The 265,790-nt window shown below is 41.7% G+C and overlaps 2 protein-coding genes, 2 long non-coding RNA genes and 1 pseudogene across 6 annotated transcripts; 4 read left to right on the top strand and 1 right to left on the bottom strand.

Moving 5' to 3' along the window:
- Window positions 1-11,459: 11,459 nt before the first annotated feature.
- TM4SF4 (transmembrane 4 L six family member 4) lies at window positions 11,460-40,582 on the top strand. 2 transcript variants are annotated; one of them, XM_003132480.6, is made up of 5 exons: window positions 11,460-11,815; window positions 12,553-12,642; window positions 24,309-24,448; window positions 35,396-35,585; window positions 39,955-40,582. In XM_003132480.6, exons 1-5 carry the CDS (start codon window positions 11,642-11,644, stop codon window positions 39,970-39,972), a joined length of 612 nt encoding a protein of 203 aa, XP_003132528.2. In that variant the 5' UTR covers window positions 11,460-11,641; the 3' UTR covers window positions 39,973-40,582. The 2 variants fall into 2 exon arrangements, 1 of the variants encoding a protein (XP_003132528.2); XR_014822579.1 differs by lacking the exons at window positions 24,309-24,448; window positions 35,396-35,585; window positions 39,955-40,582 and adding an exon at window positions 13,254-15,728 and having other exon boundaries at window positions 12,553-13,102.
- A 12,433-nt stretch (window positions 40,583-53,015) lies between these two features.
- WWTR1 (WW domain containing transcription regulator 1) lies at window positions 53,016-200,314 on the bottom strand. Its single transcript, XM_084990057.1, has 7 exons — window positions 200,053-200,314; window positions 199,190-199,623; window positions 112,459-112,595; window positions 78,204-78,403; window positions 62,606-62,739; window positions 60,071-60,183; window positions 53,016-56,329 (listed from the first exon to the last, which is right to left on the bottom strand). The coding sequence occupies exons 2-7, from the start codon at window positions 199,618-199,620 to the stop codon at window positions 56,145-56,147; spliced, it is 1,200 nt and encodes a 399-aa protein (XP_084846183.1). The 5' UTR covers window positions 199,621-199,623; window positions 200,053-200,314; the 3' UTR covers window positions 53,016-56,144.
- LOC146397529 (small ribosomal subunit protein eS4, X isoform-like) lies at window positions 71,910-72,757 on the top strand (annotated as a pseudogene).
- LOC146397530 (uncharacterized) lies at window positions 158,626-166,118 on the top strand. Its single transcript, XR_014824200.1, has 2 exons — window positions 158,626-165,017; window positions 165,060-166,118. It is a non-coding gene; the product is annotated as an uncharacterized LOC146397530 (long non-coding RNA).
- Window positions 200,315-200,472: 158 nt separating the features above from the next.
- LOC102162026 (uncharacterized) lies at window positions 200,473-223,926 on the top strand. 2 transcript variants are annotated; one of them, XR_014824192.1, is made up of 6 exons: window positions 200,941-202,563; window positions 205,732-205,887; window positions 213,295-213,359; window positions 216,830-216,965; window positions 220,536-220,784; window positions 223,086-223,535. It is a non-coding gene; the product is annotated as an uncharacterized LOC102162026 (long non-coding RNA). The 2 variants fall into 2 exon arrangements; XR_014824191.1 differs by lacking the exon at window positions 213,295-213,359 and having other exon boundaries at window positions 200,473-201,425; window positions 215,419-216,965; window positions 223,086-223,926.
- The last annotated feature ends 41,864 nt before the right edge of the window (window positions 223,927-265,790 follow it).

Genomic DNA, 265,790 nt, shown 5'->3' on the forward strand with positions numbered 1-265,790 from the left:
GGTCGCAGACGCAGCTTGGATCTGGAGTGGCTGTGGCTGTGGCATAGGCTGATGGCTACAGCTCCAATTAGACCCCTAGCCTAGGAACCTCCATATGCTGCAGGAGCAGCCCTAGAAAAGGAAAAAAGACAAAGAAAAAAAGAACTACTGAATGGATCATAGGAAAATCAGTTGATAGTTTGTGCAATAATTCTAAACTTTGTAGAATGAATGGCTGTTCTAATTCTCTTAACTTTTACTTAAGTTAATTAATTAAAATAAACTTTCAAAACTGTACTTCATTTTTGGTTATTTAAATTCTATACAGCAGAAATTGACAGAACAATGTAAATCAACTATAATAGGAAGAAATAAAAACCTAAAAAAATAAAAATAAATAAATATATAAATTATATTTGAGCCATTCATCTTTCAAGGAAAAGTCCTATTTAGAAATTCTTTACATATTAGGAAGACAATTTGATCTGGACTACTCAATATGACTGATAAATTTAAGAAAAGCTGTTAATTTCTAAAAAGTCATTGTTTGATCTATGTGATGCCAAATACCTGGATTTTATTTTATAAAATAAATAAATGAATAAAAGTTTTGCTCTGCTTATAAAGTAATGCATGTTTTATTTTCTAACAGTCTCCGGGCCAGGTGCAGACAGTAAGCATTCTTCAGACACAGCCATGACCTTCTCAGCTGCCCATGTACATTTCCTCTCTTAGTCCCGTTGCCTCCTGAGGACTTCAGTGTTGTTATTCCCTTGGACTTACCCTCGAGTAAACCAACAGGAGATGACCTCTAACATGAGGGATCCTAGGCCTGGAAGTTGGGTATAAGCAACACGACGTAGGATCTGATATGGGTTTTCCAGTGTCCTTTTTCTAACAAAGGAATAAATTACATGAACCAGATCATTTTCTACTCCTTTGGGGGGGAAAATTATTTGCCTTGACCCTGCCAAAGAGAGGCAGATTTAGGCATGGCTAGAACATCAGTTTTTCTAAAATATTATCTATCTGATATAACTATAGAGATTCTTATTCTGAATAAGAAGAAGGAAGGAATAAAAACAGGAAAAGAGAAGTCCCCTTCATGGCTGAATGGTTAACGAACCTGACTAGGATCCATGAGGATGCAGGTTTGATCACTGGCCTCACTCAGTGGGTTAAGTATTTGGCATTGCTATGAGCTATTGAGCTGTAGTGTAGGTCACAGATGTGGCTTGGATCCTATGTTGCTGTGCCTGTGCTGTAGGCTGGCAGCTGTAGCTCCAATTGGACCCCTAGACTGGGAACTTGCATGTGCCATCAGTAGGGTCTTAAAAAGCAAACAACAAACAGACTAACAAAAACAGGAAAAGGAAGAAATCTGTGATTAACTTTCACTGGAGTTATGGTCTCCCTGGGAACAGGGTTGTTCACCATCAAATCCCCACACTGAGAATAGTGCTGACCCCAATGCCTATTGAACATACTGATGGATGAGCAGCTATTCTGTGTGGTGGCCTTTGGCTACATCACCTCCTTTGGCTCTTGATAGCCAACTATTCCATTTCATACATGAAGTAACCAAGGGTCACAGTTATTAAGTGGTAGAGCCAGAACTTATATCTAAGGACTCTTTCCATTATACTAGCAAAGTTTCTGAAAGGAATTGACAGTGGGCCTGCCTCAAAGGCACACATACCTCAGTTACTCTGAGAAGGTAGTTTTGGGAGTTCCCTGGTGGTCTAATTGTCAGAACTTAGCACTTTCACCACTGTGGCCCAGGGTCAGTTCCTGATCTGAGAACTGAGATCCCATGTCAAGCTGCTGCACCATATGGCTTAAAAAATAATAATAATTTCATGTGAAATGATGGCCGAGTGTCTTCACGAGAACAAAGCATACAATTCAGGGAACAAACCCCTTTAGCCAGGAAGCTTTGGGGGATCTTTGAAGTCTTCTTTGCTTGCTCTGCAGCTGGTAGATGAGCTCTGAGGCTGGTAGCCAGCTCCAGAAGTAACTAGGAGCTTAACTCATGGTCAACAAAAGCACTAGAGGTGTCCCGGGTCAGGCAGAGGGAGGACTCTGCGGATCATGGCAGCTATGAGACTGTGGTCCACATGGGGACTCTCAGCCCATGTGTGCACATGGGAGAAGGGATGTGACTTATGTTTCCTCTAAAGATTACTGTCTAAACTGTTTGCCAAAAAGTGTTCAATATGATTATTTTTTCAAGTGCTCCTCCAAACATACAGGGGGAGAAAATACAATGCTTATATCAGGTAAAATAATCTCTCCTCTCTCTCTCCATCCTCCCCCTATGTGATCCCCCTAACCCCACCTTGCTGGTTACATGTGCTCTTAAGCAGCCCTCAATTCAATTGTGAAAAAGTGATGCATGAATACTCAAGTGGTAACTTGAATTTTAAAATGCATTCAGTTTTACATAGGAACCACGTGAGCATGGAAATCCCAGCCTGGGAAACTTAGGTAATTAGCGATATGGTTATTTCAAAAGGGCATCAAAACCGGCGTTTAAGAAGTAAAAATAAATGATCCTATCTCATGTTTCCGCCAGTCAGGTTTTATAGCTGCGTGGGAGTAGCCGTCATTATCATGGTTATCACCATTATCAGTTAATAGTTTATGGTGCTTCGATTAAGTGAAGGACCTTACCAGGTACAGTCAAGGACTTTACCTTTCTAGAAGGTACAGTCACTGTCTTTAAAGGAGTGGTCCGTCTCCACTCCTGGGGCAGAGGTTAAGGTGAAAGGTTTTGATGTGGTGATAAGTTTGGAAAGTCATTGTAGTCCTGAAAGGCCTGGAAAGGGAGAAATTTGCAGAGGGTTAACTGCCAAATCCCTATACAGAGAACCAGTGTGACTCCAGCCACACAAAGGAAAAAGGAATGCAGCAGAGGTCAAAGAAGAGTGAGGCCTGAGAAATGGCCACTGGATTCAATCATGCAAAATGTTGCTGAAGAGCTCTCTATAGTGAGCCTGGGACAGGAGCTGGACAGCAAGAGGACCAGGAATTGCAGAGAGGAGCTTGGTCACAAAAGGAAGCCAAGAAGTAGCGGTGGTAGGTGAGGGAAGGCACAAGGGAAGACAATTCCAAGAAAAAAAATTCAAAAATGGCAAATTTTGATAATGACTGAAGTTAGTGGATGGGTAAAAAGGAGTTCATTATATAATTCTTTCTACTTGGCAGGTTTTTTTTTTTTTTGTAAGTATAGCTGATTTACAATGTTATATTAGTTTCAGGAGTACAACATAGTGATTCAATATTTTTACAGATTATACTCCATTTAAAATTATTATAGGAGTTCCCGTCGTGGCGCAGTGGTTAACGAATCCAACTAGGAACCATGAGGTTTCGGGTTCGGTCCCTGCCCTTGCTCAGTGGGTTAACGATCCGGCGTTGCCGTGAGCTGTGGTGTAGGTGGCAGACGTAGCTCAGATCCCGCGTTGCTGTGGCTCTGGCGTAGGCCGGTGGCTACAGCTCCGATTCAACCCCTAGCCTGGGAACCTCCATATGCCGCGGGAGCGGCCCAAGAAATAGCAACAACAACAACGACAACAACAACAACAAAAAAGACAAAAAGACAAAAAAAAAAAATTACTATAGTATTATATATGTAATTAAAAGTTGTAATATAAAATAATATGTATAATATATATTTATATATAATGTAATTATATATATATATATAATTGGGTCACTTTGCTGTAGAGCAGAAATTGTAAATCAACTACATGCTAATAAAAAATTTAAAAAATAGAGTTATTATTAAATATTGGTTATACCGGCTAGAATTTTTTTTAACTTCCTTAATAAAAATTTAGGAAAAGAAACGCAAGAACTAGCATCCCGAAAGATGGTAGAGAAATGAGTAAAGGGAATATCCTAAGTGTATATGAGGGAATAACCATAATTGATGGGACGGTCTCAGAGGAGGTGTGTTGAAATGGAAACAAGAGCTAGGTGGGGAGTTCCCACTGTGGTGCATCAGAAACGAACCCGACTAGTATCCATGAGAATTCAGATTCAATCCCTGGCCTTGCTCAATGGGCCAGGGATCTGGCATTGCTGTAAGCTATGGTGTAGGTAGCAGTCGAGGCTCGGATCCCACATTGCTGTGGCTCTGGCTGTGGCCAGCAGCTATAGCTCTAATTGGACCCCTAGCCTGGGAACATCCATATGCCTCAGGTGCACCTCTAAAAAGAGAAAAAAAAAAAAAAAAGAGTTGGGGGGAATTAACCTTATTACAGGAAGGATAATTTTTAAAAAATCAATGAAAATAAGGATAAAACTTGTGTTGGAGAGGAATTATTGTGTGCATATATGTATGTATATGTAATAAAGTTAAAAGTAAGATGAGGAGTTTCCTCCGTGGTATAGTGGGTTAAGAATCCAACTGTAGGAGTTTCCGTCGTGGCACAGTGGTTAACGAATCCGACTAGGAACCATGAGGTTTCGGGTTCGATCCCTGGCCTTGCTCAGTGGGTTAAGGATCTGGCATTGGCAGTGAGCTGTGGTGTGGGTCGAAGACGCGGCTCAGATCCTGAGTTGCTGTGTGGCTCTGGTGTAGGCCGGTGGCTATAGCTCCGATTAGACCCCTAGCCTGAGAACCTCCACATGCCGTGGGAACGGCCCTAGAAAAGGCAAAAAAAAAAAAAAAAAAAATACCAACTGTAATGTCTCAAGCCATCTCGGAGGAGGGTTTGATCCCTGGCCCGGCACAGTGGGTTAAATTAGAGCTCCAGCATTGCTGAGCTGCAGAGTAGGTTATAGCCATGTGGGACGACTTCCATATTCAGTGGGTGTAGCAATTTAAAAAAAAAAAAAAAATGTAAGGTGAATGAGGGAATGTGGGTCACCATTTCCACAAAGTGGGAGGAGAGACTGTAAGAAGCAAAGGAATGGGGGCCAAAAGAAGGCGGGCTTGAGAAATGTGAAAAGGGCTGGAACGACAGTCCTGGAAGGCAGTCAATAATGACTGAGTGCCAGGGGAAGACAGACAGCTGAGTGGCAGGGTCCTTCCCATAGATGTCAGCACAAATTTTTAATGGGCCCACGCTTTAAGAACCACTACCTTGAAACATGCAGAAATCGGCAGGCTGGAGAGATGAGAGTTCTCTTTGAATCGCCAAACCTTCTGAAATCCCCAAGTTGGCAGTAATTATCTCAAGAACAAAGTTTGCTAGAGCAAGGAGCAGCTGCCCGAAACACTCTACACAGGGCAGATCTGGTAGGAAGTCAAAGAAGGGAGTAGGTTTGGCCCAAAATAAATATTCCAATAAATGTATATTATTTACTATATGGTCCTAGAACCACAGGTATGACATATGACATGACCTCCAGCATTACCTGGAAGCTTGTTAGAAATGCAAAATCTCAGGAGTCTAGCAAGTTAAGGCTCCCTACGTTTTCACTGTTGTGGCTCTGGTAGCTGCTGTGTGACCCAGAATCTCCACATACTGTAGGTGAGGCAAAAAAAAAAAAGAAAAAAAAATTTTAAAAACAAAACAAGAGAGAACCTGAAATGCAAAATCTCAAGTCCCACTCCAGATCTTCTAAATCAGCATCTGCTTTTAACAAGATCAAAGATGAGTCATATGCACAATAAAGTTTGAGAAGCCCTGGTCTATAACTTTGCTAAAACTTTTGATGTACATATAGGTAACCACAGTAATGCTAATCTCAATTTAAAAATATTGGGCTTCTGCAATATGCCTCAGGCTGCATAGGGTACTATGAAAACCACCAAAACCTCCAGGATGCATTCTCTTACCTCTAAGTTTAATGACCAGAGTTACTAATGGAAGGATATTTTTATTTTTGTTTTTTTGCAGCTGTACTTCAGTCTCCAAAGGAAAGCAGTTTACTTTATCTTTGACTTTCTATAATTTGGAGCTGGTCATTCAGTTTCAAGTGAGTGATGTTTATCATTCAACTCAGGCTTCTGGACATCACCACTGACAGGGAAAGAGCACACCAAGTTGGCCACAGAGTAAACATCACACCAACTGCCCACACCAAGATCTACCTTTTTAAACTTGGTTTTAATATTTTCACCACCCCTAAGAATGTAGTCTTACCCATAATTTTTGCTCTCTTTGCTCAGTACTTTTGCAGCTGAGAATCGGTCCTTAGAGTCAATGTGAGCATCTTTGGGCAGTGGGACAGCATGAGCCCTCCCATTGCCCGGGGAGGGCTTCTCCTTTTATTAAGACAAGTAGGAGTTCCCATTTTGGCCAAGTGGGTTAAGAACCAGACAGAATATCCATGAGGATGCCAGTTCAATCCCAGGCCTTGCTCAGTGGGTTTAGGATCCAGTGTTGCCACGAGCTGTGGTGTAGGTCACAGATGCACCTCTGATCCAGCATTGCTGTGGCTGTGGTGTAAGTCAGCAGCCACAGCTCTAATCAACCCCTGGCCTGGGTAATTCCATATGCCGCAGATGCGGCCCTTAAAAAAAAAAAAAAAAAAAAAAAAAAAAAAAGGCAAGCAGCGTTTGGGCTTGGGTTCAAATGCTAACTTGATCCTTTCTACTGCACAGGCCCTGATGAGCTCCTTTTACCCCTCAGAGCATCAGTTTCTTCCTCTATAGGAAAGAGTGAGTTACTCTACCCACTTTAGAGAGACTTCGTCAAGATCAAAAGAGCAAAGAATGAAAAGCATTGAAGCCATACCTAGCATGTAACAAGCACACAATAAATATTAACTATATAATTTTGTTAAAATTTTATTCTTGGCAATGAACAAAATTTCAAAGGTACATTACCTTCCTAGAGAACCTTCATATTTTCCAAATATTACTTTTATTTTCGGGGTTTTTTGTTGTTGTTGTTTTCTAGTATATTTGTGAATTTTTTAAGAGCAAATATAACTGGGGAAATAACTTGTGCGAAGGTATAGGCCAAAAAAATATATATATATATTTATGATGTCATAAAATCAGGTTTATACACATAAAAATAAATGTAGTGTTCAAATTTCTCTGCCTTTTTAAACCGTAGCATGAATGTCTAAACTTAGTGTACTTTAGAACCCATAAGTATATTTAACTTTAAAAAGAGAATGAGAAGCCTGAATTAGGGATGTTCCACTTTCTGGAGAGTAGGGGTAGAGGGATGAGTTTCTATTGAAAGCTAACTTTTCACTTATAACCATAGTGACGTGAAAGAACACTAAAGCCGATCAATATTTGGGCAGATCTCTCGGGAGAGATTCATCAGCCAGGGTTCATGCCTTTCTGAGAGGTCAGGCTGTGCCCTTTTGTACTGAGAACTAGATTAGAGAGGGCCAAGGAGCACCCCTTTGAGTCATGAGGTATTGTGTGCTTATAATTACTCATTCTGATTTTGAAAACAACTAGAGGTACTGACTTTTAGGTGTCCATGACATTTGCAAAATCCCCAAGTTCAAATCCTAATTAAGCTGTGTCCACCCATATGAAATAGAGGGAATTATCCAGATATTCAGCCTGACACTGAGAAAGGTAAATACTGCTCTCCCTGTGCTGATCCAAGCACAGTGTATTGAGGCATTACACTGAGGTAGTTAAGAGCCCAGTCTCTGGAATCAGGGACTCTGAGTTCAAATCCCACCTCTACCATCGCTGAGGATTAAAGATGGCCACAAATTCTTTGACATTTTTCTCATGCAGATGTGAGGTCTACGACCGAGTCCTCGAATCTTAGATGACTCTGACAATCCTAACCAAGAGAATATGACGAAAGGGGCCTGTCCCTGTCTCTGCCTTAGGTCTTAAGAAACTGGCAGCTTCCATTCCTTGTCTTTTGCAGCACCATGTAAAACCTCACTATGTCACTGCAGAGACCATGTGCGGACCCCTAAGACTATGGGGGAAGGGAGGGCCCTCCTGAGCCCAGTCTTACCACCCTTCCCATCGAGGTGCCTGGAATGTGAGTGAAACCATCTAGGACCCTACAGACCAATGCACTGCAGCCCCCAGCTGAACAAGAAAGAGCCAATAATCCCAGTGACACTACCTAGAGCTGAAGAAATACCTTGTTGATCTCCACTCAAACAACTGACCCACAAAACCATGCTGTATAATAAAATGGTTGCTTTTTCTTCCACTATGGCTTATTACAGGATACTGAATATAGTTCCCTGCTATACAGTAGAACCTTGTTTATCCATCCTATATATAATAAGCGTCTGCTGATCCCAAACTCCCAATCCTCCCTCCTGACCCCTATTTTAAACACAAAGTTGCTATTTTAAATATAAAGTTTTAAGATGCTTTATGCTACATCAAGAGTCAACCAGAACAGCACTTACTAGTTATTTTGTTATCACGAAAACAGGGCAAGTACCCATTTTATTGGAATGCTCTGGGATTAAATGAGTTATGGCACAGACCGGTAGACCAGTGCCTGGCATATAGCAAGTGCTCTGTAAATGTTGGCTCTGGTTAGGCTTGGATGACAACTCCAGTTAGGTTCTGACAGAGAGAAATCCGAGAGTGGGTCCTGTGTCATTCAGCTCTCTAGGCTGTTGGAGTCCTTTTGTGGTCTAGTCTCAAACAGGACAGTGGCCACTTATGGAACGCTTATGCTGGAATGACCCAAGAGTGAAGGAGCCAGGCATGTGCCACCCAGGCTCGTGTTCCTCTCCTTTTCTCTCCGAAAGGATCCCTTTCTGTGCCTTCCAGAGATTCCATCTATTCTCACCTCTGAGGTCTTCTTCCTATAGGACAGGACCCAAAGTGGGGCTCCAGGAGTTCCTGTTGTGGCTCGGTGGTATCAAATCCAACTAGAATCCATGAGGATATGGGTTTGATCCCTGGCCTTGTTCAGTACATTACTTGGCGTTGCTGTGAGCTATGGTGTAGCTCACAGATGCGGCTTGGATCCCACATTGCTGTGATTGTGTGTAGGCCAGCGGCTATGGCTGAAATTAGACCCCTAGCCTGGGAACTTCCATATGCTGCAGGTGTGGTCCCAAAAAGAAAAAAAAAAAAAAAAAAAGTGGGGCTCCATCTCAGCCACCTCCTCCTTGCTGTCTCTGAAAAGGAAGGCTCTAGCCCTTTTGGTTTAAGGGCTTCAGTGCTAAACAGAGAGTGAACAGCAAACAAGAAGGGTATCAAAAGAACTATTGTCTGAATCTCACAAGTGCCTAGAGCCATGACCCCACCCTTCCCTTCCTGAGGGTGAATTTCACCAAGCCTCCCTCCCCTCACCATCCCATTTCCCTAGATTAGGTATTCCACTTCCTGCCTACAGGTCTAAAGGCACAATGAATAGTTGAACAATAAATGAATTAATCACCCTCCAAGCTTGAAGTCAGGGCATTCCAGAAGGGTGATTGTCTGTCTGTGTTTCCACTTCTCCACACAGGAAATAAAGGACCTCTGGCCTCTCCCTCACAGTTACTCAGTTACCAAGTCTTCTTAAAAAACTGAATTGTGATCCACAGTATCTCTTACTTTCACTTGTTCACTTAGTGATTGCCAACCCCAGTTGCTCATCTAAAAAGTCTGGGATATCAGGGCTGTGTTGACCAGTTATTCAAATGCCTTGACTTCTAGAGGCAAAAGTCTCTGAAGAAAGAAAAAACTGCCCAGTGTCCAAAGGGGAATGGCCTAGCTCCAAGGTGGCATCTATAAGGGTGAACTTACCACTTACAACCCTAAAATCTTTGTCTTCCGTCTGGGATTATTCTTATGGCTCCCTGTCAAACCTGGTGGGTTACAAAGAAAGCTTATTTGCACCTGCTTGGGGTGTTGGAAAACTAATGCCAGCAAAGAGATAAGAGTCCTTACCTATTGGTGATGGAACACAGTTGGTTTTCCTTTTCTTCCTCCTGTTTGTCTATATTTCTGACTTTTCTACAAAAAAGAAAAAAAATCCATATTATTTTCTAATAGGAAAAAAAAAATCACAGTTGTTCACCATTGTTCAGCAGGAAATTTGTCCAAACTTACCCACACAATTCAACATGGCATCATTCTTGTTCATATTGAAAAAATAACTTGTTTAATTTCGAAAAAGGAAAATCTATGAGGAAAACAATAGCCTGGGTTTTGGTGACAAAGAATCTTGATTTAAACTCTTAGCACCACACTTCATTAGGCTGGGGTGATCTCGCAAAATGTATTTTTAACCTCTCTAAGCCCTACTGCCTTCTACAGGGGACATGACGTCTTCTTCCCAGTGCTCAAGAAATATTTTCTGTTTTTCTTCTCATCCCCAATCCTGAGATCTCAGAAAGTATCTTTTATAGAGCAACCAATGCACGTTTCATAGACTTTTAGAAGGAACCTCAGAGTCCATCTGCTCTGAATCTTCTGGAATTCTGTCCACAGCTCCCCTGGTTGAGGCTCCTTGAGCCTTGGTAGAATGCAGCCCACTGCTTCCCAGGGAACATGTGGCCAACTCCACGGGAGGACAAGTCTCACCATGATAATGATGTTACTTGCTTTTTATTTAGCTAAAATCTGACTATGAAATATTATCTACTGTCTTATTCTAACCTCTAGACTCCCAACAAAGAGCTAGCAGGCTCCCTTTCCATCCCATAGTCCTTCAGCTGTTACCCAACACCAGTTCAGAGCAGGGTCATTGCACATGGTAGGGTTTGGTCTGGGCATGGCAGAGACCTTCTTAAAATGACACAGTGCAAACTAGTAATTTAATCATGCCCCAGGCTGTTGGCAAAATTTCCAGTAGAAGTCCATCTTACTGCCTCCTACATTCTCTAACTGTTCTTTCAACTTTTTCTGCTCTGCCTCCAATCATTTATCAGTATCTTTCCCCTCCTCCACTCAACCTCAATCTTCCTTTCCCCTTACCTTTTGTAAAGGTAGAGGTTTTTACCTCTGCATGGAAGATGCAGCTGAACAAGTTGATTGTGGAAACTGTTTTTGCTAATTCTAGCATGCCAAGTAGGGAAGGAGAGAGAATTTAATGGAGTAGCAAGTATAAAAATAGAGCAATGAGACAACAAACAGTCATTCTGATATTGTCCTTTAAAAAATTCCTGTAGACCTAAGCTCAGCAGTATCCAACTGGATCATCAGATTGTTATTTTCCTACTGAGGAAAACAGAAGCTCTTTCAAATATCTCTTTTGTATTCCCAGCTTTCAGCGGAAAAGACAAAGACACGCACTGTAGGCCATTAAGTACTTAGGAGACATGGTTTTAGCTAGGATGTAACTCAATTTTACAGTGATTTATAAAGAGCCTGGGGAAAATATTTCTTGATTTGGGTAGGGGCATTGTCAGATTAAAGGTGCAGTATTTCCAGATGCTGTTTGTTTCAGCCCTATATTCTACTGCAACAAGGTTGAGTATCTTGTCTATGCTGGTGGATTATTAACAGAGGTTATTGGTCTCCATGGCAAAATGATTGCAAAGGACGTAATCTTATTTATGAGGGTGCAAAAAAAAAAGAAAGGACTTAGTGTCAAGCAGAATGTATAAATGCCTGTTGCCATCGAGGTTCTGCTGTATTTGAGAGGCTGAAGCAACTCCAAGAACACAGTTCACGGGCTGATTTCGTTTCTGAGCTCCAAAATACGGATTGACTTGTGGACAATTATTAAGACGCTGTGGCCAATAATTTGAAGAGAGCCTGTGAAGAAGGCAGCGAAGGACTTTGTATCACAAACCTTGTATCTCCATCTCCAGCATGTGCACTGGGAGCTGTGCCAAGTGCCTGGGGGGCACCCTCATTCCCCTCACTGTGTTTGGCTTCCTGGCTAACATCCTGCTATTTTTCCCTGGAGGAAAAGTGATAGACAACAATGACCACCTTTCCGATGAAGTCTGGCTTTTTGGAGGAATATTAGGAAGTGGAGTTTTGGTGAGTAGGGAAGCCTTAAAATCCCCCCAGAGGATATATTCACCCTATCCTTTTAAAAGTGGGTACTGACTAAACAGGAAGAGATTTGGCTGCTAACAAAAGCCCAAGCACTGCATGATGAAAAGTTAGCGCTTTAATTTCTGCCCTTCCCCATTGGGACCGGCCAAAGACACGTTCATTAAATGGACTAAGTGATGAATCCCCAAGCTTAGGCTAGCAGTTCTCATGGGTCAGTTGAATTTCCTGAACCGAACTGATTGCCGCATAATTTCTTCATTTTAACAAGAAAACGCTGGGGTGCAGGGTGGTGGTCGGGGAGGAGGTGAACACAGTTTTCTAGTAAATGACTGAAAACCACCAAGAGAAGCAGGTGTCAGTGGATTCTTCTTCCACTCTTGTGCTAATGATTTCTTTATTCCCTCATTTCCAACAGAGGTTGGTTATGTTTCACGACCATTGAGGACAGGATTTTTAATCCCTATCCTGACCCACCATGTAAATGGGAACACAGGGTGTCAAATCTCGACATCCTGCCTCTCAACAGCTGCCCTTAGGCCAAATAGAACCCGGATACTCAACACTTGTCCACCCACCAGCCAGGCTCTGTTAGTTCCTGCCATACCCCTTGGCCACCAAGTCCCACATCACAGGTGTGGCTCCTCACACAGCCAGGCAGGCATGGGCACCCCCTTCATGACCAAACCAGAGTCCCTCTAAGGTGCTTCTTTTGCCTATAGATGATCTTCCCTGCACTGGTGTTCTTGGGCCTGAAGAACAATGACTGCTGTGGGTGCTGTGGCAACGAGAGCTGCGGGAAGCGCTTCGCGGTGAGTCTCTGGTTCTGTGCCCTCCTGCTCCCTCGCACTGCCTCCTTGTGCTGGCGGAGGTGGGTGACAGGGGATGGAGAAGTTACCAACCCCAGGAAGGACTTTGGGAGCAGCTGGTAGGAGGATGACGATGGGATTCGTGCTGGAGCAAAGTGACAATTATCCTAAATTTTAAAAACCATCGCCCTCATACTTATAAAGGCATGAGTACCATTTAAAATGTTATAAACAGGCAGAGTTGGAAAAGTGCAGCAGTGCTGTATAAAAAATACAGGTTTGGCAGGCAGAAGGGCTGTAACTCTCCCTTTGCCACTGAGAAGCCCTGAGTTCCCTGGCGAGGCCTTTCCCTTCTCTGGCTCTGCGTCACCTCATCAGTAAAGGGGAGTGGGACAGAATAACAGACAATAACCCTGTCTTCTCCCCAATGGCCCCCTCAACTCTCGATTCTTACCACCAGCAAGTTCACTGCCTCAGAGCCCAGCATTTCCGTCCTCTACCTGGACTTTGCCTTGGGACCTCTGTTCCCTTTCTTTCTTTCTTTTTTTTTTTTTTTTTTTTTTTTTTTTTTTGTCTTTTTGCCTTTTCTAGGGTCGCTCCTGTGGCATATGGAGGTTCCCGGGCTAGGGGTCGAATTGGAGCTGTAGCCACTGGCCTACGCCACAGCACAGAGGGATTGGAGCCACATCTGCGACCTACACCACAGCTCATGGCAATGCCGGATCCTTAACCCACTGGAGGCCAGGAGTTGAACCCGAAACCTCATGGTTCCTAGTCAGATTCGTTAGCCATTGAGCCACAATGGGAATTCCTCTGTTCCTTTCTTGTTTTCTGCAGTCATACATCTTATAGTGGGCCACACTGTTCCAAGCAGGAGGGAAAGAAGACTGGGAGTGGGGTTGAGTCTCATTTCCACAACTGGAGTCACTGCTTTCTGTCTCCCTCTGCTCATCTACAAGATAAGGATATGGGACTAGATCAGAATTTCCCCAAGTACAGACAAGCTCTGCCCAGATACAGATATGCTCTATCGTTCGATCACATACAAAGTTACTTTCTTTTTTCTTCTCCTTCAATCCTCTTGATTCTACCAGAAAACTCTTATTTTGATGGAAATTAGTCCTTACTAATTCGAATCGTTTTTAATTTCCCTTTCTTAACAAAGTGAGATCAAGTCTCCGGCTCCAGGAGATGAGAAACATTAATGAGAAAATCAGTAACATTGTGTTTACATACATTAGTGATTCTAGTTTTTCATTCAGAGAGGTGATATAAATGAATAAAATGGAGAGTTGACTTAGAGAAGAATAGTGAGTTCGGGTACCTTGATGTGGCAAAAATGAAGAAACTGAACTGGAATTACTGTCTGAATGATGATAAGGCAAGCTCCTGCTCTAATTTCCTGAGCTTCAGCTGTCCATCTTAGAGACTCATGAACCCAGTGATGAATTACATTCTCTCACCTTAACCTCTTAAAGGAAAGGTATAGGAGTTCCCACTGTGGCACAGTGGATTTGGAATCCACCTACAACGGCTGGGGTCACTGAGGAATCACAAGTCAGGCCTGGGAACCTCCATATGCCGAGGGTATAGTCATTTTTTTTTAAAAAGGGAAAGGTGCAGCTATTTGCCCTGAAACAGAAACATATCAGCATTTCTCATCATTAATTGCTCGTTTAGTCAACTAAAAAATATGTATTGAGTACATATGAAGGGCTGCAGCTGGTGCACTCTACATACATTAATGCTTTTCCGTATGAGCTCAAAGATCATTCCAAGAGGATGTTCTCACTGTTTAAACACCATCAAGCATTGATGATTATAGCAGCATTTAAAATCATAATTTAGGAGTTCCTATTGTGGCTCAGTGGGTGAAGAACCCTTCTAGTATCCGTGAGGTTGCTGGTTCAATTCCTGGCTTTGTTCAGTGGGTTAAAGGATACATCATTGCTGCAGGCTGTGGCATACATTGCAGATATTGCCCAGATCTGGCGTTGCCATGGCTGTGGCATCATAGGCTGGCAGCTGCATTCAGCCCCTAGCCTGGAAACTTCCATATGCTGCGCATGTGGCCCTAAAATCACCATTTATAAAGATGTCAAAATTAACCACAATTTATTTGCTATATTTGCATAATGTGTGTTATATATAATAATATTTTAAAATAATTAATTGTAAAGGAAAGAAATAAATATGTTAACTCATTTCCCTTTGAAACGTAGTCCCATTATACCTTGTAGTTTTTTGGGGGGGGATAAGTCGGAAATGAGAACTTGCAAAAAATTAGCAATTAAGGAATTTGGATGAATTGCTTAGAAATCTAACAGCTCATTCCCTGGTGCAGAGTAGAAGGCTGAAGATTAACCAGTATAAAAGAAGGATTGGGGGGTTGTTTTGTTTTGTTTTTAGGTTTATGTATAACCACAGTGAGATGTGAAACAGTATTCAAAATACTGTGCAAAACATGTTTTTAAATTAGATTTATGGGGAGTCCAAGAGGAAGGCAGAGAAGTCCTATTTTTCCAAGCAAAGTTGAGTCAATATGCTCAGAAACATTTAGAGCAGCTGATTGAAGTGGTCTGACTGGGCGCTCTCACTGTGACTGAGCTGAGGATGATGCATCCCAGCGACTGGCTGCCTGTCCACAAGGCAGTGCCCATCAAGTACCAGCTCTTCCAGCTGGAAACCAAGGCACCAGCCACAGCCACCCTGCACCAGGGGCGACCACAAACTAGATGGCCAGAAGAAGGGTTTCTTACTTGGAGTTCCTTTGTTTGTTAATCAGCTCCCAACTTTTAAAAATAGTAAGATTTCACCAAAAATATCTAGATATCTTACTTCTTTTCCTCTTCAAAAAAAAAAAAAAAAAAAAAAACAAAAACAAAAAATTAACCTGATTCTCCTGGGCCTACACATTGGCACAAAAATGGCCTGCCCTGGGCATGATCAAGTCCTTCACCACACCCCAAAGGGCTATTGGATTCATGTCCCAGCTTTAGAGCCACATTTCCTTAATGTTTTGAGGCTCTGGAGCACAAAGCGATAATCAATTTTTAAAGAAAGATATTTAACAGACAAAAAGAAAAAAAGCTACAGCATAATCTGATCAGGACTATAATGCTAAAGATTTGAATTATTTTTCCAAAGGCTCACAGCCTTCCTCTCCAGATATTTAAGGTCACTGGGCTTCCAAGCAACACTGTGTAAGAAATATTGGGTGGAAAGGCCTGTGAGGCAGAAACAGACTAGGCCAAGGGCTGCTGGACTAAATCCTACATCTGTCTTCACAGCTTTGCTCTCCATCAGTTGTCCTGATCTCTCTCCTCTCTTCTCTGCTGTCTTTCTAGAATAGCCCCAGAAATCAGCTGCATCACTCCCTTCCCTTTCCTTGGGTAGTAGAACCAGGACATATTAATCAATAGTGAAAGCAGGGAGTTCCCTGGTGGCTTAGTGGGTTAAGGATCTGGCATTTTCACTGCCGTGGCTCTGGTTACTGCTGTGTCATGGGTTCAATCTCTGGCCAGAGCAGCCAAAAAAATAAAATAAAAATAATGGAAGCAGGATGTTATGGCTGTAGAGATAAAGTAAGAAAATGAGCTGGAGAAAAAAAAAAATCTTGAGGTCACTTAATTGATAGTTTTGTAGTGACACTAAAAATTGGAGGAAAGGCTCCTCTGAAACAGAACAAGACTGAAACCCAATCCCAGGGATCTGTACCCTTTTACATAAATTAGAGTAAATGAGAGCTGAGAACAGGGTGACCTGTGAGGGGAGGATGTCTTCCAAAGTGGGCGTCAAAAACCTTGGCCTGGGTCTGTTGCTAGGTCTCAAGCTTTCCTTCCCATCCTAGAGGTTCACTAGTAGCGATCGTGGTAGATCAGGAGCTCCTGCCCTCTAACCCTTAAAAAAAATGGACCTGTCAGATCCAAAGGGACAGCTAGTTAATTTTATTAACTCTTGCTTGTTAAATATGTGCTTTAATAAGAAACTTTAGAAGACCTTGACCTTGACTTAAAGGAGTGTCTTTAATAATGGGATGATAAAAAAAGATATTTCGAGGCAGGCAGGTATTTCAGCATCCTTAAAGTATATCAGGCAGATAAAAGTCCACCCCACCCATAGGCAGCTACAGATGGTTGACAGACCTGTCCTGAAAGATCTTGGTCAGATCATAAATCAGTCTATTCCGTGTAGAGTCAGTGCTTCTTCCTGTGCTCAGCTTGGCTCACCAGTGCCCTCTAGGGACGCCTCCTGTGTGGTGAGCACTGCTGGGGATGGCACTTGCTGAGGCCAGGAACACTGACTCCCTGCCATTCTCCACTGCATTCCTTGGAAGGACAGCCAGTTTGAATGGGGGTGGGGGTTAAGAAAGACAATTCTTTTGAAATAATGGATTAACTTACAAAAGAAATAAAGTGTAAATTCCTATCTCTTCACTAAATGTTTTTCTATGTTTCAAAACCCTCTGCTGTAAAGTGGACCATGGCAGTTGCTAGCTTTCATAAGGGCATTGCAGGGGTTGAGGAAGCTGTTTCAAGCATTAGTGTTCAGGGAAAGGGCGGCGAGTACCAAGGATCTGGGGTATTGAGGACACACAGGTGCTCAGTAAGTGCATTTTGGGTGGATGAAGTGAATGAATGTCCAGGAAGGATTTAAGGTGATTTGCACACTTTTTCAGGCTCAATTCTCACAGTACCCTTTGAGTTAGGCACTAAGTTTCTAAATTTATGAATTCATAAATAAGGAAACTGAGCCTCTTGCAGGTTAAGTTTCTGACCGACCGCTTGCCTCCCCTGAGCCCATCTTCCCAGCTTCCCAAGACAGAGGCAGAAAATTCAGGAGGATATGAAAGTTTAAGTGAAAAAAGACTTCAAGTAATCTCTAAATGACTCTTAGAATACTTGCTTAGAGGAAACTTCATATCCACAGAAATGCTTCCCCAACACATTGCCACTACCCAAGCTGCAAAATACCTTGTTTCCAGAGTTCCCTGGTGGCTCAGCAGGTTAAGGATCCAGCGTTGTCACTGCTGTGGTGCAGATTCAAACCCTGGCCCAGGAACTTCCACCTGCCACAGGTGCAGCCAAAAAAGAAAAGAGTACCTACCATATCTCCGAATCACCCACTCTTCCTCCCTTCTCAGCCCCCATGCTTCCTCCATCTGGTTCAGCTGACAGAAAAGGCTAGGATCTGATCCCACATCATCTGCCTTCAGAGCCCAGCAGAGACGGAGGTCTTGAAGCTAACACATGGTGAATTTGAAGGCATTATCTTGCATTTCAAGGGAAGTGTTTACAGTACATACATCAACGGATGTTTCTCTAGAAATATGAACTTAACATGAGCAACCCCAAGATAACCTGCTTACTTTTATTTTTCTCCCCAGAGCTGTGCTCTCTGTATTTGTGGGAGGTTAATGTTTGTGAAGCTATGATCATTAAAACATTATTATGGAGTTCCCATTTTGGCTCAATGGTTAACGAACCCGACTATTATCCATGAGGAAGGAGGTTCAATCCCTGGTCTCGCTCAGTGAGTTAAGGATCGGGCATTGCTGCGAGCTGTGGTGTAGGTTGCAAACATGGCTCAGATCCCACATTGTTGTGGCTGTGGCTACAGCTCTGATTCCACCCCTAGCCTGGGAACCTCCATATGTCACAAGTGTGGCGCTAAAAAAAAAAAAAAAAATTATGTAACAATGATATTTATCAAATGCTTGTTAATGTCATGTGAAATTATCCAAATCTTGGAAATAAGCAAAAGAAATTTCTGGATATCCCAACAGTGAAATACTAGGCATTATGTAATTGCCTGACGCACCTGGGGGTTGTCTGATTTTCTAGAGATGGGTACCTTTGATTCTCTATTTCCTATTGATTAGATATCTTACTTATCATGACCTCTGAGAGTAGTTATTATTGAGCCTTGCTTTACAGAAGAAAAAATGGAGATCTTAGAAAGATGAACTCCCAAGGTCATGAGGGAGGAACCAGGACTCAAACCCAGATCTATCTGCCTATACTGCATGCCCTTGACCACTGCACAGCAATGCTTCTCTTTATTTTTACTCATCTAGAATAGGAAAAACACGTCCACAGTACAAAAACTGCAAAGGAAGCCACACATTCCTGATTCCAAAGTCTGGCAACGCCCTTCCCCAGAAGTTACCAGTGTCCCCAATTATTGTGTCTCCTTCCAGAAATATTGAAGGCCTTTTGCCTGTTTACTTTAAAAAACACCCCGTTTAGAGTGTCTGTTCCCTAACATATTCTGCTTGATTTCAATAACTTCTCTTTTACTTTTTATTTTTTAATAACTTCTCTTTTAACATGAAAATTTTTGGATCAGGACCCCCTGAAAAATTGAAGGTGCTCCATCTGATTTCAAGACTGATAATATCTCTGAGTAGTGAATTTGGCGATTTTTAATTTTTCTGAAAATGAAATTAGTTAAAACAAAGAGACATACAGTATACCTTGCTTCATGTAAGTCATCCATTCTGGAAAATTATAAAAAAAATTTTGGAGTATTTATTTTCTTCATTTTAAGATGAGATATTTCAAATGTGAATACAAAAACAAAACATACCACCTGTAGCTTTAAGAAATTGTAAACTGATGCCATAGTTTCTTCAGGTAGTTTTATAACGAAATAAAATGTTTGAGAGTAAAGAAAACAAGAATAAAACCTTTCTTGCAAAAAACATTTACAAGAAATAAAACAATTGAGAGTCATGGCATTCCCCCTCTGTACCACATTTCCCTCCTTCCTGAGAGTAACCATAATCATGAAATCAGTACACACCATATCTATCCATTTTTTAAACTTTTACTACCAAAAATCAATCTATCAAATGTTCTAGACTATACTGTCTACTAGAGTAGCCATTATCCATATGGAGCTATTGAGCACATGGAATGTGGCTGGTCTAAATTGAGATGTACCCCGGGTATAAAATACACACCAGATTTCAAATAATTAGTACAAAAGAAGAATGTAAAATGTCTCATAGTAATTGTTTTGTTGATTACATATTGAAATGATAATACATTGTATATGTTGAGTTAAAGAAACTGTGTCATTAAGATTAATTTCAGAGTTCCCGTCGTGGCTTGGTGGTTAATGAATCTGACTAGGAACCATGAGGTTGTGGGTTCGATCCCTGGCCTTGCTCAGTGGGCTAAGGATCTGGTGTTGCCGTGAGCTGTGGTGTAGGTCACAGGCCGGCAGCTGTAGCTCCAATTAGACCCCTAGCCTGGGAACCTCCATGTGCCATGGGTGTGGCCATAGAAAAAGACCAAAAACAAAAAAAAACTCACTTTTTAAAAACTTTTAAAGCGGAGGTTACTAGAAAATTTTAAGTTACATATAGGGCTTGCGTTATATTTCAATTGGACAGGGCTAGTCTAGAGGTGCTTACAATGGGGGCTCTCCATAAAGGGGAAAATCCTCTCATTGATATTTTATAAGAACCTGGTTTTGATTTCCTCAGACTTGCTTAAAATGAAGACTTGCTTGCTTGCAGTTGTACACACTTTTCATGTCTGTAAACATCTGCCTGTTAAAATGTTTCAAGAATGATATCTAAAATCCTTTACCCATCTCATATAGCAGGAATAGTGCAAGTTAGGTTTCTCCTCTCACTGCCAGCCAGTGGTGATGAAATCCTGAGTTGTAGCTGAAGGGACCTTTTCAGCCCACCCATTTCTTCTGTTACCACTGGGAGCTGAGGCCAGAGAGCTGGGGGCGGGGGGGGGGGGGGGGGGGCGCTGGGTGATGCCAAAGAGGCTGGAACCCAGGTGTCCTCAGACTTCCAAACTCCCTTTTTGAAAATGCAAGCTTCTTTTTTTATTACAGCAATTTTAGATACTCTTCCATTCTTACCTGTCAATAGTTTCATGATTCTCAACTAATAAATATAACTCAAGATCAGAAGGTCAAGTACGCAAAAAGATATTTTTTCCTGGAGTTCCCATCGTGGTGCAGTGGTTAACGAATCCGACTAGGAACCATGAGGTTGCGGGTTCGGTCCCTGCCCTTGCTCAGTGGGTAAACGATCCGGCGTTGCCGTGAGCTGTGGTGTAGTTTGCAGACGCGGCTCGGATCCCACGTTGCTGCGGCTCTGGTGTAGGCCGGCAGCTATAGCTCCGATTCGACCCCTAGCCTGGGAACCTCCATATGCCGCAGGAGCGGCCAAAGAAATAGCAAAAAGACAAAAAAAAAAAAGATATTTTTTCCTTATCTATTGTTTTATTTATATGAGAGAACCAATGTCATTTACAAAGAAATTTGAAAATGACAGGGTATCTGGAGTTAGTTGGCAGAGTATTGTGTGTGGTGTGTGTGTGTGTGAAGTGGTGAAGGGTACAGGACACTGGATATAATTATCATGTATACCCAAATATAAGGCAAAACAATATATAATCATCTCTCATTTTCCCATAAAGTTTCAAAAAATGTTCCTTGACTAGCATTAATATTCACATAAACTTTCAATGACATAGCAAATTTTAAATCACATGTATAAAATATAAAATAATTTTTTTGTCTTTTTTTTAATGGCTGCACCCGTGGCATATGGAAGTTGCCAGGCTAAGGATCGAATTGGAGCTACAGCTGCCAGCATACACAACAGCCACAGCAACAGCAGATCTGAACTGCATCTGGGACCTGCACCGCAGCTCATGGCAATGCTGGATCCTTAACCCACTGAGAGAGGCCAGGGATTGAACCTGAATCCTCATGGATACTAGTTGGGTTCATTACTGCTGAAGCACAATGGGAACTCCATAAAATAATTTTAATATATGCTTTTGAGATATTACTTCTCCCCCATTTATTTATTCTAAAATGTTTTCATACTTCTTTGACGTCAAAGTCTTTGCTCTCACTGAAGTCTTTGGAGCCATCAAAAGTTTCACACAGGGAGTTTCCCCGTAGTCTAATGGTTAGGATTCAGCACTTCCACTGCTACAGCCTGGGTTTAATCCCTGGCCTGGGAACTGAGATCCTACTTCAAGCTGCTGCATGCCACAGCCAAAAAAGAAAAATTTCTCACAGTACATCCTCTCTTCCATTTAATGACATTTTTGTATCCATGTGTGATGCTGTCAGTGGAAATTTCAGTCTTAGTCATAAATATCAATTCACATAAGACAAAGACAGATTCAGACATTCCTCTTGCAAGTATAAATTAATTATCTCCACTACTGTAAACACTGTGTGCTCATATTAGAATGCCCTCTAAAAGGCCTGTTAACTATGATATCCAGAGCTAAGAACTGTGAGGTAAACTTTCTAAGAATTATTAACAAATCTGTGTTAAGAAAGAAATTTTTAAATAATTCTGTCATCCAATAGTAATGGGGTTGTTTCTGACTAATGTCTTTCCTACACAATACTTGGCTGTTCATATTTGAGGAAATGCCCTATTGCATGACGGATGAAATAAGGACAGGGCTCTAAGGCAATTCCCTCACATCTGAGGAGAGTGCCCATTCTACCATGATAAATTGAGAAAAATGTTTTTTTACTTCTGACCTAGATTATATTCACAAATTTTTTGATGGTGAGAATAGGTTTAGGATATCCTAGGCACAAAAAAAAAAATTAAGGGGAACAAAATCTAACTGATAAGTAATATGAAAGCCTAGTCATTGAAAACATCCAAGAGTTCCCATTGTGGCTCAGCGGGTTAAAAAACTGACTAGTATCCATGAAGATGCAGGTTCAATCCCTGGCATCGCTCAGTGGGTTAAGGGTCCGATGTTGCCACAAGTTGTGACATAGGTTGCAGATATAGCTCGGATCTGGCATTGCTGTGGCTGTGTTATAGGCTGGCAGCTGCAGCTCCAAATCAACCCCTAGCCTAGGAACATCCATATGCCGCAGGTGCAGCCATAAAAAGAAAAAATAATGAAATCATCCAGTAAGTACCTTTGATTCTGTACTTTTGATAAGCTAGGAAGGAAAACAGCAAATGTACAGTTGGTGGTAGGAGTCGGGCAACGTCCAAACTATCTTCAGATAACCTACTGTCCACGGCTTCAAGGAATTTGTCCTCTGGTTGGGCAAGACACACATAAACAGCTATGCATTATGGTTGTGGGTAGCTGCTGTGATGGGAGTTGACACATTCCAGAGTATGGGGCGGGTGAGAGATATGAAGGAAGGAAAGGTAGGTTCTACATGGGAAGTCAGACATGGCCCGTGGTGCCAGAGCTCAGTCTTGGAAATGTGCACTCAAAATACACTTATATATGCTATGAATATGAATCCCTGCTAAATAGATTACATAGACTCCAGTTGCCCTGGTACAATTTGATCCTTTCAACCCTCAAACCCTGGAATACATACCGTGAAAAGATTGATAGTAACACGGGAAAGAGGGAAGAGGGAGTATCTGACATTTAGCTCAGGTTAGCACATCTAACTTAGGTAGGCTTTATCATGCCCTTTTTCTAGATAAGAAACAAAGACCCTGAGGATACATCCCTTGTGCAGTCATCTCACAGAGAAAAGTAGTAAAGCTGAGATCTGAGCCTGAGTCTGCTGACTTTTTAAACTCTGCTCTGCACTATACCTTTGTGTCACCGGAGCAGTAGAGGTGATAATTTTTCACCTCCATTTCCAAAATTATTCATGTTTCCATACTGCTCTCTAATTTCTGTTTTAGAATGGACAGTGCCTCTCTAGATCTTTTTTTTTTTTTTTTTTCATCTCTAAGAGAGAGTTAGCCTGGATAGGCTCCAGGACCGTTTCTGCCTTTTATATTCTATATATCTATTCTATATTCTATCTTGATTTTATAATTTGAAAAAAAAGATGCTAGTGCAGTCTATTTTTCACTAATTAATCTCTGTCATATAAAAATATTTAAAAGAGGAGTTCCCTGATGACCTAGTGCTTAAGGATTCAGTGTAGTCGCTGCTGTGGCTTGGATTCAATCTTTGGTCCAAGAACTTCCACATGCCATGGGGGTGGTCAAAAAAAAAAAAAAAAAGAAATTAAAACAACTGGAATTGTTGGGTTTGTGTAGTCCAAAGAAGAGAAAACTTTCAGAGAGCAGAAGGGGTGGAGAGATGTAAAGCAGGCAATATTTTTGTGTAAGATATAAAATATCTTTGGATATTTTAGAGGTTGCTACCTCATGGGAAAGAGGTTGGACTTAATCTTCTTGAATTCAAGGAATATAACTAGGACCGATGAGGAGAAATTCTTGGCTGCCACGCCTTGTCATAAACAGAATCCGCCTGCCAAATGATGCCCCACTATGACTTAGCTTCAGCAAGATAACTGGACCAGAAAACTGAAGATCACTTTCCATTCTAAGATTCTTTGATTCTATAAAAGCCTGGTCTTCCATTATTAACTTTGTGAAGGAGCATCTGTTCTTAATGAGGTTAAAAATCATGGTTCAAATGTATCAAATCATAACTAGCACTTGAGTCATCAATGAATAGGTGAAAAAGGTATGGGGATAGGGTGAAAAGGGGCACATGAGACACCAAAAATCATTCTAGGAGACCCCACAACCCTATTTCCAGTAAAGACTGGCTCTACCCCTAACTTCCCTATATTCACCGTGCTCAGCAACAGGCTGCTTAGGAGTGCTGTGGATACTCTTTGGACACCTTAAGAACCTGGTGGTCTTTCTCCTTCTCTTTCAGATGTTCACCTCCACAATATTTGCCGTGGTTGGATTCTTGGGTGCCGGATACTCATTTATCATCTCAGCCGTCTCAATCAACAAGGGGCCAAAATGTTTCATAGCCAGGAATAGCACGTGGGGCTACCCTTTCCAGGACGGGTAAGGTACACCCTGTACACCTGCAATACCCATGTGTCACCACAGGGGGCACCAGCTGGTAAAGGGCCCAAGGGGGACACAGCACACAGTCCGCCATCTTCAATGTACAATCTCCAGCATTTTGCTCCTGTGGGGCAGAGTCAGAGTTGTGGGGTGGATTTGCAAAAGCTTTCATCTCTCAGTGCTCTTTTGATAGACATCAAGAGAAATCATGAAAGAGGGTGCCTCAGCTAGCCCGAGGCCTGGAGATTGGTGGGGGTCACCACATGCATTCAAACATTTATTGCATCAACACGAGGCAACTAGTAATATTCATAAATAGAAAGCAGTGGCAACCATTGCACATCTTACAATAGGAAACAAGAATGATTACTCATTAACAGAGCTCAGAGGCTTTCACTAATAACCCAAATGATGGATAACTAAACAATCTTTTATGGTGCAAATTTATGGAAAAATGACCTTGAAAACACTGTAGTTTCCTCAAGAGAGTTGATGTCAATAGAACCTATTAAAATTACACATCATATTTTCATGGTACTTTGTGATTTATTAAAAGTAAAAAAAAAAAAAAACTTGGAGTTCCCGTTTTGGCGCAGTGGTTAACGAATCCAACTCGGAACCATGAGGTTGCAGGTTCGATCCCTGGCCTTGCTCAGTGGGTTAAGGATGCAGCATTGCTGTGAGCTGTGGTGTAGGCTGGTGACTACGGCTCCGATTAGACCCCCTAGCCTGGGAATCTCCATATTCTGCGGGAGCGGCCCTAGAAAAGGCAAAAAGACAGACAGAAAGAAAGAAAGAAAGAAAGAAAGAAAGAAAGAAAGAAAGAAAGAAAGAAAGAAAGAAAGAAAGAAAGAAAGAGAAAGAAAGAAAGAAACTTAAAAAAAAATAAATTTACAACAAACTCCACAGCAACCTCAGGAGGTAGTTACTCCCCACCAAGGCAGGCTGAATAAATGTGACTTGCTCCAAGTCACACAGTTAGTGGGGACAGAGACAGGGCATAAACACACATCTTCTAAGTGAAAGTCCTTAGTCCTTTTATATTACACACCCTTCTGCCCCTAGACACACTACCCAAGGCAGTACACAATTTCCACATGTGGCCACTTAAACATAAATTTATTTTAATTGAATACATTTTAAAATTCCTCAATCACATGAGCCATATTTCAAGCATTCAGTAGCTACACAGGACTATTAGTTACCAGAATGAAAACCGCAGAGAGAGGACTTTCCATTAGATGGGGCTGCAGTAGACCCTAACTTCCAGAAGGACTGGGACTATTTCTATTTTGTTCACCATTGCAGCCCTGCTGCCCTGTACAAGAACTGACGTATCTTGAGAGTCAGGAATTACAGCTGTTGGGTCCTCCTGCACATGGAGGATAGGTCTATGCCTAACAAATCTGTAGGACACTAATTCATTAACTTACCCCCTAATTTATTAACATATAGTGAGATTCTACAGAACCCTAAGAGTAAGCTTCACATGGAAGAAATGGGGGGGTGCTGGTTCTGTATGACACAGGGTCTCAGTTTGTCCTCAAGTGTTTCACATAAAACATCATCCCCACCCTTCTCTGTAGTTAAACAGGAGTATAAGCCCTCTAATATCCTCATGTCCCACCCAGTGATTCCCATGGATGTTTATGTTTAGTTTTTGTGGAAAGCCCTCTCCTGTTACAGAGGACTGCTGGGCTCCATGGCCATAGGGTTGGCTTGCCTGAGCATAGCATTCAGACTGCATGAGGGGCCACCTCCTGAGGTCCTTGCCTCTATGGCTCCCTCTCCCTGACCCAGAGGTGTGTCTATGAAGCTATAGATTACTAGAATTTCTTTTTTCCCTAGAATTTCTTTTTTTAAATTTTTTTTTATTAAATATAGTTGACTTGCAATGTTATGTCAATTTCTGCCATACAGCAAAGTGACCCAATCATACATATATATATTGTGTGTATATATATATACATATATACACAATATTTTTCTCATATTATCTTCTCTCATGTTCTATCACAAGACATTGGATATAGTTTCCAGCGCTATACAGGAGGACCTCGTTGCTTATCCATTCTAAATGCAACAGTTTGCATCTTCTAACCTGAAACTCCCTGTCCATCCCATTCCCCCTTGGCAACCAGTATTTCCATCAGCACCATCAGTGCGGTATTAAACACATTTTCTATTTATTCTATAATGTGAACGATACTACCCTTGATGAATTTAAAACCAATTTGAATAAATCTATGTCCAAAACAAGGGAGGGAGAAAGAAACAAAAGAAAAGCTAAGTAACAAGGCAATACAATGGTCCCATATTGTTCTGACTAGTGGGCCCTCACACCCTCCCCTGGCACACTCACACCTTGCTTGGGGTGGGCTGGGCCCAATGCTCCAGGTCAGGACAGTGACAGCTGGTCTGTGGGCCACACCGCGAAATGTTAGCTTGTGGGAGGACAGGAAACCCCCTTTCAAAGTCTTCTGTATCTGTCCTCCTACTGAAGCAGGTTTGCTTTCACATCTGATTCATGCGTTGCACATCACTCTGTGATAGATGTTTTTGTCTGCATTGTTTTACCTATATCTCACCACAGCAGCTAACCCACCCATTGACAGCTATCAGGTTAGAGCAGTTTAATAACAAAACCAGAATAAACTGTGCAGGCAACATTTCAGAATTCTCCACCCATCCTCTGTTCACCATATGGCTTTGATAATTATTGGACGGGAGAAAGATTTAGATACCTGGACATCTGCCTCAGGACTTCAAACTATAATATGATCAAAAATTGCTATATAGGGGTTTATTACAAAACCATATATGTTACCCTTTCCAGGTGATTTATAAATAAGAATGATTTTGACTCTTCATGCTCTTTCCCATCATGCCCTGACTCCAGAATTTAATCCCATATAAATGCAGGTCCACTTTCACTGTGAAATATGCTGAAATTGCTATGGGAGGGGCTCTTGGGAGGGTAGGTCATGGTGGAGTGTCTCACCATACCTCTGCCACCTGGCAGGCTTTCCTCAGCATCCCATTGTCCCTATATCCTATTCCTATCTTCCTTTATAACCTTACCTCCCATGCCAGCTCCAAATCTCCCCTTGAACTGCAGGGGCTTGTCTTGAGTTTCTTATAATAATACTTGAACTTGGTGTTTTCACTTTGACAAAGAGCTTTCACCTACAGTATTTTATTTGATCCTCACAAAAAGCTCGTGAGATGATCAACTCTCCTTCCAGAGGTAAGACAGCCAAGGCCCAGAGAGGGCAAGCGACTTGCCCGAAGGAATGCTGTTCTTAATCATCAAAGCTTGAATCTAGGTTTTCTGACTTCAAGTCACAGAGCATTTTCTAGGACACAATTTATATTGATTTACGCTATCTGATTTTTGTAGAGTCCGTTTAGAAAAGCTCAGGGGCATCTGTCTCAAATCTTTTTTACTGTCTTGTGGACTCTTTTTTTCTAAAATTTTATTGGAGTAAGGTTGACTTACAATGTTATGTTAGTTTCAGGTATATAGCAAAGTGAATAAGCCATGCATATACGTATATATCCATTCTTTTTCTGATTCTTTCCCCATATAGATTTTTCCCATGCTATACAGTAGGTCCTTGCTTCTGATCTATTTTGTATATTGCAGTGTGTACATTCCAATCCCAACCTCCCAATCCATCCCTTCCCCTCAATGTTTCCTTTTCCATAACCCTAAATTTGGTTTCAAAATCTTTGAGTCTGTTTCTGTTTTGTAAGTTCTTTTGTATCACTTTTTGTTACATTCCACATATTAGTGATCTCATATGACATTTGTCTTTCTCTGTCTGACTTACTTCACTTAGTATGATAATTTCTAGGTCCATCTAAATTGCTGCAAATGGCATTATTTCATTCTCCTTTATGGCTGAGTAATATTCCCTTGTATGTATGTACCACATCTTTTTTATCCATTCCTCTGTTAATGGACATTTAGGTTGCTTCCATGTGTTAGCTTTTGCGAATAGTGCTGTTATGAACATGTGGGCGCATGTATCTTTTTGAATTTGTAGTTTTGTCTGGATATATGCCCAGGAGTGGGATTGCTGGATCATATGGTAGTTCTATATTTAGTTTTTAAAGAAATTCCATACTATTCTCCATAGTGGTTAGACCAGTTTGCATTCCTACCAACAGTGTAGGAGGGTTCCCTTTTCTCTACATCCTCTCCAGCATTTATTGTTTGTAAACTTGTTGATGATGGCCATTCTGTCTGGTGTGCAGTTAATACCTCATTGCAGTTTCGATTTGCACTTCTCTAATAATTAGTGATGTTGAGCATCTTTTCATATGTTTTTTGGCCATCTGTATGTCTTCTTTGGAGAAATGTTTATTTGGATCTTCTGACCATTTTGATTGGATTTTTTTATATAAAACCATATGAGATGGTTGTATATTTTGGAGATTAATCCTTCGTCAGTTGCCTTGTTAAGCAAAATTTTCTCCCATTCTGTGGGTTGTCTTTTCATTTTGCACACCATGGTTTCCTTTGGTGTGCAAAAACTTTTAAGTTTAATTGGGTCCCATTCTGTGGATTCTTCTTATCCATTGATCCTAGTGTGTAAACATCACAGGAGTTATTTTTGTAGCAGCAGGTGTAACACACATAGACAGCTATCTAGTGGGTATAAAGGAATGATCATTTGTAGGAGCCCAAAGGGAAGGACTTAAAACAGCTTCCCTTATCACCAAGTGTCAGAGGCAGCATCTCCTCCTCCTCCTCATTTTTTCCTCCTCCTCCTTCTAATGTTTAAAGCCTGAGTGTTTTTGCTTTCATTATTTCACTTAATCCTCCTAATAAATCTCAGGAGATTTCTTGTCCCTAGAGTAGAACAATATAGTTCAAAAGGTTAATTTGCCTGGGGCTCCGCAGCTAGAAATTAGTAGAAGAATTAAAAAAAAAAAGAAGCACCTTACAGTACCTTACATTGTGCTGAAGCCTGTGCCAAACATGGAGCACAGAAGGACAGACCTGGGCCCTGCCCCAGTGAATACATGTTAAGTTAGGGTGACGACACGGAACAGATCCTCACTTACCAAAAGGGTGAAATGGAAGTATGCAAGGAAAACTTCTCAGAGGAGGTGACGTGGGCTGGTTTTGGAAGTTGCACAGAAGCTTGCCTTCCAGGGAGGAAGGGAAGCAGAGGCAGAGAGAAGAGCAAATCCTGAGGCAACCTGGAAAAGGTCCCCTGAGCTCAGAGTATGTCAGTTCATTGTATGGCTGGAAGCTCAGGGTTAATTTGGGGAGGAAGAGCCGAGGGACCCCATAGGATGGAGATGATTAAGAAGAAGGAAGACCTTCAGGTCATCCGGGAACAGCAGAGGATTTCAAGCAGGACAAGCCATGACCACTCGGGAGTTTTAGGATGATCCTGATAGTAGTGACATGGAGAATGACAAGAAGGTTCAGTAACTGAAAGAGGGAGCAAAGTAGGAGGTTGGAGTACTTGTCCAGATAAGATCTTGAGCATCCCCAAGGTATGGAACTGGGGATCAAAAAAGGAGAGAAATTTCAGAGACTGTCTGAGATGGAATCATCAGGATTAGGTGTGAGGAAAGATAGAAGGTTATCAGGAGGGCTCTTTCCAGCTTGGGGCACAAAATTCAGGGCTCTTCAAGGCCATAGATTTTAGTGCTGTTTCCTTAGAAATGTTTGTTGACCATCATGTTAAAGTGACAAAAGCAGGTAACTTTTTCTGTCCTAGGAAAAAGAAGCATACTAAAGAAGCAACCTAGAAGAAAAAAGAAACCTAGGGCATTTTGAGATCCGCCCTCTTAGTTTCCTTTGAAGTAGGACCTCCTCCCATCCAGGCCTTCCTTTCTGAGACAATTGGCCACCTCTCCCCTGACCCTGAGCTGCTGAAAGGGAAGCAGCTTGCATAGAGCATGGGGACAGCTGTGGGAGGGAATACAGGAGGCAAGGACAAGGACAGTCAGCAGTGGGGGAGCAACAAGGACATGGCCAAGCACAATACTGCCTGCTCCCTGGGGAAGGAGTTCAGGGGGGAAGAAGAGTGCTCTCTCACCAAGCACAGAACTGATACAATTCAATGTTGTGCCTGGGCTTTCAGTTAAGACTATCAGCAGCCGCTCTTCAGTAATTACTTTTTAGCACAAGGAACCCCCATACGCTGCTGTGAACACACTCCCTCAGCTGAAAACCATGTGGAGAGGGGGAAATGGGCTTTGTCCTAACGTGCAATCATGAAGCAGAAAAACCCTGGAGATGTTAAGATCTGGCTTTGCCTTTGGCCCGACTAGACTTAGGGTTCAGTCCCACCTCCGCCACATACCAGCAATGTGATCTTGGGTGATGCAGTCCCCTCTCAGCTCTTTCCCTGTGAAATGGGGTGATGGCAAGATCTTCCTCACAGGTTCAGGCAAGAATGAACTAGCATAATGTGCATAAAGCACTTGGCACAAGTACTGCTTGCTAAACATTCAATCTTATTATTCGTTTTTATGAATAGAGCATATACTGTAAATGGAATTAATTACGATGCATTAGAATTTTCTAAAATGTGATTTTATAATAAGTTTGTGATTAATCTTAATCTTTTCCAAACAGTTGCCTGAAGGCTCAAAAGAGAATAATCTCTTTATTATGATATCAGGAAACCTTGATTGACATACTGTTAAAGATGTATTGTACAAATCAAACTTCACAAATAAATCCTATTTTAATTATTTTGAAGGGATGAAATTAGTCAAATAGAGGAAGTGTAATGATTAAGAGGATTGGCTTTGGAGTCAGACAGAAGGAAAATCAAATCCAGGTACTTGCATTTCTTAGCCGCAACTTTTTTTACACTTTCTGACTACTTAATGTCTTTTTTTAAGCAGTATGTTTTTTGTAATTGAAGTATAGTTGATGTACAATGTTATATAAGTTACAGGTGTACAATATAGTGGTTCACAATGTTTAAAGGTTATACTCCATCTACAGTTTTATAAAATATTGGCTATATTCCCCAGGTTATACAATATACCCTGTAGCTTTTTTTATACATAATAGTTTGTGCCCCCCCCCCTTTATGGCCACATCTGCAGCATATGGAAATTCCTAGGCTAGGGGTCACATTGGGGTTGTAGCTTCAGCCTACACCACAGCCACAGCAACGCTGGATCCAAGCCACATTTGTGACCTAAACCGCAGCTTGCAGCAACGTTGGATCCTCAACCTACTGAGCAAGACCAGGGATCAAATCTGCATCCTCACAGAGACAATGATGGGTCTTTAACTTTCTGAGCCACAATGGGAACTCTTAGTTTGTGCCTTTTAATTCCCTACCCTTATATTGCCTTTCCCCCCTCAACTTCTTAATCTGTGTATGTATATGTTCATTCATTCAATGACTGTTTCCTGGGAGCTCCTCTATGCCAGGCATTGTTCTAGGAAAAAGGCACCTCCTTGAAGGATTGAGAAGGATGACAGGAGTTCCCGTCGTGACTCAGCAGTAAACGAACCCGACTAGTATCTATGAGGACATGGGTTCAATTCCTGGCCTTGCTCAGTGGGTTAAGGATCCGGTGTTACTGTGAGCTGTGGTGTGGGTAGCAGATGCAGCTTGGATCCCAAGTTGCTGCGGCTGTGGCATAGGCTGGCAGCTGCAGCTCCGATTTGAACCCTAGCCTGGGAACTTCCATATGCCTCAGGTGCAACCCTAAAAAGACAAAAGAGAAAGAGAGAGATGGCATAACATAGCTAGCCCAGCACCAGGAATGTGGGCAGGACCCTGTACCTGAGATCTACTCATTTATTGAACTCTCCCTGTACTGAAACTGGAGACAGAGATAGGGGACATGGTCTCTATTCTTGGGGGTATATAGTCATGAAGAGAGGACTGACAAATGGACACATAAGGACAGCTGAGGGGTCTGGTCCTTTATCAGAGGACAGAGAAACACAGAAGGGGTCCCAAGGCCAGCCAAGGGCAGGAGGAGCATCAGGGCATCTGTCTGGGAGGAGCAGGTGGCATGGGATTATCCAGGCAAAGCACTTCGGCTCCCCTGTTCTTCCCTCAGAGGTCTTAGTTGCTGGCAAGAAGTGAGTGGTATGAAATCCATGGCATTCTACTCTGAGGTTGATGGAATTACTGCAGCTCAGGTGGGACGGCCCTTCGCAATGATGGGTTTCAGTGGGTTAAACTGCCTCAGCTCTCCTTGCTTCACGGAATGTGGAAACACGGTTTGCCACTAGATCCATGAAAAGTTAGGGCCTCCTCTCCCCTAGGATTGGAGAGTTGGACACAGCAGTCATTGGCAAGATCTGATACTCTCAGGACTTGAGAGTTTGAGGTGAAAGAAGAAGGGTCTGTGGAGTGGCTATCCGTGGTAGTTTGTAAGAGGTGAAGCAACAGCAGGAGTGAGGCTGAGAGGATTTCTCCACCCAAACTCAATCTTTGCTTGCAAGCTCCCCCATGAGAGGTTTGTCAATCTCACCACCAGGGGGTGCTGTTGTCCCACCGCCGGACAAACTCTTTAGCAGGAATCAACTCAGGACTGCCAAAAACTTCATCTTGGAATATTTTCTTTATAAAATGTGCCCAGAAAATATTATCTTCATAACCTCTATTAATCATCAAATTTAAAAAATTTTAAAATAGGAAACAATACGTGGAAAAAGGCAGAAGAGAAAGATGAATGTCTGAAAAATAATGCATATTGGGAGTTCTGTCATGGCTCAGTGGGTAAAAATCCGACTAGGAACCATGAGGTCATGGGTTTGATCCCTGGCCTCACTCAGTGGGTTAAGGATCTGGTGCTGCTGTGAGCTGTGGTGTAGGTTGGAAACGTGGCTCGGATCCCACGTTGCTGTGGCTGTGACTTAGGCCAATGGCTGCAGCTCCAATTCGACCCCTAGCCTGGGAACCTCCATATGCCGAGAGTGTGGCCCTAAAGAGAAAAAAACAGAAAACAAGAAAACAAAAATGAAACAAACAAACCAAAAAAAGCATATTGAAGAGAAGTCTCATACAGCAATACATAAGGTATATTATATTACCTCAGTGAATTCTCACAATTGTGAGGTTGTTCTCAGCCCATTTTACAGATGAAGAAACTGATGCAGAGGCTTGGAGGTGGGGTACAAGGCGTGGGTAGGTGACCTGTAATTCACAGCCAGTAAGAAGAATGCTTGGATTCATACTCAGGTCTATCTGAATTCAAAATACTAGTCCTTCTCCTTTAGAGCAGACTACTCAGATTAAATAAAGTAATAATAATACTAGGGGTTTCTTGAACACTTAGTATATGCCAGGCTCTGTTCTAAGTACTTTACCGGTGTTAATTCATTTAATCCTCATTTTAATTTAATCCTAATTTAACCCTATGATTTGATAGATATTGTTATTCCCATTTTACAGATACACAAGTCACACAGCCAGTGAACTGCTAGAACCTCTGTTCTCATAGGAAGGTGAATCAGCACAGTAAACAGCGCTTTATTTTTAAATCAAGAGCAAGTTCTCTTTATCCCTTCTGCTCTGTTAAACTCTGGGGCATCTTTCATCATTTCAAAGGTTTTTCAAAATCTTAATACAGAATGTGTTTAAATTATGTGTGTACTGATGCACTGGAGAAATAATCAGATTGTTGAAGAGATCTGAAAACAATAAGGTAGATGTTAATTTAGTAGCCAGGTGGAGCGTTTCCATTGAGGCCTTGAAAGGAGAGAAGATGCATAAAGGAAGAGAGAAAGGCCAATTTGCAGCTCTAAGAATGTGAAAAAAAAAAAAAAAAAAAAAAAAAAAAGAGTTCCCGTCGTGGCGCAGTGGTTAACAATCCGACTAGGAACCATGAGTTGCGGGTTCAATCCCTGCCCTTGCTCAGTGGGTTAATGATCTGGGGTTGCCATGAGCTGTGGTGTAAGTCGCAGATGCAGCTTGGATCCCGCGTTGCTGTGGCACTGGTGTAGGCTGGTGGCTACAGCTCTGATTGGACCCCTAGCCTGGGAACCTCCATATGCCGCCGGAGCGGCTCAAGTAATGGCAAAAAGACAAAAAAAAAAAAAAAAAAAAAAAAAGAATGTGAAAAGAAATTATAATAATGCTGAAGTTTTACCCTCTTTACCCTCATTTTTGTCTTAAAGATAACATACTTCACATTTCTCCTTCGAGGGACAATGCCTTTGATATCACAGTGGGTTCCTAACGCATGTATTTTATAAATATATGACCATTTCTCCTATTTCAAAGTTTTTATGTAATGTGTATGAAAGCAACAAATTATTTTTTCCTTTTAATTAATTAAACCTTTGCAAGTGGAATCCTTACATGTTAACAGAAATATAGCTGTCAAATTCACTGTTGGGCTAGAAACAGGCCTTAAAAGTGTCAAGCTCTTCCCTTTAACTATATGACAGGACTGTACTCTTCATGGCTTCAGTGGCCACTAGACTTGACAGATAATTTGTGAGAGGTCCGAATAGTCCCTGATGATGAGAGTAGGAGAAAGACTGAACATTTGTGAGATTCTGACGCTCAAGAATCTTCATTTTCGTGGTCTCTTCATAGATATTAAATGTACCCATCTTCCTGGTCAACTCACACGAAAAAATCTCTCTGTCACTCAGTAGCTGTGTGAGCGAGGGGTAAGTCACTTAGCCTCTCTGTGCCTCAATGACCTCATTTATGAAATTGTAGAAAAGAACCTGAAAATTTTTATGGGAAATAAACAAGGGAATATGTGTAAAATGTTCAGAACATGGCCTGGCACATAGTATATACTCAATAAAATTGTTAGGAATTGGTTTTAAAAGTGTTATTGTGTTTTGTTTTGTTTTGTTTCCCTTATAGAGCTATGTCTTGGATAGAGTACTGAAAAAGAAAAATTGTTATGGTGACTTTCTAGCCTAGGGTATTATGTGCTTTTTACCAGTGACTCCTTTCTCCCCCATGTCCCCAACAGGGATTACCTCAGTAACCGGGATTTATGGAGCAACTGCCAAAAGCCGGACAACGTGGTTCCCTGGAATCTGACCCTCTTCTCCATCCTGCTGATCACAGGAGGGGTCCAGATGCTTATCTGTGCCATCCAGGTGATCAATGGCCTTCTGGGGACCCTGTGTGGAGACTGCCAGTGTTGTGGCTGCTGCAGGGTAAGCTGGGGTTTTCGTCCTTTCTTCTCAGCAGGCAGGAGGCCAGATCAGGCCACCCACACTAATGGAGATGAGGGGCAGAGGGGTGGCGGCTGCCGAAAACCAGAGCTTGGCTGGAAGGTCCAGGGAGCCCCTTAGCCAAGGGAAACAGAGATGCTGTGTTGTCAGAACCCAAAAGTTGTGGTCTCTGTGACACTAACACCCCAGGTTGAAGCTGACCAAGGTTTTCAGTCTCCCACCCAGTTGACTACAGTCTTAGGGCAAAGGACTCCATATACATATAAAAGTTTATTATAAATGTTTACATCAAAATCCCAGTAAGGGATTGGGCAGTGTCCTTGCAACACTGGGATGCAGGTTCAATCCCCGGCCAGCACAGTGGTTTAAGGATCCAGTGTTACCGCAGCTGCAGCATAGGCTGTGACTGCAGCTGGGATCTGATCCTTGGCCTGGGAACTTCCATATGCTGTGGGGAGGCCAAAAAAGGTCCCCAGGAAGTGGGCATCTGTTATAGGCACATATTGTCAGGAATTGTGGTCTGTTCCCCAAATGCTGTATTTCCTAAATAGATCTAGACAGTGAGTTAAAGTTGTCCAGTATATATGGAAGGGTATTTCCTTTTCCCTGGAAAAGATGTAGAATAGAGAAATAGTTCTTAAGTGAGAAAAATAAAAGAAAAGCAATGGAGACTTACTCTCCCAATATGACTGTAAATTATCAACAATATGAAAAGTAAACCTATGGACAGTAAGGCAGGGTGATTATTATTTCAACTACTGAACAAACCAGATTAGGCAAATATTCATACACATAAAGTTATCTTAAAATACAGATTGAGACTTCCCTGGTGTCTCAGTGGGTTAAGGATCTGGTGTTGTTCCTGCTTTGGTTCTGGTTACAGTTCTGGCATGGGTTCAATCCCTGCCAGGAACTTCTACATGTGTGGGTGCAGAAAAAAAAAAACAAACAAACACAGATTGATGTATGAGGAAAAAAATTAACAAGTCTTGAGTTCCGTAATTGGGGGATTATGTAAATAAGTCTATCTACCGAATACAATATTATACCAAAATTTTAAATGATACAAGTAATTCCAACAAGGATTACATGTGTATAGGTCAACATGTCAAATTCCTTGTTAGAATTTCTTTTGGAAAATCTTACCTTTCCTCCACCTAATTCCTTCAGTTCTAAAACTGGGGGAGTTGTGTAATTTCTCATATATCCTCCCAGAGTTCCTTCTTTTTTTTTTTTTTTTTTTTTGGTCTTTTTTCTTTTTAGAGCCACACCCGCAGCATATGGAGGTTCCGAAACTAGGGGTCCAATTGGAGCCGTTGCCGCCAGTCTACTCAACAGCCACAGCAACTTGGGATCTGAGCCGCGTCTGCGACCTACACCACAGCTCAGAGCTTTAACCCATGAGCGAGGCCAGGGATCCAACCCGCAACCTCATGGTTCACAGTCAGATTTGTTTCCACTGCACCAAGACGGGAACTCCCCAGAGTTTCTTTTTAATTTTTTTCATTCCCCCTACCTTAAAAGGATTTTTTCTGACATTGTAGTAACACTGAAAATTCTTGAGATAGTGTTATTTGAAAAGAGCAAGAGGGAGTTCCCATCGTGTCTCAGTGATAACGAATCCAACTAGTATCCGTGAGGACACAGGTTCAATCCCTGGCCTCACTGAATGGGTTAAGAATCCAGCATTGCCTTGAGCTGTGGTGTAAGTCGCAGATGCGGCTCGGATCTGGTGCTTCTGTGGGGCGGCTCGGATCTGGTGCTTCTGTGGCGGTGGCATAGGCCAGCAGCTACAGCTCTGATTGGACCCCTAGCCTCGGAACCTCCATGTGCTGCGGGTGTAGCCCTAAAAAGGCAAAAAAGACAAAAATAAGTAAGTAAATTAATTAATTAATTAAAACATACTCATAGGTCATTATGCTATAAGTGAAATAAGTCAGACAGAGAAAGGGATATCTGTTCTATGTAGAATCTAAAAAATACAACAAACTAGTGAATATTCCAAAAAAGAAGCAGAGTCACAGATATAGAGAGCAAACCAGTGTATTACTGGGGGAGGCAGGCAATAGGGGTCAGGGGTGGTAGGTACAAACTATTGGGTGGAAGGTGGGCTCAAGGAGGTATTATTGTACAACATGGAGAATGTAGCCTATGTTTTGTAATAACTTTAAATGGAAAGGAACCTTTAAAATTGTATAAAAATTTTTATTTTTACTTTTTTAATTGTATAAAAATTTTTAATTAAAAATTTAAAACAACATGTCCATAGGTGCAGTTAGCTGACTCTTTCCAGTGAGTGTTATCTGTTTAGACATCATATTTTAGCAATTTTAGTGAACTAATCACTTGACAGTCGAAAAATAGTACATGAACGTCACAGCTATCAGCATAGCTGGCACCAGAGAATCACAGAGGAAGACCATATATCACCAAAATCCTCTTCCTCACTCCCTTCCTTCCTTTCTTCCTTCTCTTTTTATTTGGATAATTTCAAATTTATGTAAAAATTTTAAAACAATACAATGAACTCCTGTGTGTTTTCGCCTGGATCTACATACTACTACGTGCTCACTCTCTGAACCATTAGAAAAGTAATTTGCAGATATCATGAACCTCAATGCTAAATATTTCAGTGCACATAAGAGCTGCATGGGGGAAGAAGAAAAAAAAAACAGTCTGCTGAGGTTGCCTTTCTTGCAGGCAGCTGGTCAGCGTCCCTCCAGCTGGAGGACGCGGTGGAATCTGGGCTCCTGCCTGTCACTCACTCGCTGAGTGAGCCAAGCTAGCTGCCTGGCTTCTCCGTCTTGGTCCCCCCAAGTGCCTCTTGCCAAACTTCCACAGAGAGTATGCAGATCAACCCTCATCCATTCAGACAGAAAGTATTTATTGAGAGGTTCCTGGCCTGGCACAGCCTTTACGTGAGGTAATAGATGGAAACAGACCTCAAAATACAAGCTGTTAAGATCTGGGTTGGGTGCCAGCTGTGCAGTCTTTGCTCAAGTCAGTTGCCCTCAACTGCTTCTTTGTCTGTAAAATGTGGTTATTAAACCTACTTCCTAAGGTTGCTGAGTGAGGGTCTAACTTGGGGTGTTCAATATGCATCCATGGCAACAGATAGAAGGCTCAGTACATTGTACTGCTTGTTAGTAAATAACGAAATAGCCTGGAAATCAGTGAGGCAGCATAGCTTCAAGGAAAAGAGCACAGTCTCTGGGCTCAACTTCCCTAGGGTTCTTTATTAAGTCCTGGCTTCTCTCCTTATTAACTGTGGCTTTATATACATTACTTGAGCCCTCTGTGCCACTTATCAAAACTAATTTTATTTTATTTATTTATTTATTTATTTATTTATTTTTGTCTTTTTGTCTTTTCTGGGGCCACACCTGTGGCATATGGAGGTTCCCAGGCTAGGGGTCGAATCGGAGCTGTAGCCACTGGCCTACACCAGAGCCACAGCAACTTGGGATCCAAGCCGCGTCTGCAACCTACACCACAGCTTACGGCAACGCCAGATCCTTAACCCGCTGAACAAGGGCAGGGATTGAACCCGCAACCTCACGGTTCTTAGATTCGTTAACCACTGCGCCACGACGGGAACTCCTCAAAACTAATTTTAATAATAAATGATGGATAGACATAGAGAACAGACTTGTAGTTGCCAAGGGAGGTGGGGCAGAGTGGGAGAGGGATGGATTTCGATCTGGGGATTAGTAGATGCAAACTATTATATGTGGGGTGGATAAACAACAAGGTCCTACTGTATAGCACACCAGAAACTATGTTCAATATCCTGTGATAAACCATAATGGAAAAGAATCTGGAAAAGAATATGTGTGTGCGTTTTATATATACAACTGATCATTTTGCTGTACACCGGAAAGTAACACAACCTGTAAAACAATAAAATAGTTTTTTCTTTAAATAACAGAAAATGAAGCTTCCACGCCTATAAACATAGGCAAGTGATAGATGAAAGCTCTGAAACAAAATAGGAAAAGTATAGAAAACTTTCAGTAGGTAACCAATAATGGACAGGAGTAATTAGGAAGAAGAGGGCTAATGGGAGAGTTCCCGCTGTTCTGCAATGGGTTAAAAATCCGAGCAGGAGCTCGGGTCTCTGTGGAGCTGCAGGTTCAATCCCCAGCCTGCCTCAGTGAGTTAAAGGATCTGGCATTGCTGCAGTTGCAGTGTATCTCGCAGCTGTGGTTCAGATTCAGTTCCTGGCCTGTGAACTTCCATGTGCCATAGTCTCAGCCATTCAAAAAAAAAAAAAAAAAGGAGGGATGGAGAGGGGGAAAAGAAAGAAAAAATAAAATGATGTCATAACTCATCACCTTTTCCTATCTTCTAGGGAGATGGACCAGTCTGAACCTCTCTGATGAGCTGCTCTAACTTGATGGCGTGTGAGAAGATACATTCAATGCTTTTCCCCTCCTGAGGTTACTAATTCCTATCTGCTTCCCAACTGACAAAGCTTAGGGAGGCCAGAGTTAGTCCTTCTTTCCAACCAGCTGAGCTCAAGTTATAATTTTATGCTAGTTTCAAATTAGAAAAAAAAATAGTTTTCACCACTTAAGTAATATTTATGAGTCTTACAAATTAGCTTCCTTTTAGAATTGAAGAGCGGGTTCAAAGCAAATACTCCATCATTTTTTCTTTAAGAGTGAAAACTGTATAAAGTCACAAGTACTGCCTTACTGCTTCTTTGTATATTGAGTTGTTAATATCTTTGGAAGTTTTACAGAAGTCACATGAGGAATGCACATTAAAAATAAAATGAGAAGCTAAGACCAGTTTTTATTTTAAAGATTTATGGGAAAAAAAAGAATGACTGATGTATCATAAATAATTTTTATTTGTTGTCTTTTGGGCTAACATGTTTGAATTACTTGTTACTAGTCTTTGAGGCCTGCCATCATTTGCTAGGTTTTCCTTATGTATATTAAATTAAAATCAGAATTCAGAGGTAATATAATAAAGATTGTGTGTTTGGGGGGAGGGGCAAAAGATTGAATGAATAACAGTTTCTTTCCATCTTTTCCATAAATACTTCCTTTGATCAAACAAAAAAACTATGTTTTTTAAAAGTTGATTTGGGTAACAATTTTGTCAGCCTATGGCCCAGGATTATGGTAACTGGTATTATCAAATCTATGTGTTACATTAAGACATTACCTTTTGTTGCATGAGTCAGTCACTAATAGAGTCAAATCCATCTGTTGATTTGAGTTCAAGCACCAACTACCCACATATCAGCTTAGGGGTCCTGGGAATGTCACTTTCTAAGTCTCAGTTCCCCCTTCTGTACAAAGACTGTTGATGGGCAATCAGTCATCCAAAAAATGTTGAAGTCCTCCAAGGGTGAAACAAAGAGCCTGTGGGATTGCCCAAATGACTGATGCATAACAAAGAGGATCTCAGAGGGTGTTACAAACAGGAGTCTAACTTCTCTACCTGCCAAGCAGATGGGCTGCCCTGTGTAGTTAGGCACAGTAAAAACTGGATTTCTCAGGGAGTTCCCATAGTGGCTCAGTGGTTAACAAATCCGACTAGGATCCTTGAGGTTGCAGGTTCGATCCCCAGCCTCGCTCAGTGGGTTAAGGATCTAGCGTTGCTGTGGCTGTGGTGTAGGCCGGCAGCTGCAGCTCCAATTGGACCCCTAGCCTGAGAACCTCCATATGCCACAGGTGCAGCCCTAGAAAAGGCAAAAAGACCAAAAAAAAAAAAAAAAAGCTGGGTTTCTCAGTCACCAATAAGGCAATTACTAATCACCAGGGACCAGGCACAGAAGACTCAAAGAGTTACATGCTGTGATTTTGCCCTCACTATAATGTGAACTCTGAGGTCAGAGATCACATCAGGTACTTGCTAGGCGGAAGGAAGAAAGGCAGGCAGACAGGCAATTAAGGTCTTGTCCAGGGAACAATGAATCCCAACACACACACACACACTTAAATAAAACGTTTCAATTCATTGTTTCTCAAACACCACTGACACTAGAAACAGCTTGGTATTACTCTAAAGTTAGGATTCTTGAGCCCCAGCCTAGACCTACTGTCTCTAGGCATGAGGCAGGAAAGCCTGCTTTTTTTTCCATTATGTAGTTTTTAAAGCTCACCAGGTGATGCTAAAAATCCACCCACTTTGAACAACCACTGACTTAGACCACAAACTGGCAGGCACCAAGGATGACAATGAGTCAGACCCACCGACAGTCTGTTGCTAGCTCACACTCTACTGATTAATATCAATCAACATCGTACATGCTAAATCTTGAAGGTAACACAGATAATGAATATTCCAGAGGCTCAGAGTTGTCAGGGCATTAGGACAGATTCACCTACCAAAGTTCTTTGATGAGGAAATAAGAATGTGGGGAAGGTATATCAATTCCTTTTTTAGGGGTTTTCATTGATTCAGAGCTTTAGGAATGAAGGAATGTGAGTGATCATCAAATCTAGTCTCATTATTTTATAGAATAAGACCTAAAACAAGCCTTTGACACATTTTTCACACAAAAGTTTTCAGATCTAATTATAAAATTAGGGAAAATAGCTTACTTTGGATAAGAAGACTTAAAAAGAAGAGATGAAATAAACAGTAAAGATGAATGCTCTCCCTTGGTACCTTTTCCTACACACACACACACACACACACACACACACACACACACACGCAGGTACACCTCTCAAGGTTGGTCATCAGACTGTCCAGAAAATTTATTTTTTAATAAAATATATTTGCTATATAATATTATGCTACTTTCAAGTGTACCACACAGTGATTCAACATTTACATACATTATGAAATAATCACAATAAGTATAGTAACCATATGTCCCCACACAAAGTTATTATAATATTATTGCTTTTGTTCCCTTTGCCTGAAGAGACAGATCCAAACAATCATTCCTATGATTTATGTCAAAGAGCGCTCTGCCTATGTTTTCTTCTAGGAGCTTTGTGGTTGCCAGTCTTACATATAGGTTTTTAATCCATTTTTAGTTTATTTTTGTATGTGGTAGGAGAAAATGTTCTAATTTTATTCTTTTACATATAGCTGTCCAGTTTCCTCAGCACCATTTATTGAAGAGATTATCTTTCCCCATTGTATATTCTTGCCTCCTCTGTCTTAGATTAATTGACCATAAGTACATGGGTTTATTTCTGAGTTCTCTATTCTGTTTCATGGATCTATGTGTCTGTTATTGTTCCAGTGCCATATTGTTTTGATTACTGCAGATTTTTAGTATAGTCTGAAGCCAAGGAGCCTTATACCCCCAGTTTTGCTTTATTTTCCCTCAAGGTTGCTTTGGCTATTCGAGGTCTTTTGTAGTTCCATATAAATTTTAGGATTATTTGTTCCAGTTCTGTGAAAAATGTCATGGGTATTTTGTTAGGGATTGCATTATATCTATAAATTGCTTTGGATAGTATGGGCATTTTAACAATGTTAATTCTACCAGGTCCTGGTGTTAATAGACGGAGTATTCCAAAATGATATTTACCAGTGCTGCTGTTACTGAAACAGAATAAGCTCCCCAAAATGACTACCATCCCCATCCCCAGGGGGAGTCTCCATTGCCTGCTGACTCTCCACGACACTCTCTAAGATCAGCAAGTGAGTGTTATTCAGGCTCTTTTAGGGCTGCTACCTCTGCACTGGGTCTCAGAGCAAGTGAGATTTTTGCTAAGGGTGGAGCCTCAGGGAGTTCCCTTTGTGGCTCAGCAGTTAACGATACTGACTAGGATCCATGAGGATGTGGGTTCAATCCCTGGCCTCGCTCAGTGGGTTAAGGATCCGCTGTTGCCATGAGCTGTGGTGTCAGTTGCAGACCAACCTGGATCCCAAGTTACTGTGGTTGTGGCATAGGCCGACAGCTATAGCTCTGATTCACCCCCTAACCTGGGAACTCCCATATGCCACAGGCACAGCCCTAAAAAAGAAAAAAAAATGTGTAGTCTCGGAGTTCCCAGGTGGCATAGAGGTTAAGGATCCAGTGTTGTCACTGCTGTGGCTCAGGTTGCATTGCTGCTGTGGCACAGCTTCTATCCCTGGCCATTTCTGCATACCCCAGGAACAGCCAAAAATATGGAAAAAAAAATTTCTCCCTCTAAATCCTCAGTTCTCCCAAACATAAAGCCAGACATTCTAGGAGCTCATCTTCCAGTACAAGATCCCTGGGCTGAGGAGCCCAGTGTGGGATCAGACCCCCGGCTCCTTGAATAGGACCTCATGATTGTGATACTCCTCCCATTTCGGGATCACCAGCTATGAGGTGTGGGACCTGACCAGACTGTCTCTGCCCATCCTACCCACCTTGGTGTGACTCCTTTTCTATGTCTTTAGCTATGGAAAATGTTTTCTGCTCATCTTCAAGTCATTCTCATAAATAGTTGCTCCGTAAATAGTTGCAATTTTGGTGTGCCCAGAGGAGGCAATGAGCTCAGGCTCTTCCTACTCTGTTTTCTTGGCCACTTCCTCCCAGAAAATTCTTTCATGGGGGTTACCAACGTTGTGTTGCTTTCTTGAGTACATGACATATCTCTCCACTTTGGACTACAAATTCTTTGAGGCAAGGGCAGTACCTGATTCATGTCTACATCCCCAGTTCCTAACAGGGAACCTAGCATGTAGTAGGCAATCAATAAATGTGTAGGGTTGGTGAAGATGCCCAGGGCCCATTTCTTTTTCTCTTATATCCTCAGACTGAGTGAGGCAGTGCCCCTTGCCCTGAAATAAACTGTAGGATGATTTCAAAAATGAGTAGCCAAAAAAAGTAGGATGTGGGCATCTGTGTTACAAAATGAACAAGGGCCCAGAGTGATCTTAGTACACAGATCTGGGAGTATACAAGTTACACCCATATTTTCTGTAACTGTATTTTATTTCTGACTCTGCGCATCATTGCTCCAGGCTTTAACTTCAGTTGTTCAGGGGGTTTCCCCTCTGCGTCAGCACTCTACTGAACCCCTTACACAAGGCCAAAGACCCACCTGAATGAGGGGAAGCAACCAGAACTCCAGTGGTTGTGCTATTATCACCATTAAGCGAGAGATGAGGAAACTGAGGCATGAAGAGGTGGAGCAAGAGGCCCAAGGCCACAGGGCCAGTTGGTGGCAGAGCTGGCAGTAACCTCAGGACACCTGGCTCCAAGCCTGAGCCTTCCCTCTGATCCCCACCAGGTTCTCCTTTTGGGCACCTCAAGTGTCAACCCGAAGACAGCCCCTCCCCACCAACCCTACCTGGGCCTTACAGCTCTGATGCTTCCCACTGGCTAGGCATAGGTTAAGCTCATTCTCAAGAAAGTGCCACAGACTGAGTTCAGTGGAAATGGGCAGCAGGCACCGCAGACAGTGAGCCAAAGAGGAAACCTGCTGGGCACTAAGGTCAGTGATCTGCTTCTGAAAATACCGAGGTGTTGGCGACTCCTAAACATGGGCATCTTCATTGCCCAGGTTTCCTCAGGAGTATGAGGTCCCCTCCTGGGAAAGGAAAGATGGAGATTTGGGTGCTCCTGAGTCATTCAGTAACTGTGTGGGCTTAGGGAAGCTCCTCAGTCTCCCTCCTCTGGGCATCAGTTTCTTCCTATAGATGCGAGGGATGAGTCAAGCTGTTCAAAGTTCCTCTCTAGGAGGAGGAGATAGACTGCCCTAGTTTGGGATTGTCAGAAATAGCCTGAGTTGTTAAAATCTTTTTTTTTTCAGGGCTGTACCTGTAGCATATGGGAATTCCCAGACTAGAAGTCGAATCAGAGCCACAGCCATAGCAACACCAGATCCAACGCCACAGCAACATGGGATCTGAGCCATGTCTATAACCTATACCACAGCTCGTGGCAACGCCAGATCCTTAACCCACTGAACAAGGCCAGGAATCAAACCCTCATCCTCATGGTTACTAGTTGGGTTCGTTACCGCTGAGCCATAATGGGAATTCCAGGGTTATTAAAATCTGGGTCCACAGGGCTTAGCTCCTTTGAAGAGCTTTTAAAAATTCCAATGTTCAGGCCCTACCTCCAGAGATATGATTTAATTAAAGGAGATCTTAATCCAGGCATCAGTGCCTTTATTTATTTATTTATTTATTTATTTTTCCCTGACTCATCAGGTGATTCTAATAAGAAGGTAGATTTGAGAACCACTGCTCTGGGGTGTTTTCAAACTTGAATAGTCACCAAAAATACCTGGAGGGTTTATTCCCACCCAAAAGTTTCTGATTCAGTAGGCTTTGAGGGTGGAGCACTTCTAGTAAGTTCCCAGAAAATGCTGATGCTTCTGGCTCAGAATCCACATGTTGAGAACTCCAGAAACTTTCACACCCTCTAAAATGGGATGAGAAATTGTTTTCCCCCATCCTGGGGAAAAAGTTGATAGATTTCATTAGATTCTCAGAGACCTATGACCTCAGAAGGTTAAAAGCCAAATTTAGAATCTAATCAATAATTTAAAGCTTTTTTTTTTTTTTGACAAGAATTTAAAGATTTTTGTAGGCAGGGTTTCATAACAGATGATTTTTGCAAGTTGTTCATTCTTGACGTAGTCCCAGAGGGGTGTGTGTGTGTGTGGTATGTAAGTACCTGGGCATTGCCAGGCTCTACGATGCCAACATACCCAACAGTCCACACTTGGTTTCCCACCCAGAAGTTGCCCTCAGGGCATCAGTTTGAGGAAGAGGGTACACATGACAGTTTTCCCCAGGACCAAATGTGAATTTTGGAGTGACGGGAAAAGAGAGAGGAGAGAGAATTCCCAGTGACTCTTTGGAAGCCGAAATAAAACCTTTACAGATAGACATGCTGCCTCATGCCTATTGATGCCAAGGCCATAAACTTCAGACAATGAAGGTTGTGCCCTCACAATCAGCCTGCAGATCAGCTAAACAACATTTCATCAGCATGAATTATCTGTATCCTCTCATCCAAAATGTGGCATAGGAAGTCCACGTGTAAAATTTAATGTATATGTCTTTTTCAATCTTTCAAAATTTCTGTTTTTGTGAACTGTTTTATGATATATAAGATACATTAGGATAGCCGTCTATGTATATAGAGAGAAATAAGTAGACCAACATACATACGTATGTTGGGCCTCCATGATAAAAAAGTTTGGAGACTATTCATCACATGTGGTGGTCCTCACACTTGAGGGTGTGCCAGAATCACACTAAATAAATGCAGATTCCCAGCCCTTGGCCTCATTCAGATGCAGGAAGTCAGGGAAATCCACATTTTACACTGACAGCTGCAGACAATCTGAGGCAGTTTTCCATTGACTCCATTATGACCCTTGCTCTCAGAATGCCTCATTTTTTCCTTTTTTTTTTTTTTTCCTATGTACTTAAAAATAACTTTGTTGTCACTCAAAAGCTGTAGATCTTCCTGGCAAGGGATATGTAGGTGAGGGCAAAGAAAGTAACAAAACTATCAGTATTCTGCATTTCCTTCTGTTTCCCCTCCTGTGATGTCCCACTCCTTCCCCAGCCTTCCCAGGCACTGGTCACCACACCATAACAAAGCCATCTGGGGCCCTCAGACAGCAACTTGGCCCAGCAGATCATGCAGCAGATAGTTTCTAAGGGGGTAGGTTTGGTCATCTTTCTAAAGAATCCAATTTTTCTCTAAAATCTCCCTGTTGAGCATTTTCCAAAAGCCTCTTTAATTCAAGACATAGAAGTAGAAGCAAACAAGTCAATCAACAGTGGCGTTGGTCCAGTCAAAGACGGTCCACAGGAAGGGTTGCAGCATGAAAGACAAGCTCCCATAAACATATTCATTCATTCAACAGCTATTTTGAAAATACTTTTGAACAGTGTGCTAGTCATTGTTCAAGGTGCTAGACGCTAAACAAAAATTCCTGCTCTCATAGCACTGACAGGTTAATGGGGGGGGACAATGACATCAGACTATCAGATGGTGTTAAGTGCTATAGAGAAAAATGTGGCCTGGGAAGAAGAGAGAAAAAAGCTCGCCAAAAAAAGAAGGAAATGAGGAGTTCCTGTAGTGGTGCAGCAGAAACAAATCTGACTAGGTGCCATGAGGTTGCGGGTTCAATCCCTGGCCTCAATCAGTGGGTTAAGGATCTGGCATTGCCCTGAGCTGTGGTGTAGGTTGCAGACTCGTCTCGGATCTGGCAGATCTGGCGTTGCTGTGGCTCTGGCGTAGGCTGGCAGCTGTGGTTCTGCTTCAACCCCTAGCATGGGAACATCTCTATGCAATGGGTAAAGTCCGATAAAGCAAAAACAACAACAAAAAAAAGAAGAAGGAAATGAACATGTATTCATCACCTTTGGAATTATTGAGTGTTCTTCATAAGTTACTTCTCTTGATCTTCGCCACTCATTGTAACTCCCTTTTTTAGGATAATAGCCAGTTTACATGTAAAGACACTGCAGTTCCAAAAGCTAAGTAAGTAGCGTAAGAAGCTTGACTAAGGCCACAATGTTAATTAATAGCTGCCTGGCACTGAACTTCTTAACTGGTTATAGGAACGAAGCCCAGGGCAAATTTGTAACGGAGACTGCCCACACATACCCTTTCTCAACTCACACAGCCACCTTCTCCAGGACCTGCAACGCTGCATGGCATGTGCCAGAATCACATTTCCCAATTCATCTTTCCCTTGTTCTCATTCTCTGAAACTCTTATTTTATTCTATGCTAATTCCATAAACAATTCACTTTCTAGAGTGTGAGGATTTAATGACTATTAATCCCTACTAATTATATAAATTAATTTTCTCCATTTATAGCCGAATTAATCACCTCATCCTTATCCAGGTAAGATATTTGAGAGGAATCTTTTTCTGGAAATAGTCCCTAATCCTCACAGTGGAAAAATCAGGCCCTCTGGTTGGGCACTGTGAACATGCTTGCTGAAACTGTGCTATGTATGGGGATTAGAGCCATAGGTAAAATATGTTTCCCATCTTCCAGCTGCTATAACTATTGGACTCTCAAAAGTAAGAAAAAGAGTGTGTCTTTGTGTACCTGACACAAATCCATCAATCTCCTGAATATAGAAAATCTATTCAAACACGGGGAGATTATAGAATGGGAAAGTTTTGGTGCCATGAGAAAGTTTTATAGATAAGAAGAATAAGAAATGAGACCTAGTATATACTACTATATATAAAAGAAATAAGCTACAAGGATATATTATATATTACAAGGAATATAGCCAATATTTTATAATAGATATAAATGGAGAAAAAATTTTCAAACTTGTAATTTCCTATGTTGTACACCTGGAATGTATATAACATTGTACATCCACTGTACCTCAATTTAAAAAAAAAGAGAGAGAGAGAGAGAGAGAGAGAAAAGGAATGAGACCAGAAAGGTTAAGTGGATTTCTGAAAATTACAATTATATCCCTCGTTTCTTTTTGCAGATATGTCGCACCTGCAACATATAGAAGTTCCTGGGCCAGCTATCAAATCTCAGCCAGAGCTGCAACCTATGCCACAGATGCACCAATGCCAGATCCTGAACCCACTGAACAACAGTGGGAGTTCCTATCTGTCATTCTTTTCTTTTCTTTTCTTTCTTTCTTTCTTTTCTTTCTTTCTTTCTTTCTTTCTTTCTTTCTTTCTTTCTTTCTTTCTTTCTTTCTTTCTCTCTCTCTCTCTCTCTCTCTCTCTCTCTCTCTCTCTCTCTCTCTCTCTCTCTCTCTTTCTTTCTTTCTTTCTTTCTTCTTTCTTTTTCGGGCCACACCTGCCACATATAGAAGTTCCCAGCTAGGGACTGAAGCACAGCTGCAGCTGCTGGCCTACACCATAGCCACAGCAACGTCAGATCCGAGCTGGAGCTGAGTCTGAAACCTATTCCACAGCTCATGGCAACACCAGATCCACTTATCGAGGCCAAGGATGGAACTCCTGTCCTCATGAATACTAGTTGTTCATCACCACTGAGCCAAAATGCAAACTCCCTTTGCCTGTTTTTCTCAAACCACTCTACCTTTGGAAATCTTCCTGTGGTTTTCATTGATTGGATTAAACTCCAATTCTGGAACAAAGCATACAAACCACTTTAAGGACTATTCTGCATCTCCTTTATTTGGCCTCACCTCCTGCCTCATCGCCTTCCTGTACTCTCCCACCAGGGATGTGGACCTTTTCACCACTCCTCTTTCAAAATTCGTGATTTCATATATGCTGTTTCCTTTACCTGAAATGCCTAGGAAATTCCTTGACACCACAGCCTATTTGAGACTGTTCACTCCTCTTCTTCTTTCCCCACTCTTAGCTCCCATTCCCTTCTGTCCTGTAATATATGGCCCTGATTAAACTGTAAAGCTGTTTAATAAACTGTAAGCTCCTCTAGAGAAAGGACTGAGAAATACTTCATTCCTGTATTTTTATTTATTTATTTATTTTTTGGCCACCCTGTGGCATATGGAGTTCCTAGGCCAGGGATCATATGTGAGCCAGCAACGTCACATCCTTAACCCACTATGCCAGGTGGGGGATTGAACCTGCATCTCAGTGCTCCAGAGGACACCACCCATCCTGATATGCCACAGTGAGAACTCCCTTTTTTCTTTTTAGGGCTGCACCTGTGGCATATGGAAGTTCCTGGGCTAGGGGTCAAATCAGAGCTGTAGCTGAGGCCTATATCACAGCCACAGCAATGCCAGATCCAAGCCTTATCTGTGACTTAAGTCGCAGCTTGTGGCAATGCCAGATCCTTAACCCACTAAGTGAGACAAGAGATAGAACCTGCATTCTCACAAACATATGTAAGGTTCTTAACCCACTAAGCCACAATGGGAACTCCTCATCTTGAAAATCTTAATAAATCTGGGTGAAGAGCCATATTTCCATTTTGCATTGGGTCCCACAAATTATGTAGTCTGTCTTGCCAATGAGTACATGATGCTTGCTTTTCAACTTTTTCCAGTTTGCTGGCACTTTCCCAAATTTAACACTGAAAGTCCTGAGTCTTGTGGGGAAGACCTCTAGCCCAGGCAAATCAGAAAAAAATGGTCACCCAACTCTTGATCCTCAAACTGCAAACATATGAGGCTTACATCCTTTTGTTCAATTAATAATATGACAATGACCTATAAAAAAAATCCATTTAGAATATATAAAACTCTGTGATGTCTATCTGTGACCATCTACAAATTAATATTTCTAAACACGACTTATAGATCTCTGCTAATGACCATTTAATGCTTTATCAACTTTTAAGTTACAAGGGACCTATTTCAAAAGACAGCCTATAGGGAAGAGTTGCAGAGTCTAAGGTCAATGGAAGGGCTTCAACAAAGCCATGCGTCAACTGGAATTGAGTGTAACATATGTGTATGAACATCTCTCTGTGAACAGCACCTCAAGCTTTGGTCAGTTTCCTGAAGGCTTCAGAGATGATGCAAAAATAAAAATGCATTGGTTAATTGTTTTGGTGAATCTTTAACATTGGGAACATTTTGGAGAACATTTTAAGGAATTCTGCTCTGAGAACCTGAATGTACCAGAACTTCTGAGACATCCCTGGAATAAATCCAGAATCCATAGACCCATTTCATGCCAGGGACCAGAATCTCATTCAAAAAGTCTTCCTCATATGACATAATGCATCTGATCTTTATAGTGTATTCATTTTGATATATTACATACATTTAACTATTCTGGACAGCAAGGCGGGTATCATAGCTTCTCCAGATTTTAACCTAACACAATACTTTCACATAGGCTCTCATTAGAAGTCAAGTAAACTATATATCCAGAAACTTTGATGTCCACACAATATTTAGTCATAATTTTTTTTAGAGTGCCCCAGGGAAAAACTTAAAATATAGTGGCTACAGTTTTTCATGGGAAACACCCATATATGAATATTTAGTAGATTGTAAAAAGAAAAAAAAATTGAATACACTGTAATTGTACAAGTCCCAGATCTCAGCTGGTTTGGCTGCAATGCCTGTCAGACTGACTTATCAAATAGATTGATCAACTAGATGAAAAATGTGGTTGGTACAATGCTGTCACTCCATTGCCTGGGTCTGACAGATTTGTTTAATCAATTAAATTGTCTAGGAAGTTCTTTTCCCCCTATTTTGCAACCACTCTTCTCTGTATGTTCCCTTTGAAACTACTTGCTTCCTAGGGGAACACAGCGTGCCAAAATATTAATTCAGTCAACAAATATTTACTATTTAGTATCTACTATGTTTTGGGCGTTGCCCTAAGGACTGAGGATATAGTGGTGAACAAAATAGATCAAGTTGCCAGCCTCATGGAAGTTACAAATTGCCTTTATCAATTTACACTGCCACCAGCAGTGTATTGCTCTCCCACTTCCCCACATCCTAGCCAACACTTGGTATTATCAGCCTTTCTTATTTTGCCATTTGATAGAAGTGAAATGTTATGTCATTACTAACTAATTTCCATTTTCCTGATGAGTAATGAGGTTGGGAAATTATTTGGCATCCAGTTTCCCACTGCAAAATATTTCAATTTATATCCTTACTCCTTACACTGTATTTCAACTGGATTGCATTTTTTTTTTTTTTTTTTTTTTTTGTCTTTTTAGGGCTGCAGCTGCAACATATAGAGGTTCTCAGGCTAGGGGTCTAATTGGAACTGTAGCCTCCAACCTACACCACAGCCATAGCAATGTGGTGGGATCCAAGCCGTGCCTGCGACCTACGTCACAGTTACATCATGGTCCCTAACCCACAGAGGGAGACCAAGGATTGAACCTGAGTCCTCATGGATGCTAGTCAGATTCGATAACTGCTGAGCCATGACGGGAACTCCTGAATTGCTTGTTTTTCTTATTGATTTGCAAGAGTGTGTTGTATGTTCTGGATGCTATCTTAGGTCTGGTTTCCAGAACAGATACAAGTAATCATGTACAAGTGACTTACTAAGAGAGCATTGTTTAAGGAAGGATTTATCAAGGAAGTGGTTGTTTATAGGAGAAACTGGTAAGAGAGTCAGGGAAACAGCACCAGAAAGGGGAGAAAATAGCCAGTGTGCTTTCAGGCAAAATCCCACAGAAGGTAGTTTCTGCATGATCCCAACAGAGGACTCACTCTGGAATGGAAGTTACATGCCTACCTGTGATTGGCCAAAGGGCCTCTTGAAGGATGTAAATTCCTATGCATTTCTAGCTCTTTGTGGTTGTGATGTCTCTGTCAAATCTGTGAGGGTGTTGAACCGACAATGTGATTTTTTTATATATATGTAAAGTCTCAGGGAGTAAATTCAAATACAATGGAAATCAGAATTCTGTGGATATTTAGAATATTGAAGGCATTTGAACCAAAAAAAATGTTTGCCTACAAAATTTTCTTTCTTTGTTTGTCTGCCAGAATGTTACATAAGCCTTTCCTCAGTACCACCCAAAGCCCTTAGTGAAAGGAACACACACAAATAACGACAAGATAAAGGCTCCAAGTGGAAATTCAATTGTATTTATTTTTCTTATACAGAATCAGAGAAGTAAAAACCAGTACCAAACTCCAGGTAAATTGGTTTGATCTGACTGATTTTTCTGCATACTTTCTGTATGCATAGCAATCTAAATTAAAAATAAACACACATATGTCATACTACAAAAAGTAGAAATTTTTTTTTTTAAATTAAAGTACTAACACATAAATGATGTAGTGTGTTAGGGAAACAGTCTCTGTCAATCACCTATTTTCCCAATTAAGTTAATCTACAATTTCCTTTTAACAGCTTTTATTGTTCATGAATGTTGCATTCTCTCAATCCAGATCACCTTCCTCCACAGAGCGCTTTTCTCCCACGCTGGAGTCAGCAGTACCCCCAGGAGACTAAATGTTTTACGCTGTGTTGTATAGTCCATGAAAGAAATGGCATTTCATATCCTAAATACAACATCTTAAAAGAAAGAACTCTGAAATTATTTTTTATTTCAATTTTTAATATGCCTTTTCTCTGCAAAATTATTAGATAAAATGTTGACATCTATTGATTGACTTAGGACTAAAAAGACAAGATATTCTGGCAGTTGTTTTATAATAAGAAATATAGTATAAATAGCACCTTATCATGAATTCTGCAGGGCTTTAAACACTTAAACAATAATAGGAAATAGCCTTTAAAAAGTTGTTCTTACTTTAGATTTCTAGCTTTAGTGTTCTTTAACAAAGGCCATATTTTATGACCTTAAAAAAAAAAATTCTATCTGGCTTCATTTATTATTAGTAAACACATAGTCAAGGTCCATATTTAACTCTGGAAAAATATTTGTTATGTTCATTAATAAATGTTCCAACTAATTTCACTAAAAAAAATTAATCTATTTTTCTAATGCCACAAGCTTACTAGGAAATTACGTCTAAAAACTGACAATAAAAATCATCGATGTTTTAACTACTTTAAAAAAAGAGGGATATCTGTTTCTTTTATGTTTAATAACCTGAAAATGAGTCTACAAAAATATTTTTTTAAAAATACAGTAACACTGCTCAGTTTTATTAGGTCCCTTGTTTTGGTGGGGTTATAAATTTTTTTGTTTGTTTTTTTGCTTTTTCTTAGAAAGAACGCACAAAGCTTTTTTGCAATTATTACTAACACGAGAGAAAAAGAAGTAGTGCTCCCTTCAATTTAGTAGCAACAGAAACATCTACCCCCATCTCTCTCAGAGCACTTCGAGGAAGAGAGAAGGAGTCAGAGGAACAGAAACCATGGGTCCTTCAGGAAAAAAAAAAAAAAAAAAAAGTTACTTCATTGTGTTGGAAACAACCGTAGGTGTATGTTCTTGTCCGCCTACATACCTAATATTGGCACGGACTGGGCAACACCAGTCCTGCTCCTCCTTCTCCCACATAAAGTGCACCGAAGCCTGCTTTCCTTCCACAACAGAATCTTTGGGTACAAAGGTTGTAGGAGGAAATCGTTGCTTTGTTCCTTGGGGCACTTTCCAGACCTCCTGCTCGTCTTGCTTTGGGGGTACTCTGGCTTGTCTATTTCCATTTCACACCTGGCATCCTTTCCACTCTATTCCACTGCTTTTCTACTTCATCTCTGACCTTTACACTTGCCTTCTTTCCAACAAGATAAGATGAATTCTGCTCGTCTAGATCCTGGTAGATTGAAAAGGATCCCATGAAAGATCCCCAGCAAATCAGCCCCTTGGGAATGGGAAGGTTCCTCTCAGAGACCTGCAGTATTAATGTCTTTCCAAAAGAGATATTAAATTCATAGATTATAAATAATGTCAAAATATTAAACAGTTGAGGACTTCATTGGCAATGCAGGCAGAGTGCACGCCCGGTGAACCCGATGCTCCCTCTCAGTCCTTAAAAGCTAATAAAAAATGGTTTTGGTTACATAAGAGGTATTGAGTACATATTTCAGGCCTTTTTATACCAACTGTAGCAAACAGGGTTAGGATAATATACTTAGGAATCAACTGTAATGACTTCAGAAACATGTCTCCACCATACACCCTCAGGGGGCATATTTTTACATGTCAGTCAGAGATCTGCTTCATCCTTCAAACAGTTTCATAGATAAAATGATTTTAAATACCTCAAATCTTGAAAGAAGCAAAACCGACCAAAGACTTCAGCATTTAAAAAAGCAACAGTTTACTGTGTGTGCCATCAGGTTGAAAGCTATGTTGTCCTGATGTTTTTAGGATAGTTTCAAAAGGCAAAAATTCAGTTGCCACTGATTTATCAAAAACATTCGGCTGCCCTCTGTCATCAGCTACGAAATGATAGTGCTTGACAAAATAAACATCAAGGTCTAAGCTGCAATTAAAAAAAAAAATCCAACTTGTAATTTTCAAAACTTCTGTCTAATAAATGTTCATAATGAGTACCAAACGGGTTTCTTTCATAAGATCTTAGAGTAGGAACTGTGACTAATGCTGCCGTTACTCTCCTGCTGAAAGGATTAGTTATTTAGATGCTGTGCAGTAAAATGAAGAAGGAGAAACTGCAATGGGACTGCATGCGCCTTTGTAAATACAAAGAAGAACTACCAGAACTAGCACGGATTCAATACTACATTGTATTCCAAACAGCAGAATTTTACTATCCGTACAATGATTTTTAAAGCTCAAGTTAAATATTTTTTAAAGCATCTGGTACTAAGATCATCAATACAGTTTTTGAAACTGTAAATCAGGTCTAATTTTGTGTACATTTCCTGGACCGAGCCGCCTGTCACTGCCTGTGGTCAGCTCTTCATGGTTTATAATTAATTGATGTATAAATTTCAACTAACACCCATAAAGCTTAGTCATGGGGCAGCAGAGAGAAAAGCGGAGAAGCAATTCTGCATAATTAATTCTGCAGAAACAATTCTGCTTAAGCCATCACAGGAATGCAGGCTTGCAGAAAATGAAACTAGAATGTTTATTTGGGTTGAACTTAAGTTACTGTCAATCAAATCCAGGCAATGATTAAACTGGCCACAAGGAAAGGAGGGAGCATGCGTCATGGAGGCAGAAAGCAGCACACCTGCAGACTTGCTCTGCTCCATCGTGTTTTCCAAGAGGCCCAGGAAATGTCAGGTCACGGCTGCATCCAAGCTACAATGGTATTGATTACAGCCAGGTTAGAAAGGGCTCGCTTTTGTTCAGAGCAGACTCAACATCATTGAAGAGAGGGATCAGATCTTCAGATTCCAAAGTTCCTAGATCAACATTTGTTCCCGGAAGACAGTCAAGAAAATCAGGGAAACGGGTCTGCTGAGGATTGATGTTCATGGGTGTGGGTCCTGCGTTTTCTCCTGTAACAGAATGAAATGAAACCATTTTAATTCCTTTTTCTAAGCTCTTGAAAGAGGGACAAACTCAAGTGGTAGCATAACTCTCTTTATTTCACCGTGTCTACATTCCATCAGAAGATTTTATTGCTGCAGATCTAAACTATTTCATCTCTGTGCAAACCACAGCTGCCATGTTACTGAAACTGAGTTGGTGATGCTTCCCCGCGAGAGATGCAGAGGTGCCAGGTGAATCTTTTATTGTTCTGGGTGAGCATGGTCCAGAATGGGTAAGTCCAGGGAGACAGGAAAGGAGCAAGTGAAGGCACTGTGGATCTGACCTACGATGGGTGCCAAGAGTTGAGAGGCTGTGACTGCATAAAAGCCTTATCCCAGAGCTATAATCCAACGATTTAACTGTAAGCTTAAATTTGTCCCTATCATCCCTCTTTATGTTCAAAGACAGCAGTGAGGAGTTTCTCTTAACCATGTCATTAAAAGGCTATCTTCATTGATAGCTCTAGGGATCATGTGGTATAGGTGGCAGATGCGGCTCAAATCTGGTGTCTCTGTGGCTGTGGTGTAAGCCGGCAGCTACAGCTCTGATTCGACCCCTCCTAGCCTATGAACCTCCATATGCCATGTTTTCAGCCATAAAAAGATTAAAAAAAAAAAGAAGAACAAATAAATAAGTAAATAATAGTGGGACAGCCCCCCCCCCAAAAAAAAACAAACAAACAAAAAAACAAAGCAAAACAAGCAATTCTTAAAAGGGTGTGGTTATCACAGAATATTCTAGAAGGTAGATAACTTCCTGGCCTTTTCTCTGGTTCTTCCCTCTACTCTATGCTCACACCACGTCCAGCTATTGTTTCCATGTGTATTTGGCAAAGGAAGTGCTCAGCTGGCTTCTTCCCACTCGGCATGTGGTTAGGGTGAGGTTAGTGGGTCTACTAGAATTTTGCTAGTTACACTTGAGCTTTGCCCACTTCTCAGCTTTTCATCATCTCTACAGTTAATTTCATGTCTCCCCTTGAGAGGGTTTATGCCCACTTCCTATTAAGGCTTCAGAGATGTGACCCTAAACTCAATGGGCTAATACTCACTTAACCAGGTTAACCTGGTTAAGGCCAGCTTGTACATCACTTCATCTTTCTTCGAAGGAGGAGAAAAAACTTGGTGCCCAGCTCTATGACCTCATGACCCCCTCACAACTCTATGAAGTGAGCACCTTACTCCCACTCTATAAGTGAGAAATCTGAGGCCCTGGGAGTTTATGTCACTCACCCAAAGTCACTGCTAAGAAGCAGAGAAGCAAAGGTCCAACCCAGTTGCCTGTCTGGGCAAGACCATGCTCTTTTCAGGACACCCTTTAATTCTACATGTTGGCTTCAAAACATCCCTCATTTATCCACTCAATGTCATTTTAAAAAGCCGCAGAATAGCATTCATCCTTTTTATTTCTAACGCTTTTTCAGCTGCATATGGAAGTTCCCCGGCCAGTGACCTATGCCACAGCCATGGCAACACCAGATCCTTGCTGTGCTGAGGATCAAACCCCCACCGCCTCAGAGACAATGCCAAATCCTTAACTTGCTTTGCTGCTCCACCTCGGGAACTCCTCAGCTTTTTTACTTTTTTATTTTTAAGCATCAAGCTTAGATTTAGATCTCCAGATCTTTTCTTATTTAACTTTGCTTTTTATCTTTACTGGTGTCCCAATGTTTAAAAGATGAAAGCAAACAATTATTAAACATAGGAAGGAGCCACTTCATTAGGCTGTTCCAAAGAGGGCGAAATAAATCTCACACCGAAAAATAAAGAGACAGATGAAGAAAGAGAGGGAGGGAGGCAGGAAGGGAGGGAGGAGGCTGAAGTAATAAATTGAAGAATAACAAAACAAACAGTTCAAACTATTCCTGTGTGACTCCTCACAAGACAGTCTGTGCAATTCTCTAAACACGTAGATGAGGGCCCGCACAGAGAGCCGGGAACAGCTGCTCTAACGTTCTGGCCGAGTTTGACTCTTGTCTGACCCATCGTTTAGTTTCAGGGCACAAAGAACAGTCATGGAGGAGCGGAGGGTAACAAACAAGGGCACTCTGGACAACTGCACTGGGAGAGCAATGATTTGCATCACAGAACCATTTTCTTTCTTTCTTTTTTTTTTTTTTTTTTTGCTTTTTAGGGCCGCACCCGCGGCATATGGAGGTTCCCAGGCTAGGGGTCCAATCGGAGCTGTAGCCTCTGGCCTATGCCACAGCCACGCATATGTGACCTACACCACAGCTCACCACAATGCCAGATCCGTAACCCACTGATCAAGGCCAGGGATCAAACCCGCAGCCTCATGGTTCCTAGTCAGATTCATTTCCACTGCCCCACAACGGGAACTCCTGCATCACAGAACCATTTTCTATCATCAGTGATGATGGAGGAGAAACTTGCATGAACAAGTCCAAATAGTTAACACGTTAGCTGTTATTTAATGTTTTTAAGTCCATTTTTAGTTTTTTTTTTTTCCCCCATTGGAGTATAGTTGATTTACAACATTGTGTTAGTTTCTGTTGTACAGCAAAGTGATTCAGTTTTATGCATGTGTGTATGTGTGTGTGTGTACACATACATTCTTTTTCAGATTCTTTCCCATTATATGTTATTTCAACATACCGAATATAGTTCCCTGGGCTATACAGTAGATCCTTGTTGTTAGCTGATATTTAATATTGGTTCTAGAATATCTTCTGGGATTTGAGGACTTTGATAATTCAATCTAGATTTGGCTCTTAAAACCAAATTTGGAAGCCTCACTCCTGGAGAAATGGAGAAAAGGAGGCAACCAGGAAACCAGCTGAGGCAGGGCCAGGGACTATGTTAAATTTAATTGCTGTGGGATAACACTGTTACCATGTTAGGACGTGGAGCTGACAATTTAGAATTCTCTGAATTGCTTAACTTTCCAAATGCCCGTGCCAATTGCTTCCCAAATGCAGTGAATGCATGAGAAAACTTGCATACTGGTGGCCCATACATCATAACCAAAAGCTAGAAAAGCACGAATATTCCATTACGGAAGAATGGCAAAGCAGAGAGTGGTATGTCAGTGCAATTGCGAGGAAATGGTTTTATGAAGCAAGGACAAGGGGGAGAAAAAAGAAAGAAAAGAGAGCAGAAATTAAAATCTCATGCTCATATATAAAACTATATTTGTGTCCACTATGGGGAAAGGGCTAGAGTTTATTTATACTGCCCAGGTTTAGGGGGCTTTTCCGCAGTCACTATGTTGTTGTTGAGGTTAAATGCTTCTGGTTGGATTTTAGAATTGTGATGACTAAAGAGACGACTTAAAAGTGCAAGCCCGGAAGCTGCTGTTGTGGCTCAGTGGTAACCATCCTGACTAGGATCCATAACGACACAGGTTCGATCCCTGGCCCCACTCAGCAGGTTAAGGACCTGGTGTTGCCGAAAGTTGTGGCGTAGGTTGCAGATTCGGCTCAGATGCGGTGTTGCTGTGGTGTAGGCTGGCAGTTGCAGCTCCAATTTGACCCCTAGCCTGGGAACTTCCATATGCCGCATGCGCGGCCCTAAAAAAAAAAAAAAAAAAAAAAGTGCAAGCCTGGGAGTTCTCCTGTGGCACAGTGAGTTAAGGATCCAGCATTGTCACTGCAGCAGCTTGGGTCATGGCTGTGGCATGGACGTGGCCAAATAAATAAATAAATAAAGGGTAAACCCGTTATGAGGCCTCCTCACAGGCCCTGATCCTACCTGTGTCCATCTCATCCACGTTGCTGAGGAAGTCCTCTGGAGTCGTGGGGACACTGTAGCAGCCTAACCCCAGGCCACTGTCGGTGCTCTGCTCCCTTGAATGATATGGTCCCCTGTGGAGCAAAAAATGGAAAGAAATTTCAAAAATAGAATACAGTCACAAACAAATGCCATACGGTATCACTTTTACGTGGAATCTAAAATTTTGACACAAATGAACTTATCTACACAACAAAAACAGACTCATAGACATAGAGAATGGACTTGTGGTTGCCAAGGGGTGGGGTGAAGGTGGGGAGGGGAAGGATTGGGAGTTTGGAATTAGCAGATACAAACTATTATATATAGGATGAATAAACAACAAGGTCCTACTGTTCAGCAGGGAACTATATTCAATACCCTGTGATAAATCGTAATGGAAAAGAATATGAAAAAGAATATATATGTATAACTGAGTCACGTGGCTGTATAGCAGAAACTAACACATTTTAAATCAACTATACTTCAATAATTTTTCTAACATGTAATGGATACACATCAATTTCCAAATAGTGGATACCACTGGGAGGGAATAAGGGAAAGAAATGGATTTCAGTAGTGGCGGGGATGAGATGAAATATTAATTTTAATACTTATTAAAAAAATAAGATCTATGGAAATGTGGTAAATCTGGGTGATGGGTATATGGGTAAATCTTAAGTTATTCTTTATAATTTTATGTACATGTGAAGTATTTTTAAATCAGTCATTTAAAAACTCTTTTCCTTGATTATTTTGGTTACTTTTTGTTTTCATCTTTCTCTCTGTTTTTAATAACTTTCAAAATTTATTTGTTTACTTATCAGAAGTCTCTGCAAGGGCAAGAAAGACATAGGAAATAGAAAACTGCTCTTTACTTGGGTTTAAAAGGCTACAGTTAAGGTTGATTTCTTTTACTCATAAAGGTATTTCTGGCTAAATTATCTTTTTCTTCTATTCATATGTTTCATATTTTAAAACAATACCTATTTGTTTTAATTGATATTTAAATTGTGAGATAATAATTTTAGACTTGCAGAGAAGATGTAACAAGAGTACAGAGTTTCCGTGCATCCCGTACCCAGCTTCCTGAAGGACATGGTGCTTAACCATAGCATAATGATCAACATCAGGGGCTGACAGTGTATAATACCATTAACTAAACTACAGATCTCAGTCACATTTCACCAGATGCATCAACTCAAGTTGTTTTGCTCCATATTTGCCATATAACATACTTTTATCGCCCTATTGGCTATGTAAAACCACAAGATTCCTCTAAATAATTACTGCATAATGCTACAGCATAACACAGAGAACTATATCCTATCTCTTGTGCTAGAATATGATGGAAGATAATATGAGAAAAAGGATGTATATACACATATGACTGGGTCACTTTGCTGTATAGCAGAAATTGACACAACACTGTAAATCAATTATACTTTAATAAATAAATACATAACAAATGCTGGAGAGGATGTGGAGAAAAGGGTACCCTCCTTCACTGTTGATGGGAATGTAAATTGGTACAACCACTATGGAAACCAGTATGGAAGTACCTTAGAAAACTAAATACAGAACTACCATATGACCCAGAAATCCCACTCCTGGGCATATATCTGGACAAAACTTTCATTGAAAAAGATACATGCACCCATATGTTCATCACAGCACTATTCACAATAGCCAAGACATGGAAACAACCTAAATGTCCACTGACAGATGAATGGATTAAGAAGATGTGGTACATACATACAATGGAATACTACTCAGTCATAAAAAAAGAAAAAAATAATGCCATTTGCAGCAACATGGATGGAACTAGAGGCTGTCATAGTGAAGTAAGTCACAAAGAGAAAGACAAATACCAGACGATATTACTTATATATGGAATCTAAAATATGGCACAAATGAACCTAACTAAAAAAACAAAACAAAAAAAAAACCACTCATGGACATGGAGAACAGACTTGTGGTTGCCAAAGGGGAAGGGAAGGGAGTGGGATGGACTGGGATTCTGGGGTTAGTAGATTCACACTATTGCATTTGGAGTGGATAAGCAATAAGATCCTGCTATATAGCCCAGGGAACTATTATCTAGTCACTTGTGGGAACATGATGGGGGATAATGTGAGAAAAAGAATATATATAATTGACTGGGTCGCTTTGTTGTACAGTAGAAATTGACAGAACATTGTAAATCAACTATAATAAAAATTTAAATAAATATATATCTATAAATAACTGCTACATAATACTAACCCACTGAAATCATAATTCCATCCTCATTTTCAAGTTACTGACTAGGGGTTTACTCCGTTTCATAGCACCAATTTTTGAATTTGAGATTTAAAAAGGTAGATGACTTCTTCCTCTGTTTTTCTTTTTTTTTTTTTTTGCCTACTGACCCCAACCTCCATCCAAAATCCCTAACTTCATACAACATAAAGCTTTGTTACACTCTAAACCACACAATAAAGAAAGCAAAAATAGTCGCCCCAAGTGTTGACTTACCCATTGAGGAAAGGATCTGAGCTATTATTAGTGATGGACCTCATGTCCGGGGTCATGGCGGGTGGGTTGACAGCAGCTTGAACTGTGGGCAGAGTCTCGGCTTCCATGGGGAGCTGTCTACAGAGGGCGGCTTCCTACAGAAATACGACAGTCAGAGGGAGAGGTGACAGTTAGTCACTCATTGTCACAAGGATGGGAGCAAATGATGCTTTGCAATAAAAACTTTTCACCAAACAGAAAAGCACTTTATCTCCCATAGGTCAAAATAATCAGGAAATCATTAGTGTTATTCCTCTGAAGAAAGTCCTACCAGCATGTCACTTTCTCACAGTCACAAAATTAATGAGAAACTCATGTAATATCTGCCCTTGAGGCACTTAGGTAGCAAGTGTCCAACCCATCCAATTGTTTAAATATTCAAATCATATAAAGACACTTTCTCAGAGACAAGGCTATTTTTATCCCAGGTGCTCAGATCACAAATCTAAGTCAATCAAAACAACTGGACTCCTTTGGACTGGCAGGTGCATTCTGGTTTTTGCCACTTACAGGCCAGTAAAGCTGTGAAATTAGAGTTCAGGCTCTGCCTTAAATCACACCTGGCAGTTTTATGTCAATAATCGGGAGAGCAAAAACAATCAGTTAAAAGCTTTGTTAGTCAATCAGTTTTTCTCTTTGACTAATTATTTTGCTGACTAAAATGGCTGAAGCTTGGGGAACCATGCAGATGCAATCCAAATTCCACTGACAACCATTTGATAGCATATGGATTTCATCAGAAAAAAATTAAAACACAAGCATCACTTTTTTTTTTGAGTTGGCATGCATTACTGTGCCAAGGAAAGTCAATCCAAAAGGTTACTAATTTGACTGCAATTACTTTCTCGAGATATAACCTCCAGGAAATTTCTTCCATTTTGACAAATATGACCAGACATAAAATTCCTTTCAAATGTGCTGCCGTTTCCACAGTGATACTTTTGTATATTTATCCTTGTTCCCCTGACCAAAGTTAGGCCTTTCCCATATTTATGCCTATTAGTTTCCCACTACCCAGGCTGAAGTCATTGCTCTCACCATCCTTCAAACCCCAAAACCATGGCTACCATGGCAAGCAGAATATTTAGGCATCTGAGTTACAGTGCCTGTTTAGAGCTCTTCCAGCCCTTACATGCTATGATTTTAGAGAGAAACTGCTGTCTAGACAAGTCTAGTGAAGTCATCGGCTATAAAAGCTTTCGGTTACTAGAGTTCAGGAGTTATGGTAGCATGACTCTTATAGACCGTGAGAGGCCTGGTTGATAAGAAACTGCACTGCTGACTTATACGGAAATAAATACTCTTGTCTAGAAAGGGCTTCTAGTTCACTTATGCTCATCCAGATGGCAAATGATCAAATACTTAACTAACAAATTTTATTCAGTAATCTGTAAAAAGGAAACCAAAAAACGGAGATTTTTTAAGGGGGAATTTTAGTCCGTAATCTCAACTTTGGAAGTACCTTCTGAATAAATCCAGAATAAATGAATTATTTCCTGATAGCTGTTTTTATATGGTAGGCAGTGTGCGTTAGAAACTTTATCTTCCAGCCAAAGCTTACATGGAGGCCTCATACACAAAAATAACAAGGACTGGAGCTGGCATGAGGGTATAGAGCCCACCAACTCCTCAAACACACTCAGCTACACAAACCACAGTCAAAAATAGCTGGTCAATGATATAATTCCTAGTCCTTTATAAACTGTACCTACAAAGATCTTTGGGCAATAACCATCATTGTCAAAAAAAAAAAAAAAAAAAAATCAACTGGAATGTTCCAGTTCTCCAACTATTCTGAATAAATGTGGGTTTAGCTCTTAATGGATACCCTTTTAAACAACCTGAAGAGATTGATGCATTTCTTTATACGTGATACAATTTTATCATCATATATCCTAAAAGCACTAGTTGAATTTGCGATTTCCAGGTAGTATGAATTTACATACAATAAGAATCATTTTTGGAACTCCATTGGAGATATATATATATATATATATATAGACACACATGCACACACACGCACACATAAAACACACAATGCATATGAACTATGTCACCTGTAATGACATAATATGAAAATAAAATGTTCAACTTAAAAGAAAAATGTGAGAACACAGATACAAAATATATAGTTTTAAAATTTCCCCTTCATTTAAATTACTTCTGGAATAGTTCAAATAGATACAACATGCATTTTAAAAAGAATGCTTGAAGAAAATCTATTCAGCAAGCATTGCTGGGAAACCTGGACAGCTGCATGCAAAGCAATGAAACTAGAACACACCCTCACACCATGCACAAAAATAAACTCAAAATGGCTGAAAGACTTAAATATACGACAGGACACCATCAAACTCCTAGAAGAAAACATAGGCAACACACTCTCTGACATCAACATCATGAATATTTTCTCAGGTCAGTCTCCCAAAGCAATAGAAATTAGAGCAAAAATAAACCCATGGGACCTCATCAAACTGAAAAGCTTTTGCACAGCAAAGGAAACCCAAAAGAAAACAAAAAGACAACTTACAGAATGGGAGAAAATAGTTTCAAATGATGCAACCGACAAGGGCTTAATCTCTAGAATATATAAACAACTTATACAACCCAACAGCAAAAAAACCAATCAATCAATGGAAAAATGGGCAAAAGACCTGAATAGACATTTCTCCAAAGAAGATATACAGATGGCCAACAAACACATGAAAAAATGCTCAACATCGCTGATTATAAGAGAAATGCAAATCAAAACTACCATGAGATATATCACCTCACACCAGTCAGAATGGCCATCATTAATAAATCCACAAATAACAAGTGCTGGAGGGGCAGTGGAGAAAAGGGAACCCTCCTGCACTGTTGGTGGGAATGTCAACTGGTACAGCCACTATGGAGAACAGTTTGGAGATACCTTAGAAATCTATACATAGAACTTCCATATGACCCTGCAATCCCACTCTTGGGCATATATCCAGACAAAACTCTACTTAAAAGAGACACGTGCACCCGCATGTTCATTGCAGCACTATTCACAATAGCCAGGACATGGAAACAACCCAAATGTCCATCGACAGATGATTGGATTCGGAAGATGTGGTATATATACACGATGGAATACTACTCAGCCATAAAAAAGAATGACATAATGCCATTTGCAGCAACATGGATGGAACTAGAGAATCTCATACTGAGTGAAATGAGCCAGAAAGACAAAGACAAATACCATATGATATCACTTAGAACTGGAATCTAATATCCAGCACAAATGAACATCTCCTCAGAAAAGAAAATCATGGACTTGGAGAAGAGACTTGTGGCTGCCTGATGGGAGGGGGAGGGAGTGGGAGGGATCGGGAGCTTGGGCTTATTAGACACAACTTAGAATAGATTTACAAGGAGATCCTGCTGAATAGCATTTAGAACTTTGTCTAGATACTCATGTTGCAACAGAAGAAAGGGTGGGGGAAAAAATGTAATTGTAATGTATACATGTAAGGATAACCTGACCCCCTTGCTGTACAGTGGGAAAATAAAAAATAAAAAAAATAAAAATAAAAAGAATGCTTGTGTATAGCTAAATATACAAATAAAATTCAAAAGTCCTATTTATAATAACCAAAGCTGGAAGGGCCATTACTATATCAGGGAACATTTCACAGTGCTGCCGTTTCACATCTGTTCCTGCTATTTTAAATGAAAGATAACTGAAGTTCCATTCTTCACCATAATGTTGTTTCCCTAATTCTTGAGGACTTGATCCCCAACATCACAGAAGGCAATGCCACGTTTTGCCTGTAGGGGGCTCACAGTATCCTTTTCACCTTCAAATGACTAACACATAAGCGAGAATACAGAAAGAGTGTTGAATATACTTGAAGACTCACTTTGAAATATAAATTAAGCCAGTCTGAGAAAATTTCTCGAGGGGGGCAACACCTTCTCCGAGATTATTCTAAGGTTTTTCTTGGGTCACAGTAGGCACTGTGAAGATTAGGCTGGCCCCTAGCTCTAAACCCATCTGCTCCCTATCCCACCTGGACGATGGCCCAGAAGACTGCCTGACAGCCCTGTCTTCTCTTTTGTCTTGAACATGCTCCCTGCATCCCCTCACTCCCCTCCACTGTTCCTCACTTCCAGCTCCAACTGTTCCTTCTACTTGGAACATAATCCTCAGATCTTCCTAGAGTTCCCTCCCTCATTGATGTCTGTCTCTACAGCTGCCATCTCTTCGGCAGTTCTTCATAGCAACTAATGGATTTATTGCCTATCTTTCTCTTTAGAATGTAAGCTTCAGGAGGAAAAGGATCTTATTTGTCAGGTTGACTCCTATATCCCCACTGTGTGTAACAACCCAGGCACATATGTACTTGATAAATACTTGCTCAGTGAAGAAGCAATGAATCCACTGGGATTCAAGTGGAAATATTTTACATTGTAATTAATAATAAAAGAAAAAATTAACTAAGAACATTCAGTTCTCAACTCCAACCACAAATATGAGTAAAACAACAGTCAATTTTATACATCCCAACTAGTCAGGCTCAAACTCCATCCTAGTGAAATGACCCCACTGTGTTTTTCCTATTCCCAACACAGAAGATGAACAGGAGGGCAGAGTGGTCAGAAACAGGGATTCCAGGGCCAGATGCTTGGATTTGAATCCTGGCCAGGCCATCTCCCAACCAGTTATCTGACTTCTTTGTTCCTCATTTGTAAATTGGGGATAATAATAGCATCCACCAAGTAGGGTAGCTGTGGTGCACTCGTACATGAGATCACTTAATAAATGTTAACTAAATATTATGATTATTAACATCTCTTGCCTTGTAGTCCAATCCCAGAAAACAAAAATAAACAATCTTAAAAGTCATACTATCACATGGAACTAATCCACTTTACCTGATTTGACACTTCTTCCTGGTCAACTTTCACCTTGAAAGGATTAAACCAAATGTAAAACTCACCATGAGTCAGCAAGGCTAAGAAAATTACTACTACGACTTCTTCTTCTAACAAAGAGAGGTTTTGTAAACCTTTTTGTATAGCGTAAAATTCATTTTTTAGTATAAATGGAGAATGGTGAGAAGTTTCATTTCACTCAATTATATTTCATAATATAATAGTCCCATATTTAGAATTTTTAAAATTGTAGCCTTTTTAGAAGGAAAATAGTTGCCTATTTTTGTTCATAAATTGAAGAAGAAAAGCAGTACAAAACCTAAGCCTTGAAAATAAAAGAATTGGGAGTTCCCTGGTGTTCTAGTAGTTAGGAATCAGTGCTTCCACCACTGTGGCCCTGGCTCAGTCCACTAGTCTGGGAACTTGATGTGAGATCCCACATCAAGTTGCTGAATCCTTAAGCCAAGAAAAGAAGAAGAGGAAGAGGAAGAAGAAGAAATGAAAGGAAGGAAGGAAAGGAGGAAGAGAGGAAGGTCACTAACATGTCCTCATCCAAACAATAGAGGATTTGTATTAAAACAAACAAACACACTAAACTTAGGTATAAAATTAAGCCTCGTACTCAGTATGATTTGGCTGCCACATGACATTTGCTGCCCTTGCAGGGGCAGTTATGAAAGGCAAACACCTGACTTTAGTTTGAGCAAGATGTGGCAGACAAGACTGCTGGAACTAAAACAGCTAAAGCAAAGACCAATGCCAGGGGCACTGGACTAAGTAAACTGACATGGAAACAGGGGGACAGCTGAACAAGGCTGGTCCAAAACAGGACTCAGGCCTCCAAACACCATGCTCCCTCCGCAGCTCCCCCTACTCCAAGCAGGATAACACGCTAAGCTGGAGACACATCTGAGCCCCTGGGTCTGTCTCATCTCCCACCTCCACTCCAGTTCAGCAAATCTGTTCACAGATCCTTTCCCAGGGTCCCTTCCACCTCCACCCACCCTGTCCTTCTGAAAAAGTCTTCAGTTTCTTGGACTTCTCAGTGCTTTGGGTCCCCCTTCATTGAGCCATAACTCTCCAACCCAAAGGGGGTTCTGACACCTTTTCCAGCAAGCCGTCCCTGACAACCGTAACCACAGCAAACCATTACCTTCCCCTCTCCCAGCCCTGAAGTCCAAAATAAACGTGTCCAGCTGGAGTCTGAAACTCCACATCTCACAGTACACTCCTCATCCAGCCGCAAAGCAGCCTTTCCTACTAACTTCAAGCTTCCTCCTTATGCCATCACCACCTATCCCAGCTCCAAATCTCAGTCAGCTGTATCTCTCAGCTCCCACAACGCATTCATGTGCACCTGTATTTATTTTTTTAAAAATACTACGGAGATTACCAGGTGCCAGGTACTGTTCTCGGCAGCAGGGATACAGCCATAAACAACACAGACAGCATCCCGCCTCACTGAGGATTCTAGAGGGGAGACAGACTGTAACCAAAAAAAATGCCGGAGGAGTTCCCGTCGTGGCTCAGTGGTTAATGAATTCGACTAAGAACCAGGAGGTTGCGGGTTCAATCCCGGCCTTGCTCAGTGGGTTAAGGATCTGGCGTTGCCGTGAGCTGTGGTATAGGTCACAGACGCGGGTCAGATCCCGCATTGCTGTGGCTCTGGCGTAGGCTTGGCAGCTACAGCTCCCATTAGACCCCTAACCTGGGAACCTCCATATGCCGCAGGTGTGGCCCTAGAAAAGGCAAAAAAAAAAAAAAAAAAAAAAAAAAAAAAAGGGCCATTCTTTGTGGGATCCCTCTCCCTGATGTGTACATGCTCTAGACCTCCTTTTCAACTCACATAGTCCACACTGCTTCTCTAGAGCTACCAACCACCCTGCCCGCCTCCAGTCAACTTCCCCATACAAAGCGGCCTCCCATGTTCTACACTTTGTCACAGTATTTTACAGAGTCACCAGAGGAGAAAAATAAGGATGGGGAGAGGTCAGGGTGTCATGACCTAGGAAGATACAAGGGGACTATTTCATTTTTTTTAATCTTTTTTTATTTTTTGGTCTTTTCAGGGCCGCACCCAAGGCGTATGGAGAGTCTCGGGCTAGGGGTTGACTCAGAGCTGTAGCCGCCAGCCTACATCACAGCCACAACAATGCCAGATCCAAGCCGAATCTGCAAACTACACCACCGCTCACAGCAACGCCAGATCCTTAACCCGCCAAGCAAGGCCAGGGATCGAACCTGCGTCCTCATGGACACTAGTCAGATTCGTTTCCACTGAGCCACGACAGGAACTTACAAAGGGACTGTTTTAAAAGAGACTTGAGTGGGCACATCACAGCTCCTCAACTACTAATGGACTGTCACATGAAAAAGGACGATGCCTTCTATTCCAGAGGGAAGCTTTCTAGTTAGTAGTCTATTGAGTGGTAGAACTGGCTTCTTCTCCATTCTCTGAGCTACTGGCCACTGAAATTTTCAAGAAGTTGTTGAGGGTTAAATGTTACTGGACATGATCAAGGCTTGGCACAGTGTCCCTGGAATTGGAATGATGCAAGCTTAAGTCCCAGCTCAGCTACTCCCAAGCTATAACATCTTGGTCTACATTTTTAAACTTTCTTGACAGTTTGTTCATCTGGAAAAAAAAAAAAAAAAGTGGTTTGGAGTTCCCTTGTAGCTCAATGGGTTAAGGATCTACCATTGTTACTGCTGCGGCACAGGTTTGATCCCAGGTTCAGGAACTTCCATGTGCTGAAGGCATAAAGAAAAAGAAAAGAAAAGTGGCTTATAAAACACATCTTGCTGGACTGTTAATAGTACGTTTTAGGAGGCAGAGATATTAGCTAATACTTGCATGTCACTTACTACTTATGAAGCACTGTCCTAAGTGCTTTAACCTGCTATTTCATTTCATCCTTGTGACAACCCAGTTGTCTCCATTTTATGGACGAGGAAACTGAGGCACAGAGAGCTAAGCAACTTTCCCAGGATCTGGACCCTGTTCTCACAGTCCCTCTGCAAATAGTGGCAGAGAGAGGAGAGCCAAGGTTGAGGTTGGCAGACCTCAAATTTTCGGCCTTTTCACCTACTGTCTGTAGGATCTGGGCAAGTTATTTCAGTTCTCTGAGTCTGTTTTCCCAGCCAAAAAAAAAAAAAGGAAATAACAACCCCCCTCCTTCCAGCAGTTTAGGATCTAATGAAGTGGCCTGTTTCACTATCCTGAACATGTTTTCTCCCTCTGAATTGGAAAAGAGATTGAGCTGGATGGATCCTCTGATCCTTTTCAATGTATATGGGTGGAGCTAGTGTCCTGGGAATTCACAAGCACATCTAGCAAAGTTCCAAGTTCAGATCTTAAAGGCCAGTTTCAGAAAGATCTGGAAAGATGTCCCTGGTAACCCCACCCCTACGCTCCTCCACCACAACTTTATTTTTTCTCTACATCCAAGCTGGGGGTGGAAAGACGGATGCAAATAAAGGCGAGAGACTGTCTTTCAGAGTTTTCCGTCCTCCGTCTAGCTCCCGGAAACAAATAATTATATGAGGGTTAAAAAACACCCTCCCTTAGGGGTTGGGGGAGGGGGTAGTGTGTAAAATAGCTGGGGCGAGGTGGGGGGGGGCATTGAGGGGGGTGAAAGACAAAAACCGATTTGTAAGAGGAAGGTGTCCCTGGAAGCAAACGACAAACCTCCCTTCCTTCCAGCTCCCCAATGGCCTGCAGCCTGCCTGTGGAATAAATCAACAGAGGAGGTGAGAAAGCAAACAGCAGTGAAAGCATCCTGCAGCCCAGTCCGTCCTGGGCTGAGGGAGCACCTCCCACCAGCCAGCTCTGGCCCTTCCTGGAATGTACTTCAAAGAGAAAGACAATAACCTCTTCTGAGGGTGCTTTGCTTGATTTAAATGTGTGTGGCCAGGGGTTCTACAAAAATGGAAGATTGGATTGTTTTCATTATAAAGGGTGGGGTGAACAGAAACAAATGGGAAAAAAAAGACAATATTTTGAAATCCTAACATTAAAATAGTTACTCTGGTGCAGAGAAGTTGCTCTGTGCCAAAACCCCAAGGGACTTGAGAGGCAGAATGCTGAATTATTTACCTTCTTTATAGGAAGGTAAAAAAAAAAAATCCCAATGTAAATTTCTTTTTAACTCTGGGCCAAGGGATTCTAGAAATTCACTGTCACATTTCCTGGAGCCTCCCTTTTGCAAATACTTCATCACACAGGCTCAGCTGCTAGATTCAGATTATCACCATGAAATAACAGTTGAAACTGACATTTGGAGAAAGACATTTTGTTGAGTCCTTAAGTATTATCCATGGTCTGTTTGATGCTCTTTTAATTCAGGATGCATACAGCCACCTTGTGTTATTCCATAATCTGTTATCCTTTAGAATCACATTAAGGAAAACATTATCTAATTTAGATATTCTTCTCATTACTTAACAAAAAAAAAGAATAGCTGCTCTTTTCATGCCTGGTGCAGCCATGGCTCGTGGTCCCAAGAAGCAGCTGAAGCACGTAGCAGCTCCAAAACACTGGCTGCTGGATAAACTGACTGGTGTGTTTGCTCCTCATCCATCTACTGATCCCCACAGGCTGAGGGAATGTCTCCCCCTCTTTATTTTCCTAAGGAACAGACTTAAGTCTTCCTAACAGTAGATGAAGGAAAAAAGTCTGTATGCAGTGTTTCCTTAAGACTGATGGCAACATCCCCACTGACATAACCTACCCTACTGGTTTTATGGATGTTATCAGCATAGACAAGACTGCAGAGAATCTGTCTGATCTACAACACCAAGGATGGGTTTGCTGTTCATTGTGTTACACCTGAGGAGGCCAGGTGGAATCCCTCATTTGGTGACCCAGATACTCGAGCCCTCATCAAGGTGAATAACATCATTCAAATTGATTTGGAGACTGGCAAGATTACTGATTTCATCAAATTGGACGCTGGTAACCTTCACGTAGTTATTGGAGGCGCCAACCTAGGAAGAATTGGTTTGATCACCAACAGGGAAAGACATCCCGGTTCTTTTGATGTAGTTCATGTGAAAGATGCCAATGGCAACAGCTTCGCCACCCTGCTCTCCAACATTTTTGTTATTTGCAAAAGCAACAAACCATGGATCTCTCTTCCCCCTAGAAAGGATATCCGCCTTACCACTGCTGGGGAGAGAGACAAGAGACTGGTGGCAACACAGAGCAGTGAATAAAATGATCTCTGAGGAGCTCTCGTCATGGCTCAGCAGAAACAAATCCAACTAGGAACCATGAGGAAGCAGGTTCGATCCCTGGCTCGCTCAGTGGGCTAAGGATCCGGTATTGTCATGAGCTGTGGCATAGGGTCGCAGACTTGGCTCAGATCTGTCATTGCTGTGACTATGGTGTAGGCCAGCAGCTGTAGCTCTGATCCGACCCCTAGCCTGGGAACCTCCATATGCTGTGGGTGCGGCCCTAAAAAGACAAAAAAAAAAAAAAATCTCTAAGAGACGTGACTGGGAAAGTCTTTGTACTTAAAAAATAATCCTGCATAAAAAAATTAATGTAATTTTAAAAATAGCTGAATGGATTTGGAGATGGAATATTTCTTCATACCTCAGTGATCTTATCAAAATCAGGAAAAAAGAAGCTGCTTTTCCTTTGTGCACACTTGGTGAACCTCATTTTAAAAAGTGTATTTGTACTAATTACTCAGTCATAAAAAAGAATGAAATTTTTGCCATTTGCAACAGCATGAATGGTCCTTGAGGGCATTATGCTAAGTGAAATAAGTCAGACAAAGGCAAACACTGTGTGATGTCACTTCTATATAGAATCTAAGAAATACAACAAACTAGTGAATATAACAAAAAAGAAGCAGTCTCACAGATATAGAGAAGAAACTAGTGGTTACCAGTGGGAGGGGAGGGGAGGGAGGGTGAGATACAAACTACTGGATGTAAGATAGGCTCGAGGATGTACTGTACGAAATGCGGAATATAGCGAATATTTTACAATAACTGTAAATGGAAAGTAACCTTTAAAAATTGTATACAGAATTGTAGTAACCTATAAGGGAAAAGAACCTGAAAAAGAATCTTAAAAAGAATATAGCTGAATCACTGTGCTGTACACCTGAAACTAACACAACATTGTAAATCAACTATACTTCAGTAATTTTTAAAACATTGTAGAGAAAACAAATAAAAATTGAAAAATACATAAATAAAAATGAAAATGTGTTCTGGTTTATAACATCTTTCAAAGGGATCCTTTGAAAAAGAATTGGTATTTTTTTAGAAAATGGATTCTTTCTGGGACCTGTAGGCAAATAAAACACTGACAGCAGTTAGAACGAAAGCTCTAAGAGGGTAGGGACCAAGCCTAAATGCACTGCTGAGCATTTAGTGCCTACAGCATGTTGCACAAATAAATGAATGAACATAAATGGTCAGGCTACTTCAGAGGGAGCCACATTCTGGGTGGACAACATGACTGCTGACGAGCCCAGTCAACCCTGAAACCTAATTCCCTGAAATGCTTTTCTAAAAGGAAAACTATGGCCCCATGGGCTGAAGGAAAGACTGAAACAGCTGCTATTTATGCTATGATATGACACTTTTTAACCTCTCTCAATAGCTATTCTTCACATGACAAAAAACAGACCTCAGAGCCTTCCCTGGACCAGAGCTGCTCACAGCCGGGTGTGTCCCTCCCTGGGGCCCTTGGTCAGGAATGGCTTCGAGAAGGCAGCCAGCTGGCCAGCCAGCCCCGGTAGTGGCTGTCAAGACCCTGAAATCCGTGAAACCTGCCAAAAGAATTCCAGGGCCTCCCGCCCAAACCCTCTCCCCTTGTCACTGTTGCCCTGGTAACCAGAGGCCAGGCTGAGTCAGCAGATTTGTTTGACAGGCTGCTTTCTCCTGTCCACTGGGCCCCAATTAAGGGACGGATGGGGGTAAAAGCAGTGCTGAGTCTGCCTGGGAGTAATAACGGTTTCTCAACAACGGGAGTGAAGGCTTCTCCACTTAAGGCTCTTCCCTGGGAGCTGACAGGAAGTCCTTGAGGTTATAATTATCTCTGAGGCAGAAGCACACCCCCAGCTTCATATTTAAATGAATAATACAGTGACAAACTCTGCTTAGATAGAGCCAAGAAGTCTGTTTTCCTGTCAAGGAATTTTTCTTTCAGAGGGGTAAATAGGGACTGCGAAGCCTGTTTCTCAATTTCTTACCAGTTACTAAAATTTTCCATTTCATTGGGTAAAGTTGTAAACATGCCCTTTATGATACTGAGCAAATATTGTGTTGATTTTTAAGCTGCAGCAGCAGAATATTCTATAGTCTTGTGGGCATGGTATCTTAAAATTTATGTCCAGCCTTGTTGTAGAAAGGATTCCAGGCAGCTTAGAATAGGTACGTCCAAACCCACAGGACAACTTCCATGGCTGCTACAGAATAAATACATGACTTCCCAGTATATTGAAAAAGAGAGAGAGAGAGATAACAAACCATACCATTTGGACAATTCTAAATTTTGATAAATACACAATACAGTTGTGAAACAGCCACCTCAGCCAAGCCACAGAACTGTGTCTAAGCAGGTGAGCCAAATATCACTTCTACTTCCCGTCCATTTCCCTGCTCCCACCCTGGTTTAAGTGCAAATAGTATGGCTGATGTGAAAACCACCAAAAGAAAAAGAGGAAAAATAAAACAACAAAACTCCACCAAGGGGATACACATAATCCACACATGAACAATCCGACATCTTGGCAAGTGCCCCAGAAAACTATCAAAACTATCAAACACCCCAACACCATTTATCATATGGCCTCAAATAATATCTTTGACCGGGAGGAGCAGGCTGCTTCTAGATGGGGGAAAATATCTTCCAAGATTTAAAAAAAAAAAAAAAAAAAAAAGTCTCTTTTAGGTCTTTTTCCCTATATTCCATAATAAAGATAAAAAGACATCATAACCATCCATTTCATCTGGACTCCTCCCCTAACTACACACACACACACACACACACACACACACACACACACACACACTCAAAGCTGAACTATGTGAGCCTCTGCAAGCAAATCTGGACAGCATTTCTCCCTGAGGTCCTGTACACTGGAATTGACACTATGATGCAGCAAAATACTCCAAGTTCCACAGCCTCTAGGGATCAGCATTTAAGGAACTCGGTTGGTATTTCTGTAATATGAACCATCAATATTAACATTCTGGTTCAAAGGCACCTAATGGTTGGAATAAAGGAAACAATTTGGGGCACTTTTCTCCACCCCTTTGCAGAAATACTTTCTGTGGGAAAGGAGGAGGTGGGGCAAGAAAAAGAGAAACACAGAGGCAGAAACCGAGGAACAAGTCATTCTTTGCAGAATAGTCTTAGCTTTGTGGGGGGAAAAAAACCCTCATTAAAGCTCATTTGGATATAAAATTAAGAGAAAATATAACTGCTACTATAATACTGTTTAATTATTTGCTCTATATTGTAAAATAGGTAAAATATTCCAAATAGAATTATCCAAAGACGGAAACCCGTAACACAATTATTTCCTGCTAAGAAACATGATACTGTATATCTAAACGTAGTAAAAACAACTGTTACCCTGAAATAACCATGAAAGTTTAGACATAAATCCTCAGGGTGAAAAGCACAACAATGGTTATATTACAAAACTGTAGTCCTCAAATTTAGAGGAGAGTTCAACAAAACAACAGAGCACAATTTAGATTCATATGCCCTCATTTTAAAAGGCTAGGTCTCAGGAATTCTTTTACTTCATCATGCTTTGTAAGCTTCACGCAGTACAGATACTTTATATTTTAGAATTTATTTGATGAGAAATACATTATTTACCTATGACAGTTGATGTATACTATGCATATTTTTGAATGTATCAGATGTAACTAAAAGAAAAAAAATAATGTTGACCCTAATACTCCCAGCCCCCTGTAAGAAAGCTTTCCAGAACAGTTAAAACTACTCATTTCCTCAAACATGGAAGGGAAGCTACCCATGTCTCTTGCTTCATGTGACTTATAAAGCAAAGTCTGAAGAATTAAAACAATAAACTGAAGCCAGCATGATTTATGAGACCTGAGAATATGTGCTAAACTGTGTGTGATTGGGTCACTTTGCTATACACTGTAAAAAATTGAAGAAACACTGTAAATCAACTATACTTTAATAAAAGAAAAGAAAACATGTGCTACAGTAGTTTACCAACAGAGAAGAGGATTCTGCTCTTGCAGAGACCAAGCCACTGATGCAGGGAGACAACTGTGGGTTCCCTCAGCAATTCTCTTTTATTTATTTCTTGAAGTGAGGCACTGAGACTGACCCACAGAGCACACACATTCTGCTGGTTGACCTACTGAGTAAATGAATGAAGCGAGTGTGGCACAAAAGTGTCTGATATAAGCCCAGGCAGCTTTGCAGACGACTCTATCAGAGTCCATATGCAAAATATTTTCTTTTCTCATTTTTCTGTTTTCTTGAATTTTTTTTTTCATGCTCCATAGCAGATCAAAGACAGTTGCAAATTCTTTGTCACTTCTTCCACAGAACATCCCCTCTGCTATCTGTTCTAATTTGGGGACAGGTGGGGGGGGGGGGCTCTGTAACTGCTTTGACCAAGAGAATATGGAAGAAGTGACTGGGGGCAGTTTTCAGAACCATGCCTGCCCTAAGACATTGGCAGCTTCCAATTCCTGACCCTTAGAACATTTTTTCTGGGGGAGACCCAAGTTGCTATGAAGTATGTCCCCCTGCTGCAACCCCACCCTGCTCTGAAATTGCCATGATAGGGATGCCACGGGCAGATGTTCCATGGGTTAATGCCAGCTAAGCCTAGTGTTCCAGAAACCCTTACCATGGTTCCACTCAAGTAAACCCACCTTGGACCCTCCAGACCAACCCACCCATCAGTTGAACACCACCAAGTAACCTCAGACAATAACATGTACAGCAAAAGAACAGTCCAGATGAGCCCTGCCCCAATTCCTGACCACAAAGTTGGATGACATAATAAAATGGCTATTATTTTAAGCCATTAAGTTTGGGGATAATTCATTGCACAAGAATAAATAATTGGAACATATTCTTTCTCTCCTTCTAATGACGAGCAGTGAAAGCCAAAGGCAGCCATGCTAATACAGCAAGTCTTTGTGCTCATAAGTTTGGCTCTCAAGATAGTGCACATAGATACTGAGAGAAAACAGAGACTACTCAGCAAGTTTAGAGCAGGGCTTTGGACTTTTTTTTTTTTTTTTTTTTTTTGTCTTTTTAGGACAGCACTCACATCCCATGGAGGTTCCCAGGCCAGGGGTCGAACTGGAGCTGTAGCTGCTGGCTCACACCACAGCCACAGCAACATGGGATCCAAGCCACATCTGCGACCTACACAACAGCTCAGAGAAACGCCAGATCCTTAACCACTGAGCAGGGCCAGGAATCAAACCCTCAACCTCATGGATACTATTCGGGTTCGTTAACCACTGAACCATGACAGGAACTCCTTTTATCTTTCTTTCTTTTCTTTTTTGAGGTGAGGGGGACTTTGGACTCTTAATGCTTCTAGATAAAGATTTACTCTGACGGCCAGCAGCTACCTACCCACTAGCCTTGGTGCACACAGCCTCTACCAGGTACTTCTGAAGGTCATACCTGCCTCATGAGCTCCTCCTGGCGCATCCTAATCCTCTCTCTCTCCATCTGGATCCTCTGAAGCCGAAGTTTCTGCTGCTGCTGCTGTTGGGTGGTCAGCGCATTGGGCATATTCATGAGCCCCGCTGGCGGGTTCTGAGGAGGGTGGCTCTGCTGGCTCAGGGAACTGGGTGCCATCTGCTGCTGGTGATGATTCATCACTACAGGAGGGGAGAACACCAAGAGATTAACAATCAGCGACCACAGCTCCTTATCACAAAGAGACCATCAGAATGCTTTGTGCTTTGGAGTATAGATTCCTGAGATTCCTTCCAAAGCACTTCCCTGTGAATTATTACTGTTTAAGTAATAATTACCTTAATTCAATTTATGGAGGCTCGGACACTGGCCCCCTCTCCTGACTCATTTAGTCACAGCTTCTGCGCCCTATTAAAAAAAAAATCTGTTTCACACCTTGCCTGTGTCTAGAGGACATTTTTAAGCCTTTCATAGAACACAGTGGTCATAAGTAAATACCACAAAGGTAACCACTGCGTAAGAGATAATTTCACCAGGACATCTGGGCATGTGTGTATGTTCTCAGACAACCTTATGGTAGAGCTAAGGAGGATATGTGATCATTGGCAGGTGGGGGGTATAAAATAATATTTAGGATGGATAAGGGAATGGACAAGGAACACGTAAAACATAGCACCTAGTTCAAGGACCTATACAAAAGGAGAAGTCCTTTAATGCTTTGTTTAAAAAGGGTGCCACACAGCAATTATTCAGTGAGAAATTATAGTGAACAATTACAGAAACATTTAGTGAGAATTATTAGTGAGAAAGAAATTATATAAAAATGCAGTGTTTGTGATTAGATAAAGCCACAAGAAATATTTTAAACTTTTTAAGGATTTCCTTTTTGCATTTATCAACATTTAAAATTTAACCACGTTTGGAGTGGGTAAACAATGAGATCCTGCTGTATAGCACTAGGAACTATATCTAGTTACTTGTGATGGAGCATTATGGAGGATAATGTGAGAAAAAGAATGTATATATGTATGTATGACTGGGTCACTTTGCTGTACTGTAGAAAACTGACAGAACACTGTAAACCAACTATAATGGAAAAAGTAAAAATCATTAAAAAATTATTAGCACACAGTACTCACTTTAGAAAAAAAAAAATTTAAATCCTTTAATAAATTCTGTAATTGCTATTCCCCCAGGGGGGAAAAAAAAAGTGCTAGTTTTTCTCAAACAGTTTACCAGTCAAATTTGCTTAACTTTTGCCTTGGTAATATTCTGTCATAAGGAAAACCATGCTTTTCAGCCTATTTGCTCTCAGGTCAGGACCAAAGGCAACAATGCGTAATTTTATATATCACTTCATTTCTGAGAAAAAACCCTCTCAACTTTGCTATGTTTGGTATCATTACCTATGAAAGATAAAATTATTGGCATATTTTACCTAAAGTTCAAAGTTAAACATTTTATCAATCACTGGCTGGGGAACTTCCATATGCTGCGGGTGCAGCCATAAATTTTTTTTAAAAAGTTAAATATTTCATATCTTCAGTTTGTTATGAACATTATGTGCAAACATATTTTATAAATAAACTTTCTGGAGTTCCCTAGTGACTCGGGGGTTTAAAGATCTGGTGTTGCCACTGCTGTGGCTCTGGTTAGAGCTGTGGCACAGGTTTGATCCCTGGCCCAGGAACTTCTGCATGCCACAGGCATGGCCCAAATAAATTAAATGAATTTTTTTGGCCGCACCCACAGCATGTGTAAGTTCCCAGGCCAGGTATTGAACCTGAGCCACAGCAGTGACAATAACAGATACTTAATGCACCAGGGAACTCATCTTAAATGAATTTTAAAGTATCTCAATCAACTATGTATTCAATGATTGTGTAGAAAAAATATATATACACATTCAAAATCAAGTACAACCACTGAAGAATTTCTGTTGAAGAACTGGTTTTCTTTAGAAGGAATTAATTCCATGATAGGAACTTCCTATGGATGGGTGCAGAGATGGGATAAAAATATTCTTTTTAAAAATTCACTTACAATTCACTCAGATCTTTATTGCATTCCCTCTGTGTGCCCAGCATTGGGCTTGTAGTTGGATAAATACCTCCTGCCCTCACAGGAACTAACAGGCTGTTGGAAGGAATTTATGAAGAAATGAGGTAGTTTTTAATGCTTGGCTGTGGAGTGCTAGAATGTTAGGCTTTATAAGAATTCTTAGAGAGTATCTAGTCCAGTTTTTCATTTTGTGAAACCCAGGGAGATGAGGGGTGTGCTCTAGTTAGAAACAGGTGGAACCAGGGCCAGAGCTGAAGCTCCTGACACCCCATCCACCTGCCCTTTCTCTCAAGTGTCTCTGGCTGCCCTCTGCCACACCTGAGACTGAAGACCAGCAGTCACTGAAACTGAGGTAACCCTCTACACACAGTTTGCCTTTGACCATAAGGAAGCACCACTTAAACAGCAGGCCCTCAAACAGGACCCTGGACCTGAAGGTTGCTCAGGTTACAATTAGGAAGGGTTCAAGCAGGGTTTGGACAGATTGATAACTCCACTCAATCACAGACAGGTCGTTCAAGGCAAGGTAAGATACTGGACCATTCTGCCCAAAGAGTTTGGCTTTCCCTTTGTGAATCAAGCCCACCCCCAAGTGCTCTCACCTCCTGGCACCATTCCTGGCACACAGGGAAACTCAGTAAATGATGGGATGAATGAATGGAACCAGCTAGGCATTCCTTATGTTCTTAGTTCGAGAAGAGGAAAAAAAGCACAGTCCTGATCAATGCCAAAATAATTAAGTATTTCATTTCTGCAGCTGGATGAGCATAATTCACTATCTCTATTCAAAGGCCTGGGCAGGCGGTCAGGGAGTGTGACACTCACTGTGTCATAGGGAAAAAGTTCTCTTAAATACAGATTCAAGTAAGACAAAGTCCAGATATCCAGAAGGGTGTAATTTATAAGACCTCTTTCAGGCCAGGGGATGGAAGCTTAGATGGAAGAATAGTGATTACTTCCAGGCATAGTCATTACTAAACCTTCTGAAAAAGGATGCTCCTATTTTTCTGATATAATAACTAAAGACAAAAAAATTAAAAACAAAAATTAACAAAACCCAATTGTGTCTATAAGAGAAATGTGTTAAACTGAATATTTCCAATATCGGAAATTCCCAGGATAGGAAAAAAGGGGCTTGAAAATGTTTTGTTTCGTTTTTTTAAATGTGTTAGCCGTTCAGAGGTTATGTTAATTTTTGTAACTCAGCTACTCTGAAAAATATTAAAACTGACTCAGGTCTGGTCCTTACTGACATGACAAATCCATTGGATCAGAACCATCTTCCATGACTTGAAAAGGCAGCCCTGTCAGCTTATGCACACAGGACTCTTTTACTTAACTCCACATATCGTACAGATACTGCTCAGCGGGTTTTATTGATGTCTGCATCCTTATCTGGGGGAGGTTAAGACTTAGAGACGATCTCTTCCAAAATCACACCCTTGCTTGCCTTTAAAACACCAGCCCATACAGAGGCCATCCATGGGGGGGATGGGCATATGCTGCTTTCTTTCATTTAATCTGGAGTTGACCTTTTAGACTAAACATCTCCAACGATTAACTGTGGAGGCTGGAAAAGAGCAGAACCTAAACAATAGCTTTGTTTTCAGAGTAAAGCACATATACCAACAGAGAAGTCTGTGTGAGACTATTCACTGCAGTATTGTCTATAACAGCAAAAGACCCAAAACAGTGTCTGCCAATAAGAGATCATGATCCACTCATTCAGAGGAATTCTATGTACCTATTCCCCCCAAATGAAAACACTCTGTAGGTACTTCTATGGAAGCATCTCTAAGAAACAATGTTCAGAAGAGGGGAAGGGGGAGGAACTCAAGAAACAGAAATGTATATATGAGCATCTACTCTTTGTAATTAGAAAAATTGGGGGGTGGAGGTGAGTATTATCTACATACAGCAAATCTCTCTGGAAAAACACACAACAGTGGGTTATTCTAGAGAGGAAACAAGGTGTCGGGGATGGGAGGAGAGCTTCCTTTTCCTCTTCTGTATTGTTTGAAGTTTTCCTGTGTGCATTTATTACGCATGTAAAACATGAAAATCTAAAAGTAAAAAATATAAGAACATAGTCATTTATCCATCAAATACACAAAATATTTTCTTGGGGGAGTTAAAGGAGATAACCCCCAAATTATTTGAAAAACGGCAAACAAGGCCTAGAATATAGTTGAGATTGTCAAAGCAAAGAATCCTCCTTGTGGAGGTGAGGAAACAAGACCCAGAGATGCAAGAATTTGGTCAAGGTCATAAAATGCTCCAGGGCCTTTCTAGGGCACTCAGTCCAGGTGCCCATGATTGAACCTTCCACTCTGTTCATTCTACGCATTTCATTTCAAACTGTTATTAAACCTTCTATTTTGAATCTCATGAACTTCACTAATGGTTGAGGTTCTTTAAAACCACTGCTTTTGTAGCTACTCAGAGACCAAGGGGGAAAGGAGGCCCAAGACAGAGATAAACAGAGAGGGGGGTCTTAGGAGTTCCCTTGTGACACAGTGAGTTAAGGAACCAGCATTGTCATGCTGTGGCCCAGGTTCAATCCCTGGCCTGGGAATTTCCACATGCCACGGGCTCAGCCGGAAAAAAAGAAACAGACAAAAAACAAAACACAGAGGAGAGCATGGGAAGGAAAACATCTAGATTTGCAGGAAACAAAATATTCCTTGGGACAATATTCCAGAACATTTTAGGGCAAGAATAGTTCAGTTTAAAAAAAAAAAAGAAAAAAAGAAAGACAGAGGATCCCAAACGCAGTATCTAAGGCCAAACCACTTCAGGGCAGACTGCCATTAAATGTCTCAAAAAGGCTAAAGACCTAGTCAGATCTAGACTCCTGCCAGTCTCCACAGAAAGGAATAACCCAAACAGAAGATTTCTCCATTGAAGCAAGAATGCATCAAAACTAAAGCAGAGAAACGTTTTTTCCCTTCCAAGAGAGAATTTAAATTAAAATCCACATTTATCTTTTTCTCTGTTTTCATCTCCTTTTCCTGTTCTTTTTCTCCCTTCTTTAATAACTGGCTTTCTCTGCTGTGTTTGGCCATCACCATAACTGGGTTCTGCCGATATATGACCAGAAACACTTTACCACTGTTATTCAATATAAAAGATAACAACAAGGAAAACAAACTCCACAGCACCTGAACACTCTTGATTGAATGACTGTGCCCTTGGTGAAGTAAAAGGTCACCATGGGAATGGGGTGTACAGAGGGGGTCCCTATCCATGACCCTCTGGTTAATAATGCTGCCCAGAACGCTGCTACAAAGCCCCACAAGTAGGCTCAAGGCCAAGAAGATCCCTGGACTCAGTTCTGAGCCCTGCACATCATTAGTTGTATAAGAAACAGCCGAGGACAAGGTACAGGCTTCACTCCTGAACTTTTGCCTTCCTCAGCACCAGGAACACAGAGCGACAGCTCGCAGACAAAGTGTTTTGGCAGCTTCTCCGAGAGCCAGGAGCTGCAGACAAGGAGGGAGGCCAGGGAATCAGGCTGCCCAGCACGCCTCCTGGAATGTTTGACAAACGCCTTTCTGGCCTCGGAGAGGTTCAGTGGCTTGCTTTTCTGGGTCCTGGGCTTGCTTCCCTCGTTTTTCAAAAAGGCTATGGTTACACACACATGCACACACACACACACACACGCGCGCGCGCACACACACAGCCAAATGAAGAAAACAAAACCATAAAATTAGGCTCAACTACAAACCCTATCATGGGCCTGCATGGGGCTGGCTCTGAGCCAATTATGGAAAGGACAACCAGAGTGCCAACGGCAGGGAGCCACACCTAAGCCCTAGAAAGACACAGAAATTGCTTTATTCTCTTCAAATCCTTTTCCCTGACACACACGTGAGTCTGGGGAGGGCAAAGAGAAATACCTGTTGTTAGTTAGGCATTTCTCCTCTTATTTTCAGTCTCCTCTTTTCTTGACAACAAACTTCTCAGCTGTGGTATCTCTATGCTGGCTCTTTAAGTTGAACTTTCAAAAAGTGTGTGGTTTGGGGAGTTCCCATTGTGGCTCAGTGGTAACGAACCCGACTAGTATCCATGAGAACAGGGGTTCGATCCCTGGCCTCACTCAGTGGGTTAAGGATCCAGCATTGCCGTGAGCTATGGTGTAGGTCGAAGATGCAGCTGATTGTGGTGGTGGTAGTGTGGGCCGGCAGCTATAGCTTCAATTCAACCCCTAGCCTGGGAACTTCCATATGCTGCAGGTGCAGCCCTTAAAAAAAAAAAAAAAGAGAGAGACAAAAATAAATAAATAAATAAATAAATAAATAAATAAAGTGTGTGGTTTTGTCAACATATCAGAGACACAATATCCATGTAGATGAATGAGGAAGGCCGCCCCCAGTACTCCATGAACTTCTCCACCCCCAACACCCTCTCCCCAGCTGCCCTTCTCTTCTGTCAATAATGTTGGAAGCTGCACATGCTGTTGCATTGATTCCCTAGCACATGCTATGATTCCCTAGCTTAATAAAAATATAATACCCATGAGTCCCCACTCACATAAACAAATGATTGAGTCATTAAATAAACGGCGGGACAAGAGACAAATCTGTGGGGATAAATTTCAAATAATCTAATACAGATATACCGCCCTGAAGGAAGGGGAGACAATTCCCACTCCTGAAGCCTGGTTGTGCACCATGACCTCCTCCCAAGGAACACAGTCCTGGATGGGGGTGGGAGGCAGTAACCCTATCGGGGAGAAAACTTATATACCAGCCAGATCAAGTGATAAATCATGGTGATGGCGGGACCCTTGATAAGATGTGATGAAAAGGACACTTTAACCTCTCTCTTCGCCCCCCCAAACACATCATCCCAATCTAATTGGAGAAAAACATCACACAGATTCCAACAGAGGGGAATCTTACACAATTCCTAAGTAATACTTCTCAAAACTATCAAAGTCATCAAAAACAAGAAAAGTTTAAGAAGCCTCACAGTCAAGAACAGCTTAAGGAGACATGGCAAGTAAAAGGTGGAATTCTGCAGGGCACCCTGGAACAGAAAAGGACATTGGGTAAGAAAACTAAAGAAATCTGCATGAAGTATGTTAGTTAATAATAATGAATCAAGAACCTGTACTGGAAGTTCCCACTGTGGCATGGTGGAAACGAATCCGACTTGGAACCATGTGGCAGGTTCGATCCCTGGCCTCACTCAGTGGGTTATGGATTCTGAGTTGCCATGAGCTGTGTGGCGTAGGCCTCAGAGGTGGCTCGGATCCTGCGTGGCTGTGCTTGTGGTGTAGGCCAGCAGCTGTAGCTCCGATTCAACCCCTAGCCTGGGAACCTACATGTGCTGAGGGTGTGGCCCTAAAAAGCAAAAAAAAAAAAAAAAAAAGAAACAAAAAAGAACCTGTCCTGGGGAGTTCCCGTCATGGCTCAGTGGTTAACAAATCCGACTAGGAACCATGAGGTTGTGGGTTCAATCCCTGGCCTCGCTTAGTAGGTTAATGATCTCACGTAGCCGTGAGCTGTGGTATAGGTTACAGATGTGGCTCTGGTGTAGGCCAGCGGCTACAGCTCTGATCAGACCCCAAGCCTGGGAACCTCCATATACTGCGGGAACAGCCCTAGAAAAGGCAAAAGGACCAAAAAAAAAAAGAACCTGTCCTGGGACCACCTGATGTCAGCTTTGTCAATTTTGAAATTTTCCAAAACTGAAGAATGTATGCCTGTGTCTACCCTGATCCTCATCTGTGGCCCTATTTTCTACTCCCAAACTATAAAACCACTTCCTATTCTCTCTCAAAGAGGGCAGTCTTAAGGGCATTAGCTTGCTGTGGTCTCCTTTGCTTGGCAAAGCAATAAAAGCTATTCTTTTCTCTTTCACTCCCAAAATAAAATAAAATAATAATAATAATGATGTATCAATATTGATTCATTATTATAACAAACAGAGCATATGATGTAAGATGTTAATAGTACACAAAGTTGAGAGAGGGGTCTATGGGAACTCTACTCAGTTTTTCTGTAAATCTAACAGTTCTGGAGTTCCCTGGTGGCCTAGTGGTTAAGGACTCAGCATCATCAGTATTGTGGCTCAAGAGTGATCCATGTGGATCTTCCACATGGTGTGGGTGAAACCAAAAAATACATAAACAATTACTTAACTGAAAAAAGTTCTAAAAAAATGTGTGCTGTGTTTGTGTGCATGTGAGTGTGTGGTAACCATGTCTTCAATAAATACCAGAAATTGTGCTGGGTAGTTTCTTTACCACTCACTATTAATTAGCTTTTACAGGGTTTGTAAAAAATTAGTGCTATATATAAAAATGGATGAATATCCAAAAGAAAATATGATCTAAGTATGTTCCACAGGATTAAGTAGATATTAAGCTTAAATTTAAAAAATTGTAATAGCTACTTCCAGTGTTCCAGGGTCAATTACGATTGGGAAATACTAGGCTCAGCAGTATTGGGAAACCAACTAGTATCCAAGAGGATGCAGGTTCGATCCCTGGCCTTGCTCAGTGGGTTAAGAATCCAGCATTGCTGTGAGCTGTGGTATAGGCTGCAGACACGGTTTGGATCCTGTGTTGCTATGGCTGTAGCATAGGCCAGCAGCTGCAGCTCAGATTTGACCCCTAGCCTGGGAACTTCCATATGTCGAAAGTGTGGCCCAAAAAGGAAAAAAAAAAAAAAAAATTGGGAAATACTGGGCTAGACAAAGTTAACAGAATTTATTTTATTGCAAGATTTCTCACAGTCTTTAATATACTAACAGATAGGGAGACATTCTGAGAGAGATATACATTGCAGTACTTTATAGTTTTTTGGCCGCACCAAAAAACTATAAAGGTGTGTAGAAGCTCCCAAGCCAGGGATCTAATCCAAGCTACAGCAGTGACAATGCCTAGTCCCTAACTACTAGGCCACCAGAGAACTCCAAGTGGTAACACTTTTCAATCCTGTAAGACTAGTGTTCTCTTGAGGAGGAATACTGGGAAATGCTGGCCTCTGCATCTTAGCAGATGTCTTGGCAGTACCGAATTATGAACTGACTTAGAAATGAATTAATATGTATTAAGCTCCTACTATGTGCTAAGCTCTTCAAAGTCAACAAAGCAGCTGTGCAGGATATGGAGCCAGAGAAGGGAACATGGCAGCCTGTGGATGCTGAGCAAAGTGGTTTCATGCACCTAGAATTACCTGCTGCTGTTCAAGATACAAGCAACAGAAAAACAAAGCAAAACAAAACACAGGGAAAGCAAGGGTTCTAAAAGACTCCCAGACTGGCCACACCTGGGCATGTGGACGTTCCTGGGCCAGGGATCAAACCCACACCACTGCATCGACTTGAACCATCGCCATGACAATGCAGGATCTTTAACTCTCTGCACCACAAGGGAACTCCAAAACAACATTTTAATTCTTAGTCAAAGTACTAGATCAGGAAGGAGCATTGCTTTCCAGTTTTTATACCTTCTTCTTTTCTCAGTTTGTGTCACCCTAGCTCATTTTTAATAATCCAAGTGAAAATAAATTCCATTAGTATCCTATCTCAACAATACAAAATGATCATGACAAAAATATTTTTCTTCATGAAACTGAACTAAATGCAGTCTTTACATGTCAACAAAACTTTGTGGAAAAATAACTTAGATGAGTATATATGAAACATTTTCAAATATTACTATGATCACGAAATTTTCTATTTTTCAAATGTTTATAAATACTGTTCATTTTACAAAGTCGACAAAGTTTCAATTAATGTTTTTATATTTTTCATTTGCAATAAAATAAAATAATGTGGTTTAAAAAAATAAATAAATAAATAAAATAAAAGACTCTCAGAATACCTGCTGAAACTCTCCATTAGCAAATGCTGATTTAACAGTAAAATTTCAAAGATGGTTTATGTCAGTTTTCATGGGTGGTAAGCAGAACCTTGCTAAATGACCTTCAGTTCTGTATCTTCAAAATAACTTCTCTTTTAGTTTAGTTTTGTTCTTGTTGTTTTTAACCAGCTTCTAGGATAAAACAACTTTAAGCATTCCAAAGAATCCTTCTAACATCATGCCTTGATCGGAAGAGCTTCAAAGAAGCTGACTTCTTTTGAAAATCTGGTTGCAGTTTTCTCAAGATAGGTGAATATGCAATATTCGAATACACACCCTGGGTAATACATTTGAGCTGGGATGTGGGAAACTTCCCAGATGGAACAGGTGTTTAATTCAGTTTGATGTTTGGGCCAATACATTTATACATAAATTGCCTTGGAAACACCTTTCAGAAACCTAAACACTCATGAGAGGGCAACACAAGAGCTCTTGGATCATGGACTGTTACAACTGGAAGCTTAAAGGTTACTCCATTCTCTGTCCCCGCTCAACAAATGCTGAAACAGGTGTGTCACTGAAAGCGACTAGCTGTCCTGGTTCAACTCAGGGTTTCTTGGGACACTGGGGCCTTCAGGGATAAATTCGGAAGAGTCCCATGCTAGTGGGGTGGTTGGTCACCCTAAGCCGGTGACTGGCCACGTCCCCAGAGCCACAATTCATGGCAGTAGAACCCAAATTTCCTATTTCCACTCTAACGTGTTCCCCTACAAAGAGAACCTATAGCAATAAGAAATAACCATTTGATACTCAGAACCACAGCCGGACTATCCAGCTTAGCTCCCAGTGTCCTCCACAGGTCACAACTAGCTGGTTGACCTTTTGCATCCATACTACTTGATAATCAGAGAGGGAATATTGTTCCTACACTTACTCTGTCACCTCTTAAGGAAATCAAGCACTATTTATGACACTGCATTGCATCACTTGAAAACATGCGCTTGGTTAAAATCAGGAAATCTTTCCTGCCAAATTCCGGGTTGAGCCATACACACTGAACAGAAACCCCTTTAAGAAATACTGAACTTTCATCTTCCTATGATTTGAACTCTCACCTTCCTGAGGGCTGGATCTGTGCTCCTTATAAATAAGACCCAGGAAGGAGCCAAGCCTCATTTTGTCCCTAGGAACCAAACCCAATGATACAAGTCTTCCTTATAAACACAAAAGAAGAACAAAAATAATTTAGTGCATTTCAAATGTGACTTGACTTACTAACACACAGAGTAGACACTAATTCTCCCTGAACTAAACTTCAGGGTTTATGGGTCAGAAATTGACAGTAAAACATCAGTTTCATTTATAAGATGATGACCATACATTTTTTAAAAAAAGGAAACATAATGGGAGTTCCCATTGTGCACAGCGGAAATGAATCCGACTAAGAACCCTGAGGTTGTGGGTTCGATCCCTGGCCTCGCTCAGTGGGTTAAGGATCCCACGTTGCTGTGAGCTGTGATGTGGGTTGCAGATGTGGCTCAAATCTGGGGTTGCTGTGGCTGTGGCTGTGGCTGTGGCCAGCAGCTGCCTGGGAATCTCCATATGCCAAGGGTGAGGGCCCCAACCCCCCCAAAAAAGAAGAAGAAAAATCAGAACTGGAAAACCCTCCCCCCAACACACACACACACACACACACACACACACACACACAACTCTTTCTCTTAAGGATGCATTTTTAACCATTACTTCCATAATCCTTTAAGTGAATAGTTAATGAATACTAGATTTTTCTTGTTACTTTCTCTTTACTTCCAGAGCATATTCCCTGTTCAGGATACATTGCATTTTGCTATTTTATCATTAGTGGTTTACAAACTCCATCACACTCATCACAGCTGGGGCCGTGTATTTATCCCACTTTGAAGCATCACCTGAGAAGTTCAGACTGGAAGGGGCTTAGTCCATTTTGACCAGGATTCTCAATCTTTTCCGTAGCAGCAGGGTCTTTCTTCAGAGGCTGCTATACGGCATGAAGCAGAGACACCTCACCCATGCAGGGGTTCATCTATGACCTGCCCAGGGCCTGTGCTCGTGCTGGAGCACCAGTGAGCACTTACATGGCAGTCCTTTCAACTCTTCTCTAAATTCTCTTAGTCTGGCTTTCACTTTGATTTCCCTACAGGCTGTTTCCCAACTCTTGTGTCAAAATATTAAACAAAGTTTTAAAATATGTTGAACAGACACAGCTCTTGGAGACTAGATACTAACTAATCTTAGCTTCTGCTCACATGCCCCTAGAACCCTGGCAAGGGGCCTGGGGACACCATTTAAAACCTATGATTTAAGCCAATTCACTTTTTTAGAGATGAAGAAACTTGGAAGGTTAAGTGACTCAGCACAAATCACAGGCATAGACTGGGACAAACCTAGGAAGCCCGGGGAACAGGCCAGAACGCCTGGCTGGCGTCAGCTGCAATGACCACCCATCACTGCCCTGTCCTGCAATCAAAAATATTTACTGAGTTAAATTTGGTGACAGGGATGAAGATGAGTTTTCTTTTCCTTATTTCATAAAAGGTTCTAACACTGATTAATTTAATGGATTTATTTATATGACGATGAAAACCCACATGGATCACATGTTATGATGCACCCTGTTTGTGTAATCTGGTTTTCCAGAAAATGATACACGGTTTTCTTCAGCCCTTCAAAAAAAAAAAAGACAAAGTCAGATAACTTTGAAGAATTACATTTCATAATTCAGGAGGGTTTCAACAAGAAGAGGTGCTGCCCTCAGGCAATACTAGCCCTTCTGGCTAGAGTGGCTTTGGGGAAGTAATAATAGGCAACGGATAGAAGCCAAAACATACAGGTGTAAATCGTTTCTGACATATGTACAGACCCAGCCACACCAAGCTTCAAAAATATTTCAGCATCAAGAGCGTCTGAGTGCAGCTGCAGGTCTTTTCCTCCCTGTTTATGGGCCGCACAGGGCTTAACTCATGTGAACTGGCCAATGTCAGGTGTCACGCAGCCTGTCTGATGGGAAACACATGTCTTCAGAGGTAGAAAGAAAAACCCAGCCTCAGTCCAGCCTGGACTCAGTCACGATACAATGAAGAGGGAAAAAGGGCTGCAGACACGTCTTTCTGCCCTTCTTGTGTCTCTCTCAGCTCCTGCCAACAATGAGCCGCTTGTTTCTCTTATTTCCCAGAAACAGTATTAGCCGTCCAACAAGGTCAGCAAAAAAAAAAAAGAAAAAAAAAGGCAGCTTTTCACTTCAGGGTGCATTTGGTTCCAAAAATCTGTAAAGTATTAAACCAAGAAGTTCCACTATCCCAACTTCACACTGAGCCCTTTATTCTATTCTGGGTGAGAATAACCATAAGGAAATTTCTTCAGCTGGCTCAGTTGATAAGGCACAGTGCTTTGGATCCATGTGCATTCAGCCAAACTTTCCTGGTTTCAAACCTTAAAATCACTTCCAGGTGCCCCCCAAACTTGACAGGTGGACCTTAGGTTTTTCCGGATGGCCCCAGGTCTTCCGGCTTTAGATTTGTAACCCAAGCTGCATTTCCTTCGCAGGAAGCCCTGCATTTTTAGCACCAGCAGATGTCTACTCATCCAAACAGCAATCTAGTTGACAAACTAGGATGCAAGTATCTAGACAACTCTTCTCTCTTAGGTGTCAAGATGGAAAGGCCTGAAACACTGGTTTTTGTTTTCCTAGCCAATGCATTACCTACAATGTATACATTATTAGCATTTTAAAGGATTTCAATATCAGCTTTCATCATTTTAATATACCCAGAACAAGCTAGAAAAAAAAAAAAATCACATCTTGCTGACATGTTCATTTCTTCTGGGTCCTTTTGCTGAAAAGAAACCATATTTCTTCCACCTAAAGCAGTACCAGAATATGATACTCAGATTCCATCTGATTTCTGAAATATCTCAAGATTTATCACAAATGGCCAGGCAGGAAGCACATCTATAAAGACAGTAGATTTAGGCAAATAATGACCTAACTTGGGGGAGAAAAACAAAAGAGAGAGAGAGAAAAAAAAATGGGTACTTCACTGTGCTGCTTCACAAAGTTACCTTTGTGCTTCGAATTGAATTCCATCGCCTGTTTTACTATCTTCAGACAATAGGTATACTTTTATCCCAGCAGGAAATGGAAACTCTGATTCATGCACTTATTTTCATTAGTCAGGAGAGAATTTATTGTAGTGTTCTATTGGTTAGCTTTCCTGAATGATTTAAAAACTACTCCAGGTGCAAAATATGGCAACCTAAGCTCAGTAACAGAAAATGAATCCACAGCTGTGTTCCACAAGAAGCGGGAAGAAGTTGCCAGTGTAGGCCGCTAGTTCTTCATCTGTTTTCTTTTTACTGCGTGCCATTTTAGTAAACATCTTTATTATTGAAAGAGCTCATACAACAGACACTCCGAGAGACAGTCAAAAGACTTGAAGAATTTAGGAAAGAAAACATGCATTTACTAATCAACCATGGAAAAATTATCAGCTTCGCAAGGAATCATGGATATGCAAATGAAAGTATGAGCCATTCTTCAGCAATCAAATTAGCAGAGATAATACAGTAAGGTGATGTGGGCGTTTTACATCTGGGCTAGGAGTACTCAGGAAAAACAAAACAAGAATTTCACCAGGGGTAGCAGGATTAAGAAATCTGGTAAAATCACAGGTCAGATTTCAGGAATTTGTGCTTATATGCATTTTGAGGACTGTAACCCTAAATCTTATAAGATTTCTAGTGACCCCAAAAGGTTAGTTACCTTTAAAATGAAAATGTATCAAAATACTGACTGTGATAGCATTGGATGGTAGGGCCATGGATGATTTTTTTCCTTTCCAGTGTTCAAAGGTTCTTTTAAACACTCACTCATTGGGAGTTCCCATTGTGGCTCAGTGGTAACAAGAACGTGGTTTGATCCCTGGACTCTCGCAGTGGGTTAAGAATCCAGTGTTGCCGTGAACTGTGGTGTAGCTTGCAGAAGAGGCTCGTATCCTGAATTGCTGTGGCTGGGGCGTAGGCCAACAGCTACAGCTCCAATTTGACCCCTAGTTTAGCAACTTCCATGTGCCATGGTATGGCCCTAAAAAGACAAAAAACAAAACAAAACAAAATTTGCTCATCAAATACCTGCTGAGCCCCAAGCAGGTGAAAGGCCCAGTTTCTAGGTGCTAGAGATACTGAGGAACAAGATGGAAAGGTCCCATCCCTTCAGGAGATTATAGTCTAGTGGGAGACAGACAATAGCAAATATATAGTATAATTCTAGAGATAAGGACTTTGAACAAACAAACGCGAAACTATTTTAGGCACAGAAGGAGGGCCTCCCAGTGGAGGTAATGTGTGATCTAAAAACATCTGAATAATGTGCAGAAATCAAGGTGAGGGATAATCTAGGCTTAAGGACAGTAAGTGCAAAGGTCCTAAGGTGAAAAATGCCTGCCCAGTACTTGAGCAAAACAGGGTGGCCCAAGAGGCTGAGGGCACAGGGGGAGGGCAGGGACCAGGGCCCATGGGGCAGGTGGCTGTGGTGAGCACCACAGTTGGCCTCTACTCCAGAGTCATAGAACTCTCCTTCAGGCTCACTGCTTGGGGTAACTTCAAGAGCATTGCACACACTTTGGGAAACGGAAGAATTCTGAAGAAATCCAGAGACAGAGTTCCTGGGTCTGCTCCTCGGAATCTCTATCTCTGGGATGCGAGTCTCTAAAGCCCTGTGAGGTGGTTCAGAGTCATCTTTGGGCACGAGGAATAAGCTTTGGGGTGGAGGTAAGGGGAGACAGAAACCAGAGCAGCTCTGCTTTTAAACACTTAACAAAAGGAGACTCTGGTCCCAAGCAAAGCAAAACAAAAACCTACACTTCTTTTTTTTTTTTTTTTTTGTCTTTTTGCTATTTCTTGGGCCGCTCCCGCGGCATATGGAGGTTCCCAGGCTAGGGGTCTAATCGGAGCTGTAGCCGCCAGCCTACGCCAGAGCCACAGCAACGCGGGATCTGAGCCGCGTCTGCAACCTACACCACAGCTCACGGCAACGCTGGATCGTTAACCCGCTGAGCAAGGGCAGGGACCGAACCCGAAACCTCATGGTTCCTAGTCGGATTCGTTAACCACTGCGCCACGACGGGAACTCCAAAACCTACACTTCTAATTTTCACTTGGGAGGATGGGCCAAGGGGGTTCTGTTCTTCAAAGCAAACATAAAACAAAACACACAACAACAACAAAAAGCTACAACTCTGGATTTTCTAAATTGCATCCTTGAGTCCAATGGGGTATGCAGGGTAGCCCTGTCTACAGCCATTCCTGGCGAGAGCTCCGAGAGCACGCCACCAGCCTGTGTCTAAGAAGGGTAGGGGAAAACCTCTCCAAAACTCCTGGGATTCATTGTAGGGAGATTTTTTGAGGACGGTCTCCTAGATCGCAGTGTCTAGATCATTTATGAGGCATTAGTGAGAGAACTCCCTCTTAGGCATCTATAGTTGTGAAAACTTGGTTTCTCCTCCACATAGATGAAGGCTTTCCCTCCATTCCTCCACATGGATGGCCTTTCCCTCATGGATGCTTTGATTCCAGTAATTGAACATAGCTCACTGCCTGCTCTGCACAAGCCCTCAACGTTCTTTTTTTTTTTTTTTTCTCTCTTCTTTTTCCTTGTTTTTTTTTTTTTTTTTAAGGGCTGCATCTGCAACATATGGAAGTTCCCAGGCTAGGGGCCAAATCAGAGCTACAGCTGCCAGTCTACGCCACAGCCACATGGGATCTGAGTGGCATCTGTGACCTATACCACAGCTCATGGCAACGCTGGATCCTTTAACCCACTGAGCGAGGAGGCCAAGGATGCAGGTTTTTGTTTTTGTTTGTGTTTTTGCTTTTGTTTTTGTTTTGCTAGTCAGGTTTTTAACCCTCTGAGCCACAACAGGAACTCCTAAGCCCTCGACTTTCAAAATCAAATCTACAGACACCTCTAGCAACCACACCAGGTCTGTGGTATGCATTTTTCTCCCAGGCTTTATTATTTTCTCAGTCTTAGTCTCCAGGACCCCAACTTAGATCAATTTTTTATAGGTATCCTTGAATTATGTGTTTTAGAAGAGACAAGAGTAGAATGAATGGATGGAAGCATTACAAGTTTCATTTTAAAACTCCGTATATAGAGCCATACTATGTATTATTTATGAATTAAATAGTTTTCTATGAAGCTTAAGTGAGCATGCTAAAGATGGCATTTGCTCATCATCCTGAGGAGAGAAGAGTTTACATGACCTGAGGCCACATCTTACAGAGACCTGGTGGATTAAAAGGTTTTTCCTCACAGCATACTGTTTTCATGGAACACAGTTATTAGAGGAGCCAGCTGACCCAAGCAAACACTGCCCTCCTCCCACATCACCCATTTTGGGACAAAGTGACATCGCATGCCTCCTGACAGGAGGCAGTGAGAAGAACCCAACATCACATCTGTGTCAAGTTATTTCTCCTGCCCAAAACCTATAACCTAAAGCTAAACCAGGAGGAAAAACCAGAAAAATCAGAATTAAAAAGCAATCTTCAAAATGACTGGCCTGCACTCTTCAAAAATGTCAAGGTCCAGAAACCCAAGGGCTGAGGAATCATTCCAGATAAAAAGGAATTCAGGAGACAGGGCAACTAAATGCCATGCCTGATCCTCAATAGAGCCCAGACCAGAAATCAAAATGGTCATAAAGGATGTTACTGCAGCAAATGAAATTTCAAATATGGACTTACAATGCTAAATTTCCTAATGTTGATACTATACAGGCATACCTCAGAAATACTGAGGGTTCAGTTCCAGACCATGGAAAAAAAAGTAAGTCATACAAATTTTTTGGTTTTCCAGTACATACAGAAAATATGCTTATACTATGGTCTATTTATATATATTACATATCAGTCTATAACACATATATGTAATGCAATAGCATACATTACAATATCGTTGCAATATCAATTACATTACAATATCATTGCATAAAAAAATGCACATACCTCAGTTAAAAAATACTTTATTGGAGTTCCCATCGTGGCTCAGAGGTAACAAAACCGACTAGTATCCATGAGGATGCAGGTACGATCCCTGGCCTCGATCAGTGGGTTAAGGATCCAGCTCCAACATTGCTATGAGCTATGGTGTAGGTTGAAGATGTGGCTTGGATCTGGCATTGCTGTTATTGTGGTGCAGGCTGATAGCTGCAGCTCTGATTTGACCCCTAGCCTGGGAACTTCCATATGCCACTTGTGTGGCCCTAAAAAGACAACAAAAACAACGAAAACACTTTATTGCTAAAAAATTCTATCCATCATCCGAGACTTCAATCAGACAATCTTTTTGCAACTGTAACCAAAGTCACTGATCACAGATCGCAATAATAAACGCAATAATAATGAAAAAGTTTGAAATATTGTGAGAATTACCAAAATGTGACACTAAGACACAATGCTATTGGGAAAATGATGATGACAGACTTGTGTGACACAAGGTTACGACAGCCTTCAATGTGTAGAAAATCACTTCACTTTATTGCATATCTTCAAGGTGCAATAAAGTGAAGTGAGGTAAAAGGAGGTATGTCTGTGCTATGCTTGTATAAGAACCTGTATTTTTGGAAAATACAATCCGAAGTATTTAGGGGTAAAAGGACATGATGTCTCTCCAATTTAGTCCCAAAGGGATCAAAAAAGAAAAAGAAAAAAAATATCTTCATACAGAGAAAGAGATAAGCAAATGAGGCAAATCATAAACAATTAACAAAGGCAAATCTGAGCAAAGGGAATGTAGGAGTTCCATGTACTTTGAACTCTTCTGTAGGTTTTAGATTATTTCAAAATAAAAGGTGACATATTACAAAAACAATAACAAAGAAAAAACTTCCCCGAAACACACCCTGAACACCCTGGAGACTGAAATTTCTCAGGCTGGCAGAGTCCACACAAAGGGTGTTGGATAGGGGCCACTGCACTGTGGTGGTAATTCTCTGAGAGGAACCACTACTGCACAACGATTTTGAGAACTGAATGGGGTTTAGAGGGAAAAACCCCTAGCTGTATCAGGTGCTATATGATTCTGATACCCCACACTCACCCTTCTTCCCAGCCTCTCCACATCCACCCCCTACCCCCAACCCCAACTGTTATTTGTGGTTTAAAAAAAAAAACTGTGCCTGACATTTCAGCAAACAATGAATGTGGCCTGCTATTCTGGGTAAACAACGAATGTTGCCAGCCATGGAGCCATCAGCCACTGCAGCTGGAGCAAAACAGGATAAGGCCCTACATAATTAAGATGTATATCAAAAGAATGATTTCAATGAGCCTTGACGCTTGCATCTTCCCATACATAGAAAAGCAGTAAGATCATTAACTTGAGATGTCCATTTTTTGGTGATTAGCAGTAATCTTATGATGGTCAACTGTGTTTTTTTGTTTGTTTGTTTGTTTGTTTTTTCCAGCCCAAACTCCTGTATATCCTGGCTCCTCCCTTACCCCTTTGGAACAGTTCCTCAGGGCTGAAAGGCTGTCTCCTAGGCTAATGGTTCTCAGTAAGTTCCGAATAAAACATAATTCTCAGCTTTTAGGTTGTACAGTTTTTTTTTCAGTCAGCACATCACAAGAAAAAAAAAGTGTGGCAATGGGTAATAATTAGATGTATTGTCATGTTCATTGCACAATATATGTACATATCAAATCACTGTGCTGTGCACCTGAAACTAATATAATGTTTATGTCACCTGTATCTCGATTTTTTTAAAGAGGGGAAAAAAACATCGCATTTTCAAAAAATAGGGAGCCTGGAAAGACAGGACAAAGAGATGCCCTACAGGAATGGTCTTTCAGAAAAAAGAGCTCTCAGGTTTCCAAAGGGGAAAGGGGGTGCTAAATTAGGAGACTGGGATTAACACATACACACTAATTCATTAAAAAAAAATAAAGACACTAACAAGGACCTACAGCATAGCACATGGAACTATGCTCAATATTTTGTAATAACCTGTAAGGGAAAAGAATATGTATTTATATATGTAACTAAATCACTGTGCTGTATACCTGCAACTACTGAAATTATAAATCAACAGTATAAATTTTTTAAAAAGAAGAAGAAACACCTCTGGACACCTATGCCTGACAGTAAGACACTGGACTAAAGAACTACAAGTTTTCTTGGCAGGGGTAGCTGGTTAGTTAAGTTAGTTGAGTTAGGTGGCTATAAAGCTTGAGGCCCTGGGGTGAAAGGCCCTAGCTGAAGAAACTGTTCCACACCGGCCTTCTCCATAGAAGGAAAACTAGCCAAGGGCAGAGTTTAGGCTGGAAAAGAAATTCCCAAATGCAAACATAGGGCAGTATGACAAAATGAAAAGACAACCCACAGAATGGAAGAAAATCTTTGCAAGTGAATCAACTGACAAGGGATTAATCTCCAAAATTTATAAAAACCTTCTGCAGCTCCATACTAAAAAAACAAACAACCCCATCCAAAAATGGACAGAAGATCTAAACAGACAATTCTCCAAAGGACACATACAGATGGCCGAGAAACACATGAAAAGATGTTCAGCATCACTCATTATTAGAGAAATGCAAATCAAAACCACTATGAGGTACCACATTACACCAGCCTGAATGGCCATCATCCAAAAGTCTACAAACAATAAGTGCTGGAGAGGGTATGGAGAAAAAGGAACCCTAGTACACTCTTGGTGGGATTGTAAATTGGTGCCACCACTGTAGAAAACAGTATGGAGATGCCTCAGAAAACTAAAAATAGAACTACCATTTGATCCAGCAATCCCGCTCTGGGCATCTATCCAGAGAAAACCATGACTCGCAAAGACACATGTACTCTGATGTTCATTGCATCACTATTTACAACAGCCAAGACATGGAAACAACCTCCGTGTCCATCAACAGAGGAGTGGATCCAGAAGATGTGGTACATATACAAAATGGAATATGACTCAGCCATTAAAAGGAGTGAAATACGGAGTTCCCGTTGTGGCGCAGTGGTTAACAAATCCGACTAGGAACCATGAGGTTGCGGGTTTGGTCCCTGCCCTTGCTAAGTGGGTTAATGATCCGGCGTTGCCGTGAGCTGTGGTGTAGGTTGCAGACGCGGCTCGGATCCCGCGTTGCTGTGGCTCTGGCGTAGGCCGGTGGCTACAGCTCCGATTGGACCCCTAGCCTGGGAACCTCCATATGCCGTGGGAGCGGCCCAAGAAATAGCAAACAACAAAAAGACAAAAAAAAAAAAAAAAAAAAAAAGACCAAAAAAATAAATAAATAAATAAATAAATAAAAATAAAAGGAGTGAAATACCAGCATTTTTAGCAACATGGGATGGACCTAGAAATTATCATGCTAAGTGAAGCCAGCCATACAATGAGACACCAACATCAAATGCTTTCACTGACATGTGGAATCTGAAAAAAGGACAGACTGAACTTCTTTTCAGAACAGATGATAACTCACAGACATTGAAAAACTTATGGTCTCTGGAGGAGACAGTTTGGGGGGTGGGGGGATGTGCTTGGGTTGTGGGATGGAAATCCTGTGAAATTGGATTGTTATGATCATTATACAACTACAGATGTGATAAATTCATTTGAGTAATAAAAAAAATTAAAAAAAAAACAACACAGGGCAGTATGTTTCAAGAAGGAATGTCTCAGGCCTAAGCCATCCTACTTTAATACAATTTGGACCCTGAGATTCCCTCAAATGGTGGGGGAAAAGTGTTGCACTTAAAACTAAAGTAGAGGACTTCTCTGATGGCTCAGCAGATTAGGGATCTGGCATTGTCACTGCGGTGGCTCTGGTTACAACTGTGGAATGGGTTCAATCCCTGGCGTGGAAACTTCCGCATACTGTGGGTGTGGCCAAAACCAACAACAACAACTAGAGTAGAGACAGGGGAGAAGACAACAGATAAGCAAACGTTTAGATGGGAGAAGAGGGGTCTCCAGAGACAAAACTCCTTGTTTGCAGTGTCTCAGGCAGTAGCAACAGAAAAACAATCTATACCAGAGAGGCAAAGAGTCCATAAACCATCCATTTGCAGCTGCCCTAAGAATTCATTTTGCTAAGGTGATAATCCAGTTCCATTTAGGGAGAAATTATACTTCCATGCTAGTTAATTCAGGCATTATGGTAATCATTAAAGGTAGAAATAGAAATAGAATATTTTTCTTGATATTTAAAGCACAAGCTTTGGGAAGTTCCCCTGTGGTACATCAAGTTAAGAATTCAGCATTGGCGCAGGCTGCAACTGCAGTGCAGGTTCAATCCCCTGGCCTGAGAACTTCCGCATGCCATGGGTGCACCCTTAAATAAATAAATAAATAAATAAATAAAGCAAGCATGAGCTCTGAAGCAGCTACATGAAAGTCTTGTGAGCCAGGACTAAATTGGCCACATTAATTTTTTTACTTTATTTTTTTTTTCCATTTCTGCAAATACTTAACTCTTGGCAAAACTGAAAACTCACAACTCACTCTTCACTGGTGTCTGAGAAATATAATACTGGAAAGGAAAAGGACGAAAGTAATATGGAATGAAATGCATGACATGTACTGGGAAGCAAACTTCAAATGAAACTTCTATTTATGGTTTAGTCAAAAACATATGGATATGCAAGCTGAAAAACAGAGCTAATGGGAACACTAGGTGCCTGGCTAAAAATATACTTTTTTGGCAACCTTAAATCATTTTTTGTAAAAGAAAGTAACACCCCAAACAAATCTTCCCCAGCAATACACAGAGTGGACCTGCAGACAATTACCTGTTTAGCTCAATAAAGCGAACCAAGTCAATATTTTTTGGGGGGGACTTATTTTTTGGTGTTTTTTTTTTTTTTTTTTTTAGGAATTCTTATACTTTCCTAACAAATAATCCAAAGAAACTGGAGGGAAAATGAGGAAATTAAAGGAAGGCACAAAAATTTATGTATAAGAATATTTACTGCAATATCATTTATAATAATAAAAAATAGAATTGACCTGTATGTGTCTCAATAAAAGAACTGATTAAGTAAATTAAGGTAGAGTCACACAACAGAATATTAATATCGTACAGTTGTTATCATGAAGTAGTGTACAGAAGGAAATATTCATAACTTAAATATTTATATACATACATACATTATATACATTTTATATATTTATACACACACACACATATATATTATACTAGAATTATAAAGACTAAAAAGTTTGGTAATGAACATTATTGGCCACAGTAGGAGGAAAGGAGCACTTGAAGGGAGTTTCTGCTGTGGCACAGTGGGTTAAGAATCTGACCGCAATGGCTTGGGTCACTGCAGAGGTAAGGGTTCGATCCCCACCCCAGTGCAGTGGGTTAAAGGATCTGGTGTTGCCAAGCCGTGGCATAGGTTGTAGCTGCAGCATGGATTCAATCCCTGGCCCAAGAACTTCCACATGCTGTGGATGCAACCATAAAAAAATTTAAAAATTTTAAAAAAGAAGCACTTCAATTTTTTCTTTTTTCTTTTTTCTTTTTGTCTTTTTAGGACCGCAACCTTGGAATATGGAAGTTCCCAGGCTAGAGGTCAAATCAGAGCTGTAGCCACTGGTCTACACCATAGCCACAGCAAGGCCAGATCCGAGCTGTGTCTGTGACCTACACCACAGCTCATGGCAATGCCGGATCCTTAACCCACTGAGTAAGGTCAGGGATTGAACCTGTGTCCTCATGGATGCCAGTCAGATTCGTTTCTGCTGAGCCACAATGGGAACTCCTATTAAAACTTTAAAGGCACATAACCTTTGCCAGGAATTCCACCTCTGCAAAATAGTCCTATACATAAACAGCATGTGACACAAGGATTTACATACAGGCATGCACATTGTAGCACTGGTTAATAACAGCAAACAATCAGCAAAAACCCTAAATATCAAACATAGGGGACTGGTTGAATAAATTACTGTACATCAATAGAGTGGAATATTATTTACTACTAACAAAGAATAAATACATCTATAAGTACCAATTCTTTTTTCTTCTTGGCCCTGCCTGTGGCATGCAGAAGTTCCCAGGCCAGGGATCAAACCTATGTCACAGCAGCGACCTGAGCCACAGCAGTGACAACATCAAATCCTTAACCCACTGAGCCATCAGGGAATTCCTATAAAGTACTAATTTATAAAGCTCCCTAAGATATGTTAAGTTTTAAAGAGGCATATATATCCAAACACACATCTGTGTCTGTAGAGCATTTCTAGAATATTGATGGCACCCCTGTATTTGCAGGATCCACATCTGCAGAGTCCACCAACCATGGATTGAAACTGAATCTGCAGATGTGGAACCCATAGATATGGAGGGCAGACTGTACTGCATAAGGGAGTTGAGCATCCTCTACTTTTGGTATCTGCAGGGGCCCTGAAACCAATCCCCTATGCTCAACTGGGTATGAGGCATGACTGTACTGAGGAAGCTGGCATTAGTGGATTCGCTGGGAAGGAGAGAAAGGCCAGGGTCCTGGTGTGAAGGAGACTGACTTCTCATGAATATTCTTGAGAACTGTTTGTATATTTTGCCATGTTTGTGTTACTTTTCCAATAAAAACAATGAATTGAAAAATATTTATCAATCTAAAGATGCTCATAATACATTAAATGAAAAAAGCAGGCTACAAAAAAAGAACCGAGAATTCACCAAACTTTTTTGTTTACATTTGTATTGAAAAAAGACAAATATAGGAGAGTATGTAAATGTGTTTTGGTTTTTTTTTTTTTTTTTTTTTTGTCTTTTTGTCTCTCTGGGGCAGCACCTGCGGCACATGGAGGTTCCCAGGCCAGGGGTCCAATCGGAGCTACAGCCACCGGCCTACACCACAGCCACAGCAACGCCAGATCTGAGCCACGTCTTCGACCCACACCACAGCTCACGGGAATGCCAGATCCTCAACCCACTGAGCAAGGCCAGGGATTGAACCCGCAACCTCATGGTTCCTAGTCGGATTTGTTTCTGCTGCCCCATGACGGGAACTCCCAGATGTCAATGTTAGTGTGACTTAGAATGGTCAGATGAGAGTGTTTCTTATTTTCTCATTTTTTGCCGATTAGCATTTTCTAAAATGACCAAATAGTAATTATATTATATGGGGGAAAATAACATACTTGAATCTTGCTGCCTCAAATATGTTTTAGAATCTTATTTCTTCCTGTCTTTTATTTATTTATTTTTTTAAACCAGGGAGAGGGGATGATCTTCCTGTCTTCAAAACACTTAATGAGAAAAGACCATGAAGGCTTTTGTTTTCCCAGCATCTTTTATGGTATTATTTTGCTGACTTCATCACGGAGAATTATTCAGAGTCAAGCGCGGTAGAACAGCTGTCCCTGACCACCAGCAACTGCAAAACACCCAGGGAATAAATTTAGACTTCCAGAGAGGAAGGAGAAATCAATTGTCCCGTTGATACGGGGTGGGAGAGGTAATGATCACACACAAGCAGGGACTCCATCACCAGAAGCCCCCAGGAGGAGATCAAAGCAAACTGTCCAAATGTCACTTGACACTTACCAATTTGGAACAAGTGGCTGAATGACAAACCATCCCAGAACCCCTCTGCCTAAAACTTTAACTGGGTGCAATTCTGCACAGCAAGGACGTTTCTGGGGGCAAACTACTGGAAGTCAGCCCACCGAGAGTACTGAAACTGTCCAAATTACTTTTAAAACTCTCAACAGAGGCCCAAAGCTTGGTGAAGAGATTAGACATCATTAGAAATAAATTAGTACATGAAAGTCATGCACACAAAGAAGGAACTAAGGAAAAGCGTGACCTGGCCTTTACCTCTTTCCGAAGAGGCTCTGCACTTATTTGGGATAAGAGGCCCCCCCTCCAGAATTTTTCAGGGGTTCGGGCCTACAGAAGCCTCACTCCTTGGCCACTTCTTTTCAGGTCACTCAAGTTAAAGGCTGGATTTCTGAGTGGGTTACTGCCAGTGATCATGATGGCGTTCTCCAATCACGGTGCTAAAGCACAGTTCTGTGGCCGTTCCCATACCCGACAGATGACCACAGCCATCTGAGCCTTTGAAAACGGTGCTCGTTCCCAGGCCCCCTACAGGGTCTGAGGCAGAATTCCCCAGGGTTGGGGTCCAGGCAACATTCCTCCCAGTAGCTGCCCTTGACCATTCTTTCAGGAGCAATTAGGCTACTAGACTTGGAAGATGTATGGTTAACAAATGGTCAAATGGATCCACCCTGTGCTAGGCATGGACCCCCACTTGAAGAAACACTGATCTTAGAGACTAGAAAATGACTTGTTTGCCAAGGCAGACTGGGTCAGCTGCAGAAGCTTGACAATTCATGGCTTTGTCTACACTGCACAGGGCCTGGAGCCTTCTTCCCAACACCCCACCCTCCTCTCCCACCATAAAGAAAGCTCAAGACACCAATGGTTCTCCTTTTTTGCCCCTTTTGGCTATTATAAAACTAATATCACCATATTACAGAGAAAATTAAGGGGACCACCTCCAATTCAAAAGTCTTACTATAATCACTATCAATATCTAAAAATACATAATTGATTTGCTCAATACATTTATTCTACATGGCTGCTTATGTTAACACCAGAGCCAGATCCCTAACCCACTGAACGAGGCCAGGATCAAACCCGTATCCTCATAGACACTATGTCGGGTTCTTAACCCACTGAGCCACAAGAGGAACTCCCTGTTCTCTCTTTTTTTAATCAAGAAAAAAAAAAATTTTTAATCTAGAACACCCCCTTTTGCCTGTGCCCACCAGTCTTCCTTTTTTTCCATAAAGAACCATTTTCCACTACAGCAATCCTACCCATCACTCCCACCCTGCCCCTTAAGTGGAGGTTTTACAGTTTGTCTCTGGGTTTCTGTGTGTATGTGCTTGTGTGTGTTAGGCTAATTTATGCTGCAGAAACCACAAAGTTCAAAAAGCAGTGAGACCATTGGAGCTGGAAAAATCACGGTAGCCAGATGTGTCTGCCACAAACTCACCACATAAATTTTATCAGAAAAAAAACTACTGGGAAAAGGAAATATTAAGATGGCCTACATATAAATCTGACTTTCAGCAAACTTTCAGGATACCTTTCTACAGGCTTCCAACAACACCCGGCTGAGGTGTCCCTTAGCTATTTTATTTGCTTTTGATAAAATGTCTTCAAGTGTCTTTGTACACTTCCTAGAGGGATGAATGAGCCAACTTTGCAAACTGAGCAAAGACAAGATTTTTCCATCTTGTCTTGAAAAGCATACCCTGTAAAAAAGAAAAAGAAAAAAAGACAGCAAGACAACCACACATGTGCTTATAATTTGAAATACAGATCAAGACAGACCCGGAGGAGAGACTCTGGCTTGGTGGATGGCACATCTTCAAAGGGGGAGTGTGTGTGTGAGTGTGTGATATTTTAAAAATTCCTATAGCATTAAAAATACACTCTGGCTGCACTTTACCAGAAGTTTCTAAACTGGCTAGGGCTGGCAGTCTGGTGAAGTTGTTACACAGTCTTTATTTTTCCTGTCCTGTCTGGGAGGAGACTGGCACCCCAGGTTGGGACCTTGTTCCAACAAAGAGGCCCGTTAATGTGTGACAGGGGCCCAGCACACCATGGTTTATGATCGCCAGGATTATCACTGAAAAGGCAAAATTGTTACTTTCTCTGGTTGAAAACATTTTAAAATATGGAGAGGTTTTGTTTTGCTTTTGTTTGCTTGTTTGTTTGTTTTTTGTCTTTTTAGGGCCACACCCACAGCACTAGGGGTTCCCAAGCTAGGGGTCAAGTCAGCTTTAGCTGCCAGTCTATGCCACAACCACAGCAATGCCAGATCCAAGCTGCGTCTTCAACCTATACCACAGCTCACAGCAATGCAGGATCCCTGACCCACTGAGCAAGGCCAGGGATGGAACCCACATCCTCATGGATACCCGTCGGGTTCATTACCACTGAGCTACGACGGGAACTTCTGGAGAGATGTGAAGTTATTGCACAAGGTCAGTACTGTTGTGCTGAGAAATGGGAACACTTTGATGCTGTCATGCTTGCAGAGGGAGAAGTTTCTAAGTGAACCTTCTCTGCCCAAACTCACTGTGCTTGCTAGCTGGGGTTAAAGGTGATTTTTGCAACATGTAAGCAAACGTCGGAAAGATCACAGTTGCAGGATGCGAGGCTGGGTTTTCCTGAGGGAGGAGGAGGAGGACGGCTTCCTAATGGCACACACCACAGGCTCTTCCTCCCACCACACAGGGACCAGAAAAGTGAGGAAAAACCAAGCTACCAACTAATTATAATAGTTATAAAAAGCCATTTCTTTGGGGGCTTTCTCTATGCCAGGTACCAAGGCATGGACTACCTAACTACTCAAAACAAATTTCATGGGGGAAAGACTATCATCATCACCTACTACAAATAAGGAAAATGAGACCCATGTTAAGCCCAAGAGAAACTGTTTTGACTCCAAGGCTTCCCATTAACCAAAAAGGTTCCGACTCTCCAACCCACCCCCATCACCACCCTAACAACCTAACTGATTTCCTTAGCAGGTTCCATTTTCCCCAAGCCCATTGTTTTATACACTATAATATGCCTGTGTAGAGTCCTTTTTTTCTTTTGGGCTGTGCCCACAGCATGCATAAATTTCCAGACCAGGGGATGAACCCTCACCACAGCAGTAACAACACTGCATCATTAACTGGTTGTGCCACCAGGGAACTCAGAATCCTTTTGTTTGTTTGTTTGTTTCATTTTTTTCCCACTCCTCCAAAAAAATTTAGTGGCTTTTTTTTTTTTTCCGTCTTTTTTAGGGCCACATCTGCAGCATATGGAGGTTCCCAGGCTAGGGTTCAAATCGGAGCTGCAGCTGCCAGCTTCCACCAAGCCATAGCAACTTGGGATCTGAGCTGTGTCTGCTACCTACACCACAGCTTATGGCAATGCTGGATCCTTAACCCACTGAGCAAGGCCAGGGATCAAATCCATGTCCTCATGGATACAAGTCAGATTCGTTTCTGCCAAGCCACAACAGGAACTCCCCTGTAGTGGCTTTAAATAGTAATTAGTCATACCAACAACCCACTTAAAAGACATGAGACTCTGAGTAGTAGTATTATGAAAAAATATCAACTTTCATAGGTATAGAATTCCACCCAGTAAGCTCTCCTCTGCACTATCCAAAGTTCTCCAAGACCTTCCTCTCCCCTTCCATTCACTGTGTATCGCTAGGGACTCAGACTCAAAGGTGACCAATTTGCTCAGACAGAATTGAATTGGATAAAACCCGAAAGACAACCTCATTTGGTAAATACAAAAACAAAGATCTCAGTTAAAAATTAGAGCAATCTGGGAGTTCCTGTTGTGGAGCAGCAGAAACAAATCCAACTAGGAACCATGAGGTTGCAGGTTCGATCCCTGGCCTTGCTCAGTGGGTTAAGGACCCAGCATTGCCATAAGCTGTGGTGTAGGTCACAGATGCGGCTCAGATCCCACATTGTTGTGGCTGTAGTGTAGGCCAGCAGCTGTAGCTCCAAATTGACCCTTAGCCTGGGAACCTCCACATGCCACCTGTGTGGCCCTAAAAAGCAAAAAACAAATAAAAATAAAAATAAATAAACAAAATTAGACCAAGCTTGAGATGGCTATTTGAAATAATCCCTCCAGAGGCTATTTCATTTCACTTCAGAATCTGAAAAGAGAGTTTAGACACAACAAATCTACTGTCCTACTGAGAGACAGGTGCCTTTTCACTAGATTCTGAGCAGCCTGACAAAAATATGCTCGCAAGATCACTCACAAAGAGACCTTCACAAAGTCACTCACTCCAGGATGCCTTTAAGTGATGGGTCTCTTCTCTCCCAATTAAAATATAATATGACTTACAGCCCACATTTCAGGAAAAGAGCTACTGAAAAAAATAAGATATCCACTGACAAGAAGTATCTGAGGGAAGGGGTGGGGGACTAAAACATCTCCACCAGGGGGTGCTATCCTCATTGAAAGTAAAAAACTAAGTTCCTAATTAATTTTTCTTTTCTTTTTTGGGCCGCACCCCCAGCATATGGAGATTCCCAGGCTAGGGGTCCAATTGGAGATGCAGCTGTCAGCCTACACCACAGTGACAGCAACGCCAGATCCCAGCCAAGTCTACGACCTATACCACAGCTTCACAGCAATGCTGGATCCTGAACCAACTGAGTGAGGCCGGGGATTGAACCTGCATCCTCATGGATACTGGTCAGATTCACTTCCGCTGACCCACAACGAGAACTCCTCATATTCCTAATTTAAAGCAATTTGCACTCTGACCAGCCTAAGATAAATCTCCTTTGTTTGTTGTTGAGAGCTTTTATGATGAATGATAAAACTGTCTTCAAATCTAACATTCTATAATTAAATAAAATATAAAATAAAACTTTTCTTTCCACATGGTTCATTATGTACCAAGAAGAGATCTACACACTTTACTTATAAACTCATACAACCTCCTCACACCATAAAAATAATCCTCACTTTACAGCTATGGAAACTGAGACATAATTACATAATTTAGCGGGGTCACCAATTAGCAGAGCCAAGATACAAATTCTGACAGTCTAACTCCCAAGTCCCTGTCTCTAACCTACAGAAAAATGTAGAATCAAAATATAAGAAGATATATTGCTATGCCACTGCTTATACAACAGCTCTAGCTTATAAAAGGTACTAATTCCATCACCTGACAGTAATGTTCACTGTATTTTGACATCATTTTCATATGTACATAAAGACCTATCAGTGAAGAGGACTCATCATTTAAGTTCACTTATCTATCAGATATATTCCATTGAAAAGACCAAAATTTTAGATTTAAAGAGGGGAAGGAGAAGAAGGATCAACTCTGGACAAAAGGTAAAAAGAAAAACAAATTGCAGTGATGTAAAACAGACATATAAATTTTGAGTCATGGAGTTCCCACTGTGGGATCAGCAACGTCTTCGGAGCACTGGGAAGCAGACTCGATCCCTGGCCGGGCACAGTGGGTTAAGATCTGCTGTTGCAGCAGCTGTGGCTTAGGTTGCAACTTTGGCTCAGATCTGATCCCTGGCCCAGGAACTCCATATGCCACCGGAGGGGTGGCCAAAAAAGAAAAAGAAAAAAAAGAAAATTTTGTATCATATTCAAAATATTAACTTTATATGTATATATATGTTTACATATGTTAATGTATATGACATAAGCACGATATAAATCCACAGATGTATATCTCTTATTTCCAAAATAATGAAAATAAAATACCACATACTAAACCTTAAAAAAGAAAAAGTAGGAGGATCTGTTCTTTCTATTTTTAAAGACTGATAATAAAGAGTATAAACTGCAGGGAGAGCTACAGCTTGAAATAAAATATTCTGAGTAAATCATTTATTATTAGGACCATATCGTGACTCTCTAAATTATTTCTGATCTTGGGAGCTTACTTTGCATTCCCCATTATATTTCTATCCTTGGGACACATCTGTGATTCTTGAGAGGCTAACAACGCACTTTGTAACAGGCAAATACTCAAATATTACTGGAAACCCCCCAGAATGTGTGTCTTGAGAAATTTATTGCCCCGACTTACTAGAAATCTGGAAGGTAAGGTATTTTATTCAAACACAGGTAACTTGTTTCAGACATTCAGAATACAAAATAAACTTAAGCAGCAACTGGGCTTTTAGTGGGGGTGGGGTGGGGGTGGGGGGGCAGCCTCACATGTGCCTTCAGTTTTTAACATTTACATTCAAAGTCCTTTTAATTCAGTCCACTTCATATTTATCGCACAATTTTCAAGAACTAGGGAAATTACATGAGAACATAAACAACAATATTCATTCCAATACTGACTGCATTAGCAACACACCAAACCCAAATACCCACTGAGGTGGAGGCTAGTTCAATAATTATAGCATATCAACATGTTGGATTATTAGGCAATTTCTTTTAAAAGAATGAGGCAGCTCTGTGTGTACAGATATAGAAATGGAAAAAGCAAGGTGCAGAAGAGTGGGTATAATGCACCAGTATTTATGTGAAGAAACATACACATGACCGGAAACACTGGCTGACCCCAGGCAACATCAGGCTGAGGAGTGGGGATCAGAAGACTTACTCTTTGAACACACTTTTGAAAAAGTGACTTTTGTTAACCAGGTCCATGACAGATATTTTCTAATTATAATCAATTATAAACGTTTTTGTGTGTGTGTGTCTTTTTAGGGCCACACCTGTGGCATATGGAATTTTCCAGGCTAGGGATTGAATTGAAGCCAAGTCTGTGACCTACACCACAGCTCACGGAAACACCGGATTCTTAACCCACTGAGCGAGGCCAGGCATTGAACCTGCATCCTCATGGATACTAGTCTTCCACTGAGCCACGATGGGAACTCCGATAATAGATTAATAAAGTTAACATTAATACTTTAATCATCAGCTTTTAGAATTTTTAATGAAAATTAAATGGTTAAAAGAAACTGTATGGCAGAAATTGGCACAACATTGTAAATCAGGAGTTCCTGTTGTGGCTCAGTGGTTAACAAACCCAACTAGTAACCATGAGGTTTCGGGTTCGATCCCTGGCTTCGGTCAGTGGGTTAAGAATTCAGCATTGCCGTGAGCTGTGGTGTAGGTCGAGGATGCGGCTCGGATCCTGTGTTGCTGTGGCTCTGGTGTAGGCGGTGGCTACAGCTCCAATTAGACCCCTAGCCTGGGAACCTCCATATGCAACATGGATGCGGCCCTAAAAAGACAAAAGACAAAAAAAAAAAAAAAAAAAAAGAAAAGAAAAGAAAAGAAAAGAAAATTGTAAATCAATTATAGTTCAATCAAAAATTAAAAAAAACAAAAATAGCACAACATTGTAAATCAATTATACTTCAATAAGATAAATAAATATAAAAATTAAAATAATCCAAAAAAGGAAAAGCAATTGAGACTAGTCCAATGCTACCTCATGTATGGTTTCTTTGCTACACTCACACCTGCTTTCTAATTGAGCTCTTGTGACCTGGGGACAAATGACTCAGGGGTGGCTTTGGTTTATTGAGGCTCATAGAAGCACTGGCACCAATTTCCTTGATCTGCCCTTTAAATACAAAACACAACAGAGGTTATTCCAAGTCATTTGATTTTTGTATATATTTTACATTTGCAAGCTTTAAAATGGTAGATCCAGACTTCCTGGAAGAAGGGACAATATATTTACTTGAAGTTGACTCAGATCTACTTGAGTCCATGCTCAGCACGGTTAGGCCACCATATAAGGGGAGGGTGTCTAGGAAACATGCTTCCATCTTCATCCTGTTCATTCCTGAAAATCCAACAGGAGATTCTTTACACTCTCTAAAATTCTGTTCTGCATATAAAGCGGTATTTAGAGAGCAGATCTTCAACAGATCTGAAAATGGCACCATCTTTTAAAAACTATAAAATTGGCCCTCTTATTTTTAGCCTTTGGGGGAGGAAGAGAATGGGGCTGCAACAAAAGCTGATTGGTTCTGTTGCTGGAGTGTGTTCATTCATAGCTGATTCTCTCCAGAAGGCAGAACTGTATTTCTTTTGAAGGCAATTAGCAGAAACTAATCTCTTCTCAAGTCTAAAATCACACTGAAACATTCCGAATGAAGTGAAATATGAACTGGATCAACCTGGGGCAGGTGTGGGGAAAAGCCACCAGCAGATTATATAGGAAGTGAATGCTTTCTAAAATCAGAGTAACCTCAGTTCCAACTCCAGCTCTACCGGCCACAAGGTCAGACTTGGGCAAAGTTTCTGCAATCTATACAATGGGAATGCTGTCACTTCTTGGAAGGATCTTTCGAGGACTGAATGAGATAAGGCAAGAAAATACCTCACCTGGTGTCATTCCCACACTATGAAAGAAGAAAAAAAAAAAAAAAAAAGGAAGGAAGGAAGCAAAGGGAGTCGAAGGCAGAACTGTACCCTTTATCAGTCTTCAGGGACCAAATTCACAGATAGGTGCTTAATGCCCTGCTTGCCTTGGGTCTGGATGAAGACAGGAGGCCGAAGTGGTTTTTCTAAGAACTTCAATAAAGGTAATTGGAGGGGATTCTGGGGGCTGTAGCATAAAGCCAGGTAGCAGTATCAAGAACTGTGTAGTCAAGAGGCCAAGAAAAGAAGGCAAGGGTGATAAAAGGGTAACGCAGCCAAGAGCAAGGAAAAGACACTATCTGGGTGCATAAGTAGGTACTGAGGCAAGAGAGCTCCTTCTGAGCTCCAGAGCCCTCAGCTGAAAGCTTGTTTACCCAGCTCCGAGTCAAAGCTTACCGAGATTCGGCTGAGACACGGCCATGGACCTCTGGGGCGCTGGTGTGGAAGTGGCAGCTGGGTGGAGGTTCATATGATTCAGGGGCTGATTCATCGCCTTCCTAGGGTCTTGCCATGTGGTGATTTTTTCTATGTGACTAAAAGAAGGAAAACAATTATCTCTTTAATTGTCAGCATCATTATCATTATCATCATCACCAGTAACAACCCGACAGTTGGATGATGCTGGCTCTTCTTCCCCTAGGATCTCCTTATGAGCAGTTGACACATTGTTTGTTTTCAGCCAATGTCAAGTTTGCCCACTTACCCTCCATCCAGATTGGGCCACATCAGGGATTCTACAGGGGATTCTCTGAACACAAATCCACAACTTAGCTGTCCCAGCTATCCCTACATGGACAAGGCGGAGAGTAACCCCCTCTCCCCACAGACCAAGGAACCTCCATTCTCCAGCCTCAAGTGCTCACTGCCATCCAGTCACTAGGATAACCACAGTGTAGACTCCTCTCCCAAAGCAGGACCGTGTTCTCCTGCCCACCAGCCCTCCTCCCACACTCTCCCAGCTCATATCATTGACATAATGAGGTCACCTCCACTGCGGGCCCTTGAAACTAATCTCATAAATATGACATTACTGAGCTCTTACCAAAGGTAAGACACTGTGAGGTCCAAACAGGTAATATTCAAGAGGCTTATGTTCTACCATGCAAGGTAACAACCATGTAACTGGAGAACAGAGTAGCAGGAAATACATGGAGGAAGTGCTGGATTATGGAGAAGCCCAGATGTTGAGGCATAAAGGTTTCTGAGGAAGAAGACATGATTAAACTCAAGGTCATACACAACTTCCAGTGTGTCTTATTATGACTCTATTTCAGAGAAACTGGCACAACACAGGATTCTGCCCAGAGTTTCCAATACATCCTTAGATGGATGGGGGCCTCCAGCTTTGCCTCCCTCCTTCCAGACCACATCAAAAGTCACTTCTCATGCCTTATAGGCCCTATGCAACTCCATAAATTCTATCTTTTTGAGGGTTTATTATGTTCTTCTTTTAAAGATGAGCGTATTTATTCTGGTGCCACAATACTTTTATGAGCTGTATCACAGATCTTTCTGCATTTATCAAAGACATCAAACTTTGACAGCAGAAGCTGAATGCCAATCCTTTGCTCTAAGCCTTATAACCAGGTTGCCTCTCCCAAACCAAAGGGCAATGTCAACCCCACACACTTTAGACCCTTCTAGAGCCACATGAAAAGAGATCGTGATTGCTTTTTCTGTTAAACACACCTGATTTTTTCATAACAATGACTTCCTTTGACTCCTTAGAATAGGAAACCACTATTGGAATACTAGGCTTAATCCTAAATCAGTGCAATCTCTATAGCACTGGAATTGTATTTATCTTTTCTTTTGCTTCTGTTTCCTCACATCTGAATACTGCCACGACTAAAATTCTTATTCACATTTCTTCATCCCAGACTTTCCTTGAGTGAAAACTTGGATGCTTTCCCAAAAGGCCTTTAAAATGGTGTGATTAAAAAAAAAAAAAAGTCACCCTCTGTAAAGAAGTTAAATTCAATTTAACTGTTGAGAGTTTCATCCTGTAGGAGCCATCAGTGGTCTTTAACAAAGAATCAAAAAAGAATCAAAACTAAACTTGGAGGAATAAAAATAAGAGAACCAAGATGATCTTGTTAAGAAAAGAAACCCAGATGCTGAGGCATAAAGGTTTCACAATGCTTCACAAACAGGGGGATACTGAAATAAAGAGATAAAAAGTCAATTCCTAAGAGGGAAAAAAAAGAAAGAAAGAAACAACGATCTTAGTTATGGCTTCAGTTTAACAACTTTAGTTCTGTTTAAAGATTTCATAAAGGAGTTCCCGTTGTGGCGCAGTGGTTAATGAATCCGACCAGGAATCATAGGTTGCGGATTCGGTCCCTGCCCTTGCTCAGTGGGTTAAGCCTTGAGCTATGGTGTAGGTTGCAGATGCGGCTCGGATCCCGCGTTGCTGTGGCTCTGGCGTAGGCCGGCAGCTGTAGCTCCAATTCGACCCCTAGCCTGGGAACCTCCATATGCCGTGGGAGCAGCCCAAAGAAACAGCAAAAAGACAAAAAAAAAAAAAAAAAAATTTCATAAAATCCCTCATCAACTTTTGGTCTTGTGGAAACTCAGAGCCAGCCTTAAGGGGGTTAGCCACAGTCCTTCAAAGCGAGGAATCAGTTGAAGAGGATATTAGAGTTAAGCAAACTCCCTGCAGGAGTTCCTGTTGTGGCTCAGCAGAAACGAATCTGACTAGCATCCATAAGGATTCAGGTTCGATCCCTGGCCTTGATCAGCATGTTAAGGATCCGGCGTTGCTGTGAGCTGTGGTGTAGGTCGAAGACACGGCTTGGATCCTACATTGCTATGGCTGTGGCTAGGCTGGCAGCTACAGCTCTGATTCGACCCTTAGCCTAGGAACCTCCATATGCTGCAGATGCAGCCCTAAAAAACAAAAACAAAACAAAAACAAAAACAAAAAAACTCCCCTCAGCCAAGTCACTGGAGCTAAGACACCCTTTGACTAAACTACTCCTTCAGGATTTGTATTACTAAAACATGTTTTCCAAGGTAGGCTAGTCCTAGAGAAATACTTTCCTCTGCGGTACCAGAAGGGGAGGGAGGGGATCCTCTCTTTCAGGAGCCTTTTTTAGACCCTGTGACACCATGGATATTGACCCTGTGCTAGAACCAGCAGGAGCACAGCCAGGGTGACGTGAAGTGATACACACCGGATGCTGGAGGATATTTAAGGACACTGCTGTATACAGACACTCAGGTACCTGTCAGTGGTAAGAACAAGACAGGAACGGCAATGACGGTTCCCCAGCACTGGTCGCCCACTCTCTGCTCCTGTTCTGAACAAGTGGACCGGGGCTCCCAAACCTGCACTCCAGTGGTAGATGAGGCTTGCCTGAGGACTGCCCCCACAGCTGGCCAGCCTCCACCCCCTGGGATGCACAACTCAGCCAAGGCTTCAAGCCCCAGAACCCCCTCGGACCGTGGGAGCAAGCCCACCCTTCCAACTCCACACCCAGCCAACGCTTCTAAAGGAGTTTTGTTCCCAGTGGATTTGTTAATTAAAAGTGTCACTCACTGTATTCCCCCAAAGACTTGAGTACAAGAGGGAGCCTTCTGAAGTGAGCAGTTCTCACTGCTCTGAAACAACTTGGAAAAGAAAGGCCTCTCCAATTTCCCAGCCTCAAACACCAGCCGACCCCACCACAGCCTTGCTCTAAAGCTCAGTTTGTGCCATGTCCAGGGTGGCTCCCATCTGAATGAGCGAGGGCATCACTCACAAGAACATCATACACTACTCAGGATTTGATTTGAAAGCCAAATTCTCTTCTCGTTCAAATCACTTAAGCTCCCCTCCTCACCCCATTCCCAAAAAGAAGATAAACCACTGGCTGTTTCATGCTGCTGTCTCATCTCTGCTCCCTCTCTCAGAGCCACTGAGTCATTTCCTTTCTTGTATTTCTCAGTGTAGCCTTACTGTTTGCCAGGACCCTCAGTTTAGCCAGATTAATCCCCACTTTCCTACTACTCCCCCCCTCTTCCCTGATGTCGCTCCCTTGCTGAGTCTACTTTAAGAAAACATTTAAGGAAAAAACTTTAAAAAGAAAAAAACTGATTTAAAAAAAGATAAATGTCTCTCTTCTATTTTCAAAGTCTAATTTCTATAAACATTTACATATATAATACATACACATATGTTCAATCTGCCTATTAGTGTGTATTCTATGAATACGCATTCCATACAGTTTTCATATTTGAAAATGGAACAAAAAAAGGAAGAAAGATACGAAAGTAGTATGGTGGTCTATGCAAATAATACACTCACCGGGGCTTTTTTTCCCCCCTATCTAAACTCTTCTATACTTCCCAGGTTTTTAACAGTGATTATGTCTTGTTTTCATAACTAGTAAAGACAAAAAGTCTTATCTTTGATCCTTGGCCTCGTTCAGTGGGCTAAGGACCTGGCGATGCTGTGAGCTGTGGCGTAGGTCGAAGGCAAGGCTCGGATATGGCATTGCTGAAGGCTGTGGTGTAGGCCAGCAGCTATACCTCTGATTCGACCCCTAGCCTGGGAACCTCCGTATGCCATGGGTGGGGCCATAAAAAGGGGAAAAAAAGGAAAAAAAAATGATGCATGGCTATGCAGGTCATAGGGGCTAAAAAGTTACTGAAGGAGTTCCCATTGCAGCGCAGTGGAAACGAATCCAACTAGTAACCATGAGGTCGAGGGTTCAATCCCTGGCCTTGCTCAGTGGGTTAAGGATCCAGCATTGCCATGAGCTGCGGTGCAGGTCATATTATGTGGCTCAGATCTGCCATTGCTGTGGCTGTGGCGTAGGCTGGCAGCTACAGCCCGACTGGACCCCTAGCATGGGAACCTCCATATGCTGCAGGTGCAGCCCTAAAAAAGCCAAAAAAAAAAAAAAAAAAAAAAAAGGTTACTGGAGATAGACTATATTTGACTCCTATTTTCGATTGGCTGAAGTAAAAAGGGAAATGGACCAATTACCTGGCCCCTCGCTGTTTATAAAGAAAAAGGAGGGAATTCTTTTATGGTTCAGTGCATTAAGGATACGGTGTTATCACTGCAGCCACTCAGGTCACTGCTGAGGCACAGGTTCGATCCCCGTCTAGGGAACTTCCACATGCCACAGGTGCGACCAAAAAAAAGAAAAGAAAGAAAGAAAGAAAGAAAGAAAAAAGCATGCCAGTTTCTAAGCAAATGAAAAACTCTTCTTGACACCTAAATAAATAAATAAATAAATTTTTTTCCTGGACTGAAAAAAAAAAAATGTCTGCAAGGGTTTCACATGGAGGCCCAGGGTGTCGTGTGGTGGAAATGGTGCCTGTAACAAAGATAATGGGGTGGTCTCCTCCTCTTCCTTTGGGGCCCCTTTGACCACTACTTTCCCGACTGCCTTTCTTCACACCTGCCTTTCTCCACACCAGCAAAAAGGACAAATCCGGGAGTTCCCGTCGTGGCGCAGTGGTTAACGAATCCGACTAGGAACCACGAGGTTGCAGGTTCGGTCCCTGCCCTTGCTCAGTGGGTTAACGATCTGGCGTTGCCGTGAGCTGTGGTGTAGGTTGCAGACGCAGCTCGGATCCCACGTTGCTGTGGCTCTGGCGTAGGCCGGTGGCTGCAGCTCCGATTCGACCCCTAGCCTGGGAACCTCCATATGCCGAGGGAGCGGCCCAAGAAATAGCAACAACAACAACAAAAAAGACAAAAAAAAAAAAAAAAGGACAAATCCCCTCACCACTTCAGGGTCTGTGACAGAACTCCCCAGGTCAGAAAAAGAGCTTCAGCTCTGAGGACATGCACTTTGCCCAGGGGCAAGAAAGGTCAGCATTTTTCTGAGAAAATTTGGCTGGAAATGTTGTTGTGTTAAATAACTTTTCCTTTTAGAAATAATATGTTCTTCAATAAAGACACAAGTTTAGAAAGCCACTTTTTGCATTACGGAAATTTTGCATCTAGGGTTAAAATGTCACTGAAATCAGTGGGGGAGGGGGCAGCACTACCACCCTCCCAGTCATCCTCCCCCAGCGGCCTGGTCCCTCCCATCAGCCTCAAGGGGACTGTTAATTTATCTCCTATTTCCACCCCTCCAGCCTCCTACATGACCTTTCACCTTGATAAGGGCAATGGCCTCCAGGCTTCCCCTCCTCCAGCCTCTCCGGTTTTCCTCTAGCCCTCCATCCCTTCTCCCCTCCCCCCACATCTGACAATTTCTTCTCTAACCCACCTCTAGACTCCTCCCAAGGACTCCCCACCAAATCTCACACACACACAACACATCCCAACCCCACCCACCCAGGTCCTGAGTCCTCATGGCCCTTGATAGTCTACTGTGAGCCAGTGAGAATATCATGGACTCAAAAGATCACGGGCTTGAATCACATATACCTGAGTTTTAACCTAGCTCTGACTCTGTGTGACTTAAGCAGACGAGCCAATTAACCCACCCTAGTCTCAGTTCTTTTTTTTTTTTTTTTTTTGTCTTTTTAGGGTGGCACGCGTGGCATATGAAAGCTCCCAGGCTAGGGGTCAAATCAGAGCTGCAGCGGCCAGCCTACACCACAGCCACAGCAACTCAGGAACCAAGCCGCTTCTATGACCTACACAACTCATGGCAATGCTGGATTCTTAATCCACTGAGCGAGGCCAGGGATCAAACCCGCAACCTCATGGATACTAGTAGGGTTCATTACCGCTGAGCCACAATAGGAACTCCACCAGTTCCCTCTTGTAAGAGGTAAACAGGTCTGTTCTGAGAAACTTGCAACCATCAAAGTCACCTACTGATTTCAGGGCCAGTTCACTGGGCTTCCCAAAGCTCACTTTCTCAGCAAGTGACTCCATGGAAGGCGGTGGCCTTCAGCCCAAGGCTGGCGACATCTGGTTAGAGTTTATTCAACAAGCGTGGGTTGTATGCCTATTGTGCCCGGTGTACTAGATAGGTCTAAAAATGAAAAGCATTTTGTAAATATAAAATCCTGACCAGCAGCAAAACCATGAAAGGCAAAGATAAAATCTTATCTGTAAAAATAGAACCCACCGGCTTCTTACAGCCCAGGAAAAGGCCTGATGTTTTTGGATGAATTTATCCTCCAGTTTATGACCTATTACACTAACTTTATGGAAGGAAGCCATACAACAAAGACCTACTGAAATAGAGAGAAGGGCTATGTAATACATTTTGTATTGCTGGAAGCATACAAAGATATAAAAATAGAAATCATTATGAATGCTTAATTTTGAAAAATTTAGAGTTTGTAGCAACATAAGCTGCTTGCTTTATTTCTATGGGTAAAAGAGTTCATCTTCAAATACAAAGTGTTTGGCCTTTTTACTCCCTTCTCCCCCCGTTCTCCCTTCCTTAATATATTAGAGTTTCACATTAGTGTCAGACATTACTTTGGGGCTCCCTAGCATCAACAAAACTGTTAGGGTAGAACTTAGAAGCAGCCTCTTCTTTTCCACCAGAGCCTAGCTAGGAGGCCAAAAAGAATCACACCAAAAAGAGTTGGAAAATAAAAGACAGCCTGGGGTCATAAAACCAAGGCTGACTGGCTCAAAACTCAATTCACACTCAGTGTTCCTTGCCTTCATCCCCTCTCCTGCCAATTTCAGTTTCTCTTTAATCACTCCTTTCATTCTTTCTTTTTTGGGAGGTTGCTAATATTTCTCTTCCAGTGTAAGTTCCCTTGTGGCACAGTGGGCTAAGAATCCAGCACTGTCACTGCAGCAGCTCAGGTAGCTGTTGTGGGAAGGGTTCAATCCTTAGCCCCATATATTCTGCATGCCATGGGTGCAGCCAAAAAAAAGGGAAAAGGATAGTTAAAAAGTAGTTCTTTCCTGGATTTCCCATTATGGCTCAGTGGTTAACGAATCCAGCTAGGAACCATGAGGTTGAAGGTTCGATTCCTGGCTTCGCTCAGTGGTCGCAGATGTGGCTCGGATCTGGTGTGGCTGTGGCTGTCGAGTAGGCTGGTGGCTACAGCTCCAATTAGACCCCTAGCCTGGGAACCTCCATATGCCACAGATGTGGCCCTAGAAAAGACAGAAAGACAAAAAAAAAAAGGAAAGAAAGAAAAGAAATAGTTCTTTTCTAACAGAACCTAAGCTCTTTTGATGACCAAAATGATCATATGGGGCAGAGCAAAGTGTCCTGCACACAGCAGGCACTTGAAAAACAATACTCCTGCCATCCCCATAATATTCACAAGCCCAACTGAGGGCAAAAGTAAATGACCTTATTTTTAAAATTCAGACATGAAAAACTTTTTTGACTTACAAGGCCAATGTGCCATGTTCTTAATGTTACAACTAAAGTATACATACACTGAAGATTATTTGCTTAAAAACTGCTAACTGCAATAGCTTTGCAACTTTCACGTTGTGAACCAGTTCAATTAAACCCACCAGTGCTACAAATGAAAACTGAAACAGATTTGCATGAGGTTGATCATTTCCCAGATAGGGCCTGCCAAGTAAACTGCACCCACTGTTAGCAGCCAGTGTTTAATCCTGTCCCACATGGCAAGGAGATCTGCCCAAGACTCACAACAAAGTTTTGAAAATTTCCCCAATTAGAATTAAAATACAAAAGTTGGTTTACTTTTTCGTTGTAGTTCAGGGATAGATGTGGCTTGTGTTCCAGTAACATTAAAGACGTGGGTAGTGTATTCTGATTTAAATTTCAAGAACTAAGACGTGACACATCATTTCTTAGTCAGATCTTGCATTTATTCAAGAGTTGCCTTTTGTTTTGTTTTGTAAGTGATACTTAGTTCTTCCAAATGACTCCAGAGGTGGCTCCCAACCACAAGAACAAAGACAGCTGGCATACGCACCTACTGATTTTCCCAGACCTGGAGGCATATACTCTATCTCCAGATAGTAGCTCTGCTGTCACCCAAACCCAGTAGAAGTGGAGGCGGATCACAGTGGGAGCCCTGTTGCTGTGGTAGCTCAAAGTCCATGTCTGAACCAGCAACCCAACCTGACAGCAGCCATCAGTAAATTGTCCCCTTCTGGTTAACCCTACGAGTCCAGCTGGATGATGGGAACTTGACTTTTGACTACACTGACAATCCAGAATGAAGTGCTGGCTCTTCACCTGGCTGAATAGATACAAAGCTAATGTTTTATTTTATTTCCAAAGCCATCAATGTCCCTCCCAAGTTGTCATCCTTCGTATTGTCGTCCTAAGTGATGACTCTTTGTCCCAAAGAAGCTTTCGTAACACTATAATTGGTTACAATTCATCTTCTGTTCTCTCCAGATCCTAAACATCACCATCTCCTGCTAGTCCAGTGCCTTAGAATAAAACATACAAAGGGGTAAAAGTCAGGCTGCAAATGTACTTACTGACACATCCATTAGCAAAACATTCATATCATCCACAGATTAAGTCCCAAAGCTATAAAAACGCACTCTCTCCTGTCAGACAATAAAGGTGACTCTTCACAGGACAAAAGCGAGTTGGCTGAGAAAGCTCATCCTTCTTTGAAACCACAGGGAATTTATAGTTAAAAGGTTCCGGTCAGATTTTCATTTCAGCAGCTCATCAAACATAGCTGCAGTCTATGACACAGGAATAATAACTCATATATAAGTAGGGGATTTTTTAGGATCCTCTAATAAAAGATGATACAAGACCAGAAGCATTATTTTGATGCACGCTTCCGGTCTCTGCCACTCACTTGCCAATTCAAAAAATTTCAGTGTTCTCTGGAATTCCGAATGAATGGCAGGGATTGTATTTTTAACCACCAGGCTCTAATCCTCGACTTCCACCCCAGTCGTGCCAAGAAACCTCCACTTGTTGAAATTAGCAGCGGTAGGAGCCGCAGCAGCGTGTAAGGTCTGTGGGCACTTCCGCCCGGGCAGCTGTGGGCATCTGTCTACACGAATCCCTTCCATCCAGCATCACCAGCTTTTCTGCAGATTCGTTCCTGAACCTGTTGGGTTGGGGCAGAAGCTGAGTCAGGCAGAGCTGCTGTCAGCCCTGAAGTGCCCAGTGAGGCCACTTGAGGCTGTAATATCCGTAGTTCCTTCCTGCAGGGGTTTATTTACCAGCATTTTGTCCCTGTGGTAGGGAAAAAGGGGACACGATGAACGCGCCACTTCTAGAGAAAGCCACTTTGGGAAGCTTGTGACTCATCGACACAGCCTGAGATGTGACTCACCGACTTGCTTCAGAGGCTGAGCTATTGTGAGAGAGGCACCAGTCAACCCGCTTAAGTCCCCAGTGCCAACCCACTCGGGCAAACTCGACTTGGTCTCTGCAGATTGAGCTAGCTCTTGCTTAACCTCATTTTTCCTATTCTCAAAAAAAGCAAGAAGGAAAAGGACTGCATTTTTGTTTGCTTGTTTGCCTATGGCCAAGGGCCCTATTAAAAACCTTGGCTGTATTGCAGTTATATTATCAACACATATTTTTGTTCTCTTTTCATGTCAGGATCAATAATGGTATTGAAAGATTTATAAATCACATTAAGTTTCTTATATTGAAGCTGATCAACAATGTAAGAGTTTATTTTACCATGTTTAATTATTTCCAGGTATCAAATATAAAATATGAACTTGGTACATTATTTTCCCACATTTCACAAAAATACAGGATGGGAATGAGAAATGAAGAAAAGATGAAGCTCTTCATGAATGCTGATTTCTGGAATTATCAACAGAAAGTGAAAGGTTTCCATCCATTCATTCATTCCACAAGCATTTAGAGTGGGGCTCCATCTTCCATGGTGACTCAGTTTCAAAATCAGTTTTGGCAAATCTGGAGTGTGGTGAAAATTACCACTGAAAATCCTTTAAATGGCCCATAATGCACAGGCTACTAAGCTTTGAGTATATTGTAAGGTCTTTCGGTGAGTCCAAAACAGCCAGATGCTTCCAGGGTTAGGATGCAGTATTGTTTCTACGGCCAAGCTCCAGATAAAATGATGATTCCCCAAATATTTTTTTTTATTAGAGTATAGTTGATTTACAGGGTTGTGTCAATTTCTGCTGTACAGCATGGTGACCCAGTCACACATATATACACATTCTTTTTCTCATACTATCTCTCATTATGTTCTGCTCACAAGACATTGGACATAGTTCCCTGTGCTCTTTAGTAGGATGTTTCAAATACTGACGCTGGGACTTGCTAGGCATGCAGAGCTGAATTCATGCCACTTAAATAGTCCTATGGTCCTGAATGCCTGCAGTGTCCTCTGCTGCGGGATGGACGTAACAGACGATGATCTAGCATGGGCCCTAGGAGCTGGCAATCAAGTGGGTGGGGAGAGAGGGGCAATGAAATAAGTGTGGAGGCTAACAGAGCACAGACCCTATTTATATGGTTATCATAAAGGGTCCAGAACCTGGCATTCTATCTTGCTATCTGTATGTTAAACATGCTCCCTGTATCAGTTGCATCTGACATCTGGGAAACAGCTTTAATCTTGCAATCAGTTTTTGAAAGAATTTTTTTTAAGCCACCGAGCTACTTTAAATGCTCAAATACTTTGAAAATTGTTTTTCCAGGCTCTCTGTGCCCAACACATGTTCCAACGTGTTGTTTTTCCAGTTGTTCTTAAGTGGGACACTGACACACTGCTTGTTCTAATGGGGCCAAATGAATTAAATGTCACTTGCACAAAGAGGGCAAAGCCCAAAACCAAAAATTCTTTGAGGTCAGTTTAGTTTCTTCTTTATTCATGTGGGGAGAGTCTATTACTTTTTGTTGGTTTTGTTTTTTGTTTTTTTTTTTAATTCTGGGAAACGGATGAACCACCCTGGGCCCTGGTCGTCAGTCACTTTCTGCACGTTTGAAAGACAAGACATGTGGAACTAGAGGAAAGACTGGCACGAAACACAATTCCAGTCTGGAAAAAGACTGGAAGTGCTTTTCAGAGCCAACCTCTCATTTCACAAGAAACAATTTGGAGGATCGAAGACAAAAAAGGGGGGTTGAGTTAGGCTTCCGAAGGCAGGGAGGGGAGAGGGACACTGGGGGCGTTGAAGATAATCACTGGGCAACAGAGCTTGTGTTTCCTGTAAACCCAGCCCACAATGTCTCTTTACATGTATTTCTGGGCATCGTTGGTTGAAAGCATCACCCAAAAGAGGCAGTGGCACAGTGGTTTTAAACTTTGCCTCTGCTATTAACCAGTTAAGAGACCGCTGAAACTTCACTTAGCATCTCCACGCCTGTTTCCTCCACTGTAAAATGGGCATAAGAACATCCTTTTCATGAGGCTGTTCTGAATATTTCATCCAATGACAAAAGCGAAACACCCACACAGTGCCAGACACACACGACACTCGATAAATATTAATTCCCCTTCTTTCTCTTATGAAAACCTTTCCCAACTGTTTAAAAAGATCTGACTATTTCCAATGCAAAAATCAGCAAACAGCCTATGGAAAAATGAACCCAAAGAAATGGGGGCAAATAATTGCGGACATCAATTCACTGCAAAAAACTACAGACGTATTTGACTTTACATGGAGTAGCTGAGTAATAATTGATCTAGAGACAAAAATAGTCTCAAAACACAAAAGAACTAGCAAACCACCAGCCTCTGTGGCTCCTTCATACACGCCCCACCCCACACATTCTATTTTCTTTTTCAGGACACACCCACGGCCTATGGAAGGAAGTTCCAGGGCCAGGGACAGAGCTTGTGCCACAGCGGCAACCCTTGCCACAGCAGTGACAACGCCAGATCCTTAACCCGCTGAGCCATCACCGAACTCCATCCCGCATTCTAATAATAATAACTCTCAGAACTAGTGTAAGAAAAGGCCAAATCTGAGATTCCATTCACTCTCTCATTAGGCATTTTCAGCAGTGATGAGTGTGCCATGTCAGCACAAGACTCAGCCTCATGTTTAAAGTAGAAAGGATTTCAGCTTGAAGTGAAAAGTAGAAGGCTGAATACTAGAAAAAGACTATCTATCTGATGGCTTTCCATTCTTCCTCACAGAAATGCTCAAGAAGTTTTACATTGAGAGTTCCCACTGTGGCTCAGAGGGTTAAGAACCCAACAGTTGTGTCCTTGAGGATGTGGTTTCAATCCCTGGCCCCACTCAGTGGGTTAAGAACCTGGCATTGCCTCAAGTTGTGGAGTAGGTTGCAGATGCTGCTTGAATCCTGCATTGCTGTGGCGAAGGCCAGCAGCTGCCGTTCTGATTTGACCCCTAGACTGGGAACTTCTATATGCCACGGGTGTGGCCTTAAAAAAAAAAAAAAAAAAAAAAAAAAAAGTTTTACACTAATTTCATTTTTTAATCATTTACAGAGTAACAATAATTCATTCCCCATGGTTTACCCCAAAATGCAGGGGTACAGATCGGGTACAGAAATACAAGAAGACTTGAAGCTTCTGTGACTCAACAAAATGGAAAAACAAATTTAGCCTAAAAAGTACTATAGTTTTGTTTGTTTGTTTTTGACCACACCCACAGCATGTGGAAGTTCCAAGGCCAGAAAAGTACCATAGATTTATACAAAGTATGTTAATGAAAACTCCCAAGACAGTTAGCTTTGTATGCACAGGTATATGTTAATCAAAAATATACTATTGCTTTAATCTTTTGAATTTAACAAAGAATAGAAATATGCATAAGTTTCAATTTTTTTATGACTTATTTCCTCATCCAAACCCCACTGTTTTTCACTTAAGTAGCTGGTGTTAATTTTCACTTTTTAAAAAGTTTATTAATATGTATGTAATTTTAATTTTGGTATAAAGTTAGGAAACTTTCAGGAATATACATGGTACTCCCATCTACAGATTCACCAACTGTCATATTTTTTTCAAAGTTAGTTCTGGAGTTCCCATCGTGGCACAGTGGTTAACGAATCCGACTAGGAACCATGAGGTTGTGGGTTTGGTCCCTGGCCTCGCTCAGTGAGTTAAGGATCCAGCATTGCCGTGAGCTGTGGTGTAGGTTGCAGACGCGGCTCGGATCCCATGTTGCTGTGGCTCTGGCGTAGGCCAGCAGCTACAGCTCCGATTCGACACCTAGCCTGGGAACCTCCATATGCCGCGGAAGCGGCCCAAAGAAATAGCAAATAAGACAAAAAAAAAAAAAAAAAAAAAAAAAAGTTAGTCCTGACTGAAAAGTAACACTAGAATAATCATCTGTTTTTGTTTTTTGGCTACGCCCTTGGCATGTAAAGTTTGACTTGGACTAATATGAAAATTAAAACTAAAAATTAGAAAAATAATTTTATGTTATATATAACAAAATTTAAGTTACTCTAGACACTGTGAGGTGGTCCTTGAAATGTACAAAGACTGAATCAAGCATTGTTTTTCTTGGAAGGCATATGATTTTTTTCAACAAGAGTTGAGAACATACAGAACACTTTTTTTTCCCCATTTACTCTTTAAGGGACATTCAATTTTGATTATTTTATAAACAGAACACTCTTAACATGTAGAAATAGAGAGTTTCAATGATTTTTTTTTCCCCAATGCATTTTTCTTTTTCTTTTTCTATTTTGGAGGGTGGGGGGCTGTACCCAAGGCATGTGGAAGTTCTCAGGCCAGGGATCAAACCTGCATGACGGCAACAACCCAAGCAACAGCAGTGACAACACCAGATCCTCAACCCCCTGGGCCACCAGAGAACTCCAATAATCTTTTTCTTTTTAAACATGCTTTGTTTTGTTTTGTTTTGTTTTGTTTTATTTTGTTTTGTTTTGCTGAGGCATGATGTGGGGTCTCAGTTCCCAGATCAGGGATTTAACCTGGGCCGCAGCAACAAATGCACCAAGTCCCAACCACTAGACCACCAGGGAACTCCCAATCATCTATTTTCATATGATCCTTTAATAATACTTTGGCGGGTCACTTTTCTAACTTTGAAGAGATGTGAATTTTATTCTCTAACATGTTTAAGATAAAGAAAGATGAAAAAAGGCTAAGATAACGAATTTGAGTAACCAAATCAAGAAACAGAGTGACACCAAATTTGTTAATGTCTAAACAAAAGCAATAAAAAGTCAGCAGTAATGATGACCCTTAATATCCTTTTGCCGAAGGAGAAAACAGGCTCCATGTAAGAGGAAGGAATCCCAGGTAGAAAACTCCTTTATTTTTGGCTGATGGCCATATCACAGGGTAGCAAAAATCAAATATCTATACATGTGAACACTGACAAGGGTTGAGCAGCTTCTTCATTGTGCCTTTACTTAACTGGCAGGGGAGTTTTTCAAACTAGGAGGGAGCCGCTTTTCTTGAGTTAGTTTCTTAATTCAATCACTAAATGCATTTTCCTACAAGTGGAGGAAACACATGAATAACATTTGAATGTTCAGGCCAGTGTCCTTTCAGTATTTCGAATGAATGCTCTACTTGTACGGACATGGATTTGTTAGAAAAATTGTAAATATATCAAAAATTGCCACATCTAACAAATGCTAGAGTGCATGTGGAGAAAAGCAAACCCTCCTACACTGCTGGTAGGAATGTAAATTGGTATAAGCACTATGGAAAAACAGTACGGAGGTTCCTCAGAAAACCAAATACAGAACTACCATATGATCCCACAATCCCTCTCCTGGATATATATCTGGACAAAACTATAATTCAAAAAGATACATGCACCCCTGCAGTACTATTCATAATAGTCAAGGCATGGAAGCAACCTTTATGTTCATTGACAGATGAATTGATTAAGAAGATGTAGTACATATATACAATGGAATACTACTCAGCTATAAAAAAGAACGAAATAATGCCATCTGCAGCAACATGGATGCAACTAGAGATTCTCATACTAAGTGAGGTAAGTCAGAAAGAGAAAGAAAATTCCTTATGATATCACTTATGTGTGGACTCTTAAAAATATGGCACAGGTGAACCTACCTACAAAACAGAAACCAACTCACAGACATAAAGAACAGACTTGTAGTTGCCAAAGGGGAGGGGTAAGGGATTGGGATGGACTAGGAGTTTGGGGATAGTAGATGCAAACTATTACATTTAGAATGGATAAGCAGCCATTAAAAAGAAAGAAATACCAGCATTTTTAGCAACATGGGATGGACCTAGAAACTATCATGCTAAGTGAAGTCAGCCACACAATGAGACACCAACATCAAATGCTTTCACTGACATGTGGAATCTGAAAAAAGGACAGACGGAACTTTTTTGCAGAACAGATGCTGACTCACAGACATTGAAAAGCTTATGGTCTCCGGAGGAGACAGTTTGGGGGGGTGGGGGCATGTGCTTGGGCTGTGGGATGGAAATCCTGTGAAATCAGATTGTTATGATCATTATACAACTACAGATGTGATAAATTCATTTGAGTAATAAAAAAAATGAAAAAAAAAAAAAAAGAATGGATAAGCAATGAGATCCTACTGTACAGTACAGGGAACTATATCCAGTCTCTTGGGATAGACCACGATGGAAGATAACATCAGAAAAAGAATGTATATATATGTATGACTGGGTCACTTTGCTATACTGCAGAAATTGGCACAACATTGTAAATCAACTATATTCTAATTAATTAGTTAATCAATTGATTAAAAATCCCCACAGCAACCCTCTGCACAATATGTGACTTAAACAAAAGAAAAAACACAGCTTTAGGAAAACAGCCTTTAAAACACTCACCAAAAAACTCACAGCCTTACTAGGGGTCATTCTTGCATATTACCAAACTTAACATCTTCCTGGAGGATAATTTGTCAACGCAGAACACAATCCTTGAAAAAGCTTTAAACCAGAAACTCCACTTCCATGAAGGTAATACCAAGGAAACAGATACGTCAGAGATGGCGGGCTGCTTCTGAGTATCTTCTCTCCACCTCTTCCAGGTGCTAGGTGTGGCCCAGAGACAAAGCTCTAGACAATATACAGAAGTGCTGTATGAAATTCTGGGGAAGTTCTTCAAACGGAAGGGTTACACAGACTTTTCACCTCTCCCTTAAACACAAACATAATTCCAAACCTATACAACAACTATGCAAAATGTATGCGCAGGAACGTCCACTGCAGTTTTGTTTAGATCTCAAATGTGTTAAATGGTTAAATAAATTATGCTTCAGCCAGACCATGAAGACTGAACAGACATGAAAAAACGACAATAGATCTGTTTTGTTAAAATGGGAAGAGGTACTGGGAACTATATCTAGTCACTTGTGATGGAGGATAAAGTGAGAAAAAGAATGTATATGTATATGTGTGACTGGGTCACTTTGCTGTACAGTGGAAAATTGAGAGAACACTGTAAACCAACCATAATAGGAAAAAAAATCATTATTAAAAAATGGGAAGATGTTCACAATACACTGCTAAGTGAATACAATCCTGTTTTGGTTAATATACAGACATATGAATAAGGGGAAAGTAGGCTTTATTCACATCTTTAGATTTCTTGGTACTTTCTCCGTCTTGTACAATAAGCATTATTTTTTTCAATCAGAAAAAAGGACAGAGAATGAGAAAAGCTACCCTCCCCACCCCCGCCAAGTGAACTCACTTCCTGCTTAAAAAAATGTTACATTCCACATTTGAATCCATAACTGCTAATTACAGCCTCCGAGAGAAAATAATTCCACAGCTAGAGTGTAGGGTTGAACATCTTGTGGGTCCCTGAACTGTGAGTTGGAAAAGGCGCCATGGTAATACTCCTGTGAGTGTTTAGCCTAAAGGTGCTGTGAACCAGGGAGGGGCCCAAAGGGGGATGGGGAGCAATAGAAGGAAGGGATAAAGAGGATCAAGGGAAATTCTGTAATTAAGCAAGATTTCATGGCTGCCTCTGGCAGCTGTTTGAGCAAGGGGGTGACGCTCAACGAGGCGTCAACAGACGGAGCAGCTCTGTCCCCAGGCAGATCAAGCAGGGCCTGTCATCCCCAGTACTGACTACACTTCACAGGACAATCTGGGGCATCTTATATCCAGCACCTGTCTGCTTTGGAGACTCCCAGCTGCGGTGCTGTTATTGCTGTCATCTGCCTAATCCAGAAGGGAGAGGTATTTAGTGTATCTAGAAAGATCAGAGTGAAACTATCTTTCATTCTCCTTATGAAAGAGAATGCATGCCTCATATCACTGTGTTTGTTTTCTTCTCGACCCTCCCGACTTTTTTCTTTTCTTATTAAAGGAAGAAACCTACCCTTGCAGCTGTATTTTTCATTTTTTAACCCGCATGTTAATTATATAGTCACACCAAATAATGGTTTAAATTTAGTCTGATGACCGGCCACAAGGCTCTATCTCCTCCTACTCCAAGGCACATCCTGCCTTCAAGCCCCTTTACGCAGTTCCCACCAACTCAGAGAGGAACTCTGTGCAAGGAATGAAGAAGCAGGATACAGATCATAATAATGGCCAGAGGAAATGGTATTTTCTTTACAGGATGCATTTAGATTTTTCCTTTCCATGAGACATTTCTAAAAAGGGTGTTGAAATGGAAGGAGACTTCAAATAAGCTTTCAACTTCTCAGCCGTTCCAATACTAGACTGAGTGTAGAAGACTCACAGCAGATATTCAAAAATTACTCATGGAATCAATGACCAAAAAAAAAAAAAAAAAGCAAGGAAGGAGTTAATATATTTAATGGATTTTTTTTTAACAAATCATTTTGCTTCTCAGTGTCTATATCCAATGAATCTTACGCATATCTTATATATCCTTATCTATCAAGTGCTCAAAAAACTTTCCAGGAAGATTTGGGGTTTTGGGGGCCATGCTGCAGGATGCAAAAGTTCCCAGACCAGCGCGCCACAGCAGCGACTTGAGCCACTGTAGTGACAGCGCCAGATCCTTAAGCCCATACCACCAGGAAACTCCTCAGGAAGATTTTCTCTTTTCTGGTCCCTGGAAGGACATGAAGGTGAGAGGAGGCTGCAATATCATCTAAAACAAATGAGAGCACTATCAGTTCATTCCTCTTTGATCAGCAAACTGGTAGACTGAAACTCCACCAAGTGCCACACACCATTGGCCCTGAAAGTGCACCAGCTCTGGCATATAGTAGACATTCAATAAATAAATGTTTGTCGAATGAATGAATGAAATGAATAAACGCATGACTGAAGTAGTACTAATATTCATTAATAGTGGCAGCCATAATAATAATGATTCATTATTAGTCATATATCATAATATTCACAGTGGTCGTAATAATGTTTGAGAGTAACAGCTGACATTTATACAACATTTGAATAGCTTCAAAACCTATCTTCATTTGATCCTCACACAGCAGATTTACTAGTCTCCATTTTTAAGATCCAGACACTGAGTTGGGAAAAGTTAAAAGACCATAAATTTCTTGAGGTTCTATGTGACACAGCAAAGAGCTCAATCTTGTTCTCAGAGTCAGGCCTGGGGCTTTTTTCCACACATGATACTGCCTTGTGAACCCAAGGAGGCTGACGCAAGTAATCTGGAGCATTAGGAAGGAAGGAAAAGAGGGTATAGACAGTTGGCGTTGCTGATAGCCTGACTTTTGTCCTGGAAAAACATCTCCTACAGGCTTGGTCCTTTGGAGAAAAGGGCCCCACACGATAGACTCTCCCCTCCCCACCCTCCCTTGCTTTAGTAAGACATCACCAACCCTCCTGAAGCCCTTGAGTCCTGAAGTATGTACCCTTGCCTGCAAAGCTGACCTTTTCACTGGCCTGCTTTTAATCAGGCCCACCCTGTCAAGAAAAGGGACTCCCGTGACACTAATACAAATTAGCTCCATGTGATCCTATAGTTGATGCTAGGGAGGAAGGAGAAGAAAGAATACAAATACTGCTTTAGAAACATAAACCAAAAACAAAGCCAGACTCTCTGCCATGGCTTAAAAGGATGAGTTAAAAGGATGCTGAAGATGGATTTGAGACACAAAGGTAGCCACTGAGTTTTCCTACCCTGAGCACAGCTCAGAGCCAGAGCTGTGATGTTAAAGGACCCCCCCTCCTGGAAAGCTTGTTCCTTGAGAAACCCCACACTGACAATAACAGCTTCAGGCTTATTGGTGTTTAGTTTCCGTTAATGTTGATAACTAGGAAAAATATTCAGAGTTGATGTACCATATAAGTGTTTATTCTATAATATATTAGGTTACCAGTTTTTATAATTGACCATAAATTAAGTGAAATTCAAAATTCAACATGTAGATTAATTTTTCCTACCTAATTTTTTTGCAAAAAAAAAAAAAAGTACTGGAGACAGTTCTAATATTCCTAAGATACTCCTTTTGCCTTTTTTTTTTTTTTTTTTTTTTTGGCCATGCCCATAGCAGGTGGAAGTTCTGAAATGAAAATAGTTGCATCAGAAGAAACAGTTCATTTGGGGTTAGGATTTACATTCATTTTAAATGACATTTTGAGAAAAGGTTCATGTTTGCATTCTCAGACACATAATAAATATGACGTTAATACAAAAGAGAATGAATACATACACGTTAGTTATCACGTGTTGCCCAATGTGAGCAAAGAGTAGAAGCTTATTATTACATTGAAATGAAATCAAGAGGAAAATGACAGAAACTTGACCTCATATGACTATCCATATAAACTATCTGTATTTTCTTAGTTTGCTCCAAAATGTTCCGTGAACATTGTTTTCATCCACACAGTCCTACAAAAGGAGGCTAAGATAAGCCAGGCAATTGAGTTTTGGTCTGGAAAATTCCTATAATCCTGATAACAATTATTTTGCCAAAAAGATGAAAATGAAAGTGTGCCCTAAGGTGGGGGCATAACGGGTTATTAATACTAAGTCACTGTGAAGTAATTAGGGGGAAAGACACTTCTGAGTCTGCCCACGGCATCACTGTGTGGATGGACCTCATCTGACATTTCAACCTAACTTCTCAGGTGACAAAAGCTTTTGGGCTCAGTCACACTGGCTGTAAGGGAGAGGCAGTTAACAGGCTGGGTAACCTCAAGTACATTCAGTGGGATATGAGTCCTAGAAGTTGATCCCCCAAGACCGCACCGAGGAAAGTTTTGTTATCAAATAAGTTTGGAAAACACTGAATGTTATATCTCCCTCCTAAAATTTATACAATAAATATGTATTATTGTTAAAAAAAAAAAAAAAGAATCTGTGCGTAAATTAGCTGAACCTAACATTTCTCTATTTCAGGTGTAATCTTTTTTCACTTTATTAATATTCTGTAGACTACCTTTTAGGAATTTGAATAAATACCATTTGGGATATTTATTCCAAGTATAGCTTCAGATTCAGCAGCATTGTCTGAACACACAATATGCTTCAGACATTACAGCAATCTCTTTATACCCAACTGACTAGAACTAAAAAACTAGAGAGTTCCCATCCAGAGTCAGTGGGCAAATGTGGGTGTGATGCTATAAGCCCATGGTTTCAAAGTATCCTAATGACAAAATTTATCCAAAGCAGAGTTAATAAGATTAACAGAGATACAGCAAGGTATATAGAGGTGTGTATGTATATATTACACATAAGCTTAATTTCAAGCTTTTGTGTGTTTATGTATGTATATATACACTTCCATATATGAAACCTTGAAATTACACTTAGATTTTTAAAAAAAGGGAACTGACCTGTTTGCACCCAGAAGCTTTTAACCTTCTTTCTTACTTTAAAATTGGGAGCCTATATGTGTCTGTCTATTCTTAGCACGCTTTCAAAATGTTGCTTCCCTGGGCTCAGGGTCACAGCTGCTGCAAGTACTCTGGATGGCTCCTCTCCATCCCCCAGAAACAACTGGTGGGAACCTATCTCTAAGCCATCAACCCAGCTGTTCAATCTCACTTTCTAACTTTAGCAAGTCACTTTGCAACTAATGTCTCTAGGGCATGCCACAAAGAAAACCACACCAGAGAAGGTGGATTCCTATCCCCCACCTAAAACTCCAGACACACAGAGCAGAGTCACACTCGGCACCTACATCAACACACCACCCAGATGCAGCATGCAGGACCCATGTGACTGCAAACAGGTGGTCTAAGAAGACTTCACTAGACACTGTAGATCAGCAGGCCTCCATCTCTTCTTAAGGTTCAGCGCATTAGAAGGTTACCTATTGGAGTTCCCATTGTGGCTCAGCAGGTTGAGAACCTGACTAGTATCCATGAGGATTTGGGTTTGATCCCTGGCCTCACTCAGTGGGTTAAGGATCCGGTGTTGCTGCAAGCTGTGAGTGTAGGTCACAGAGGCAGCTCAGACTGCTGTGGTGCTGTGGTGTAGGCCAGCAGCTGCAGCTCTGATTCGACCCCTAGCCTGGGAACTTTCATATGCCACAGGTGCGGCCTTAAAAAAAGGAAAAGAAAAAAGAGAAGGTTACCTATTTGCAGCTGCAGAGCCCAACAGCCTGGAAGTCCATCCAAACCAACCCTGCCCATACACTGTGCAGCCTGTCAGCTTTCTTACTAGAATGCAGGATGCATGTTTTCCACACTGTTAATGTACCATAAAATTGTCATGAAACCCTCATAATGTAATTACTTGCATTTAATTGATTATACATGCCCCCAGCCTTGTTTTCTTTTTTTTTAACTGCATGCTCATTGTAATGATTTGTCCCAAAGCCAAGCAATTTCAGAATTATCTGACTGTTCAGTATCCTGTGAGAGTTACTAATTAAAATAATTTCCTTTAGTGAAAAGAGTTGCTCTTTTCCTGAATTCACGTCCACACTGTTCACCACTGAGGAGAACTCTAGGAATGCCTTGCTAAGCTCCCCTATAATTGACTGCCTCCATTGTTAACATATGCGTGGACTTAAAAAACATTAAACGACTTATACAAATGAAAACAAAATGCCCTTTGAGTTCTATTGATAACTTAACCTTTAGCGTTTTGGATTAAAGCCCGTTTCTAGGGAAGTAGGGGGAGTCACTGAATGAAACCATTATGTAAAACATTGTTGTGGGAATTATTTTGTGTGAAAATATATACAGTATATCATTGAAGATGTCTTTGACTGAAGGTGGGTTTTCATAATTCTTAACTAAATCATACATATCTTTTACAGCTTCTCTAATTTGTGCTCCCTCTTATAGGGAAACAGAAGTAGTTTTGAGGAGGCAAATGAACCCATGACACTGGACATCAGGAAAGTGGCACCCTTGGGGGTTAAAAGGGTCTAGAAGGGGGCAGATGGGTACTTCTTGCAGCTGGGAATGTCCTCTTTCTTGAAAGCTTCTTATGTCAATGTGTCCAGTTACTCATCAAGCAACATACTTAGGATCTGTGTACTTGTCTACAAAAATTATAGTTCATTTTTAAAAGTAATTAAGATAAGTATTTAGGAGGAACAGGATTAAGACTAGTCTACTTTCTACTTTTTTTTTTAATGGTGCACAATATTTGCTTTGAACAAACCAGTGGGGGATAGGGGAGAATATCTTGGAAAATTGGGAAAGTCTGAGTATGCACTGGGTATTAGATGATATTAAGAAAGTATTGTTTATTTCTTGATGTCATGCAATAGGAAATTCACAAAACGACTTATGTTGTATTTTTGTCAAAATTAACCTAATTTAATCAGAAGAAACCCATGTGGAACACTAGGACATTAAAAATGGTTTTTTTTTTTTTAAGTTAATGTGAAAAAGAAACAAATGGTAAAAGAAAGAGGAGCACTTTTCTGTATCAAAACAGACATAAAACTAAATGCAATACATGAACACACGCACACGTCTGCTAAAGTCATTTTATAACTGGAAGGATTTTAATAAGGGCTGTATATTAAGTTATTTAACCAAGGCTAATTTTCTTGAGTAAGTATGGTATTTGTTATTGTATAAAAGGATGTCCTTATTCTTAGACGAGGCATGCTGAAGTATGGAGGGGTGAAATCTCATGTTGCCTGTAACTTGCTATCAAATGGTTTAGTGGAAAAAGAAGCTCCTGGTGGCCTAGCAGTTAAGGATCCAGTATTGTCACTGCTGTGGCTCAGGTTCAATTTCTGGCCCAGGAACCTCCATGTGTCACAGGCGTAGTCATAAAAAATACGGCAAATGTTAACCATTCTTAAATCTAGGCATGGCATACATATATATATGTATATGTATATATATGTGTGTGTGTGTGTATATACATATATGTATGGTAAGTCATTATACTATTTCCTCTTCTTGAATGTTTGAAATGTCAAAAATAACCTTTTGTGATATTTCTTCTCTCTTTACCAATAAAATCCTCCCAAGTTTTTTGGGGTCTCAAGTTATCAAAACAAATTTTAGTAGAATCCAATTAATTTTCCAAGTTCTCCATAAATTGGTAGAGCGTGGGGAGACACCATTAGTTCAGCATACTTAGGATCCTGACTATTTGTAAATAAAGTCAAACAAGCACACTTCCCTCTCAACTCCAGGTAAGACAATAATTAGGGGAAGGGACGGTAAATGTCCTAAGAAAAATACTAAAATCTGTTTTGAATCTTATTGTTTGTCCATTTTCCAAAGACAAGCCATCATATTCCTGTCCTGTTCTCTCAGACGCTGCCACTGGTAACACAACAGCCTTGGGGAATTCATTTTTTCTCCATTGAAGAATTAACTCTGGTACTTCCAATGCCCTGGCTGGACCCCAAGCAAACCCTGGTATCACAGCTCTCCCAGGAAACCCACTCTGTAACCTCCTGCCAAGCCAGTGCACCAATGAACTTAGAAAAGGAGAGCCCATTTCTCTACAGCTCTCTGACCTCAGGAAGCAAGGAATTATAGTTTTAATACACCAGGCAACAGCTCTGCTGCAGTGGGTCTTTGATGGGGAGCCTGCCTCTAATGTGCATTTTCTCTGCTGTTATGACAACAGAAGGCAAAAGCCCTCAGAACAGCACCTAATCCCACAGCCTCAGACTCCAGAGGCCACACCGCACAATAGGCAAGGGTGTGGGCAGTAGAGTCAGAAAAAATCTGCCACTTACTAGCTGTGTGACCTCGGACAAGTTACTCGGCCTCTACCCATTTCTCCCTTTCTTTATTTATAAAATGAAGATATCAAATGGTGGCTAAAGGCTTGGGAGGGGGGTGTGGGAAATAGGTAAAAGAGGTCAAAAAGTACAACTTCCAATTTTGGTGAAGTAACGTACATAGTTAACAATACTATTTTTTTGGAATAATAACAATACTGTATTTTTGAAAGTTGCTGAGAGTAGATCTTAAAAGTTCTCATCACAAGAAAAAACGTGTAACTACGTGAGGTGATGGATGTGAACTTAGTGAGGTAATCACCTTGCAATATATACATATGTCAAATTATTATGTTGTACACATTAAACCACATAATGTTACTGCTATGCAACTGGAAAAAAAAAGTTAAAAAAAAATTTTTTTTTCCATTTTAGGGCTACAATTGCCACATTAGGAAGTTCCCAGTCTAGGGGTTGAATCAGAGCTGCAGCTGCCGGCCTAAGCCACCCACAATCACAGCAACGTGGGATCTGAGCTGCATCTGCAACCTACACCACAGCTCATGGCAACACCAGATCCTTAACCCACTGAGGGAGGCCAGGGATCGAACCCGCATCCTCATGGGTACTAGTCAGATGCCTTATTGCTGAGCCACAATCCCTGGCCTCGCTCAGTGGGTTAAGGATCCAGCATAACTGTGAGCTGTGGTGTAGGTCCCAGATGCTGCTCACATCCAGCATTGCTGTGGCCGTGGTGTAGGAAGGCAGCTGCAGCTCTGATTTGACTTGTAGCCTGGGAACTTCCTTATGCCAGTGGGTGCAGCCCTAAAAATGCACACACACACACAAAGTTTAAGACGAGGGGCATTCCCTAGGGGCATAGCGGGTTAAGGATCCAGCTGTGGCTCTGGTGACCACTGTGGCTCGGGTTCGACTCCTGGCCCGGGAATGTCAGCATGCTGCAGGTGGAGCCAAAAAATAAATAAATAAATAAATAAATAAATAAATAAAAAGTTTAAGACAAGAGACCTGCTTGCAGCTCCAGAGTTCATAAATAGTGTAGGAATTTGGACTCAGGTCTGCCTGGCACCAAAGCCAGGCAGTCCTGAAATTTTCTATAATCTTGTTCATGTCCCTTCAGAATCTTAAGAATCTCAATCCAAAATTAAAAGAAAATAAATATTTTAAAGAATTAAGCCCGGTCAAGTCCAAGAATTCCCCCATGGGCTCTGTGAAGAGCAAGACATCACTTTCTAAACATATGCAGGCTCTGTGTTCCCCAACCCCTGAGCATGCCACCTCCTGCTTGGTTTAAATCAGCCACGATGGTGACCCCCAGCTCTGGTCTCCTACTGGCAGTCCTGGGCCGGCACACGACTCAGAGATTAATATTTATAGGTCCAATCACAGCTGGGGAAGATGATGAGGTATTAAAAGAGAAACAGAGACAGAGAGACACAGCGAAAGTGGGGGTGGAGAAGAAAAATAAAAAGGGGGTAGGAACTAGCACTCCCCTCTTACTAAGGAATGTGAGTCCCTTGCTGAGCAACAAGGGAGAGAGAGGCAGTAGACAGACATTACGGGGTCTGCAGCTGGGCTTCAGTTCAAGACAAGTAACACTTACTCTTAGCTCCTGCCTCTGTGCTACAGAGCTGCATTCAGATAAATGTATGCTTTCCATATTTTTATTCTCTTTTACCTTCCAACTGGCAGGCTTTCTTCTCAAACCTCTTCAAGAAGATTAAACTCAACTGAAAGGGGAAAACTGCTAAGGGCAGAATCATTCAGGAATTTTTTTAGCAAAATAAGCATAGGTGGTGTTTTTAATCATTTTAACCTGCAGTGGTAGGTCCAACCTCTCAGTGAGCGGGTGTAAGAGGTGGGGCTTCATGACATTTTGCCTATATTGTCCCCGCAATTTTAAACATTCAAGAAGTTAGCTTATCCATTTGCAGCAAAGTGGATGAACCCAGAGATCATCATACTAAGTGAAGTTAAGTCATAGAAAGACAAATATCATACCACTTACATGTGAAATTTTAAATAATTATATAAAGGAACTTATTTATAAAACAGAAACAGACACAGAAAACAAACATGTTTACCAAAGGGGAAAATTGGGGGTTGGGGGATAAATTAGGAATTTGGGATTAACAGATACACACTACTATATATAAACCAGATAGCCAACAAGAATCTACTGTATAGCATAGGACACTATACTCAGTACTTTAATAACCTATAAGGGAAAAGAATCTGAAGAAGTATATATATTTAAATAATAAGTATATATAAGAATATGTATATAGTGTAAAATATATATATGTAAAATTTAATCACTTTGCTGTACACCTGAAACTAACAACATTGTAAATCAACTCTACTTCAAAAAAAAAGCTGGCTTACTTGTCCAGACTTTTTAATTAAACAAAAATGAATGAAATTCTGATAAATTTCTTGATATTTTAGTGACACTTACAAGTATTAAAGCCAGGGGCCTTAGCATTTTTATATTTAAAATTAAATTTTATAGCTGAGCCCTACGGGAAAAAACACATTTAAACAGACTTTTCTCTAAGGTCTAACAATTACACTTTCATGCAAATCACAGTATTATTGTTTTCAAAAAAGAGTCTTGCAAAGATGATTCAAATTGAGATCACCATGCCCCATTCCCATCAAGCCTTGTATAACTGACTAAATAGACTGATAAAATAACAGCATTCTTTAAAACTCATCCAGAATCCACCAGAGACATCTCTAGCAATGGTCTAGTCCCTGATTACAACACCATAAACCATATAGCATCTACTACAAAATGTAAGTAACTTCTACCAATTTCCTGTCGTTGTTCATCAAACTATTTGTGTTACATAAAGCTCACAAGTAGCCTACAGAGAAAACCAGATAGTGCAGTTACCTTCAAGATGGGCTGAATAAATGGTCTTATTACTAACGGTATCCAGCAACATGTATACATTCATCGCTTATCAGAACTTCTGAAAATCTGTTATCAAATAGATCTTTTTAGGAGTTCCTGTTGTGGCTCAGCGGTAATGAACCCGACTAGTATTCATGACGATGCGGGTTTGATCTCTGGCCTCATTCAGTGGGTTAAGGATCACAGCATTGCTGAGAGCTGTGGTGTAGGTCGAAAATGCCATTTGGATCTGGATCTGGCTGTGGTGTAGGCTAGCAGCTGTAGCTTTGATCTGACCCCTAGCCTGGGACCTTCCATATGCCAAAAAAAAAAAAAAAAAAAAGATCAAAGGCCCTTTTTTCTTTCACGTGCATATCCTCAGAGCTTGCTTCTAGGAGACAAAAATGTATGCATTGTTCCATGCATACCATGGATGTTAAGAAATGGGAAAAAGGGACCATGTAATCTAACTTGCTTGTTAATCTGTCTTCTGCTTTACTGTGCCACATTTAAATGATAACAAGAAATACTAGCATCACACACATCTCACAGACCATCGCAACCCATCCTATGGAGGAAAAAGAATGGGATTTGGGCATGAGCATTACTTTTTCTGAGTACAAGTTCAGTGGACCTCCCAAGCCTTCCCTTATTAGAGGCTTCGTTCCCCGTTTTGAAGACTGGCACTCTCAACAGTCAGTCGACCAATGCAGCAACCGAGTTTTATCTTCCACTTATTTGAATAGGGTAAAGAAATGATCATGTTATTAATTGAGGACAACTCATTACATACAGACTTTGAAAGTTACTTGTGCACAAGAGCAATTTTAATGATATTTGCAATATCAAAGTATCTTTAATTAACCAACCAATTAATTTGTAATCTTTTGCCCCGGTATTCATTGCTGCCATGCTTGACTTAGGTCAGTCTATAAAGTGAGGATTCCAAACCCGCAATGACCAAGGTCTACCATGGAACCTCATTCAGAAATTAACATCAGTCTGCGTAGTACTAACATGTAGATTAACAGCTGGGTACTGGAGGGGAGATTTGACTCATCAAAGTTAATACAGTGGGGAAAACAATGGGTCTAATTAGCAAATGGATTATTCTTAGACTCTTGGCTAATTTCAAAAGGATAAGCTTATTGGTTCCCATGGCAGAAAATGCAGAACAAATAACCAGGTTAATCACTGAAGTTCAAAAAAATTTGGCCAGCACTGGTCGTCAAGAGCTCTGTGTCCAGGAAATCCCTCCAGACAGGCACTGTTTGCAAATGGCTGGGAAATATGGTCCACTGCCATCAAAAACAGATGAAAAGCAGGACTTGGTTAAAAGAGTGAGTCTTTGCCCGAGTAAAACCTTTCCAAAATAAAGAAACAGTGTATGCTGGCTGCCAACTGACCTCAGCTGAAAAGAGGGGACTGTCCTGCACTGGTGTTCATTCTCCTCACTTTCAATACTATTAAATGGTGTTGAGTGGAAATAAAACTTAATCAAAAGAAGACCCTGCCAACTCTGACAGCATGGTAACATCCCAAACTACAAGACTCCGATTCTCATTAAATCACATATTTTGGTAAACTTAAAAGTAAGATACACCAAGATAATATCTATTCCAGCATTAAGAGAAACTGCAAAAATATGAGGAAGGATTGAGGTATGTGTTCAAAAAAGTCAAATTCCAAGGATTTTCAGAATATCTCCACGTTATCTGTAAACAGCAACAAGGTATATATTATACAGAGTAATAAAACAGGGCAAAGGATTATTACTAATAATGTCTTCAAAAAATAATGTCAGGAGTTCGCATCGTGGCTCAGTGGAAACAAATCTGACTAGCATCCATGAGGATCCAGGTTCAATCCCTGGCTTTGCTCAGGGGGTTAAGGATCTGACATTGCTGTGAGCTGCAGTGTAGGCCAGCAGCTACAGCTCCGATTCGATCCCTAGCTTGGGAACCTCCACATGCTGCAGGTATGGCCTTAAAAAAAGAAAGAAAAAGTCATTATGAAGAATCAATCGGTACTCTAAGATTCTACCTATAACACCGTCATCTATGAGTTAAAAGATGTAAAGTGCCTGGTGCCTAGTAAGCACTGTGTAAGTATTAGCTAAGCTAATAAAGTCACAGGGCCAAAAAGGACAAGACAAGCCTGCCAAATTCTCCTCCAAACCTAACACAATGTGCCTTCTTCAACCATTCAAGAAACTCAAACTGAGATCCACACCTCAGTTCACCTGAAGAGGAATAATAAAACAAACATCACAATAAGCTTTAACTGCACCTCATACACCCAGCACCTTCCTTTACCCTGGTAAAGCAGGAAGAAGATGGATATCACCTCTGGGGTACCATCTAAATGACTAAATGAAGTTCAAATAAACTGTTCCCATAAGTCATGAAATTGCCTATCAAAAAAAAAAAAAATCACATTTTCAAGTACTTGACCAATAGAACATGGTGCCAGTTTCCAAGCTCAAGTCCTTTTTTTTTTTTTTTTTTTGCTTTTTAAGGGCTGCACTCGTGGCATATGGAAGTACCTGGGTTAGGGGTCCAATCAGAGCTATAGCTGCCAGCTTATAATACAGCCACAGCAATGCCAGATCCAAGCCACAACTACAATTTACACCACAGCTCACAGCAACGTCAGATCTCTGACCCATGGAGTGAGTCCAGGGATCGAACCCACATCCTCATGGATTCTAGTCGGATTCATTTCCACTGTGCCACAAAGGGAACTCCCTCCAGGCTCAAGTCTTTAAAAACTCATACCTTCCACTTTTCTGTCTTAGAATACTCATTCTAAGAGGTATTCTAAGAGTAACCCATCCACCATGTCATAAGGAAGCTCAAGCAGTCAATAAAGAGACTCTCATGGAGAGAAACCGATGTACCTAGCTGACAGCTAATACCAACTTGCTAGCCACATGAGTGAACTGCCTTGAAGAGGATTCCCCTAAACCCGGTCAAGCCACTCTAAATGAACAGTATGTGGACCAAACATAAGCTGTCCCTGCCAAGTCTATCCAAATTGCAGATTTGGGAGCAAAATTAGAAACTGATGTTTAAGCCTCCCCCTCCCCTCACCAAAAAAAAAAAAAAAAAAAATCACATTATCTCAGTTCTTACATTCAGGTTCTAATTAACCAAACATTCTTAAACTCAAAAACATATAAATTTTAAGAGATGGGTGAATATTTCAAAAGAAGCAACCAAAAAATGACCAGACATGACTAGTACTCCTTTTCTTTCTTTCTCTCTCTCTCTCTCTCTTTTTTTTTTTCCTGTCACACACATTTAGTATGGAAGTTCTCAGGCCAGGAATTTAATCTGAGCTGCAGCTGCAACGTGCATCACAGCCACCAACACTGGATCTTTAACCCCCTATGCTGGGCCAGGGATCAAACTGGTGCCACCACAGAGACAATGACAGATCATTAACCTGCTGCACACAGCAGGAACCCCCTGTTTCTCCTTTTCTTGAAATTGCAAGGTCAATTCTCCCCTGGAAATGTTCCCATAGTTAATATCTAACCTTTTCTATTTAACAACCAGCCCAAATATCCCCAAACCAATATATGTTCTGATTCTTCATTCCATACTATCACTGTAAACAAAGCAGTATGACCTAGGATATGAAAATAAATTTTTTGTAGATTGTTTTTAATAAGGTCCTGTTCCTTTCCTACCTTTTAAGGATCCTCTAAACTACTTGCAAAGTAGGACATGCATATTGTTTAGAGCATATTGATTACAGTTTTTATAGTTGTTTATAGCACCTAGCAAACAACGCTATAGGCAAGATAGCAAGTAAGCAGCCTTGTGAATCATATGGTATGCAGTGGATACCTCACTACAGAAAGAATTCAATGAAAGCAAGACTTGAGAGTTGGGTTGCACTTTACTTCAGTTACATTTATCCAAAGAGATTTACACTAGTGGATGTGGGAGGTCTGATTTCTATCAGATTTTAACCTCCTTTAGAGCCTGGACCACATCTAATTTTCATATGCACCACTAACGACCCCACTAGGAAAACTATCAATACACATTTTGCAGGCATTCAAATAGTGCTGGGGGGAAATGAGTAAAAGAAGCTTTCCCAAAGTTCCTGCCCTGGCGCAGCAGAAACAAATCCGACTAGGAACCATGAGATTGTGGGTTCGATCCCTGGCCTCGCTCAGGGGGTTAAGGATCTGGTGTTGCCGCGAGCTGTGGTGTAGGTCACAGACATGGCTTGGATCTGGCATTGCTGTGGCTCTGGCATAGGCTGGCAGCAACAGCTCCGATTAGACCCCTAGCACCTCCACATGCTTCGGGTGTGGCCCTAAAAAGACAAAAAAAAAAACAACTTTCCCATGGTGGGGGGGAATGTATCTATGTAGGGTTCAGAAGAAATGTTAGGAAAACTCAAGGCAAAGTTCAGTTAGAGTTTTTCATTCTCCAAGTCACAGTGTAAAAGGATATTTTTAAATCTTTTATTTCCTTGAATGAGCATCCGCATCTATTTTTGCTAACAACTATTTTGGAATGAGCTGAGTATTTGGATTAAAGAGTAAGAAAAGGATGTGAATGGAGGCCATTCGAGACCAGAAGATGTTGCTGGTAGCAGCAACTTTCTCTCCTTTTTTTTTTTTTTTTTTTTTTTTAAAGTGCCGCACCAGCGGCATATGGAGGTTCCCAGGCTAGGGGTCTAATCGGAGCCACAGCTGCAGCAACTCGGTATCTGAGCCGAGTCTGCAACCTACACCACAGCTCATGGCAACGCCGGATCCTTAACTTGCTGAGCAAGGCCAGGGATCAAACCCCAACCCCATGGTTCCTAGTGGGATTCGTTTCTGCTGCACCACAATGGGAACTCCCTCTCTCTCCTTTATTTCACTCTGAGCCCTGAGCAACCCTGAAATCCCAGCAGTTACAGGATCCTAAATGCTGGTAACATCCTGACTCAGTCTCACAGACATCAAGGGTATAAAGCACAAGATCTCAGGAGCTGAAACTCCAGTGGTTGATCATCACCGTGATATAACTTTTAAATGGTCACTAAGCCCCTTATTTAATATAAGCTATTTAGCTTATGTTTTCATCATTGTTTAAATTAATCATGCTGATGTTCAAATAATTTATGAGAACATCATAAATTAGGCAAATTTTATAATATATAACAGTATATTAGTATATAGTATCTATCATATTAGGCTAATTTTAAAGCCAAATAAGAATAATAACCAAGTTTCATCCAACTCTACGCTTCAACTGTAGAAATCTATTTTCAAACTGCAAGAAATATTAATTGGGGTAAGAATTTTTTCATTCTGACAGGGGAGACTCTGAGGGAATTATTTGGCCTCTTACTTTGAGGAGCCAGTGTCACTGGAGACCTGCCCCTCTCTGTTCCCACCTGCCCTGGGCCCACAAACTGCCTCTGGCATCACTCCCGCTCTCTGGCTTCCCACCAACTCCTCAAGAAATGATTTTCTAAGTTCACTCAAGTAACCAGATTCTATGAAATAATAAAAGGAAAATAGAGTTCATGACTGAAATCAAGCTGGGTGGAGACATAAAGGGTCTTTTGTTAATGACTGTACAAGGGAATGCAAATGAAGTCAGGCTTCACAAGGAATTCTGACATCTTAATGAAGATTTATGGAGAATTTCTGGCATATAAACCTCAAAGGCAAGGGGAAATGGTCACATAAAAATACTGGGTTTATGATTTCTTTAGCTTAAAAACAACTCAAAAGACAGTCCCTTCATAATTATCCTAATAATTGAATTGTGAGGGGTTTTTATTCTGTTCTCTACTCTAATTCCACGGCCCACCCCCCATTACACTCTCTGTTTCTTCTTTCTTTGGTTGACTCTGAAGTGGGATAGATCACCAGCTTTGCCCTAAAGCTGTGAACTGCCCCACTGATGAAATCATGAGAGTGATTAGATTTCTCTCTTCCACATAGAAAGTTTCGTGTCACACAGTTTTCTTTGTTCATGTTCATAGTAATGCAGAAAATCAACCGACATTTTCTCCTAATAATGATTGGATTATGAGATAATGTCAATGAAAAAAAAGAATGCTGTCACTGGTAAAATCCTTTACTGGTGCTACGGAAATGTCACACAAGACGCAGCAGCATGTAAAGCTGTACAGATCTCATAAGGAACACATTTCCCACATCCAAGGTCAGTGAGGGTATTTTGCCACCAGTCATGGATTTTACATTCCATTCAAGATACATTGAGATAACCGGAAAGACAGTGAACTCACAAAATATATTCAAAGGAATATTTTTTAACTTTACAAGCAGTAATAATATTACTAGCAGGAAGAACATAAATTAGTAGTTCATGCAAAGTATTTTCACATTTCATAATACACAAAGCATTTTTAGTTTTTATTTTCTTAATATTGATTTCACACTCTAACCCTGGAAGATAAGTATTATCGTCCCCACTTTATAGGTGAAGAAACAGAGGATTGCTGGTTAGATAATTTGCCTAAGTTATGCTGCTAGAAAATCACAGCTCACAGCATGCAAGTCCCAGGGCACCCAGGAAGGGGTTTCCACTGGCTTTGCAAGAGTTGGCTTTGATGGCTACTCATCATCCAGAGGAGGCACTAGAAGAGAAGCCAGTCTCAGGAAATCAATGCTGGCAGGGCCTGGTTCACTCCTAAAGTTCTGGCTCCTTGACTTGTAGTTGTAATTCAGAAAATGCAGGAAGTGAAGGAAGGAGGTCCAAGAAAGAGCTCCAGGACTTCCGGGAGGGCCAGGTGCTCCCAGAGTCACAGTTGCTGCTACAAGGGCTGCCTTAATCCCTCGTGCCTGGCCCAGCCCCATTCCTCCTAGCCCACATGCTGACCAGCTGCTCAGTGTTTCTGTGTGTGGAGCGTGGGGGGCAGATGGCAGCCAAACCCAAGGCTCCCAGCCCTCCCCACACTGCTCTTCCTCCTGAAGCCTTGCTGACCCACCCTCACACCCTCCCCTGCTCCCAGATCAGACACAACGTGCAGTCCAGGAGGCAGGTGTGAGGACAGGTGCCTGGAGTCACCAGTCTCAGAGAAAGGGCCACACATAAACTGAAGCCCTAAGTTCTGCATTATCCCCCACCAAACACAGAGGGGGAATGTCAACAGAAGGCTTGAGTTGCTGAGCTGCAGAGTCACCTTAGCCCCTGGATTTCAGGGTGTCAAGGATCATGGCAAGGCTTCCAGACTCTGGAGGAAAGAAGAATCACTAACTGAAAGGACAAGTAATCCAGACAGAGGGAAGGGCACTGCAAAGGCTCAGAGGCTAGCAAGAACACAATATTTGGGAGGAGCTGTAAGAAGTTCAACATGGCCAGAAGGTAGGGGCTAGCTCACAGGATCTTGTAAGCTCAGTTAAAGCATTTGGACTTTACTCTGAAGCCACATGAGGAGCTGTAAAACAGGTGACATGATACTAATATATCTGTCTTTTTAGAAAATCACTCTGGCCACAGCATGGCAATGAATCAGGAGAGTAAGACCATCTCTAGGAAGGAGATTGATTAGAAAATTATTGCAGGAGCTAATGGTGACTTAGACCAGGGAACACAGAGAAGGGAGGCTATGGGGGACATTTATGAGGTGGGAATATGAGAAGGATCGGATGCGATAAGAGAGGAAGGAATGATGGGTGAGGTTCCAGCTTGAGTGACATTACTGACTTCCAAACAATGGAGGAGAAGCAAGTTGAGGAGTGAGATCATGAATTCACTCTGGACATGTTGCCTTTGAGGTGACCGTGGTACACAAAAGAGGACATGTCGAATGGACAAGTGGATACAGGAGTCTGGAACTCAAAAGAAAGATTTAAGTTGGAGGTTTAGACCAGGGATTTGTCCAAGTAATGGTGCTGAAAACTTTTCCCTAGTTACTGAATCGTGGCCATGCCTTACAGACCCCGCCAAACCCCAACCACTCCATGAAGCTGCTTTCTTATCACCAGTTCATGTTCTGAATTCCTGTCCTGAACTTAATAGCCTGTATAATATCACTGAGTATTGGGGCGGGGGCGGGGAGATAAGATGAGGTCATTGGTTCCGGACTAATAATTTATGCACATGTATTTTACTTTAAGCAGTTTAAAGACAAGGATGTGTCTGGTACAGGCCCTGGGTTTTCCAAGTCAGTCTTGGTTCCAAATGTCCTGGCCTTATGCATTCCTGTGCCATTAAATTTTCTTTAGGAGTTCCCGTTGTGGCTCAGCAGAAACGAATCTGACTAATATCCATGAAGACACAGGTTCGATCCCTGACCTCATTCAGTGGGTTAAGGATCCGGCATTACCGTGAGCTATGGTGTAGGTCACAGATGAGGTTCGGATCCCGAGTTACTGTGGCTGTGGTGTAAGCCAGCGGCTATAGCTCCGATCGGACCCCTAGCCTGGGAACCTCCACAGGCCATGGGTTTGGCCATAAAAAGACAAAAAATAAATAAATAAATTGTCTTTAAAAATTCCAACACTTCCTCAAATAGTAATTGACCAAACTCTTTCAGCAAAGGTTATAATTAAGTACATAGGTCATGAAAGATTGAGGACTACGAAAAGACACAGACCCACGGGATGAGAAAATATCAAGACGTTATGATGTTAGCACTTAACACTGATAACTCTCCAACTGAAGTACCCATGTGAGAGGCAATGTCTGGGTCCTACAAACCTGGGTTGGCACTGAAGCTCCACCATGGATAGGGGCATAACCTTAGGTATGACTTAACCTTTCTGTGCCTCAAAAGCCTCCTTTGTGAGGGGAAGATATAAATATATAACTATCTTTACATAGGTTCATTCAGACCAAGTTGGGTGTAGAGTTTCAGGCAAAACAGACTCCACTTTCATCCAACTTGCTGTCAGACAATTTCAGAAATAATTAATTACAGTTGTTCTGACGAAGTAGAAGATGCTACCGGGCTTATAACAATAGGAATCTTCTGTTCCCAGAAAGATCAGGGAAAGCTTCAATGAAGAGGGGACCTTATAAGGTGAGACTTAGGATGAACTAACTAGATGGTAGGGTTAGAATGGGGGAATCTCAAGGAGCAGCAAATTCATTTGTGAAAGGTCTGAGCTCAGATTTAACTTTATTAGAGAAACTTCGAGGTGACCACTCTGAATGAAAGTAGAGTAGAGCATGGAGTGGCCTTTAGGGGACTGATGGAGAGAGACAGCTTTCAAAATTGTTGGATTATTTGGTGTTGTCATAATATTATTATTATTATGATACTATTTTTTTCTAGTTGTAAAGCCCAAGAATGCCACCCCTTTACAAAAATAAACAAAATTTGTGATACCAAGGCAAAGCTGGGAGACAGCTTTAACAAGCATTGAGTATTTCAGTTGCTTTTATTTTGCCCATGATTTTTTTTTTTTTTTTTTTTTGCACTCATTTAATAAATGCTTACGGATTTTTTTTTTTTTTTTCTTTTTTGGCTGTGTTCATGGTATGTAGAAGTTCCCAGGCCAGGTATTGAACCTGCGCTTCAGCAGTGACCTGAGCCACTGCAGTGACAAAAGCTGGATCCTTAACCTGAAGAGACACAAAAGAACTCCTTGTGGAATATTTTTATAAGGAGTATTGTGCAAGGAAAATTCTAAATCCACTATTAGTGCTTAAAAGGCTGATAGTATTAATTAATTTAAGTGATCTTGAAAACTTGACACAGTAATTACCTCATTTGACTGACCCTCTCTAAAGTTTTGAATTGAATGAAGTGTTTTCCAAATTAGCTAACATAATTGAAAAGAGTGGGTTTGGTCTCTGTCAGTGAAAAACCAGAGTTATCTTTCACAACTTTACAAGAGTAGGAAAGTCAACAAAGACCTGTGTGGCTGTAAAATTTCCTGATAACTCAATATTACTCAGAGATTTGCTAAGAGATAACTGAAACAAAATATATATATATGAAAAACAAATAGTGAGTAAGCAGACCTCTTGTGAAAAGTACAAATAAAACTACCTACCCATCACCTTCAACCAAAAATCCCCATTTAGAATATAAGCTTTACAAGGGCAAATGGTTTGGACCTCAATGCCCAGACAAGAGTCTGGCACATAGCAGGTGTTGTATGTGTTAGGTGAACAAATGAGTAACTATAGTTAACAGTGCAAATATTGACAGCTGCTATTTTTCTTTGTTTATTTGCTTTGGGGTGTTTTCTTGTTTTTGCCATGCCCATGGCATGTGGAAGTTCCAGGGCCAGGGATCAAACCCAGGCCACAGCAGTGACCTGCGCTGCTTCAGTGACAATGCCAGATCCTCAACCTGCTATGCCACCAGGGAAAGCCTGATATTTCATATTTTGAATTATTCATATAATTTTATTATTGTTAGTAAATATATTTTAAATGTATAATTACTATGCTATAACTATAAGAAAGATTGTTTCCACAATGTAGAAAAAAATTTCAGGCATTCTCTTGGTGGCACAGCGGTAATGAACCCAACTAGTATTCATGAGGACATGGGTTCAATCCCTGGCCTTGCTCAGTGGGGTGAGGACCCAGTATTGCCATGAGCAACATGAGTAGAGGTCACAGACACAGCTCAGATCCTGCGTTGTGGTGCAGGCCAGCAGCTGTAGCTCCTATTTGACCCCTAGCCTGGGAACCTCCATATGCCACAGGTGTGGCCCTAAAAAGACAAAAAGGAAAAGAAAAAAAATTCATTTGGAATACTAGAATAGGCATTTTTTTTATTCTGACTACCCCACCATCCACATCCACACACACAACCACACCATTGAGCCCTGTACAGTTAAGGCATACGTTTCCCAGGAAATATCTAAACAATTTTTAGGAAGGTAAATTTGCAAGCATGATCATCATCAGAAAAAAGAATGAAAAAGTACAAGTGATCAAGAGTCTAAAATGTGAAGAGCTTAGAATCATCTAGTCTGACCCAACACACACCAGGTGGGTAAGAAGGCCCAAAGCGTCACTCAACTTTGTATTAATAGGGCAAGGACCAAAGCACCAGACCCTCCAGAGTCATCCAGACTCCACCAGGATTTTCTTAACAAATTTGTGTTAGCTAATCATGATCAGATTATCTACTAAAAGGTACTGAATACCAAAGACTTCACCACCACACCGTCCCCGCCTCCTTCAAGAAATTATCATGCTAGTTCATTAGGCTAGATACAAGTCAGCAAATTATGCCCTGTAGGTAAATCCCACCCACCACTTGTTTTGTTTAGCCAGTAAGCTAAGTGTGGTTTTTACATTTTTAAATTATCCAATTTTGACAAATGAAAAATATAATAACATTGGTGACACAAATGAAAGTTCAAATTTCTGTGTCCACAAACAACATTTTGTAGGCACGCAGCCACACTCCTGTGTTTAGGCACTGTCCATGGCAGAGCTGAGTAGTGGCAACAGGGACCGCATGGCCCATAAACTCTCAAATATTTATCATCTGGCCCTTTACAGAAAAGGTCTGCCGACCCTTGCAGGAGATAGAGATAATTTATGTGCCTTCAGTAAATTTCACCTTCTGAAAGAGCCAGCCCCGTCCCCATCAACCAGCTAGAGTCACTCACATGCTATTTCCTCTCCTTTGATTATTGAAACTCCACAGCAAACTATTGTTTTTACCAGTCACTCAGAAAACAAAGATAAAAGTTTCCACAGAGGAAATAATAACCTTCCTTTTTCAAGGTCCTCATCTGCCTCACTTGTAGTGAAATTAAAAAGCAATGTTTCACTCACAAGTTGGTCTATATCACTGGCCCCAAATAAAGTCAGAAGACTCTAACAATTCATTTTTTAAAAGAAGGGCTCAGGGAGTTCCCATCGTGGCTCAGTAATTAACAAATTCAACTAGCATCCATGACAATGCAGGTTCGATCCCTGGCCTTGCTCAGCGGGTTAAGGATCCGGTGGTCATACCCCAAGCCTGGGAACCTCCACATACTTCTGGTGCAGCCCTAAAAAGAACCAAAAAAAAGAAGAAAAAGGCTTGGACAGAAAAAACAACAATAGCCGGGTTAGCAAAAATGATTTTACCCTAAGGGGGAAAGAAAACAACGTTTAGTATCTGGAACTGAAAGCATTTTTCTCTTCCTTTGAGATGCTATTCTTCTAATATTAAAATGTACAAACTCTGCTTATATACTACCCATCTTTTAAAAATGGAAAACTTCAATATTCATACTAAAAATTTCAACTTGCTGGTTTTCCAGATGAAAACAAAGTACCAAATTCATATGTGCTCTGTGTTGCCAAATGACTTTTAAGATGTCAAGGAGTTTTTTGTTTGATTTTGTTCCATATTTCTTTCCTCTACCAGCATACAAAGCGCTGCCTTGTAACACATCAACTAGGAAAATCCTATTCCTGGGGCCTCTGGAAAGAGTTTTAAGGGTGTCTATGTTCACTTACATCATGACCCCAGCTGTTATGTTCCCTAAAGTTACAAATGGCCACTCTTCATTTTAAGAACACATTTAAAGAAACCTAATGTTAGTTCAACACGGGTAAACAGTCTCTGACACTGTATAAATAAAGAATTCTTTGAGTTGTAAATAGTAGTTGCTCAAAGTAGTGGAAGACTGGCTGAGAAAGACAGAAGAAACAAGAGATGGACACAAAGTTAGGAGGGTCTCCCCCTTGCCTTGCTCGCAGGGCAAGAAGAGGGGATAAGACCTCAGGAGTCTGAAGAGTTTGGCCAACCAGGAGGGCACTGAAGTTGCCAACACCTGAAACCAACCACCATTCAGCCACTGTTCAGCCACTGAACAGCTTCCTTCTTATCCAACATCCAGGAGATTCAATGGCAAAAAAAGGCCCTTGAGAAACCTACTGACATGCAGGTATGAGAGAACTGCACACAACCAATAAAGCTACACAGAGGACAATGCCACATGCCAACCTGCAGGCCCAATCCAGGGGGGAGCCTGTTTTTGTAAATAAAGCTTCATTGGAACTTTGCCACACCCACTCACTTATGTATCATCAATGGCTAGAGTGGATGGAACAAAGACCAGGTAGCCCACAAAGTTGAAATACTTACCATCTGACCCTTTTCATAAAGAGTTTGCCAACCCTGAATAGGACAGAGAGCAGGCATGCAGTGGGGGTAATCAGAGGAGACTACTGAAAGAGCTGGTATTTGGTCTGAGCCTTGAAGAATATGGAGAGTTTCAAAAGAAACAGGACAGAGTATCTTGGTGGCCTAGCAGGTTAAGGATTGGGTGTTATCACTGCTGTAGCTTGGATTACCACTGTGGCATGGGTTTGATTGATTGATCCCCAGCCCAGGAACTTCTGGATGCTGAGGGTGTAGCCAAAAAAAAATTTTTTAAATCAAATTCTAAAAAAGGAAAAAAAAAAGAAATGGGAAAAGAATATTGTGAGAGACAAAACAGCCAAGAGGAGAAGAGTCTGGGCAAAGAAAGGACCAAATCTGAACAGGGTACAGAATGTGAGAAGGGGTATCGTGGCACAGAGGCCGATGGCTCTCACTGAGACTATGGGGTTTCACCACTAATAATGCAGTTCCATCACGTTTGGTAACTGACTGGCAATGTTATTCCCCTTTCCTCTAGGTCCCTTGACATTTATGGCAAGCCCTCACAGGGACCTAGCAAAAGCTAAAGTGTAATACGGAAGTTTAAAAAAGTGTTTGTTCACTGAATGATTATTATAGCCAATCAAAAATTTGCATGTGAGTTCCATTTCAAAAACACTCGTACACATTATTGCCTAGACTTACATTTAATCCCCAACCACAGACATTATTACTTTCTTTTGGTAAATGAGGAACTCTTGGACTTACCACACGTCCCATGTGCCCATGTGGAGTCAGAGGCCAAGAGACTGGCCTGGATTCTACCCTATGATTTACTCCAGGAAGACACTTTATTTAGGGGTTGCCATGTGGACTATATTCAAGAATAGAAATTCTGATCATCGAATACAAAATGATCAAACAGAAATTCTTTCTTTGGACATATCCTTGCCAAACTTGAACTATGGCCTGCTTTTTCTAGAACTTGGTACTCTTAAAATCTAGATCAAAGACCAAGAGCTTGAGGGAAGTTCATTCTGTGCTTCATCAAACTCTGGTCAACATGCACATTTTATTACAACAGGCACTAGGTCAAAGTTCACATGGATTAAGCTGAATTCATTAGAGATGAAAACGAAATTCACCTACCCATATATATCTTGGTGGTTGGTTCACTTTATTCTGCCCTGGAAAACTTAGGGTCCTTAAGAGAAAGGCATCAGGAATAATATTAAATTCCTCCATCCATCTGTACTGGCAAGTGCACAATAAACAGGGTTTGAATAAGTCCCTTAGAAACCCCAGTTGCCTGCCAGCTGAGTAATATCTTCTTTTCAGGGAAGTGCCATAAAAGAGATTCTAATACCTTGGGTCACTAAGTATTTCCTATGAAAGAGGATATGAGGCTTCAGCCCTGAGTTTCTCCACTAGTAGGAAATTCGTGTGATGAGTAAATTGTCATGGAAAACAGGAGTTACTCTCACCATTTGTCATTCCAGAGGTCAGAGTTTCCACAGTCATCACATTGGTATAAATGGCTTCTTTAACCATGGAAGCTATCGCCTCTCAACCCTTTCCCCAGGTCTCTCCACTCATATCTCACCTCCACTAACCCCTCAAAACATCTTTTCCTGCAAAATTTTTAATTTTCGTTGCTTTAACATAGCCTGTCTAGAGGTCTGCATAACTAAATGATTCCACCATAGTTAACTTCAGAATAGAGATAGTGGTTCCAAAGCAGGTCTGAAAACCATTTTGAAAAATGTAACAACTCTTCTTTCAAAGTAGAGGTGGGAGACTTCTCTTGTGGCTCAGTGGGTTGATCATCCAGCATTGTCGCTGCTGTGGCACAGGTTTGACTCCCAATCTGGGAACTTCCACATGCCACAGGTGTGGCCAAGAAAAAACAAAAAGACAAAGTAGAGATGGGAAGCCTGGCAGCAGAGCACAGAGGCATATTTTTATGCTTCCAGGATTGGAGGAGGGCCTATGCCTGCTCTCTGAGGTCCCTGTCCTGGTAGCTGCTAATGTCCCAACTACCAGCATCTACTATCTTCCAGCCTTTTCCCAATAGCCACCTCTTGAAACCAGGGCAGACTCAGAAGGCAAATTAGGGCATATAACAGCAGAGGACAGAAAAGAATCAAGTAAGAAATCTAAATACAGCTTAGGGGCCTGGCCTAGGAAGTATGGCCAAATTTCCTCCCAACCTGGCCTAATGAAATGATGTCACGAAGGTAAGCATCATTTCCCATCATCAGTACCAAGGAAACAGAGGCAAGAGCCAGGGACCAACTACAGGGCTGAAGATAAGAAGCAACATTAAGGCAAAAAACAGTAGTTAAGAAGAAAAGGTATCAGGAGTTCCCATTGTAGCTCATCGGTAATAATTCCAACTAGTATCCATAAGGATGCAGGTTTGATCCCTGGCCTCGCTCAGTGGGTTAAGGATCTGGTGTTGCCATGAGCTGCAGTGTAGGTCACAGACACGGCTTGAGTACCAAGTTGCTGTGGCTGTGGCTGTAGCGTAAGCCAGCAACTGCAGCTCTGATCTGACCCCTAGCCTGGTAACTTCCATGTGCCATGGGCGTGGCCCTAAAAAGTAAGGGGGAAAAAAAAAAAGGGTATCTGCCTTGCCCTGACATAGTCAGGTCAGTCTCTATTTCCTGCATGCCTTCTTTTATTTTGGCAACTTACATTCTTTTACTACTTTTTTAACAAACAAGTTACCTAGGCCCATGGTGGGGAAAAAGATGTAAAATACAGATAAATGAAACAGAAAGATGCATAGGTGGAAAAAAGAAAAAAGAGAAAAGCCATCATTTCTCCACTCAGAGAACCCATTGTTAACATTTTGGTATTGGCTTCCAAACTTATTCTTGCTTGTGTGTCTTTTGAGAAGGTCTTTCTGGAACTGCTTTCAAACATCAGACAGATTTTACTTTTATTCCATCTGGGAAAAGTCGGTTCCTCAGAGAAGCTATACTGACATACTTCTCAAAGGCATTGATGATTAAGGATTTCTTTCCATCTAGTGTAATACAAATGTTTGATTCTGTATCTTTCTCCAAATTAATGAGGCCATCTTGACCCAGGAAGTCTTACAAACAACACGAACATCTTTCAAAGAGTGACACTGGAGTGACATCTTAGGTGGTTGGTACAAAGGGGTTCATTATACTACTCTACTAATATTGGGTATGTTTGAAATCTTCCATTGTAAAAAAAAAAAAAATGCTTTGCACTTGCACCTCAGTGCTAATTTACATGCAGACCAATATGTGAAGTACTCACTAAACGAAATAAACAATATTTTGTACTGTCAGAGTGCCACTCTTGAATAAAATACTTGCAAACATCTTCTGATTTAATGCAGAGGCACCTAACTCAGCTGTGAAAATCGGGCTCTGTGCAGCAGAAAATTGACAGAACACTGTAAATTAGCTATAATGGAAAAAAAATCATTATAAAAAAAAAAGAAAACTGGGCTCAAAATATTGGTTTCTGCCATTTTTAAAAGAGTTTCTTCTCTGGCCCACAGATTTCTCAGACGCTTAAAAATCATGCACAAAATTCGATGCCATGTGGAATTTGCTTTAAAACAATTTAGCTAGCAGTTAATCATGACCAATTTTAAAATATTTTTAGAGGAGAGAGTGAGTGGATCGATGAACAAGAATGGCAGAATGCTGATAACTGAAGTGACTGATGATGGGTACTCGAGAATATACTCTACTATTCTCTCTGCTTTTATGTATATTTGAACATTTCCATAACACAAAGCGTTTGGTTATTGTCTCTGTCACTGAAGATATTGCTCGTATTGTGAACAAATCCTTCATTCCCAAGGTAAAGATTATTAAGCCTTCCCTGGAGTAGCTACCATGTGCCCAGCACTGGTCCCAGCATACACGCATCTATTTCTCATCTGTTCCTGCTGGGTGGGTGTTATTGGTCCTGATTTGATACCTAAAGAAACTGAGACCCCAAGAAACAAGCCACTTGGGCAAGGACACAGGGCAATGGGGTTGGGGGAGGGAGAACAGCCACACCATGGAGGTGTCTGCTACACATATTGTTTGGTCCCTTTCTAAATATTATTGTACGTGAGCATGTCTGTTTCATTGTCACTTGCAGTATTTTAGTGCATCCTGTTTTTCTAGAAAAATGAATCAGCCTCTCTCTGTTTATCCAAGATAACAAAACAAAACAAAAAAGGCCCGAGAACAATATTGGTCTGATGGAGGCCATCCTGACTGTAAAAGGAAACGTCCCTGAGTCAATATCCTCAGGGAGAGACATCCCTTCATAAAACAAACCAGGAATATTCCAGCAGGGTTCAAATAAGCATAAACATCCACACGGTTCGGTGGAAGCAGCTCTGTACTCACCACCCAGAATTTTGACTGCTTTGTGGAGGTTTTTCCCATCTCACCTCAGATTCATTCCATGAACTCTATTCCCTCAAACGGCTTTGGCTTTAAACCTTTCATAAGGTCTCTTTTTCCCCTTAACTGAGATGCCCTCTTCCATCCCACTTCTCTGCCTCCCGAAATGCTACTCTAGTCTTAAAAATCCAGCTCAGGAAGCAGCCTTCCTCTGTGACCCTATGTGACCCCCAGGCTGGAACTAAGTGTTTCATTTTCATACTTTCCTAATACAACAGCTGTCATCTCCTTTAATAAATTTCCTTGTATCACTATGTATTATGATAAGCCATTTTCATATTTCTCTCTAATACTCAATGCACTCAAAGGCCACTCTGTTCATTATTATAAACCACAGTCCCAGCACCTAGTAGAAGCTTGATGTGGAAGGAGAAGAAAGAAAGAGGGAAAAAGGAAAACCTCGCTTTCTATGTAGAGGCCAGAGATTTGTTTCATACAGGAGTTAGGATCTAAAGTCCTCAAGTGTGGGAGTTTCCTGGTTGCCTAGCAGTTAAGAATCTGGCATTTTCACTGCTGTGGCTTGGGTTCGATCTCTAGCCCGGGAACTTTCCCATGCCATGGGTGTGGCCAAAAAAATAAATAAATAGTAAAAATCAAGTCACCAAGTTGAAGACAAACTGACATAGGAGAACTGCTCCTAAAAATCGAACTGGACATTAAGTTCATATACCATGTGTAGACATTCTATCTCTTGGTAAAACCAGCATACCCAGTTTTCCTTCCAGCTTTAGGACAGCTGGGAAGATAACTGGCTTGCACTCAGGCACCATATTGTGGTCATACCCTGAGGTCTCCTTGGAACCAAGATGAGCAGAAGGAAAAAAAAGACTCACATCTCACTTCACACTCACTCCAGGGCATACCCTCTGAGAGCCAGAGTGATGCATTATGCAATCCAGCTTCACTTTCTACCCCTCTCTCTCCAGGCCCACATGGTTGCATGTGAGTGCTTTCAATACACACACAGCATAACTCCACTGTGCTTCTTCAAGTTCAGAACTATTAGAGGAGTATGAGTTGCCAAGGGTTAGCCACTTTCATTACCTCTGAGTTCAGTCTACCAAAGGATTTATTTGGAGCCCTTTAAAATCCCATATATCACATCAATATTTTTCATGAACTCTAAAAACCTCTCCCATGGATACAAAATTAAAATGTAGACTATTCCACCACTGGGCAAGAGAAAACATGCACATAGAGAAAACTGGAACGACAGATACCACAGTGGACAGTGGATATTCAAGTGGTGAATTATGAGAAAACCCCTTCTTTTATTTAACAAGGAACTATGATTACTTTTGAAATAATTTTTAAGAATTACTTTTTTTTTTTTTGGAGTTCCCACTGTGGTGCAACAGAATTGGCGGCATCTTGGGAGCACAGGGAAGCAGGTTCTATCCCTGGCTCAGCAGAGTGGGTTAAGGACCCAGCGTTGCCGCATCTATAGCTTTAGTTGCAAGTGCAGCTTGGATCTGATCCCTTACCCAGGAACTCCACATGCCAAAGGGCAGCCAAAAAAAACAAAAAAGTGATTTTTTGAAGGCTGCTAGCGAGGTCTTAGGGATGGGCTGAAACAAGAGATTCCAAAGATAAAGTCTGTGTCCTCTGCAGGCACGTTCTTTCAGACACTCTAGAATGGTAGGAAGGGCTCCTGGAGCCAATAGGCTGCCTGCCCAAGGTGGCCACAAGCTGGGGCTACAATGTCAGGCAGCGGATGGATATGTCCGGGCAGCTGGGGGGCTGGGCAGACACTGAGGCGCTAGTACCAAGCTGGGAGGGAGGGAGGGATGTGGTCCAACATCTCCGAGCATCCATTTGTGCTGCTCTTTGTGCCAGACGCCCTACATGTGTTTATCTCTAATCCTCACAACACCCAAGGCAGGCAAGAAGCTAGATAACTTACCCAAGGTCACATAGCCAGAAAATGGCAGAGCCAGGGTTGGAAGTCAGGTAAGTCAGCCTCCAGAGAGTGCTCTGAACCAATGGAATGCAATGATGTGGTCTCCACACACCAGGAGCTTACAGAACAATGGGGGAAAATGTGGGGGCCTTGTCATGTCAGGTGTGAGAAATATCAGTCAAGGATAAGGATAAGGGGATTTGGGAATGCAGAGCAGAGAAACCTAATAAAGGGCAGAGGTGAAATTTGAACCCAGTTCTATCTGGACCAAAAGTCTATGGGCTCAGTACCATGTTAGAATGTGTCTCCAAGCTGCAGGACCCTGGGAAGGCAGAGAAAGTGCCAAGTGAGAGGACAGTGATCTGACAGGTGCAAACTTGTTCTCGATCCTTCCCCCTCCTCCCCAGGTACCACCCGGGCTCCAGAAAGAGGCAACAGAGGAGGCAACGCCACCTCCAAGCCATTGACATCTGCGTGATACCCGGAGACACTCAACCCAGAGATGTTTAATGTTTAGGCTGCTGGCCAAACAAGGAAATCCAAGATAAACCTGCCAATCTGTCATGACCTCATCTTGCTGCGAGACAGACAGAAACAATGGCAACAAGGAATAGCCCTGCTGTGTTTTCATGGCACCTCTCAGGAAGAGATGAAACTTACTGTCACTAACACCCCACTGAGGTGGCACCACGTGATTAGGCAGGGAGTAGGGACTATCCTGAAGGCAACCCAGTAGGCCCCCCACAACTTCTCAAAGCATGTAAAATATAAAATAGCACGGCTGCCCCTCCAACTCTTCATACTAACCAGGGAGTTCCTATGAGGCAGTGTTTGTCGCAGCATTACTAAAAACAAAATCAGCTAGATAGGTGACGATTTCTTCAAATCCCCACACTCTTTTCACTGGAGCACAACAGAGGTACTTTTAACTGACTGCCAAAGGGGAGACCCACAGTTTACCTTTACTGCCTGAAGCAATACACCTGAGAAGGGTGCTGGTTAATCACAAAAGCAGGCTGAATCTGGGGATCCCATTGCTCCAATGGCCTGGTTCTCTCAAGATCTCAGGGAGTTAGTTTCTAAATTTTGTTTTCCAAATGGTTGTCCTTTGGAAGCATCTAGGATTCCACCATGTACCTTCCTTTAGGTGCCAAATTAAGGACTTGGCTCCCCTTAACATCTACACGCTTTCATTTTTATGTTTATTTTTGGTCCTAGGCTCTATTGTACGAGACTTTTGAGCAATTACCTCAGTACTTTACATAGACTGGCTCTCTTAATCCTGGAAACAGCCTTGTTGACAGGTGCCTTGGTTATCCTCTCTATTTAAAGATGAAGAAACTGAGGGAGTTCCCATTGTGGGGCAGTGGAAACGAATACGACTAGGACCCATGAGGTTGCCGGTTCGATCCCTGGCCTCACTTAGAGGGTTAAAAATCTGGCATTGCCGTTAGCTGTGGTTTAGGCCAGCAGCTGTAGCTCCGATTCGACCCTTAGCTTGGGAACCTCCATATGCCACGAGTGTGGCCCTAAAAAAGAAAAAAAGGAAAAAAAAAAAAAAAAGATGAAGAAACTGAGACACGGAGAAATTATGTTATGTTCCTGGGGTCACACTGTTCCCAAGAGGCAGAGTTGAGAAGTGAACTCTAACAACCTGACTCTAGAACCTGCATTCTCAACCATGACACGAGGCCACCTCCTTAAAGGGGGGTTTAAGGTAACTGGGTTTCTTTCTGTTTTAGGTAAGATTCTCACAAATGCAAGCAGGACACGTGGAACACAAACAAGCTCAAGGTCATGTGTGGACATCCTAACCTCGGTGGTGTGAGACCCAAGGATGTAACTGGATCTCCTTTGAACGTGTTTGGTCAGTCCTCAAGTCCAAGCCAACGAAATCCACCTTCCAAGATGACAGTAAGTCTGACTGCAAAGCTCAGCTGAGCTGACAAGCCTGGATGAAGGGCCTTGTTCAGGAATCAGCTGCCTTCAAGTTCAGTTCCAAGTGCCTTAAGGAAGACCCTTTGGGGAGCTGGCTCTCACACAACTGAGTATCATGTTCTCCTTCACCCCTCCTGCACACACACACCCCCACACACATTCATACACATCTACCTTTGTAAAAGATTTCTTTTAAACAACACGGAGTACCTTATCTACTCAAGACAGAGAATGTTTCTACAGGTGCTGAAATGAATGTTTAGATCATTTTATCTAGAGCCCATCCATCTATCCCTCAAGATTCAGCTCAAATCCAATCTGTCCAATTCTACTAACAGTATTTCCACTGTAGAAAGTTACAACAAGGTCTGCCCTACACACATCCAGGAATGAACCATATCTCCAGGCTGCAGAGACCACACACAACACCCTTTACATAAAAATCTCAAGCTCTTTGACTATAGTGCATTCCAAGACCCTATTTGCTCAAAATGACGCAAGTGGAGAAAATGCAGAACTGTGGAGCTTCAAAAAAGAATCCATGTCACCCACGGGAGGAACAACTCTGGACTGGGATTAAATCTGCTGAATGAACCACAGGTCCCTAAAAACAAATTTGCTGCCACGCTTACTTTACGGTCCTGAAAATGTCACAAAACTACATGCTTCTCCACCTCGGCTTTTGCCTCACTTGAACTGTCTTGAGGCATACTAAATATGGCATTTTAAAGGGCAAAAAATATGTACCTACAGCTGCTAGGCCTCCTTTATGAAGAAAAAGTCCTTGTTTTAACACTGTTCAAGCTTCTTAAATTTGCTTCTTCCCTGTCTACTTTTTAAAATTCCAGACGGTAATGCTAATCACAGAAGTCTTTGTGAAACTCTATTTCTGTGATTTTTTTAAACTCCAGTAATGTTATTGGAAGGAAGCAGAAAACCACAGGGCCCAAACAGAAGTGACTAATGCTGGTAGCAAGTGCTGTAAGAAATAAGGCCCCACAGAGAAGGAGACCCTGGACCACAGTGGCCTGTTGTATGTCACAGTGGCCACGACTATTTGGAGACAGGCAACCAGATTTTCCAGCCCTCTTATGTGTTAACCAGAGTAACCAGGTGCAGTCTTCCACTGGCAATCTTTTGCTAAAAAATGATAGGAAAAGAAAATGGAAAAACACAAACTAAGGAGGAGGGGAAGAAATTCAAGTAAAACCCTCAATTCAGTAGAAGACAAAGTCATCCTGCACATCTACGCTAACTATATTACAAGTCTATTTTTAAAGAACTACATATGTTCTACTGTCTGAGGTAAGGCATTGCAGGTGTTCTCAAAAAGGTTGACATGGGAGGTCCTGCCATGACTCATTGGGTTAAGGATCCAACTGCAGTGGCTCAGATGGCTGTGGAGGCGAGGGTTCAATCATGGGCCTGGCACAGTGGGTTAAAGGATCCTGAGTTGCCGCAGCTGTGGCACAGGTCACAGCCGTGGCTCAGATTCAATCCCCGGCCTGGGAACTTCCATATGCTGCAGGGGCAAGTGCAGCCATTAAAAAAAGAGAAAAAAAAAAGGTTTATGTGGAAGATAGGCCAGTGACCTAACAGTAAACTCTTTGAATTCCTCTACTATCATTTCAACATGTTGTTGGCACAGTTTCAAAACCAGTATGCAGTTTTTCTTTGGTGCTATAAGGATGTTTGCTCTGGATCCCAAAATGTCTTTATCATTTCACTGTCCTTATCTTCATTCTTTCAACTCTCACATACTCACCTTTATCTTAAAAAATACTTTGATAGAAATCATGAATCCATACCCCACATCCTTCCCCCACAAAAACACTACCCCTATCTGCTACTATGCACTGCCTCCCACCCTCCTCTTATGACATGATTGGTAATAACCATTTTTCTATGAATGTAAGCTTGTCCATCTCAAAAACAGCAAGGGGCTTGTTTTAGCCCAATGTTATGAGATGTTTCCCAGACAACAAGGTTTTAGCTCCAGCCAGGTTGATTAAAACGCACTTGGGATGACGTTGCTGCTACTATTTTCCCAAGTACCAGTAGGTTTTCTATCACAGTTGTAGTTATTTATATAATAGATTTGAATAATAGATTCAAAAACTATGAAAATGCAATCGATTATCAATTTATTAGGGACATGAAATAATGAATTCATACTAATAATATATGGATATAACACAATAATAATAATAATCACTTGGTAATTACTACCAAATTCTATTTTCCCACATAGTGAAAGAAAATAAGGAATTGACATACTTGATTCAATAACCAACTAAAATGATTCTGAGTTGACCAAGAATTTTTCCCCACTATTCTCCATGGTAAAAATAGCCTTGGATCCAATAATTGCATTTCTCAAAATTAATTTTAATGAAGTAATCATGGATATATCTTAAAAATCTGTAAGAATGTTACTTGACACATTTAAAGAGTGAAAATAGGAAATATTCTAAACAATCGTGAATGGGAGCTAGACGAATAAATTAGCATACAAGCATAAAATGGAATGTTGGGCAGCCAGTAAAAGTCATGCTATCATGCCTTATCTGTGAAAGGCATCCCAATTCATTAAGTTTGCAAAACATGTTCTTTCTTTTTTATGAATTAAAGCCTATATCCGTGGAATAACATCACTCCTATGAACCTGCATTCTGACACCTTACTTGAACAGGAGAGAAATAATGTCTACAGGTAAGTGTAGAACTGTATAAGCAGAAATGATATCGTTGCTTTCAGGAGTAATCATCTACTATGTGTCCACAGAAAAAAGAGGTGAAATTCTGATGAATAAACTGAAGGTCTACTACTTATGGCAGAGGGAAAGTTGTATATAATGCTAAAACTTTACAGTCCTCTCTGAATGACCTCAACTCAGGCTGATCGCCCTTAATTCTCCATCTCATCATTACTTTTACATAGTCCGGGCAATGCCATGCTCTCTCCCATTTATGCATGTGATCACTCCAGTCAGCCAGCAGGGTCTTGGTTTCCCACTATAGTGAAGGTATGTGGTCACTATGTGCCCTGCATCTCTTCCTCTCATCCGGCCACAGAAGCTCCCACCCCAACCACCACCACCACCATGACCACTTCCACTGAGAAACTGCTCTTCCTCCTTTTCACTGAGGTGAGGTGATTCTTGGGTAGTGAAAGAATTAATGCCTTGCTTTGCTGGGCTCAGGGAAGAATAGATGAACAGATACTCATACACTGAAGCTAGAAAGAGTAGAAAGAAGGAGTAGAAAGAAGCCCTCATATCCATTTGACATTGCTAATGTGGAATATAGGAAGCCCAGATCTAACATTTGGCCATGTTCCTGCCAAATGGAAACATGTGGAAGCATGTGGCCAAGGAGAAGAGAGCTGCCTAGGAAACACACGGGTGTCCAAATGATACTGAGGTAGCCCCTGGATCTGGCTCACATGGTACAAGCATCAGCTAGTGTGAATTAGACATGTGTTCTTTTCAGCTGGGATAGTCCTGACCGGTCCCCTCTCACTCACACAAGCCAGAGGAAGACTCTACATTCTGTGCTATCTTCATGGCCAAAAGGTTCAGTCTCTTCTTTCCCAGCCCTTCTGGGTAATCGGGTTACCTAGCACCTTGGAGGTATGGGTCACACAAGATCCAGATAGCTGCATCTGCATCTTTCAAAAGTACCAGTGTCTGTGCTAAGGAGAAGAAACTGGTTCATTCTGTTTCTTAAGAAAATTAGAAAAATAAACCTAATCACTCAATCTGTATAGGAAATCTCTTCTCAAGAAAAGCTGGTTGTTGGTAAAAAAGACAACTCTGACCTTTTTCATCCCTCCCTTCTGTGACAGTTATTGTGACTTGGTTTGTGCGTTTGTTTGTTTAGGGCCATACCTGAAGCATATGTTAGTTCCCAGACTAGGGGTTGAATCGGAGCTACAGTTGCCAGCCTATGCCACAGCCAGAGCAATACCAGATCCAAGCCAAGTCAGTGACCTACACCACAGCTCACATCAACGCCAAATCCTTAACCCACTGAACAAGGCCAAGGATCGAACTCACATCCTCATGGATACTAGTGTGGTTCATTTCCACTGAGCACAATGGGAACTCCTTGTTTGTTTTTAATGAAGCAGAAATTAGGACCACATGCAAATGAGTGTTTTCTCATAAAGAAGCCATGAGCTGTTCCAAGCACAGCACTAAAAGCCCTGACTCAAACCAAATGCCACCCCTTTAATCACTAGTACACCTCCATATAGCATCCTGAGTTTGCTATTTAAGTACCTACCAAGTCCCTCCCTTCCTAGATGTCTGACACCCAGTTGAGCTCATAGATTAAGGAGACACTCATCAACCATTCCTGGTGATGAATGTGCTGCAATCACACAGTAATGGCTGCAAAGTAATTGTCACTCGTGAACAAAGAGTTTTCCTGCAGAGTCCAAGAAGAAAAACATCAGCAATGGTTTTCTGAGTCAAAGCGAGGCCCAAGGGACAAGTCTTAAATTGGGAAAATTATCCATGTGAAGATTTCAGTAGGAAACAATTGTAAATCAAATTAATCCCACTCTGTCAATCCTCTGCATTCAATACTGGAACCCACTAATTAATAACAGCATCTCCAAAAGAGTACCTCCAAACCCAGTAAGCAGTCAGTAATGCAAGATCTAGGGGCAGACCATGTCAGATAAGCATCCTTTATGTCTCACGGTCATAATTTCCTGGTTCCCCCCCCATATCCATTCAGTTGATATCAGTCACTATACAAAAAAAAAAAAAGCTAATAAGTTCTCCCGTTTGAGCCAGAATTTTGAAATAATGTTTGTATATGAATATTGACCAATGTGATGTTTAACATACAAATAAACTTTTTTTACCTTTTTTTTTTTTGTCTTTTTTTGCCTTTTCTAGGGCCGCTCCCACAGCATATGGAGGTTCCCAGGCTAGGGGTCAAATCGGAGCTGTAGCTGCTGGCCTACACCAGAGCCATAGCAACACGGGATCCGAGCCGCGTCTGCGAGCTACACCACAGCTCACGGCAACACCAGATCCTTAACCCACAGAGCAAGGCCAGGGATCGAACTTGCAACCTCATGGTTCCTAGTCGGATTCATTAACCGCTGCACCACGACGGGCACTCCTAAATTTTTTTTACTTTATTTAAATAACTTGCATTAAAACTCAAAAGCACACTCAGTCTGATTGGTTATAGCTGAAATTCTACTCCTCTTCTTCCAAATTCTAAGAGAAGATACTGCAGGTGTTTGCCCATGAAGACTACAAAAGGGCATCAGTTGGAAAACTGCCCATGTCTGAATGTGTGCTCAGATGGGGTGATGAAATACATAGGGGTGCATCCAAGAATAGTATCAAAAACAAGGTGTTGACCAACCCTGACATATCATGAACAGGTAGTTTAACACCTACTCTGTCCTGAGGCCACTAAGCAGCTGCTTGGCCAATACTGTATTTATGTCCTGCCCTGCCCTTTCTTAGTTCACAGTAGTGTAACAGCCTGACCACTGTGCCACTCCCCTGAACCTCTGCAAAGCAATCTCAGGCTAACCAAAAATGTGAAATGAGACTTGAGAGGTATCTTAGAGACTTAGTGTTGCCAGATTTAGCAAATAAAAATGGAGGATATCCAGTTAAATCTGGATTTCAGGTAAAAAAATAAAAATAAAAAAATAATTTGTTTAGTAGAGTATACTCATGAAATAGTTGGGATATACATATATTAAAACTTTATGCATTGTTTCTTTGAAATTCCAATTTAACTGGACAGCTGTATTTTATCTGTCAGTCCTACTTAGGGTAGGCATCTAGTGTTGACTATCCATCACCTATTCCCACTTCTTTCCTAACTACAATCCAAATTTCCTGGGAAACACTTGCTCCCATGTTCAGCCATGTGGGGTGGCCTCTGGTGTAATATACACTCAGCATATACTCAGAATTTATATATGCTGAACAATGAAATGCAATGAGTAACACACATTTTGATAGGAAGAAACTATTCTTTATTCTCCTAAAGGTGAGGAGGCTTGAGAGAAAGGAAGGTATGCCAGCTGCCTTAAACCATGAACTTCCCTGTCCCCCTGTGAAATGCCAGAGAAGCCAGGAAGGGAGGGTAGGTGGCGATAGCAGATGAGAGTGTGATGTGGCTACAGTGGGCATCCCAAAAGCAAACTGGTCAAAATTTATACTCGACCAATCAGAGATATCCATACTGTCTGGTTCATGAAATCACAGGGGTTTTTAATCCAACGATAAGATTTACGAAGCTCTCTAAGGTAGGTCTTCCCCCTTTCTTTGTATAATGTAGCCTGTGAAGGTCTTTTTTTTTCTTTTTTAAGGGAAGTACTGTTACATTTAAAAAGTCAGAAAGTATTTTAAAAAACTCCCATTATTAAACCAATTTGGGGTACTCTGTACTGCATGCTTTGCAACAGGGAAACCCAAACATACAAACACTGTTCTAACAAGTAGCTTCCACCAAAACTGGTTCTTGGTTTTGTCCATGGCTCTTTATGATGGGCTTAGTCTCTTTTTCCATATGATGGAGTGTGTGTATCCTTGACAACAGGAAATACAAGGTGAGCTTTTGGAGGTTTGGAAAAATGACTATCTAGATCAAGGTCAACTGTATCAGACTTTTTAACACAGGGGAAAATTCTAATCTGATGATACAAGCCTTACAGATCATTCTTCCTGCAGTAATCTCTGCCAAATATTTTAGGGAAAGATTAAAAGAAAGAGATTTTTTCTCAACTGTGCATCATTAAATGTAGAAGGAAAAAAGTCTTCCCCACTCCTGCAACACTTGCAAGTTTGAAAACTGGAAAGACATTAGCCCCCCTATTTAAGTCAGTGATGCTGTTTATAAAAAAAAAAACAATTTTACTTCCTTCTCAACCAAACTCAAACGTGTCTTTGATCTTACAGCACAGTCCCCCAGGCTCACAAAAATACTCGCATTTGTACTTCCCACTTATTTATTGAGGATATTTATACATTATAAAGAGAGACCTCAGGGATCAGCTAAGAACTAGTTCAGTATTTCTTAGGTTAGGGAGCCCACTAACCCAAGCTAACCCCAAGCAAGACTTGAATGTGGCCTCAAGGACTTTTTTCTATCAAACCCTGTGGTTTTCCCAATCTCATTCCTATGATCTACCATTTCTGAATCTGAAGAAAATAGTCATCCTCTTCTATTTTCCAAATACTAGTAGCTTGTTGTCCAGACTCTTGGTGACATCTGAAACAAAGCCATGAAGATATCCTTCTGTACAATGTGATAACTGTCTTCTGTTTTTGACCTGACTGACCCTAAATAACACATTAAAAGCCCCTCTAAGTTTTAAATTGGATAAAAGCATATATTAGAGGAATTAAAAAAAAAAAACCTTCAAGTCAGCCAAACCAAACCATCTATTCCTGAATATTTGATTGTGAAAGCATATAATAATATGAAAAGCATATGTATAAGTATATAGGAAAAAACATGATGTTATAGCGAAGACATTTCTGTGGACCTTTCCTTTATAAAAAAGTTTAAATTATCATTATAAATTATCTTGCTTCTGTCTCAGGCTCTAGCAATGAACAACAGAAAGAGATCTTTCAAAGAAAATCTCAGGAGAAGAAATCAGCAACTTATTTCAGACCAATAGACAAAGACAAGGATCTAAAATCATCAGAGGTCATGTACTGACTGCACAATCCTTTCTAGGCACCTCACAAGCAGGATAACCTCCACTGGGGGACAGGTGATCAGAATTTCTTCTTGCTCTTCCTCCAGAAAAGTTCACCTGTATTTTCCAGGTAGACACCAAGGGCCAAGGCTTGGCACTTCATGTGAGGCCCCTGTCAGATGCCTGAGCTTTCTGCCCTTGTCAGGTTGGCAAAGAAAAGGAATCTGCATGTAAGTCAGGGCCCTTCAGCCCCAGGACCAACAGGAAGCAAAGTCATGATGCTGAGAGTAATGATCTTCCTTTCCGTGGTCACTGTATAGACCACAAGGCCCTGAAGTCACCCCATAAATCATGTCCATTCTCATCCCATCCATTTGTTTCTAAAGAGTCTGCACTTAGATACAGCAAACTACATTTTCTTTACTCACTCCTCCTTCTGTCTAAGCTCTGTTTAATTCTGAAGTGAATCACAATCTAATGATGGAAAGGTCAGACTTAACAGAAAAAAATGGTGTCGGTCCCCCAGAAACAAATCCTCTTTTGTCATGATCTCCTGCACAAACCCTGGTCGTCATGTCAGCCTGGACATGGTGGCCTATTCACTCTCGCCGTGCACAATTCAGACTGGTAGGAAGGATGCCAGGCAAGACCTGTCTGCACTCACCTGGGGCCAGAACAGAAGAGAGGAAGGAAGACAAATATGGTTCCACAATTGATTTCACTTCTTCCCACCAGGTTCACAGGGGCAGAAGCTAAGTCTGGATGAGAACAATGACTTACTTTCCATTCTCCCAAAAGACCTGAACTTGTAAGAGTTGTATATTTCTAAAACCTACTTAAACAATAAAACAATATTTTTATTTTGGGTGTGGAGGCAGGCCACACCTACCAAAAGTATAAGGTTCTTGGATTCTTAATAACAGCACTAGCCCAATCAGTGATATTGTTATCAAACCTGCACCCTCCAAGTAACGTTTAATCAAATTAACATTTCATCTCTTATTCACCTATTTACCAAAAAAGGCATTTCAGTCTTCATGTACAAACCCCCAATATAAGACCATAAAAAAGCTCAGGGTATCAGCTATACTCTGAAGTTAAAGCCTAAAAAGGAAGCACTCCATCTTCCTTGTCCTTTTCCACAAAGAGTGAAATTCATTCCCTCTGTATCTTTTTACCAGAGAGGGAACAATTCTTACCCCCTACAGTCACTCTTCTCAAATGGCCTGATGGGGTAGTGACCAGAGCACAAATCTAGACCCCAGAGGAAGAAACACTGCTAACACAATCAAGGGGAGACATTAATTGTCCCAATAAGACTAAGCAGGTCCCCTGGGTGACTGCAGCTGGGGTGATGGCTCTGGGCTCCATGCTTTAAGTCATTGTGCCTTAATAAAATTGACAGCTTTAAGCACTTTTTTTTTTTTTTAGGGCCATACCTGCGGCATATGGAGGTTCCCAGACTAGGGGTTGAATCAGAGCTGTTGCTGCTGGCCTACACCACAGCCACAGTAACACCAAATCGAGCCAAAACTGCATCCTACACCACAGCTCACAGCAACGGCAAATCCCCAACCCACTGAGCAGGACCAGGGATCAAACCCGTGTCTTCATTTACACTAGTCAGGTTCATTACTGCTGAGCCACAATGGGAACTCCTAAGTACTTATTTTTTATAACTTTCATTTTTACTTATTACTTATTTATTTGTGTAGCCATAATCAGGTCCCTCTGCACTGATGGAGTTGCCCCAGGATCCACACCCTTTCTAGCATGACCTTGACCGTAAGGAAGCAGGTAGGGCAGTTTCCATCTTGCAAAAGGGGACACTGGGGTTCGCTGAAGTTATGCAAGCTCACTGAGTGGCAGAGCTGTGATTCAAACCAGAATGTCTTAACTACAGAACTCACAAGTGCTCCCTATGACTACTCCCCACTGCTGATGACCAAGTATTCAACCCCTTCTGCACACCCACCACACATAAACAAACTCCTACTTTTAAAGCAGCAGAGGAAAACTATTGTCGGCAACTGTAGAAACCACAGCAAGAAAGGCCTTTTTTCCCCCTCAAAAATAGGTATAATTAGCCAAAAGTTAGAAACAACCCAAACGCTCATCAACAGAGGAACAGATAAAATGGTGTATATCTATACAAGGGAATATTATTCAGCCATGAAAAGGAATGAAATCCTGATACAGGTTACAACATGCAGGAACCTTGAAAACATAAAGCCAAGTGAAAGAAATCAGTCACAAAAGAGCATACAATATATGATTCCATTTATATGAAAAGTCCGGAATAGAAAAACCTAGAGAGACAGTGGTTGCTTAAGGCTAGGGAGGATGAGGTTATGGGCAGAGTAAGGGATTCTTCTCATCTCATTCAAGAGATGAACAAATTCATCTCGATGAAATTGTTCTTATATTTACTGTAGGGATGGCTGCATGTATCTGTGAATATGTTAAAACACCACTAAACTGTATGCTTTAAATGGGTAAAAATGTATGGCATATAAGTTCTATCTCAATAAAGCTGTTTTAAAAATTAAGTTTTGGAGTTCCCTGCTGGCCTAGCAGTTAAGGACCCAGCATTGTCACTGCTATGGCTTGAGTTACTGCTGTGCCATGGGTTCAATCCCTAGCCTGGGAACTTCTGCATGCCACAGGCATGGCCAATAAAATAAAATAAAAATTAGGTGTCATCAGGTAAGCAAATTAAAAGAGACTTTGGCTATTATCTCAATTCCATTTTTAAAGGTGAGGAATCCTAGCAAAGAGCCCAGTATGAAGGTCTAAATCAGTGTCCTCCTGTGCTCTGCCAGCCGGTCCCACGACTCAATGTCCCTGGGTACTCAGCTTAGTGCCAAGCCAGGGAAAATGAAAGGCCCTCATCTTTGCCCACAAAGAGCTTAAATGTGATTCAGCTTTTTCAAGCCTGAAACAATGAAGTTCTGTCCAACAGCCTGTAGCACTGGGTTCTAAGGTGGTAAAGACTATAGGAGCTGAGGAGCTGGGCAGGAGGTGAGGCCTGGAATGGGCTTTCCAGGAGGAATGAACTGGATGCAAGGCCAGAGAAGAAAGGTAAAGGCATTGCTGGGAAAGGAGACAAAAGCTGCCGAGCAAGCATTCAATTTATACCAGATTTTTCAGATGAGGTTTAAATAATATTACAGTCCCTGGAGTTCCCTTTGTGGCACAGCAGAAACAAACCTGACTAGTATCCATGAATTTGCGGGTTCGATCCCTGGCCTCACTCAGTAGGTTGGAAGTTGTGATGTAGCTCACAGACACAGCTCGGACCCCACTTTCCTATGGCTGTGGCCTAGGCTGGCAGCTGTAGTGCTGAATCGCCCCCTAGCCTGGGAACCTTCTTATGCCAAGGGTGCGGCCCTAAAAAGCAAAAACAAAACAAACCAAACATTACAGTCCCACTGTGGGAAGAATGCGTAGATAGGTGAGAGCTCAGCCCTGACAGGACAGGGTGCTAGGGAGGATTCTGAGAGAGAAATGACAGGATGGGAGCTCTCTTTGCAGAAGTGTAGCCTGGCTGCAACATGCAAGGGACCGAGGTCAGAGGTGAGTGTTATAATCTACAAGTCAAGAGTCAAGTACTAGGGTGGGGGCAAAAGGAATGGAGAGGAAGGAAGAAAGAAGGAAGGAAGAGATCACAAACTAGAAAAACAATAAAATCCAATCATACCAAGACCTCTGGAAAGGAACAGAAGAACAACCAGGGCACTGACTCTGGGCCCAGACTGCCTGGGTTTAAATCCTTACTACCTATGTGACATAGGTCAAGTTACTTAAATGTTCCGTGCCTCAGTTTCCTAAGTATCCTCCTAAGTAAAGTGAGAATAAAATTGTGTTTCTGTCAGTTGTCAGAATTAAATACGGGCAGTGCTTAGAATAATGCCTGGCGCTGACTATGAGCTCTATACTATTTGTTCAATAAATACATGTAAATGCATATTCAGATCTCTGCAACCTCACTTTTTTTTTTTTTGGCCTATGAAGCATGCAGAAGTTCCCGGATCAGGGATCGAACCCACACCACAGCAGCAACCTGAGCCACAGCAGTGACAGCACCAGATCCTTAACTCACTGAACCACCAGGGAACTCCTGTGACCCCCACCTCCACCCCTCCATCCACCCCCTTTCAGACTAAAGCAGCAACAGGGAAAAGCCTCATTATCTCCCATCAAGCTTCCTTTTTCATTTACTTTTCCCCAGGCATTCACCCGTAGGTGCTAAGTTCTAGGAAGAAGGAGACACACTCCCTGCCCTTGAGGGTGGGACTTCTGGGAAAAACTGAACAGAAAAAAAAAAGCAATGACTACTCTCTACCAAGATCCATGCACAATAAATAAATGGCTGAACCACAAGCTTGGTGAGCAGCCCAAAGAAGCAAGTGAAAGAGCCTGGACTAGTCAGGCCAAAGCTCTGCAGGGAGGCCTGGCGGGGGTGGGGGGGTGGGGGTGCCTCCTGTTTATACAGCCTGAGGGTCCACCTGAGGCTGCACTTTCCAGGCACTGCCATCCAGCCAGAGCCCCTGAGCCTCTTCCCTCCCTGATTCCTAGCAGCTCACCCTCCAGGCCTATCCACAGTACCTGTCCCCTCTCAGCTTAAAGACTCTGAGGCCAAACCTTGAAGTAACAATGCTGGGCAGAGCCTGTACGCCACAGAGGAGAAATGGAATCCTGGCTTTCCCAAATGGGAGGGAGGAACACACTGTGATCTTGACCAAAGGGCCCTGGAAGGTCAGAAATCAGGAGAGCGGGCTCTGGTCCACCCTCACCTTCATGTGGCTGTGATTCTGTGGGGGTATCTTCCCACACCCCTACCAGCCCCACCCCACTCCCACCCTGCATACTCACAGGACTGCTGGAGAGATCACACCCATATTGAAGAGAAGGCTAAACTATTGTACACAAAGAACCAATTCTTAGTAACTGGATTTGAGTCTCCTATCGTTGGATAATTATAATTACTAAACACAGCCCTTCAAAATGATAAAAAAAAAAAAAAAACCTGAAAAGAAGTAAGAATTTAATTCTTCCAGATGAGGTTTAAATAACATGAACAGTCTCATTATTAGAATGGGTAAATAAACTGTAGCATAGCCATATGATGGAGTGATATATTTAAGGTACATTTGTAGCTACTACTGTCATGGGAAAAGCTACTTTTTTTTTTTTTTTTTTTTTTTTTGTCTTTTTAGGGCCACACCCTCGGCATAGGGAAGTTCCCAGGCTAAGGGTCAAATTGGAGCTACAGCTGATGGCCTACGCCACAGCCATAGATAGCAATACAGGATCCGAGCCGCATCTGCAACCTACACCACAGCTCAGGTCAAAGCCAGATCCTTAACCCACTGAGCGAGGCCAGGGATCAAACCTTCGTTCTTGGTTGTTTCTGCTGAGCCACGACGGGAACTCTGGGAAAACATACCGTTAAGTTTAAAAAAAAAAAAAAAAAAAAAAAGGAACATTAAAAAAATGTGAACCACAGGTTTGTACATGCACTTGGATAGACCTTGAACTCAGAGAGGGGCTCACCCTCCAAGGAGATAAGCACAACTGGGGTTAGAAAATCAAGAGGGATTATCTCTTTGAACAAAAGGCATTCATGTATAACTTTGGCAATTTTAAGAAATAAATACTGTTGCATTTAAATATAGATCATCTATGGGTAAAGTAAACCTGGTTTATAACTTTAAACTCTTCTTCCCTTTATTCAGATCAGAAGGGGGCTCAATGCCTGCTCTTCAGAGATCTGAAAAGATGATAAAATTAAACCTTAGTTCTATGTGACCTTAAGGAACTTGTAAAGAAAAAAGCAGCCCAAGACAAAATTTAAAATAAAGATATTAATAATAGATATATGATTTAGAATGAGATGTTCCCAGGAGAATCATTTCAAACATCCTTTCAAGTTTGTTTGTGGATGCTGGTGATACCACTGAAAATGAACTTGAGGCTATGTTTAAATACTTGCTACTAACTAGCTCCTCTGACATCTCTGTATTCACTACTGACACAGTTAATCTGCTTAATTACAGTTTTGTTGATATTTCAAATTCCCCTTATTTACTTTGCATCCTGAAAAGTCCTTTGAAATCTAAACATTCTACTACCTCTCCAGCTCAGTTTGGAAAGGTTACAATCTTAGGATCACTTGAAAGGGAGGTGGCGGTGGGCGGCTGTGCTTCCAGCATGGAGTGGAATGTAGAAATAATCTGGGAAGAGATGAATATACTAGATTTATTCCCGGCAATTTTCTCTCTCCTAATTTGTTATTGTTCTGCCTGAGGAAGTGACTTTTTAGAATTTATAGTCAAATTAACAATTAGAATCAAAGAATAAAATATATATATAAAGGATATTTACACTAAAGTATAAAGTAGTACACTTGATGTGGACCCACTATGCTAATAAGCAAAATACCATATCTGCACACAGTATATACTTAGTAAATATCTATTGGCCTACTGAATAAGAAAGAAGTACCAAATGATCTCAATAGTGGAGAAATTTTAAATTATTTCTATTTCTTTCAGCAAATATGAGTTGAACTCCTAACATGTATGCCGGCTTTGGGGTAAAATTTGGTTCTTTGCCCTTAAGTAGTTCACAATATAAAGAATGAAAATAGGAGTTCTCACTGTGGCTCAGTGGAAACAAATCTGACCAGGATCCATAAGGACACAAGTTCAATCCCTGGCCTCACTCAGTGGGTTAAAGTTCTGGCATTGCTGTGATATGTTGTATAGGTTGCACATGCGGCTCAGATCTGGTGTTGCTGTGGCTGTGGTGTAGGCCAGCAGCTATAGCTCTGAATGGACCTCTAGCCTAGGAAACTCCATATGCCTCGGGTGCAGCCCCAGGAAACAAAAAATAAATAAATAAAAATAAAATAAAGAATGAGACTAAAGCATAAGCATTCTCCATTGGGACAAAAATAGACTTTATTATTTCTTACACTCAATTCAAACCAAATTTGTGGTACTATTACATTTAATCTAAAAGCATCCTTGGAGTTCCTGCTGAGGTACAGTGGATTAAGGATCTAGTGCTGCCACAGCAGTGGTGTAGATGGCAGCCGAGGCTCGGATTCAGCCCCTAGACCAGAAAATTCCATGTGCCCTGGATGCAGCTGAAATAATAATAATAATATTTAAAACAAAATAAAAGCAGGAGTTCCCATTGTGGCGCAGTGGAAACAAATCTGACTAGTATCCACGAGGATACAGGTTTGATCCCTGGCTTCACTAGGCAGGTCAGGGATCCAACATTGCTGTGGCTGTGGTGCAGGCCAGCAGCTGTAGCTCCGATTAGACCCCTAGCCTGGGAACCTCCATATGCAGTAAGTGCAGCCCTAAAAAGTGGAGAAAAAAATTTAAAAAAATAAATAAAAGCATACTTTTCTGGAGTTGCCTGGTGGCTCAGCAGGTTAAGGATCTGGCATTGTCACTCCTGTGGCTTGGGTTGCTATTATGGCAAGGGTTTGATCCCTGGCCTAGGAACTTATGCATGCCAAGGGTTGGGCCAAAATAAATAAATAAAAGCATCCTTTTCTGACTCTGACCAACCAGTAACATTTTGATTATTTCCAAAGCATGTTTCACATCAGCCTTGATCTGAACAAATATTCCCTGGTACCAATACATGCTAGGCATGAAGGGGTCCATATTCTGAGAGCTGTCATGTTGGGGAAAGGAAGTAAACCCATTCATTTCACAAGCTTTATACACCTTTTTTTTTTTTTTTTTTTTGGTCTTTTGTCTTTTTTAGAGCCACACCCTCGGCATATGGAGGTTCCCAGGCTAGGGGTCAAATCGGGGCTGTTGCTGCCGGCCTACACCAGAGCCACAGCAACGCCAGATCCGAACCACGTCTGCGACCTACACCACAGCTTGTGGCAATGCTGGATCCTTAACCCGCTGAGTGAGGGCAGGGATCAAAACCTCCGAACCTAGTCGGATTCGTTTCTGCTGCACCACGACGGGAATTCCAAGCTTATACACATTTTAACAGACAACAGGAAAGATCAATTGCCAAATTATCCCTACAGATCAAATTTACCATGGGGATCTGGAGGAATAGGAGATCCTTCCAGCTGGTTGGTCCAATAGGTGTCAGAGAGGAGATGGGATTGGCTGAGTGTTAACAGACTAAACAGGAGATGGAGAACATTCCAAGACAGGGAGAGAAATGACCTAGTATTCTTAATCATAAGTCCAAAGACAAGCCACTCTGTATACAATATGCAGAGGTCATGAGCATAAATTGGAGATAAAATGGACCTTCACAATCATTATGAGCAGGCTACCCTCAGCCCCTGTTGATTCACATATTCCAAAAAAAAAGTCACTCCACTATTAGATACACATATGCCTTGAGGCGAAGGTAACCAACCAACTGCAAAAAGGAATCAAGCTCCCAAAGAGAGTATAAATCCCTGCTATTTGTATTTTTTTAAAGAGTTCATAGAAAGGGCAATGGCATTAGCATAATACTGGCTCTGGACTTTGGAGTTTTCACCTAATACTCAAAATGACTCATTTTCCCTCTTCTCTGTGTGTTTTCCCTCACTCTCTTGGTCTTTTTTCTTTTCCTTTTCTCTTTCTGCTCTTCTCTGCGTAAGTTTAAAAAAAAAAAAAAAATGAAATGTCACAAGTCTGTATGTTTAAATTCAGCCCACATGACATTTCCTTCGAGTTTAATTGCTTCCATACAATTTATATCCGCTAGTCACGCTAGACCCCAGAGTATTAAACATGCTCTTTTACAAAGAAGCTCTTGTCCTATAATAACCCCCATAATCAAAGCACAGGAATTATGGGTAAGGCCCAGCCGGATGACGGGTGAAACAAACAGGTTTTTAAATTCACTCAAAGCAGGAAACAAATCAAAGCTAGCCACTCTACCATCAGGCCTGCAAGCAGAAACACTGGCTGCAACAGAGATCTGGGCATCTCAGCATGTCCAGCCAGGAAGAATGAAGTCAGATACTTCATCTTTGGGCTGCCATGAAGAGCCACCCATAATGTCACTTAAAAACGCCAGGTTACATTTTCTCTTCTTTCAAGTCAGCCCATCCAAAAAGTCCTAGTGACAGAATCCAAAGCCCCCTCTTTAATTGAATAAAACATTCTTCTTTATTATTCTAAGTAAACTAAAGTTAGCATTTCCATCTTCCCATCAAGATCTCAAACAACATTTCTGGCCTTGTCCTAGAGTAAAGGACATCTACATATATCACAAGGTCTTTCATAAACCCTTATTTTTCTAAACAGTTGTTTGACCTATCTGATTACCTTCCCCAGCCCTCAACAAACCACCTCCTCACAAGTTCACCTTTGTGATTTTATAACTGCACAGGGCACTAACAGGACTCTTTGTATCTCCCACATTCAGCTAGACCACTTTTCACAAGAATTGTTCCTACCTTTCTTATAAAAGTATTTTGACCAACAATGGGGCAGAGGGGAGGGGGAGTATGGGCTGCACCTGCAACCTACAGAAGTTCTGGGGCCGGGGATGGAACCTGTGCCATAGAAGCAACCAGAGCCACAGCAGTGACAACACTGGATCCTTAACCCACAGGGCCATCAGGGAACTCCCAACATTTTTGGTTCGCTTCACTGGATTCAGGTAAATGCCTCTCCACCAGGATCAGACATTTTTGTTTTGTTTTGTCTTTTTGCCATTTCTTGGGCCTCTCCCGCGGCATATGGAGGTTCTCAGGCTAGGGGTCTAATCGGAGCTGTAGCCACCGGCCTATGCCAGAGCCACAGCAACATAGGATCCAAGCCACGTCTGCGACCCACACCACAGCTCATGGCTACACCGGATCCTTAACCCACTGAGCAAGGCCAGGGGTCGAACCGGCAACCCCATGGTCCCTAATCAGATTCATTAACCACTGAGCCACGACGGGAATCCCAGGATCAGACATTTTTAAAAACACAATTTTTAATTCCACCCAATCTCTCCTCGTGTTCAAAGTCCATTCAGGGCAAAAGCAAAACAACCTCAACTACTTAGCAGATTGTCACCCCTGCATCTTAAAGGCTTTAGCAAATGTTTCTATAGCTTACCCCTTTGCCTATATTCCCCCACTGATTTTCATAGACCAATGATGTTGTCTACAGATAAAAAATTAGAACCAACTGGAGTTCCCATCCTTGCTCAGCAGAAACGAATCTGACTAGGAACCACAAGGTTGCGGGTTCAATCCCTGGCCTCACTCAGTGGGTTAAGGATCCAGCGTTGCCATGAGCTGTAGTGTAGGTCGCAGACGAGGCTCAGATCTGGCATTGCTGTGGCTTTGGTGTAGGCCAGTAGCTGTAGCTCTGATTCGACCCCTAGCCTGGGAATCTCCATATGTCTCAGGAGCGGCCCTAAAAAAAACGTAAAAAAAGAAATTTAGAACCAATTGAGTTTGGATCATATATGTTATCCTAGTCTTAGAAACTGATAGATGAAAACATTTTGCTTGTTGTCAATGAACTACTTTCAACCTATTCTAATAAAGAGCAATTTCTATGCTATCACTAAAACACAATGTCATTTAAGGTTTATTTATATTTTATATGCTACACGGATGTACTCTAGATCTGGACATATTCTGAGTCATAATCACTTTATGCATCAAGTCACTGGACAAATCAAAGTAAAATGAGACTTTTAAAACATTCATTTAGAAGTTCCTATTTACATTTTGGAAAGGAAAACATATTTTAATGGTATTAGATATTATTTATTATGCAGTGTCCTTTTATCTTGTTCCACAATATAACGTTTTTGTTATACTCTTGGCAGTCTGGACCATCACTGTACAAAACAGACATTGTTTTAAAAACCCATTTGTAATAAGTGTCAGTAAATACGATCTTTCACTTCAGCTGAAGCAGCTCCATGGCATCAGTTTACACCTTCATGATCACTTGGAAGTTTATAATACTCTTTTTCAGCAGCTCTCAAAACTAGACTCCACAGAGATTATGTACCGGTCACGAAGGTGTTTACTAGCCCTCAAAAGGCCCTTCCGAGAACTCTTAAAACTTAACTTGCTACTGACGCTTTGCTTTAAGGTAAGTATAGACAATGCACTTTAATTAGTCAGATCGTGGGCTATTTTACTCACACACACGAGGAGAACTGGACATTCCAATGCATGTGCAACTGGGAAATCTGAGTCCTTTAATGGTTTTCAACCAATTAACTAGGGTTGGCCAACCATTAGGTTAAAGGAAAAGCACTGTGGCAAAACTTGACTCATTTCACTATGGCTAATAATTAAAAAGGCTATGCTGGTCCATCCCTTGCTCTAGCCACCTGCCAAAGTTTCACGCAAACATTTCAACAATTCTGAATCTAACTTTTAAAATCATTTCTTTAATGTTGACATTCCAAATTGTCCTTAATGACCCCACACTCTTCTCTCTTCCTACTGTTAAATAGCTGTTAATAATCACCGACCACTCAATAGTTATTAAAATGTAAGCAACAGACAAACACAAAGAACAATGGCTCCTCTGTGTCCCGTATGGGTTACAGCCCTCGGACCCCCGGCTAGAAAATTCCAGCTTTCTGAAGCCTCAAGCAGAGCCCTTGCCATCCTCATCCTACAGAAATGCGAGATCAACAAATGCATGTTTAACTTTTTTCAGACTGCAGATAACTCAACTTTTTCAAAATCCTATGGAAAAAAAAATGGACCATATTTTTATAATGCTTTTTGTTTTAGAGCTGCACCTGTGGTATATGGAAGTTCCCGGAATGGGGGTCAAATTGGAGCTGTAGCTGCAGACTTACACCACAGCTCATGGCAACGCCAGATCCCCAACCCACTGAGCGAGGCCAGGGAGCGAACCCGCATCCTCATGGATACTAGTCAGGTTTTAACCCACTGAGCCACAACAGGAACTCCAAAAACGGACCATATTTGTAAACACATTTGGGTACAGCTAAACTTTTAAGTAGCTGATCCCTTCGCCATTCCTGTCTCTCCTTATAAGTTTTTCTACAATACATACTTATGGCTGGATTTTATGTTAAAATGTACGAATAGCCAGATATATTTTGGATGATATAATTATGCAACAAGAATCCGTATTTTCCAAAAGTCCTATATACATAGACATACTTCACATAGTACATAAAACAAAGACCCATAAAAGTGTTGACGACTGCACTAGAGAGTGTGTCTCCAGAAAACATTAGTAATTTTATAAGCAGCACTTAAGTTTACCGATTCTTTTATGATTTTTAATCCCTCCTACTAAATTCACATGTTCATATAAGTCTCAAACCAGTCACAGGGCCACCAGATGCTCCCAAATTAGAAGACTGGCCTTTTAACTACAATCCCAGCTTGAACTATAAAATGTATTCAAACTCAAACTCAAACCAGTTTGATATAATCAAATGTGTTTTATTTACTTCCATTGTGAACAGGTAAACTGGCCCAGGGCACTTTCCTGCATTAATTTCAGGATCCTCTTTGCTGGCTAACAAAATCAGTTCCGGCAAACGGAGAAACAAAGATGGAAAGATAAATGTTTATCTGAAACTACAGTTACATAATACTCTGAACCATAAATTTTTAACTGATACTCTCCAAACATAATCTGCTATTTTTATGGCTGCAATTAAGGATGACGCGTCTCAGCAATAACAGTCCTGTGAGCTACAAACTGTGACAAAGGTTTGACCACAACTAGGGTTGGAGATGGTAATTTTCTACATGGCAAGTGATTATCCCATCAATTAGAGTAATATTTTTACCCAGGTCTTATAACTTATCTCGGTTAGTTATAAAACACTGATTTCAGACCTCATGTTAACTGGATGTTTAAATAAGCAAACATGTGGTCCTTCTAGATGGCAGTGGACCTCCACTGGGAGAGCACCATACTCTTTAGTGGGCCCACTACTTAGGTGGGAATTTGTGGGGCCTGCTTTATGTAATTCAGACACTTTTTTTTTTTTTTTTTTTTTGCTTTTTAGGGCCCCACCCCAAGCATATGTTAGTTCCCAGGCTAGGGGTTGAATCAGCCCTGCAGCTGCCAGCCTACACCACAGCTCACAGCAATGCCAGATCCCCAACCCACTGAGTGAGGCCAGGTATCGAACCCACATCCTCATGGATACTAGTTGGATTTGTTTCCATTGTGCCATAACGGGAACTCCTCGGATGCTTATTTGCATCATTTTTCCCTCTTCAAAAATTACTTTATAAGAATTAATGTCCCAAGCCCCTGACCATGCCCTACTCGGGATTAAGAAAGTGGCCTCAGTGGAAAAACCATTCACTGCATATTTTTCAGTTCTCATCTTCCTGGACCTCTGAGGAACACCCTTCCTCCTTGAACTTCCCTGAATTTCAGGCACTACTTTCTGGATTTCTTCATAGATATCTCTGGTTGTTTCTCGTCCATCTCCTTTACCAAGTCTAATGGAACTTTTCCTTTCTTTCAATCTATTTGCAACCTCTATCTAAGGAATTTCATCCACACCTGAATTTGAATAATAATATAGGGAGTTCCCATTTTGGTTCAGCAGTAACAAACCCGACAAGTATCCATAAGGATGTGGTTCAGTCCCTGGCCTCTTTCAGTGGGTAGGGGATCTGGTGTTGCCATGAGTTGTCGTGTAGGTCGAAGACAGGGCTCAGATCTGGCGTTGCTGTGGCTTTGGCGTAGGCTGGCAGGTACATCTCCGATTTGACCTCTAGCCTGGGAACTTCTATATGCCACGGGTGTGGCCCTAAAAAGCAAAAAAAGAAAAAAAATAATATATACACACAATACGCACATATATATAGTTATAGTTATATAGATAATATATACAGGTAGATATAGTTATCTCCCCCTTGGATATCTTACACTCATATCAAACTCAACAGTTAAAACTGCCTCTTCTAAGCCTTCCAGTACTGCTTGTTACAATTATTCTGATTTTTTGGGGGGAGAGGGGTGGGGGTTAGTCACACCTACAGCATGCGAAAGTCCCGGGGATAGGGATCGAACCCGAGCTGCAACAGTGACAACACCAGATCCTTAACCCACTGAGCCCCAGGGAACTCTTTGCTTGTTACAATTAGAAGCACCACCATCATACAGCCAGCAACCTGCATCTTCCATTTCACCTCTTTTCCTCACTGCCCTTATCTAATCCATCACCAAATTCTGTTCAATTTACCTCTCTAATATCTCTGAAATGATTTCACTATCCCTCAAATGACTAATTGCACATCCCTTTTTCCAGCACCACCAAAGTAAGTTCCCATGATTCAATCACTCTCATGAGTACCTTCATGCCAGAGTGGCAAAATACTCAAGTCACAGCTTGCTAATTGTGAAACTGTGGTTAAAATGTCTTCCCATTTCATCCCAGTACAGCCCACATCAGACAGCCCTTGAAAACCTCATCAGTTTTGGAGCACCAAGGATATCAATTTTCTGAACCTCAAAGCCAAATCCCAGTCTCTGAACTACAGTTACCCCAACAAGGCTTCTCACCCTCAGACCTCTCCATTAAGCATCATATCGAGTTCTCCACAATTTAATCCACTTCTGTATCAGTCCTGAGGTTGTGTGAGGGTCGACCAGAAACAAAGACCACCTAAGCTGTGGTTCCCACAATCCCAAAACAACCCACTGATGCAATTATAAATGAGGTCATGTGTATACATAATAAATCCCTAGAAGATATGCATGCAATTGTCAACAGTAGTTCCATCTGAGTAAAACCAGAGGGTGGAGTACTTTTACTTTCCACTTTATATACTTCAGTTCTGCTTTAATTTTTTGATAAAAGTATGTTAAAAAGCCAGCTGTTAAAAAGATAACCAAAATTAAAATCAAGTCAATAAGTCAGTCAGTAAAACAGTCAGTAAAAGTCAGTAAAATGAACAGTAATGTCTGCTCATTTTAGTTACACTATTTTAGTTATGTTTATCATTTGCCTGTGTTTTCTACTTTCTGATGAATTATCACAGTTGCTTTCTCAACCTGTGAACACCTAAGCCAAGAAAGGTTTTTCACGGACAAACTGGGGGAAAGACAAATATTCACTATTTTGATATTTGTAGAAAATCCACCACAAAGTGCATATATATATACATATATATATATATGTTTCAGCTTCACCTGCACCATGTGGAAATTCCCGGGCCAGGAATAAAACCTGTGCCACAGCAGCAACAGCAGCTGCTGCAGTGACAATGCCAGATCCTTACTCCATGGCGCCACAAAGGAATTCCCAAGAAATGTATATTTTTAATAAACAATCTAATACATGCATTTTTCTCCAGTCACCATGTTTTCATTACTGAGTCTATAGCTAGCAATGCTTGCAGGTAGCTTAGTCACAAAAAAGAAGAGAATTTGGATTTATCTTCATTATTCATAATTGAAGTGTTATCAAAGCTAATTTTTTTTTTTTTTTTTTTGTCTTTTTAGGGCCACATCCATGGCATATGGAGGTTCCCAGGCTAGGAGTCAAATCGGAGCTACAGCTGCTGGCCTATACCAAAGCCACAATCTGCATCTGTGACCTACACCACAGCTCACTTAACCCACTGAGCAAGGCCAGGGATCAAACCCGTGTCCTCATGGACCCAAGTAGGGTTTGTTAACCATTGAGCCATGAAGGGAACTCCGAAAAGCAAATTTTTAAAATAATGAGTTAGCGTGGGGGCCACAAAGATGAGATATATTATGTACTGAAAAAAAATCATATACAATCTTTGTGCCATAGAATTTGTTTCCATATTGAGATTCATTATTCAACATCTTAGGTCAATCATTCTTAAGTTAATGAGAAGTGTGATTAATTGATTAGTTGGTAACATAAAATATAGTTGTAAGGATGGATGGAAAAATAAAATGGTAGGTAGGTAAATGAATGGATAGATAGATAAACTGAATTAAGAGAGAGGAATAGGAGTTCCCATTGCAGCACAGTAGGTTATGGCACAGGTCACAGCTATGGCTCAAATTCAATCCCTGGTGGGGGAACTTTCAAATGCTGTGGGTGCGTCTGAAAAAGAAAAGAGAGAGAGAGAGGAGCAGATCAGCTCTTAACAAACTATCTGTGGTAAAGGACTAGTGTTTTTTATCTTCAATCTGTCAAGATCAGTATGTGGTCCCATTGTGGATGGCTTATAGGCCGCTCAGGCCACATATGACTCACCACAAAACTCTGACGTACCCAAACTACCCTGTTCCACAAGGCAATCCCAATGATCATGTGCTTAGATGTCACAGCAATGTTATTTTGCTATAAAAGTTTCTAAACACTTTCGACTTCCATATCTAGCTCATCATGGGCCCATAACATTAGCCCACTGGTGGCAGTCCACAGACTACACTTCACACAGCACTGAGGTACCTGACCAGCTACTTCACACCGATATGTCATTCATTCTGACTAGCCAGGCATCCATCTAACTGGCCAGTGCATTCACCACAGCATTTATCACCCTTGTTTAGGAAGTATACAAGTATACAAGTATAGTGATTAATAAGTAGAACAGTAGATGATAGCGAAATTAGTTAACAGACAAGCTAGAGAGATAATAAATATAGGACCCAGAGATTCTCTTTTTGTGCAAAGAATTCTCGGATAAAGTGTTTACAATGGTTGTCTCTAAATAGGGATCCAAGAAAAATAAGAAGAATCTATTTTACACCACAGCTCATGGCAACGCCGGATCGTTAACCCACTGAGCAGGGATCGAACCCGCAACCTCACTGGTTCCTAGTCGGATTCGTTAACCACTGCACCACGAGGGGAACTCCTCAAATAATATATTTATAATTAAAAGCAAAGTCGGTGGAGAACAGACTTGTTGCCAAGGAGGAGGGGGAGGGAGTGGGATAGACTGGGAGTTTGGAGTTAGTAGATGCAAACTATTGCATTTGGAGTGGATAAGCAATGAGACCCTGCTGTATAGCACAGGGAACTATATCCAGTCACTTGTGAGGGAACATGATGGAGGATAATGTGAGAAAAAGAATGTATGTATGTATACATGTATGCCTGGGTCACTTTGCTGTACAGTAGAAACTGACAGAATACTGTAAATTAACTATAACGGAAAAAATTAAAATCATAAAAAATAATAAATAAATAAAAGTAAAGTCAGAAACAACCTAAATGTCTGACAATGGGGGATTAGTATAAGAAATTTATAGTACTTCCATACAATGGAATACTATGTGGTTCTTAAAGAAATAAGGCAGATATTTATGTACAGAAGAGGAATGAACACCAAGATATACTAAGTGAAAAAAGAAAGGTACAGAAGACTGTGTACCATTTGTACTGTATTTCTAGGTGGGAATACACATTTAATTTATATATATATATGCATACTTGTACTCACATAGAGTTTCTCCGGAAAGACAAAAAAAAAAAAATTGGTATTCTGGGGAGGGGACCAGAGAACTAGGGGAGGGTGAAAGAGAGACTTCTCACAGTATACACTTTGATATTACTCAAAATTTTATCATTTACATATACTTATTAACTACTTTAAAACTTTTTTTAAATTTTTCTAAATTTTTTTTGGCCACACCCATGGCACACAGAAGTTTTGGGGCCAGGGATTGAACCCAAGGCACAACAGACACAATGCCAAGTCCTTAACTGCTAGGCCATCAGAGAATTCCTTTGTTTTTTTTTTTGTTTATTTTTTGTTTTTTGTCTTTTCTAGAGCCACACCCGCGGCATATGGAAGTTCCCAAGCTAGGGGTCTAAGAGCTGTAGCCGCAGGCCTACACCACAGCCACAGCAACGTGGGATCCAGATCCGAGCCATGTCTGTGACCTACACCACAGCTCATGGCAATGCCGGATCCCCAACCCACTGAGCAAGGCCAGGGATTGAACCCGCAACCTCATGGTTCCTAGTCGGATTTGTTAGCCACTGAGCCACGACAAGAACTCCCCTTTGTATTTTTAATTTGAAAAAGCCATTTGAAAACATTAATATGTGATTCAGCATGGTGAATGAATGTGAAAAGGGTCCTGGTGGAATTCCCTAAGAGTTTTGGAAGGGTGTACCCAAGAGGGAGGCCACAGGCTGCTCATGCTGGGCATCCTCAGGAGACTGGGTCTAGGTGGGCTTTGGTGGGTTAACTGTGGTTCCAGAATCTGTGCCCAGTTGATCAGCCTCACCCAAAACCCACAAGTGTATTCTGAGAACAACCGGACTTGCAAGTTGTTCACTTACAAGCAAAAATGGCAGATTCAGTGGGGATGGGCCTGAGTCAAGGGTAGTCTCATATCCTACTAACTTGGAGACCAAAGACCACCCACTGTGGTCGAACTGCACAGTGAATTGGATATAAATCAAAATATATGACCAATGGATGAATCTATAGATGGACAGACGGATGGACGATTTGCTATGAAAGCACTATCATTTCAGACCCACAAGTTAGCATAAAATGCTTAGTTCTCTGAAGAACAAGGAAGACCTCAACATAGGGGACAATGGTGAGGTCTTACGCTACATTCAGATTAACTCGAGGATTGCTGGATCTTCAAAGTACAGGATGAGGAAGTTGGCATTTTCTAGTGAAAGGGTGGTATACCCATCTCAGCAAAGTTCTAAAGCCTCAGTTGGATGCATGGTCATCTACCAACCAACACTTATCTTCAACCCCATCAGGTCAGGTTCTCCTTGGCCTCAAAAACAGACCTTTAGAGGACTTCCTGTGTAGCTCAGTAGCTTAAGGATCTGGTGTTGTCACTGCGGGGGCTTAGATCACTGTTGTAGTGCAGGTTCAGTAGCTGGCCTGGAAACTTTTAAGTGCTGTGGGCATTGCAAAACAACAACAACAACAACAACAAATGCCAGACATTTAGCATTTCTGCTTCTGCACTTCTCTTCCTCTTTCCTGGAAGGCCCTTTTGCTCACTTACCTACACTGTTTCCATTCCTGAAGAATCCACAGATGCCCAACCACCTTTACAGAGACTTCTCTGAACACTCACCCTTCATCCATCTTCCTCTCCACCGTGTTTAGTACATGGGGCTAGGATTCTAAACTTTCAGTCCAGGGGAGCAGAGACATGATGGGACTACATTCCTGAACATGGCAGATTCCTATGAAGAATTCCAGGGTGCAAGCTTGCAAAGATTTAAAAGAAAATATTACAGGATTCCTTCCTTATGTGCCAGGAACTGTGCTCAGGTTATACAATGACAAGCAAGAAAAACATCACTCTTGCCCTCATAGAGGTTACAGTGTCATGGGAAATAGAAACAGGTCAACAGTACTACAGCAGCAGTGCTGTGCGTGGTGAGACACAGAGGGCTATGGGAGAGCCCAGCAGAAGCATCTAAGCCAGCACAAGGGCTCTGAGTCAGGGAAAACCTCCTGCAGGGCTGGCACCTAAGCTGATGCCTGAAGGTAGTGTAGGCGTTAACCTAAGCGGGGAAATAAATGTTCCAGGCACAGGCAACAGCTTGTGCCAAGTTCCTGAGGCCAGAAGGAGTGGAGCCAATGAGAGAAACCAAAGGACGTTCTGCCCGGCTGCAAGTTTCAGACCTGTAACCATAATAGAAATGACTGCCTTATTGTGACACACCTCAAAGAGCTTCCTACCCAGGAGAGCAGCTGCATACAGGTCAGAAGGGGGCTATTAGCCTAGTTTTGTCTGGATTCCCCATGTCTCTCCAGCTAAGACTGTCAGCTGCCTGAGGTCAGAAAATCTGCCAAAACTTTTCCCCTCCAGCATAGCTCATGGTGCTAGAGTACAAGAAGTCAATTTTTTTTTCAAGCAAACAAAGTCTTTATTACAGGAAAGCAAATAGCCCCCAGGGCTCCTGGGAGTTGGGAGAAGAGCCCCAGCTCTCTATTGTCTTATAGGGTTTTGTATCCCTTAAAGGTGGGGGGTACCAACGTGGGGTCCAGAAAGATGTGGTTTTCTCCCATCAGCCTTGATCAATTACCTCTATCAGTCCTTGTCCAATAGGGGTCTTAAGGGTGGAAATGTCCCATAAGTCTCATGGTTTCTTTGCCCTTTTCTTCCCATAAACGGAGTCACAGGGGGTGAGGGATTAATGTCCATCTGGGCAATGATTTTTTGTTGTAAATGTTAAAAAAAAAAAAAAAAGCTAAAGATCTTTAGGATGGTACAAAGGTAAGGTCCTGGGAAAGTGCTGCCCCCATCATCTTCTCAACCAGGAACAAGAACAGGAATGAGTAAACTTTCAGGGGTGCTCACTGTGCCAGGCAAGGCGCTAAGCATTCACGTATATTCCCGATTTTACTTCATGTAACAGAGAACAGAGAACATCATTTTTTCCTTTATCTTCTGCAATGCCTAGATAAAATATCATTAAATAGGAGTTTTTGTCATAGCTCAGCAGTAACAAAGCCAACTAGTATTCATAAGGACACGGGTTCAATCCCTAGCCTTGCTCAGTGTTAATCCAGCACTGCCATGAGCTGTGGTGTAGGTCACAGACTCGGCTCAGATTCAGCCTTGCCATGGCTGCGGCAGATGCAGCTCCGATTAGACCCCTACCCTGGTAACATCCATATGGTGTACATGTAGCCCTAAAAAGCAAAAAAATAATAACTTTAAACAAAAGCTAGAAGTCCAGGAAGAATGCATGCTAATAAATATGTTGAGGGAAATCCAGAAGATCTGCCATTAAATCTACTTCTTATCCTGATGTGACTTTTATGGAGAGTTCTTGGTTTACAATTTTAGCATTAGTGTGTCAGTTCATTTCTAAAGAAAATAACCCAAAATAAGAAAAATACAAGCAGCTCCCAAAGAGGATCTCTTTAGTAACATAAGCTCCAGGCTTCAGTTACTGAGCTGTGGCTATGAGATTCCCCCACGTCCCACACACCTACCCAAATCTTCTCTTGCTTCTTTGCTTTCTTTCTCCTGTGATTTTTATAACTCCTCCCTCCCCCCAGATTTAGAAGTAAATGTTTATTGTATGACATATGGAACATACCGAAAGGCAGAAAGCAGACCAGAAAAATCTCCATAATCCCAGGAATGACCATCAAAGAAAACATTTTGGTATATATCCCTCTACCACACAGACAGACACACACTCACACACACATACTTTCTAAAATAAAATCAGGATTGGAGTTCCCATCGTGGCACAGTGGTTAATGAATCCCACTAGGAACCATGAGGTCGCGGGTTCCATCCCTGGCCTTGCTCAGCGGGTAAAGGATCCGGCATTGCCACGAGCTGTGGTGTAGCTGGCAGACGCGACTCAGATCCCGAGTTGCTGTGGCTCTGGTGTAGGCTGGTGGCAACAGTTCTGATTAGACCCCTAGCCTGGGAACCTCCATATGCTGTGGGAGTGACCCTAGAAAAGGCAAAAATACAAAACTAAAATAAAATAAAATCAGGATTATGATACTGGGCCATAACTGTTGAGGTTTGTGTGTTACATGCCATCTGCCTGATATTTAGGACCATTTCTTATCTCTAAGCAATGGTAACTGACTATTATATCAGGAAATATAGGCGTCCCAGCCATGGCGCAGTGGGTTAAGAATCCAACTGCAGCAGCTCAGGTCCTGGCCCAGTGCAGTGGGTTAAAGGACTATGCACAGCTGTGCCTCAGATTCAATCCCTGGCCCGGGAACTTCCATGTGCCGCGGGTGTGGCCATAAATTTTTTTTAAAAATAAATAAATAAAAGAAATCTAAATGAAAACAAAACCTATACACAAAGCACAGCAAAAAGAAAAACTGTGACTTGATTTAAACATGAAACTCTCAACTAGCAGAGTAATAGCGAAGATCACAAAAAGGTTTCCCAAAGTGTGGTCTATTAAAACATTCTTGGGTGGATGGTAAAAGATGATAGTTGGAATAAAAATGTTCAAAAATCAAATACACTTGTGAAACATTGGCTTAAAAATAAACTAGTTTTGTAAGAAGTAACTTTGGAGTCTTTAATGCCTATTGTGAAATTCCAAGAGAGGGACAGAGCATGCAACATGTCCCAAATCTATTGGTCCAGGAACCCTTTGTTCACAAAGTGTCTGAATGACTAGAGTTCCAAGGAATACACTTTGTAAAACATTACTGATATTCCAATGTCCTAAAACATTCATTGTCCCCCACAAGCTAGCAGAAGGGCCACCCCCTCAGCATTTGTTCTTCAATAATAAGTTGATTACTTCAGCCCTCAGCCTTCTAAACCTCTCTTAAAAAAAAATAAAATAAAATCACCTGGATTGGTAGATTCTTTTACCTCTATCACCCTCTCCTGCGGTTAAACATTTCATTGAGGGAGGAAGGGAAAGGTGGGAACGATACATAAGGGTGTAATTCCTACAAGTCTTAATTTGTCAATGAATAAAAATTGAGACTGACTCAACCCTTTAAGCAATTTTTTTCTAATCAATCTCTGTAATTATAAAGACAATGAGAAGTACCCTTTTCTTTTGGTCTTTTTAGGGCAGCACCCGAGGCATATAGAGGTTCCCAAGCTAGGGATCTAAACAGAGCTGCTGCTGCTGGCCTACGCCACAGCCACAGCAACACACCATCAGAGCTGCATCTGTGGCCTACACCACAGCTCAGGGCAACGCTGGATCCTTAACCCACCGATCAAGGCCAGGGATCGAACCCGCAACCTCATGGTTCGTTGTCAGATTCATTAACCACTAAGCCACGATGGGAACTGCTCCAAGAAGCAACCTTTTTGAAGGTACTTTACTAACATTATCTAATTAACTCTCTTAATGAGTCCTCAGCAACCTGACATAAATTGGTCAATATCTGTGTTCCCTATAGAATGATATGGATTTATTAATGGTGAAATCTCAATGAGATTAAAACATAAGTAGGTACTGTGTGTATACTATCCATTTCTGGTTTGTTTGTTTCAACAGCATCATCTTTCTCTCCAGCACTGAGAGCTCCAATTATTTTATTTATTTATTTATTTATTTATTTTGTCTTTTTAGGCCCATACCCTCAGCATATGGCAGTTCCCTGGCTAGGGGTTGAATCAGAGCTGTAGCCGCAGACCTACACCAGAGCCACAGCAATGTCAGATCCACACCTTGTCTGCGACTGACATCACAGTTCATGGTAATGCCAGATCCTTAACCCACTGAGCGAGGCCAGGGATTGAACCTGTGTCCTCATGAATGCTAGCCAGATTTGCTTCCACTGAGCCATGACCAGAACTCCCTGAGAGCTCCAAATTTGATCACCCAAGCTGAGTTTAGAAGCAAACTCGAATGCTCCGCCCACCACTCCAAAGTTATCTGGTCACCAAGGATACCTAATTACAGGGCCTAATAATGGGCCGGTAATTGGCATGAGGCAGGCCATGTATAAGGGCAGGCCAGGTACAGGTTTGAGAATCACATGACTCGATTCCCATCTATTGCCACTCACCTGTTATGTGACCAGGGGCTAATTTACTCAGCCTCACTTGTGCCACAGTTTCTTCAACAGTAAAATGAAATAATAATACATACTGATCACAGGTCACCGTGAAGGTTAAAATAAAGAATGCACGTGAAAACACCTAGGGTGAGGAATAAAGTTTCCATACACATGTGTCAGGAGTGTGCTCCATGGGGAATCCCTGCCCTGTATCATTGGGAAGCAATGACTCAGCTCCCTACCTCCTCTGGCACAGAGGAGGTTGTCAACAAATGTCAATTACCTCCCTTCCTTATCTCTACCCCCCTCTCAATCCCACCCCAGCTCCTTTTCCTTCCCACGCACAAAATCAGCTCAACTAACAGCTACAACCAGATACCAAATATCAGAAAGCCAGAGTTTACTGGTGGCCTAGCAGTTAAGGATCCAGTGCTGTCACTGCTGTGGCTCCGGGAACTGTTGTAACATGGGTTCGATCCCAGGGCAGGGAATTTCCACTTGCTTCAGGAGTGGTCAAAAAGGAAGAAAGCTGACCCTCCTCGGAAGGGGACGGATATCTTCTGTCCAAGATGCTGAAGCAAAAAGGCATCTGTGGTGGACACACCTATTTTGGCTTTTTAACAGAAAAATGGACTCTCGGTCCTTACTAAAATTTTTTTTTTTTTTTTTTTTTTGTCTTTTCTAGGGCCGCACCAGCAGCATATGAATGTTCCCAGGCTGGGGGTCCAATAGGAGCTGTAGCCACCGGCCTACGTCATAGCCACAGCAACGCCAGATCCAAACCGAATCTGCGATCTACATCACAGCTCAGGGCAACCCCAGATTCTTAACCCACTGAGCAAGGCCAGGGATCAAGCCTGAAACCTCATGGTTCCTAGTCGGATTCGTTAACTACTGAGCCACAACAGGAACTCCGAAATTGTGGTTATTTATTTATTTGTTTATTTTGTCTTTTGTCTTTTCAGGGCCGCACCTGTGGCATATGGAGGTTCCCAGGCTAGGGGTCCAATAGGAGCTGTAGCTACCGGCATACGCCAGAGCCACAGCAACTCAGGATCTGAGCCGCATCTGCAACCTACACCACAGCTCACAGCAACACCAAATCCTTAACCCACTGAGCAAGGCTAGGGATGGAACCTGCAACCTCATGGTTCCTAGTCAGATTCGTTAACCACTGAGCCACAACAGGAACTTCCCTTTTTCAAAATTTTAAAAGCCAGTTTGCAATTCCAGATCCAGGCTGTCATTCAGAGCCATAGCTATAACTGAGAGTCAAAATTAGTTTCTCTTACTACCAAAGTCTCTGCATCTGATGTTGGCCAGGCAGAGAGCGACTGAATATGGGGAGAGAGGCAAGGGAAGGCAAGAACAAACTTGCACTGAGAATCTACTATGTGCCAGACACTTCAAATATTTTATCTAATCTTTCAGAATACCATGAAATAGGTATTACTGACCTCATTTTACAGGCAAGGAAACTGAGGCAGCAGGCAATTTTCCAGAATGACAAGAGGCCCTTTGTGAAAACAACTACATTATACAGTTATCCAAAGGTAAACAGAAAAAAAAAAAAAGAGCCAGTCAGTTCTTATTCAAGAAAAAATAAAAATCTTAAAAAAATTAAAAAAAGAAAAATAAACTTAAAACTACTTTTAAAATGCTTTTCAATGCTCTCTAATTGAAAAGATTTGAAAAATTTACCTCCCACAAACATTTCTTAAGAAGCTACTCAAATATGTACTGCAGTAAAAGGACAGCATAACCCAAAAAGAGGCAGACAAACAGCCCTTTTAGCCATGGAAAGAAGTAAAGAGAAGTCCTAGGATGACAGCTCTATCGTAGGCCTAGAGAGCAACCAGAATGGAAGAGAAAGACGAAAGAATCTGGACATAAAAGCTTAGGAAAGGAGAGAACTGATAGAACCAGGGGAATTGAGAGTCTGGGAAATTTTTGAGACTATAATAAAGGCAAATAATATATAAAATCCAAAAGGCAATTAGAAATGTTAGACAAAATACATTTAAGAAGGTCAAGGCCAAATATGAAGAAACTAAAAGGTGACAAATTTAAACAATGATGAAGAGTGAAAAACAACTCATTTGACTTTGATGCTGGAGATAGCCTCCTCTGAGCAGCCCAGGAGTCCTGATAGCAGACCCCACGTGCAAGTCTAAGATCCCATCTTGTTTGTTTGTTTATCTTTTTATGGAAGTTCCTGGGCTAGGGGTCAAGTCGGAGCAGCAGCTGTAGGCCTATGCCACAGCCACAAGAACACCAACACCAGATTGGATCTAAACTGCACCTGCAACCTACACCAGGGATTGTGGCCACCTTGGATCCTTAACCCGCTGAGCAAGGCCAGGGATCGAGCCCGCATCCTCATAGATACCAATTGGGTTCTTAACCCACTGAGTCACAACAGGAACTCCCTAAGATCCAATCTTAACATATAGGCAGTAAAAGTATATTAAATGGTGCCCACAGTTTTTCAACTTCAAGAATAATTTACAAAACAAAAAGTCAATTTGGGGACAAAGCACAAAAACTTTATTGGTTATGAATTCAAAGCTTTGGAACGTTAAGGTGTCACTGACAAAAAGCAAATTGTGCAACTGATAGCCACCCAAACCTCCTGACTTACAAAATGTGGAAATACTGTCAAAAGTTACCAAAAAACAACAAAGATAACCTAACAGGCAAACTAAAAATTATATAATATAAATATCAAATAATATAAATATCAAATTTGGGAGAGGAAGAAAAAACAATCTAAGGAGCTCTACTTTTCACTTTCTGATCAAGAGTTAAAAATTGGTAACTCAAAAATCAGTGGTAAAAGCACATTACTTAGGGTTAAGGAGGTAGCAATCTAAGACTTACATACAGAAACAGATTTTAAAAAATAAATAAAAGTTTTCCTCTGTGAGCCTTGAGAAGGTGAAGGAAACCACTGTTTTCCAACAAAAGTCTTCTGTCTTGTTGGATTTGTTACCAAGTATATAGATCACTTTGATAAAAATAACTTTCTACCATACATTTCAGAAAAGTTAACATTAAAATTATTACTAAAAATTGGGAGAGACAGGCAAAAGTTACTGGAATTTTATTGAAAAGTGGGAAATCTCTTGTCTTTTTTTTTTTTTTTCCGGCCACCCTGAAACATATGGAGTTCCCAGGCCAGGGATCAGATCCGACCCACAGTTGCAACCTAAGCTGCAGCTGCAGCAACACTGGATCCTTAACCCACTGTTTGGGGCTGGGGATCAAGCCTGGATCCCAGCACTCCCAAGACACCTCCAATCCCACTGTACCACAGTGGGAACTCTAAAATATTTTTTTCTTTCTTTTTTTTTTTTTCTTTTTCTAGGGCCGCACCCATGGCATACAGAGGTTCCAAGGCTAGGGGTCCAATCAGAGCTGTAGCCACCAGCCTATGCCACCGCCACAGCAACGCGTGATCTGAGCCACGTCTGCAACCTACACCACAGTTCATGGCAACACTGGATCCTTAACCCACTGATTGAGGCCAGGGATCGAACCCGAAACCTCATGGTTCCTACTCAGGTTCGTTAACCACTGAAACAGGACAGGAACTCCAAAAATTTTTTTTCTTATGGAATGTTATTCAATTAAGTTTTCTACAAGAACGCAAAGATCTACTGAAGTCAGATCATTTTCTTCTTTATAAGTCTCTATTTTCTGGTCTATGTACACTAAATACGTATTTCATTTGCAACCAGAAATTTTTTAAACTTTTGCTTGATCAGTGCTCAAAATCTGTGTGCCAGCTGCTAAGAGCCTAAACCTACACACACTAGCCTGATTTATGAGCTGCAGGGGACAACAGGAACAAAGTAGTTGTTTTCAGAGGTCATAAGTTTTAATATTCAATCCTCCCTATTTGTTAAATCTTACTCTAACATCACAGGAAAGGAGTGAACACTTAGAAAAAGTGTTCTTTAAGAGGTACTAGAAAGTGATTATATCACATACCTAGGAATAATCTTACCCGAGAAAAATGACAAAATGCTTTTGAAAGCTTCTTAGATGAACAGGCTTTGGATTACCTGGGGAAGTGACATGGGCATAAAGGTGGGAGTGGGGAAAACGGAAAATCCCCTTTTCTGCTGGCAACAGATTAGAAGGCCAGTCCAGGGTCCACCACTAAATAATCACATGACTTTCCCAAAGTCACTCGGTCACCCTTCCCTTGACTCAGTTTTCTAGCTTCCCCCAATCCCCACAAAAAATGACCTTGTCAATTATAAAATACTTTGATTTCTGACTGATAAAGCCCTCCACTCCTCACAGAATCAAGAATAGGATTCTACTGCTAGCCCCATTTCACAGATGATGGGGCAAAGCCATGAGTAGATTTCATGAAAATTAATTCAGGGTCAGTTGCCATCATTATCCAAGCTTCTACTTAAATCCACCAAAATACACTGCCTTTTGAGGCTGTGTAACAAAGTGTGGCATATAACATTTACCTTATTCCAACTTTAAAACAAGATTCCAAAAGAAACTCAGAGAACTCCTGGCAGATTGCCTATCTTCTAAGACAATAGTCACAATGACTTCATTTCTTAAATTCCCTTAGCTCTTTGGCCAAAAAAATTTCCAGGGATAGCATCAGATCAGGCCTACAGGCCTACTACCTACACGTTTTTCCAGCTGTTGTCCTCACTGCGTATTCAAAGTGAAAGGAAGACACATCTAGCTTTAGAGTGAGGAGTGGTTTAGTTGGGGGTATGAGGCAGATGGATCCTATCAACTTTCTCTAAACCCAAGGCTAACTTCCATTTTTGGTTATTTATTTGTTTGTTTTTCTTTTTCTTTTTATGGCCACACCTGCCACATATGGAAGTTCTCGGGCTAGGGGGTCAAATCAGAGCTGCAGCTGCAGGTCTACACAGCCACAGCAACACCGATCTGCAACCTACACCGTAGCTTGCTGCAAGGCCAGAATCTTAACCCACTGAGCAAGGCCAGGGATGGAACCCACATCCTCATGGAGACTACCTCAGATCCTTAACCCACTGAGCCACAATGGGAACTTCCATTTTTAACCTAGTTTCACAAACCTAGTTTTTAACTACTCCAGTCATTCAAACATATGTATAAAAAGGAATTCTCTTGCTTTGCATTTGTTTAGGAATCTTTTCCTCCTAGCTTCCTCAGATGTCAGGCAAACCTGGCTCTTATGTCATACTTTTAAAAACCAGTTATACTAATCATATATTATATATATTTGTGCCTGCATATTTATAAACACCGTTCAAAAATCATTTGCAACCAAAAATATCCTCCAAAATTATTATAAGTGACTAGGTCGTTTTCTATTTGCATTTATTACTAAGTCCATTTCTATAAAAGTCACAATAGAATATTCATAACTACATTTACCCAAGTAAATTTAATATAAGATGCTATTTTGGACCTTTATATAGTATATAAACTAACGCCATCCTTTAGAACAATACCATCACACTTAGAAAAATGTCATGATATTACATCACATACTTAAATTCCACCACCCATTTAGAAATCAAAGCACTGAGTATATGTTCACACTATCACTCAATCACCAGGAGAAGACCAACTGAGAAATAAAATGACCATCAAATCTCTTTCAGGACAAGTGCTTTTCAGCACTGCATCAACCCCAGAAACAAAAGAAGAACTCCTCCTTGCACAGGATGTCAATGGCTTTGGGATGGGGAAGGAATAACTGGTCACCAGTATGAGTCAAAGAATTGGCTATTATAAGCCTTTTTCATCACCGGGTATTTGTTATTAGGGTCCTCTCATAACAATCAAAGTATCAAATATTAGCACCAAACAAAGGCTTGATGATCTTTTTTAAATAGCACATAACATCTTAACTTTTAAACTAAGGCTACTCAATTCAAGAAATATGGGCTTTAAAACAAACTCTAAGCCAAGTTCTGAGAAGGAGTGTCCCTCCATGGCAGTGAATAGCCAGCCAGTGCAGGCAATCCTGAACCAAGTGGTTGAGCGGAAACACTTTCAGGGAGGCCATAGATAGCCTGACCCCTCATGACCTCACTGGTTACATTTCAAGTTCCAGTTTGGTTCCTCCTCCAAAATAGAACTTTTTAGGGCACCACAATTGAAATAATCTTCTTTATGCCTGTGAATGTATTTTCCTATACAGTATAATTCCAAATTCATTAAACCAAAAAGCTGGAAGGGAAGAATGAAAAAGTAGGCTCCTGATGAGATGGTATTTTAGGTTACCAAGTGCCACATAATAAAACTCCTGACCCAATTTCCACATAATTGATTTGTCCAGCCCACAACTACTTCACCAAGCAGTTCCTAATTACATCAGAGGTGCTGTGTGGTCATTATGTCACTCAGCTGGAAACAGTAAGGCTTACTGGGCAGTGTTCACTTTTCCAGCTTGCTTTTCCCAAGAATGGAGAGGCTGCAGACCCCTACATTAAGAAGAGTCCCTCTCCTCCCCAAGTCTCAGAACTTTTCTGGCATTTACATTTGTGTCTCGAACCCAATGGACCAGGCTCTGAATTATCTGATTAGAGGGGGCAGGGAAGGGATTAGAGCTTGGGTCCAGCAATCTGCATAGGTACTCCAGATTCAAGGACAGTCACCTATGTGTTTCATGAGAATCCTCCAAAAAGCACTTTTTTTACTCCTACTTTGAAGAATCTCCATGTCCTGAATCTCTTGTGACTTCCAGGACTCTGTAAGACCTTCACCAGACTCTTACAAGTTGATCTCTTACAATTCCAATACCCAGAGATTCACTCCCTACTTCAAGCTTCCCAGATCTCTGGGGAAAAAACCGTGGAAGGGCACTCATTTCACACACACGCACACACGCACACACACGCACAAGAACCAGCGTGGGTGGGCTAAGTATCATGACTCTGTGTCCCCCCTAGCTCCAGGCTGACTTACTTGAGGAAGTATCTCTGGCCAGTGGCCGTGAAGGTCATCTCCCAGCCGGGGGGCAGGGGCAGCTCGTCGGTCACGTCATAGGACTGCTGGCGGAGGTGCGCGTGCTGCTGCGCCGGGTTGCCAGCAGCACCCGCGCCAGTGCCCAGCTGCAGAGAAGCGGGCGACGAATGCGAGCGGACGTGCTGGGCGCCACCGGCCAGCCGGGGCCCGGGGTGGCCACCGGACGAGTCGGTACTCGACTGGCGCGAGTGCGAGCCGGAGTCAGGCTCCTTGAAGAAAGACTCAGGCAGGATCTTCTTCCGCCAAGAGCTGGGCTTGGGATTCATCACGGAGTTGAAGAGGGCTTCCAGGTCCGTGTCTAGGTCTTGAGTGACGTGGATCACTTGCTGCCCGGGTGGCGGGAGCGGAGGGGGTGCCGAGGCCGGATTCATCTTCTGTAAGGAGAAAAGAAGTCGGATTAGCCTTTTTTATGTAAGGTTGAAGAAAGGGGTACAGGGCGGGCGCGGGGGTAGAATCAAAAGAAAAGAAAGGAGACACATAGGGGTCCTCCTCGAGACCCCAGACACCCATCAGTAAGACCAGCCGGATGGGGGAGGGGTCCCTTCTAACCTCGAGAATTATGCAACTTTCTTGAAGCCCAGAAGTTACCAGGAAAAGGGGGGGAGGGCACTGCTGGAAGTTAACTGCCCTGGAGACGCGGCTGAACTGCTAGTGGCAAAGGACAGGTCGAAACTTTCCAGGGCAGGCAGCCCCCCAAAAAAGTTTCAACCGAGCCAACTCCGAGATATCTCGCCTCCGGAACCCGAGGAGCCAAGCGCCCTGGAGTGGTGCCGGGTGAACGGGCGCGCGCCAGCGGGCACTACCTGGGCGCGCAGAGAAGCCGAGTCTGGGCGTGCGGCGGCCGCCGTTCCGCCCGAACTCGCAGTCGGGCCTGGGTCACTCGGGTGCGTTCCGAACTTGCAGGGCTGGAGCCGGGGCCCGGCTGGCAAATTCCGACCCGACTCGGTGCCTGGCAGCCTAGGGGCTTCGGCTCTCACATCCCCCGAACTGGCCTCAGGCGCTCGCGCTCTGAGAGGAGGCGGAGGTGAAGCAGACTCAGCGGCTGCCGCGGATCCCCGACTGTCCCATAAACAAAGTTTGGAGCAAACTCCCACTCCCAGGAAAGAGGCGGGGCCGAAAGTTGAGCTGTTGAATTATGCATGACCTCCAAGTCCAGAGGCTGCCTGCCCCCGCTCGTCCCTCCCCTTCCTCCTCTTCTTTCCACCCCGGCTGCAGAAAACCCTGGGCTTGCTGGGTACTTTGCAGGGTAAGAGGAGCCGGGTACCCCCCACCCACTCCTCCTGGTCGCGCGGACCTCTCCCGCGGAGCCCTGGATCTGCATTCCTTTGAGTTTACCACGGACTTGGGGCGGGATCAAAGGGAAAGTGGCCCGAGCCTGTTTAATCAAGGACTTGCGGACCGAAACCAAGGCTGGGGGCGGCGGAGGGCACGAGGGTGAGGGGCCCAGATCGAGGAAGGGCCTGTCCTAGGCGCCGCTCCCTCTCTTCATGCAGGGTGCCGTGCCGAAGTTTTGAGCACAGGATCCCGGGACTGACCCCTAGGGCGGGCCTGGGTGCGCCCCGACTCGAGTAGACACCAACGAGGCCAGCATTTCCAAGGGAGGCTGCTGAGAGCTCGTGACCATATTTGGTCTGGCGAGGAGGCACCTCGGCAGTTTGGCTTTCAATTGTCTGCTCGTGCGTAGACGGCTCACAGAAAGTGCTTCTGTCGTTAGGGATGGGGCTTCGTCAACTGGTTCATTGTAAACAAACAATCTTCAAACCTTTTATCAATCCTTTTTTTCCTCTCCGGGGTGACTCGAGTTACTAGGAATTGAGAAGAAACCTAGCCAGAGCTGGGCGCTGGAAAAGGAGAGCAATTGCGCCCCCCTCTCTCCAGAGACATCCGCGCGGGTTAGTGGGAGGATTGGAATGTCCCTGACGCCCTCCGAAGAGCCTGGAGCCGGGATGGAACCAGAGCAGGTGGCTGGGAATAGAAGGGGTGCGCCAGTGACCCGGAAAAAACACCCACCCTCCCACCGACTGGATCTGGGCAAGTGGTGGAGACCCCCTGCTTCTAGATCTAGCATGGTAAGACAGCTGAGGGAAGTAAGAGGCTGCCTGACCCTCTGGAGCAACTCAATTCCTTCTTTCCCTTGTCCCCACTCCATTTGGGGGCCGGAGAGAGTGGCTTCGAGGTAAGTCAGGCTTCAGAGAGCCCCTAGTCCACCGCATTTGATTCAAACAGAAGCTTATGAAGTAAGTCAAATGAGGCAATATACGTAAAGCACTTTTGAAGACATAGCTGCCTACATACCTGTTTGTTAAAGTGGAATTGTATCAAGTGCAAGTATTGTGCTTCAACATTTTTATAAAGATGAAACAAAGTCAATATTAAAATCTGGAGTTGCTTTGAAAGAGAAGTTTATGCGGAAGACAAGACAACCCCATAGTTTTGCTTTGGGAAAGGTAGGAGTATTGGGAGGGCATTCCTGAATGGCTACTCCCTGTCGCTGCCCAGAATAGAGCAGAGCCCAGCTAAGGGAGCCCCCCATTATCTGTATTTGAGGGTGTTCTGATTCTAGTTCCCCACAGACTACAAAAAAAGCAATGCTGCCTGAGAGAAAGACAGCCCCATGGATCACTGTCAAAAGTAGACAGAGTATGGCCTCTTCAGAAGACTCTGGAACTTTCCCATCAGCAAGTCCTGAGCCCTTAGGACCAGCAGAGCGAAGGGGAAGCTACTACAGGTCACTCCTTGGGAAACAGCCTTTTTGAAGCCACCACAATTGCAACAATGGGGAAATTCGCTTCAGATCTAGAGGAGGTGACTAGAACCAAATGGTTACTAATTTAGAAGCCAGTTGGAGATTAATGGATGGAAGCTTGAAGCCAACCCTACTCCAGGAAAGTCCTAATCCAAGAAGGACGGTCCTGCTTTGTAAAGAGTACCTGGTTGCTACAAAAGAGGAAAATGCTGAGGGAGCCATGAGGTTAACCAGTCAGAGAGAATCAGAGTTGGAGTTGGGTGGGCAAGGATGCCATCATTCCTTGCCAAACTTCAAGAAATAGATAGTGGAGGACAAAGTAGATGCCTGAAATGGAAATTGCCCTGATCATGAAATAGCTCAAAGGGAAAACTCCTAGTTCCCAAACTGTCTGTAAGATATGATAGTGAATGGCTGGAGAGATTTGCTTCAGTGCTTCAAACAATACTTTCAGACTAAATAACATTTACAGGTGCCTTGTATGTATCAGGTATTTCCCATAGAGGCAGTATGTCATAGCAGGTAAGTATATGATGAATCTGAAGTATCACTGGAGCAAACACCTAAGGTAAGATACTTAAACTCTCTATTCTTGGGACAATAACAGTACCCACCTCAAAGGATTCTAAATTAAAACAAATTACAGTTGACTCTTTGTTTTTGTGGCTTCTACATCTGCTGTAGATTTTTTTTTTAATTTTTTAGAAAGTTACAAAAAGAAAACCTTGAATTTTATAACATTTACATGACATTTAATTTTTTTAGGTAAAAAATGTAGAGGTGATTTAAAATATATGGGGAGGAGTTCCCATCGTGGCTCAGTGGTTAAACCCAACTAGTATACATAAGGACACCCGTTAGATCCCTGGCTTTGCTTAGTGAGTTAAGGATCTGGCATTGCCGTGAGCTGTGGTGTGGGTCGAAGGTGCAGCTCTGATCCACCGTTGCTGTGGCTGTGGTGTAAGCTGGCAGCTACAGCTCTGATTTGACCCCTAGCCTGGGAAACTCCATATGCCATGGGTGCGGCCCCTTAAAAAAAAAAAAAAAAAATATATATATATATATATATATATGGAGTTCCCCAGTGGTGCAGTGGGTTAAGGATCCAGCATTGTACTGTTGTGGCTCAGGTCATGCTGTGGCTCAGATTTGACCCCTGGCCCAGGAACTTCCACATGCCGCAGATGAGGCCAGGGGGGAAGAAAAGAGTATATAGGAGGATGTCTGTAGGTTATATTTACATACTACGGCATTTTATATAAAGGACTTGAACATCCTCGGATTTTGGTATGGGGGATGAGGTGTTCTGGAACCAACCATCTGCTGATATTGAGAGAAAACTGCATACAAGTTTTATCTGTTCTCCTTGATTTAGAACACAAGCTTTGAAATGCCTAGTTCTACTCTACACCAGGCAAGTGATTTAACCTCCCGAAATCACAGATTATTCATTTACAAATTGGAGATAATATTGTGATAGTACGTGACATGGCTGCCCTTAAATGGACCAGCCTTCTGTAGGTCACACCCTTATGGAGTTCCTCCCACTTAAATCTGGACTGGAGCAGTGACTTGCCTTCACCTGGAAAACACAGCTGTGCAGCTGTGCTAATTCCCTCTTTTAACCCATAAGAAAGTGTGGAAGTTTCTTTTGTCTTTTGAGATCTGAGCCACTAGATAAGAAATGCAACTACTGTGCTGGAGAAACCGGGTGAGGAAGAGCTCTTTAGATGCCTGGAGAATTGGGGAAATCCAGCCATCCAGCACCAGAGCTGAGCCCAGCCCCCAGCCCACCACCAGCTGACTGTAAACATGTCAGTGACAAGCATCAAGACCAATGGAACCACAGAGTCCAACCCAACCTAGATTGTACAACTGCAAGCAAACAAAATGAATATTATTTTAAGCCACTAACTTTAGGAATTTTTAAAAAATGCATAATGGGCATTCTAAAGACTAAATAAGAGAATACAAATATAGTTCTTAACACAAATTCTGTTACATGTGAAAGTGTTTAATAAATGATGGCTGCAATCTGGGCTGAGACCCATAGAATAGATAATAGATATTTTATAGATAAGGAGACTGGCCCAGTGAGTTTTAAAGCACAACATCTAGTTTTATCACACTTCACAGGTACTTCATATTTTTACAAATTGAAAGTTTGTGGCAACCCTGGATCATGCAAGACTATCAGCTCCATTTTTCAAACAGCATTTGCTCAGATCATGTCTTTGTCATATTTTGGTCATTCTCACAGTATTTTAAACTTTTTCATTACTATTGTATTTGTTATGATGATCTGTGATTAGGGATCTTTGATGTTACTATTGCAAAAAGATTATGACTCACTGAAGCCTCAGATGATGGTTAGCATGTTTTAGCAATAAAGTATTTTTAACTAAGGTATATTCATTTTTTTACACATAGTGTTCTTGCACATTAGCAGACTACAGTACAATGTAAATGACTTTTATATGCACAAAGAAACCAAAAAAATTCAAGCAACTCACTTTATTGCGGTGGTCTGGAACCAAACCAATAATCTCTGGGGTATGCCTTTATTTTGTCCATGACATAAAATGAATTTGTGGGGAAAAATACAAAAAAAAAAAACCCTGAGATCCTAGGGTTTGTAATCCTAGTGCTTTTTTCCACTCTCCCATCCTGTGAGCCAGGAGTTGCTCCCTGGTTTTGTCATTTTAAATCAGTATGATACCTACTACCTATCTCATAGGAAAACTCCACAGGTTTTATTAGATAATCAATTGAGAGTACACTCCTGCCAATATGTTAATCTTTCCACTTGCAAAACTTTCCACTGGGAGCTGATCTCCAGCCTCCAAATCCTCCCCTCAACATTCCTCCTACTGAAAGCTCCCCTGAGTCATTCATCTCTCCTCCTCTGTCCACATCCAACCAGTGGCAAGTCCTATCAATTCTTCTGTCACTCAAAGCTTCCCTTCCTTTCCCACTCCTACGGCAGAACCTTATCTCTGAAGGCTTGTGGTAGTGGCCTCCTAATTGGTTTCTCTGCCTCCAGCCTCTCCTTTCTGGCCGCCCATTTTCATGATGTCATTCCCTGGCTCACCAGCTTGGAACAATACCCACAAGAATAAAAGTCAGAGCTATCAATCTAGCACCCAAGGACTCCCAACAAACTACCATCTTCAAAGCTTTCTGACCTTAATTTTTACACAAACACTTTCCTCATCCACTCCAGCCAGGCTCTGACCCATGCATAATGGCTTAGTACTTCACTACACTGATCTCTTTGTTTGAACCCTGCTCAAAACTACCCTCCATGCTCCACTGTCAAACCTTCCTTAATCTCTCCCTCCTTTCTCCTAAATTCAGGTTGCTCTTGTCTTTTCCACTCCCTTAACACATAATCACACGTAACACTGTCTTATATTATATTTTAACTTGTATCTCAGTATCTCTTGCCTTGCCGATTGAATTGTAAATAGCTGCAGGACTCAACACCTCTAGCATTTCTTTATGGAATTGCTTCTCTGAAGTCCTTGTTGCAGGAATGATGATCTTTATATGATCTTGCCCATTACTCTTCCAGCACCCATTGGTGTACTCTTAACAGTTTGTGAGGTACCCTCCCACCATTCACTCTAATTTGGGCGCTGCCTTTGGGCTCAGTTCCTTAACAGGGTTGCAAGACCTTTGAGGACAAGTCTAAGAAGCCTTTATTTTCTTTTTTCTTTTCCCCTTGCCTTACAAGGTGTTCTCCACACAGGAGTGTCTGATACATGTGGTTGCTTAGCCCAGTGGCTGTTGTCCAAATTATATCATCTGCCATTTTGCCTCAGGAAAGCCACAAGCTGCTTTTCTCAGCTCTGAACTGCTGACTTGGCCTGAGTGAATGATTCCAGCTAAGGTGAGTGGTCAGAAACTTGGTGGGGTGGGTGAGTTGTTAAAGGACTCTGGCCCAGACGCCCTTGGGGCAGAACCTGCCTGGACTTGCTGAACCAGTATGGAAAAAATTCCCAGAGCAGTCACCATTAGCAACTGAAGAGGAGCAAAACAGACAAGGACTTTGAATAGATAAGGGTTTGAATAATAGAGTCCAGAGAACAGTTGAAGAAGATTAACCTTTATTTCAACAGGAGGATAAGAGTTTACCAGATCCTTGGCAAATCCAACCTGGCTCTTGTGTAGTCATAACTTATTGCATCGGAAGTGTCTACCACAGTTCCCAGAATATAACAAGTTTACACATAAGGATTGGTGCTGTCACCCATCTTTGCATTTACTCTCTCCAGGTGCAGGTCTTATTGTCAGGCTTCCCTTTGGTGTTCCTCAGGCATCACTGGTATGATCATAAGGAAGATAATTTTGATAATGGGGATGATGACAGTGATGATGGACGGGACTGTGTTCTGCCTAATGGTATCTATTGCTTCAGCAATGCCGCTGGACCAGAGGAAAAAAGAATTTCTTTTTTTTTTTTTTTTTGTCTTTTGTTGTTGTTGCTGCTGTTGTTGCTATTTCTTGGGCCGCTCCCGCGGCATATGGAGGTTCCCAGGCTAGGGGTCGAATTGGAGCTGTAGCCACCGGCCTACGCCAGAGCCACAGCAACGTGGGATCTGAGTCGCCTCTGCAACCTACACCACAGCTCACGGCAACGCCAGATCGTTAACCCACTGAGCAAGGGCAGGGACCGAACCCGCAACCTCATGGTTCCTAGTCGGATTCGTTAACCACTGCGCCACGATGGGAACTCCGGAAAAAAGAATTTCTGAGATTTAGTCTTTACTGGGATGCTGTGCACAAGTTGTTTATCCTTTAATATTTTAACTTTTTTTTTCCCAACTGGAGAAAATAATTTTAAATGAAACAAATTAAGAAAAGAAAAATACACTTTTGAAAATGCTTAACAACCTAAAGTCTGGTCTGGAAGTTAACCAGCATGCTGCATTGCAAAGTTGCCAATTTTGTCATAATCTACAGTAAGAGAAAATTATAAGTTTCTTACACATTTAACATGAGATTAGCTAAGTATATGTGATGGCTTAATATATTCAATGAAGTTTTTGCTAGCTATCTGCAAAAGTATTTTTGAAAATAGTGTAGCAGTGTGAAAAAGATATTTTTTAAAATAATTTTGATGAAAAAAATTCAGAAACAAATATCACTGAATACATAATTATGACTTTGTTCAGAAACATGAGGGGAAAAGTGAATAAAAAATAAGATCCTAAAGTAATACCAAAAAATAAATACCTATATAAAAATAAAAAGATAGGAGTTCCCATCGTGGTGTAGTGGTTAATGAATCCAACTAGGAACCATGAGGTTGCGGGTTCGATCCCTGGCCTTGCTCAGCAGGTTAAGGATCCGGCGTTGCCATGAGCTGTGTTGTAGCTGGCAGACATGACTCAGATCCTGCTTTGCTGTGGCTCTGGTGTAGGCCAGTGACTACAGCTCCGATTGGACCCCTAGCCTGGGAACCTCCATATGCCACGGGAGCAGCCCTAGAAAAGGCAAAAAGACAAAAAAATAAGATAAAATAAAAAATAAAAAGATAAATCTCTTGATATGTATTTAGATCTGTGTAAATCTATAAATGTGTCACATGATAGAGGAAATTGAATCATCACTCTCAGAAACCCAAACCATATTATTAATAATTATTTTGGGTGTGATGATAGAGCAAATTAACAGTGTTTAGGGGGAAATTTCAAGGTGCTCAGTATTATTCATACATTCAAAAAGTATATATGTGTGTATGTGTGTGTTTGGACAAAATATATATATATTTGGGAAAAAATTTAAAAAGAGAAAAGTTGGAGTGCTCACTGTATGCAAGAGCAGAAGTCAGACATGGTCTTTCAAGCTGAGCTTGGAAGTTTGCCACCTGATAGGACATTCATTGGTTGACAATGTCATTGACCTCCTCCCTCTGTCCAAATAAGTTCTAGATCTAGTTACACCAGCTGTTCAAGCCACCTCTCTTCCCCTGTCTTATTTGTCATGTTGACAGGAGCCAAACATATACAAGCTCTGCTATTATCTCTGTCTCAGAACTGTCCAGACTCAAGTGAGGTCACTTTTTGAGCCTGGTCAAGAAAGGTCAATTTGTGGTTTGGAGTCGAGGAGAAGAGGAGAGGACCAGCCAAACCAAGACAGGGTAGAGAGACAGCCCAGAGGCAGATGCTGCTCCACAGGACAGCCAACCCTAGGGGCATGAGTTCAATTCACACGTGCTTAAAAACTATCAGTTTCCTTTAAATATATATAATATATTTGCAGATAATCTTGGGATAAGAGGATGAATTTATTCTCCTATAGTGTCTGTCATACAATAAATCTTGATTTGATCATATGATTGTAGACATTTCCACCTAGTCATAATAATTAAAAGTTATGAGTATTTCAATTATCACAATAAGACTAAATAATATTTACATAATATTTTACAGACTATAATTTCACATGTACAGTCACACATGAATCTCACAGTAACTCTATAAGAATTGGCAGTCAAGCTTTACTGGAACACCTATATCACAAATAAGAAAACAAAGGTTCAGAAAAATTTGTGTCTTGCCAAAGATCATTGAGTTGTAACAACAGAACCAGAACTCAAACCCTCTAGTGCCTCCAGGCTTTCGAATTATATTTCTCTTACAACTTCTTAACTGAATCAGAGTCTTAATTGCTTCCTCCCTGGAGAGCATACAGAATTCTGTCTGTTCCTAAGGAAAAAGAAAAGAAAAGAAAAAAAAAGAAGGGAGTTATTAAGTTATTTTTCCTCCACTGACTTACAATAATATTGCACAAATGCTTTGTCATCTAATAGCCATTCAATGCACAGAAAATTGAAGTTTAGTTGTCTCCTCCCTCTCATTAAATAAATGAAAAGTCAAATGTGTTGGAGGTAACTTAAAATGCAATCAAATCCTGATTAATGGAGTGTTTGTGGTGTATTAAAGAACCCTTTCTGTGTTGTGAATCATCACTGCTAATTTTTTTTTTTCTTTCTTTCTTTTTGTTTTTTGGGCCACACCCAAAGCACATGGAAGTTCCCAGGCTAGGGGACGAATCAGAGCTTCATCTGCAACCTACACCACAGCTTGTGGCAATGCCGGATCCTTAACCCACTGAGGGATCGAACCTACAACCTTATGGATACTATTTGGGTTCTTAACCCGCTAAGCCACAACGGGAACTCCCTATCACTGCTAATTAATAGGGAAAAGGCAGTCCCTTTTTTGTTGTTGTTGTTGTTTTAAGGGTTTTGGTCCTAAAGTCATTTTGTAAATTGGTCATTTGGAACACAGAATGTATTTTATTATAGAAAAAATATATCACAAATGATGGCTAGGCACTCTAGCTTAGCCAAACCAGGGGCACTAACAGACCCAAATCCTTGGTATCCCCCAAACCTCAGTCTGCCCTCATCCTCAGATTCAGTCTTTCTAGACCTTTGGAGAGCTGGAGTGGGCAGAGTGCACAAAGCAGGCAGATGTCTTCCTGCAAGGAGAAGAGGTTCCTGCAAGATCAAAATGTTTCCTGTAAGTCCAGGATTTCCTGTTTGGCAAACTCACATTTCCTATATCATACATTTGCCAGGGGTGGGAAGAAAAGTTAAGACTCCTCTTGGCTTCAGGTAAAAAGTTATGTTCACTTAAGCGAAAGGGAACAATTCCAAGGATACTGTATAGAACTTGAGAAAGTCTACATCTCTGTCTCTCACGCCTCACCTCCACTTCTCTGCATATCTCCTTCACTCATCTTTCTACACCCAGCTTTTTCTGCTCTTCAATCCAGATGGCACATATTGTCTATACCTCACAAGTTCACATATTATACACAATTCCTCTTTAAAGAGAAATGGATTTTTGCCTCAAGTCTAAATTCCCAGGGAAAGCTGTCTGATTGGCTTAACTTGAATCGGGCCCATCTTTGGACCAATCACTTCTGATAGTGGGGCAGGAGGGAGAGCAAGGTCAAGAATAAGTATAATGAGGAGTTCCCGTTGTAGCTCAGTGGTTAACGAATCTGACTAGGAACCATGAGTTTGCAGGTTCGATCCCTGGCCTCACTCAGTGGGTTAAGGATCCAGCATTGCCACAAGCCGTGGTGCAGGTCTCAAATTAAATGATCCCACATTGCTATGGCTGTGGTGTAGACCGGCGGCTACAGCTCCAATTTGACCCCTAGCCTGGGAACCTCCATATGCCATGGGTGTGGTCCTAGAAAAGACCAAAAAAAAAAAAAAAAAAAGAAGTATAATGATTCTAAAGGGAAGGCACTGAATTCCCTGGTGTTGTCACTGCTGGGGCTCTGTTTACTGCTGGGGCTGTGGTTCAATCCCTGTGATTTCTCCTTGTAGTGGGCACGGGCAAAAAAAATTTTTTTTTAATTTTTAAATTAAAAATTAAATTAAAAAATAAATAAATAAAGGGAAGGCGGGAAGCTCTCAGAATGAAGGCCCAAGCAGAGAACCCAAAGATGGAATAGCTGCCTGTGTTCATATGCTTGGCATTTCTTAGCATGAACACAAGTCTTAGTTTTGTTTTTTTTTTGCGGGATCCTTAACCCACTGAGCCACCACAGAATTCCTTAGCTCTTTACCTGTTAGAAACAAATCACCAACAAAATAATTGAAAGTATCACATGATGCCTTTACAGCCAAACAATTTTAGGACTACATGGGTACCAACCTAGTGGCTGCACATTGTAGTTCTACTGAATCATCATCTCTAATTTTGGAGGCAAGGATTTCAGGGGATTGATTGTACAATCAGGAGTTCAAGGTTAGAGATGATAATATAACTCAGTCTGGCTAGTAGACATTGTATCTATAAAAGTAAAATTGTCTAGGAGTTCCCATTGTGGCACAGCAGAAACAAATCCAACTAATATCCACAAGGATGTGGGTTCCATCCCTGACCTCACTCAGCAGGTTAAGAATCCGGTGTTGCCATGAGCAATGTAGCCGGCAGCTACAGCTCCAGTTCAACCTCTAGCCTGCAACTTCCCTATACCATGGGTGTAGCCCTAAAGAAGCAAAAAAAAAAAAAAAAAAGGAAAATCGGTTAATAGCTTTCAAGGAAAAAGCTCCTAGATTTTTAGTTGTCTACTTCTCTTGCAATTATTAAAAGACTGCCTTGTTCAATTAAGTATGGCAACCTGCACCTTTTTTTTTTCTTTTTTTTTTCTTTTTAGGGCCACACCTGCAGCATATGGAAGTTCCCAGGCTAGGGTTCACATCAGAGCTGCAGCTGCCGGCCTACACCACAACCACAGTGGTTCAGGATTGGCGCTGCATCTGTGACCTACGCTGCAGCTTGTGGCAACATCAGAGCCTTAACCCACTGAGCAAGGCCTGGGATCAAACCCAAATCCTCATGGGTCAGGTTCTTAACCTGCTGAGGCACAACAGGAACTCCCAACGTGTACCTTTCGATGAGGAATGACAATGTTCTTTGTCTCATGTTGATTTGATACATCTTGGGTGAGAGATGTATCTCCTCTCTCTGCCTTGGGGATCAGTGTATTGAGGTATCCAGGAACTGATGCCTCATTACTTCACATCACAAGCTAAGGTCCCAAGTTAAAAGTGATGGATTCCATTCTTGGAATAAAATTAGCCACTAGCAGAGAGGGACTCTTTTGATGCATTCTGTGACGACTCTGGAGCAACAGTTACATTGATTCTTCCACATAAGCTCCTTTAGACACTTTACTCACCAAAAAACATCACATGGGTTTCAAAACATTTTGTTGTTAGTGTTTGAACACCTCGAGAAATAAATCTCAGTCTGTTCAGCCGAACAGACGGACATAATCCGGTGGTAAAGTTCAGCCTTGCTAATGAATCTCCCCTTTGACTTTCTGGGCAGCTTGGCCAAATGAGTTTGGAGACCAGACCTTACAGCCTGCAAAGCAAGCTGTTGGTACGGGAGGGACCCAGCCCATTTTACCTAAAATTACCAAAAGCCTTTGTGCAGAATCCAAGTGTTTACCTTTAGTCAGTCTTTTCTCTTTCATCACTGCCAGGGGATTTGTTTTTGTAGGATAGGCAGAAAGAACCCCATAAAAAGGTGTTTTCCTACCCAGACTTATTTACTTGCAAGGGAACCTCCTTGGTGGCCACAAAACCTCACCAAGGAAAATCTCAGCCAAGTTTTTTTCCTGTGCCAGTTCCATTCATCAGCAGCTTGGGGCAACAGTGTGTAGCTGGTCTCAGAGCAAGAGCGTTCTTCCTTTCACATATCACAAAACCATCTGAACTCAAAAGGGCCTAACCTAAATCAGGAATTTCTATTCTTCTGGAAACATCATTTCATTTGTATTCGCAGTTCTATGGTTTAAAGGTGACAAACTGTTTCTACCACTAGAGTCCAAAGGGAGGAGAAAAAAGGAGAGAACCGTTAAAGTAATTCAGGAAAAATTTGAAGGTGAACTTGCCCTTCTGCAAATAGACAAAATAGACCTCTGTCTCCCCAGTACAATTTCTGGAAGACACTGACACATCCTATAACGCCTCTGCAGAGTTAAATTACAGTAAATTGGCCCATAGAGATTCCTGTATTTATAGAGCAGGTGTCTATTTAACTTTCAATGTTCAAACTCTCCATCGAGGAGGAAAAAATTGAGAAAAACAGATGGTTACATGGAAGGGAACTACAAGGATGATTTGTGAGACAGTTCAGATCCACCAGGAAGCAGACACAAAGATGGAATTAGATGAGCAAAAGATGTATTGGAGGAAACACCTGTAAAGAATAGAAGGGAGAAGGCAGAAAAGCAAGGAGAAACTATTCAGGTTGCAAAGGCAAATATGACCCCTGAGAAAGGGAGGAAAGAAGGAAGGAGGTTAGGCTGTGAAGAGTCTCAAAAGGCAGTGCAACTCTAAGAAAGTCCTGGCCAGGCCAATAGGGAGTTCCAAGGCAGTGATTAACTGACAGATGTCCCACATGGGTAGGAGTGGCCCAGCTTGAGCACCCTGCTGTGAGCAATCGTTGCTGGCTGAGGAGAGCATGGCCTTCAGCAGCATTACTTGCCATGGTGTTTAGAGTCCCTGTTCCTAAGGACACCTCTTCTATCAATGGATTCTGGACTGATAATTGGCTCAGACCCAGGAGCTGAGCAAGGGATGGTGACTTTTCGTTGGGGCAACGAGTTTTAGCCTTTTCCTCCTTCATTCTTGTCTTATTCTGATTGTAGATATTAAGTCATACCTTTCAGGTTATGAACAGCACCTAGAATGTGAAGAAGGCTATGAAATATTTTAAATACAGTCATTAAATGTCAAAGGTGATTTACTTAAAAGGCAATCTTGGAGTTCCAGCTGTGGCACAAGAGGATCTGCGGCATCTCTACCGCTCTGGGACACAGGTTTGATCCCTAACCCAGCACAGTGGGGCAAAGATCCAGGATGAAAGTTCAGCTCAGATCTGATCCCTGGCCTGGGAACTCCATACACCACATGATGACCAAAAAAAAATTTTTTAAAGGCAGTCTTACTTAGTAGTCTAAAATATTTAAATCCATGAACTTTCACTTCTAGGTACAAACCAAACAAAAATGTTTACATATGTTCCCTCAGAGACATGTACTAGAATTTTAATTGTTCATGGCAGTAAACCTCCAAATGGAAAACACCCAGGAACCTTTAAAGAGTAGATTGAATAGGGAGTTCCCATTGTGGCTCGGTGATAACGAACCCAACTAGGCTTCACGAGGACTCGGGTTTGGTCCCTGGCCCCACTCAGTTGTAGTGTAGTTCGCAGACGAGGCTCTGATCTGGCGTTGCTGTGGCTGCGGCATAGGCTAGCAGCTACAGCTCCGATTTGACCTCTAGCCTGGGAATTTCCATATACCGCAGGTGTGGCCCTAAAAGGCAAAAAAAAAAAGGGTAGATTGAATAAATAAATGAGGAGGCACTGTACAGCCATAGAATGTAAAACATATAATGAACAAACTACAACTACAAACAAAACACAGATAAATTTTACATATATGATATTATCAAAAGAAGACAAATGCTCAAGAGTGTATACTGTATGATTACATGAGATAAATTATAAAAATAGGCAAATCAAATCAGTGCTGTTTGAAATCATGGTAGTGATCACCCTTGGCAGGAGAAGAGCAATCAGTAGGGATGAAGGGAAGTGAGGTGCTTCTGGCTCTGTTCCATGGGTATTTTCAGCCTGTGAAAGTTAATCAAACAGAACACTCCTGTGATACGTGCATTTTTTGTATGTATATCATGTTTCAACAAAAAAACTCAAAGTGTATTCAGGTACAGTTTTATCCTTTCCACCCTCAAACCCTCAAATATATACTGTGAAAAAATTGATAGTAACATAAGGAAGAGGGAAGAGGAAGTATTTGACATTTAGCTTAGGTTAGCACATCTAATTTAGGTAGGCCTTTCTTTCCTTTTTAGGGCCACACCCACAGCATATGGAAGTTCCCAGGTTAGGGGTCAAATCGGAGCTACAGCTGCTGGCCTATGCCACAGCCACAGCAATGCCAGATCCAAGCCAGGTCTTCAACCTACACCACAGCTCAGGGCAATGCCAGATTGCTGACCCACTGAGTGAGGCCAGGGATCAAACCTGCATCCTTAATGGATACTAGTTGGGTTCATTTCCACTGCGCCACAATGGGAGCTCCCCTGCTTAGGTCTGTTTTTACTTGTGATGTCTAGAAATTTAGCCTCCTTACACAGAAGCAGTAAGTAAGGAGGTTACAACTTTAGTCATTGTGGCATAAATCATGTTAGCCACATGCAAGAAGCCAGTGTAGAATAAAGACAATTAGAGCCAGGTGAACATTAAGGACATGACAAAAGATAAATCTCTAAAAATACTGTTTGAACTCATAATAACCATTCCTGAAATCCACAACTATACAGTTACAGGAGCAATACATTCCTATTATTGTGTGAACTGATTTGAGTCCATTTCTGTTACGTGAAACTGCACTGATGACTAATACCTAGAATGAAAACAACAACAACAAAAACCTTTAAATGTCTCCATCCCCTCTCCTTGAGCTTAGAAAAAGCTATAAACTTACTTGTTTCCTCTCTTTGGGGCCCACCATGGTCCTTTAGTTCTTCTGTAACACAAGCTCATTTTAATGAGGCCCTGTATACCCAAGGAAGTTCTATTTAACATTGTTTTTAAAATAAGGAGTGTCTGCTGTGGCGCAACACGATTGGCAGTGTCTCTGGAGTGCTGGGATGCAGGTTTGATCCCCGGCCCAGCACTATGGGTTAAGGATCCAGGATTGCCAGAGCTGCAGCATAGTTTGCAAGTGTGACTCAGATCTGATCCCTGGTCCAGGAACTCCATGTGCCTAAAAAAAACAAAACAAACAAACAAACAAAAAGTTATTTGCATATGGCCCTACTTTTTTTTTTTTTGTTTTTTTTTTTTTTTAGGGTCTGAATTGGAGCTGTAGCTGCCAGCCTACACCTCAGCCACAACAATGCGGGATTCAAGCCACATCTGCCAACCTACACCACAGCTCATGGCAATGCCAGATCCTTAACCCACTGAGCAAAGTCAGGGATCAAATGCCCAACCTCATGGTTCCTAGTCAGATTTGTTAACCACTGCACCATGACGGGAACTCCCTGTTTGATATTTCAGTGGTGGCTCTTTTATTCCTGCTATAGATCTCTTCTTCAGTATTGGTCCTTCCTATTTACTAGGCCCCTGAACTGGAGTAAAATGAGTCCAAGAACAGAGTCAAGGTCTTGGCCTGGATCAAGAGGCCAGGCTTGGGAAATGGGAGGGAAGCTTCCCTTGGCAGCCAGAGCTTAGAGAAACTGATGAAAATGAGGGAGGGTTTGGCTACCTTTATAGCCCGAGCCTCTTAGTCCTACCTATTGTGCCCTCTCCTCTTAGGAATGTCTCTGGATGGAGAGGGACCTTAATAGCATTAATCAGGCTCCTGTCACCTTGACATCATTTTGAGAGCCTCACTGGAATGTCTGAACGTTCAAGGAAACTATCCGCTTCTTGGCCTTCTCACCACCCGTTGGAGGGTATTTAGGGTTGGGCAGCTGACCTAGGCACAGGAACTCTGAAATCCATATAGTTCCAGGGTTACTGTTTTAAAGCACTTTTTTTTTTTTTTTTTCCTTTCTAGGGCCTCACCCGAAGCATATGGAAGTTCCCAGGCGAGGGGTCTAATCGGAGCTGTAGCCACCGGCCTACACCACAGCCACAGCAATGCCAGATCTGAGCCACATCTGTGACCTACACCACAGTTCATGGCAACCCTGGATCCTTAACCCATGAGCTAGGCCAGGGATGGAACCCAAGTCCTTATGGATACTAGTTGGGTGCATTACCGCTGAGCCATGACCAAAACTCCTACATTAGAAGCATTTAGGAGGCCAATTACATTAAAGTGTTTCAGATATCTACTGTTGCCAAACATGCCACCCTAGCTCCATGGTTTAAATGATAAAAATGTTTTATTATCCTTTCCAATGGTCCTGGGGGTTGAGTGAGATCAGTGAGGTGGTCATCTCTCATGGGATCTCCATAACTGGTGACAGATGGTGCCTAGGGCTGGAGTCATCTCAAAGGCAGCTTCACATGTCTAGTATTGATTCTGGCTGTTGTCTGAGACTGTAGCTGAGACTGTAGCTGAGACTGTCAGCTGGAACACCTACAAGTGGCCTCTCCATGTGGCCTGGGTTCCTTCACATTGTGGTAGCTCAGTTCCAAGAGTGAGAGCCTGGCGATGTCTGAGAGTGAGAGTGAGGCAAGAGCTGTATCACCCTTTATGATCTAACCTCTGAAATCAGAGTCACTTCCACCACATTCTGTTCTGTGCAGAAAAGTTCACCCAGGTTCAGTGGGAGGGATACCGATGCCATCCCTTGATCAGAAAGGAGCAAGGTCACGTGGTCAAATGAATCTGTGGGATGAGAACTATAGTTACATCCATCTTTGAAGAATATTATCTGACACAGTAAGTTACTTTCAATAATGCCTAATAGATATGGGTTGAGTGGATACAAGGTGTTGTTTTGTTTTTTTTTTTCTTTTTGGCCTCATTTGTGGCATGCGGAAGTTCTCAGGCCAGGAATTGAAATTCACCACAGCAGCAGCCAGAGCCACAGCAGTGACAATGCCAGATCTTTAACCCGCTGTGCCACCAGGAACTCCACAAGGTGTTTTGTTATCCAAACATTAATGATCAGGGTCTTCACTGAAATATTGTGATACAGGAAAGCAAAAGTCACCATATAATGAAAATATTCCTTAACATGTACTCAAGCATCTCTCTGCTCTTAACCCTGATACTGCCTCTGATTATTGGAAGTTGTACATATCCACCCACACGGTGCAAAATGAAAGTGTTAAATCTTGCAAAAGAGAAATGATTTCATTAATCCAACTATTTTTAGAGAGTATTTGGAATCCTGGGTAACTGGTCAACCAGCTAACAACTGAAGAAGAAAAAAATCAAGGATGATCATGTGTCAACAGAATTATTTAAAAATCTGAAAATTGGAGCTCCTTTATGGTGCAGTGGGTTAAGGATCCAGTGTTGTTACTGCGGTAGCTGGGATCACTGCTGTAGCACAGGTTTAATTCCAGGCTCAGGAACTTCCACATGCTGTGGACTTAGCCAAAAAGAAAAAAAAAAAAAAAAGAAAGAAAGAAAGAAAAAGAAAAAGGCAGTAGGGGAAAAGACATCATTGAAACTCCTTAAGTTTCTACATGTTAAGAGTGTTTTCTGGAGTTCCCATCATGGTTCAGCAGTAACGAACCCGACTCAGCAGTAACGAACCCGACTAGCATCCATGAGAATGTGGGTTCAATCCCTGGCCTCGCTCAATGGGTTAAGGTTCCTCTGTTGCCATGGGCTTTGGGGTAGATTGCAGACCCCACTTGGATCTCACGTTGCTGTGGCTGTGGTGTAGGCTGGCACTGCAGCTCCAATTCAAACCCTAGCCTGGGAATTGCCACATGCCACAGGTGTGGCCCTAAAAAGACAAAAAAAAAAAAAAAAAAAAAAAAGACTTTTGTTTATACAATAATCAGGATTTAGTGTCCATTAAAGAGTAAAATGTGAAAAAAAAAAAAAGTGTTCTGTGTGTTCTTAACCTTCGTTGAAAAAATTATGTGGCTTCCAAAAAAAAAAGGCAATACTTGATTCAGTCTTTGTACATTTCAAGGACCAGCCCACAGTTTCTACAGTAAGCTAAATTTTTTTTTTTTTTTTTTTTTTTTTTTGTCTTTTGTCTTTTTTTGTTGTTGTTGTTGTTGCTATTTCTTGAGCCGCTCCCGCAGCATATGGGGGTTCCCAGGCCAGGGGTTGAATCGGAGCTGTAGCCACCGGCCTACGCCAGAGCCACAGCAACGCGGGATCCGAGCTGCGTCTGCAACCTACACCACAGCTCACAGCAATGCCGGATCGTTAACCCACTGAGCAAGGGCAGGGACCGAACCCGCAACCTCACGGTTCCTAGTCGGATTCGTTAACCACTGCGCCAGGACGGGAACTCCAAGCTAAATTTTGTTATGTATAAAATAAAATTATTTTTTAAATCTTAGTTTTACTTTTCAGAAATAGAACAAGTCAGGCCTCTTCCTATGAAATTTTGATCTCCCCTCCCTTTTTTTTTTTTTTTGTTTGTGCCTGAGTTTCCAGGCCAGAGAATAAACCATGTTATGACTGGAGCCACAGCAGTGACAACACAGGATTCTTAACCAACTGGGCCACCAGAGAACTCCTTTTGAGTAGATTTATTTCAGTGGCTTTTTTTCCACTACTTTTGAGAGGAGGTCCTGCTATAATCTACACAACCTTTCATCCTTTCCTAAATAGTAAATCATGAGCAATTTCAATTAAAATTACTTCAAAGACGGTATTTTCACAGCTTTCTTAGAAAGCCTGTTATATCAAATGATATTAAATATGAGACCTTTACAAGAGCATTAGTTTTTGCCTTAGATATTAGGGCAAGGTGAATCCTTAGCTGTCTGCCAGCCCCTCTTCATCAAGCAGTTGTCAAGCACCTGCTTAGTGCTAGGCAATGCAATAAAGATCTACGGGAATCATAAAGATGAACAGACCTGTGATGAAAGCATTAATATATGTGTTTTCATTCAAGGTCACTGCAAAGTTTACACCACCACCTCCACCATCTCCCCCCCCATCACTACAATACCTACTACACCACCAGTTATCACCTCAAACACCACCATCAGCAGAGAGATAGATCTAACAGCATAAAACATTTATTATGCAAACTGGAATCAAACAAAGAACTCTACCCTAAAGTTATTTGGAAAACAGTATCTCTTAGGCATTTCATTCATTGGTATTTTTCATGGTGCGTATCACATAATGCCAAATGAAACACATGAATATTCTGAAATTTTCAGGGCAGATTTTCAGCATTTTGACATGCAAAGAGGAGATTTTAAGTCTGAAGGAATCATAGAAATTACTTATTCCAAAGCGATCATTTTCGTTGTTGCTTTGCTTTTTACATTTATTTATTTATTTTTGACTCTTAGGGCTGTACCCATGGCACATCAAGGTTCCCGGGCTAGGGGTCGAATCAGAGCTATAGCCATTGGCCTACGCCACAGCCACAGCAACCAGATCAGAGCAGAGTCTGTGACCTACACCACAGCCCATAGCAATGCCAGATCCTTAATCCGCTGAGCGAGGCCAGGGATAGAACCTGTGTCCTCATGGATCCTAGTCAGATTCGCTCCCAATGTGGCACAATGGGAACTCCAGTTTTTATTTATTTTTTAACTCAGTGAATTTTATTATATTTATAGTTGTACAATGATCATCACAACCCAATTTGTTTTGCTTTTTAGAGCTGCATCTTTTTTTTTTTTTTTTTTTTTTTGTCTTTCTAGGGCCGCACCCAAAGCATATGTAAGTTCCCAGGCTAGGGGCTGAATGGGAGCTGTAGTTGCCTGCCTATGCCACAACTCACAGTAACGCTGAATCCTTAACCCACTGAGCAAGGCCAGGGATTGAACCCTCCCATAGATCCTGGTAACTCACTGAGCCAGGACCGGAGCTTCTGGCTCATTTTTCAGATGAGGAAAATAAACCTCAGAGAGGTGAAGGGACTTGCCAAGGGTTACATGAGTGGACCAGAACAGATCAAAACAAGAACTCAATCCTCCTGCTTCATCCCCAGGTTCATCTTCCCTCCTACTCACTGCTGCTATAAGAGGACTAAGCAATGACTGGCAGTCCAGCCAGACAGAAAGTTATCACACCTGGTAGGCAGATAGAAATTCTCTGAAGAACAGAAGAAACTGCAGATCTCTCCCAGGAGTCCTTTGTTAGCTCAGTTTGGGGGTGGGTTATGTACATGAGCAAGAGAATGGGGTCACGAGTTTCCTGGGGATTAAGCATGATAATGCAGTGTGCCCAGGAAAGAAAATGATACTTTGCACTTGTATACCTTCCACCCACCCAACAATAATAAATAAGACTTTGTACTTTCAGCCAAATATTGCAAAGTGCTTAACAAATGTTTAACTCATGAATCCTCAGAACCACCAAGAAAGGAAAACTTTTGAAAGGAAAGAAAGAGGCATTCCTCCTCAGGATTCAGTGGGAAACCTGAGGTCGAAGAAATGAGTCCTCACCTAGCAAAGCAACACTCCTGATGTGGAAAGACATTCCTATGCAGGAACACTCCAAGGTGAACTGGACACAGGATTTTGAAAAAGGGCAGAGCTGAACCAGAAAAGTCCCTGCCTGTTCTTCCAGCCCGGTAAATCTACAAAGCTTTCAAAAGAGGTTTGTTTCTGCATTTTTAAAGCTTCTTTGAAGAGACTTTTCTTTTGGCATGTTCCCTAAAATAATTTTTTTAAACCATGTAAACTTTCTCAAAATTTTTAGTTGATGTTTAAACTATTTCATATGTTTGGATAATTGGAAAGGTTGTGATTATTACTATTATTATTATTATTTGGTCCTGTTGTCTTTTTAGGGCTGCACCCATGGCATATGGAGGTTCCCAGGCTAGGGGTCGAATCAGAGCTGCAGCTGCTGGTCTACGCCACAGCAATGCAGGATCTGAGCCATGTCTGTACAGCTCACAGCAACTCTGGATCTTTAACCCCCTGACCGAGGCCAGGGATCGAACCTGTGTCCTCATGAATGCTAGCCAGATTCATTAACTGCTAAGCCACGATGGGAACTCCTCCAACATATTATTAATACAAATATTTCACAGCGTTCCCATTGTGGCTCAGCAGTTAACAAATCTGACTAGCATCCATGAGGACACAGTTTCGACCCCTGGCCTCACTCAGTGGGTCAAGGATCTGGCATTGGTGTGAGCTGCGGTGTGGGTTGCAGGCGTGGATCAGATCTTTTGTCGCTATGGCTGTATTGCAGGCCAGCAGCTATACCTCCAATTGGACCCCTAGCCTGGGAACCTCCATATGCAATGGGTGTGGCCCTAAAAAGGCAAAAATATATATATATTTCACAATAAATTATCACAATAGTCTATTTTTCGGCTGCACCTGAGGCATGCAGAAGGTCCTGGGCCAGGGATGGAACCCTTGCAACAGCAGTGACCTGAGCCACAGCAGTGACAATGCTAGATCATTAACCTGCTGAGCCACAATATTCTCTTTAAAAGATCCATTTAAATCAAAAATCAAAGTAATGTGATGCCCATCATCATCCATTTAAAAAATATATGAACAAGTTCTGTAACAGCAGAAATTTCACATCATTCCTCTTTCTTAAGGTAATATTTTTTCATTTTTTAATTGAAGTATTGTTGATATTTAAGTCACAGGTGTATAACATCATGAATCACAATTTTTTTTTCTTTTTTTTTTCTTTTTGCCATTTCTTGGGCTGCTCCTGTGGCATATGGTGGTTCCCAGGCTAGGGGTCTAATCGGAGCTGTAGCCACCAGCCTGCGCCAGAGCCACAGCAACTCGGGATCCGAGCCGAGTCTGCAACCTACACCACAGCTCACGGCAACGCCGGATCCTTAACCCACTGAGCAAGGCCAGGGATCGAACCCATAACCTCATAGTTCCTGGTCAGATTCATTAACCACTGAGCCATGATGGGAACTCCTTAATCCCCATTCCTATACTGTCTCTCCCCACCGTCCTCTCCCCACTGGTAACCACTAGTTTGTTTTCTATATCTGTGGGTCTGCTTAAGCTCATATTTTTATCCCACTTGTCCTACATACTTTTATCTTAATATACTACATTAGGATGCTCCAAGTTCTTATAATTCATTCTGCTCATAAAAATGTTTGTAAATTAAATTTGTAAATTTCCTGTATTTTTGTTGGGTTGAGCTATAGTAACAAATAGACCCAAGCATGTCTTGGCTCAGCACAGTCAAAGTTTCTTTGCTTCTCTCAAGATAGTGCTGGGTAAGGTGTACAAATAACCAAGGTCCTCTCCTCCACATAGTGATTACAGGATCCAAGAGCCATCCATCAAATGGCTCTGCTATCCCCTAGAACAAGGATCTAACTTGTGGGCCTATTTTTAGTTGTCTTGGGAGCTAAGCTAACAATAGATTTACTTTTTTTAATTTACATTTTTAAAGGATTACTAAAAAATTTTTAAAAGGCAGAATATGAGACAGAAGCCTTTTGTGGCCTGCAAAGCCTAAAAGGGTTATTGTCTGGCCTTTTGATGAAGTTTGCCAACTTCTAGAGCCTCATTCTTTTTTTTTTGAAAATAAGCAACTATCATCATCTAACCTGAGGACTTTAGAAATCAAACTCCTCCCATCCATCCTTTTTTTTTTTTTAATTTTTTAGGGGCAAACCTGCAGCATATTGAAGTTCTCAGGCTAGGAGTCAAATCAGAGCTGCAGCTGCCAGTCTGTGCCAGAGCCACAGCAACAAAGGATCCAAGCCACCTCTGCTACCTATTACCACAGCTCAGGGCAACACCCGATCCTTAACCCACTGAGGAAGGCCAGGAATTGAACTGGAGTCCTTATGGATACTAGTTGAGTTCGTTACTGCTAAGCCACAATGGGAACTTCCAAATATGCAGTTCTTAAAGAGATGAAAGAGACTGTTTACTTCTTTTCTTTTCTTTTTAGGGCATATAGATGTTCCTGGGGTGAGTCAAATTAGAGCTGCAGCTTGCTGGCCTACACCACAGCCACAGAAATGCAATACAAGCCCTGTCTGCGACCTATGCTTGTGGCAAAACTGGATCCTTAACCCACTGAGCAAGGCCAGGGATCAAACCTGAATCCTCATGGGTACTAGTAGGATTCTTAATCTGCTGAGCCACAACGGGTACTCCGAGACAGTTTACTTTTCAGTTAGTTCATGTGCCCCAAGTTAGAACCTCAGTTTCATTCCTACTTTGCATTTTTATGAATTTTTTCCAGTTTTATTGAGATATAATTGACATAAAGCCCTGTATAAGTTTAAGGTGTTCAGCATAATGATTTGACTTACATACATCGTGTAATGACTACTAGAAGTTTAGTGATCATCCATCATCTCATAAGGATACAAAATAAAAGAAAAAGAAAAAAATGTATTTTTCTTTGTAATGAGAACTCTTAGGATTTGCTCTTTTAACAACTTTCATATATAATATATAGCGGTATTAATTATATTAATCATGTTAAATATTATATTCCTAGTACTTACTTATAACTGGAAGTTTGTACCTCTTGTTTGTCTTCATCCAGTTCCCCTTCACTCCCCACACTGCCTCTTGTAACCACAAATCTGGTCTCTTTTTCTGTGAGCTTGTTTGTTTATGAAGTATATTTGACCTACAACATTATGTTAGTTCCTGGTGCACAATATAGTGATTTGATATTTCCATACATTGCAAAATGATCACCACTCATTTTTATAAATGTTCCTGCCAAGAAAACATCACAAAAATAAAAAGATGGGAAGAGTTCCCACTGAGATGCAGCAGGTTAAGGATCCTGTATTGTCTCTGCAGTGGCTTGGGTGACTGCTGAGGTGAATGAGTATTTGATTCCTGGCCTGGGGACTTCCATGTGCCACAGGTGTGGCCAAAATAAATAAACAAACAAACAAATAAATAAAAGGATAGGAACGGAAGAAACTTTTTACAAAAGCCATCTTAATTACTTAAACTTACTCATAATTTTATAATTTATCATCAAAAAATTGCTTTAGGAGTTCCCGCTGTGGCACAGTGGGTTATAGATATATAGCAGTGTCTCTGTGGCAGTAAGGGTTCAATCCCCAGCCCAGCCCAGTGGGTTAAAAGATCTGGAGTTGCTACAGCTGTGGCATAGGTGACAGTTATGGCTCAGATTCAATCCCTGGCCCAGGAAATTCATAGGCTTCAGGTGCAGCGGAAAAAGAAAAAAAAAATTTGCTTTAATAATCCATCAGCTAGGAGTTCCCATTGTGGCATGGCAGAAACGAATACATCTAAGAACCATGAGCTTGCAGGTTCAATCTCTGGCCTTGTTCAGTGGATTAAGGATCTGGCGTTGCTGTGAGCTGTAGTATAGGTTGCAGACGTGGCTCAGATCCTGCGTCGTTATGGCTGTGGTGTAGGCCAGCAGCTGTAGCCCTGATTGGACCTCTAGCCTGGGAACTTCCATATGCCACAGGTGTGGCCCTAAAAAGCAATAATAATAATAATAATAATAATAATAATAATCCATCAGCTAATAACTCAGTTAAGGATTCCTTCAATTTTATGGAGAGTTGGGGGTTTGAGGAGTTTTTTGGCTATGCCTGTGGCATGTGGAAGTTCCCAGGATAGGTATCAAACCCATGCCACAGCATTGACCTGAGCAGTTGTACTGATAATACCACATCCTTAACCTACTGTACCTCAAGGAAACTCCTGGAAATTTTTTTATTAGAAATGACCTGACTTGGAGTTCCTGTTGTGGCTCAGCAGAAACGAAACTGACTGGCATCCATGAGGATGCAATGTCCATCTCTGGCCTTGCTCAGTGGGTTGAAGATCCGGTGTTGCTGTGAGCTTCAGTGTAGTTTGCAGACACGGCTTGGATCTGGCGTTGCTGTGGCTGTGGTGTAGGCCAGCAGCTACAGCTCCCATTCCACCCCCTAGCCTGGGAATCTCCAAATGCTGCAGGTGCAGCCCTAAAAAGGCCAAAAAAAAAGAAACAACCTGACTTGCAAAATGATTTGGTACCCAGTTATAAAAGCCATTCACTTCTGCAATTTCTGGGAGTTTGCTAACATTTCTACTAAGATTTATCAAATGATTATCTCTCTTCTCTTTGAATTAGAGGTGCCTTATTTGCTCTGAAAATAAAAATAAAAAGCATATAATGGCAATATACTTTCACCAGTACATTATTTTCAAAACAGTTCTAATTTTCAAGTAATATTTTAGTCAGAAGCTTAGAGCTACTGATTTAGCTCATTTAACTTATAGAAAATATTTTCCAAACGGACTAATTGGAACAGACAGTCCTATCAAGTTAGTCAGCTAAAACAGACATACATGTTCTGTTGGAAAAGTCTAAATTCATTTATCAGTTCAAATAGAGTTAAAATGCAATTTGAGGAATGGTATGAAACCACAGATAAATTATGGAACCCATAAGATGAATTGCTAAAAGTCACACATTAGGCAATAGAGTAACTGTAATTATCGCACCCATTTTAAAAAGTGTAAAACAATTTAAGGGTATATTTCTCATTACTTAATTTGTAACCATACAATAAAATATGGCTGAAATTTTAAGTTACTTATTAAACAAGGAATAATAGAAGTCCTAGTATTTCCTTGGTAAATGTGCATATGTGCAGGTAATGGACTCTGGAGGAGGAACTTAGATAAAAATCACACATAAAAAGTCAGGAAATAGACTTCATGGAAAGACCTGCCTGGCCTTTGTGCTTAATCATTAAAGGAGGTTTCCCCCAAATCAATACTTCAAATTACCCCTTTGTTTTCCTCTTCCTCCGTTTCCCAGAGCTTCTTAAGACCCTAGAGGTAAATTTTTTTTTTTTTTTTTTTTTTTGTCTTTTTATGGCCACACTCTCGGCATGTGGAGGTTCCCAGGCTAGGGGTCTAATCAGAGCTACAGCTGCTGACCTACGCCATAGCCATAGCGATGCCAGATCCGAGTTGCCCTTGTCTGTGACCTACACCACAGCTCATAGCAATGCTGGATCCTTAACCCATTGAGCGAGACCAGGGATCGAACCCGCATCCTCATGGATCCTAGTCAGGTTTGTTAACCACTGAGCCGCAACTGGAACTCCCTCTAGCAGCTGTCTTATAACCAATATCTCTTTATATACCAGTTGCCCAATTTCTGTTCCCATCTACTTAATTCTATCTTCAATATCAAAGGTAGATTCATAGATTTTTCTATGAAGCTAATAAAGCTTAAGTTTCAGGACCCTCACTTTCATGGGAACTTTCCAGGCCCTGGGAGGGCTCTGTCAGTGGGTTCATAAAGCTATGTAATAATGCTATGTTTTTTTTGTTTGTTTTCTTGCTTTGTAGGGCTGCTCCCAAAGGAAATGGAGGTTCCCAGGCTAGGGGTCTGATCAGAGCCATAGCTGCCAGCCTATGCCACAGCCACAGCAAAGCTAGATCCAAGCTGCATTTGCAACCTATACCACAGTTCACGGGATGCCGGTTTCTTAACCTAATGAGCAAGGCCAGGGATCGAACCTGTAACTTCATGGTTTCTAGTCAGATTGGTTTCCACTGTGCCACGATGGGAACACCAATTTTTTTTTTTTTTTTTTTTTTTTTTTGGCTGTGCCCACAGCACACAGAAGTACCTGGGCCAGGGATCAAACCCAAGTCACAGCAGTGACAATGGGGGATCCTTAACTTATAGGCTACCAGGGAACTCCTCATAAAGCTATGTTTTTATAAAACTTACAAAAGCAGAATATTTGAACCTCGATCAGTTAAGACCACTGCTGGTTTCCTCTCTGACATGTCCTTCATCATGGTTCTCTTCATATCAGCTATAGCAGCAGGTTGGCCATGGGCATTTTGGTTACTGTGTTAAGGGGAATTGAGTTAAGGACAAATATATTTGTTTACATTTAGTGAGATATATTTGTGTACTTCAGAGTTTCTATATCAGAAAAGTGGGGACACTGTACTTTTCAAGGTTGTTGTGAGCATGAAATAAGATTACAGTATGGTAGCCAGAATATTAATTTTTTCAACCTAAGGAAGTGTCCTGGAGTTCCCATCATGGTGCAGCAGAAACAAATCCAACTAGAAACCATGAGGTTGTGGGATCCATCCCTGGCCTCGCTCAGTGGGTTAAGGACCTGGCGTTGCTGTGGGCTGTGGTATAGGTTGCAAACACAGCTCGGATCCCACACTGCTGTGACTGTGGTGTAGGCCAGCAGCTGTAGCTCCCATTAGACCCTTAGCCTGGGAACCTCCATATGCTGAGGGTGTGGCCCTAAAAAGCAAAAAAAAAAAAAAAAAAAAAAAAAGGGTCCTCACTTTCTGAAACTCTAGCCTCTTTTTTCTCTCCTATTCAGTTTTTCTAGGTACATTGGCTCCCAGGAAGGCCGTAAACACATTGACAAATTGATCTAGTTTAGCTGGACTGGCCTTGGCACAGTACAGACAAATGTCAGTATGCCCACTGGGGTAGCTGCATAATATCCTTTTAGGACTGATGAGACTCACTTCCTCGGAGAAGCCCTCCCAGGCTAATCCTACCCTTACTGATCACTTCTTCACTCTAGCCACAGTAGTCTTACTTATTTATTTAATTATTTATTGCCACAGCATACAGTGGTTTTAGTGTGGGATCTTGGTTCCCAGATCAGGCCACAGTGATGAAAACACCAAATCCTAACTGCTATACCACCAGGGAAACTCCTCTTTCATTTCTTCTTAAAAAAAATTTTTTTTTCTCTTTAGTTGCAAATCCACTTGAAAAGAAAAGGCTGGGAGTTCTTTCGTGTCGCAGCAGGTTAAAAGGCCCAGCATTGTCACTGCAATAGCTTGGGTCACTAATGTGGTGCAGTTTCGATCCCAGGCCTGGGAATTTCCACATGACTTGGTCATGGCCAAAAAGAAAAGTTGAAAGAAAAGAAAAGAAGTGGCATGCCTGTTCCTCAAATATAATAATAAAGGGAAAGAAAAAAATATATCCCATTAGATACTGCCACACTTTTCTACACAATCATAGCAGCTAATAATTGTACTATGTACCAGGCTTATATATTAACTTGATCCTTAAAACAATCCTTTGAGGAAGGCACGATTATAATCTCCATTTTGCAGAAGAGGAAACTGAGGCACAAAAAGCTGAGTAATTTGCCCAATCATGCAGCGAGAAAGTAGCAGTGTGTGTAAGGAGATTGGCATCATGAAAGACATGGGCTTTGGAATCAGAAATATGCAAACTTTATTACCTTCCCCCAAATATATCCCTTCTATTTTTCTCAACTCAGAGACTGGCACCACCAACCCCTCAGGTGCCCAAACTTGCAGCCAGGACGATATACTTGGCTCTTCCTTTCCTTCCACCTGATATTTTCCAAATGCACAGTATGTGTGGGGATTACACTCAAGTCTTCAAAGGGATTCTCTCTTTAATTCTTATGATGACCTTATGAGGTAGATGCTATAGTATCCTCATTTAGATCCTCTTTTTTTCTTTACTACCATACTAACAGAATTTATTTCATTCATTCTCAACGAAAAGTGGAAGAGGAGAGGATATGACCACTCTGTCTAATGGGATGACTCCACATATTTGGTCTCTGCCCTTGAAGAGCTAGATCCATTTTGCAAATGAGAAAGTGATAATTAGAGAGTTTATAATGCCTTGTACAGTGTCACAAGCAATTCCGTCCAAGACCTCTGCCCAACATCATAAGCATCTCTGCTGTTAGGAAGAAGCAGAGCAAGGATTCTCAGTGGTTCTCGAATCTACTATCATGACCATTACTGCACAATCAGGCCTTGAAAGTCTATTGATTCCGTCTCTCTCAGGGTTGACACTGGCTTAGGCTGCCATCATTTCCTGCCTGTGCCATTCTCTCAATCAGCATTTTCCTTTCCAGTGTGTTCAGCTTTCCACAGCCAGAATGATTTTTCTAAAGTATCACTGTATGCCCATTACTCTTGTGCTACATCTCGGCAGGATCTCCAATGCCTGGCCTCCTCAGGGCTCAGTTAAGTCTCCTGGGTCTCCTCTGGGCACAGCCCAGTCATTTTGAGAGCCTCTCAACACTTCAGACCTCAGGTTTGGCCCATGGGTTTTATTTGCTTAAATTTCTCTTAATCCTCCCATGTCTTTCCCCTTCACCTGGCTAACTCTTTTTTTTTTCCCCCCTTGTCTTTTTGGGGCCACACCTGCAGCATATGGAAGTTCCTGGGCTAGGAGCTGAATCAGAGCTGCAGCTCTTGGCCTGAGCCATGGTCACAGCAACACAAGATCTGAGCCACGTCTGCCCACTCCAGTTACTGTCAGAGTCACCCCCACCCTCCACCCCTGTGAAATTGGCTCTGCCAGGAGGATATCAGCAGTCGGAATCCTCACTCTGACACATTACATTTACCACGGATCTAAATCCTTGCTCCTCATGTCACTCAACTCGTTCCTCCCCTTGCCACCACCCTAAGTCCAAATCTACCCCCACACCTCATCCTACAGAAAGAAGGTGGACTATACAGTCTCCCACCAAAATAGTTATCAACTATAAACGTTTTCTCTTTATAGAGGTTTTAGTCACTCAGAGATTTCTCTCTTTCAGTTGCCAGGACGCGAGCTGAAGTGAGTGGATTTAGGGACTTAAGTTTGGAAGCCTCTGGTGTGAGTGTGTCACAAAGGGGGAGCCTGGATTTCAGAGCCCATCTGGGGCACACATGTTGTTTACGTCTATAACCACATAAAAGGTGATGAACAACCCAAGCGAGTTTTGTCAACAAATAGAAACATTCACCACACAACAGTTATAATGGCCAAAATTTTAAGACCTGGTTAGCAATTAATGAATACATTTACAAAACTACTCTAAGTAGATTAGTTGATGTCAGCTGAACTCTTTGACTTGGAATTCTGGCACAAAAAATATATAACTTTTCAGAACAAGTCATTACATTAAGGGTATCTTTTTAAAAAATACGAGAGATGGCTGATTGAACAAATGCATATACTCCCTCTCCCAAATGTCCATTAAAATAGAAAAAAAGAGATTTTTTAAAATTAAAAGGAGGAGGAAATAACTAGAGCAATAAGATATTAGAGGCTGAAAAAGGCCAGTTGGTATCTGAGTCAGCAAACTGAGAAAGCTAAATCCTAAACCAGCAGAGAGGAAAACTGAGAAGCAACTCAATTCTCAGGACAGACTGCCCAAACTCCTTTCCCAAGTGCAGCCTAGACAATTGTCTGCAAAACAGCAGAAGGATAAGTGTCCCCATGCCTGAATTAGGGACACTAGGCAAGATTAAGATTGGGAACACTATACTGAAGGAAGAAAGATTTGAAAAAAAGTTTATGTAATGCAGTGTTGTAATTCTCCAGTCCACATTCAACTTTCAGAACACTAGCAGCCAGGTATAACTAAGCCATTTAGGCAGGAAAATAGATGTTTCCTTCCTGAAAAACTTAAACAGACCAAGGAAAAAAAACCTAAGGCAATGACATTTACCCTCATAAAAATGGCACAGGCAGATCCCCCTGCAGACTGAATTTGACGAACTTCATCTATGGCACAGAATTTCCTATCAGCTTTAAAATATGAGTAAAGGGTAAGGATTATCAGACATCTAAAGAAAGCAAGCCTCCACCAAAGAATATACAGACACACACATAAAAAGAAAAAAATCAACCAGACAGGAAACAGACTATGCAGGGAAATATAAGCTCCACCCCACACCATGCAAAAGCTATTATTAAGATCTTCAGAGAAATGAAAAGATATACGAATAGGATGTTATTTTTTAAAAAGAGAGTGAGACGGAGAACAAAAAAGAACTCTTGGAAATTTAAAGTATGATAATAGAGTTTAAAAATTTAGGAGGTTGGAGGTGATGAAGTTGAGGAACTCTTAGAAAATAAAGCCAAAAGACAAAGAAAAGGATAATAGCAAAGAAAAGAGAGGACAATGAGAGGAATACTTTGGAAGATCCAACATTTTTTTTTTTTTTTTTTTTTGTCTTTTTGCTATTTCTTGGGCCGCTCCCGCGGCATGTGGAACTCCCCAACATTTTTTTTTTTACTTTTTAGGGCCACACTTTCGGCATATGGAGGTTCCCAGGCTAGGGGTCTATTTGGAGCTATAGCTGCTGGCCTACACCACAGCCACAGCAATGCCAGATCTGAGCGGCCTCTTCAACCTACATCACAGCTCATGGCAACGCCGGATCCTTAACCCACTGAGGAAGGCCGGGGATGAAACCTGCAACCTCATGGTTACTAGTCGAATTTGTTTCCACTGAGCCACTATGGGAACTTCCTGGAAGGGCCAATGTTCTAATAAATAGAAGTTCCAGAAGAGAAGAGAATTCATGATGAGGAACAACTCATCATAAATCAAAAGTTCCTGTCGTGGCTCAGTGGTTAATGAATCCGACTGGGAACCCTGAGGTTGTGGGTTCGATCCCTGGCCTTGCTCAGTGGGTTGAGGATCTGGCATTGCCGTGAGCTATGGTGTAGGTTGCAGACACAGCTCGGATCCCAAGTTGCTGCAGCTGTGGTGTAGGCTGGCGGCTGCAGCTTCGATTCGACTCCTAGCCTGGGAACCTCCATATGCCGCAGGAGCGGTCCAAGAAATGGCAAAAAGACAAAAAGACAAAAAAAAAAAAAAAAGAAAATCAACAATTCACCAAGATTTCCAAAATCAAGGGAACACAAACTGCCAGATTGATAGGGCCCAACAAATACCTGGTACAATGGATTAAAACAGACTGACACCAAAGCATATCATTGAGATATTTTAGAACCCTGGAGATGGAGATAAAACCAACCAGCTTTCAGAGGGAAAAGGTGAGCGTCATACAAAGGACGAGGAGTCCAAATATTGGAAGGCAGTATGAGATGGTAATTATTAATCCACAGAAGAGACAGGATACCGCTTTGGTTTCTACAAAATGAAGTGAAACGGTAGGTAGAATTCTAGGGGGACACTTTCAGGAGAAATCCTAATTCTATTTATTTATTTATTCCTTTTTAGGGCTGCACTTGTGGCATATGGAAGTTCCCAGACTAGGGGTCTAATCAGAGCTGCAGTTGCCAGCCTACACCACAGCCACAGCAACACCAGATCCAAGCGGCGTCTGCAACCTACCCCAAAGATCATGGCAACCCAGATCCTTAACCCACTGAGCGAGGCCAGAGATCAAACCTATGTCCTCATGGATGCTAGTCAGATTCGCTAACCGCTGAGCCACGATGGGAACTCCACAGCAATTTCTTCTTAATCCTTGGGTATCAACAAAACTACAATCATAATAGCTGCCCTGGGCCACACTTCTCACTAAGCATGTCTAATATACATTAGCTTATGTATTCCTCATGACAATCTGAAGAGGCAGAAGTAACTAACAAAATTTTACAAATTAATTTATGTTAATTAAGTAGTTAACCAAGGTCACATATACTTGGTTAAGAAGAGAAGCCAGAATCCAAATTCTGAAACCCATTCTTTTGACCATTATGTCATGTAGGCTTTCCCAAATATATAATGTTTATATTTAAATATTGCAGTCACAGCTCTTATAAAGCTCCCAATCTCTGCCAACACTGACTTCCTAGAGACAGCAAAAATGTGCATATGAGAACTCTATTTTATATAGTTTTTTTTTTTTTTTTTTTTTTTTTTTTTGTCTTTTTGCCATTTCTTGGGCCGCTCCTGCGGCATATGGAAGTTCCCAGGTTAGGGGTTGAATCGGAGCTGTAGCTGCCAGCCTACGCCAGAGCCACAGCAACGCAGGATCCGAGCCGCATCTGCGACCTACACCACAGCTCACGGCAACGGCGGAACCTTGACCCACTGAGCAAGGGCAGGGATCAAACCCACAACCTCATTGGTTCCTAGTCGGATTCGTTAACCACTGCGCCACAATGGGAACTCCTATTTTATATAGTTTTATTTTGAGAGAGAATGAGGAAAAGGGTAGATTAGCTTAAAGCTATTATTATAAAATAAAATAACTAGTTCATGAATTTTTCAGGAAGAGTATCTTGGTTAGCTGGCAGCGTGTCTAGGAAATCTTTTAAGAAGAGGAAAGCCTCAAAGATAAGGGTCCCAAAGAGAGCAGCAATATTTCAGTTTCAACTGGACTATCACTCAATGACTCAGTGGCATCAATGCCCAAACTAACAAGAGAGTTTTGCACAAGGCTTTTATAAGTCAGCCTGGCAGCCATTTTTTTGTATGAAAGCCCTCCCGTACTGAATTTTCCATATTAATGTGTTTCCATTGTTCTCAGTTGGGCTACACTAACTTTAGCCCTTTTCCAGATGTTTCCTGACATCAGCATCCAAGATGTGCTGGCCAGCTGTCTTTAAAATTGCGGGAACTCTGGGTTGTATGCATTAGTTATGCAAATGGAAAAGTGCAGACAAGAAGCCAATGTAGAGGATAAAAAAGAAGCAGGGGAGGGATTGGATCAGGGCTTTACTGGCACATGTAGAGTAGGTAGAAAGCCAAACCAGCAAGCTGTCTTTGATCAAAACCCCCAGCAGCCTTTCTTACCACTGTCCATGCAGAGATGTCAGTGTCCTCAGTTCCCGGGTCAGGCCAGGATTTCTGGAACCTTCCTCACTCTGTTTTGGTGACTTAACAGGGACACACTGAATACCCTTAGATCCATCAACCCTCTAACCAGTTTCTCCTTTGCTCTACTTTGTCAACAGAAAAATATCTGCGTTTACTAGAAAACAAGTCCCCAAAGTGTAGTCCTCAGTAAATTCATAGAGGTTTTATGGGGGATAAAAGGGGAGTGGGCAGTCAAAGGAGTTTAGAAAAGCCTGGGTTAAACAAAGTTAGCAATTCCCTTTTCCAAAACCCTCTTAAGAGCCCTGAAAGGTTCACATGCACTGTGAATGTCGGAGGAGACCATTTCTCAGAGGACTAGGGCTTACCTGAGGAAATGCTGGACAAGAGGCTCCTCAGCCCCAGTCAGCCACTCGAACTTCAAACACTGTCAATGGAATGGAACAGCTGTGCATATCCTCAAATGTTAGGCATCCATCACTGAACTCACAATTGCCTCTTCCATCTGTTCAGGCTCCAGCTTCCCCTTCCTGAGGCACGGCTATCGCTATTCTCTTAAACTAGAATGATGGCAGTTGTCGTCATATTTTCTTTTGTCCTCATCTCCATCCTTCCCTATCAAACCACCTTTGCAGTTAAAGTCTACTGCTTTGCCTTCCTAGAACCTCCATGGTACAGATCACCAGCCTCAGACCTGCATCCCCAGCTAATGTCTGGACGTTTCTATCTGGGTCACTAAGGAACATGGTACCTGGGCTTGTCAATGACCAAGCTCATGTCTTCCCATCCAACAGGCATCCTTTTCCCAACTCTGTCACTCTCAACTGTACAGAATCACTATTTTCTCAAGAAGATTGGTGGGTTTTTTTTTTCTTGTTTGTTTTCACTTTTTGTTTTGTTTTTAACTGTGGTAACATATATATAGCATAACATTTACCATCCTATTTTTAAGTGTATGGTTCAGTAGTAATAAGCACATTCATATTTTTGTACAATCAATCTCCAGAACTTTTTCCATGTTGCAAAGCTGATATTTTGTACTCATGAAACAACTCCCTGTTTCACTCTCTCCCCCAGTCCCTTTTATCTTCTACAATCACCAGTCTACTCTCTGTCTCTATGAATTTGTTGGGCGTTTTTTGTTTTCTTTTTCTTTTTAGGGCCACACCCATGGCATATGGAGGGCCCCAGGCTAGGGGCTGAATTGGAGCTACAGCTGCCAGCCTACACCACAGCCACAACAACCCGGGATCTGAGCCATGTCTTCGACCTACATCACAGCTCACAGCAGAGTCAGATCTTTAACCCACTCAGTGAGGCCAGGGATTGAACCCTCAACTTCATGGTTCCTAGTCGGATTTGTTTTCGCTGTGCCACAAAAAGGAACTCCTGTCTCTATGAATTCAACTACTCTAAATACCTCCTGTAAGTGAGATCATACAATGTCTTTTTGTGACTAGCTTATCTCATTTAGCATAGTGTCTTCAAGTTTCATGTTATAGCATGTGTCAGATTTCCTTCCCTTTTAGGGCTGAATAATATGCCTTTATATGTATATACAACCTTTTGTTTATCTATTTATCTGTCTATGGACACTTGGGTCACTTCCGAGTTTTGGCTATTGTGAATAGTGCTACTGTGAACATTGATGTACAAGTATCTTTTTGAGACCTTGCTTTCAATTCTCAGAGATATATACTCAGAATTGCTGACTTATATGGTAAATCATTTTTGTTTTTTTGTTTTTCTTTTTTGGCCACCCCAAGGCATATAGAATTCCCCACCAGGAATCAGAACTGAGCCACAGTTGCAACCCATGCCACAGCTGCAGCAATGCCAGATCCTTCAACCCACTGCCCCAGGCCAGGGATTAAACTTGCGAACTGGCACTGCAGAGATGACACAACAGGAACTCCTAGTAAATCTATTTTTAATAGATTTTAATCTAGGGTAGTTTACTTAATACCTATGCTTTGATTTCATCTGTAAAATAAGTTTAATCGTAGTACTTATTTCATAGAGTCTTGTGAAGATTAGGTGAATTAATACCCGCCAAACACTTATAAAACACTATCACAGGGAGGGGGAGGAAGTGGGATGGATTAGGAGCTTGGGGTTAAAGGATACAAACTATTGTCTTTGTAGTGGATTAACAATGAGATCCTGCTGTGTAGCACTGAGAACTATATCTAGTTACTTATGATAGAGCATGATAATAGGAGAAAAAAATACATAGACATGTATGTGTAACTGGGTCCCCATACTGTACAGTGGAAAAAAAAATTGTGTTGGGGAAATAACAATAAAATAAATGAATAAATAAATAAATAAATAAAAATAAAACATTATCGTTATCTCCTTTTAACATAGGGAGAAATTGAGGCATATAAAAGTTATGTAACTTGCCCAAGTTTACACATCTAGTAAAGAGCAGAGCCAGGATATAAACCCAGGTTCATACCCAGAGTCGGTTCTCTCTCTCTCATTCCTCTCTCTCTTTTTTTCTTTCTTTCTTTCTTTTTTTTTTTTTTTTTTTTTTTTTTTTTGGCTACACCCAAGGCAAGAGGAAGAGAGGAAGTTCCTGGGCCAGGGATCAAAACCTTACCACAGCAGTGACAATGTCAGATCCTTAACCCATTGAGCTACCAAGGACCGCCTAAAGTATGTTCTCTAAATCACTGTGCCAAAGTGATTCCACTCCCCGGCTTTTACTTATGAACTTCACTCACGTTGATTATGGATTGCTTCAATTATATGAGCACAGTTGGGAGGAAAATGGGGGAGAGGAAAGAGAGGAAGCTTTACATACTTGGGGAAGAAAACAATCAGAAACTTGATATAACAGTCAAAAGTATAAAAAATTAGTAGTAAAATTGAAACAAATAATTCTATTATCATTACAAGCACAATATCAGAAGTGACATAAGCCAAGTAGATTCATTTCTGTTTATTTTGAGGTTGCTAAGTGTCAGCAGCTTCTTCTAGGGTGCATGTCTGTGAGTAGGAGTGAGGGTGTAAGAGTATGTGTGTTGCTGAGAAGTGGGGATGGGGCATTATCGTGCCCTGACTCCCCTCCCCCTCATCAGTCATTTGACATTTACTGTAAAGTTAGTTCTCTCTCCCTTCTCTTCTTAGGGGTTTATATGAAGACCTTTCTTTCTTTGTTAATTAAATTATAGTTGATTTACAATATTGTACCAGTTTCTGTTGCACAACCAAGTGACTCAGTCATGTGTATATATGACTTATGTGTAGGACCTTATTGTTAATCCACTCTAAATATAATAATTTGCACCTACTAACCCCAAACTCCTGGTTCATCCCACTCCCTTCCTCCTCCCCCTTGGCAATCACAAGTCTATTTCCTTTCTTTTTTTTTTTTTTTTTTTTTTTTTTGTGTGTGTGTGTCATTTTGCCTTTCCTAGGGCCGCTCCCATGGCATATGGAAGTTCCCAGGCTAGGGGTCAAATCGGAGCGATAGCCGCTGGCCTACACCAGAGCCACAGCAACGCGGGATCCGAACCACGTCTGTGACCTACCACAGCTCACAGCAACACCGGATCCTTAACCCGCTGAGCAAGGCCAGGGATGGAACCTGCAACCTCATGGTTCCTAATCGGATTCATTAACCACTGAGCCGTGACGGGAACTCCGACACAAGTCTGTTTTCTATGTCTGTGAGTCTGTTTCTGTTTTGCAGATAGGCTCATTTGTGCCTTTTTGTTTGTTTGTTTTTTTCTTTTTAAGGCCATGCCCTCAGCATATGGAAGTTTCCAGGCTAGGGGTGGAATTGGAGCTACAGCTGTCAGCCTATGCCACAGCCACAGCAATGCCAGATCTGAGACACATCTGTGACATACGCCACAGCTCATGGTAACACCGGAACCTCAACCCACTGAGTGAGGCCAGGGATCTACCCTGCATCATCATGGATCCTAGTCGGGTTTTTTCCTACTGAGCCACAATGAGAACTCCATGTGCCATCTTTTAGATTCCACATATTAGTGATATAGTGTAGTATTTGTCTTTCTCTTTCTGACTTACTTCACTTAGTATGAGAATCTCTAGTTGCATCCATGTTGCTGTGGATGGCATTATTTCATTCTTTTTTATGGCCGAGTAGTATTTCCTTGTGTATATGTACCGTATCTTCTAAATCCATTTATCTGTGATGGGCATTTAGGTTGTTTCCATGTCTTGCTGTTGTGAATAGTGCAGCTATGAACATGGGGTGCATATATATTTTTGAATTATAGCTTTGTCCAGATATATGCCCAGGAGTGGGATTACTGTATTATATGGTAGTTCTATTTTTAGTTTTCTGAGATACCTCCATACTTTTTTCCATAGTGGTTGTACCAATCTACATTCTCACCAACATTGTAGGAGAGTTCCCTTTCCTCCACACTCTCTTCAGCATTTGCTATTTGTAGACTTACTAATGATGACCATTCTAACCAGTGTATGGTGGTCTCTCACTATAGTTTTGATTTGCATTTCTCTCATAATTAGCAATGTTGAGCATCTTTTCATGTGCCTACTGGCCACCCAAAGACATCTTTGTAAAAATAGAAGACCATTTTTATAAGAAGTAAGTATCTAAAATGGATAAGGATATGTAATGTCCTTAACCAATAATATTTTACAACTAAATCACACCTTTAAGCTCAGGACTTATATATCTTTATGACAATGCTTCAAACAACCATAGAAATAGCTAACAAGTTTCCTGGAAATCCTACCTATCGCATGGATAAATTACACAAAAAGATAAATGACCTGTTCAGGCTGTCAAGAAGATGATTTCATGGATAAATTTGATGATATGGTCATTCTGAATGAAAGTGATTCCCCACAGCCAGATGTTTCACTGAATGCCACAAAAGACTGTGCAGTTATAACCAAAGGAGCTACAAAATGTGTGTCTTATGAGAGGAGGCACTGGAACTTTTTATCCTATTTTATAGAGAAAAATCTACGTCTGTCCTGGACACACATAGCCTGACCACTAGTTTCCATCCTTAGTAGGCTTCTCCCCTCCATCTTCACTACCTGGGCTTCCATCCAGATCACTCCTCTGACCCTACTTTTGCCCATGTCATCAAAGGCCAACTCTTACAGTCACTTGTGGCTTTTATCACGCCTACTCTCCCAGCAGCATCAGTGGACTAGTCTTCCTTTCTTGAAACACTTTATTCTCTTGGCTTCTGTGGCGTCATATTTCCTACTTACTACTCAAGGTCTTCTTTGATAGGGATCGAACCCGCAACCTCATGGTTCCTAGTCGGATTCGTTAACCACTGCACCACGACGGGAACTCCACATGCATCTTTTTTAAGGAAAGTTTTGTCTGGATATATATCTGATCTCTTAAAGATGGAGGTCCTTAGGGCCCACATAGATTTCCTCCAGTACCTTGCTCACAGCCCTGCAGCATGGCTTGCTGTTTATGTGCCAGGTATATTCACATCTCAGGGGAGGTTGTGCTGGCTCTATCTAGAACACTCTTCTCCTGGGTATCCATAGTGCTAACTCCTTCACTTCTTTGAAATCCTAAAGTTCACCATCTTGGCAAGGGCTTCCTGACCTCCCTATTCAGAACCATAAACCAGGAGTCTCCTTCATGGCTCAATGGCTAAAGAACCCGACTAGCATCAATGAGTTTGCTGGTTCGATCCCTGGCCTCTCTCTGTGGGTTAAGGATCCAGCATTGTCATGAGCTGTGGTGCAGGTTGCAGATGCAGCTCAGACCCCATGTTGCTGTGGCTATGGTGTAGGCTGGCATCTGTAGCTCCAATTCTACCCCAGCCTGGGAACTGCTATATGCCGTAGATGCAGCCCTAAGAAGCAAAACAAAACACACACACAAAAAACCAAACCATAAACCAGGTCTACCCCTCTAATCCCAATTCTCATCCTTTTCTCTCTTTCTCTCTCTGGCTGTGTCCCTGGCACATGGAAGTTCCTGGGCTAGGTATCGAACCCGAGCTACAGCAGTGACAACACTAGATCCTTAACCTGCTGAGCCACCAGGGAAGTCCAATTCCATAGTATATTAGAAGGTGACAAGTGTTATAAAAAAGAGAAGGGAGTTCCTTGTGGCAAAACAGGTTAAGGATCTGGCATTGTCACTGCTGTGGCTCAGGTTTGATCCCTGGCTCAGGAACTTCCACATGCCAGGGGCATGGCCAAAAAAGAAAAAGAAAAAGAAAAAGATACTGTGGAATTGACTGCTCTAGCATTAGTACAGAATATATCCACCAATACATAATAAGCACTCAATACATATGTTTTAAATAAATGATTTAATCTCTCTCCTAAAATGTTACATGATATCTCCAGCTCTAGTCTCTCTCCTGAGCTTCAGAACCATATATTTAACTGACTGCTTGACATCTGCCATTGACTATTTGAAAGGAATCTCAAAATTAACATGACCAAGAATGAACTCTCAGTATACACCTATAACCCAAACTCAGTCTTTAACATTTCAGCAATGGCAATCCCAGGTGCTCAGGCTAAAACCCTGGAAGTCATGGTTAAGCCCACCCTTTTCCTGCTGTTCTGTATCTAATCCATCAGCAAGTCACCTGAATTCTCCTTCTACACCTTGTTCCCAAAGGTCTACCGCTCACCTTCTCAAGTGCTACCGTTAAGTTCCAGTCACTATCCGTCCTGCTGGAGGACTCACATGACTCCCAAACTCATGTTCCTACCTCTAATCAGTACCACCAGGAGTCCAGAGCAATTCCTTTTTTTTTTTTTTTTTTTTTTTTTGTCTTTTTGCCTTTTCTAGGGCTGCTCCCATGGCATATGGATGTTCCCAGGCTAGGGGTCTCATCGGAGATGTAGCCACCGGCCTATGCCAGAGCCACAGCAACGCAGGATCCGAGCCGCATCTGCGATCTACACCACAGCTCCCAGCAATGCCGGATCCTTAACCCACTGTACGAGGCCAGGGATCGAACCCTAATCCTCATGGTTCCTAGTCAGATTCGTTAACCACTGCGCCATGACGGGAACTCCCCAGAGCAATTCTTTTAAGCATTAAGCAGGTCACTTAAGCAGATCCCTTGTTTAAAAAGCACCAGTTGGGTACAGCCACTATGGAGAACAGTTTGGAGATACCTTAGAAACCTATACAGAGACCTTCCATATGACCCCTCAATCTCACTCTTGGGCATATATCCAGACAAAACTCTACTTAAAAGAGACACATGCACCCGCATGTTCCTTGCAGCACTATTCACAATAGCCAAGACATGGAAACAACCCAAATGTCCATCAACAGAGGATTGGATTAGGAAGATGTGGTATATATACACAATGGAATACTACTCAGCCATAAAAAAGAATGACATAATTCCATTTGCAGCAACATGGATGGAACTAGAGAATCTCATCCTGAGTGAAATGAGTCAGAAAGAGAAAGACAAATACCATATGATATCACTTATAACTGGAGTCTGATATACAGCACAAATGAACCTTATCACAGAAAAGAAAATCATGGACTTGGAGAATAGACTTGTGGCTGCCTGCAGGGGAGAGGGAGGAAGTGGGAGGGATTGGGAGCTTGGGTTATTGGATGCAACTTGGAATGGATTTATAAGGAGATCCTGCTGAGTAGCATTGAGAACTATGTCTAGATACTCATGTTGCAACAGAACAAAGGGTGGGGGAAAAAGGTATACATGTAAGAGGAATTTGGTCCCCATGCTGTACAGCGGAAAAAAATTAAATAACAAAACAAGAAAAAAATAAAAAATAAAAAGCACCAGTTGGAGTTTCCGTCGTCATGGCGAAGTTGTTAACGAATCCAACTAGGAGCCATGAGGTTGCGGGTTCGATCCCTGGCCTTGCTCAGTGGGTTAAGGAAGACCGCAGGAAGTGGCCCTAGAAAGGGCAAAAATAAATAAATAAATAAATAAATAAATAAATAAATAAATAAAAAGCACCAGTGTAAAATCCAAAACCTAATCAGTCTAGAAGGTCTTTTACAAAATGCCCCTCCCCCACCCACCTCTCCCATGACCTATCTCCTGCCCCTCTTCCCTTCAGCTCTTCCTGCTTTGTTTCTTTTAACAGAGGTCATCCCCGATGCAAAGTCTAGACTCAAAGCCTAGGCATTTGCTATACCTGACACCTGAAAAGCTCTTCTCTCAGATCTTCAAATGACTTAGACCTCATCAGCCAGATCTCAGCTCAAGGTCACTCCTCCTTGAGGCCTTCTCTGACCACCTAATCTAAAGAGGTTCCCCAGTTACTCTGCTATAATTGTTTGCTTTATTTTCCTCATAATGTTTAGCACTCTCTTATAATCATTATTATTATTTTTTTCCTTTCAGGGCCGCACCCACAGCATATGGAAGTTTCCAGGCTAAGGGTCAGATAGGAGCTGTAGCTGCCGGCCTATGCCCCAGCCACAGCAACCTACACCAGATGTGATTCACGTCTGTGACCTACACCACAACTCACGGCAACTCGGGATCCTTAACCTACTGAGCAAGGCCAGGGATCGAACCTGCGTCCTCATGGATGCTAGCCAGATTTGTTTCCTCTGAACCACGACGGGAACTCCTCTCCTACTATTCATTTATTTATTTAATATCTCTTACTTCTTGTCTGCTTTCCCAACCAAGGTGAGCTTCATAAGTTCTGACACTGTGGCAGCTCTGTTCACCATTGTATTCTCAGTGCTCTGCACCGTATCCAGTACACAATGGGGCACTCAGCTTATGTTTCTTTTTCTTTTGAAAATTTTATTGGGGTATAGTTGATTTACAATGTTGTGTTAGCTTCAGATTTACAGCAAAATGAATCGGTTTTATGTATACAAATATTCATTCTTTTTTCCCATACAGGTTGTTATATAACACTGAGTAGACCTCCCTGTGCTATGCGGTAGGTCTCTATTAGTCATCTACCCGATATACAATGGTGTGCATATGCCAACCCCATCCTCCCAATGTGTACACTCCCCCCCACTCCAGCTTATATTTCATGATTAAATAAATGCTCAGTGGAGTGGAAGTAATGGAAAGAAAAGAGAAGGCAAGGAAAGGCAAGAAAAAGGAAAGGAAGAAAGGCAGAATTTTACTTAATAGTTTTAAACTTTAAATTATTGGAAACTTGGAGTTCCCATCATGGCACAGTGGAAATGAATCCAACTAGGAACCACGAAGTTGCAGGTTCAATCCCTGGCCTCTCTCAGTGGGTTAAGGATCCGGTGTTGCCGTGAGCTGTGGTGTAGGTCGCAGACACGGCTCGGATCCTGCATTGCTGTGGCTGTGGTATAGGCCGGCAGCTGTAGCTCTGATTCGGCCCCTCGTCTGGGACCTTCCATATGCCACAAGTGCAGCCCTAAAAAGCAAAAATAAAAAATAAAAAGAAATTATAGGGAACTTTGACAGGGAAAAGAAAAAGATAGAAGGGATGAACAATAACACATAAAACTGTCGTTTCCCAAATCAGATTCTTTTCTAGCTGTGGCTTTCTTCATATTCAGTCCTTGAGTTGCCGTTTTCCCAACATCCTCTTGTTCCTGAACTCTCCTGAATTCACAACAATTCCTGTGTTGTGATGTGATCCCACTTCTTTACAATTCAAGGTGTTTTTAGGTGCTGACAAAAGTTTGTTTCAGGAGGAAAAGCAAGTGTGACCTGCACAAGCAGCACTGTGTAACCCATCTTCGTATGCTTGAGCCTTAATAACAAGAAATGTTTTGAAAGTTGACATTAGTCTGAGGGCAATACCAAAAGATAATCCCTGTGGTATAGCAACAGCCTGGGTTTCCTGGCTGTACTCACTACTCTAAGCCACAAGTGAAATGGCAAAATCATTTATTTATTAATTTATTTAGGTGGTGCCCACGGCATGCAGAAGTTCCTGGGCCAAGCACCTGAGCCACTGCAATGACCATGCTGGATCCTTAACCTACTGAGCCACATGGGAACTCCACAAAAATAATTTCTTGATAGATATTACCCAATTTACTACTAAAGAGGGTGGAAGTATTTTGGAACCAATTACACTCCAGGACAGTATAAATGATATCTAAGTTAATGTTCAGAATAACGCTAAGAGGTATATATTATGTTATTTGCTGAGGTGGAGACGGAGGCTCAGTCAAGTCACATTTGCTCAAGGTCATGCTGTAGAATAAGTAGGGGAGGGATGTGTCTGATGCTCAAGGCTACATTTTCCCCTCCACCCACACTGCCTCCCAAAGAAATCTCCAGGTTTGATAGACCCTGTAAACAAGAGTGACTACTCTGGTCAGCAGGTTATGTGGGTGGAGAGAAAAGGATATACTGGGAAATGAGAAGAGGGTCTGAAACTTAAGATTTGGGGTTGGGTTGGAGTTGGCAGAACTAGAGTTCAGAACATATTTTGCCATGTACTCGGCATTAAAACATATTTCAAGTTCAAATATCTGACTTGAAAAAATAATTTCACCCATACACCAGTAGAAGCTCAGAGTTCCCATTGTGGCTCAGTGGTCATGAACCTGACCAGTATCAATGAGGACTCGGGTATGATCAGTGGGTTAAGGATCCCAAGGTGCCGTTAGCTACAATGTAGGTTGCAGATGTGGCTTGGATCTGGTTGCTGCAGCTGTGGTGTATGCAGAAAGGCTGGGAACTTCCATATGCCTTGGGTGCAGCCCTAAAATACAGAAAAAAGAAAAAAAAAAAAAAGACAAGAGAAGAAACTCAAGATTTCCTGTGTCAATTCTAAAAAATAAAGCAAAAAAGCCAATTCTTTTCTGTAATGAGGTGCATCTTGAATTTTAAAATCTTATCAATTTATTTAACTTTCCGGAGGCAATTTTCCCTCCCATAAAATGCAGATAACAGCATATCTGCGACTATCTCACGTAACTCACGTATCTCATGTGGAAGCTGGGACACGGATGAGTACAACTCGGTGCATGTGAATAGATTTCTTTATAAATATTAATTTCCCTTCCCATTACTTACACTAATCACAAAACAGTCAAAATAACAACAGCAAAGTGTGGCGGGGATCCCCAAGGGAACCACATTATTTTTCATGTTTCACTGTGTTTTATTTTGGTGAGATTGAGCTGGGGTGCCCCACCAACATTTAAAACATTGTCTCTGTAGACCAGGAATACCGGTTCCAAGTTTGCTTACAAAGAAAACGTTGGCAAAACTGAACATAAAAGCTCTTTACCAGTGAAGGCTATTTGTGTTGAATTCAGAGTTGTTCTGATGCCCTGAAACCTCTGACTTCAGCTAAATTGAATTATAGTTGTCAAAAGAAGAAAAAGATACATAAAAACAATCTTAAGAAATTTGAGGAGTTCCCATCGTGGCTCAGCAGTCAACAAATATGACTAGCATCTGTGAGGATGAAAGTTCCACTGCTGGCATTGCTCAGTGGGTTAAGGATCTGGTGTTGCTGTGAGCTTTAGTGTAGGTGACAAACGAGGATGGGATCCTGTGTTGCTGCAGCCCAAGGAAGGATGGCCCAAAAGAAAATTAAATTTTTTTTTTCTTTTTAGGGCTGTACTTGTGGCATATGGAGTTTCCCAAAGATAGGGGTCAAATTGGAGCTGCAGTGCTGCCTACACCACAGCCACAGCAGACAATGCCAGATCCTTAACCCACTGAGTGGGACCAGGGATTGAACCTGAAACCTCATGATTCCTAGCAGATTCGTTTCCATGATGGGAACTCCAAATTTTTTAATTTTTTAATTTTAATTTGTACACTTCTTTTTTTTTTTTTTTTTTTTTTTTTTGCTATTTCTTGGGCTGCCCCTGCAGCATATGGAGGTTCCCAGGCTAGGGGTTGAATCGGAGCTGTAGCCACCAGCCTACGCCAGAGCCACAGCAATGCGGGATCTGAGCCGCGTCTGCAACCTACACCACAGCTCACGGCAACGCTGGATCGTTAACCCACTGAGCAAGGGCAGGGACTGAACCCGCAACCTCATGGTTCCTAGTCGGATTCGTTAACCACTGCGCCACGACGGGAACTCCTAATTTGTACACTTCTTAATATCCACAACATCTTGTGTGTTTGTGTATAGACAGATAGATAGATATAGATATAGATACAGGTATAGATGGCTACCTGGGTGGTTCTAAATGTGCAGTTTAGGATAAGTCCACAAGACTTAACAGGTTTAGAAAATGAAACTTTTTCGTAAAGGAAGCTCAACAGAAGAATCACAAGGAAAAAAAAAAAAAAAACAACTATGAGAACTACATTCACAAGGACCAAAAATTAATTTTACTCTTTTAAAAAAGTGCCCCCAGAAAGTATTACTTATTAGGCAAATAGCCAGATCTGGTTAAGTACATCGTAGAGGGAAGTCTACTTTACAATTATATGGTGTTTCTTTCCCTTTGAAAGCAGTCTCACTTCTATTATCTCATCTTATATGCTTTGAAGACTAGAGTAATGAATAGAATTTTAGATTGTCTTTAGCCTAAAAACAATTAAAAGTTAACAAGAACAGCAAAAAAAGATTTGAATGGATGGTTTACAGAGACTATTTACAAGAACAATTCTTTTGATTGTGGTGATTGATAAAGGGTGGCAATCTCCGGAGTAATCATTACTTTTTGTCTTTGGTGGGTGTGTTGAACCTTGGGGAAAGACGTTAATTATCAGGAAGGGTGAGGTTGAACTGTTCATTTAAGCCTCTTCGCGGTGCTGGAGCAAATCCTGCTGTGGAGGGAAAAAGGATTTGTGTTCCAGATAAAGTGAGACTTAAGAAGCCTGCCCTCTGGTGCCCAAAAGGTGAAGGGCAAGGGTGACAATTGCAATGTAACCAACTTAACAAACTGTGAAACTCATTGAAAAACTTTATTTATTATTATTTGTTTGTTTGCTTTTTAGGGCTGCAGTAGCAGCATATGGAGAGTCCCAGGCTAGGGATCGAATCGGAGCTACAGCTGCTGGCCTACACCACAGCCACAGCAACGCAGGATCCAAGCCAAGTCAGCCTCATAGGCGACCTACACCACAGCTCACGGCAACACCAGATCCTTAACCCATTGAGCGAGGCCAGGGGTAGAACTTGCAACCTCATGGTTCCTAGTTGGATTTGTTTCTGTTGCGCCGTGACAGGAACTCCCGTTGAAAGACTTTAATTCCCTGATTAGGTGTTTGTGGGTGGGGTGGGGTGGGGTGGGGTGGGGTTGGGGTAGTGAAGGTGAATATTCTCCGTTTGAGGCAAAGACATAGAAAACATATTTGGAAGGTGTGCTTAAGATTTAGAAAAAAATTGTAACTTGTGAGTATTCAGATGCTTTTCTAAGTGTTCATGTTTCTCCCCAATATTTTATTTTATTTTAATTTTTTTGCTTTTTAGGACCAAACCTGCATATGGAAGTTCCCAGGCTAGGGATCCAATCAGAGTTACTGCTGCCGGCCTGCACCACAGCCACAGCCAGGGATCCGAGCCACATTTGTGACCTACACGACCGCTCAAGGCAACACCGACTCCTTAACCCACTGAGCGAGGCCAGGGATCAAACCTGCATCCTCATGGATGCTAGTCGGACTTGTTTTGCTGATCCATGACAGGAACTCCTCCCCAAGATTTTATATTACTGTTAGTAAAATAGGTATCATTATTATCCTCATTTTGGAAAGAACAGAAATAATCATATCATTAAGGTTGTGTTTATACTGAAAAATAAGTGAACAGGGGGAATTTATACAAAATTCCATGCCTAAAATGCCTACTCAGGAGAAATAGACCATCAACCCAAAGAAATCGTAAAATTGCTTACTCTTTTCCTGATGCATCTGTGTTGAAACTACTAAGTTACCAGGATCTAGATATTTTTTTTAAAAGTCTGTGTGAGGAGTTCTTGTCGTGACTCAATGGTTAACAAATCCAACTAGTTTCCATGAGGACTCGGGTTCGATCTGGCCCCACTCAGTGGGTTAATGATCCAGCATTGCTGTGAGCTGTGGTATAGGTTGCAGATGTGGTTTGGATCCCCTGTTGCTGTGGCTGTGGTGTAGGCCAACAGCTACGGCTCTGATTCCACCTCTAGCCTAGGAACCTCCATATGCCACAGATTTGGTCCTAAAAAGACCTAAATAGACCTAAATAAATAAATAAATAAAAGTCTATGGGATTATCAGAAAATTAAAGGGTCTTCCAAAGTAACCTCACCTCTGCCCCCCTTTTTTGCATAATCCCATTAAACTTGGAATAAACAATCTGAAGAAAGTGAATTTACTCTGGTGGGGAAGCAGATCAGAAAGAGAATTGAGGAAGAAAAGGAAACAGACTGTAGGAAGTGACTCAGTTGTGAGTGCTCACCTCTACTCTCACCACCAGCTCAATGGTTCTCAGGGGCTTTTTCTCAGGGTCCTCTTGGTATCTCATCTGGAGCCCCTGATTTTTAAGTGTTTTCATTTTGTCTTTATTGTGGTAAAATAAATGCATTTTTTTTTTTTTTTTTTTTTTTTTTTTTGCTTTTTGCTTTTTTAGGACCACACCTGCGGCATGGGGAAGTTCCCAGGCTAGGGGTTGAATTGAAGCTTCAGCTACCAGACTACACCACAGCCACAGCAACGCAGGATCTGAGCTGTGTCTGAGATCTACTCCACAGCTTGCAGCAACGCCAGATCCTTAACCCACTGATTGAGGCCAGGGATCAAACCCGAATCCTCATGGATCCTAGTTGGGTTCGTTAACTGCTGAGCCATGAAGGGAACTCCCCCCAAAATTTATTATCTTAACTATTTCAGAATACTTTTCAGTGACATTAACTATATTCACATTGTTGTGCAGCCATCACCATCACCATCACCCATTTCCTGGACTCTTTTCATGTTGCAAAATCAAAATTCTATACCATTAAACAATTGTTCCCCATTCCTCATTGCTCCCAGGCCTGACAACCACCATTCTATATTCTGTCTATATTATTTTTTTATTCTCTCTTTTGTTTCTCTCTGCTCTCTATTATTTCCTTCCTTCTGCTAGATTTGGGTTTAGTTTATTCATTTTTCTAGTGACGTAAACTGTAAATTTAGGTTGCTGATTTGAGATATCTTCTTTCTTTCTCCTTTCCTTTCTATTTTTGGCCTTGTCTGTGGTATGTGGAAGTTCCCAGGCCAGAGATCTGAACCCGCAACACCGCAGGGACCCAAGCCACTGCAATGACAATGCCAGATCCTTAACCCACTGTGCCACAGAAGAATTATTTTCTTCTCTTTCTTTATTTGTTTATTTATTTGTTTACTTATTTATTTATTTATTTTGCTTTTTAGGTCCACACCTGTGGCATATGGAGGTTCCCAGGCTAGGGGTCTAATCAGAGCTCCAGCTGCCAGCCTACATCACGGCCACAGCAACACAGGATCCGAACCTCATCTGCAACCTGCACCATAGCTCACGGCAACTCTGGATCCTTATCCCACTGAGTGAGGCCAGGCATCAAACACAAAACCTCATGTTTACTAGTCAGATTCGTTTCCACCGCACCGTGATGGAAACTCTTTCTTTCTCTCTCTTTTTTTGCCTTTTCTAGGGCCGAACCCACAGCATATGGAGGTTCCCAGGCTAGGTGTCTAATCAGAGCTGTAGCCACCGGCCTACACCACAGCCACAGCAATATGGGATCTGAGCCGAGTCTGTGACCTACACCATGGCTCAAGTAATGCCGGATCCTTAACCCACTGAGCAAGGCCAGGGATCGAACCCGCAACCTCATGCTGCCTAGTCGGATTTGTTAACCACTGAACCATGATGGGACCTCCCTCTTTCTTTTTTTAATGTGAGCATTTATAGGTATAAATATTTCCCTTAGCATTGCTTTCACTGTATCCCATAAGTTATGGTATGCTACATTTTTATTCATTTCTATGTATTTTCTTTCTTTTTCTTTTTTATTTTTAAGGGTCTCACCTGCAGCATATGGAAGCACCCAGGCTAGGGGTCCAGTCAGAGCTGCAGCAGCCGGCCTACACCACAGCCACAGCAACACAGGATCTTTAACCCACTGTGCAAGGCAAGAGATTGAACCCACATCCTCGTGGTTACCAGTCAGGTTGGTTACCACTGAGCCAAGTGGGAACTCCTCTATGTATTTTCTAATTTCTTCTCTGATACATTGGTTGTTTAAAGAATGTATCACTTAATTTCAATGAATTTGTGAGTTTCCAAAATTCTCAGAGTTTTGGCCATTATTTCTTCAAATATTCTCTCTGCCTCTTTCTTCTCCTTCTAGGACTTTGACAATGCATGTGTTTTGTCCACCAATGGTGTCCCACAGGGCCTTGGGCTTTGTTCACTTTTCTTTCACCTTTCCTTTCTGTTCTTCAGATGATATAAATTCCATTGTTCTGTCTTCCACTTTACTGACTCTTTTTTCAGTTGCTCCTATCTGCCTTTGGATCCCTCTAGTAAATTTTTCATTTCAATTACTGTACTTTTCATCTAGAGAATTTCTTTTTTGTTTCTTTTTGGTCTTCTCATGGTCTTCCCATCTCTTTATAGTTCCATTCTGTTCATATATTGTTTTATTGAGTTTCTCTACATCTTCCTTAGTTTTGGGGCATCTTTAAGACAGTTGTTTAAGTCTTTGTCTAGTAGATCCATCATCAGGTCCTTTTCAGGAACTCTTTGTACTAGTTTATATTTTTCTATTTAAAAATATAAACTGGGCTGTAATTTTCTATTTCTTTCTAGGCCTTGTGATTTTTTTTATTGTTGTTGTTGAAACTGGACACTTGACTCTAATAATGTGGTAACTGAAAATCAGATTCTCCTCCTTCCTCAGGATTTGCTGTTATTTTTGTTTTTGCTGTAGGCTGTCTCTGTGGCTGTTCAGTTTTGTTCTGTTATAGGCCGATCCTTGGGGTCAGTCTGAAGTGTAAACTTACGGTATTCTTAGGTCTTTTCTGAATCTGTGACTTCCCCTGAGCCTGTGGTGGTTTTATAATTTCCCTGTATATGCAATTGCTTTTTTTTTTTTTTTTTTTTTTTTGTCTTTTTAGGGCTGCACCCATGGCATATAGAAGATCCCAGGATAGGGGTCAAATCAGAGCTACAGCTGCCAGCCTACACCACATCCACAGCAATGCAGGCTACACCATAGCTCATGGTAACACCAGATCCCAGCCCACTGAGCAAGGCCAGGGGGATCAAACCCACATCTTCATGGATACTAGTCAGATTTGTTACTGTTGAGCTGCAATGGGAACCCTGAGATTGCTTTTGAAAACCCTAGTCTTGGAGTTCCCGTCGTGGCGCAGTGGTTAACGAATCCGACTAGGAACCATGAGGTTGCGGGTTCGATCCCTGCCCTTGCTCAGTGGGTTAACGATCCGGCGTTGCCATGAGCTGTGGTGTAGGTTGCAGACGCGGCTCGGATCCCGAGTTGCTGTGGCTCTGGCGTAGGCCGGTGGCTACAGCTCCGATTCAACCCCTAGCCTGGGAACCTCCATATGCCGTGGGAGCGGCCCAAGAAATAGCAACAATAACAACAACAACAACAAAAAAGACAAAAGACAAAAAAAAAAAAAAAAAAAAGAAAGAAAACCCTAGTCTTCAGTGTCTGGCTCCCAATAGGAGGAAAAGAGAAAGCAGAGCAGTAGAGGCAAGTAGTCCTTTAAATCTCCTTTGAGTCATGACAGCCAAAGGGGAGGGGCTTGCAACTACAGTGGAGGCAACTGAAATGGCTGCCCCTTTTTGTTTGCACCTTTATGATCAGAAGTAGCAATCAGGGAGTTGCCGTCGTGGTGTAGTGATTAACAAATCCGACTAGGAACCACGAGGTTCCCTGGCCTTGCTCAGTGGGTTAAGGATCCGGCGTTGCCATGAGCTGTGGTGTAGGTTGCAGACACAGCTCGGATCCCATGTTGCTGTGGCTCTGGCGTAGGCCAGTGGCTACAGCTCTGATTAGACCCCTAGCCTGGGAGCATATGCCGTGGGAGCAGCCCAAGAAATGGCAAAAAGACAAAAAGACAAAAAAAAAAAAAAAAGAAAAGAAAAAGAAAGAAGTAGCAATCAGCAATCAGAAAAGAGATCCCCACTGTTTGGAGGACAGAGTCATTTATGCTCACCTTAGCTCCCACAAACTGTGAGCAAGCTGCTCCAGGAACAAGAGCAAGACTGCCTGTGCAGGACCTAGGGGTGTTAGATGGGTGGGTGCTATAATGATCAAAATGAAATGATCAAAATGAATATGATCAAAATTCACCACAACTTATCATCCAACTCTTTCCCTGGAATTTTCAAGGTTTAAAGATTTGAGAGTTCTAAAATAATCACATCAGATAGATTCTGCCTGTGTAAGTGTGGTCTAGGTGAAGAGATAGATTTATGGAGTGTCTTATGTGTCACCATTTCAGAATTCACTCTGGGACCCTTTACTTAAAAAAAAAATTATTTTGGAAAATTTCAAACCTAATAAGTGAAGGGCATGATATAATGAACTCCTATGTACCACTCTGAAGCTTCAATAATTATCAACTTCCTGCTCTCTCACCTTGAATTTCCACTTCTTCATTGTCCTTCCCTCCATGCCTGGCTTCAAACAATATGATTACCTGATTTCTGCTCCAGCACCTAGAACTAGTGAGATCCTTCTAGATATTTGACTAAACCAACAAACCTTCTTTTCCACCTTCCTAACTTGGGTGATTTTTTTAACCCTCTACCCTAGGCCCCAGACTTCTTTAAATAAAAAAAAAGGTGGGAGTGAGGGGAGAGTGTTCCCTGATGGCCTAGCAGTTAAGGATTCAGCATTGTCACTTCTTCAACTGGGGTTTAATCCCTGGCCCCGGAACTTCTGCATACCATGGGTGTGGACCCTCAGAAAAATTATTTTTAAAAAATGAAGGGGAATTCCTGCTGTGGCACAGTGGGTTAAGAATCCAACTGTAGTGGCTTGGGTCCCTTGTTCAATCCCCAGCCTGGCACAGTGGGATAAAATATCTGGCGTTGCCACAGTTTCAGGTCGAAGCTGCAGCTTGGATTCAGTCCCTGGCCTGGGAATATCCATATGCCACAGGTTCAGCCGTAAAGTAGAAAAGAAAAAAAAAGCAGCACTTAATCCTTCCTAACAGCTTGAAAATTTGGTCAAAGACTTGGACTCCAGAAAAAGGCTCACACACAGTTTTGCATGTAATCTCAGGAGGTTCATGGACACCCTGAAACGCTCCAAAGATCCTAGTTTAAGAACCCCAGTTTTTGTTCACTCTAGAAGGTAGATTCTTCCTTCCTTACCTGGCCTTTCCTACGTGGTTCTCTTTCACAGATACATAGAACTGCAAGGCTGGGAAAGTATCCAGCTTCACCCCTTTTTAACTATTTTGCAGAGGCAACTAAACATACAAAATGTACTGGCCCAAATCCCAGAGTGTGAACAACAGAACTAGAAATCCCACCAATAATTTTCACGCTAACCTCATGGTACACTCTTTGAATATTTTCCTGCCCCTTTGAGGTGAATTAATACCAACTCCAAAGTAGTTCTAAAACCCACTGTCAGCACAACTTCTCTCTCCTCTCTTCTTTTTATTGATGCAACATTGGCTTTTCATGAAATGTATGGAAAAAAATACTAACAGACATAGAAGCCGGAAAGGAATTGAAAGATTAATTCAAAATAACTCTTTAACAAGTATCTTTTAGGAGTTCCCATTGTGGCACAGTGGAAACAAATCTGACTAGGAACCATGAGGTTGCGGGTTCGATCCCTGGCCTCGATCATTGGGTTAAGGATCCGGCATTGCCATGAGCTGTGGTGTAGGCCGGCAGCTGCTGCTCCAATTGGACTCCTAGCCTGGGAACCTCCATATGCTTAAGGTGTGGCCCTAAAAAAGCAAAAAAAAAAAAAAATGTCCAGCAACAGATGAATGGATTAAGAACATGTGGTACAAGTATACACTGGAATACTACTCAGCCAAAAAAATAAAAAATTAAAATTAAACATTAGAAAAAAAAACAAGTATCTTTTAACTACAAAGGTGTCTCTACTTCTTTGTTAGGGTTCAATTTATGTTCAACTCTGCTATTTACTCATTTGTGGGGAAACGTTGGGTTGGACCAGTTAACTAAGGCCTACTCACTTTGTGTAGAAGGTTGGGCTGAGTCCTCTGGGAGGTTTTCCCTGTAATATTCTCTCCAGTTGTTCTAGTGCTGGACCTTAATTCTGGCCAGGTATGAGAATCAACTGCAGAGTTTTTAGAATTACAAAAAGAGGTGGTCTCCCTCCAGGTTTACTGATCAGGCTTTTTTTTATTGGTCAGGCTTCTGGGTGTGCGACCAAGGATGGAACCCTGCTGTGATGCTATGTGCAAGGAATTAACATCATTACTAGAGGTATAAGCCTGAGAGAATACTAAAGTTGTTCCACTTAGATTTCAAATATGGATATAGTTTGTCATTTTTTTTTTTTAAGGCAGGAAAGTTTTAAAAGAAACTTGGCAAATGTGAATCACCCTGTGGTAATATTTAAAACATGTTGCTTTTCTCCACTATTTAATTTAATTTATCTATTTATTTATTTATGCATTTTTTAAGGCCACACCCTTTTTTAGGGCAGCATATGGAAGTTCCCAGGCTAGGTGTCGAATCAGAGCTGCAGCTGCTGGCCTACTCTACAGCCACAGCAATACCAGATCTGAGTAGCATCTGTGACCTACACCTAACTAACCCACTGGGCAAGGCCAGGGATTGAACCTGCATTCCCATGGATACTAGTCGGGTTCATTACTGCTGTACCACCACAGGAATTCCTCCACTATTTAATTTCTAATGTAGCATAAACTTCTTGGTTCAGCTGGGATATAGTTTTAAGTTTATACATACATATATATTTTTTGTTTGTTTGTTTGCTTTTTCGGGCCACTCCTGTGGCATATGGAGGTTCCCAGTCTAGGGGTCCAATCAGAGCTCTAGCTTCTGGCCAACACCACAGCTCACAGCAACACTGGATCCTTAACCCACTGAGGTAGGCCAGGGATCGAATCCTCATCCTCATGGATACTGGTTGGGTTCATTAACTGCCGAGCCATGGTGGGAACTGCCCAGGGAATATATATTTTTGATATATATGTTTATCTTATTTTAGTTAATTTATACTATAAAAGTAGTACATATATTTTATAATTTTTTTTACCTTATAGAATAAAAGTGAAATCCCAGAGAAAACCCTGTTGACAGTTTCTTCTATATCCTTCTAGAAATTTGCTATCCACATCAAGCATTTATATATGTCAATATTTATTTATCTCTGGTAGTCTCAGGACTCACATGTCTTGGAGACTAGCATAAAGCATATTTCCTCCTTACACCAGCCAGAATGGCCATCATCCAAAAGTCTACAAACAATAAGTGCTGGAGAGGGTATGGAGAAAAAGGAACCCTAGTACACTCTTGGTGGGATTGTAAATTGGTACAACCACTGTAGAAAACAGTATGGAGATGCCTCAGAAAACTAAAAATAGAACTACCATTTGATCCAGCAATCCCACTCTGGGCATCTATCCAGAGAAAACCATGACTCGCAAAGACACATGTACTCTGATGTTCATTGCATCACTATTTACAACAGCCAAGACATGGAAACAACCTCCGTGTCCATCAACAGAGGAGTGGATCCAGAAGATGTGGTACATATACACAATGGAATATTATTCAGCCATTAAAAGGAACGAAATACCGGCATTTTTAGCAACATGGATGGATCTAGAAATTATCATGCTAAGTGAAGTCAACCATACAATGAGACACCAACATCAAATGCTTTCACTGACGTGGAATCTGAAAAAAGGACAGACTGAACTTCTTTGCAGAATAGATGCTGACTCACAGACATTGAAAAACTTATGGTCTCTGGAGGAGACAGTTTGGGGAGTGGGGGGATGTGCTTGGGTTATGGGATGGAAATCCTATGAAATTGGACTGTTATGATCATTATACAACTACAGATGTGATAAATTCATCTGAGTAATAAAAAAAATTAAAAAATAAAATAAAATAAAAAAGCATGTTTCTTTTACTTCCATCCTGCTTGAGGGGTAACATGAAGTCCAGTCTTTTACCAGGTTTACCTCCCAAATAGCCCCAAGAATCCCTGGGAATATAGGGCCCTGGGTCCTCCTGTCCCTTAGGACCATCATGGCCACTGCATCTGGCTCCAGGGGACAAACTCCTGTGCAAGTATCTTCCTGCAATATCAGGTCTGGCCTCTCACAGCAGGATGCTCATAGTCTCCCTTGTATCAGTTTTTTACATGTGTTTCCAGCTCTTTTCTTAATCTCACACAAGGCAGTTGAAACCAGAACCCCATTTTTTTTTAATTTTATTTTTTTTTTTGCTTTTTAGGGCCACACCCTCGGCATAGGGAAGCTCCCAGGCTAGGGGTCAAATTGGAACTCCAGCTTCCAGCCTACACAGGATCACAGCAACACAGGATCTGAGCCATGTCTGTGACCTACACCACAGCTCATGGCAATACCAAATCCCCAACCCAATGAGTGAGGGCAGGGATCGAACCCACATCCTCATAGATACTAGACGGATTCATTTCTGCTGAACCACAATGGGAACTCCTGGAACACAAGTTTTAATATGATTTTGTTGAAGGTTCAGAGATAGCAGAAGGAAAATACAACACAGAAGATAACCTCTCTATAATTCTTACTGAGGTGGCCTATATCAGATTGTCCAGCCCCCGACCCTGGCAGCCCACCCTGCCTCACTCCCAGTCAGCGAGAGTAAGACAGAGTCCAAAACTCCTCACTCTTCAGGTGGCCCTTGAGCCTGTTTTTTCCTAACTGAACCCAGACTCCTGAATTCCCTCAGGCCATGAGAGAAAGGAATATGTCTTCAGTCAAAGTCCACCATGGCTGTCCACTTCCATATGAACCTGGGAATGCTCACTTTCTTCTGAGAATGCCTTTCCCTTTTCTTAGGAAAGCATGATTTTGACCCCAAAGGTGGTCAGAACTCAAGACAATTTCCACAGTCTAAATTCTTTGGTCTTGGACAAAACCATGTGTGGCAGTAAGGGTCTCCTGTAGCCCACTACAGGTCATACCTAGTCAAGCCCAGACTGGTTCCCTAAGGCTCAAGATGAGGTTCTAGCCTGAGCACCTTTCCTGGAGACCTTAGGCTTGCTCATGATTTCTTGTGAACGATCACTTAAATGACAGCACACATCACACTCCCCTAAGAACAAATGAAATTTTACCAGAATAATGCAGCCTAATCCCATACTTACAAAGACATTTTACTGTGAGGGAAATATTATCTGAAGAAATGCAAGTCTTCTAACCATTATGGTTGTTTTCATATTAGAAGCCAGAATAAGTTTTTTCCTCAACTAAAAAATTTCCATCTCAGGAATCACCACTGTGGCTCAGTCGGTTAAGAACCCAACTTAGTGTCCCTGAGGATTTGGATTAAATCTCTGGCCTCGCTTAGTGGTTAAGGACCCAGCATTGCCACAAGCTATGGTGTAGGTCACAGATGCAGCTCGGGTCCCGAGTTGCTATGGCTGTGGCGTAGGCTGGAAGCTGTACCTCCGATTTAACCCCTAGCTTGGGAACTTCCATATGCTGCAGTTGTGGCCCTAAAAAGCAAAAAAAAAAAAAAAAAAAAAAAAAAGAAATAAAAGAAAATAAAACTAAAACCAACAATAACAACACCAAATAACCCTCCATCTCAGAAATGATGAAATGATGTCTGAGATTTGATTCAAAACTACATGGGAGTGGGAGTGGGTGACACAAAGCCAGTTGGGTAGGAGTTTTAATGAAACAAAATTGGCCTGAGTTGATTGTTATTGAAATTAAGTGATGAATACTTCAGGCTCCCTGATGCTGTTTGATCAAACTTTGTATATGCTTGAAACCTTCCATGGTTACAAACAACAATAGCATCTTTGCAGAGGGTTTGCCCATGATGTTTCATCACTGGAACATCCCTCTTTATTGTTTTCCAGAGTAAGGGAACTCGCAGCCCTACGGATGAATTCGGTCTCCACCTCCTGCAAATAAGCTTCTTCTCTCCCTCCACAGAGATTTTAGGGCCAATACTTACTCAACGCTCACATTCTAGCTCCTGAGTTCTTCCTCACCACAACCACTCTCTTGTCTTCAAGGGAACCTCTTTTAATCAGCCCTAGTATGATGACACCTGAGGGTTTTATACTCTTTTCACCATGTCTAGGGGCATGTGCCATCTCATTAGGCATACAGACAGAGGATTCAGGCACTGCATATTTCTTTTTTACTCTTTTTTTTTTTGGCTTTTTAGGGCCGAACACACGGTATACGGAAATACCCAGGCTAGAGCTGTAGCTGTGGGCCTACACCACAGCCACAGCAGCTCAGGATCCAGGCCATATCTGCAACCTACACCACAGCTCACAACAATGCCGGATCCTTTACCCACTGAGCAGGGCCAGGGATTGAACCCACGTCCTCATGGATACTAGTTAGGTTCATTACCACTGAGCAACAATGGGAATCTAGGCCTGGCATTTCTTTTTTTCTTTCTTTCTTTTTTTTAATCTGTCTTTTTTTGTCTTTTTGTCTTTTTCTAGAGCCGCACATGTGGCATATGTTGGTTCCCAGGCTAGCGGTCTAATCGGAGCTGTAGCCGCGGGCCTGCACCACAGCCACAGCAATACCAGATCCGAGCCACATCTGCAACCTATACCACAGCTCACGGCAATGCTGGATCCTTAACGCACTGAGCGAGGCCAGGGATTGAACCTGAAACCTCATGGTTCCTAGTTGGATTCGTTAACCACTGAGCCTCGACGGGAACTCCTAGGCACTGCGTTTCTAAATGGTAAAAGAAACTCTACTTGTGCTATTTTATGCCACTTTTTAATTTACCAGTACAGTCTGAATAGAGAGGAGTCTGGTGAGGATGGCTCGAAAGAATGGCTGGCTACTAGGATAGGATAACACCTCTGGTCTTAGTAAAGTTTATGGCAGGGGCCTTGTTCTGGAATGTGGTCCTCAGGGCTATAAACTCAGAAACTTAAATATTAGCACACATAGACACAATGAGACTCTAAGGCCTGATGAATGCCAAGAAATTAACTTGCAATGGGAAACATAACTATAAGCAGACCCCCAAATCCATGTTTGCTGGTTAGCACATTTTCTATAATGGGAAACTTTTAATGCAAAGCCAAACTATAATGAGAAGGGTATCTGATGAGACCAAGTTCTAAAACAGTGAATTTTCACCGTTAGCTTCCCCTGGGGGATTGGAAGAGGGAAGGAGGCTTTTAGGCAAATTTTTGAATGTGGTGTTTTGTTGTTGTTGTTGTTTTCTTTTCTTAGCATATGTCATTGGAAATGACGTAACCAATATTATAATTCAATAACATATTTCAGGGGGAATTTAAACACTATTGCTTTTGTAATGAAGATTATAAAAGGCAAAGCTTAACAGAATCTTCTCAGCTCTCAGGGTGGCATCCCACAAATCAGACTCTTGGGAGGGTCTAAGATTTTTTGTTTTTCAAAATGAGGCAAGAAAATGTGGTTGCTGAGGCACCAAGCAAATGCCATACATCAGGCAACTTATGTTGGCAGGGTCCCAATCAAATTTTCTGTTCTCAAGTTCTTTCTAACTGAACAGTTTTGTGATGAATATAATCTTATCTAATTATTAGTCACTAGCCATGCGACTTGGTGTGGAAGTATATCCAGGCTACTTATATCGGAGTATGTACTTTATACTATAGCATGTACTGCAATATTATAAAATACTACTACAGTTTTGTGACCAAATTCTGCAGCTAGGCCACACCACTGTGGTTATAGCAGGCATCTAACGGTCACAGGATTGACTTCCCCAAAAACCCTCTGTTCACTTGGGAATTGAGTAGAGGACCTCACTGTCATGTTAGCACATTCCAACCCCTTGAACACAGCAGGAAGTTTGTCACCCAAACCAGTCCAATCAGAGTGAGAATTTTTCTCCTAATGATACTGGGGCAAAGACAGGCTCACTTTCCAGGTGCCTTTAGCAGCCATTGTGGGCCATGAAGAGGGCCTAATGGAGGAAAAAGCCAACCAGACAGGTAAGAAAAACAGAGATATGGAGTAACTGAGGACATCACAGGGCCCCTGGACCAAGACTGCTTGAAACCAATACCACCTCAGGACTTGACAGTACCGAGGAATCCTTTCCACTGTCTTAACCATTTTGAGTTGTCATTGGGATTTAGGACATGGAAAGTCCTGGAAATGTTACAAGGAATGGCTCGGGGAGGGAAGGTAAACTTTTTCAGAAGTTACTGAAATGGAGAAGAGAGAGAGCATATGGTAACTGGAAAGGGTGTTGGTCAAGAGATATTAAGATGAGATAGACTAGAAAATGATTTATTTTTTTATGGAAGAAAATCAGGAAGATGGATAAGTAGAAAATACAAAGGTGACAGGATACTGGAAGGAATGGGATCCAGATACACGAGGGGGTACCTCTTCTACTGGAATTTGAGAAAGAAAGGGTATTGGTGCAGAGACGGGAAAGGACTGTAGGTTTGTTGGCCAAAAGTGGAGAGAATTCCAAATCTGATGGCTTCTATTTGTTCTGTGAAGAAGGAGGCAGTCATCGACAGAGAATGAGAGTGGGTGGTGGGTGGGTCAGAGGTTTGAGAGGAGTGGAGAAGTTTTGAAATAGTTGTTGAAGACGGGAGACAGCTGACTAGGGAAATAGTAGGCTAGTCAGGCACTGGTAAGGGCTGAACTGGGATTGATGACCATTAATATATAACTGCAACAGTCTGTGTGCTTTGGCATACTTTCTTCTGTGGGTCTCAGCAGCCCGTGAACTAGCAAGAAAAAAGATGGACATTTACATTGAATTTAAATGTAGTGGGCAAGCTAGGTGCAACAGAAAAGCTTTAGAATATTGGCAGTGATGGGTTGTGAATCCAGTTGGATAGGGAGAGAAATATAGATGGGCAGAAGCTAATAGGGTAGGTGAATTGAAGCTCCATTTGAAGCTGGAGAACTGGGGTGTTGGAGGTAATTGACCAATGAGCTGCATCCACTTCAGAGGATGGGCTGCTGGAAATTGTGATTCCAGGAGTTCCTGTTGTGGATCAGTGGGTTACAAACCCAACTAGTATCCATGCAGTTTCCATCCCTGGCCTCGCCCAGTGGGTTAAGGATCTGGCGTTGTGGTGTGGATCGCAGACCATGGCTCAGACCCAGTGTTGCTGTGGCTGTGGCATGGGCCAGCAGCTGTAGCTCCAATTCGACCACTAGCCTAGGAACTTCCATGTGCCTCTAAAAGAAAAAAAAAATGATTTCAGAAATAGAACAGTTGTGGCGCAGTGGTTAATGAATCTGACTAGGAACCATGAGGTTGCAGGTTCGATCCCTGGCCTTGCTCAGTAGGTTGGGGATTCAGCGTTGCCATGAGCTGTGGTGTAGGTTGCAGATGCGGCTCAGATCCTGCATTGCTGTGGCTGTGGCTGTGGCTGTGGCTGTGGCCGGCAGCTGCAGCTCCGATTTGACCCTTCACCTGGGAACCTCCATATGCTGTAGGAGCGGCCTTAGAAAAGGCAAAAAGACAAAAAAAAAAAAAAAAAAAAAAAGAAAGAAATAGAACAGTTCATGTGGAGACAAGCAGCCAGCTGAAAGAAACATGGAAGGCCTTAGGAGATGAGATCAAGAAAACAAGAAGCCAAAGTGTGGGGATCATTCATGCACCCTAGTTTGATGAAGGGATTTGGAGGAGAAGAGCATTTGGACACTAAGGCCCCACATAATTTTGCTACTGCCCACTCTTCTGATTCCATCTAAGCTCACTTGACTCCAGCCATACCACTCTCCTTGCACTCCCTAACACAAATCAAGTTCATTCTCACCTCTGGGGGTTTGTGTGTATTTTTCCTTCTGTCTTGAATACTCCTCTTCAAATACTCCACATTTTGCTCCCAGTGTACTTCACTTCTAAAACCATAGTAAAGAAATGTAATACTGTAAAATTGTTTTCTTTTTTTTTTTTTTTGTCTTTTTTGTCTTTTTGTCTTTTAGGGCCACACCCGGGGCATATGGAGGATCCCAGGCTAGGGGTCCAATTGGAACTGTAGCCGCCGCCAGCCTACATCACAGCCACAGCAACACCAGATGTGAGCGGTGTCTGCGACCTACACCACAGCCCATGGCAATGCGGGATCCTTAACCCCTGAGCAAGGCCAGGGATTGAACCTGAGTCTTAATGGATGCTAGTCAGGTTCACTAACCAATGAGCCACAATGGGTGATTTCCAAGAGCTTGTTCTTAGTAGCTACTGTAAATCACCATGACTTATTTTACCATGATTTACTTAACATGAACAAAAACTACAGACACTGAAATATCCTAAATTAAAAAAAATTTTTTTTTTCTTTTTTGGCCAACCCATGGCATATGGAGTTCCTGGGCCAGGGATAAGACCTGAGCCTCAGTTGCAACCTATGCCTGCCACTATAACAATGCTGGATGTCTAACCCACTGTGCAGGGGTTCAAACCTGCATCCTGGTGCTGCAGAGACACCACTCATCCCATTGTGCCACAGTGGGAACTCATAAATATTCCTAAATTTAAACTATAAGTCTATAGAACACATTTTTTCCCATTCAAAACTGTACAGCTTCTTTATTGTTGCTGAACACAGACAAACCTGGGTCATCACTTCCACAAACTATGGATCCGTGTCACAAAGATTTGTGTGACGCCTTCCGGGCCACAGTACTCGCAGGTCAGTGAAGAGGATGCATCATTTCACCTTCTAATAAGCAGACACTCTTGTGATGCCAATTCCTGATATCTAGTGATCTTCACCTCCTCACTTCATTCAAGTTTCTGCTCTAACATCACCTCTTCAGAACTTTCTCTGACCCAGTCTACCTAAACCAGCAGTCTCAACTTCAACCTCTCACTCTAGCTCCAATCTGTTTTTCTTTTTCTTTTTTTAACTCTTTTTTTTTTTTTTGTCTTTTTAGGGTCACACTCTTGGCATATGGAAGTTCCCAGGCTAGGGGTCAAATCAGAGCTGTAGCTGCTGGCCTACACCACAGCCACAGCAGTGTGGGATCCAAGCCTTGTCTGGGACTTACAACACAGCTCACAGCAATGCCAGATCCTTAACCCACTGAGCAAGGCCAGGGATATAACCTTATGGAGACTAGTCAGAGTTGTTTCCACTGAGCCATGACAAGAACTCCAATCTATTTTTATTTTTCTTCAGAGCATTCAGCACAACCTGAAATTATAATACACATTTCTTTATTATCCTTGACCCCACTAAAATGTAAGCTCAATGAGGGCAGTGACTTTCTCTTGTCCCTCCTGTATTCTTAGCACCTAAAACACACTCTAGAATACAGTAGGTGCTCAACAAATATTTGTTGGATGGATAGATGAATAGAAAAGGGGAAAAATTCAGGAAGCACATGAAAGGCAGCTATAAATGGTAAAGAAGGCATGGCTGAACAACATAAATTCTAATGAGCAAGATCTTTCAAACAAGATTGAAAGGAGAAAGTTTGAAAGGCACAGTTGGGGACCTCCCCTTGTGGCTCAGTGGTAACAAATTCAGCTAGTATCCATGAGGATGCAGGTTCCATCCCTGGCCTCACTCAGTGGGTTAAGGATCTGGTGTTGGTGTGAATTGTGATGTAGGTCGCAGACGGGCTTGGATCTGGCATTGTTGTGCCTATGGCATAGGCTGGCAACTGCAGCTCTATTTGACTCCTAGCCTGTAAACTTCCATATGCTGTGGGTGTGACCCTAAAAATTAAAAAAATTAGAAAAAAAGGTACAGTCGGCAAATGACCCTGGAAAATCCCTGGTAAATGTTCCATACTTGAAGATACCCAAGTCTCCAAAGAACATCAGCGTCCACTATGAAAGGCAAAAGGAAAATGAGGTCCTGAGGGAAAATCAGACCTAAGGTTACAGTGACAGGCATTCATCCTGTACAGGGGCTCTCAGAAGCAGCAGTCACCATCTATTCTATAGCTCCAGTTTACAAAAGTGCAGCTTCTAGAGCTCCCTGATGGCTCCATGGATTAAGGATCCAACATTGTCACTGCTGTGGCTCTGCTTACCATTGTGTTGTGGATTGTGGGTTTGATCCCTGGCCCAGGAACCTCCAAATGCCACAGGCAAGGCCAAAAAAAAAAAAAAAGTGCAACTTCTGATTTTCTATATTTTTCTGTGCCTTTGCTTTTCTCCATCTCCTGCTCAGAATGCCTGACTTGCTCATTTATCTGCTCAAATCCAACCCTTCTTTCAACAACTCAGAAACATTCTTCTGACCACTCCAGGCTAAAGTGCTTTTTCCCTACCCTGAAGTTCCACAAAGAATACAGTAAATACTATTCACTCATCACTATTATTTAACTCACTCATTTATCCATTAATTTATTGACTATGATTACCAGGTACTATTCTAGGCACTGCTTCACTTGATAATTACTGTTTTGTTTTCATCTTATTTCCACAAGCAAACTGTAATATACTAAGAACTAAAAAGATTGCAGTGAAACCATGAGATTATTGTTCTAAGGAAACAGTTTATAGATACCACAGAGAAGATAAAGAAAGCAAATAAAAGAAATAGCACATTAGAAGGAAAATGTTAATTAAGGTTTTGTTTTGAATTTTGTCTCCCTGTGAGATCCTATGTTACAGTCAATCTATATCCCAAAATAATGCCTAACTTTTATTTATTTATGTATTTTATCTTTTTAAGGCTGCACCCACAGAATATGGAAGTTCCCAGCCTAGGGGTTGAATAGGAGCTACAGCTGCCCGCCTACACCACAGTCACAGCAACTAGGAATCCTAGCCGCTCCTCCAACCTACACCACAGCTCACAGCAATGCCAGATCCCCAATCCACTGAGTGAGGCCAGGGATCGAACCCGCACCCTCATGGATACTAGCCAGATTTGTTTCTGCTGCACCACAACAGGAACTCCCAGCGCCTAACTTTTAGATGCATGACAATTTGCAGAGTTATTTTACAAAAATCTGTTTTATGAAATTAAGTGTGGAATTTTACAAAATGAATCGTATTGTATTGTTATCCTCTGTAGCATTTAGGATTATTAAGATGCTAACTTAAGCAGAGAGTGAATTTATTGGATATGTATTAGGTACCCCGCAGAATCAAGAGACAGCTCTGAGGCCAGATCCTTAAAGAGTAAGAATAGGAGTATGTTTGTGAGGCCTTGGAACAGGTCACTGAGCATCCTGCAGGGCTGCCACCTTTCTGAGTCCTCAGGTTTCAAAGCTCCTGAGACTCACAGGCTCAGCATGAATAGTAGGGGGCACATGCTCTCTTGTCTGATAATCCCATAAAACTGTATTCAATTGAAAAGAAATTGTTCTCCAAACATAAACTGGGGCACAATTACCAAGGCAGCAAAAATGATCAAAGGGAAAAAAGTGCTTGCCTGATTCCCCAGTAGAATTACTCACTTCCTCATTTAGTATGCAGAGGTCCTTATTTGCTGTATCTTTTCTTATGCCTAAATCACACTGATTCAATCAAGGTTGTTTACATACCCTTTCATTTCCTCCACTAGCTTACAAGACCCAGAAGGCAGTGGCTGTAGAAATTGCACCATCTGGAGAATGGTGTCTGGAGTTCCCCCAGGGCTCTATTTTAAAATTAGCTTTGAGGAGTTCCTGTCGTGGCTCAGTGGTTAATGAATCTGACCAGGAATCATGAGGTTGCGGGTTCGGTCCCTGGCCTTGCTCAGTGGGTTAAGGATCAGGCATTGCCATGAGCTGTGGTGTGGGTCGCAGACGCAGCTCGGATCCCACATTGCTGTGGCTCTGGCGTAGGCCAGTGGCTGCAGTTCCGATTAGACCCCTAGTCTGGGAACCTCCACATGCTGCTGGAGCAGTCCTAGAAAAGACAAAAAGACAAAAAATAAAATAAAATAAAATTAGCTTAGAAATATTCTGAGGAGCAAACTTTAGCAAAAGTAAATGGCTCTTTCTCTGCTCCATTATTGATAATTTTTATATATCTTTTATTATTATTATTATTATTATTTTTTCCTTTGACTGTGCCCATGGCATGTGGAAGTTCCAGGGTTCTATCCC

Source organism: Sus scrofa, chromosome 13 (assembly GCF_054392235.1).
Source record: "Sus scrofa isolate SSC_HxYL_T2T_F1_AM1 chromosome 13, Sscrofa_HxYL_maternal_Yorkshire_Landrace_v2.0, whole genome shotgun sequence".
Classification (NCBI taxonomy): Eukaryota; Metazoa; Chordata; class Mammalia; order Artiodactyla; family Suidae; genus Sus; species Sus scrofa.

What these genes read in the sequence shown, in the direction of transcription:
- TM4SF4 (XM_003132480.6), top strand. Translation starts at nt 11,642, where the DNA reads ATGTGCACTGGGAGCTGTGCCAAGTGCCTGGGGGGCACCCTCATTCCC. An exon ending in GCTGCGGGAAGCGCTTCGCG is followed by an intron (nt 12,643 to 24,308) that starts GTGAGTCTCTGG and finishes CTTCTCTTTCAG; the next exon opens with ATGTTCACCTCCACAATATT. An exon ending in GGCTACCCTTTCCAGGACGG is followed by an intron (nt 24,449 to 35,395) that starts GTAAGGTACACC and finishes TGTCCCCAACAG; the next exon opens with GGATTACCTCAGTAACCGGG.
- WWTR1 (XM_084990057.1), bottom strand. Translation starts at nt 199,620, where the DNA reads ATGAATCCGGCCTCGGCACCCCCTCCGCTCCCGCCACCCGGGCAGCAA. An exon ending in GGCCAGAGATACTTCCTCAA is followed by an intron (nt 112,596 to 199,189) that starts GTAAGTCAGCCT and finishes TCCTTCTTTTAG; the next exon opens with TCACATAGAAAAAATCACCA. An exon ending in TCAGATCCTTTCCTCAATGG is followed by an intron (nt 60,184 to 62,605) that starts GTAAGTCAACAC and finishes TTTGCTCCACAG; the next exon opens with GGGACCATATCATTCAAGGG.